The sequence below is a fragment of the Drosophila novamexicana genome, unplaced genomic scaffold, assembly GCF_003285875.2.
Source record: "Drosophila novamexicana strain 15010-1031.04,08,12 unplaced genomic scaffold, DnovRS2.1 tig00000121-arrow-pilon, whole genome shotgun sequence".
NCBI classification, from domain to species: domain Eukaryota; kingdom Metazoa; phylum Arthropoda; class Insecta; order Diptera; family Drosophilidae; genus Drosophila; species Drosophila novamexicana.
This window is the reverse complement of record NW_020824773.1, coordinates 485,382-742,806: the sequence shown is the minus strand read 5'-3', so window position 1 is coordinate 742,806 and position 257,425 is coordinate 485,382. Positions and strand designations below refer to the sequence as shown.

Below are 257,425 nucleotides of genomic sequence, written 5' to 3'. Positions count from 1 at the left end.
TTTTTGTTTCCTATGGATACTTTTTCGTCTCATTTGTTTATAGTGAGTGCACGGAGAGAATGCAGCGAAACACCTCCAAAAGTTGTTCGAAATATGTTTATTTTGTTTAGTCTACGCAAAGGCCGCATTACTAAAATTTATTTTAATGCCTTTAAATGTTTGATGTCTGCAGACATTGCCGATATATATGGTATATATAAAAGTATATCTAGAGTATACAAACGCATATATAGTAGTAAAATTATACGAGGCGTTGAGTTAAGGTAAGCAGCTTTATATATATATATGTATATATATATATATAGTGCTACTCAGCCAGCAATGCGCATATATTATGCATAGACGTAAATACTTAGGTACCTATTTATTCTAGTTTTTTTTTTGATTTTTTGTTTGATCAGGCACAGACTGTTTTCACTTTGAACATTTTCAGTTTTCTAACTAAACTATGAACTAAGCTGTAAATCTATTTTAAAGCGAACCGGTTTAAATCGGTATTTGGCTTTTGCCAAGAACCGAAACTTAAACCAGATTAATTGGCCGAATCGGAACCTAAACCAAGCTGCGAACCAAAATCTGCCTAACGAATCTCAATAAGCTAGCTTCCGAACCGAACCTTAAGTCGAGTCATTGCTTGGAACCAAGAAGCGAACCTCAAAAAAAAGGTTGTTCAGCTTGCAGCCTTGATTATTAACACTACATTTGCCTGTTCTGGGGCGATCCTCCCCGGGCCCGTGACCCGCTCGTTCAAACAATGAAAATATAAACCCAAATAGGCAGACAGACATAAATCTCCAACTTTATGACATCAATAACTGTCGCTGGGCATAGGAATGGATGGCAAAGCGCATTGACGGGCCCAACATTTTGGATGGCGTTTGATAACCGCAGTCCCAGGGCTGTGCCGTTGTTAATCAGGAAGACCACCCCTCAACATATACATATATATATATATATATATATATATATAGTGTATACATATATACAAATGGCAACGGCATTTTATGACCTTTGGGTGTCAGTCGGTCGGCAGGCGGCGCGTCGACAGGATCTGTTGCAATTGTTTTGGGTTCGCTATTTTGGGGGTTGAAAGGCATCGTAAAAAAAGCGGAAAACTATAAAATGAAAAACACACACACACATTTAATCGGTCGGACCACGCACAGTAGTCAACAGTCGCTGTGTGTCTTGGACGGAAGCTTCTTGTAGCCTTCCAGTCGTGCGTCCGCTCATAAACACAGCAAGCCACCCACCCAATCCACTTCCACACGAGTCCAGCTAGCCCAGCTACTTTATATACATTGTAATCATCGCCAGCTCGTGCCTGGTCATTAAGGCGCATTAGTGTTTGGGCTTAGAGTCGCGGGATGTGTCGGGCAACTGCTGATTATTGATAACTTCATTTGGCATTGTCTGTGGGGATCGAAAGAGATTAGCCCCAACTTCTAATTGACACTGATTTGAAAGCCGACTTTGATTTATGCATTAATCCTCAAGGCGTCCAGTCAGGCCTAGACGAATAAATTGAGTTATATCGAAATCACATGTTTATCCCGTAATAATCTAAAAAGAATAAGATAATAGTGTTAGCAATTGACAGTAAATATTTTAACTGAAGAAATGCTGCATTAAAAATAATTCAATCCAACTCTTACAGTAGAGTGTTATATGCTGTTCAATTAAGTGTTTAACTAACTCTTTCGCTCTACTGCACTTGCCCCATCAACAATTAAGTTTTCCATTTCTCATTTCAAATGCGGCTCGTTTTCGCGCCAACCAAGGCAGCCCAGTATTTGCAAGCAGTCGCACGGCAACACTGTTCAAAAACATACAAAAATACTGGGCACACACGACGAGACCGGCAGACAGGCGCAAAGCTACAAAGTAAGAGGCATTCCCAGTATGTGGCAACATTAAAAGCCGGTTCCACAAACAACTCCGACTGCCGCATGTCTTCAGTAATAAACAGACGTCGAACGCACGCGGTTCTCCTGAATTTGTGTACCGTGTATCTGCGACCGTGCCGCTACGTATCTGTATCTGCCAGCTGCTACGGCGACCCCTCGCAGTTGCGCTCACGCTCGCTCTATAAAAATATACAAAAAAGAGCAGAAAGAAGAAGAAGCAAAGCACCCACCAATAACAAAAATAAAAGCCGGTTCGGTTCGCAGGCACGTCAAGGATGCAATGCATTGAATATTTTGTATCTTTGGGATACAAATTAAGTTGATTTGTTGCGCTCGCCTTGTGTGCGCTTCGTTTACGCTTAAACGTACGTACGTCTACCACGGTATTACGGTTCGGCTTTAAGCTGCCTGCCCGCTGCCTGCCCGTCGCCTGTCCGCTGCTTGGGTAATTGAACTACAACCCATTCCACACGGGCAATCTGCGGCCCCGTCTTCGGCATTGCATTTTGTGTATCTAGATACCTTTGTCGGTGCCGGTGTCGCTGCCATTACAATTTGATGACAGCACAGCACAGCACCAGCAGCGAGCAGCAGGCAACGAGTATCTTGGCTGCTTGTCGCTTGTCAATCTAGGCGCTGATAAAAACGCAGCCACGAAACATAAACCAAGCCAGCAGCAACAACAACAAAATAAGAAAAAAATTAAAAAATAAAAAAGCAAGTGCCGTGAATCGTCTGCGTATCTTTGCTGCTTTTGGTCGCCGTGTTCAGTGATAAATGCATTTCATGCGTTCCAACTATGTAAATACCAATTTAATTTGAGTGTCTATAGTAAATACCAAGCCCCGCCGCACGACCCCACCCGCCCAGCCACCCCTCAGATACAAAGCAAAGCGTTAAAAAAGGCAGTCACCAGTTGGACTCGTCGTCGTCCGACTGTGGGCTGGCGACCAAATATTGAATATTTACACATGCGTTGAGTGGAGTGCATTTTCGAGTGGCTGCGCTTACGAGTATACCCCACTGTGCTAAAGGGATATACCCAAATACACACATACATACATCCGTACATACGTGCATAGAGAGAAGTTTCAGTTTGAGTAGTATATCGTCAGTTTGTCAGCACATAATATCCAGAATCAACGTGAGTGTCTGTGTTTGTGTGTGTGTGTCGTGTTATCATATAGTTTGCTAATTGGCTCGCTCCGAGAGACTGCCAGACACTCGACAAAGAATTGACTGAGGATACCCAACATGGATATGAATATGTTCTTAATGCTTACTCTGGCGTTTGCTGTGCTGGGTAAGTGGAAAAAATACATATAAATAAATAAAGATTTTAAACTAAATGGTACAAGACAGTCTAGGACATGTGTAGGTAGTTGTGGTTGGAGTTGTCCTTCAGACTCCGGCAGTAAACGGCTCGTATTAATACTGAGCAAATATTCATGCTCAATTTAAAAGTAATTGAACTCATGTGCAACAATAAGTTGAGAGCATCGAGTAGCATTCTCCATTTAAGTAATTAAAAATATGTCGACAATCAAATCAACTTGAGAATCAATATGGAATTCTTATAGGCTCTTTTCCAGTAACAAAGCGATAAGGGAACTTAATCAGAAATAAGATGAATAAATATAGATTGTTTTAATTAAGCGCTCAAAGTGGGATACTAATCTAATATAAACTATATAAAATATAGCTTACAGCTACATAGCTAAACGTTAGATATAAAAGTTATTGCAACATTTTTACCTTTGCCTGAAACTCGAGCCAGAAGCTTCTTCGTACATAAGGTTTTAAGGAATTTAAATGAAAACTTTGTTCATCAACTGTTAGGCTTAAATTAAAAGCCATTTCACTAGGCAACAATATTTAACTCAGATCATTTGAATTCACCTTACAAAACGAAAATAAGTATTTATATATATAGTAATATTGTGCTAGCTCCGGGTAAGTTGGCTGCTATACAAAGCCGGCTACCGTAATAAGTCGTCTCTATTTTCTATTTGCCTGCTTAGGCCAAGTAGGCGTTCATTGTGCGAATTCTGTGTACTTCAAAAGGTTTGGCTTCTCAAAGAAACCAACCACATTGAGCTCATATTACGAAACCAAGCCGAGAAGTGAACCGCCGGCCGAGAGACCACAGCAAGCGGTGCAATTGAATTTTGAAAGCAAACGGCGCGCAAAATGAGTCAATTAACAGGCAGCCGGGCGGACCGGGACCACAGATTACCACAGAGCTGCCCAAGAGCAGCGGGAGAGGTAGTCGAGAGGAGGCCCATGGAAAGTGATGAGCGCAACTGCAAGGATATGCCGACCAAGTTCAAAATAAAGTAGTTAGGCAAATAACAAAGGGCAAGAAAGGCAAACAATGCCAAGAACACACACACACACACTTAGACAAACTGCCAGGACATGCCATTCGGGATCTCCATTGGCACTTGAAGTGAGACAAGCGACGCCGAAAATTCAGCTAATCAAATGTAGTTGACGCTCTGCGATTACAAGGAGCCATCGGAGCTGGCAGCGCAGCATAATTATGCAAAACTACACACAGATACACACGCACACACAAATACATACGCATATGCCATATAAATGCTTGTGAGTGTGCGTGTGCGTGTGTTTTTGTGTTTGACAGGACACGCTGAAAACTGCTGACTGTTAAGTAGCACAAAGGCAAACAGCCGCAGACAAAAGGCAACCGGAGCCAGAACCAGAACCAGAGCCAGGCAACAGAGTCCCAGTCGCAGTCGCCGTTGCCGTCGTCGTCGTCGTTGCCTGTGGCATGGTGCACATTTGAAATCTGTGCAACGCTCAGCGTCCATTATTTGTATGGCAAATAATAAGGCAGTCTCTCTCTGTGTGAGTCTTTGTGTGGCACTCATAATTTGTTATTCAAGCATGCAAAATGCGGCATGCAACATGCCATGCCAGCCCACACACACACACACACACACACACACACACACACACACACACACAAAGAGAACGAAATGCGGCCTGGCAGCTGACATGAGGCAGCAACTATATGAATATGCAACCCATAATACAACTTGCCCCCTTTTCAGACCAATGGCAAACTTAAAGTTCATGTCGAGCACTCATAATTGCATGAATTAGACGTGTATTGCAAATCTCTAGGGTCCCTCACACTGTGCATTGTTTCGTTGTGTTCAGATTAGATGGTCTGAAGCCTCGTTGAAACTACTTCAAATTATTAAACGAGTTTCTGGAGCTGGCGACGGGGGAGGGGTCGGGGCGATGACTGTAAAAAGATGCCTTATAAATATAAGTATTTTTGGGCTTAGCTTTTGGCTTGATAAATCTGAGCAGATGTTCCAGGGGAAAAGTTCGTTTGCATTTATATTTTTCTAAATTATGGAATGACTCTTTAATGCGTGGGATTGGATTTGATTTTCATATTCATTGCCCAGCTCTAATTTAAAGATGGTTGAGGTATACAAATTGTTATTAACTTTAATATGCATTGTGTCCGGTTTAGTGTACACTTCGTTGTTCCTTGAAGTCTAAGAAACAATAATTTATTAATTACCAGCTTTGACTCGGTCCAAGTTTTCATCTTCCATCCATATTTCGGTTTTTTTTTCGAACTCTACTTGTTAAAAGACTATAATATTTTGGAGGCAAATCGGATGAATCTTAAAACTTCACCCATTTCCCACTCAAGAGATTGAATGTTTCAATAAGTGCGAAATGCTTCTGAATAATTTTAATAAAATTTTTCAAATGTTAATGACCGAAAGGACACATGTCCAAATGGTAGACGAAGCACATATATGGGCAGATAAACTCCTTGGATACAGACACTTATATAGATAAGTTAGATTCATTGGGATCGAAAATCTTTATTTCTATCTGTGTCACACATCTTTCACTTTCTATGAAAACAGGGTATAAAATGACGCATCATTGCAATGACAAATTCTATAAAAATAAACTACGCACAAATGGACATCCTTTTATTTTGTTATATTTTTTGTTGATTTTTGCCTTTTTACTTTTTTATGGTATTCCATTTCAGTTTACTTTGATTCTGTTGTTCATTTTGGCCCTGTTGTAAGCCCTACATCAAACTTTTGACGGGTAATTGTCATGCACATTCATTTCAAGCTTCCATTCAAAGTTCCCTCTTTCTCTCTCTCTCTCTCTCTTTCGCTCCCTCGCTTGCTCTATCTGTTTGTCTCTTTTTATTTGACTGTTTTGCTGTTTAAATGCCTTTCCCATGTTGACTTGCAGTTTTCCAAAGGTTTTCCCAGCGCTGACTGTAAAAATGCCAGAAATTCTTGAGTGACAGTTGAGTTTTTCCCATTTTGTTATTGTTGTTTTCTACTTTGGCCAGCCAAAGCAAATCAAACGCCACCCATCGCGTCTGTGGGGAGTGGGGGCTGTCTCTGTCTCTGGCTCTGTGGTGGCACAGCCTCCAATAACAATAACAAGCAGCAGGGACTAGTTCAAGTGCTGACTGTGCTGCGTGTTGCCGCTTGAGGCACACGGATCGCTGTTTTGGACTCCTGATTATTACAGCGATATTTTCTCATTCATTGCGCTTAATCGACAAATGTTGCCCCACAATTTGTGGCAGACTCAGCAGTTGGTCGCTGACTGGCTGATTTCAGCATTGGAACTCGGACACTCGAATGTAGCGCAAACAAACGAACTAATTATCATCACACACCCTCACTGAAAGATTGACCATCTGATAGACAGATAAGGAGGCAAAGACAGCTGCACGGTCGCCTCTTGCGCCACATCAACACAGTTCATACACCCTTCCAGAGAGTATTTTAATTTTGTCAACAAATGTGTAACCTGTAAACGGAGTCATCTCTGACTGCATAAAGTAATTTATATACTTTATGCAGTCAGAGATGATTCTTGATCAGTATTCACAAATCAGTCTCTCAGTTTTAAGGCTAACTTACCAGAACTCCATAGATCCATCTGTACATAGACTGGATCGAACATCACAACATAAAGCAGTGATAGGTCAAAAATGTTGTTCTTTTATGAAATACTTATTTGTTTTTAAACAAAAATTCACCAAACATAGTGTTTATTGCTTTTCCATGTTCCCATTTTTAAGCAATATATCAGAATACTATATCAAATAAGAAAAAGAATGAAAATAAGTTAATTTTATATAGAAAAGGGTCTGTTTTTCAAGAAATTTTCACCAAGTTCAGCAATTACGAGCCTCACAATTTGTCTCACATAACTCATATAGTATAGTATAAAAGCACTTCTAAAGGGTATTGAATCTTCGGCCTGACCAACATATATTTTTATTCAAGACCACGCTGGTCCTCTGGTCCACGCACAACTTTGCGCTTGACTTTTTGCCCACGTCAGCGCAATCAAACCGAATCGAGCTCAGCCGTACCGGGGGCGCATATTTCTTTAATCGACGCACAGTAACTGACTGCTCCTTCGATGACTGCGAGGGGACGGGGAGGGGTTGCTTTAACTGGTTGCAGCAACAAATTAAATCGATTCTGCTTGGCTGACGGGCTGGCAGGGAGTCTCCCTAGCGCCTGTCTGACAGCCTTTGTGGTTGACTTTGTGGCTCCATCTTTGTGGTGTATCATAACACGTCGCTGGCTATGTGACTGGCATCTGATTTGCCAAAAGCCCAACCAGCAGCATCAACAACAACAACAACAACAAAAACAAGAGCAGCTGGAAATACAACAAAGAGTACAAACGAAATGAGTTTAATGATGTTGCTCGCAGCTTTGGAGCGCTTATTGATTCCGTGTCCTGCTCCGTCTCAAAGTGGAGCTGGAGCTGTAGCTGGTGCTGCCTTGTCGAGGTGTTTTCTCAAATTGCTTCAATTAGTGCCCAAATATAATGGTCTCCGTTTTGTAGTTGCTGCTCTTGTTCCCTCCACAAGAAGAGCCACACGGCTCGTACCACAATCAAAAATAATCGCTGCTGAATTGCCAAGTTTTCTTTTTCTTACTTCGCTCTTTGTTTGCAGGTAAAACAGGTGTGTGTGTGTGTGGGTTTGTAAGTTGCATGCAGATTCTTGCAAGTTGGCGCCTAATAACTATAATATTAATCTTAATTTACAAAAGCGTAAGTTTAATCGGCAAAAATGTAATAAAATAAATATATGTATACTGAAGTCCTTTGGTGCAAGTGAAGTCCAGGGCTCAAATTCAAATTGTTCCTAGTATCTTGGGTGAAGACCCTTTTATTATTATTTTGAATGCAATTTTTGTTTTTATTATTATTTTAACTATTTAAAATCTTTTTTCAATTCAATTTACAAAACTTTACTAGCAGTAGGTTATCTAAGGATATGCTGAAAGATACATCAAGGAAATACTTCCGGTTCCCAGTGTAGTGTACAGTTCATTTTCAACTTTTACTGAAAATTGTAAATGTAAATTCCAACTCTTAGTATACCTTATACATATAAAAATTGGCCAGCCTTTGTAGATATGCAAATTATTATTGTAACATATGCACATGTGCACATGCATTTTCATATGCAATAATACTCTGGCTTTGATCATATTTTTGCATTATTTTTGCACTAAACTAAAAATAAATAATATTTGCCATAAATTCCATTTGCGGCCTGCTGATTGCATTAAACAATTCGCTTACATTTTTTGCTTAACTGTATTTTTTATGGCCCCGACTTTTTAATTATGCTGGCTCTGTGCATCGGCATAGAGGCCTCTGTTGTGTTGTGCTTCTCCATTATATACCCTTATGTAGGGTATACGAGTTTAATTATGAAATATGTAAGATACGCATTAGCAAAATTTTTTAAATAATAATAATTTGAGTTATGGAAATTCAATTTACAGCCTCCGTTGAAATATCCCTGATATCTATTTGTAGGAGACTTTCAGGTTTTTGAAGATCAGATTCCTAGTATATACGATACGATTTAATATACAAATACTTATATATTATAAATATTAGTTAAATGATTTAAAGATATATAATAAGTCAATATACAATATACAAGTACTTATGTACTATAAATATAAGTTAAATTAATTTTTTACTCAAATGATTAAGTTTTAAACTGGAATTCAATTTCTAATTATCAAATGTTATTTAGATATATATACCTTGTTTAATAATTTAAACTAGATTCGGGCTTTTATAAAAAAAGGGTATCAATATGATAGGATTATGATAGGATTTTCTCCGCCGGCTTGCTCTCTGTGTAGGGTATTTGGAGTTCGTTTTGCGGGCATAGCTGCCCTTACATGGTTCATACGTGTTTTTTCAAGCACATATTGTGTGTAATTTTTTGTGTTTTGCGGACACGCAACTGCGCCTGTGTTTATGCTTTGTAATTTTATGTTGTTGTTGCCATTTGGCGCTTAACAAAATTGCATTTAGCTTAAACACTGTAATTTAAGCCGCTTAAGCGCATTTAATTTGCTTAAACCACTGTAATTAAACGCAATTATGGTAAATGCAATTTTTGTTAATCATATTAAACTGCCCAACCCTTGCGGCTGTCCGAAAAAAAGTTCAAAGTAGATGGCCCTCAGGACTTTTGAAAGTTCCGAGTTTTGGGTGTGTTACGTTTTTGCATTTTATAGAAACAATGCCTAGTTTTTATGTAACTTTCAGTACAAAGAATAGTCAAGATATATTTCAAATAAACCCTAATAATATTCTATCACTATAAAAATACTTAATTGTCGACCGCTCGTGCCTATGGCAGCTATATTATATTTCCAATGTTGATCCAGCTTTATGATGAAAGAAAGAAAAACAGAGCCATGCAAGGCTTCAAGAGACTCAGAGAATATTCAGTTTGCAAAGAAACAACTCAGCATAGACTGACGGACAGACGGATAGACAGATATGGCTATATAAGCTTTATCGGGTCGAAGATGTCTCCTTCTATATATGATACATTCTATGAGGGTTTAGAATATAATCAGTTATATGCCGACCGACACTCTATCTGTTGGATGTAGTATCTAGATATTATTCCCATGCCAGCTCTGGTAACATTAATCTCTTTTCTAACTTGTACAGCAACCAGCTTGGCGAGCTCGTCGCGATTCATTCAACCGCCGCAGAGTCAGTCCATCATTGAAAACGATGCCGTTGACTTTGGCTGCGAGGCAACAGGACCCTCCGGCGATTTGCACTACGAATGGTTGCATAATGGTGAGTACTGGGGACCCGGTGGCATCAAATCAACATTATACTAATGCAGCACTCTACGCTGAATGCCATTGCAGGTCAGCAAATTGTGTATGACAGGCGCGTCGCGCAAATCGGCTCCAATTTGCATATTGAGTCGTTGCAACGCGAGGATGCCGGCGATTATGTGTGCATTGCAGCCAGCGTGACCAGCGGCGCCAGGCAGGCATCGCCTCCAGCTAAATTGAGCGTGATATGTGAGTACCCAAACTCTATATGACTATGACTATTATGGCAGAGGGTATGCCAAAGACCTGTGGCAAGAAGTATGTTACTACATTTTAAAACCCAATCGCACGTCTTAGATATATATACTTATATATATATATATAGACTGTAAAAAAAACCTTTTCAAAATGGAAAATATTTTTGTTTTTGTTTTGCTTAAAAAAATATCGTTGCTAAGCGAAAACATATGCATGCCTCTTTTTATGATGTTTTATGGGTTTGAAACTAGGTTGAAAAAACGTTCTTGAGAAAAAAAAAGGTTTGAGAACCGGGTGAATGGGTTTTTTGGTTCAAACCTTGGACCGAAACTGACATCTTGTTAGAGTCACCAAAAATTAATGAATGGTTTATTTGATGAATATCAAATTAACAAAACTTCCCCCATCTCTCACATTTTCTCGGCCATCTGACTTCCCTTTCCGGCAAGCGCTTTAGCCTGGCCAAAGCCACAAACTGGAGAAGGTAAAGAAGCATAAAAACGCAACCAAAGCAACAACAAAATAACAACAGCAAAAACAAGACTGATGAAAGATAAAAACCAAAAACTTTTGATGTGCATACGTCACGCACAACAAACTTCTGTTGCAGCACCGCACACCTCCTGTTGCCACCCGCACCCCCTGCCTGACACGGCACAGGAAGTGCAGCGCAATGCATGTACCCAGCCAACGTTGCGTGGCCAAAACGACAGACACACAGATCAAGTGAGCGAAAGATAGAGAGAGAGAGAGAGAGAGAGAGAGAGAGAGAGAGAGAGAGAGAGAGAGAGAGAGAGAGAGATAGAGGAGAGAGAGTGATAGAGAGAGAAGAGATATGGAGTGAAGAAGATCTAAGTGGCAAGTGCAGTTGCAGTTGCAGTTGCAGTTGTTCTTGTTGTGTTGCTGCTGCCCCTCGTCAGCGTCGGCGTCACGTGATTGATGTTCATTTAGTTGCATTGCCTTTAAGCAGAAAAATGCATAAATTTAACAAACAGTCGTTGCCCCAACTCCACTCCACCCCACCCCCTGCCACTCCCACTCCACTGCGTGCATGTAAACAAAGCGTGTGTAAGTTTGATGCACAATCTGTGCTGCATGTGCTGCATGTGTTGCAGTTGCTGTTGCCGTTACTGCTGCTGCTGTCAGCACCGCCGCCTGGTAGCTGATCAAAGGCGCTGCAGCATCATCAAAGACGCTGAAATCCCGAACTATTTATAGCGTCTCGCACAGCACTCAAGTGTTTTAGCTAATTAATTAACTAATTAATTTGTAGTTTTTCGAAGTTAATTTTAATGGCGGCAGCCGGCTGGGCGCACGTTCCGTTGAAAGGTCGCTAAATAATTCGAAACGGGAGCGAAATCGTTTGGCACTAGGTGAAGAAGCCATGGACATGGCATAGCCAAGGGCTCAGTAGTTCCCAATCCCTGCAATATCAAGCAGACAGAAACTATTGAAATATGCATAGACTCGTCCATCAGCACACACAGACACACAGGGAGTAGTTGCTGGGGTCAGATCTGTGAGTTCTGATTGCCCATCGAGCGCAGTCGCAATCTTTCCGCTAGAAATGAATGCTCAATTAGGCGCAACAAAGGCGACATTTTGCCTGCAACATTAAACAAATTAAACAAAGAATAGAATATTGTGTGGGCATATCAATTGATTCAAATCGAATGCGGCGAACCCTTTGTGGTTGGTATCTGAAACAAAATTAAACAAAATGAATAAGGTTTGCTATATTTTGTCAGACAAATTGTAGCGATGTTTAATTGTATTTGCTATTAACATGTTAGTCAAATGAGAAAAATAATAGTAATAAATATAAAATAATTTATAGCATTTGTAAGAAAAAGTCTTTATAATAAAAGAGCTTCCACAAAGGAAAATAATTGCAGAGTCTAAATATTTGTATATCCCAACAAATAAATAAATAAATTATGCAATGCACACAGATATTTTGAATACCTCAAATAACAACTTTCCATCTATTCTATGTGTATATCTGTATCCGTAGAAATCGCCTTGACTCATTAGTGTATATAGCTAAAACTATGCAAAGTATTATTTACGTTTACAGTTCCACAGAAATGCTGTTGTTTATGTCGCAGAAAAAAACAATGAAATTATAGAGTACCTGAATGCCTCGACAATCGAATGGCATATCGTTGAATGAATTCGAACATTTCGCGCAGTGTAAGAACTGATGGCTACACGGAATCGACCAGACAAATGCGAAAAGACCACCGCAGCTGAGTAGAAGCCAGCGGAACAAAAAGAGAGTCAGGCCAGAGTTAGACCGGAGTCAGACCAGGGCCAGACAACTGGCTGCCAGTCAGACAGATAGACAACAGACGAACGGACGGACAGAGAATTGAAGGGACAGCCCGAAAGGTTGCAAGCAGTGTAAAGGGGTTGTTGGACTCTCGCTACAAGGATAACCCAAGGACCAACAGCTGAGCTGAGTTATGTGTGTGCCATGGCGACGGAGTTGGAGTTGGATACACAAGCGACGTTGGCGGGAAGGGAAGCGGTAATCCAAGGCAGCGGGCATGCTGAAATGTACATGGAAATGAAATGCAACATTAACACGAAACATAAACATAAAATGAGAAATGGCAACAGCAACAACAACAAAAACAATGGCAGCCCAACAACCAGGCAAAGTCATAAAAACCAAACAAAATGCAAAGACACAACACAAAAGGGGGCGAATGCGAATCCGAGTAGGCAGCAGCGACGAGGACAAACCAACCCTCAGAGCCAGAATACCCCCGCCTCACTCTCCAGCCACCCACCACTGCGGTTGTTGCTGTTGTATCTGTGCGCTACACAAGTTCAAGTTGACTGCAGTTGGCAAGTTGGGTTCTTTTATTTCGGATAATTTTCATTTGCTGAATGCCGGAAAAACGCATAAAATTTTACGAGCCCAAGCTTGAAAACATTAAAGTGGCGCAGACAGAAAACGTAGTCAGCGCGGCTCTGACGTTCTAACGCTCTATCTCTTTCTCTCTATCTTTATTTAGTATTTATCTCACTTGCTCCCTGGTCTATTTATGGCACCCTGTACATAGCTAATGCGCTAAAAGGTATCATGTTCTTTTATATACTCTTTCGTTTATTTATATGTTATGTGAAACAAAATTCAGAACTTTAATGATAATATCTTACACTTGTGCATACAATTATTTTCACATATCCAACTTCATCGAAATATATCTGTTTGTGTATTAGAAATTGACCTAGGTGGCAGCGATTACGTAATCATTGAATTGCAATGCCTAGAAATTTTAAGCTAAAGGAGGAATTGAAACACTGTATACTCAGGTATAAAGGGCATCCTTAAGTCGACTAACTGCTTCGACGTCCGCCTTGACTTGCAGTTACATGAGTTGATCATTAGCAAAAAGTTTCTGCAATTGCGTTGTATCTGAAAACATTTTCGGTCTCAGGCAAAGTGCGATAATCGAATGTTTAACGTTTTAATTTGAAAACAGTTTGACGATGGGGTAGGACGAAGGGAGGCCAGCTTTAATTAAAGATTCGCCAGCAAAGATAGTACACTGAGCACAGGGCTTAGAGCTAATGGTGCTCGGGTCAGTTGGTCATAAATTTGCCGTGAAAATTGCAAGTCAGAACAATGACAAAATTAATGGGAATAAAAGCTTCAGAATGGAGCTGAAACTCATCTATTGCAAAGTACATATTTTTATATATGTCATTTTATATCCTCTTCGACCCTATAATTCATTTATTTATTTTTAATCAAATGATGTATATATAATTATATATAAACAAAAAAACAAATCGGAAAACATTATTTGTTTGTTAAAATATTTTGAAAAAACCCCTCATTCTCCTTAAATATCTGATATTATGGCATCTAATGGAACAATTGTTAGATTTTGTAACGTAATTCTTTCAAACTAATTAAATATGTTTTTAGCGATTAGATAAAAATAATTGTAAGAATTTTTCTTTAAATATGACTGCTAAAGCCGCAATTTGGTCACAAAGTCCTCCAGGTGTATAAAAGTTTGCTGCATGCTCATCATGTTTCCCTCGCACGACGAGGATTGGATAGCAAGTATGGATGCTTAAAAAAATAACTAACGATACAATTATAATTGGCTTATCGCTACCTTGAGAGCTTTCCACGCTGCCGGCATTGACCCAAATATGGAGTTAGGACGCCAATCTCCGCCTACTGCACTTTTATATCGCCACCAAGTCCGTCTTCGAGAAGACAGCAAAGTAATCTCCGAATCACCGTGACTGCAATGTGCGATAAGAGTTTCCACTGCTGTCCATATTGAGCTTGGCTCGTAATGGAACAGAGATTTCACTTTTGCTTTAAAGAATATACAAATTCCAAAACTGATAGGTTTCTCGGCACGTGGTCAATTTGGAGCTAAGCCTTATAAAAAAAAACCCAATCTATGTATAATATCACACTTTAACTTAAATATTTATGTCAGCTAAGGGATTTTTCTTTTTTATGTACACATGCAAACACTGCAAAATCATGAGTGGGATCCATGCTCTCCAAACCAGACTATTTGAATAAATATTCGAACTGTCGAACAGTTGCCAGATGCTATGAAACTTGACATTTGAGATCAATTGATGACTGATATAATAAAAATCAAAGCGTGTATTTATCGATACATCGATACACACTTTTCGGAAATGCCAATTATGGGAATCCAATTTTGAGATCAGCTTCAGTTACGCGTCGATCGCGAATCGGCAAGCCCATTAGTTTTGCAATTGCATATACATATTTGTTGAAGCTGAGTGATAGTGTGGTATTAAAAAATGAAGCACCTACCCCATTACGAGCCCAGCTCAAATATGTTGCAAGCTTTTGAGGAAAACTTTACTGACGAATTTCTGGCAAAAACCAGCAGCTTATTATCCTCGTATCTGCTTTCACGTCAGTTGGATTACGACAATATCAGCACAGTGCTCAGCACTTTGCTTAGCATTGAAGATATAAACACACTAAAGATTTTTCTCCAGCTTACACAGTTTAATGTTATAGTTAAAACTTCTAATAATGATGAAGAGCTTTACTTGGAATTGACAAATACGAAAACTAATTTTGGAGATGTAGTGACCCCTGACCTTGACCAAGTGGTGCTCGTACCCAAAGATAGTTATTTAAATTTAAAACTATTGGATCAGCGGACCCTAGCTCTGTTGATCGGCGACGAACAAAAATCTTTTATATCACAATCATTGGACCACCATCGTCGCCATGTTTTCGTAATCAAGAAAGTAACTCGCAAATGTGTGTACCTTAAAAAGCGTGAACAGCGTGAAAAAGTTAATTGGAGAAAAGAATTCGCAGAAGAATTTTTTACCAAATCATACAAAGCGATCTTTCGTCCTCTTCGAATTCCATTTCGCTTAATGTGCCTAGCCCTGAAACTGCTCGAGAATGGCCATAGCACGCGTCGATATATTTTCCCTGTTCCCAATACCGAAAACGTCGATCATAAAGAGACAGTGGCCGAGAAACTGCCGATATGTTCTTTATTTAACGATTCGATTGCAACAAATGCCGAACAATTGCAAGCCGTCCAGCAGATCGTCGCTGGTCCCAACCCACAGGCGCCCTACATTGTGTTCGGACCCCCAGGTGAGTGTCGGAACGCAGATTGATTCGCTCGGCAGAGTAACTGAGTCAACATTTGCAGGAACTGGCAAAACCACAACAATTGTTGAGGCCATTCTTCAAGTATGCCTTCAGGAGAACACTCGTATTCTTATTACAGCGGGCTCGAATTCAGCCTGTGACACAATTGCGTTGAAGATATGTGAAGTTATTGCTAGCAGTGAAAGATTGCAGGAGCTAGTTCGCTATTCAAAAAAGGAGAGAGAGGAGGAGAAGCCACCGAAGTGGAGACTTATTCGTTTCTATTCGCTTTTATACGACAAGAAGAAAATAGATCCGAACCTAATGAAATATTTTAAATGTATCGCTGCAACAAAGGATGACTTTGCGTCGTTGGATTATTATAAAATCATTGTGGCTACATTGTGCGGCGTTGCCCGCATGAGATATAACGCTATTTTCTGTCCATTTACACACATTTTCATTGACGAGGCGGCCGCATCATCCGAGGCGGAAGCGCTAATGGGCATTGCGGGCGTTAAGGAAAAAGATTGCCATGTTATACTCTCCGGGGATCACAAGCAGTTGGGCGTGGTCATAAAGAACGATCGAGCGGAATCGCTAGGATTGGGACAATCGCTTATGGAGCGTCTGCTACTTAAACGAAGTGGACACCAGTGGAAACTATGACCGAACTCTGCAGTCACGGTTGCGACAGAACTATAGATCCCATCCGGAGATCGTGGGGATCTTTAATAAGCTCTATTACAATTGTGAGCTAATTCCAATGGCTCCACTCTCACAAGTTAATCAAGCCGCCAAGTGGAGCGTGCTGCCAAATGGGAAGTTCCCTATCTTATTCCAGGTCACGCATGGGATAACTGAGCGCGAGGCCCACTCTAACAGCAGCTTAAACCAGTTGGAGGCGCAGGTGCTCTGCTGGTATGTGAAGAGCCTGATCGAAGACGGACTTGGTGGCGATATAAAAGTGCAGCAGGAGGAGATTGGCGTCGTAACTCCATATTTGGGACAGTGCCGGCTTTTAAAACGTATGCTCCGCCAAAGAGGACACCGTAAAGTGGAGGTGGGCAGCGTGGAAAGCTACCAAGGTCGCGAGAAGCTCATTATTATTGTATCGTTAGTTAGTTCTTTTAAGCATCCATACTTTCTATCCAATCCGCGTCGTGTGAACGTTTTTCTCTCCCGTGCCAAGTCTCTGATGATACTAATAGGAAATCCAATCAGCCTGGCCAAAAATAAAGATTTTAAATTTATCATTGGCCAATGCGAGTTACAAGGAAACTTTTTGAGAAAGGCGAAAACAGTAAAGAGTAAGAGCCAGAAGACAGTGAAGAGCCAATCGAATGAGGATTGCAAATCTAACCTGCCAACAGTCCAGTTACCAGAAGACGAGATCGATCATCGGCAAGATACGCAAGATGAAGCTGGCGAAGTTGTTTTTATAAATCTTCAGAATCAGTTGAATGATCTAGATATTTGTGCAGCATCAACAGGTGAAAAGCCCCTGGCACAAATTTAGTTAATCATTTTATTTTAAGCTAATTTGAAATAATTTGTCGAAAGGGACAATAAAATCGATATTGTGACGATAAGAAGTCATTTTTGGTGTTTGCTAAATAGAATTTTCACTGAACGTAGCTCCACAACTCTCTTATTTCCTAGTCAAGCTAAGTATTATTTATATATAGTATAATGTTTGTCATGATTGACTAACTAACTGATTGGCTGAAAATTTTACTGTAGTAACTAGATTTGATGGACGTTTTGTGAAATTCCATCCGATCGGCCTCAATCTCGAGTTTCATAGATTTCGCAATAATAAATGCATCTCAAAGGTTGAGTGAACGAAATTTTTCTTTTCTGCTTCAAGCTTCACACCATGGGGCTAAAATGGGCGGAAAACGTTGATGCTTTAAAACTTGAACCGTGTTGGGAAGCGAAATACCTGCTAGCATAGATATAGGTCACAATGCAGCCATACCAGAACAGAGCTTTAATTTAAATACAACAGAAGCATACAAATAGGTCAAAATAACCTGCTAAAGTGAACTAACTGCGTACAATGAGGGGCCTACAACTACTGTTGGCCACTTTGGACAACATTTCTATGGTTTCCTTCTTCAACTCTCATCGAAAGGCATAAAAGTTGACTCGATTTATGATAGCTCTAAAATATTTTCACTTCAGCTCAATGGAGTTAATTGTTTTCCCGCGAAATAATCAATTTTCGATTATCAATTAATTCAATTTTCATAGGAAAGAAAAAAAATATATATTAAGAAAAAACGGTCGTAAAATGCAGGCAGTGCAGTGGGTCTTATCTTATCAGAAGCTACTGGATCCCACATGCATTCGACAAAATAAGCCGCAGTCAGCACACATACAAAGCTTTGGGGCTTGGCAACACCTATGCAAAGACCAAGAAAGTGTGCTTTGGTCAGAAGTAGCTGACTAGGGAATACCCTGAACTCGATTCCTCCAACACCTGATGCACTTTAAACTTTTATTTTTTAATGGGTAAAGAGTAGCATATTTAGAAAGACAAAAACAACTATAAAAAAAAAGGTTCGCAACCACCTTTAACCGAGCGAACCGATACTAAACTAAGAGAAATACCAAAAAAACAGTATTTCAAATACTGCGCGATCATTAGACGGAGCTGCGTACATGACAACATGGCTAACTGCTGGCCAACCCAAGAAAATATATATTTTATATTACATACATTTGCACAAAAGCATTGTACCCATTTTCACTAAGTTCAGGGTATAAAAAGAAAAACAAACGGCTTTGGGCGTCTGCGATAACGGTGAATTGCTGCCACACCCCGCTTACCAGATGCCGGACAGACGACAGTCAATTTCTATATCTGTATCTTCGCCGCCTGCCTTTCGACGTTTAGTTTCATATTGTTTACCCGAAGGGAGTTTGCTTCACCTATTTTTCATTTTTTATGGTTGCCGGGCCGAGTCCACATTGTTTACATCGCTGTGGTTCGTGCTCGCCCATCTTCCAGTTTCCAGTTCCGCTGACATGGTTCAAGAAACTGTTTCTGTTTCGAAGCAGTTGGAACGATTGCTTCTATGTTTACCTCTCCACCCGCTCATGCAACGTTTGACTGATGGCTGGTTGCCTTCCTCTGCAGCTTCTCCTCACTCTGTGCATCCAGCGCGTTGGATGTAGGTGTTAACAGATGTGCCTATCGGTGCCTACATCAATCTAGTGAGACCTTTTTAATTACTGACTAGATAATTCTAATACAATTTTTAAGTTTTAAGGCTAAGAAAATTTCGAGCTCCCACTTTTAAATAATTGGTTACAATAATACATAAGTACATATATGTTCATCCTCCATATGTATTTACTGGTATAAGTAATCTGCCATTTTATACGATTGCAACTCATTTTAAAATACCCTAATGGAAACCCCCTTTTAAATAGAAAATGCCTGTCAAAAGTTGTAAGAAGTTTATATTTCGCTTAAAATGTGCACCATGAGACTAAAATAGGCGAAAATATTGATTTTGATCCATCGATATGTATGTATGTATATATCTACGTAATTAAAATAACTTATTTATTCTAGCTGCGGTAAACACAATACAAACGCTCGAAAAATAATGAAAATTTATCATAGCGACACAGTTTTTAATTTTAATCTGTGTATATTTAAAATTAAGTTACAATATATTTATGTATATTTATGATCACTTTTAATGTACGTCAAAAGTCTTTAACTGTGACGTCATGCTCAAAAGCTAAAAGTGCAATCTATTTAATTTTCTTTCCATTGTGCTTTAATATTATCATGAAACACGCATACGTGTACACGGGCATACGAATGTGCATGTATTGTTATTTTTTTGTTTGTATTGTAAAGTATTTTACTCTATCTTGATAGTGCACCGAAACTTAGATACTCTTACTTTAGTTAATTTAATAGTATACTGTGGATATTGTTATTGGTCTTTGTGATTTATAATAATATATTGACCTGAGGATCAGAGAAAATTATTTTTTTAATGAATTATAAGTATAAATATAGCATTATACACATTTATGTATTATATTCTCATACGCACACATATACACATACGAATAAAACAAGTCAAATCCGTTTAAATCCACACGGGTTTTGTCAATTTCCAAAAGTTAAGCACATTCGTCATTTATAGACCTATCTACCCTTTTATTAGCCTTAAATGGCTTACTCTTAAAGATAATTTGATTGATTAGGAACTGCAGTCTCACATTATTTATTATTCTTAGAAAAGGTCTGAATGGGCCTCCATGCACAAACACCATTTTAAATCGAATACATCGCTGAATCATTTGGTTGGTAAAATCTTTAGCTGACTGCGAACAAATTATTTTGAATACCACCCAGAAGTGCAGACAAACGAGAGTGGACATTGAAATCAAATAATTTATGAAAATTATAATATAAATATTCATTTGTCTACTTCTTAACTGATCTGGAGTGTATGTACATAAATATGTACTTTGGCAACGAAACATATATATTGCGTAAATATAAATACTAAAGTTTATTATATATTTCTTTTAAATTTAGTACATACATTTAGCACATAAATTTAGTACAAATTCAGTTAGATGGCGCGATGTCTTTAATACAATTCATATAACTTCAAGCCACATCTATATATATTTATATACATTATACATATGTATATTGCTTTGCAACAAAGCATACGACACTCAAACTCTCTTACTCTCTGAGCAAGTGAGCGAGTCAGCGATTAGCGGACGCGAGCAAAAGCGACCTTTCTGTTTTAGCTGTCCCATCTGCAAGTTGTATGGTTAGTGCTTAACAAATACTCTTTAGTTACGTAGATACATATAGAGCCATTATAACTTCCAGGTAATACACATAAAATTAAAAAAAAAAATGCATCAACTTGAAATATTTTACACAATTCACAGACCCAATGGATCTTTTTATGTACGTTCATCTGATTGAAATATTGTATGCATACGATCCAACGAAAACTCTTTGTAGGGTATAACGCGCTTCGCTCAAATATCGTTCGCTGCGCGGCGAGAGCGCATTTTGTCTCTCGTCAATCTCAACTGACGCATACATGTATAGATTTGTATGCATGGGCGTGTTCAAAAGTATGAGTAAAATTTTTGCTTAAGTTGAATTTTGTGATTCCCGTTCAATTACAATTGCGATCGCAAGCTGAGTGGAATAGAGTGTCTGTGCTTAGTCGCGCTGCCTGTTATTAATAATTCTAATTGAATCTGTTTTGTGAACAATTAAATTGAGTTTATCGTCAAGAAAATGAAGAGGCTAAGTTATTACGAACCCAACGAAAGGATGTTGCGCGCCTTGGAGCTTGAATTTTCTGACGAAATTCTTGGAAAAAACGATGCTACATTTGCGTCTTACTTGCTGTCGCGCCAATTAAGCACTGAAAATGCCTGTTCCGTGCTCAAAACGCTGATCACCATTGAGGATATATCCAGAATGTTGATATTCGCAGAGCTCATGCAGTTCGATGTGTCGATCAAACCGACTAAAAATGGCAACTGTAGCATTCCGTTGCCTAAAAAGAATAGTCAGTCGATACTGATACCCTATGTAGACGAAGTTTTGCTGCTAAAAAGCGGTACTCTGCAAGCCTCGCTAAAGCGAAGGGAACGAATTATGGAACTATCGAGAGGCGGGTTGGCTTATATAGTTTCCAAAGCGACAAAAGAATGCGTTGTATTTCGGAGTCGCTACGGCAACATTTCACCAGAAAACTTTAAAGACCAAAAGTTCGATGTGATCTTTCGTTCTCCGCGAATCCCGTTTCGTCTAATGTATCGAGCACTAAATCTGTTGTCGACATCTCCAGAGACGCTTTGCTATCTGTTTCCACTTTCGAATATCCCGAAATGTCCAAGTCAGCTGAAAAGCTTCCCCTTGCTCAACAATAATATTGCATCAAATCCTGAACAGTTGCAAGCAGTACAGCAGATTGTCGCAGGGCCCAATCCGCAGGCACCCTACATTCTGTTCGGGCCCCCAGGTGAGTGAATAAGTACAGGCTCACGAGGTGAAAAGATTAATCAATCAGAGATCAATTTCAGGCACCGGCAAGACCACAACGATTGTGGAAGCCATCCTTCAATTGTACCTTCAGAAGAGAAGTCGTATCCTTGTAACAATAGCCTCGAATTCGGCATGCGACACGATTGCCTTGAAGTTAATCGAGTATATTGAAAAAGATAAACGATTCCAGGAACTTGCCCACCATAAGTATGTGCTGCTGCGCTTGGTTTCATACACAAGATTTAGGAAGAGCGCTAAATCCATGAATCGGTTGGTGTTGAGGTACTCCAACTACGAGCTGTTTAAGGTAAACAAAAAAAAGACCAGCAAATTCATAAAGCAAATCGAATTAGAAGATTGTGGAATCATTGTGGCCACGCTGTGCACAGCCAGCATGCGAGCTGGCCAGAGTCCCCATACATTTACACACATTTTCATTGACGAGGCCGGTTCAGCATCAGAGCCGGAGACAGCTATGGCCATTGCGGGCATTAAAAGCCGCGAATGCCACATTATACTCTCCGGGGATCACAAGCAGTTGGGTCCGCATGTAAAGAGCGATCGCGCTCTGGCTCTAGGATTGGATCATTCGCTTTTTGAGCGTCTAATGAAACACAACATTTATAAAGTGGATGACAGTGGTGCATATGACTGCACATTGCAGTCACGATTGCGACGCAACTTCCGAGCCCATCCCGAGATTGTTGGTATCTACAACAAGCTATATTACAAAAATGAGCTATTGGCAATGGCCCCACTATCACAGGTTAACCAAGCCGCCAAGTGGAACTTGCTGCCAAATGGAAAGTTTCCCATTTTATTCCAAGCTACACAGGGCGCCATGCAGAGCGAAACTAATTCTACCAGTAGCTTCAATAAACTGGAGGCAATGGTGGTCTGCTGGTATGTGATGAGCTTGCTCAAGGAGGGACTTGGTGACGTAAGGATCGATCAAGGGGACATTGGCGTCGTGACTCCATATTTGGCCCAACGCAATCTTGTGAAGCGTATGCTTTGTTTAAGAGGGCATCCGAATGTTGAAGTTGGCACTGTGGAGAGCTATCAGGGACGTGAAAAACCGATTGTTATTGCATCGCTGGTGAGCTCCTTTAAGAGCACACGCTTCCTGTCTGATCCACGTCGGATCAACGTGCTCCTCTCCCGTGCTAAGGTGTTGCTGATACTGATCGGTAATCCGATCAGTCTGGAAAAAAATGACGACTTCAAGTTCATCATCGGTCAGTGCAAAGCAAACCACAACTTTTTGGAAAATGTGGAGAAATTTAAGGATGACAGCCTTGAGGGGCTTATAAGCAAGATGAATCTGAAGGATGATGAAAGTGAAGACAGTTGCAACTCATCTGAAGAAGATGATTAGCGTGTTGTTTGTGTCATGTAGACTTTTTGATATATGTACATACAATGAATTATTTTCCCTTTCATAAACAAATTCAAACAAATAAATGTCTAAATGAAAATTAATTTTCTTTATATATCACAACCCATCTAATGCAGTATAAGTAGAATATTTGGCAAGTTTGGCAAGCTTTTTGGCAAAACTATTATTTAACTATCGGACATTCATCCATTACAACAGAAAGGTTAAACGTGTCTTCCAGAACGTCTTGCAAATCATGCACTGTAAAAAAAAGGGGTAGAATCGCACCTCCGGAGTTAGCTACAGCTGGTTGCTTTTAAGCAAAAATCTAGGTAATTGGCGAATAACACGCCAGCTCCTTCAGCAAAGTTTCAACCAATTAGTTTACTTGGGAGTCGTTGTAACCGTTGATTTTATATTAACAACCTCGCCGCCTCGGTTGTCTGCCAGTTCCCCCATTCAACGTTGCATGCAACGTGTGACTGATGGTCGCCTTCACCAGCAGTAGCAGCCCCTCCTACTGCGCATCGGCTGTAGGTGTTAACAGATGCACCCATCGGGTTGTTGCTGGTGTTTGCTGCTGACGGAACATGCATTAGCCCAATGAGACGAATCTTACTAAGCGACTTGGTGTCCATTACTCTTGTTTGATTTACAGTTGGAAGCTCCTCATATTTCCCATAGCCTGGCTCCAGGCTTTCTTTTAAAGTTCGCCTTAGCCGGAAACATGAATTTTCTGACAATTGTTAAGCTCAAACATAATTCTAAATTGTAGGCTTAGAGCTGAAGGCCTGGACGCTAGCGTGTTTTTGGTGGTAATTAACCATACTATTATTTAAATAATAAATGTATTATAGTTAATCTTAATAATAATAATAATAATATAACCATTGGATTGTAGATATATTATTAAATGAAAATTACTTCTGTCATGTTTTGTGTATTTGCTTATTTGCGTTTTGACTTCTATCTCTTACTTATGACTCCGTCATAAATTTTATAAAGTATACAATTTTATCCATACAAATATTTTGTATGCCCAAGAACAAAATGAACCTGCCCGCTACCTCCGATGCCGCCCTGCCAAATGGTTGATATATGTTTTATGGATATTATGCTTTGCCTATCTGAATGTTTGCCAGTTCCAGCGAGCCCAGCTCCAGGTTTCGGCCGGGGTCTGGAACTGGGGTTTGGGCCTATTTCCGTGTTGCCTGCGGTTTGGAGGGCGCGTTAGAAAATTTACATATGCACATAAATCTTGTTTAGGCTTTGATTTTGTTTGTCTCAGCAGAGCGGCAGGCAGCGCGAGAAATACTTCTAAATATTTGTAGATACTTATTTGGTGGCACAGAAAAAACAAACAAGAACAACAACTTGCAGCGACAGCAACAACTCAATAAACATTGCTGTGACGTCTCGGCTTCCACAGCTCCGTCGAGGAAGTGTCAAAAGTTTGTTTGTTGCTTTGTCTGTCTGTGTGTGTGTGTGTGTAGTGGCACGTCGGCTGGCGACAATATACTGACAGATACTTTGGCTTGGCCACGTTGCCCAGCGGCAATAACTTTACGTGTATGTTACGGCCAAAATTGGCAGCAGAGTGAACTAATTGGCACTTAGACAGCGCAGCGTTTGGGGCACACATGCAAAAAGTATCTAATGGAAAACCAAACAAGAGCCCATGAAAATGAAGTGCACAGCTGTGCTTTTACATTTGAAGACTACTTATTATAGTCCGTATCCGATAGGAGAAAATGAGAATTAGATCGCCGGAAATACTGGCATGGCTCAATTGTTCAGAGCATATGCGCCAAATCATTTGCGTTATAATTTCAGTTTTTATGAAATTTGATTATTTGTATCTATAATTTGCTTAGATACGGGCAACAGATACAAAAGTATCTCATAGATACTTTGGCTTATTCTAAGAGTGCTAGGCGAGCACTACTCTTATTCACAGAGAGAGGTACATAAAAAAAGAAATACTTTATATATTAAAAAGTTTCTGTAAGATACAATATATATTTATACAACCTTTAACATTCGTTTTTTAACTAGTTCTTTATGCTCATGCAAATATATAATTCTATTTACTCAATAATATCTTGTAGAGACTTTGCTGTGCGAAGAACTCAATAGGTTGGAAATCTGATATTAGAGTTCTATATTTAATTAACTATTCGAAGCCTGCTAAATGCAACTGGATCTTTTCGCAATGTGCACATATTTACTGTAGATATTACACCTAGCATGGGGCTAGATTATTAAATACGTGCCTTAAGCCAAATGCCACGCCCAGTAGCGCGCCCTAAAATATTATTTCAACCTGGAGCCGTGCATGGCACATTCTTCTTTTTATGCGATTGCCACAAAATTTTTTCTCATGCTGCAATTGTTGCCAAGTACCGTTCGCTTTTCGTTCACATTTAGTACCCCACCAAGCCGTTTGGCCGTCTGGGCCATGCGAAAAAAAGTTTCCTCTTTGTATACCCTGTACCTATGGAATATGTGTAAAAATGGGTATAACGATATTGCGCAAAAATATGTGTAGCAGGTAGTAGCTCACTTCATTTCCACGAAATCGGTAAGCATCGATCTTAAGTTGATAATATTTGAACATGACACGAAACTAAATACTGCTCTAGATATAAAATTTAACATATACATACTCGAGATACTTTACGAAGGCCTGCATAATTTTCCCACATTCAAAACATTTTTGGAAATACAGCCTGGGGCTTTGATATATCCAAACTTTTGGAACTCCCATTCAAGCCTACAAAATTTAAAGAACACATTTCGCCTAGTCGCTCGTTACAGGCCAGCGCTTGGTCGGCCATTCCCGTCTGGAGCACCTTCTGCTTGTAGACATATGCAGAGCTGCGAAGTATTTACATAAATCCAGAGTGGAGGGTACGACGAGTCCGACCCTAGCAACTGACTGACAGTTCAATTTATGCTTCCTCTGCGCCTCAAATGGGCTACCAGGCAGCGATAAAAGCAAAGATTGCCGCATCGTGTTTTGCCCGTGCCTGTTGAGGCTGACTATAAAATGCACTTAATGCAGCGGACAAGAAACAAAAAAGCGAATTTCACGCTAAACAGCAAACTAAGAAATGCATTAAAGCCGAATGTATCTTGCGGATATATATTAACCATATTTATGGAATGCGATTAAGTTGCGAGGTTCCGTTCATAACAAAGGCCTGAAAGAGGCGTTAATAATTGATTTTCTAATGAAAACATGAGCAATATGTATTTATTTGCATGCTAAACATAATTCAAGCAATGTTATTGTGTGTTATCTAAGCCTATTTCTATCTCTGTTACTTTTTAAATTTTTTTGTGAGTTTTAAGAGAATACACAAATAAAGATTTAGATCTTAACTGTCCACTGTAAAATATTTCGATGACGAGTGCAAAACTGCATGAAGCAAAAACTACAAAAATACACTGATATTATTATTTACATATCAAAGATATTAGGTGTAATTCAATATACATACAAGAAAAAATGTTTACTTCATTCTTATCAGTATCAATAATTAATATTAAATATGCCATAAGCTTAGGATCAGCCCACGCTCTTGAATGCATTAACTGTATAAATGAAATTTATTGATGTGCCACTTATTGATTACATTCCTTTTGCAGATCTGGACTCAGCCAGCGTGCAGCTGCTGGGCAGCAATCGTAACGAGCTGCTGCTCAAGTGCCATGTGGAGGGCGCCTCTGGCGATGAGCCGCTGCATATTGAATGGTATCGGGACAGCGCGAAGCTGAGCACCTGGCAGAACGTGGAGCTGCAGCAGCATCGACTGCTCGTCCGTCAGCCGAGCGACGCCGATGATGGACTCTATCGCTGCATTGCCTCCAATGCAGCGGCACGCGTGATGAGCAAACAGGGCTATGTCTATCGGCATCAGTCGAGTGCGCTTGGTGTGGCCAAGTGCTTGCCCAGGCTAAAGAAGAACCAGAAGTTGCCCGAGTCGTGGGGCAAGCAAATCTTCTTGTGTCGCGGCAAGCGTGGCGGCTCTGGCGGCATGGATCAGGCAATGTCACTGCCCCCGTCGCCCGAAGGTCTACGCATTGTTCAGGGACCCAATGCGAAACTGATTATCAAGGAGGGCGACTCGGCAGCCCTGAGCTGCCTCTATGAACTGCCCGCCGAGCTGCAGAATCAACGCGTCCAGTTGCGCTGGCGCAAGGATGGCAAAATCTTGCGACACGTGGAGCTAGGCGAGACTCTAATACCTGGCCTGGCGCTCGACTATGGGAAAGATACATTGCTGCGCGAGGATGGACGACTGGTACTGCACAAGCAGAACGGCACGATGAGCTTCAACAGCATAATTGCCAGCGATGCGGGCCAGTACATGTGCCAAATACAGCTGGAGGGGCATGCGGCAGTCAACTCCTCGCCTGGCACACTGGAGGTCATTGAACAGCTCAAGTTTATGCCGCAGCCAACCTCTAAGAATCTTGAGCTGGGCTCACTTGGCAAGCTGCACTGCAAGGCGCAGGGCACTCCCACGCCGCAGGTGCAATGGTTGAGGGTGAGTAGTCGATGGTTCGACATGCAAATGGTCGGCAAATAAGTGGAAAGGTTAATGTATTCAACGTACGAAGTAAAACAAATACCTTTCCACCTTTTGCTGCTATAACTTTTTGAGAATTATAAGTGTCCGGAGTCCATCATGCAAATAAGTAGCTGGCAATAGCTCTCGGGTGATCAATTTTGTAAAAGTTGTTTACTATATCTAGCAATTGTTATGCGGCTTTGCCCGGCTATTACATTTCATCTGGTTGCCGTCAAGCTCACTTTCAAAGATAATAGACAAAGCTAAGAACAATAAATAAATTTGAATATAATCTCTAGTTTATCGAATTTTGCATAATAACTGATGATTTGTATAAAATGTTCCCCAATATTCATAAATATAAAAGTATTTTTTGCGTTTATTTGCGCTCGAGTGCAACAATACTTCTTCGCATGGCTTGTCACAAGTCACTTCCACTCCACTGAAATATTTCAGTTTCAATCTTTTCACTCGGCCCTCGGCTGGGATCACCTGACAAATTGAAAAACGCAACGCGACTCTGTGTAAACGTTTCTATCAACAAACATTTCATATGCAAAACTTCTATTGAGTCTAGCTGGCTAACCAGCTCGCAAGCCCTCTTCCCACTTCGCTCTTCGCGAATTGTTTGCAGCTGTTGTGCGAGGAGCAACCAATTTTGACAACTGTTTGTCCATTTGCCGGAAAAATTGTCCAGCGAAAAACAAAAAGTACCAAAGCTTTTTCATTTGCATCTCGTCTAAAACAAACGCACCCCTCGGTCAACAGACACACCTGCTCATGTCAAGGTTTTTGCATTTTAGATGAAAACGCGTCGAACTGGGTTTGGAAATTGGTTTGTAATAGTCCATGTACCTTTACTTTATCTGCACAGGATGCGACGAATGGCTCTCTGCCCGAACACGTGGATGACATCAATGGCACTTTAATATTCAGGAATGTTAGCGCCGAGCATCGCGGCAACTATACGTGCTTGGCCAGCAATAGTCAGGGCCAGATAAATGCCACTGTCTCTATAAATGTGGTGGTCGCGCCCAGGTTTAGTGTGGCGCCCGTGGGACCTATCGAAACGGCCGAGCAAGGCGTGGCTGTCATTCACTGCCAGGCCATTGGAGATCCCAAGCCGACCATACAATGGGACAAGGATTTACAGTATCTGAGCGAAAACAACACGGATCGCCAGCGTTTCAGTTTCCTGGAGAACGGCACACTTGCCATACGCAATGTGCAGGCGGAGGATGAGGGCAAATATGGCTGCACCATTGGCAACAGTGCAGGCCTCAAGCGGGAGGAGGTGCGTTTGCTGGTGCGCTCCAGTGGCGATGGCTTCATTACGGAAGAGTCTGCCGGCGATGGTTTCCTTGTGACGCGCGCTGTACTCATCACAATGACCGTTGCCCTGGCCTACATAGTGCTCGTGGTGGGTCTGATGCTGTGGTGCCGCTATCGGCGGCAGGCACGCAAGGCGCGCCTAAATGAGCTCAGCATCAAGGAAGCTGGCGGCGATCAGGCGGAGGCGGGCAAAAGCAATGAGCAGGAGCCCTGCCTGTCTAAGCAGCAACGCAACGGCCACAGCAAGTCCCGTGCAGCCAATGGGGATGCACAGAAATCCGATGATACCGCTTGCAGTCAGCAGTCCAAGGCTTCCAAGAAATCCGCCCACATTTATGAGCAACTGGCACTGCCACGCTCCGGTCTCACTGAACTAATTCAAATTGGACGCGGCGAATTTGGTGATGTGTTTGTGGGCAAACTGAAGGCGTCTCTGGTGGCAGCCGCTTCGCCAAGCGACAAGGATGCGGACACGGAGAAACAGCATAGCAACAGCGAGAATGGCAGCGGCAGCGGGAGTGGCAGCACCACCTTGAGTACTCTGAATGAGAAGCGACGCTCCAAGACCTCCATGGATGACATTGAGGAAATCAAGGAGGAGGAACAACAGGAACAGGAGCCAGCTGAGTCTGCCGCCGATCAACTGGTGCTGGTCAAGGCACTCAATAAGGTCAAGGATGAACAGGCCTGCCAGGAATTCCGTCGACAGCTGGACTTGCTGCGTGCCATCTCGCACAAGGGTGTCGTTCGACTGTTTGGCCTGTGCCGCGAAAAGGATCCACATTACATGGTGCTGGAGTACACAGACTGGGGTGACCTCAAACAGTTTTTATTGGCCACCGCCGGAAAAGTTAACACTGCCACAGCCACATCCTCACCACCGCCACTAACCACCAGCCAGATGCTAGCTGTAGCTTACCAAATAGCCCGCGGCATGGATGCAATCTATCGCGCTCGCTTCACCCACAGGTAAGATCTACCAGAAGAAAATATCGTAGTTAAATTAGTTACGTTAGGATCTCTAGGCAAGAGTTTAAACAATTTACCTTCTCTAAAAACAGGCTTACTGTATATATTTTGTAATAAAAATTTAACTGCCAGATAAACTAGCTGCTAAATATTTTTTGAAAGTATTCAGTTGCAGTGCTGCCACCCTGCTAAAGAAAACAGCTTGTGTAGGCCGTTAAATAGGTGTACTAACGTTGCCAGATTGTCGACAAATTGCAGTCCATTTTTCAACTGGAATTTAACTTCTTGTCGACTGATGGGAACTTAAGGTCCAATAAATCAATCGTTAAAATAGTCATAATCGATTAATTAATCGCTTTTATTTTAAACTCGTGAACTCTCCAACAGAGATTTGGCCACTCGCAACTGCGTCATCTCCAGTGAATTTATTGTTAAAGTCGCCTACCCGGCCCTGTGCAAGGACAAGTACAGTCGCGAATATCACAAGCATCGCAACACGCTGCTACCGGTGCGCTGGCTGGCACCGGAGTGCATACAGGAGGATGAGTATACTACCAAAAGCGACATTTTTGCCTTTGGTGTGGTTGTGTGGGAGCTTTTCAATCAGGCCACAAAGCTGCCGCACGAGGATCTAACCAACGAGCAGGTGGTACAACGTGCACTGGCCAATACACTGGAATGGTCCGTGGCCGAGGGTACGCCAGACTGCCTCAAGGAGATATTGGTACGTATAAAGCAAGCGGGCGCATTTCTCCACTATTGACAGCTAATTAATTTGTTGTCCTATCTATTAATTGCTTCTTCTGCATGCCCCACAGCTCTCCTGCTGGTTGGCCAATCCCAAAGAACGTCCATCTTTCAGTCAGTTGGGCGCTGCGCTTAGCAAGGCCATGCAAAGTGCTGAGAAGTAGGCGCGCCGGCGTTGCCAGACCGATGACTGACTTAGTGTTGGTAAACGTTGAAGCCAGAAACAGTTTGCTAACTACGCCAAATATAATTTGTAGTATTCTCTTAGTACATACATGCATACATACATAAAAACCGGCTTAAGTTAAGTTTGATACATTTTCGAGGTTAAGTGATGCATTGAACTGAGTTATTTTCAAATGCTAGGCGCATGTTCAACATGCGTAGTCATAATCACAACTTAAGGTTAATGTATTTTAATTGTATAAAACATAAACATTGATATCTTCTCTAAAGTATTTACATACGTGGTGCTGCATAGAATATGCAGCTAAAATGTAAATAAAAACTGCCACAAACATTTGCATTTAAACCAGTTGAAGCATTTATAGCCGTAGTCTTGGCAATTTGAAGTATTCCAAGAAATATTTTAAAACTAACCCAATGAATATAGGATTATGCTAGTCTTAAGTTGATTTTATTACTTAACAATTGTAAGCAATACGCAAAATATATATAAAATATTTGTGAAAATTACAGAAAATACACAACAAATTAATCACAGCGTGTATTTTCAATTTGAAATTAACAATTAAGCCAAACTTCAATTTAGCGTGAAAACTTTTAAACATATATTATATAAATCATTTTTCTATACAAACATACATATTACATCAAATACATTAAACTAGGCATAAGCATGTAAGCCGTAAAAAATTTATAACTAGCATTTTAAGCTTTGATGCATGTTTACAAAACATTTAAATGAAATAATAAACACAAATAAATAAAAAGCAAAGCCCAAACTCGAAATCATTTTAAGTGCTTAGCCCAAAAAGCGACAAGGCTCAGAAAAAAAAAAAATGGATAAGACCAAAGCCCAAATGCAAATAGCACAAGAATTTCCCAGCCAATGGTAGTCGACTTGGAGATACTCTGCAAACATTTTACAATGTCTTTTCTGAAAGAAAGAAATTGTCAATATCTCGGAAAGTGTGCGCCAACTCTTATAAACAGCAAAAAGCGCTTGAAAAATCTCTAAAAAGTTGCGGTTTAGCGCATTTTGAAAAAGGCTTGATCTATGAATCAGATGATTCTTTAATGTTCAACATGTCACACAATGTGAATTTGGTAAGCACAAAACTTTAATTTTACTCATTTTTTGTTGCCCTTTTTTTTTTGTAGCCAATTTTGACTTTTTTATTTATTCTGAATTAATGTTACATAATCCTAATGTTGCTACTTTTATTCCTTAAATATTTAATTTGTTAGATTATTATTAATCGTGCATAGTAAACTTGACAGCCTGGATCCCGCATTTGATGCTCATAAAATTCCTGATGATCTAGATGTTTTTTTTAGATATATGTATGTAAATTGAAGCATCTGCTGATGCCGATAGCTGCCGATCAACCATATAAGCATATCTTTCGTATAGGGTCGAAAAGTCTTTTTTTAACTGTAACAAATCTTTGCATAACCTTCTTATGCGCATTAAAGAGTATGCAAAAAAAAACCTGCTCCCACCCCCAGAGCTACAACTGGGGCGTCGTGTCCTGAATTGGGGCTGCCGGCCCCTTGTTATGCTGTGTAACTACTTTTTATAGACATTTCATTTGGCGTGGCAAATTTGTTGACGGTCCTTCGAGCAGTGCCGCGATTTGGCAGCCCGTTCGTTCACACTTCACTTGATTTGAAAAATAAGCGTCTATTGAATGTCGGATTGAGAATTCGGTTTCGATTTCGGTTACAGCCCGCCTGGCAAAACAACATGGCAATAAACCGTAAAGTTGCCTAAGCTTATTGGGGCTTAAAGTTGGCCGGAAGTTGCCTAGGCTCAGGCGCCTACGTTGCGCAAAAGTTTGCCGTGCGAAAATCTTAAGCAGCCAGCCAAGCGATATTTGCATTTGAATCAACAAAAACAACAAGCACAGCTACACCATATACAATGAGCTGGCCTTTTTTCTGCTGCTTTTTTTCTGCTTGCCAATTGCGGGCAGCTGTGGAATGCTAGGGTCCAAGGAATAGGCTGTTTAGCATTTCCTGGCACGTACAAATTTTCTGCCATGAATTTCAAATGCCTGAGCACAAAAGCTGATTGAACAGTTCCCAGGAAATGTGCCAAAAAAAAAGGAAGCACACCCCTTTGGATAAGCCGAATCGATAATACTCTTATCATTAAATACAAGAAAATCAATATACGAAAATTATAAAATCTGTTTTAATTTGTTTATGCATCGAAAAAAAAGAGACATTAGTTAAATTTTTAGTTCAAAATGGTAATCAAAATTTGCATTTCCTATGATCAATTTTTTTTTTAATTATTTAAATTACAGACGTTCTGGTATGAAAAGAGGCGATAATTATAGTTGCATCAAAAGGATAAGGCAAATCTTCGATATAATCCGATATCAACGAATTTGGCTTAATCAAAGTAATTAAGAAGTTAAAAGAGTACATTAAGCTAAAAATTAGCTCTATATATTGCTTAAAATTTTTTAATTTCTTAAACTCACAGAAATTAATTTTGTTTATATTTCTGGGCTTAAATACTAGACTAGAAGTTAGTATCAGCTGGTTCTAACACGCTTTGGAACTTGAATAAACTTAGGTATTTGCAAATTTTCAACTAACTCTGCAGAGACCTCTGTCTATGTTTGACCGAAAGTTCAACAAGTCCACAGCCACAGCTTTTATATCAGGGTATCTGAAAATCTTAGACTTGCACTTGGCTTAACAAGGACTTTAATTTGATTGTCAGGCATATTCAGGCGCCGACAGTTATGAGGAATTAGTAAAATAAAAATAGCAATAAATAACTATATAGCCAAAACAAAGATGGCTAACCAACTGCATAGAGGAAAACCAAACACATTTAGCTCGTGTTGTCCCAGCCTGCATCCCGCCTGATTGCGGCCATGAATAAATCAATGCAAAATGCAGCTGAAATTTAACGTCAACGTCAACGACAACGTATGTGCAATGGTTCTGGGCTGTGTTTTGCATGGCTGATGTTCAAAAATGAGATTGTTGAAAAATACATGAAGCCATGGCGCATATGGCGTATGCGCAATATTTTTGTTGTTGCCTCCCATGTATTTGGCCATGTTTGCGGCAGCTGCAACAACAAAAGCCTAAGCTTAACATTATTTTTTGTACATTTACATATCAAACACATATATACACACACTAGCATACAGAATGCCATTCAATTTATTAATATTATGTATGAGCGTGAGTGGAAATGGCTTTGCCAATTGAAGCGTAAAATGTGCATTACTCATACGCCGCGTGTGCCGCACACAATGTATGTGTCCCCCAGCTGACCTATGGCACTTTATTATGCCTTTTACCTGCTCAGACATAAATTACACATTACGCATACGCCGAGTAAATTTATGCAAGCTAAAAGTAAATGTTTGGCAAATAAATTACGCGCAAAATTAAGGCATTTTGTATGCGAGCTCTAAGTGACTCGGCAATTGACTGCAAACTCAACTCGTTGCCAAAACAAACAAAAAAAAACAAAGCCCCAGATTGATGGGCCGCAGGCAAACTTCAACTAGCAGCTTCCACCAAGGAGCAGGCAGGCTGGCATAGGGGCAGAGGGGCACAGGAGCAGAGCCTCATTATGTAGTCGCCGAAAACATATTTTCGCATTCATCAGAAGGCAAAAGTTTTGCAGCCGCCTGCCAACTTCCTGGCACATAATTGAAGCACATCGCAGACTCATTTGTTACCGACTCCTCCCGCCGCATAATCATATTCCTGTCAGTTGGCAGCGGGCTAGGGCTGCACATTTGATTGCTTGGCCCACTTTTTATAGCATTTTCATTTGGAGCGCAATTAGTGTGGCAGAGTTTTGACAAAGTTTTCGAATTGTGTTTTGAGGCCAAGCAAAATGAGCAGCTGCATTTATGAACGGGGTAAGTTCAACTGGAGCCGCGTACAGAGGTAAAAAGTTGACGGTGCATGAGCAACATGTTCAACGGCAGCAACTCATAACGAGATGGGAAACCAGCCAACCAATTTGGAGTCAAACTCAACGTTGTCTTCCCTCATCAAAACTTGACAAAATCCCACACGTAACTGGTGACTAATTTAATTATTTCATTCAGCTGTAAAAAATATTCTACTGCAGACTTTCAGTAAATCAGTGTGCAACAAGCCAGCCACGCCCATCGCCCCACCAACCCCCACAGCTTCGGCTGCGCCACGCGCCGCGGCTGCAAAGCTTTTCTCGAGCGTATAAATTTAATTAAATTAGTTTCAACTTGCGTAAGTCAAACCTGTGCCATAAAAAAAAATGTCGAGAACATTTCATATTTCTTGCCTCGCCCTTACGAGAACTGTGCGAGGCAAGGGGGCGTGGCCCAAAAATAACCACCCCAATGGCAATCAGCGTCACTTTTTGGGCCAGCTTGGCGATTCGTTGACGTTGATGCCACTTTATGATTATTATTAGAAGATTATGTTTGCTTAATTTCCAGCAGTGCCTCACACTTTTCGGCTGATTTCAGTCGAGCGAAGTGACAATGGAAGAAATTGTCGAATATACAAGAAGAAACCTGATCTTAAATTAAATTAATAAATTTCAAATGCTTGGAACAATTTTAATGTATACAAAGTAAAAATACATATACAGTATTCCGAGCCGGAAGCCCTAGCAGCAAGGTATTAAAGCTACACGCTTTAGACAAACCAATTTGAATCCTAAATTCCCATTTTCATTTTTCTATGAAACAAAGCTTGAACCTTAAATCCAGCCAAAAATATAAAAATTACAACCAGAATTGAATCCTGAACCAAAAACAAAACTTATAGGAACGTTTACGTTCTGACACGTAAGATTCAAAAAATAATTAATAATATAATTCTTATAAACCTAATTGTCGTATTTCAGACTGGAAAAAAAAGTGTATAGCCAAGGTTCTAACTAAACTAAACTAACTAACATACCCCTACTTGTGGCAGAGGTTTGAGCTTTGTACTAAATAACTGACAATTTAATTAGTTTTAATTGTGTTATTAATGATATTATTATAATTTATATAAGTAAAGCAAACTTGAGCTTAGTTATAGATAGGCTTTAGTCTTGGACTTCCTGTCCAAACAATGACAGCTCATATGCTATTTTCCAAAGATATTATTTTGATATTTAAATCCTTAACATCTCTATAGATTAGCTTCACAGTCACATTAGCCCATTGTCAGCTGTCTCAAAGCACTGATGTCCTTTTGCACAGCCTGAGATATTATGACAATTCACTCGTGGAAGTGCTGCTAAGGCGAAAAGGTCATTGAAATACACAAAATAAGAGCTGCAAACTAATTAGCGTCAAATGAGGGTTAACTGCCAGAAGCGCCTGACAGTTTCAGTCGGCGTGGCTAATGTCTGGAACAGTGGAAGTTATGAAATGTCTAAAATGAGTTTGGGGCGGGGCAAGGGCGGTAGGAAAGACAGGTGAGCGCTGAAGTGCTTGAAGCCATCGATGTCTTAAAGCTGAGCTGAGATTTAACCGCCGGTTATATAGACAAACAGCCAAGACTTGAGCCCAGACAAAGGCGACATTGAAACAAAACGCTTGGCAACAAGCCACCCCGAGTGTTGGCAAAGGGATATAAAATAAAAACAAGGTGGCAACGGGATGGGCAGGACATGCATTAACCAAACAGCTGAGCCTTTGTGTTGACTCATTAACGCACGGGCAATAGGGAGAGAGAGCGAGAGAGAGAGAGAGAGAGAAAGAAAAGGAGAGCGATAGAGAGTGAAGAGTAGCGAGCAGAAATGAAACATCAGCCAGCAGCAAGGCGACTGTGTTCTACGTACCGTTTCAAGTGAAATAAATACCCCCAAAGTCATAAAAAGCGAACACAAAACATCAGCAACAACAAAAGCAACAGCAACAAAATAAGAGTGCTCTACTCGAGTGTGCCCGACTAGAAGATACTCTGCTTAACTGTGCACTGCTGTACTGTGTGCAAAATGTATTTCTTTATTGCCACGATCTTTATAGTCCGATCTTAATGGAATTGTCAGTGCACAATTGAGGTACCTAAAAATCTTTAAGAATTGTTTTTTACAATTTCGGAGGGATTGGGGAGATAGCAAAAAACTGAAATATTAAAAACATATATATCCTATACGGGAACTTACATACCATTATGGCTTATATAAGGTAACTAAATTTTTTAACTTTAGATTTTTATCGATTGCAGCCTCAGATCACATAGCTCATTAACGGGCTTAGAGATACTTCCATCTACCTATTACATACATTTGCACGAAAGCATTATGCCCTGTTCCACATTTTCAATGGGTACAGAGTATAAGAAACAACAACAACAGCAGCAACCCTCAATGGGTGCCACGTCTGGCAGGCGACATCATCGTCATCGTCATCGTCCTCGTCGTCCTGGTCGTTGTTGTTGTCCTCGTCGCCACTCGAGTTGACTTGAATGGCTTGGTTCTGTTTCTGGCTCTGTTTCTGTTCTGGTTCTGGTTCTGGTCATGTTTTTGCCATCGTGTAGTAACAATTTTCATTTTCAACGCCAAAACGTTCGGGCGCAAAAAACGCATAAAATTTTACGAGCCACGCCAGAGACTTGAAGGAATGACTCCCATGGCAAAAGTTTAGCTTTCGTGTTGGCCATAAAAAGCCTGGCGGGCTTTATGTACCAGAGCGGGCCCCCTAAACGTATGCAGTTGATTTCGGAGTTCCAAAAACTGAACGCTTCAATGGAGTTGGCGCCGTTTGGATCATTTGGGGATTTGCTTTTAATGCTCTCTGACAAAAGGGTTTGGGCTCAAGTTCACGCTAAGTTCAGTTTTGAACGCTTAGGAACAGTACTCAGGTGATGTTTGCCATTGTTTTTTTTTTTGTTTTATCTCAGGGCGTTTATTGAGTCGCTGCTTAGCTTACTTGTATATTTGTGGAAGTGCTTTAAAGTTTTGGACAAAATGCCTGCATAAGCTCCTTGGTGGCAATATTGGTAAGTGTGGCATAAGCCGGCTTGTTATGCCAAGAGATTGGAGGAGCATCGTGAAATTAGCGGTAAATGAGGCTGCTTTGTGATGCGAGACGCTAAAGATTCCAACTTTTCCAGCATCCCATTTAGGTGCAATAGGCAGAACACTGAGACAAACAAATTGGCGTGGGTGGGCAAGGATGTTTGCAAACTGTGAAATGAGCAGCACGTGGAAACCTAAATTGAAGTATGCTAAGTGACATCGAAGAACAAGAGCTTTTGTTTTGAGATCTTGGGCGTACCTAAGGCATGAGACTAATCAGTGCATTTATTGAGAAGCACGTAGAAAGGAGCATTCGATTGTGAATTAGCATAGGGTAAATTCAGAAAATGCATAGCAGGTCCAGGTCTGATAGTGGAGAGCCCAATCAGTGAATTTATTGAGAAGCGCATAGAAAGGTGTTTTGGCCTGTGAATTAGCAAAGGGTTAATAAGGTTAAAAAAATAGGAGGAACTCCAAATAATATCACTAGATCTCATAGTTATCAAACAAAGAAATTAACATTGGATAGAATATTTAAAAAATAAACAATTTCCACTTGTTACATTTTTGATACCGGATTTGTCATCTGAAATTTATAAATTTAAGTAAACACCACAATTGATCAGATTGGGAAATTGCGCATTATTTGTTGTTTGACTTAACTTAACTTAACTTTTTGACGAACTTAAAAAGATTGACTATTTACCCAACTGCTTTTGGAATAAAAATGCAATAAAGTTTAAAATTTGCTGCATTGTAAAGTAACAATAATTTTTTTCGATAAATCGGGATCAAACATTTTATAATTGCGCCAGAAATTTATTGCACTTGTTGCATATATTCTTGAGTAAATATTCAAAAGTTAAAGACATATTCTTCACGCTAGTTTTGTGCCTGTCAAATAAAATACCGCAACTTAAAAACTATTTAATTCGACTGATTTACAATCGCGTTTTCAGTTAAATTCAGAGTAGGGGACAGAGACAAGCGTAGTTCCGTTCGTTATTTATAATGTTGATTTTGCACAAATTCTTTTCTTCCAGTCTGACACCCATTGACACAATGGTGTGTCTTTTAGCAGTTGCTGAGTCCTTACCTCAAATAAATGGGCGCCAGGAAAACTTTAAGCCCATACACGCACACACGCACACACAAAGAGTTTAAGGCAAAAGAGCAAACAGAAAAGTAACTGAAAAATTTAGCGCTATGTCAACACAATTCACATTCCAACAGGCAGGCAGGCAGGCAATAGCAATGCCAGGACACAAAGGACCAAAGGACAACGAGTTGAGCCAACATCTTTGTGCTGTCGCTTTCAATGGCAATTGCCCAAAAAAAAAAAAGAGAAAAGAAAAGAAAGAAATATACAACGTTTGATGTAACCAGAGTGGAACTATCTACATAGTTAGTGGACAATCCATCTAACAAAAGTCACCGAGTGTCCAGTCAAAGGCCAACCGGGTCACAAGTCACGTGTGCTGCCACTCCCAAGTACTGTGCCCACTCCTAAGAACTGGACAAGAAGGCGTCCAAACTTCTTGGAGTTGTGCTGCAGCCACTGTCGAAGCGTAATTTGTGCCGTAACAAGTTAACACCTGCAGGAACCAGACTAAGTAAGAAGACAGACTATTATATAAAATAAAAATAAAGAAAAACCTGAGGAAAAATAGAAATTTTACCAAACTTTTCATGTTAGTTTGCAGCAGCATACAAATTATTTTGGCCAAAAACTTTTGCACAGCTCGCGCTGCCAAAACTCAAAACTATTTAAAAAAATAAAAGAAAAACTCAGAAAAACTTCAGACAGCAATGCCGCTTACTTCGATAGCAGGACTGCACCACCGCACCACCGCCCACATTAATAGCAGAGATTGTCTTGCTCACTGAGCTCGGCAAAATGTTGATAAATTAAGACGCAGCCCGCAGGCCACAAATCATTGAATTGAACCGCAGTGCGACGAGGCAGCTGCTCCTCCACTTGCTCCGAATCTTCATTTGCCTGCGCTCTGCTCGGAGCTGCTTCACTTCAATATGAAATCGATTCTGCCCCCGGCAACAGTGCCACATGTGTGTTTGCTTCTTTATGCGGCTTCGACACAGAGCTTAAAATTCTCGGGAGCCTCTTAGCAAAATATTTTGTAATATTATTTCTTTGGCAGTTTCTTTTTACTGCGACTGTGCGTCGCAGTTGTCGCCTTGAATTTTAATAATGCTGCGTTCACGAATTGGATTTCCCTGTAGGGACAAAGGGTTTGGCCACGCCTACTCGAAAATTGTCAAAAACTTTTCGCTTACAATTTGATCAATAAAATTTATGACGCCAGTCGCGTTCGCCGGAGCCTGGAAGCAAGCCACAATTATTACAGATTATTTCAATACTCTTTTTGGTATAGACAAATTTAAGAAACGGGACTCAAAAATAATAGATCATTTTTATCAGATTCTTTTCAGTAGTTGTACAATATGGGAAGACTCTAATAACAACAATTTTATTAAAAGCATTGAATATAACCTTAAAATATAAACTTTACTTATTGAATATCAGTCAGCGGCTTCTTTATCCTGTTACTAGGCAGAAGAAGCATAGATGCTTCACTTTCCACAAATTTCAACAGTTTTTTCCTAAGTATATATAGTATTTTGTTTATTTTTTCTTAAGGTCAATATTTCACAGCGACCAACAAAAACAGGGTATATATGCCAAGGTGAGCAGGTTGTCTGTTTAGCTATATTAAGAACCTCCCGGCTTCATCATCAATAGACTTCGCTACCAACTTAAGACTTGCAAGCCCAAGACCCAATTAGTATCAAGAACCATTTGAGAATTATAAGACATAAAAATACGATAATGCTAGCAAAACCATAGTCGTCCATTGTTGAATGCTATTGTTGAATGCTTGCTTAATGAATAATCAACAATCTCTCCTTATAATCTGTTAGGGATAAAATCCCGTGATAACCATATTCCTGCTGTTAAGATCTTCCAAGCTATAGCTATTTCAGCTACTTCATTCTGGGAGATGCATCCTTCAAAGTCCCAAACCGGAGATTTCTCTTCTATTTGCACACTTTCAACCACGATATATATTCATGCACCCCTTGAAAGAGAGGGAGCTATATGACTGCTTGATTAGTTAATTAGCGTGTTAAGATTTCGGTCGAAATGGTGTTTCTCTAATTGTTTTCTGTTTGCATAGCAATTATATCAAGACAGCAAGTTTTGGTTTAATTGAAAGCCAAATGCAGCTGCCAAAATCATTTTAGTTATTTATGCAACGCCAAGAACAGCCAACAGAAACCCAACCGAATCTGAGACGAGGACGAGGACGAAGGGCAATGGGAGCTGGCAGCCTCTTGTGAGTAAGTGGCGCGTCTAACCGCGGTAAGAATGAGTTGCTGCTTGCGTAGAAGGCGTTACAAAGTTTCATGGCATTTGCATGGCCAACGAAAAACTGCAACTGAGCTGGCAACTGAGGAGCAAATGTGTCTGCTGCATCCACTCCTCCCGCCTCCCTGTGTGCCGGCCTGTCGCGACTTGCCAAGTTGCATAATACATAATTTTGTTTTTCTTTTCAGTGTGTGCTCGTTTATTTTCTTCTCCTTTTCATTTTATGCTATGCGCAATGTGGCACAACAGCTCCGCGTCTTCAGCATTCCCCGTCTACAATGGTGGATACTCTTGGCTGCATTCATATTTTCACACCCTTTAGGATTACTTCGTGCATGGCCTGGCCGTGTGTGCGGCTCAAGAGCGCTGCAGGAGCTGCTCCTGTTACCATTTGAGCTGTAGTCGCCCTTCTTTTACCTAGTACTCCAAGCAAGGAGGATATACCAAACTAAGGATTGCTGCTTGACGAAGTGAATGTTAGTAACAGCCCACTGACAGCTAACAGCTTGTTAACAGAACATGTTAACGGTCCTTATATTCGTTTATTTATAAATACTATTATTTAAATTTCAATTTAGTTTAATTATTGTATAAGAAAGCTGATATTAAATAAATAAATAAAAAATAATGCTACTATTAACAAAAATTAATCAAAGTTGTAAACACAAGTTGATTGTGAGTTGAACAAGGTCGCGATTCACATTGGGAAAATTAACAGCAATGGCGTTCTACGTGTGGTTAAGCACGCATATGTGTGTGCGTGTGTGTGTGTGTGTGTATGTTTGTTTATGCCTCATGGCTGTGACTTCGGTGTGGCAGGACAGGACGCTGCTGTCAGGACTGCGACGGCACGGCGACTGCTCCGACGTGCAATTGGAATGCAATTTGTTATGGAAGTTAAGTCTCCACTTGTCAGTTAAGTTTACGCTTGGCTGTTTGACTGTTGTCGCATGTTGCCATGTTGCCCATCTGGCCCATGCGGCCCATGAGGCACACATGTCCCGGCTCCTTGCTCCATACGCGACTGCTGTGTTGACTGCGTGGCTGCTTTGGGGATTGGGCTGGGTAGTTAAAAATAATTAAAGTCTTTAAATATTTAAATTAATTTGCAGTGCTGCACAAAATGAATATTGTCTGTTAATTGGCCCTAGACGCAATTCTCTACGGCATAACGAGGCGTATGCGTAATATTCTTGTTGAATATATTAAAAAACCTCATCAGCAAAACAAATGAACAATTAAAACTATGCAATTATGTCCGTGCATGGCTTTTTAATAAAAGTATGCCTCTGTGAATGGCATGAAGCAAAAGCAGTTGCAGCTTGCAGCGCCTGGCATATTGTGACCTATAAAATCTGTTGGAAACCCCTTTCAGATTATTTAAATCTTACTTTAGACATTTTTTTTCTGTTTAAAAGAAACGAACTCCTCGATATTGATAAAAAATGATCAATTTAAATAAACGATCAATTTTGGATTTCATTAGTCTTCTCAAGGGGATCGCAATTGCAAAAACAATTTATTTTATTTCATTTTTATTTTTTCTATTCCTCATCTTTTATGAATAATGTCTTTCTCTTTGAACTTTTAACAAAGGTGTATTTTTTGTTTGTAAATAGAAAGTAGATTCAGAATCTACGGTAAAAGAAAAATTTGATAAGCTATTTAATTTTATATTAATGCCAGTTGGTTTCTTTCTTAACCTTCAATAGTTTGTGCAAGGGTATTTTAAATTCGGATAGCCAGTCTTTCTTGATTTAAATGCACATTTAACAAATGTCTCGTTTGTTTCACAGTCGCTAAGGGAAGTAAACAGCACAAATATCAAACCAATTGTATAGAAAAAATCTATATAATCGGCACATTCAACATTTAGGGACAACTTTGAGCATGTAAATCGATGGCGCCAATGCCAGCTGGAGCTCCAGCGCTGTTGGAGCTGGTCCCCTCCAACCCCTACAACTTTACGAGTATAGCCGTTATTTTGACATATAGCGACGGCTTAGGCAACTGGGAACTAATGGAGTTGAAGGCCAAGGCATAGTTAAGTACAACAACAGCTAAATACAGGGCCTAAAATTATGCTACACACACAGTCATAAGCAGCCGATTTACATGCAGGAAAAATGTTGATTAGAAAATTAATTAAGGTTTTTACGATGCCGCCAGCTTTATGAGTCGAGCCGTTGAGCCAAACTGAGACCAAGTTGAGTCGTCGGGCTTTCATGCTTCGAAAAACTTTCGCTCTGCGAATTTACGACATTTTTATGGCGCGCTGCCATGCGAGGGCGGCTCGTAAAAACTGCGTAAAACTTTTGCCCGGGGCAATTGATAAGCCAGCGCGAGTGCTTTGCTGCTGTCAGCCCTTGACGTCGCCCGCCACCCACTCAGCCCCCCAACACCATCCCCTAGCAAGTGATTCAGCTCGTCTTCCTGCTGCTCCTGGCATTGGGCGCATATGCAGATGAGCTTGTCATAAAATTCCAAGTAAATTTCGCTCAATAAATAAATTGTACGCCCAATGTGCGAAGCCTTTCTTTTCAGAGGGCGTGTAATCGCCCACAATTTTGATAGCACTTTCCTATGGCATTGAGACGGGTGTATCAGGTCTGAGCTTTTATTCACTTAAAAGTACGAATATCAATTCAAGTAAAGAGGCGATAATAATTACATATTGTAAAAGATTTCATGATGTAGAGCTGAAATCAAAATATACAAATTTTATTGAAAATTTGGCATTACAGAAATTTTATGGTACAACTTATGTTTTACATTTTATGCACAAATATACGAATATTTTTTAATATTTCGAAGTACTGAAATCACAGTTATGAGGTTTTATTAAAAATTTCGGATAAAATCAGTCGAAATATACAAATTAACTTAACATTTCATATTTATTTAACATTTCGGATAACTGAATTCGGATTGCTGACATCGAAATCTATAAATGTTATTTAACAGAAAACGCCAAACTTCGTGAAAATCGGATGAGATTTGACCGAGTTATGGGGTCTGTAATTTTTGACCCATGTCTATATACGAATCTTGGGGTAAGATTTGGACATGAATTTCGACCAAAAAATCGGTGGCGAGATTTGAATGCCACATTAATCTAGAGGGAAAACCATGAAGAAAAAGCCAAACTTCGTGAAAATCGGATAAGATTTGACCAAGTTATGTGGGTGGTCATTTTTGACCCATGTCTAGATACGAATCTTGGGCTAAGATTTGGACATGAATTTCGCCCAAAAAATCGGTGTCGAGATTTGAATGCCACATTAATCTAGAGGGAAAACCATGAAGAAAAAGCCAAACTTCGTGAAAATCGGATGAGATTTGACCAAGTTATGTGGGTGGTCATTTTTGACCCATGTCTATATACGAATCTTGGGCTAAGATTTGGACATGAATTTCGCCCAAAAAATCGGTGTCGAGATTTGAATGCCACATTAATCTAGAGGGAAAACCATGAAGAAAAAGCCAAACATCGTGAAAATCGGATGAGATTTGACCAAGCTATGTGGGTGGTCATTTTTGACCCATGTCTATATACGAATCTTGGGCTAAGATTTGGACATGAATTTCGACTAAAAAATCGGTGTCGAGATTTGAATGCCACATTAATCTAGAGGGAAAACCATGAAGAAAAAGCCAAACTTCGTGAAAATCGGATGAGATTTGACCGAGCTATGGGGGTGGTAAATTTTGACCCATGTCTAGATACGATTCTTGGGGTAAGATTTGGACATGAATTTCGACTAAAAAATCGGTGTCGAGATTTGAATGCCACATTAATCTAGAGGGAAAACCATGAAGAAAAAGCCAAACTTCGTGAAAATCGGATAAGATTTGACCAAGTTATGTGGGTGGTCATTTTTGACCCATGTCTATATACGAATCTTGGGCTAAGATTTGGACATGAATTTCGCCCAAAAAATCGGTGTCGAGATTTGAATGCCACATTAATCTAGAGGGAAAACCATGAAGAAAAGGCCAAACATCGTGAAAATCGGATGAGATTTGACCAAGTTATGTGGGTGGTCATTTTTGACCCATGTCTATATACGAATCTTGGGCTAAGATTAGGACATGAATTTCGACTAAAAAATCGGTGTCGACATTTGAATGCCACATTAATCTAGAGGGAAAACCATGAAGAAAAAGCCAAACTTCGTGAAAATCGGATGAGATTTGACCGAGCTATGGGGGTGGTAAATTTTGACCCATGTCTAGATACGAATCTTGGGGTAAGATTTGGACATGAATTTCGACCAAAAAATCGGTGTCGAGATTTGAATGCAAGATTAATCTAGAGGGAAAACCATGAAGAAAAAGCCAAACTTCGTGAAAATCGGATGAGATTTGACCGAGCTATGGGGGTGGTAAATTTTGACCCATGTCTAGATACGATTCTTGGGGTAAGATTTGGACATGAATTTCGACTAAAAAATCGGTGTCGAGATTTGAATGCCAGATTAATCTAGAGGGAAAACCATGAAGAAAAAGCCAAACTTCATGAAAATCGGATGAGATTTGACCAAGTTATGTGGGTGGTCATTTTTGACCCATGTCTATAAACGAATCTTGGGCTAAGATTTGGACATGAATTTCGACTAAAAAATCGGTGTCGAGATTTGAATGCCACATTAATCTAGAGGGAAAACCATGAAGAAAAAGCCAAACTTCGTGAAAATCGGATGAGATTTGACCGAGCTATGGGGGTGGTAAATTTTGACCCATGTCTAGATACGAATCTTGGGGTAAGATTTGGACATGAATTTCGACCAAAAAATCGGTGTCGAGATTTGAATGCCACATTAATCTAGAGGGAAAACCATGAAGAAAAAGCCAAACTTCGTGAAAATCGGATAAGATTTGACCAAGTTATGTGGGTGGTCATTTTTGACCCATGTCTATATACGAATCTTGGGCTAAGATTTGGACATGAATTTCGCCCAAAAAATCGGTGTCGAGATTTGAATGCCACATTAATCTAGAGGGAAAACCATGAAGAAAAGGCCAAACATCGTGAAAATCGGATGAGATTTGACCAAGTTATGTGGGTGGTCATTTTTGACCCATGTCTATATACGAATCTTGGGCTAAGATTAGGACATGAATTTCGACTAAAAAATCGGTGTCGACATTTGAATGCCACATTAATCTAGAGGGAAAACCATGAAGAAAAAGCCAAACTTCGTGAAAATCGGATGAGATTTGACCGAGCTATGGGGGTGGTAAATTTTGACCCATGTCTAGATACGAATCTTGGGGTAAGATTTGGACATGAATTTCGACCAAAAAATCGGTGTCGAGATTTGAATGCAAGATTAATCTAGAGGGAAAACCATGAAGAAAAAGCCAAACTTCGTGAAAATCGGATAAGATTTGACCAAGTTATGTGGGTGGTCATTTTTGACCCATGTCTATATACGAATCTTGGGCTAAGATTTGGACATGAATTTCGCCCAAAAAATCGGTGTCGAGATTTGAATGCCACATTAATCTAGAGGGAAAACCATGAAGAAAAAGCCAAACATCGTGAAAATCGGATGAGATTTGACCAAGTTATGTGGGTGGTCATTTTTGACCCATGTCTATATACGAATCTTGGGCTAAGATTTGGACATGAATTTCGCCCAAAAAATCGGTGTCGAGATTTGAATGCCACATTAATCTAGAGGGAAAACCATGAAGAAAAAGCCAAACTTCGTGAAAATCGGATGAGATTTGACCGAGCTATGGGGGTGGTAAATTTTGACCCATGTCTAGATACGAATCTTGGGGTAAGATTTGGACATGAATTTCGACTAAAAAATCGGTGTCGAGATTTGAATGCCAGATTAATCTAGAGGGAAAACCATGAAGAAAAAGCCAAACTTCATGAAAATCGGATGAGATTTGACCAAGTTATGTGGGTGGTCATTTTTGACCCATGTCTATATACGAATCTTGGGCTAAGATTTGGACATGAATTTCGACTAAAAAATCGGTGTCGAGATTTGAATGCCACATTAATCTAGAGGGAAAACCATGAAGAAAAAGCCAAACTTCGTGAAAATCGGATGAGATTTGACCGAGCTATGGGGGTGGTAAATTTTGACCCATGTCTAGATACGAATCTTGGGGTAAGATTTGGACATGAATTTCGACCAAAAAATCGGTGTCGAGATTTGAATGCCACATTAATCTAGAGGGAAAACCATGAAGAAAAAGCCAAACTTCGTGAAAATCGGATAAGATTTGACCGAGCTATGGGGGTGGTAAATTTTGACCCATGTCTATATACGAATCTTGGGCTAAGATTTGAACATGAATTTCGCCCAAAAAATCGGTGTCGAGATTTGAATGCCACATTAATCTAGAGGGAAAACCATGAAGAAAAAGCCAAACATCGTGAAAATCGGATGAGATTTGACCAAGTTATGTGGGTGGTCATTTTTGACCCATGTCTATATACGAATCTTGGGCTAAGATTAGGACATGAATTTCGACTAAAAAATCGGTGTCGAGATTTGAATGCCACATTAATCTAGAGGGAAAACCATGAAGAAAAAGCCAAACTTCGTGAAAATCGGATGAGATTTGACCGAGCTATGGGGGTGGTAAATTTTGACCCATGTCTAGATACGAATCTTGGGGTAAGATTTGGACATGAATTTCGACCAAAAAATCGGTGTCGAGATTTGAATGCCACATTAATCTAGAGGGAAAACCATGAAGAAAAAGCCAAACTTCGTGAAAATCGGATAAGATTTGACCAAGTTATGTGGGTGGTCATTTTTGACCCATGTCTATATACGAATCTTGGGCTAAGATTTGGACATGAATTTCGCCCAAAAAATCGGTGTCGAGATTTGAATGCCACATTAATCTAGAGGGAAAACCATGAAGAAAAAGCCAAACATCGTGAAAATCGGATAAGATTTGACCAAGTTATGTGGGTGGTCATTTTTGACCCATGTCTATATACGAATCTTGGGCTAAGATTTGGACATGAATTTCGACTAAAAATCGGTGTCGAGATTTGAATGCCACATTAATCTAGAGGGAAAACCATGAAGAAAAAGCCAAACTTCGTGAAAATCGGATGAGATTTGACCGAGCTATGGGGGTGGTAAATTTTGACCCATGTCTAGATACGAATCTTGGGGTAAGATTTGGACATGAATTTCGACTAAAAAATCGGTGTCGAGATTTGAATGCCAGATTAATCTAGAGGGAAAACCATGAAGAAAAAGCCAAACTTCATGAAAATCGGATGAGATTTGACCAAGTTATGTGGGTGGTCATTTTTGACCCATGTCTATATACGAATCTTGGGCTAAGATTTGGACATGAATTTCGACTAAAAAATCGGTGTCGAGATTTGAATGCCACATTAATCTAGAGGGAAAACCATGAAGAAAAAGCCAAACTTCGTGAAAATCGGATGAGATTTGACCGAGCTATGGGGGTGGTAAATTTTGACCCATGTCTAGATACGAATCTTGGGGTAAGATTTGGACATGAATTTCGACCAAAAAATCGGTGTCGAGATTTGAATGCCACATTAATCTAGAGGGAAAACCATGAAGAAAAAGCCAAACTTCGTGAAAATCGGATAAGATTTGACCAAGTTATGTGGGTGGTCATTTTTGACCCATGTCTATATACGAATCTTGGGCTAAGATTTGGACATGAATTTCGCCCAAAAAATCGGTGTCGAGATTTGAATGCCACATTAATCTAGAGGGAAAACCATGAAGAAAAAGCCAAACATCGTGAAAATCGGATGAGATTTGACCAAGTTATGTGGGTGGTCATTTTTGACCCATGTCTATATACGAATCTTGGGCTAAGATTAGGACATGAATTTCGACTAAAAAATCGGTGTCGAGATTTGAATGCCACATTAATCTAGAGGGAAAACCATGAAGAAAAAGCCAAACTTCGTGAAAATCGGATGAGATTTGACCGAGCTATGGGGGTGGTAAATTTTGACCCATGTCTAGATACGAATCTTGGGGTAAGATTTGGACATGAATTTCGACCAAAAAATCGGTGTCGAGATTTGAATGCCACATTAATCTAGAGGGAAAACCATGAAGAAAAAGCCAAACTTCGTGAAAATCGGATAAGATTTGACCAAGTTATGTGGGTGGTCATTTTTGACCCATGTCTATATACGAATCTTGGGCTAAGATTTGGACATGAATTTCGACTAAAAAATCGGTGTCGAGATTTGAATGCCACATTAATCTAGAGGGAAAACCATGAAGAAAAAGCCAAACTTCGTGAAAATCGGATGAGATTTGACCGAGCTATGGGGGTGGTAAATTTTGACCCATGTCTAGATACGAATCTTGGGGTAAGATTTGGACATGAATTTCGACCAAAAAATCGGTGTCGAGATTTGAATGCAAGATTAATCTAGAGGGAAAACCATGAAGAAAAAGCCAAACTTCGTGAAAATCGGATAAGATTTGACCAAGTTATGTGGGTGGTCATTTTTGACCCATGTCTATATACGAATCTTGGGCTAAGATTTGGACATGAATTTCGCCCAAAAAATCGGTGTCGAGATTTGAATGCCACATTAATCTAGAGGGAAAACCATGAAGAAAAAGCCAAACATCGTGAAAATCGGATGAGATTTGACCAAGTTATGTGGGTGGTCATTTTTGACCCATGTCTATATACGAATCTTGGGCTAAGATTTGGACATGAATTTCGCCCAAAAAATCGGTGTCGAGATTTGAATGCCACATTAATCTAGAGGGAAAACCATGAAGAAAAAGCCAAACTTCGTGAAAATCGGATGAGATTTGACCGAGCTATGGGGGTGGTAAATTTTGACCCATGTCTAGATACGAATCTTGGGGTAAGATTTGGACATGAATTTCGACTAAAAAATCGGTGTCGAGATTTGAATGCCAGATTAATCTAGAGGGAAAACCATGAAGAAAAAGCCAAACTTCATGAAAATCGGATGAGATTTGACCAAGTTATGTGGGTGGTCATTTTTGACCCATGTCTATATACGAATCTTGGGCTAAGATTTGGACATGAATTTCGACTAAAAAATCGGTGTCGAGATTTGAATGCCACATTAATCTAGAGGGAAAACCATGAAGAAAAAGCCAAACTTCGTGAAAATCGGATGAGATTTGACCGAGCTATGGGGGTGGTAAATTTTGACCCATGTCTAGATACGAATCTTGGGGTAAGATTTGGACATGAATTTCGACCAAAAAATCGGTGTCGAGATTTGAATGCCACATTAATCTAGAGGGAAAACCATGAAGAAAAAGCCAAACTTCGTGAAAATCGGATAAGATTTGACCGAGCTATGGGGGTGGTAAATTTTGACCCATGTCTATATACGAATCTTGGGCTAAGATTTGAACATGAATTTCGCCCAAAAAATCGGTGTCGAGATTTGAATGCCACATTAATCTAGAGGGAAAACCATGAAGAAAAAGCCAAACATCGTGAAAATCGGATGAGATTTGACCAAGTTATGTGGGTGGTCATTTTTGACCCATGTCTATATACGAATCTTGGGCTAAGATTAGGACATGAATTTCGACTAAAAAATCGGTGTCGAGATTTGAATGCCACATTAATCTAGAGGGAAAACCATGAAGAAAAAGCCAAACTTCGTGAAAATCGGATGAGATTTGACCGAGCTATGGGGGTGGTAAATTTTGACCCATGTCTAGATACGAATCTTGGGGTAAGATTTGGACATGAATTTCGACCAAAAAATCGGTGTCGAGATTTGAATGCCACATTAATCTAGAGGGAAAACCATGAAGAAAAAGCCAAACTTCGTGAAAATCGGATAAGATTTGACCAAGTTATGTGGGTGGTCATTTTTGACCCATGTCTATATACGAATCTTGGGCTAAGATTTGGACATGAATTTCGCCCAAAAAATCGGTGTCGAGATTTGAATGCCACATTAATCTAGAGGGAAAACCATGAAGAAAAAGCCAAACTTCGTGAAAATCGGATGAGATTTGACCGAGCTATGGGGGTGGTAAATTTTGACCCATGTCTAGATACGAATCTTGGGGTAAGATTTGGACATGAATTTCGACCAAAAAATCGGTGTCGAGATTTGAATGCCACATTAATCTAGAGGGAAAACCATGAAGAAAAAGCCAAACATCGTGAAAATCGGATAAGATTTGACCAAGTTATGTGGGTGGTCATTTTTGACCCATGTCTATATACGAATCTTGGGCTAAGATTTGGACATGAATTTCGACTAAAAAATCGGTGTCGAGATTTGAATGCCACATTAATCTAGAGGGAAAACCATGAAGAAAAAGCCAAACTTCGTGAAAATCGGATGAGATTTGACCGAGCTATGGGGGTGGTAAATTTTGACCCATGTCTAGATACGAATCTTGGGGTAAGATTTGGACATGAATTTCGACTAAAAAATCGGTGTCGAGATTTGAATGCCAGATTAATCTAGAGGGAAAACCATGAAGAAAAAGCCAAACTTCATGAAAATCGGATGAGATTTGACCAAGTTATGTGGGTGGTCATTTTTGACCCATGTCTATATACGAATCTTGGGCTAAGATTTGGACATGAATTTCGACTAAAAAATCGGTGTCGAGATTTGAATGCCACATTAATCTAGAGGGAAAACCATGAAGAAAAAGCCAAACTTCGTGAAAATCGGATGAGATTTGACCGAGCTATGGGGGTGGTAAATTTTGACCCATGTCTAGATACGAATCTTGGGGTAAGATTTGGACATGAATTTCGACCAAAAAATCGGTGTCGAGATTTGAATGCCACATTAATCTAGAGGGAAAACCATGAAGAAAAAGCCAAACTTCGTGAAAATCGGATAAGATTTGACCAAGTTATGTGGGTGGTCATTTTTGACCCATGTCTATATACGAATCTTGGGCTAAGATTTGGACATGAATTTCGCCCAAAAAATCGGTGTCGAGATTTGAATGCCACATTAATCTAGAGGGAAAACCATGAAGAAAAAGCCAAACATCGTGAAAATCGGATGAGATTTGACCAAGTTATGTGGGTGGTCATTTTTGACCCATGTCTATATACGAATCTTGGGCTAAGATTAGGACATGAATTTCGACTAAAAAATCGGTGTCGAGATTTGAATGCCACATTAATCTAGAGGGAAAACCATGAAGAAAAAGCCAAACTTCGTGAAAATCGGATGAGATTTGACCGAGCTATGGGGGTGGTAAATTTTGACCCATGTCTAGATACGAATCTTGGGGTAAGATTTGGACATGAATTTCGACCAAAAAATCGGTGTCGAGATTTGAATGCCACATTAATCTAGAGGGAAAACCATGAAGAAAAAGCCAAACTTCGTGAAAATCGGATAAGATTTGACCAAGTTATGTGGGTGGTCATTTTTGACCCATGTCTATATACGAATCTTGGGCTAAGATTTGGACATGAATTTCGACTAAAAAATCGGTGTCGAGATTTGAATGCCACATTAATCTAGAGGGAAAACCATGAAGAAAAAGCCAAACTTCGTGAAAATCGGATGAGATTTGACCGAGCTATGGGGGTGGTAAATTTTGACCCATGTCTAGATACGAATCTTGGGGTAAGATTTGGACATGAATTTCGACCAAAAAATCGGTGTCGAGATTTGAATGCCACATTAATCTAGAGGGAAAACCATGAAGAAAAAGCCAAACTTCGTGAAAATCGGATAAGATTTGACCAAGTTATGTGGGTGGTCATTTTTGACCCATGTCTATATACGAATCTTGGGCTAAGATTTGGACATGAATTTCGCCCAAAAAATCGGTGTCGAGATTTGAATGCCAGATTAATCTAGAGGGAAAACCATGAAGAAAAAGCCAAACTTCATGAAAATCGGATGAGATTTGACCAAGTTATGTGGGTGGTCATTTTTGACCCATGTCTATATACGAATCTTGGGCTAAGATTTGGACATGAATTTCGACTAAAAAATCGGTGTCGAGATTTGAATGCCACATTAATCTAGAGGGAAAACCATGAAGAAAAAGCCAAACTTCGTGAAAATCGGATGAGATTTGACCGAGCTATGGGGGTGGTAAATTTTGACCCATGTCTAGATACGAATCTTGGGGTAAGATTTGGACATGAATTTCGACCAAAAAATCGGTGTCGAGATTTGAATGCTACATTAATCTAGAGGGAAAACCATGAAGAAAAAGCCAAACTTCGTGAAAATCGGATAAGATTTGACCAAGTTATGTGGGTGGTCATTTTTGACCCATGTCTATATACGAATCTTGGGCTAAGATTTGGACATGAATTTCGCCCAAAAAATCGGTGTCGAGATTTGAATGCCACATTAATCTAGAGGGAAAACCATGAAGAAAAAGCTAAACATCGTGAAAATCGGATGAGATTTGACCAAGTTATGTGGGTGGTCATTTTTGACCCATGTCTATATACGAATCTTGGGCTAAGATTTGGACATGAATTTCGACTAAAAAATCGGTGTCGAGATTTGAATGCCACATTAATCTAGAGGGAAAACCATGAAGAAAAAGCCAAACTTCGTGAAAATCGGATGAGATTTGACCGAGCTATGGGGGTGGTAAATTTTGACCCATGTCTAGATACGAATCTTGGGGTAAGATTTGGACATGAATTTCGACCACAAAATCGGTGTCGAGATTTGAATGCCACATTAATCTAGAGGGAAAACCATGAAGAAAAAGCCAAACTTCGTGAAAATCGGATAAGATTTGACCAAGTTATGTGGGTGGTCATTTTTGACCCATGTCTATATACGAATCTTGGGCTAAGATTTGGACATGAATTTCGCCCAAAAAATCGGTGTCGAGATTTGAATGCCAGATTAATCTAGAGGGAAAACCATGAAGAAAAAGCCAAACATCGTGAAAATCGGATGAGATTTGACCAAGTTATGTGGGTGGTCATTTTTGACCCATGTCTATATACGAATCTTGGGCTAAGATTTGGACATGAATTTCGACTAAAAAATCGGTGTCGAGATTTGAATGCCACATTAATCTAGAGGGAAAACCATGAAGAAAAAGCCAAACTTCGTGAAAATCGGATGAGATTTGACCGAGCTATGGGGGTGGTAAATTTTGACCCATGTCTAGATACGAATCTTGGGGTAAGATTTGGACATGAATTTCGACTAAAAAATCGGTGTCGAGATTTGAATGCCAGATTAATCTAGAGGGAAAACCATGACGAAAAAGCCAAACTTCGTGAAAATCGGATAAGATTTGACCAAGTTATGTGGGTGGTCATTTTTGACCCATGTCTATATACGAATCTTGGGCTAAGATTTGGACATGAATTTCGCCCAAAAAATCGGTGTCGAGATTTGAATGCCACATTAATCTAGAGGGAAAACCATGAAGAAAAAGCCAAACATCGTGAAAATCGGATGAGATTTGACCAAGTTATGTGGGTGGTCATTTTTGACCCATGTCTATATACGAATCTTGGGCTAAGATTTGGACATGAATTTCGACTAAAAAATCGGTGTCGAGATTTGAATGCCACATTAATCTAGAGGGAAAACCATGAAGAAAAAGCCAAACTTCATGAAAATCGGATGAGATTTGACCAAGTTATGTGGGTGGTCATTTTTGACCCATGTCTATATACGAATCTTGGGCTAAGATTTGGACATGAATTTCGACTAAAAAATCGGTGTCGAGATTTGAATGCCACATTAATCTAGAGGGAAAACCATGAAGAAAAAGCCAAACTTCGTGAAAATCGGATGAGATTTGACCGAGCTATGGGGGTGGTAAATTTTGACCCATGTCTAGATACGAATCTTGGGGTAAGATTTGGACATGAATTTCGACCAAAAAATCGGTGTCGAGATTTGAATGCCACATTAATCTAGAGGGAAAACCATGAAGAAAAAGCCAAACTTCGTGAAAATCGGATAAGATTTGACCAAGTTATGTGGGTGGTCATTTTTGACCCATGTCTATATACGAATCTTGGGCTAAGATTTGGACATGAATTTCGCCCAAAAAATCGGTGTCGAGATTTGAATGCCACATTAATCTAGAGGGAAAACCATGAAGAAAAAGCCAAACATCGTGAAAATCGGATGAGATTTGACCAAGTTATGTGGGTGGTCATTTTTGACCCATGTCTATATACGAATCTTGGGCTAAGATTAGGACATGAATTTCGACTAAAAAATCGGTGTCGAGATTTGAATGCCACATTAATCTAGAGGGAAAACCATGAAGAAAAAGCCAAACTTCGTGAAAATCGGATGAGATTTGACCGAGCTATGGGGGTGGTAATTTTTGACCCATGTCTAGATACGAATCTTGGGGTAAGATTTGGACATGAATTTCGACCAAAAAATCGGTGTCGAGATTTGAATGCCAGCATTAATCTAGAGGGAAAACCATGAAGAAAAAGCCAAACTTCGTGAAAATCGGATAAGATTTGACCAAGTTATGTGGGTGGTCATTTTTGACCCATGTCTATATACGAATCTTGGGCTAAGATTTGGACATGAATTTCGCCCAAAAAATCGGTGTCGAGATTTGAATGCCAGATTAATCTAGAGGGAAAACCATGAAGAAAAAGCCAAACTTCAGTGAAAATCGGATGAGATTTGACCAAGTTATGTGGGTGGTCATTTTTGACCCATGTCTATATACGAATCTTGGGCTAAGATTTGGACATGAATTTCGACCAAAAAATCGGTGTCGAGATTTGAATGCCACATTAATCTAGAGGGAAAACCATGAAGAAAAAGCCAAACTTCGTGAAAATCGGATGAGATTTGACCAAGTTATGTGGGTGGTAATTTTTGACCCATGTCTATATACGAATCTTGGGGTAAGATTTGGACATGAATTTCGACCAAAAAATCGGTGTCGAGATTTGAATGCCACATTAATCTAGAGGGAAAACCATGAAGAAAAAGCCAAACTTCGTGAAAATCGGATGAGATTTGACCAAGTTATGTGGGTGGTCATTTTTGACCCATGTCTATATACGAATCTTGGGCTAAGATTTGGACATGAATTTCGACCAAAAAATCGGTGGCGAGATTTGAATGCCACATTAATCTAGAGGGAAAACCATGAAGAAAAAGCCAAACATCGTGAAAATCGGATGAGATTTGACCAAGTTATGTGGGTGGTCATTTTTGACCCATGTCTATATACGAATCTTGGGCTAAGATTTGGACATGAATTTCGCCCAAAAAATCGGTGTCGAGATTTGAATGCCAGCATTAATCTATAGGGAAAACCATGAAGAAAAAGCCAAACATCGTGAAAATCGGATGAGATTTGACCAAGCTATGTGGGTGGTAATTTTGACCCATGTCTATATACGAATCTTGGGCTAAGATTTGGACATGAATTTCGACCAAAAAATCGGTGTCGAGATTTGAATGCCACATTAATCTAGAGGGAAAACCATGAAGAAAAAGCCAAACTTCGTGAAAATCGGATAAGATTTGACCAAGTTATGTGGGTGGTCATTTTTGACCCATGTCTATATACGAATCTTGGGGTAAGATTTGACATGAATTTCGCCCAAAAAATCGGTGTCGAGATTTGAATGCCACATTAATCTAGAGGGAAAACCATGAAGAAAAAGCCAAACATCGTGAAAATCGGATAAGATTTGACCAAGTTATGTGGGTGGTCATTTTTGACCCATGTCTATATACGAATCTTGGGCTAAGATTTGGACATGAATTTCGACCAAAAAATCGGTGTCGAGATTTGAATGCCACATTAATCTAGAGGGAAAACCATGAAGAAAAAGCCAAACTTCGTAAAAATCGGATGAGATTTCACCGAGCTAGGGGGGTGGTCATTTTTGACCCATATCTGTATACGAATCTTGGGGTAAGATGTGGACATGAATTTCGACCAAAAAATCGGTGTCGAGATTTGAATGCCACATTAATCTAGAGGGAAAACCATGAAGAAAAAGCCAAACTTCGTGAAAATCGGATGAGATTTGACCGAGTTATGGGGTGGTAATTTTTGACCCATATCTATATACGAATCCTGGGGTAAGATTTGGACATGAATTTCGACCAAAAAATCGGTGTCGAGATTTGAATGCAAGATTAATCTAGAGGGAAAACCATGAAGAAAAAGCCAAACTTCGTAAAAATCGGATGAGATTTCACCGAGCTAGGGGGGTGGTCATTTTTGACCCATATCTGTATACGAATCTTGGGGTAAGATGTGGACATGAATTTCGACCAAAAAATCGGTGTCGAGATTTGAATGCCACATTAATCTAGAGGGAAAACCATGAAGAAAAAGCCAAACTTCGTGAAAATCGGATGAGATTTGACCGAGTTATGGGGTGGTAATTTTTGACCCATATCTATATACGAATCCTGGGGTAAGATTTGGACATGAATTTCGACCAAAAAATCGGTGTCGAGATTTGAATGCAAGATTAATCTAGAGGGAAAACCATGAAGAAAACACCAAACTTCGTGAAAATCGGATGAGATTTGACCGAGTTATGGGGTGGTAATTTTTGACTCATGTCTATATACGAATCTTGGGGTAAGATTTGGACATGAATTTCGACCAAAAAATCGGTGGCGAGATTTGAATGCCAGATTAATCTAGAGGGAAAACCATGAAGAAAAAGCCAAACTTCGTGAAAATCGGATAAGATTTGACCAAGTTATGTGGGTGGTCATTTTTGACCCATGTCTAGATACGAATCTTGGGGTAAGATTTGGACATGAATTTCGACCAAAAAATCGGTGTCGAGATTTGAATGCCACATTAATCTAGAGGGAAAACCATGAAGAAAAAGCCAAACTTCGTGAAAATCGGATAAGATTTGACCAAGTTATGTGGGTGGTCATTTTTGACCCATGTCTATATACGAATCTTGGGCTAAGATTTGGACATGAATTTCGCCCAAAAAATCGGTGTCGAGATTTGAATGCCAGATTAATCTAGAGGGAAAACCATGAAGAAAAAGCCAAACATCGTGAAAATCGGATGAGATTTGACCAAGTTATGTGGGTGGTCATTTTTGACCCATGTCTATATACGAATCTTGGGCTAAGATTTGGACATGAATTTCGACTAAAAAATCGGTGTCGAGATTTGAATGCCACATTAATCTAGAGGGAAAACCATGAAGAAAAAGCCAAACTTCGTGAAAATCGGATGAGATTTGACCGAGCTATGGGGGTGGTAAATTTTGACCCATGTCTAGATACGAATCTTGGGGTAAGATTTGGACATGAATTTCGACCAAAAAATCGGTGTCGAGATTTGAATGCCACATTAATCTAGAGGGAAAACCATGAAGAAAAAGCCAAACTTCGTGAAAATCGGATAAGATTTGACCAAGTTATGTGGGTGGTCATTTTTGACCCATGTCTATATACGAATCTTGGGCTAAGATTTGGACATGAATTTCGCCCAAAAAATCGGTGTCGAGATTTGAATGCCACATTAATCTAGAGGGAAAACCATGAAGTAAAAGCCAAACATCGTGAAAATCGGATGAGATTTGACCAAGTTATGTGGGTGGTCATTTTTGACCCATGTCTATATACGAATCTTGGGCTAAGATTTGGACATGAATTTCGACCCAAAAATCGGTGTCGAGATTTGAATGCCACATTAATCTAGAGGAAAAACCATGAAGAAAAAGCCAAACTTCGTGAAAATCGGATGAGATTAGACCGAGTTATGGGGGTGGTAAATTTTGACCCATGTCTAGATACGAATCTTGGGGTAAGATTTGGATATGAATTTCGACTAAAAAATCGGTGTCGAGATTTGAATGCAAGATTAATCTAGAGGGAAAACCATGAAGAAAAAGCCAAACTTCGTGAAAATCGGATGAGATTTGACCGAGTTATGGGGTGGTAATTTTTGACCCATGTCTATATACGAATCTTGGGGTAAGATTTGGACATGAATTTCGGCCAAAAAATCGGTGTCGAGATTTGAATGCCACATTAATCTAGAGGGAAAACCATGAAGAAAAAGCCAAACTTCGTGAAAATCGGATGAGATTTGACCGAGTTATGGGGTGGTAATTTTTGACCCATGTCTATATACGAATCTTGGGGTAAGATTTGGACATGAATTTCGACCAAAAAATCGGTGGCGAGATTTGAATGCCAGATTAATCTAGAGGGAAAACCATGAAGAAAAAGCCAAACTTCGTGAAAATCGGATGAGATTTGACCAAGTTATGTGGGTGGTCATTTTTGACCCATGTCTATATACGAATCTTGGGGTAAGATTTGGACATGAATTTCGACCAAAAAATCGGTGGCGAGATTTGAATGCCAGATTAATCTATAGGGAAAACCATGAAGAAAAAGCCAAACATCGTGAAAATCGGATGAGATTTGACCAAGTTATGTGGGTGGTCATTTTTGACCCATGTCTATATACGAATCTTGGGCTAAGATTTGGACATGAATTTCGCCCAAAAAATCGGTGTCGAGATTTGAATGCCACATTAATCTAGAGGGAAAACCATGAAGAAAAAGCCAAACTTCGTGAAAATCGGATGAGATTTGACCAAGTTATGTGGGTGGTCATTTTTGACCCATGTCTATATACGAATCTTGGGGTAAGATTTACACATGAATTTCGACCAAAAACTCGGTGTCGAGATTTGAATGCCACATTAATCTAGAGGGAAAACCATGAAGAAAAAGCCAAACTTCGTGAAAATCGGATAAGATTTGACCAAGTTATGTGGGTGGTCATTTTTGACCCATGTCTATATACGAATCTTGGGCTAAGATTTGGACATGAATTTCGCCCAAAATATCGGTGTCGAGATTTGAATGCCACATTAATCTAGAGGGAAAACCATGAAGAAAAAGCCAAACATCGTGAAAATCGGATGAGATTTGACCAAGTTATGTGGGAGGTCATTTTTGACCCATGTCTATATACGAATCTTGGGCTAAGATTTGGACATGAATTTCGACTAAAAAATCGGTGTCGAGATTTGAATGCCACATTAATCTAGAGGGAAAACCATGAAGAAAAAGCCAAACTTCGTAAAAATCGGATGAGATTTCACCGAGCTAGGGGGGTGGTCATTTTTGACCCATATCTGTATACGAATCTTGGGGTAAGATGTGGACATGAATTTCGACCAAAAAATCGGTGTCGAGATTTGAATGCCACATTAATCTAGAGGGAAAACCATGAAGAAAAAGCCAAACATCGTGAAAATCGGATGAGATTTGACCAAGTTATGTGGGAGGTCATTTTTGACCCATGTCTATATACGAATCTTGGGCTAAGATTTGGACATGAATTTCGCCCAAAAAATCGGTGTCGAGATTTGAATGCCACATTAATCTAGAGGGAAAACCATGAAGTAAAAGCCAAACATCGTGAAAATCGGATGAGATTTCACCGAGCTAGGGGGGTGGTCATTTTTGACCCATATCTGTATACGAATCTTGGGGTAAGATGTGGACATGAATTTCGACCAAAAAATCGGTGTCGAGATTTGAATGCCACATTAATCTAGAGGGAAAACCATGAAGAAAAAGCCAAACATCGTGAAAATCGGATGAGATTTGACCAAGTTATGTGGGAGGTCATTTTTGACCCATGTCTATATACGAATCTTGGGCTAAGATTTGGACATGAATTTCGCCCAAAAAATCGGTGTCGAGATTTGAATGCCACATTAATCTAGAGGGAAAACCATGAAGTAAAAGCCAAACATCGTGAAAATCGGATGAGATTTGACCAAGTTATGTGGGTGGTCATTTTTGACCCATGTCTATATACGAATCTTGGGCTAAGATTTGGACATGAATTTCGACCAAAAAATCGGTGTCGAGATTTGAATGCCACATTAATCTAGAGGGAAAACCATGAAGAAAAAGCCAAACTTCGTGAAAATCGGATAAGATTTGACCAAGTTATGTGGGTGGTCATTTTTGACCCATGTCTATATACGAATCTTTGGCTAAGATTTGGACATGAATTTCGCCCAAAATATCGGTGTCGAGATTTGAATGCCACATTAATCTAGAGGGAAAACCATGAAGAAAAAGCCAAACATCGTGAAAATCGGATGAGATTTGACCAAGTTATGTGGGAGGTCATTTTTGACCCATGTCTATATACGAATCTTGGGCTAAGATTTGGACATGAATTTCGCCCAAAAAATCGGTGTCGAGATTTGAATGCCACATTAATCTAGAGGGAAAACCATGAAGTAAAAGCCAAACATCGTGAAAATCGGATGAGATTTGACCAAGTTATGTGGGTGGTCATTTTTGACCCATGTCTATATACGAATCTTGGGCTAAGATTTGGACATGAATTTCGACCCAAAAATCGGTGTCGAGATTTGAATGCCACATTAATCTAGAGGAAAAACCATGAAGAAAAAGCCAAACTTCGTGAAAATCGGATGAGATTAGACCGAGTTATGGGGGTGGTAAATTTTGACCCATGTCTAGATACGAATCTTGGGGTAAGATTTGGATATGAATTTCGACTAAAAAATCGGTGTCGAGATTTGAATGCAAGATTAATCTAGAGGGAAAACCATGAAGAAAAAGCCAAACTTCGTGAAAATCGGATGAGATTTGACCGAGTTATGGGGTGGTAATTTTCGACCCATGTCTATATACGAATCTTGGGGTAAGATTTGGACATGAATTTCGGCCAAAAAATCGGTGTCGAGATTTGAATGCCACATTAATCTAGAGGGAAAACCATGAAGAAAAAGCCAAACTTCGTGAAAATCGGATGAGATTTGACCGAGTTATGGGGTGGTAATTTTTGACCCATGTCTATATACGAATCTTGGGGTAAGATTTGGACATGAATTTCGACCAAAAAATCGGTGGCGAGATTTGAATGCCAGATTAATCTAGAGGGAAAACCATGAAGAAAAAGCCAAACTTCGTGAAAATCGGATGAGATTTGACCAAGTTATGTGGGTGGTCATTTTTGACCCATGTCTATATACGAATCTTGGGGTAAGATTTGGACATGAATTTCGACCAAAAAATCGGTGTCGAGATTTGAATGCCACATTAATCTAGAGGGAAAACCATGAAGTAAAAGCCAAACATCGTGAAAATCGGATGAGATTTGACCAAGTTATGTGGGTGGTCATTTTTGACCCATGTCTATATACGAATCTTGGGCTAAGATTTGGACATGAATTTCGACCCAAAAATCGGTGTCGAGATTTGAATGCCACATTAATCTAGAGGAAAAACCATGAAGAAAAAGCCAAACTTCGTGAAAATCGGATGAGATTAGACCGAGTTATGGGGGTGGTAAATTTTGACCCATGTCTAGATACGAATCTTGGGGTAAGATTTGGATATGAATTTCGACTAAAAAATCGGTGTCGAGATTTGAATGCAAGATTAATCTAGAGGGAAAACCATGAAGAAAAAGCCAAACTTCGTGAAAATCGGATGAGATTTGACCGAGTTATGGGGTGGTAATTTTTGACCCATGTCTATATACGAATCTTGGGGTAAGATTTGGACATGAATTTCGGCCAAAAAATCGGTGTCGAGATTTGAATGCCACATTAATCTAGAGGGAAAACCATGAAGAAAAAGCCAAACTTCGTGAAAATCGGATGAGATTTGACCGAGTTATGGGGTGGTAATTTTTGACCCATGTCTATATACGAATCTTGGGGTAAGATTTGGACATGAATTTCGACCAAAAAATCGGTGGCGAGATTTGAATGCCAGATTAATCTAGAGGGAAAACCATGAAGAAAAAGCCAAACTTCGTGAAAATCGGATGAGATTTGACCAAGTTATGTGGGTGGTCATTTTTGACCCATGTCTATATACGAATCTTGGGGTAAGATTTGGACATGAATTTCGACCAAAAAATCGGTGGCGAGATTTGAATGCCAGATTAATCTATAGGGAAAACCATGAAGAAAAAGCCAAACATCGTGAAAATCGGATGAGATTTGACCAAGTTATGTGGGTGGTCATTTTTGACCCATGTCTATATACGAATCTTGGGCTAAGATTTGGACATGAATTTCGCCCAAAAAATCGGTGTCGAGATTTGAATGCCACATTAATCTAGAGGGAAAACCATGAAGAAAAAGCCAAACTTCGTGAAAATCGGATGAGATTTGACCAAGTTATGTGGGTGGTCATTTTTGACCCATGTCTATATACGAATCTTGGGGTAAGATTTACACATGAATTTCGACCAAAAAATCGGTGTCGAGATTTGAATGCCACATTAATCTAGAGGGAAAACCATGAAGAAAAAGCCAAACTTCGTGAAAATCGGATAAGATTTGACCAAGTTATGTGGGTGGTCATTTTTGACCCATGTCTATATACGAATCTTGGGCTAAGATTTGGACATGAATTTCGACTAAAAAATCGGTGTCGAGATTTGAATGCCACATTAATCTAGAGGGAAAACCATGAAGAAAAAGCCAAACTTCGTAAAAATCGGATGAGATTTCACCGAGCTAGGGGGGTGGTCATTTTTGCCCCATATCTGTATACGAATCTTGGGGTAAGATGTGGACATGAATTTCGACCAAAAAATCGGTGTCGAGATTTGAATGCCACATTAATCTAGAGGGAAAACCATGAAGAAAAAGCCAAACTTCGTGAAAATCGGATGAGATTTGACCGAGTTATGGGGTGGTAATTTTTGACCCATATCTATATACGAATCCTGGGGTAAGATTTGGACATGAATTTCGACCAAAAAATCGGTGTCGAGATTTGAATGCAAGATTAATCTAGAGGGAAAACCATGAAGAAAACACCAAACTTCGTGAAAATCGGATGAGATTTGACCGAGTTATGGGGTGGTAATTTTTGACTCATGTCTATATACGAATCTTGGGGTAAGATTTGGACATGAATTTCGACCAAAAAATCGGTGGCGAGATTTGAATGCCAGATTAATCTAGAGGGAAAACCATGAAGAAAAAGCCAAACTTCGTGAAAATCGGATAAGATTTGACCAAGTTATGTGGGTGGTCATTTTTGACCCATGTCTAGATACGAATCTTGGGGTAAGATTTGGACATGAATTTCGACCAAAAAATCGGTGTCGAGATTTGAATGCCACATTAATCTAGAGGGAAAACCATGAAGAAAAAGCCAAACTTCGTGAAAATCGGATAAGATTTGACCAAGTTATGTGGGTGGTCATTTTTGACCCATGTCTAGATACGAATCTTGGGGTAAGATTTGGACATGAATTTCGACCAAAAAATCGGTGTCGAGATTTGAATGCCACATTAATCTAGAGGGAAAACCATGAAGAAAAAGCCAAACTTCGTGAAAATCGGATAAGATTTGACCAAGTTATGTGGGTGGTCATTTTTGACCCATGTCTATATACGAATCTTGGGCTAAGATTTGGACATGAATTTCGCCCAAAAAATCGGTGTCGAGATTTGAATGCCAGATTAATCTAGAGGGAAAACCATGAAGAAAAAGCCAAACATCGTGAAAATCGGATGAGATTTGACCAAGTTATGTGGGTGGTCATTTTTGACCCATGTCTATATACGAATCTTGGGCTAAGATTTGGACATGAATTTCGACTAAAAAATCGGTGTCGAGATTTGAATGCCACATTAATCTAGAGGGAAAACCATGAAGAAAAAGCCAAACTTCGTGAAAATCGGATGAGATTTGACCGAGCTATGGGGGTGGTAAATTTTGACCCATGTCTAGATACGAATCTTGGGGTAAGATTTGGACATGAATTTCGACCAAAAAATCGGTGTCGAGATTTGAATGCCACATTAATCTAGAGGGAAAACCATGAAGAAAAAGCCAAACTTCGTGAAAATCGGATAAGATTTGACCAAGTTATGTGGGTGGTCATTTTTGACCCATGTCTATATACGAATCTTGGGGTAAGATTTGGACATGAATTTCGGCCAAAAAATCGGTGTCGAGATTTGAATGCCACATTAATCTAGAGGGAAAACCATGAAGAAAAAGCCAAACTTCGTGAAAATCGGATGAGATTTGACCGAGTTATGGGGTGGTAATTTTTGACCCATGTCTATATACGAATCTTGGGGTAAGATTTGGACATGAATTTCGACTAAAAAATCGGTGTCGAGATTTAAATGCCACATTATTCTAGAGGGAAAACCATGAAGAAAAATCCAAACTTCGTGAAAATCGGATGAGATTTGACCGAGTTATGGGGTGGTAATTTTTGACCCATGTCTATATACGAATCTTGGGGTAAGATTTGGACATGAATTTCGCCCAAAAAATCGGTGTCGAGATTTGAATGCCACATTAATCTAGAGGGAAAACCATGAAGAAAAAGCCAAACATCGTGAAAATCGGATGAGATTTGACCAAGTTATGTGGGTGGTCATTTTTGACCCATGTCTATATACGAATCTTGGGCTAAGATTAGGACATGAATTTCGACTAAAAAATCGGTGTCGAGATTTGAATGCCACATTAATCTAGAGGGAAAACCATGAAGAAAACGCCAAACTTCGTGAAAAGCGGATGAGATTTGACCGAGTTATGGGGTGGTAATTTTTGACCCATGTCTGTATACGAATCTTGGGGTAAGATTTGGACATGAATTTCGACTAAAAAATCGATGTTCAGATTTGAATGCCAGATTAATCTAGAGGGAAAACCATGAAGAAAAAGCCAAACTTCGTGAAAATCGGATGAGATTTGACCGAGTTATGGGGTGGTAATTTTTGACCCATGTCTATATACGAATCTTGGGGTAAGATTTGGACATGAATTTCGACCAAAAAATCGGTGTCGAGATTTGTATGCCACATTAATCTAGAGGGAAAACCATGAAGAAAAAGCCAAACTTCGTGAAAATCGGATGAGATTAGACCGAGTTTTGGGGGTGGCAAATTTTGACCCATGTCTAGATACGAATCTTGGGGTAAGATTTGGACATGAATTTCGACCAAAAAATCGGTGGCGAGATTTGAATGCCAGATTAATCTAGAGGGAAAACCATGAAGAAAAAGCCAAACTTCGTGAAAATCGGATGAGATTTGACCAAGTTTGTGGGTGGTCATTTTTGACCCATGTCTAAATACGAATCTTGGGGTAAGATTTGGACATGAATTTCGACCAAAAAATCGGTGTCGAGATTTGAATGCCAAATTAAACTAGAGGAAAACCCATGAAGAAAAATCCAAACTTCGTGAAAATCGGATGAGATTTAACCGAGTTATGGGGGTGGTAAATTTTGACCCATGTCTAAATACGAATCTTGGGGTAAGATTTGGACATGAATTTCGACTAAAAAATCGCTGTTCATATTTGAATGCAAGATTAATCTAGAGGGAAAACCATGAAGAAAAATCCAAACTTCGTGGAAATCGGATGAGATTTGGCCGAGATATGGGGGTGGTCATTTTTGACTCATGTCTATATACGAATCTTGGGGTATGATTTGGACAAAAATTTCGACCAAAAAATCGGTGTCGAGATTTGAATGCCAGATTAATCTAGAGGGAAAACCGTGAAGAAAAATCCTATATCATATATATATTCTGTTTTAGAAGCTATATGTCAAGTTTGGTGACTCTAGTTCTTATTATTTACCAAAATTGCCCAAAAAACATTATATCGATATAGATTTTTATCGATTGCTTGGAAACGGAGTAAGTTATCGATTATCGGAAACAAACTCGATCTGCGCGGGAATTAGGAGCATCTACATCTAAACTTTCAAGTCTCTAGCTCTTATAGGTTTAGAGATCCTTGCGTTCATACATACGACTGACGGACGGACAGACGGACAGACGGACTGACGGACGGACGGACGGACAGACAGACGGACATGGCTAGATCGACTCAGCTATTTATGCTGATCAAGAATATATATACTTTATGGGGTCGGAGTTGCTTCCTTCTGCCTGTTACATACATTTGGCTTTCGCACAAATACAATATACCCTTATACCCATTTTTAATGGGTTCAGGGTATAAAAAGTGAGTAGAAGGCATTCCCACAACTGAATATAGTATAAATACCCTGTACTTCTTACACACACATTTCCTCAGTAGCAAACAAACAGAGAGCCACCCCCCGCACAACAAAGTTGTGACGGAAAAGGGGCCAAAAAGGGGAGGGTTACCCCGATAGCATTGCACAATGGCAACTTGACGAAATCATTATTTCGCTCCGACATTTATTGATGCCATAAACTTGAAGATTTATGCGTGTGTAGCTGGCGCAACCGCACCCCCCTCGGAGTGTTGCATATTGCAGGGCACCGCAGTGCCACTGGCAATCCTCAAAGCTAAGCCCTCGAAACCACACTCACACAAAACCCACCCGGGCATTTGTACATTGATACCCCCTTGGAATGGGCGATGCCAACTCCGATTCTCGTCGCTACGTGGCCATGTCAAATTTTTGGCATATTGCAGCACAGTGGGACGCGTTTGGCGTATGGCCACAATATATGTACCATAGTGTTTCATTCGTGCCCGATAAGTCGCATTACGCTGTTTCCCCCTTCCCCCTCCCAAGCACACACACACACACACGCACACACACAGAAAACAGCGTGTTAATTTATTTAAATTGACTACGTGCAGAGTTTTCTTGCCTGCGTCTTGCACTACGCCCTCACATTCTTACACCCCTCTCTCTCTCTCGCCCTTCCAGCGCATTCAAGGTGTTATTGGGGTAAAGGGATGTCTCAATGTTTGCACAAATTTCCCATTTTACTGCGCTTCGTCGACTCCGCTGTCATTTTGTCTTCAAATGCAAACCAATTTGCAAACGTCCCTGGAATGTGTAGCTGAGATTTAATCGGCCAGAGCCGACATATGCGAATGCGCTACCACGATAAGCCATATATAGAGTTCAACTATGGAACGGAAATAATTAAGATTATACTACTTACCTATAGCAAGCCAAAGGACATTTTTCGTTAAGATTTTAGCTCAATAGGGCTAATGGTGGTTCCACACCCAAGAACCCACACCTTAGCTCAAGCTATGACTTGTCATTTATCCTTAAAATGGTTGGGAAACAATTATATATTTTTTTTAAAAAAGTTGCTATATTGAAAATATAGCAAGCCTTACACATTATTTATCTCTGCAGAAATATCGCATCTCCCAAAAGTGGTTAAATAAATACATAGGTTGGGGCCAAAGTTATGCTATTTTTTTCACTCAATCACCAATCTTTAAATAAAAATAATGGTTCAGTTCGGGTTCCGCTTGTCTCTTTTTTTTAACTTAAATTCCAGGCTCAAAACTGGCTTGTTGCCAAAAATCAAAACTATTTTGAATACTTATGTGTAGACTATTAAGCTTACAAGATTTCTTAATAAAGTAAAACTTAAAACAATAAAACAGTTGCTGTGAAAAGGAAACTATTTTCATTTTTCAGTTAATTAATTGCTAAACCATCGACCCGTGCATTTCGCTGTAGCGCAGCTGGCAAACGCGCTCGCATAAAAACTCATTTGAAAGAGTGCCTCGACTCTGACTCCGACTCCGGCTCCGGCTCCGACTCTGTGGCTGGACGATGACAAGCAGCAAAGACAACAGCTTGTAAGTCCCCGGTTTGGGTAACCAGTGCTCCACTTGGGGTCGGGTTGAGTTTGGGGATTGGGTGCTGGCGCGTGCGTTGAAGTGCTCATTGCCTGTAGGGCGGTATGCATGAGCACAGCTGCTGCTCCATCCACTGTTCCCCGGAGCTGTCTTGGCAACAATTCGCGTGTCAACAATAAGCGCAATAACTTAAGTTGCATTCAATGGCTGAAGCCAGTACGTTTCATGCAGCCAATGACAGGCGTTGAATGCATCCGGGTGCAGGTGCCTGCTGGTACCTGGTGGCTGGTGCCTGGCTCCAGCCAGCTAATTAACTGGCAAATGAATTTCAACAACAGCAGCAGTTGAAAACACGCGCAGAGTTGGGTAAGCAAACACTGTCCACTTGTACTCGCAGCTACTCCAGCCTCTACGGCTGCTGTTGCCCCAATGAAGTGGCGTGCGCTCCGTCGCGCCATGCAGCTCCAATGTGCCACATGCCCGGTGGCAGTTTTTCAGTTTAAATTATTCATGGTGTTGATTAACGCAAACCCAGAACTGTATACCCTCCCAAATAAACTTCATCTAGAGCACGCCATCAATAACTTAAGAAGCTTCTCATTTACAATCTTTTAATGCTTTGGTTGTGGTTTTATATCCCGCATAACAGTGGAAGCGAACCCTACTTTTGCTTATTGTATTTGTTTATCCACAGCTTTAACAATTGTCTTTTGTTTAAAAAATAAGTCATTTCAATAAATAGAAACCTAAAATTATCAACTAAATTAAGCGAAATTATAGATTTATAATTTAAGTAGCTTTACGCAATGAGTATATAATATATGTATATATATATATATATGCATACGTATTCGCACCTGCATACATAAATATAGATAGTTATGTATATAGCTTGTATATACCAATCACAAAACATTTGATCTACAAATTATTCAAAAAAATAAAAGAAAATATACTATAAGAAAGGAAATATGAAAAATTAATTACAAATTACTGGCTAAATTCAACAATAAATTTTGGATGCGCACTTGAACCTACATACATATTTGTTGTGACTAGATTTCAGAAAATTGGGCGCAGAATCCTGGCGACAGCGCCTAAAAGCATGCTAATAACGCTACACCTAAGTTAAGCGATTGTTTTTTAAAAAACTGGCCAACAACAGCAGTGCAAAGGATGTGGTCAGAAACACACTGCCCGGTATGGAACGACGTATGGGTAAATTGGGATCACGCTCACGTTGGGCAAACAGCTCCACATCCGCTTCATAAGTCTCATAATTATTCCAATGCAGACACTTCTTTACCGCATAGTCCCAACGACGATAAAGCAGTTCACGACCTACAAATAATTATGTTATTAAACTGCTAAAACAGCTTGGATGACATTTTGCTTAATAATTGAATCGATTATAAAGCAAGCCGAAAGTCGATATAAATTTTAAGCAAATGTAATTTTTAGTAACTTACGATTTTGTGTAGTTGTGGGTGAGAACACATCAGTGGGCGGCGCGTACATTCGCGTCGCATAAGGTAATGAAACCACACGCATTGTTACGCCAGCGGCTATCATGGCACCCATGCCAGCGGGCGATGTTGTCTGTGGCCGTTCCAGCATCCAGCCAATAATGTCCGCAATAAACTGAACCAGATGGCTGTCCTCCGCATACTCGCCACCAAATGTCAGAACAGGCTGCATGCAAGACGGATCCCAGTTGGGCGTATCTCGCTTAAATGCTTGAAGGACTTCGTAGATCTGGAAACCAGTTGCCTCATAAGCAGCCTGTGTAATGTTTTCCGCTGTAGTTTGACTTGTCAGCCCCAGTATAATGCCTCTTGCATCATAGCGCCAGTAGGGCGCATATAAGCCATGGAAGGCGGGCACAAATGTTATCTCCGAGCGTTTGGCTGCAAGTCCGCACTCTGCATTAAGCATGCTTGAGGAGCACGAAGATGAGATCATTGAGCTCTCACCCAAAAATGTGTTTAGTGATTCCACAACATTATCATTGGAATTGATTTCGGTATTGATGCGCAGTCCTTGGCGCAGCCAATTGATCGTAGAACCAGCGTTGGATATGGCTCCTTCGAGCGTAAAATGCGTAACTGCTGTGGGACCCAGCTTGTGCGCTATGCCCGTTATCAGACCATTCTCCGACTCGATCATCTGTTGCCCTGTATTTAAGAGCACGAAGCAGCTGTCATCAAGTGTGCAAACATTCTGACCCGCTTTGACGCACAGCTGACCCAGTAAAGCAGCCGGCTGCTCGCCCATTACGCCTGCAATGGGCACGCCCATTAAAGGACCCTCTACAATGTACCCGAAGATCTCTGAATTTGAACGAATGCGTGGCAGTATTCCCATGGGCAGTTTAAAGAATTTGCACAGCTTTATGTCCCACTGTTGTGAGGCGACATTCATTAACGAGGTATAGTGCGCATTGGTCACGTCCGTAGAATGCACGCCTACATCGACGCCACCAGTTAGGTTCTATAAGAGCGTAACATTTTGTATATCAATTTATTTGTTTTCTTACTGTTGACTTACCCATATCAGCCAGGAATCCAGCGTACCAAATAGGCACTGCTCCTGGTCAATGGCCTTGGCTACCGCTGGCACATGCTCCAGCAGCCACTTGATCTTCAGAGCACTAAAGCAACTACTTAGCGGTAGACCACTGCGATAGCGCAAATAATTAACATTTCGCTTGACATTGTGGAGCAGGGATTTGAGCAGCGTGGTGCTCCGACAATCGGACCAACCGATAGCATTGTGTAAGGCTTGACCCGTCTGCTTGTTCCAGAGCACAGTGGTACCGCGCTGATTGGCAATGCCTACCGCAATGATGTCATGCGGACTGATTTCTAGTATCACTAGATTTTTGTATGCAGTCTACACATACACACATTCGTAAATAAGGGGTAACGAAGGGGGGTTATATTCAGATGATATAATCGAAAACTTTTGCGTTACGCACCTCAATGCACTCCTGCATATGTTTCCATATCTCTGCGGGATCGTATTCCAGCCAGCCGGCATTGTGCACTATCTGTCGCAGTTTCAGTTCATGATAGGCCAGCACTTCGGCATTCTTCGTTGAATAAATCTATGGAAATAGATATTGAGTCAGCGTGTGTGTGTGTGCGTTTATGTGTGTGTGTATTGGTAAGTTGAAAAGTATTGCTGTGCGTTTTGTTTTTGGCTTTTGGACTCTTACCAGAAAGCGGCAGTGGGTACTGCTCACGTATGCAACGCCAATGAGTGCTCCAAATCTCCCATAGCGCCCTTCGTTCATATTTCGGTGCTATTTGCTGCAAACAAGCACGTGCCGTTTCTTCTAAGCGGGACGCGCGCAATTTACGTCGCACACAAAGCCGCTCGTTTTCGTATAAATGTATTGCCGTCACCACACCTTCGCCTTGCTGATACCGACGACCAGCCGCCCAAAAATAAATTTGTTTTGTGTGCACAATTAAATATGATGCATAATTTCACGAAATCAAGCGAGATTTTTAAACAACTCATTGATTGTTATTTAAGCAGCGGTACTTCAGTGTGACCACAAACAGGCAGCAGGGAAATACTAAAAACTACTGTCAACCATAAAATTACCAAAAACATTTGAAAAATACCAAATACTGTACACATATAAAAAAAAACATGTTTTGTTTATTATTGTTATTGCAAACCGATTGGGTGATTTCTTAGGAATAAGAATATATATACTTAACAAGTAGCATTACTTTAGACACATATGAAAATCTCGTTAATAGCTATGCTACCCATTTTAATGGTCATAGGTTATAAAAATGCTTTGTAATGCTTAACATGCAGAATTCTTGTATATAAGACTTGATTATTCAAAATATAAGAGTGGAGTTGTTAAAAACAACAAACAAACTATTATCGTATCTTTTATTTTCCGCTTTCCAGTCTAGTGTTATAAACAATTTTACGTTTGTAAGCTAGTCGCTCTCTAGAAACTGACGAGATAAGTTCGCTTTTTCAATGTTCTCTGCCTGTATTGTGATTATCACGCTGTGCGTTCTGCTAAAATGGCTGAATAAGATCAACGAGGAGTATTACATTCTATCCTTCTTCGCGCGAAGAGTGCGTGCCAAGGATGATCGATCCGTAGAGAGCATTGCGCCTATACCCAAAGGCCGCACAATCTTTGGAAACTGTTTTGATTTATACGGAAAAGACGGCGGTGAGCAGCATGAGTACATTTAAGGTTGTATTTTGGGTCAACTAAATGTTGTGCGATAGTGGGTATTTTTCAGTATTCCCGCATGTTGGCTAGGGAGATGGGCAGCAGCTATCTGATATATTCCTTGGGCGCACCCATATATAGCATCATCGATCCTGTCAACGCTGAATTTGTATTGAACAATGCGAGTCTTATAACAAAGGCCACGATATACGACTTCATGCAGCCAGCCCTGCGCACCGGACTGCTGACCTCCACAGGTGACCCTATGGGATATTTTAGTCCATGCTGTGCGTTATCTTGAAGTTTGTCTTTATTGATTTGTAGGTAAAAAGTGGCAGACACGACGTAAGATGATAACGCCCACATTCCATTTCAATATATTGGGTCAATTTATGGAAATCTTTAAGTAAGTTTATATAAACATATGTTCCAGTGGCATAAATTGATCGTATAACTCTTGAAAGAGCGGAAAGTCAAAAGTTTGTGAGGCGATTCGAGAATCAAGAGGAGAGTGTTATCTCAATAAGTGAGCATATTCCCAGATTTACGCTCAATAGCATTTGTGGTAAGTTCGACTCTCTTACAGTTCTTCTAAAGAAGTTAAATTAACTGTTCTACAGAGACCGCAATGGGAATAAATCTGGATGATCTGACAGAGAAGGGCGATCGTTATCGTGAGAACATAAAAATGATCGAGAAATGTTTTATAAAACGTATTAGCAATCCGCTTTACTATAATAATACAATGTACAAACTTCTTGCTGCCAGCGAGGATGCGCCATTTCTGAAGGTGGTTCATGAATTCTCTAGCGATATTATTGCCAAACGTCGAGTTCTCTTAAAGGAGGAGCTAGACGAAAGACGTAAGAATCAATTGGCAGACGATGACATGTGCGTTAACCCAAAACCTATAAACTATCAACAAGCAACATATCCCCTTTCCTTTATCCAGATACATCAACAAGAAACGGCGCTTTGCCATGCTGGACACTCTTATATGTGCTGAGAAGGATGGTCTGATTGATCATGATGGCATCTGCGAGGAGGTCGACACTCTTATGTTTGGAGGCTTCGATACAACATCTATGAGCCTGATCTTCACACTTATGCATTTGTCCTTGTACGAGGATATGCAGGAACTATGCTATCAAGAGATATCGCAGCACATAGATGATCCCAGCGATTTAGACACTAATCAGCTGTCCAATCTGAAGTATTTAGATCGCTTCATAAAGGAAACAATACGCATGTTTCCTCCTGTGCCGACTATGAGTCGACAGACATTACACGAAACAGAACTGCCAAATGGACTCATCTTGCCTGCCCGTACGCAAATATCCATGCACATTTTTGACATACATCGCAATCCCAAATACTGGGATTCGCCGGAAGAGTTTGATCCTGATCGTTTCTTGCCAGAGAACTCCGTAAATAGGCATACTTATGCCTATATACCATTTAGTGCGGGTCAGCGAAATTGTATTGGTAAGATTATTTTTTTAAATTTTTGCATTATATTGAACTTTTATTGAATTTCTATGTGCTGTAATTTTAGGTCAAAAGTACGCAATGATGGAAATAAAAACGCTAGTGATATTTATTTTGAAGCGGTTTCAGATTTTGCCCATTACTGATCCAAAGGAACTTATTCTTCATAGTGGCATTACCCTATGTGTTAAAAATAATATTAAGGTAAAGCTAGTGCTGCGAAAATAAATTGGAAAAAATCGAAAAAATCAAAATCTTCCGATATTATGTGTTTTTGTCGTTAGCTAAATAATCAAATTATATATACATATGTATATATATTTAATACATTGCCAATGAAAATATACCAAGAAAAGTATTTAAATACTGCACATTTAAGATAACGTTGGCAGCTTGGGAAGCCATAAAAAGTTGGCAGCACCATGCTCTAGTGAGCGTGCGCAGAGCGCGTAAAACAAAACTGGAAAAACAGAGAAACAGAAGACATCGCGCACGCAACGGTGTTTTTACAATTACTACATTAATATAAATGCAGCCATTGATATCACTGCGCAATTGAGAGTATTAATCAATGCAAAGAACGTGCGCTGTTATTAACAGCTTAATTCAGCATAGGCCAAACTGCTGCTGCTGCCTCAAACGTAAACAAATACAAATTGATATCTCTCGTGGCTACTCAAACTGCCAAAATAGCAACAAAAAGGCGCACGAAAAACATGCAGCGATATTATGCAGAACGTGAGACTACAGGACCCGAGTTCGGTAAGAGAGTCCTTTTTTGGTAACCACAATACACAATTGAAAAGTGCAGAATCAACCCCCAGCAACAACAGGACACACAACAGTCTTCCCCTATTAGAGAAGACGGGCTAAGGGTTGCTTCTGCTGTTACCGCTGTTGCTGTGGTTGTTGTTGTTCTTGTTGTTGTTGTTGCTTCTGCTGCGAAGAACGTAGAAAGCAAAATGTACTGCGACAGAGATTTTAACGATTTTTCAAAACCCATAGACGATCGCCTGATAAAATTGGTGCGCGCTAATCCTGCCATCTACGATGTTAGTCATCCGCACTATCGCCGTAACCCCGTTAGAGTGGACATATGGGATCGCATCGCGAACGAACTTGGGGCGTCATGTAAGTGGAGAACTAAACAATTATCACAGCTCGAGGATGTTGATATAGCACACACAAAAAAGTTGAATATACTCTATATAATATGTAATTGTTATGATATCGTTCGAGATTTCAACTTGGCGATATGGTGACACAATATATATTCGGAATATCAACATCCCTAGCTTTAGGTCTGAAATCTTGTATATTATTCATCCCCTCTTTCACTATTGTAGCACGATTTCTGCAAACAAAATGGAAGAACATACGGTATAATTATCTACAAGAGATTAAGGCCCTGGAAACAGGACAGGTAAATCCGAATGTGCGCAAGCGACGCTTCACCGAGGATTTATCATTTTTACAAAACACCGCACAAACGTACAATGTGAGAAAGGCACAATCCTACATAGTCCAGAACAATAATACAAATAACGGTGGCAGCAGCGACAACGACAGCAACAGTTTTCTTTACCCAGATCCGGAGCACTTGCGCGTCAATCTAACGGATAACTATGATATTATTGAGCTAGATGATGAAAATAGTGAGGACGGCTCGACGCAAGTGGGTGGTCACAGTGATAATGAAATCGTGCCTGAGCTGATGGTCATGGAGCCCAAGCCCGATGTCACCTTGCAACAGTCATCCGCTGTCAATGGCAACGGCAGCAGCAACAACCACAACAATACGCAGGTTAGCTCACCGGCCTCCTCACCGCTGCTTATGCCCATGGTGGTAATGGGCAACGGCGATGAGCTGGCACATCAGGAAATAAAGGCGCAGCCGCAATATCACAATCAGGACCTTAAAACCGAACAGCAATACAGAAACAACACTGCGCTCTCCAACGGCGAGGTGACAATCGAGCCCATTTATAAAGCAGCGCTCTCGCGACGCAGTGCACCCGGCATCATGGCTAATGCTGCGAAACGAAAGGCTATGGCTGCGCCCCTACCCAGATTGGCGCCCATTAATGATCCGATTGAGCTATACTGCCTATCGCTAGTGGACACGCTGCGCAGCATGCCCAGATCGGAGCGCGAACGCGTCAAATTCGAGTTTGCCAACATTCTGAAGGATGCTAAGTACAAGGACGAGGCCTAATCTTACTTAAATCCTGTCTGTTTCTCTGGGTATTTACGCATACGAACAATTCTAAGTCACATTAAATGTATTATTTTTACATTATATGCAAAATATTTAGCATTTTCTAAGACGCTATTTAGATTAAGCTTTCTACATAATTTAGTTTTTTTTATTACAGTACTGTTGTATGTGTCCATATCTATTCAGTTGTATCAACAAAATAAAATAAATTATACACACATTCAGAAATCATTACAATCAAAACCGCATTTTTTCTATAAGATATAAATTTGCTCTACAAAGACTGTTTCAGATTAATAAACCTTCGAGTCGATGCTTCATTCTGTTTAAAGTGAGCTTGGCATCGGCAAGATCTTAAATATAGACGTGTAACCAAAATCGAAACTAGAATGTCAACGTTCAAATACTACTGCATGCTAATACATTATTTGTATCCCTCAGCATTCTAGATAAAAAACGAAATAAAAGTAGTTTTTTATTGTTTGCAGCCCAAACGCTTTCGAAATGAATATTTATTGCGTATAAGTAATAGTTGTATTTAAGGTATCTATAGTATATATCTTGTTGTCGAAACGTGTTAATTACTAACGTTTTCGTTTAAGCCTATAAACTACGTTCGTTATAACTGCTATTACATGCATATCCCCAAATATTTCGTGTATATATATAAATATACATATATTTATATATTTTTGTTCAACTTGATAAAATTGAAATCAAATTTTCATTTTTTTCAATATAAAATCTACATACACTGCATTAATAGTCTTTCGATATCGTATTACAGCTATAATTTTTTAAATTTTACGAAAAATAAAAATAAAACTGTATACAGAAAATATTATATGTTCTATATATTTTATATATAGTGCGTAAGGCATACATCAATAGGATTAATAAATAGTTGTGTTAGTTTCTTTTCAAAGATAAAAACAATTAAAAACTATTAGAAAAAGCTCAACAGTATGATGGGTGTTATATGAAACAAATATTAAACGACTGTCTCTGAACTATACATTAAATCATATATATGTATAACTGTATGTGTGTTATTAAAATATTGTTATAAACTTTGTTCGCCCCTTTTGTGTTTGAGCTGCTGCTATTACTATTATGTTATTATCTACGGTTATCTACATATCATGACGCGGCGTATTTAGCACGGAGCTTTGCGCCTGCATTTGGCGACCGTTGGCAGAATCTTGGCCTGGCTTGTTATTATCGTCTGTGTCCAAAATGTCAGAGAGATCATACATACTGGGCTGATAGGCCATTAGCTCGGAGCCGCTGCTCGCTGTAATTTGTACAAAAACGTAAATATAACGAGACTTTATACAAAGCGGACTGCTTACACACCTTTCTTATCGCCGCCCATGCTATCATTCAAAAAGGACAGGCCATAATTATCCAACACGTCAGAATCATTGAAGAGCTGCAATCAGAAATATTAAATAAAATTAGGTAAAACATGTGCCTTTACTAGCTTTTTTTATATCTTTCAATTTAAAGCACGAGCATATCAAAACTACATTTATAGACGCACCGCGCTGACCTTCTGTAGTAGTTCCTCGTCGGTCAGCTGCAAAACGGGCATCCTGGCAGCAACGCCCTTTGGCGCAGCCTGAACGTGCACATAGAATAGATGTATAAATATGTTATGAACTGATTGCTTAAACGGACACACGGACAGCATAACAACAAAGTATTAGTAACTATAGCCACTTCAATTGGCTTGATACTTACGCCCATAAGCATGTTTTGATCAATGGAAACTCCCTCGCCGCGCAGCAGATCCTTCAGTGTGTCTAGCTCATCTTGCATATTATCCAAGTGACCGGTAACCTCATCACTGCAACAACAACAACAATTGGAAGGGTATTTGTTAGTATTGGCTACCAATTCGCAACCAAGCGGTTTGGGCTCAGTTACTGACACGCCACTCAACCGTGAGTCTGGTCCATTATCTCCTGTGTACTTGGCCACGGTCATCGGTTGTTGCTGCTGTTGTTGCTGCTGCTGCTGCTGTTTCTGTTGTTGTTGTTCATCATTGATATCCTGCACCCCAGCAGCCGCCTTTGAAGTAGATGCCAAATTCGCGTCGGTTACCAAAGGATTCTCATTGTTACTATTGGCCAAATCAAAGCTGATCGGCGCATTTGCAAACTTTCCAGTGTTCACAGTGGTGCTTCCGAACTGCTGCTGCTGATCCAGCTTGGCGGCTTGCTCATCCATGCCAGCGCTAGACATCAATGAGTCATCCTGTAAGGCACAACAATTACCGTTAAACACATTCTTGTATTTTTCTTGTATATTGTGTCTTACTTCAAAAATATTCGTTGGCATATCGTTGCTTATAAAATTGACATTGTACAGATCCCCGTCGTTTGACTCAGCCTGCTCCAACAAGGTTGGCATGCTTCCTCCAGCCACACTGCTTAACTCCGGCTCCGTCTTTACCAGTACTGGCTGCGGCATGACATTGACCTGTGGCTGTTCCTTAGACTGTGAACGTGCGCGCGAAGCCTTCGGGGACATATCCAAATCGACCTGCCCAATGATTTCTGTATCGCGGCGCTGTTTGTTCTTCTCCTTAAGCTGTTGACGCTTGCGTGCCTCCTGCTCGCGCACCATGGGAGTGGTAAGCACATTCAGCTGCTCGTCGCTGTTGTAAAGACTGTTGGGACTGAGCTGCAAGTTTTGCTCCTGTACATGCGAGTCGGGTGCTTCTGTGACGGTGTATAGCACTTGCTGGCCACCAGGCGAGCAGGCAACGTTAGTTGCTGCATCTCCGCTATTCAATAGCTGAGCATTAATAAAATCCTCGGCGCTCTGATTCGAGTAGTCGTAATTTTGAGAACTTGTGATGCTTGTATTGGAACGTGGTCGCTCCATAGCCAGCGGTGAGACGCTCTCTGCATCATACTGCTTAGCATATGGGCTGTTTGGGTTCATTACCTCGTCAAGTAGCTCCTCGCTTAGCTCATGTATGACAGGGCCGCCTTCGCTTTCCGATTCACTGGCATTACGCTTACGGGCATTCTCCGGTGTATCGTTGATCATCAGTTGCATGTGGCGTTTGACGCCTGACATGTTACGCGATGGCTGCACTATCGAGATTAGAAATTGTATCAACTTGTTGACTATCTGTTGCTGTTTGGCGTGCTTCTGGCGCAGTGAGGCTATTTCGCGCCACAGAGCCTCGTTTTCCTGCTTCATCACCGAAAAGCGCGAGTCCAAATTGTCTTGACGGCCGCGCATAGCCTTGACATCACTGAGCACCTTCGATACAGTCTCCTGCTTTAGCGCGGTCTTCTCATCCACGGTCTTTGTATTAGATATTTTGCGCTTAATGTGATCAAGTAGATAGGGATAATTTCGCTTAAAGCACGGGTGTGAAAACTCAATTTCATCGCGATCAAATCGTAGCCCCCCATTCTCAATAGAGGTGATCTTATGAAAACCATCTAAAATGCAAAGCGAGCTGCTAGTTAAGCTTACTAATTTAATTAAATCTCATATCTCTACTTACACATATTCAACTGACGTATAAAGCTGGCCATGTTGTTATGCTTGTAGTTCAGTGGCAAGAGCTCACGCGCAAATTGCGCCTGATTTTGTATGATAAAACTGCGGCCATCCTGAAAGGAAAGAATAAATAAGCCACAAGTAAATAAAAAGTTTGGACGAGGACAAAATTAGAGAATACTAATGCAACCAAGCACAGAGATTTCAAGAGGATGCCCGTGCATGCATCGTTACAATATAAAGTTGTTACTTTGTGATACAAGAGACGGAGTTTTGGGGAATTCCCGTACTGTTCTTGTCAACTTCTAACTTACCTTCATGCCCATTGGGGCTCAAGGTAGAATTAGTACATTTTAATTTTCCCACTGTCGACAAATAAATGAAAACATGTCAAATTTAAAGAAAAACGCTTAGGCCCCGGCAATCCCGGGAAATACCGACTCGCAATCTACATACAAAAATCTGCCATGCCTAATAATGGGAAAATGAAAACAGCTTTTAGCATGTATCCTGCAGTTAACTGGAGTCTGTGTATATTTACATCACTTCCAGCTGCGATAAGTCCAATTAATTGTTCTACAAAATTATGCTTTTTGGCCAGCTAACCATTTCTAATACTTTGATTTAAGATAAAGGGCTAACCACTATTTGTATTTCCCCACAATTCAAGCACTAAAATTCGACATTACGGCAATGTGATAAGGCGCCGGAATTAAAGTATTTGAATATCGGGTCAGAATTATCTAATTATAAAGCCACACATGAAAAAAGCGTGTGAAATATGGAAGTGGCAATCACCAAAAAAGCTTGCTTATCTATGCACACACTTCGCGAAAGCAAGCCCAAAACAGAATAAGCAACACACAGGGCAGGAAAACAAAATTGAATTGAATAGTGACAGACAGACTGACAAGCAGACGGACGGAGAGGGCAGGCAAATGGAAAATTTTCAGAGATGCATTGGATGGAGGGCACGCACGTACGCACGCACAGCCAATGCAAATAACAACAACAATAACAAAAACAAAATAGAGAGCAGTCCTCTTGCATACGTGCGACTGAGCACTGCAGGAACAACAACAACAACAACAACGCATCAACGAGTGTGCAGACAAATGACGTAGTGAAAGTCGAGTCGTAGTGTATTTAAAACACCTGTGTTTTGTTGTTGTTGCCATGCCAAGAGAAAAAAATATGTAAATAAACAATATGGCGGCCTACCTTGCTCCAACAAATTAAATTATTTGTATCAGGATCGTCAACGAGCCGCCAAAGTTTCGCCAAAAAGGCAGGCACTCCGCTGCCGCTGCCCGTTTCACCAACTGTATGCATGTTGCGACGTGGTCGCTGCTGCTGCTGATCCTCGTCGTCCTCCTCTTCTTCAGTTGATTCGTGCTTTAGTTGCACGGATTTAAAACTTGCACGCGTTTTGGACATATAAAGCGACGATAAAAACTGCGTACAAATCGTTAGAAGAAAGAAAACTTGTATGAATGAATATAAATTTTCACTATGGGCACAGTCCACATCCAGTCGTCACCATATATTTCAACATGTATGTATGTATGTGTGTGTGTGTGTGTGTGGTACCTACCGCAACACTTTACAGCTTTTTTTTCTTGATTAAAAATTGTTTTAAAATCAAAAAGACAATGTTATTCACTTGATTTACACTTTGTTCTTCTTGAATCTTACAATCACTTTACACAACTTTATATTTTATATATTTTTTTTATGAATTTAATGCACAGCGTAATTGTTGAATTTCACGAATAAAATACTTTTTCTTCTTCGTCCGTACTGTCTATCGCTATCGGTCTCGATGCTGACTGCTGAAAAACCTATCGTAGACAACGCTGCAGCTATTTATATGGTTTTAAAAGTATCGAGTACTCGCTGGTATATTCTACCGCGATACAATAATACTTGTATTTGAATTTAAAACCAATTAAGCAAGAAACAAAAGAGTTTTGTTTTGCATTTATCTGAGATATGTTGATATGTTAATTGTATTATTTTTTTTTAAATCGCTTAAGCGAAAAATTCAAAGGGCCTGTATTAATATACGCTGTCCAACACTGTTCAGTTAACACAGGTCATTCTTTAACACTGTGCATATGCTGAAAAATGGCTGACACTTTTAATTGCCGAATCAAGTGATTGTTTTAGTGTATTTTGCTTGATTTAATGCTAAAATATGCACAAAATTACTTAAATCTAAATAACGAATATAATTTAATGCTATACTAATTTAATACATGTGTTGAAACACATTAAAAAGGTATGTAAATGCACGTTTAAAATTGCGGCTAGTCGTGCACGACTGCGTGAGAAAAAATGTAGGTAAGAAGTAGAATACAAAAGGGCCCGCAAACGGTTTTCAGTGCTCTCTTTTTCTGTATGTTATGTATATGTGAGTGCGCGTGTAAGTGTGAGCAGCAACAAATTGCTCGAAAAAGGCGCCAGTTTGTTGTTGCCGGACAGGCAAAAACGTATAAATCAAGAATTAACCACTGACTGTTTTTTTTTTTGTTTCGTTTGGATTATACAGAAAAGACTGCGCACAAAGCAACTGCACAATAAATTAATTCAAATGATGAACAACCATTTTCACTTGCAACCACACGACCACAGCAATGTGTCTCCAAATGTTGCGCCGCAATTTGCTGGCGCTGTCGCAGCACCAACAACATACAGTTATTTAACACAACCAGCAGCCGCGACGACAAATCCACAGCAATGGCTAACCTATCAAATACTGCCGCCTCCTCCACCGACCCTCGCAACAAATGCTGGCGGTGGGCTAACGCCAACAATAGGTGGCGCCAAGCGTTATTATGCAAACACAAACACAACAGCAGCAGCGGCAACGCATCCCAGCAGCATTCAAATAACCAACAACTATACACAGCAGCAGCACCAGCAAACGCAATCGCCGCAGGCGAGTCCCTTTAAGGCCAATAATATAAACAATATACGCATTATAAGCACAGCACCCAATGTGTATAGTTTAAATAAAACGGCTGACCAGTTAAATCAGCTGTATGCCACGCCCACATCAACAACAGCCGTAACTCCTGCAACAGAACTATACGCGCCAGTTGGTGCCTACTATGCAGCAACGCCAAATCTGCAGCCCAAACTGCAGCCACCGCCGCTGGTGCCGGTGAGCAGCAACAGCAATAACGTTGCGATTGGCAGTGTGCCGAGCAACGGTGCACCCTCTTCTACGGTGGTGCTGGATCGCATTAACATATGCATCAACAATCACTATACAGAACCAAATCTTTGCCAGCCCTCGCCCATCATACCCGCTATACAGCATAAGGCGCTTCTGCCACTTATCGATAGCAGCACAGCTGACAGCAGTTGCAGTAGCAGCAGCAGCTGCTCGAATGGCCGCAGCAGCAGCAGCGCAGCTACAGCCGCTGTTATAGTGATAGACGAGCCGGACTCCACAACAACAACCCCGCATACGCCGCCCACAACGCCTGAAACTTTGAGCTCGCCTCTTAAATCGCCGGGCAGCAACAGTAGCTGCGTGCTCTTGCCAACGACACAGCTGAAGCAGAGCTTCACCACAGTCACGCAGAGCATTGAGGAAGTAGCTGAAGTTTCAGTGGCTGCCGCAGCACCACCCACACCTCCCACACCGCCGCCGGCAGCACCCAGTCCTGCTCCGATTAGCTATGCGCTGCAAGAGGACGTGTTCATTAAATGCAACGATGGACGCTTCTATTTGGGCACCATAATCGCACACTCCGAGGAACAGTATCTGGTGCGTTTCGACGACAAGTCAGAGCAATGGTGCGAGCTGGAGAAGCTACGCAAATTGGGCAACGAGCCGAGTACGGGTGCCGCCGCCAGCCAAAGCGGACCCATGTGCGTGGCCTGTAAGCGGGCACAACACGAGGATATTGTTGAAATTTGCGAGCGTTGCGGCCGTGGCTATCATCGCGGCTGCACCACAGAAATCGCTAGCGGTATTTGGTGCTGCAAGCGTTGCGCAAAGCCCATGAAAATGCAGCCAGCACTTGAGGCCAACAAACCGCCAGGCATTTGCCGTCAGTTACCCTATCATGTAGGTGCAGTCATGTTATACACAAGCTATATATAATTTTATTTTATTTATTATCTATTGTTCAAAAGGCGGACAAGCTCAGCTGGGATGAAAAGCATCGCGTGAATGAAGAGCAAATTTATTGCTATTGCGGCAAACCTGGCAAATTCGATCACAACATGCTCCAATGCTGTAAGTGCAGGAACTGGTTTCACACCCAATGCATGCAGAACTTCAAGCGCAAGCTGCTGCGCGGCGACATGTAAGTGTGTCATACCATTTTTCCATATGCACCCAAAACCTTTTGTTAGCCCAAATAACAAAACAAGAATGATATATTATATTTCTCAGTATTCTTTGAAAAATTGACCAAATACCAAAGACCGCTAATAGTTTTTATATTATTTTATGAATGCCGTTTAAAGATAGTGGGCGTCCTTAGTGAACAATAGTTGCTCGACCTTTGCTATGAACGAGCGTAAGAAGTCCTGATTTGAACCGGGGAGGCAATGCCCAGATGCTTTATCTTATATTAAGGCTAGACGTTCATAGTGAATGTGCATAGTTGATTTGTCTTTCTCTAAGCAGGGCCTGCTTTTTGCGTCACTGTTAACTGTTTGGTGCCCTGTTTTCTAGATGACCGGTTGGTCTTTAGTCGTATCATCGGATAATTCCTGTTATATACGGTAACTGAGGGTCAGCAATCTCAGCTCCTCGAGGTATTTTGCTAAAGAAACAGAGGTTTCTGGACTTCGTTTGAAAATTAGATACCATGGCTTTCGCGAAGACCCACAGAATAGGCACTGCGCTCTTTGGGGAATCTAATCCGGCTCTTGCGAGCACGTCCGCAACTTTGTTGAAGAAGATAGGGGCGTGACCGGATAGAAGAGAAAGAGCGTGAATTGCAAAGTAGGGAGGAAAGTTCAAAGTTCAGAATATTTGTCCCTTACAGATTCTAAACCATGTACCTGTACAGATACAAAATTTCTCTGTCAAACATTCATTTTAAATGCATAACGAAATTAATATCATGAGTCAAACTAAACCAATTTGTACGAATTTTATCGCCGCAGCTTCTTTGTGTTCTGCTGCACTGTGTGCAACGATGGTGTTGAGTTTGTTCGTCGCCTGCAAATTGATTGGGTGGACATGCTGCATATAACGCTTTACAATTTGCGCAAGCATCAGCATCAGAAGTATCATCATTTGTTGAAGGATATTTGGCCGTTTATACTGGAGCAGCGGCATCAGTTACCCATTTGCGAGGAGTGGCGCCAGCTGCCTGAGACGGCACTCATGGAGCGTATTAAGCAAACGCTTAAAGAGTATTCGGATCGTTTCGTCTGTGGACGCGAATTTAAGCGTGCGCCTGCTTACTACGCGCTGCGTCACAGCGGACCACCATTGACACCGCGCGTGTTCCTGCAGCCAGAGGAGGTGCTCTGCGATGAGCTGTTAGTGAACAAGTTTAAATTGCTGCTGATGCCAGAAGAAGAACAGGAGCTGGAGCCGAAGGCACTTCAAGAGGGCGCAACCAAAACTGTGGCTACCAAGGATGTGTACGAGTTTCATACGGATGAGGACGAGGAGGAGGCGGCCGAGGCAGAGGCTGAAGCCGATACCAGCGAAGATGAAATACCCATCAAGCAGATTATGGAGAAGGTCAAAAAACAAAACAAGCAGCAGCCTGCGATAACAAACGAAGATCACCAGGTAGATTTTAAAACAAAGCCATTTTTGTTTTTAGATTAGTTACTATTACATTTTTCAATATGCCAGCAGATAAGCAATGCCCAGAAACGCACGCCTGATTTGGCCGATGACAATGCCAACGATGGTGAACCTAGCAAACTGTTGGCACCCGTTCCACCTCAGCTCGATGCAACCGTCAACGGCAACAGCAACAGCCGCAAACGCAAGGCATTCCGTTTGTCGAAACGCTACGACAACAGCCGCAACTGTGATCTCTCTTCAGATGAGAATTCAAGCAGCAGCCGTGGCACCAGCTCGCTGGATCTCATCATACCGCCGCCGGCCAATTTTCTCGGTCGCAACAATCCCTTCTTGATGGCCACACCCAAGAAATCAGCACAACAGCGCAATGGAAGCGTTGGCGCCGGCGCAGCTGGAGTTGCCGGCATCATCAATAGCATTTTCAAGCTTAAGAGCGTAAAGCAGTTGAGCAGCATTGAGCTGGCCAAGGCTACGGCGGCCGCGAACCAGCCTCGCATGGTGCGCACCATAAAGCGAAGACTGAGTGCCAAAGATATTACCATAGGGCCCAATCAGGAGGTGCGCAGAAGACGCACTCGACGCCTGACCACGGCCATTGAGGTAAGTTTGCAGTTGCTCAATTTTTGGTTATAGATTATTGATATTCCAATCCATGTTTATTTACATAGGTGATCAACACTACAACAATCAATCCTATACCCAGCCACTACTTTCCCATTTATGCCAAAGATTTGCAGCCGCCGGCCCCGCTGCTGCCGCCAGAGAAGCCGACCCATGGCCGTTTGCTGCGCCAGCGACCTCAAAAGTCGCGATGCGGCACGCCAACGAACAGTCGGCGCAACTCCACAAGCTCCACGGTTACCAATGGCAGCAGCAGCACCAGCAGCGGCGGTACGCCAGCCAATGGAAATTCAATGCTTGACCTAAAGCAATCGGTGAACAGATACTTTGGTGGCGCCATGAATCGTATCGATGCCGGCGAATCCTTTGCCATACGCGCCAAACGGCGCATGGGCAATGGACAGGTGCAGTATTTGGTGGAGTGGGGTAGCGATGCTGCTGTTGCTGTTACAAGCGGAACTCCAAGCGAAAACTGAGACTTTGGCACTTGATGCGTCTACTGATTACTTATTACTTTCATTTTATGGTATTTTCTCATTTATTGTTTAAGCCGAAAGTTTTCTGCCAGGTTTTTGGGCCCAATTTTTGTTTTGTTAATCTTAAATAACGCCACTGCCAAAATAGGAAAAATGTTTAGTACGAAATGTTTTTGGCATTAAAAAAAAGTACGCAACTGAATACAGGTTTTAATTGTGCAATGGCAGTTTCTTGTTGAAATAGGTAAAATGTAACTGAAACATCATTTTCTTTGTAAATCGATTTGGCACTTGAAAGTATTACAACATTAAACTGAAGCTATTGTTTAAATTTATTGCTGAATATGGGGAAACGTATTGAAGTATATCAATAAATAAATCTAATCGCCAGAATTGAAAGCAGTTTGCTGTATAGAATTAAGTTTCAGTTCCAACTACTTTATAGCTATTACTACATACATATTACTATATATATTTTTGAAAAATATATGTACTGTACTTGAACTAAATACATAAACTTAAACATACAAATTACAAATCATGTTATGCATACAAAATATATTTGAGGTATACTACGCATTAAAAAATTGAGCTAAAACAAAAGAAAAATACAAATTAGGGCTAATTAAATTTACCCATAGATTAGACATAATTCAATAATGGATAAATACAATTAAATATAAGTATTATGAAAATCCACACGAAATCAAAATCGAGTTGAACGCAAACAAAATCTCATGCATTAGCATTCGCAATTGCATTACAAAAGTAAACAAAAACATTTAAGCATTATTCTATATGTGTACAATAAACTTTTAAATAAATGTTTATACATAAGTGCATTGATATAACTAGCATGTGTGTTTATATCTTTGTATACTCTAAGCAGGAAATGGAGTAAAGCGAGAAACTGCTGTATCAATTTTCAATAAGAAAATAAACCCTATACACACGAAGATGACTCACACGAAAGCTCAACGAATACCGACTGTGCAAATGCCTTTCCAAAAGTTTGATAACATCAAGTAGGCGATGCAGGCATTGAAAAATGTTGACATTTTTGTTTAGCTCGTTGTCAGTCTTCCTGCCACCTCATTAGGAGACACACTAAGAAATTAAAAAATAGGTTTATTAGCCGAAAAAAAACTCAAAAAAATATTAAACAATTGGTTAGATGCAGTCATTTGTTTGGATTAATTGAGTGTTGTTTATTTCGTATAAAATACAAAAAACCAAAAAAATTTAACTAATCGAGTGCATTTAAACAACAAACGTTGTGTACTTGTGAATCCGCGCATTAAGCACGTCGCGTTGCGAAAGTCTTGCTACACCCCCCACCGACACCGGTAAGTTTAATCAGGGGAAAACCAGAAATGCACACACTGATATTAAGAAACTTCTGGAAAATTCCATGCAATCTTCCAGAAACATCTATGGTTAGAGTTTAAAAAGGGGGAAAAAAGGGTTTTGGAGTGGAGCTCTCTCAATTATAATAAGGTGTATATATATATTTTAATTTAGTATTCCTTTATTAAATGCTAAAAAAAATTGTATATTATTGGCAACATAAATTTACGTTTGCCTAAAATGTTCGGTGGAATTATAAAAAAAATGTTGATATTGACGATCTTTTAAAATCTTTTATTGCGGGTAACATGGATATAGAAAAGTTTGACGTAAATGTTGTAAAAGTAGTGTTGGCAAATACTAAAACAGTGTTCGATAAGGACAAGAACTAGCGAGCAACACTCATCTTACATTAGCGAGAACAAAATGTAGCGAGTTATTTTCTTCCCTCATCAAGTAGGCGAGTGATTTTATCGGCGAGTCGAGTAGAGTCCGTTTAAGTGAGCGGTCGTGGTTTCGCTTAGCACACGACTTATCACATATTTTTTGTGAAGAAAAAAAATCTTAAAAAAATAAAAAAAAAAATTAAAAATATAAAAAGCAACCAAAAAAATTGTAAAAAGTAGCAAAAAATTCGAGCAAGTGCTGAAAACGTAAGTACGATTGTAAATACAAAACCACGATACGAAACAAAGTCGAAATTTTCTTGTGAAATGTGATTCGTGTGCCACGCAAGATGGCGACGTAAGCTGCTGTCGTTCAAAAAGAGCGCAGTAAATTGAAAAGAAAACGAACAAAGACCCAGCCCATTGTCTGACTTGCAAGTTGAATTCTGTACTTATATTACTAAGGATTTATTACACAAATTAGAGTAAATTAATGATTGTAGTGCGGGCTAAAGGTTTACATGTGTATGTGTGCGCGCATGTGGAAATTTTCCAACATGCGTTCTGGATGTTCGTATTGGTGTGTGAAAGAGGGAAACACAGCAACAACAAAGCACATGCCTATGCCGCGCAGTGTTGCCATGTCGACCAATCGACCGCCGTTCAACTGTCACATGCGTCAGTATTGCCACAGAGACACGCACACATGCAGCAAACATTCTGAAAGCAAAAACCACGCCGCTTTTTTTTTTGTCACTGTGTTTTTGCATTTTTTTGTTTGCCTGTCTAAGGGACAGGGCGAAGCTTTGCATATCGAAATATACGTTTATTTTTCGCAGGAGGACCTAATCACCAAAAATGGCTTCTTTATACGTGGGTGATTTACACCAGGACATTAACGAAGCGGGACTATTTGAGAAGTTCTCCACTGCTGGCCCAGTTCTGTCCATTCGTGTCTGCCGCGACGTTGTTACCCGTCGCTCATTGGGCTATGCCTACGTCAATTTCCAGCAGCCAGCCGATGGTGAGTAATAGTTCCATAATAATGTAATTGTAAAATTTACAATGTGTACACCCATACATGCATTGCTAACACGGAGCTCCCTCAGTGACACCAGTAAAGAAAACACGTGTGCAATTTTTTGCACCGCACAAACACGATTGGAGCACTCGCTGGCTTTCGTGCGTGTGTATGTGTGTGTGTGTGTGTGTGTGTGTGTGAGCATTGAAATTCCAGTTTCTGAAAGTGAAAGAGAGAACTAAAAGGAGAAGGAAAAACAGCTGGTTATTGCTAGTCATCATTAGCAACTGGAAGTTTTATACAAAATGCAATTGTGATGCTATAATATTTAATTTCAACAATGGCTTATCGCACACGGCGCGCCCCTCTCTCCCAACGACTCGCAATGGCGTCATATTAGTTTTGCCTGCAACCATTGTTTCCAAGTGCCGCTCTCACAGTCGTGAACGCAGCTGTATATGGGAGAGTATGCGTGTATGTGTCATAAACATGTGTTTATTGTTTATGCTCGCGCCTTTTAAAATTAAACTCGCTGGAGATTTTTTTCTCTTTATTTATAGGTTATATTCGATTAGCAAATATTTGCACGTTTTGATATCTATTTTCGAGTGTCGCGTTGGCAAATTTTTGTCTTCCACTCTGTCAACACTCTGAGTGATATGACTTTGTTTTGCTTTCACTTTTTATGTAAAATGCAAGGCCAGTTGCCATAATGCCTGTGCATTCATGTGCCGCTCATTCATTAACACGTGTAAATTCTTGGCATGCCTAAGTCCATCAGATCACGACTCGACTCTAAACGATGTTTCTCTCTTTTGTTTTTACCAACGAAAACAAACTTAAACTTTCACCGCAGCAACTACAAAACTGCGCTTCACTCAGCTTTTGTCGTTGTTTACGAACGAAAGGTCGTTTACATTTTGGCTTTTATTGAATTAAGGCAAGCACCACTGTCCGTGGTGTGTGAAAGCGTAGACGCCGTATCGTCACATTCCGCTGAGTTTACTGAACTCCGACTGTTATGATTTGGATACGTTTTTGGAAGTTTTTCTTTCCTTAATTTTTGTTTTAAGGTTAGTGTAATACAAGCAACTTCTACCCATTGGTTGGTCAAAAGTCTTATATTTTGTGCTGACTAAGATTCAAAGTTGCAAGAATAATACGTGACTTACCGTGTAGATGAGGCACCGATTCTTATTTACAGAAGTAGAAGCGTAACAATTAAGTACATTTTTGAGAATAAGTTGAATGTGGCAACTTCTACCCATTGGTTGGTCAAAAATTTACAACCATTTTGAGCCGACTAAGATTCAAAGTTGCTAAATTAAATAGCGTAACTTACCATGTGAATGAGTCTACAGTAATCATTTGCAGAAGTAGAAGCGTTACAATTAATTACATTTAATTAAGAATAAATAAAGGTTCGCAACTTCTACCCATTGGTTGGTCAAAAGTCTTATATTTTGTGCTGACTAAGATTCAAAGTTGCAAGAATAATACGTGACTTACCGTGTAGATGAGGCTCCGATTCTTATTTACAGAAGTAGAAGCGTTACAATTTAGTACATTTTTGCGAATAAGTTAAATGAGGCAACTTCTACCCATTGGTTGGTCAAAAGTCTTATATTTTGTGCTGACTAAGATTCAAAGTTGCAAGAATAAACACCGCAACTTACCATGTCAATGAGTCTACAGTTATCATTTACAAAAATTGAAGCGTTACAGATTGCAAATAGAAGTAGTTCATAATTATAAATGCCAAACTAACTTTAGGTAAATTATACAAGTGGGTTGATCAAACATCTTTCTGTTTTAGATGCATAAGATTTAAAGCTGCCGGAGAAATGCTTACAAAATATACAAAAAAATGAATAATATTTATAATAGAATATTTCCCATTAATTTGGGGTTAAAATTAACGCAAAGCTGCTGCAATTTGCATATAAACAAAAGTACTTTTCTTTCTTCTGTTAATTAAATTTAAACAAGTATTTTAAAATGTTTCGTCTTTATTTCTTCTTTATCAGCTGAGCGTGCTTTGGATACAATGAATTTTGATTTGATTCGCAACAAGCCCATACGCATTATGTGGTCGCAACGCGATCCATCACTGCGCCGCTCCGGAGTTGGCAATGTGTTTATCAAGAACCTGGATAAGGCAATTGATAACAAGGCTATTTATGACACTTTCTCCGCGTTTGGAAACATTTTGAGCTGTAAAGTAGCTACCGATGAAAAGGGCAACTCCAAGGGCTACGGATTTGTCCATTTTGAAACAGAGGAGGCAGCGAATACGTCCATTGATAAGGTCAACGGCATGTTGCTTAACGGCAAGAAGGTCTACGTCGGCAAATTCATTCCTCGCAAGGAGCGCGAGAAGGAGCTCGGCGAGAAGGCCAAGCTCTTCACAAATGTCTACGTTAAAAACTTTACCGAGGAGTTTGATGATGAGAAGCTGAAGGAATTCTTTGAGCCATACGGCAAGATTACCAGCTACAAAGTAAGTTAGCGGAATGCCTACAAATAATATGTTGTTTTATTTCCCTTTTTACTTTTCAGGTCATGTCCAAGGAAGATGGCAAGAGCAAGGGCTTCGGCTTCGTTGCCTACGAAACAACAGAGGCTGCTGAGGCCGCCGTGCAAGCGCTCAATGGCAAAGATATGGGCGAGGGCAAATCTCTTTATGTTGCCCGTGCACAAAAGAAGGCCGAGCGCCAACAGGAGTTGAAACGCAAATTTGAGGAGCTAAAGAAGAAGCGTCACGAGTCCGTGTTCGGTGTGAATCTGTACGTCAAGAATTTGGACGATTCCATTGACGACGAGCGCCTGCGTAAAGAGTTCTCGCTATATGGAACAATCACCTCGGCTAAGGTTATGACTGACGAGGAGGGCCGCTCCAAGGGTTTTGGATTTGTTTGCTTCATTTCACCCAATGAGGCCACTTGCGCCGTGACTGAACTAAACGGCCGTGTCGTGGGCAGCAAGCCATTGTATGTAGCACTGGCCCAGCGTAAGGAGGAGCGCAAGGCGCACCTTGCATCACAGTATATGCGTCACATGACCGGCATGCGTATGCAGCAGTTGGGACAGTTATTCCAACCCAATACCGCTAGCGGTTTCTTCGTACCCACAATGGCGCCCAGCCAACGTTTCTTTGGCCCACAGATGACCACACAGATGCGCAGCACGCCACGCTGGGCACAACAGATGCGCCCCGCCACAGCGGTGCAGAGTGTACAGGCCGGCGCCGCTTCAGCTGCTGCCTCAGCCGCTGCCGGTGGCTTCCAGGGTGCAGCCGGTGCTGTGCCAACTCAGTTCCGTCAGTCCGGAGCCGGAGCGCGCGGTGCACAGCCCCAGCAGGTGCAGGGCACCCACGCTGCAGCTGCTGCCGCCGCTGCAGCCAACAATATGCGCAGCTCTGGCGCACGCGCTATCACAGGCCAGCAATCGGTGGCCGCTCCCAACATGCAAATCGCTGGCGCTCAAATTGCCGGCGGAGCTCAGCAGCGTGCTGCAAGCTACAAGTACACCGCCAACATGCGTAACCCGCCAGTACAACAGATGCAACAGGCCCAGCCGATGCCACAGCAGCTGCAGGGCAAAAGTAAGTATATGAATCTAACTTATCCACAACACTTTTTTAATTCACGCCTATAATTTTGCTTTGCAGACCAAGAGAAGCTTATTGCCTCATTGCTGGCTAATGCCAAGCCACAGGAGGCGAAACAGATCTTGGGCGAGCGTCTGTATCCAATGATTGAGCGCATGCATGCCGCACTGGCTGGAAAAATCACTGGCATGTTGCTGGAGATTGAGAACTCAGAGCTTTTGCACATGCTGGAAGATCAGGAGGCACTCAAGGCCAAGGTTGAGGAGGCAGTCGCTGTGCTCCAGGTGCATCGCGTCACTGAGCCCGCAAACTAAGCTCGAACAACAAAGCGGATTTAAAATTTTTTATAAATCACTCGACACCCAAAAATGTACGTATTACATTATACAGTGAACAATCTGCTAACAGTTTGTTTTATATTATATTTATATATATTTTATATTTCCAGTTTTTTCCCACATTCACTTTCAATTTTAAAAATTAAAAAAAAAAAAACCAAAAGGAACACATGAATTCGCATTGATGCTCAAGCAAAGAAAAAACGCAGCGAATGACACAAGAAATATAACAAGAATAGGATGAACAATAAACTTGATGGCTAAAAGAAGATGAGAGGAAAGCTCCAAAATAGCCGACTATTTACTCTTTTCCGTTAGGGCAACGACATAAAAACAATTTCAATCATTTAATTTCGAACGCATTTACGCATGACCACAACGCAGAGGAAATTAGCTACCTGCTTACAACAAAGGAAACAAAATGCATCAGGCGCAGATGTTTTTTTTTATATATATATATTTTTCATTCTTTTGGATTTTCAAACTAAAATGAAAAGAGAAAAAAAAACAACAAAAAACGAAAAATATGTACGTTTAGAAACATTTTATATACATATTTTTCCCTGTATATATATATAATATATATATATATATATATATTTATTTTTTTTGCTTGAACTGAGATGTTTATTTTGTATGCGTAAACAAAATGCAGAATAAATAATTATAAATGCAAATGGCAAATAATTGAAATTGTTAAGCCTGTCGGCAAGTTTCTTGTTACATCAACACAACAACAAAAAATTTAAATACTTTTCTTACGCTAGTATACTACACATCTTTCAAACAACATCAAACAAACATGAAAGTCGATGTAATATTTTTTCTGTCATTTCAAAAGAAAAACCTACTTTTAAAAAAGAAGAAAAAAGAATACAAAAAAATTGCAAAAATGTTAAAATAAATAAAAACGAAAAAATGTAAAAGTAAACACGAGAGATATAGAGCAGAAGAAATATACCAACAACCAACCGCAAGAATATGAGAGTCAAGTTTTTGCTACTTTGAAAACCAACAAAAATCAATATGTTGAGAAAAAATACAATTTTAAAAAAAGAAAAATATAAAAACAAAAAATCTTACAAAAAAATTGAAAAATCGATGTAAAAATACAAAAAAAAAAAAATATACATATATATGTATATATATAAACATATATGAGAAATACACGAAAACATGAAGGCGCTAAAGCGCGAAACAGAACGTGTGGAAAATAAGGTTGACAGGAGAAATGCGATCAAGCAGGATTTTTATGTTTATTAAAAAAGAATTAAAAAATAAAAACATTACAATTTGCATATATATATATATTAAAAGAAAAAGCAAAACATGTGTAAAGCAAGCGGGACGCCAAGTTATTTTTTATTATTTGCGTTCAGCCTTTTGTTAAATGGAGGATGTTTTTACACCATAAATACGAGTATATTAAAGCAAAAGAATAAAAATAAAAAGAATAGGCCATGCCCAAGTAGCATGCTGTGAAATTCATATTTTTTTAATAAATAAAATGAAAAAGAAAAAAAATAAAAAACATTTGAAAAAATTGCAAAACACGAAAACATTTATACGCAAACAGCTGCAAAAAATATTACAAATATAACAAAAACAAAAGCAACACATAACCAAAACCCGATTTGGAATATTCAAATGTTCATTTTTGTGCGTAACCTTTTACTTTTTATAAAATATAATACACATACACACACACACACACTTGAATACATAATATATATATAACAGATATAAACAACCAATAATTTGTAAAATTCAAGATATATTTGTTAACAAACTCGATTGCACTTTGAAGATTGAGCTACAAACTTCGATATGTAGGCGCCGCTTTGAGCCAACCAAATATATGTTCGAATGAATTGTAGAAAAGGCGCACAGCGAGCAGTGAAAAAAGAGCAGAGCATAAAATTTGTACACCCTGAAAATTTCATTAAATAAAATTCCACTTCGGCAAAAACAAAGAAAATGCATATTTTTTCTAGTAATTTAAGTTTACAGCAGGCTTCCTGGCCAAAGCCCGATTCCTGGCTTGAATTAACTTACAATGTGGGTCGGTCCTACAAGCATGCGACCCGCAGAAGCCTCTTCAAGATTTGTGCGTATAAAGACGTACATATATATTTATTTTTATATCGTCTGATAAGTTTATATAACAAATCGCACATGCTCACGCGTTTAATTTTTATGCGTTTTATTTAATGTGCTAACAATAGTCTTTATAAAGAGAGCTTGGCAGATATTTTCTTCGATTTTTGCAGTAGTTAACAGAATCAAAAAGCAAATCGAACGTAGAGTCATTATCCTTAAAGTTATATTAGATTTAATATTACAAAATGGATAAAGTGAGATGAATAAACTTTTGGCTTTTGCTGGGTTAACAAAAGGAAGCAGACTCCAAGTTGTTGTCTAATCCAATCGTGACTAGGGCATGCTCCAATTGGCGTTCCCGTCGCGTACTTTAGTCCTCATCATCGTCGTCGTCGGCGGGCACAAACAAATCGTTCTCCTCCAAAAAGTTTGCCACGTTCTTGCTGATGGTGGCGCCCACAAATAGTCCAGGAATCACGGCACAGAAGATAGCCAACAGCCCAAAGGGCATCTCCGATGGTTTTGGCTTAAAGGCACCGCTACGGAAAGTAACACCTGACATCCGACGACGCACAATGTTGTTGTTGCAGGCAGTTTGTTGGGCAAATTTATGAAGGGCTACATTAAGCGGATACGCTAGCCTGGAAACACTCATGGCGATGTCCTTTAACGCGCTATATGTGTCTAGAAATATATATTTATATTTTTTATAAATGTCAACTTTTGCTATATGTATGTAACGCAGCAGAAACTTGTTATGGTCGGCCGATGTCAAATGTGCATACCATCGAGATTCGTATAAGAAAATCGATGCCGATACTTTATGCGTCACCAACACTGCCAACATTATTGAATCAGCTGGCTAGATAATAAAAAAGAGTGTTGCACAGCGCAAGAAGAGCGCGTAACTCAAATAATAAACCGTGCTATCTTTTTAGATAAAACTGCTTTATTAATGTTGCTCTCATTTTACAATTTATAGGTTTGTGTGTGTATATATTGCAGAGCGTTTATAAATGCCCATGGGTTACATTTTTGTATGTATATGTATAAATATATATTTACTTTCAACTAGTAAAAGTTACAAATTTAGCCATTGATTGCGCCTTTTAATACATCGATTTAAGTGTATTAAATTTACTCCGTTTCATTATGTTTGTTATGGTTTACTGTGTACTTATATTATTCATATTGATTATATAGAATTGTGCACAATTGCTTGCTACACAATGCACATACTTGAATGTCAAAGCAGATTAAAAATTTATTGATTTAATAACAAAGACAATGTTTATGAATAATGCAACTTAGGTATAGTAGCTGAAATCGTTATGAAACAAATATGCATAGAGCATATATATATATTTAAAAAATTGGAACTAAGTGTGTACACAAGTTTATAAATTTGTGAAGCTGTTTTATGCTTTGCGCACTCGTCGTAAATACGTAAATACTTTTTGCTGATTATGAAAATTGCGTAGGAAACGGTTTGCGGACGTTTGTTGATCTTAATATATAAACAACTTAAATAATAGGCAAATTTATGTGTTATTTCTATGTAGCGTTTTGTGATACTTTTTTTTTTGTAAAACAGATAAAGGCATATGACAGAACGATCTTTTAAAAGAGAACTTCGAAGTTTTCGAAATGTTCTATTTTTAGGTCATTCTTTTTTATCTATATATGTAAACTTAAAAACAATTAATAATTGCACTAAACATACAAATTAAACAAAAATAAATACATACATAAATAAATTACAATACAACTTTGAACGTTGCTAAAAAAACAAAATGAACCCTTTCAACATTAACAACTGAACATTATTTTGGCTATATTTTGATTTTGATTTTGCTTTACGGAAAACTGATGAGATAAGCTTAAAAATGTTGTTTCTCTTTTACAAATGTTTTGGCCTATTAATAATGCGAAACACCTGATAAACAGACCACTTGTCCGCTAAATCTTTATTTCTAGCCTGAATCATTATCGATAAAGAAAAAGGTGCGCTACAGCACGAGTCAGAAATAATTGGGTAATAAAACAAATCTATGAAGAATGTTTAAGTAATTAACTCTCGAGCCCAGTGCACCAATAAATACTTGTACATCAACAAATTACATCTCAATATATATGTATGTATATAGGACAGACAATAGTTAAGCATAGTTAGCCCCGCTCGTATTATCGATAAGACCGATTCGCAATTTGTTATGCAGCAATGACACCTGTTGTATTAACACATTTTGCTCACTTTTTAGACACAATTATTAAATTGTTAGCAATTCGTTTAACACGTGTCCATAACAAATTCAATTCATCATTTTTCTAAACCGAAATTGCAATTTTCAGAGCGTTACAATTTAATTGACACAAACAAAAACATGACTTCTTTAAAATGGGGACACGTTGATAATTTAACTGATTGATAATTTATGGTGAAAATTGCAATTTTCTTGTGACATGGGCGGGGCTGGGCTGGTCTGGGCGTGGCAAACGTTATGGCAGAGGCCGGAGATGCCGTGGATAGCGTTTGCAGCTTTAATCAAATTCGGAAATGGGTGCACGGCTGCTGCTGCTGTTGCTGCATCTGCTTCTGCTGTTGCGATTCAAATCGATCTGCTTGACGGCGCTGGGCGTGTTGGCAGCTGACGAGGACGACGATGATTCATCGCTAGGTCATAAGTCCTGAAAGCGTCGCACATCCTCCCAATAGTGTGCGGGTATCTCGAACAGTTTGGCGGGTATATTGTCGCGAAACTCAAACTTTTGAAATGTCACCTTGGCGGTGACCGTGTGCAGCACGGGTATTTCAATCTTAACGGGAAAGCCCGTGGGCAGTTTGAGCGTGACAAACTCGCGTAGCTTATTGATATGCTTGAGCGGTGCCACCACCTCGAGCACATCCAGCAGCATGTCCACACTGAGCGGAAAATCGGCGCTCATCGCAACGGTAGCGCGTAGCGTTTTGTTGGACTGTTTGTTGACCGGAGTGCGTCCCAGTGGCGGGCATTTACCCACGGGCGCATTTATATACTCCGACCAGGTGATCGTTGTGGTGGGCGGCGGCTGCAGCGAGCTGCGGCGCGGCAGCTCTGGCAATGTTAGGGTACTGCCAGTTGTGGGCGTTGTTGCCGCATTCGAATCCGATTGGCTGCCGCCTTTGGTGATTGTCTCGACAATGGCGCGATTCTTTTGCAAATCCTCGTTAGACAAATGCTCCCGCCGCTTGCGCTGCTTCAGCACTAGCCCCTGTATGGTATAGATTTCGCATTGATATTGTCCACCTATCAGTTCCTTGCGATTGGCCCTGAACAGCCAGCCGCGTTGAGCGCGCGCAAATTGTATTGTCTTTGTGGACATCTGGGTGGCCAATATGTCGGTGGACATGAGCACATCCACCTCATCTTCCATGTCCGATTCCTCGTAGCGCAGACGCTGATAGCATTGCTGTTCATTATCCAACAGCACTAGGGATTCATTGGGCGCTGCCTCGCCGCGAAATAGAAACGAAATATCGCCACGATCCCAGCGCATATCATTGAAGTCCACTAACGTTGTGTCAAGGCGCAGTGAAGCGCCACATTTATACAGTCGGCAAATGTCCGAGGGCAGAATGCGTGAGACGAGCGGTAGCCACGACTGAAAGTCCCATTTGAACTCCATATAAAAGTCCTGCATTTGACGCAGTGCCTGCACGAGTCGTTCGCGACGGCTTTCCATGTGCTCGCGCGACTGCAGCTTCAGCATGCGCAGCAGCTGGGTAATGGTCTGTCGGTGGCCGTAGCTGATGGCCTCGGCCAGTGGTGACCAGCCCTCATTGTTTTTCACTTTGACGGGGGCATTGTTGGCCAGCAGCAAACGGACACAGCAGGTGCGACCCAGCATGACGGCCAAGTGAAGGGGCGTATTGCCGTGCATGTCCTTTTCGGCCAACTCTTTTGGACCAGTGGTCAGAAGCAGGCGACGCTGCAGCGTTCGTATATCGTTCTCGAAAACGCTGCGATGCATTGGATACTCGACACAATCGTCGGGCACTGGGGCAGGTGCGGGGGCAGTTTTCCGTGTTGTTGTTGTTGTATCGTCATCGTCGTCACCCTCTCCCGCCGATTGATACTCATCCGATTCCGACTCCTCATCGGGTGACCCACTGTTTGTTGTCTGTTTTGTGTGTTCTACTTTCCGATTTTTGTCACACTCGTCCACTTTTTCGTTGGACATGTTTTACTCACCGTATCTTTATCAAACACTTTTTGCATACAGTTTTCTTTCATACAAAAAATTGCTATTTTGCTGCCCAAAATTGCTCTGTTTATTGATTATTATTAGCGATGGACTAAGTGTAGCACTGTGTCCAACATAACGATAAGGTATCGATAAACTCAATTTTTTTCATTTGATGAGTAAATTTACTAAGCGCAGTAAAGTAGCTTATCCGATTAAACATCACCAGCGATTTAAATGGGTATTTATGCAAATGCCGACATTAATTAAACAAAAGCAAACAAATGAAAGCTAACAAGCCCCTGTCAACTTCATGTCATTTCAAAATAATTAAATCCGTAGTTTGACATTTAGCACATACATACATACATATATATGCGTGTCGATATATGCATGTCTTTCGCTTCCACTCTTCTTAACGGTAAATATGGCTGAAGATATTCGTAAATCACATTTTCAGTGCTTTATGCATACCCTTCGCCCATCCCTAGTGTGGCTCATACACGTTAAAACACTATTTCGTACTAAAAAGTTATGAGTTGTTTATAAACTTTTCGTTTCAAATATCTGAGCAGTGAGTGTGGATTCTATGCTAAAATATTTATTAAAAACGTCGGACAATTTAATTGCAAACTGGAATTGCATCTGATTGCATCGTGTATGGGCCGCACGTAACAAAACCAAAATAAAAGGAAAAGAAATAACAAACACACAGCAGGCGAGGCGAATCAAAACGGGCAACTGCAAACGGCAAAGGCAAGGCAACATGCAGTAATAAATTGAGCAAGTTTCATAATCCTCCAAACAATTCGTAGATAGATTATGTCGAGCGATGAACTGCTGTGGCGTACTAAGTATTCAAGTTCGCGTTATCAACGCCACGAGAGCGCAGAGCAGCGGACGCCCTTGAATGCCAGCGCGTTGCACTGGCAGCGACAACAATTTGGTTGCGATGTGGACGAGCAGCTGCGTCGCCGGCTGCAAGCATCGCCAGCATACATCGATCGGCTCGAACAGGAGACGTTGCTGACCGGGCACGACGGCTGTGTCAACTGTCTAGAGTGGACAGATGATGGCATGCTATTGGCGTCAGGTTCTGATGATTACAAAGTCATGATCTGGGATCCGTTTCGAAAGCGGCGCATCCAAACGATAAACACGAAACATCTGGGCAACATATTTTCCGTAAAGTTTCTCCCACGTCACAACAACAGCATTGTGGCCACCTGTGGCGCCGACAAGTATATCTATGTCTATGACATTAATCACGGCAATGAGACCTTGTTTACCTGCAATTGCCACACGATGCGCGTTAAGCGTCTGGCCACGGCGCCCGATTCGCCACACATTTTCTGGTCCGCCGGCGAGGATGGCAGCATACTACAATTGGACATGCGTGAGGCACATCGCTGTCGCGGCCCTGATGATCAGCAACCAACGACGGGAGGCGTACGACTCCTAAGCCTTTGCACTCAGGTCGAGTCGACAACGGAGGCCAAGTGCCTGGCTATCAATCCACGACGAACCGAGTATCTTGCAGTGGGTGCCAATGATCCGTATGCGCGCGTCTTTGATCGCCGAATGCTACCAGGTGAAGGTAATTGCAGAAGTGTACCGTGCTCTCGGCACATCTTCTCTTTAAGGAATTTATTAAGCTCTGTGTTTATTTTGTAGCAAACAGCTGTGTCTCCTTCTATGCCCCCGGTCAAATTGTGAAGAACATCACACGCAACATCGTGCACGAGTCGCGCACTGTCACCTATCTGACATTCAACAACTACAACACAACGGAGCTTCTGGTAAATATGGGCTGTGAGCATATCTATCGCTATGATCTACACAATGCCACGCCACCAAAGTTCTACGAACTGCCTGAATACACAGCATCGCCGCCGCCCACCGAGGCGGAGCATGTGGAAGCGGCGGTTGGCACTGATGAAAAGCCAGAAATCAGGACGACCAAAAAGCAGCAAAAGCGTCGCACATTGCCAACGAGTATTGAACAGCACAAGAAGCTGGGTAACGAGCATCTGGAAAATGGCAAATTGCTGGCCGCGATAGATACGTATTCTGCGGCACTAGCGGAATATCCGCGGGGGGAGGTGCTTTATTTGAATCGGGCTACGGCACTGATGCGTCGCGGTTGGTTTGGCGATATATATGCGGCGCTGCGAGATTGCCACGAGGCGTTACGTTTGGATCCCACTTATGTGAAAGCGCATTTTCGATTGGCCCGTGCCCTGCTTGAGCTGCACCGGCCTCAGGAAGCGGACAAGTGCTTGCAAGAGCTGATAGAGCGCTTTCCAAGCTTTGCCAACAATCATGGTGTGCTGATGCTGCACAAGGACATACGAGAGTATCGACAGCAGCAATCGCAGACCACTGGTCAAACGTCCGATCATGAACCGGTGCTCATTGAGAGCGGATTCCGCTATCTACGCCTGACCGATGATGAGTATGCGCAACGGCGTGCCGCCAAGGATTACAAACAGCGATATGTGGGTCATTGCAACATCACGACGGACATTAAGGAGGCCAACTATTTGGGCCTTAACGGCGAGTTCATTGCCGCCGGCTCCGATGACGGCAACTTTTACATTTGGGAAGGTGAAACGGCAAAAATACGTGCCGTCTATCGCGCTGACAGTGCCATCGTCAACTGCGTGCAGCCGCATCCAAGTATTTGCATGTTGGCCACCAGCGGCATCGATCATGATATCAAAATCTGGTCACCGTGCGCGCCGAGCGCCGCGGAGCGACCCAATCTCGTTGCGGACGTCACGCGCTATGTTGAGAATAATCAGGAAAAAATGCGCACTGATCCCTTCGAAGCGAATACGCGTAATGCGTATTGTTTTAATAATTAAATATAAGCACATCTAGTATAATGTAAATTAGTTTTTAAATTCAAATTGCAATACAATTCATGCAATAATAGGCCACTTCTCCGATCCTGTCTACTCGCGAAACTAGGGAGTATAAATACATAAAACTAACTAATAGGGTAATTTGCGAAAACCACTATCAATTTTGTTAAATTGTCAAAGAAATATAATTATAGAAACAAACCAAGCATATGGAAATGGTATGTCGAAATCAAAGAAATAAAAATTCTAAGAATTGCAATTTCTGGTTAATAATAATCTGAGAGAATGAAAAAACGCAATAACGCGAATAACGAATAGATCAATTACATTATACAATCTATTAAAAAGTCGCCTTTTAATTAAAAAACAAAAAATTCCTGGTCCGATAAGTTTTTTAATTGTGTAAAAGAAATTCTATAGCAAAAACAGATTGCATTGAATTAATTTGAAGTCTTTTATATATTTTTGGAATTATTCTGTTTATTTATCGTAGTTATTTAAATCTATGCTCACATGTATACATATACATACATATAAATATTTTACTTTATGTAATAATATTCAAGTATCGCTTTTCTCTTGTTTTTAATTATTTTGTTTTTTTTTTTTTCAAGTTTATTTAAAAAACTAAGTAGAATTGATAGCTTCACATACAAGTTTCTATCTTCATATCGCAATCGGTAAACGTTGTTGTTGTTACAAATATTTTATGGTATGAATGCTGAATAATGTTTTAGAACAATTTAAAGTACTTAAAATTTTGCGTTAAGTAAGGTGTTTAGTTATACATAATTAATATTTTTCTTTCTGTCCTTGAGTGTGTGTCGTGTGTGTGTGTGTGTTGTGTGTGTGTGTGTGTGAAGAGCGTGACATGTGGATTTTAGTAAGTTGCTTAAAATCTAACTGAATGTGTTGTAAATATTCGCGGCCATGCGGATGATTTTTAACGTTCTACTTGCACATTTTTTTCACATTATATTATGTATAATTATGTTTCTATATATTTTTTTTTATGAATTCTCTTTTAATTACTTTACAAAAGTGCGTAGTTTTCTCATTCTTTTGTTTTGTAGGGTTGTCCATATTTTGCTTTTTATACAGTGTTTTTTTTTCTTTGTTTATTTTTAAGAATAGTATATTACAAACTATTTTATGATGAAATTAAAAATACGATTCAAATCAAATTCAATGGGTCGACAGTGTTCATAAATATTGCAAATCTGTTGATCTATAAAGGAGGTGAGGGTAGGAGGGGACTCATAAAATCGTAAACGTTACTTTTTGTTTGAACTATCGTATATCTGTCAACTTTGTGTGCCTGTGGGTGTGCATTGGTTTTTGAAATGAACCTTGTGTGTATATCTCAAATGGTGTTTTGCTATGTTCCACTATTTTCTTTCTTTTGTTGGAATTTTGTTTTCTTGCTTGCATATATAAGTTCTTATAGTTGTGTTTATTTGTTTTTATTTGTTTAAATACCATCAACCCTCCCGCTTTATAGAACTAGGTGTCTCTGCCAGACCTTTCACTTTGAGTCGATCGGCGGTTTTAAGAAATGCCGGCAGCTGCTCTTGCGACACATTTACTTCGCCGGCATACATAAACTCCAGTATTGCCTGCAGGTGTATGTAGGACACATCTTTCAGTATGATAATGGGATGCTTCGAGGGATTCTCCTTTAAAAACAATAATCTGATTAGGACTATCGCGTCAAATGTACTTTTAATAAGACTTACTTCCAATAGCGCCTTAAAGTAGGGACTGCAAGCTGAAAGCACCATTTTGTGTGCTTTGCAGGTTTGGCCTTCGCAGGCGAGTGTTACCTGTACGGAAATATTAAAGATAATCAGTTAGAGAGCACAACATTTTCCCCAGCCCGCATAAAAGCATAACAAAGCATATGAATGGTTAACAGAAAACGAAAAATATAATAGAAAGAAGCTCAACAGATAGGCAGGTAGATAATTACAAGTATGAATGGAGTTAGAATTCATCCGAAAATATTAAAGCAAAAGTCAGTTGGTATTTGGAAACCTAATGTTGAGGTCACAGGTGTTTGGCTTACTTATACATTGAAAGCTTAATACACACTGTGGTGCGTCCGTCAAAAGAATCTGAAGAATTTGAAACATAAGCGATACTTACATCTGTGAAGCTCTTCTCATCGCGCAAGTGACGGAACGAGGTCACCATATTCGTTTGAAAATCGTTCCATTTTAGAAAAAACTGTTGGTCCGACGACATCATGTAGAAGCTTTTGTTATTATAGCTGGGGGAGCGTTAAAGGGAAACGCGCGCTCACAGTTCTGTTACAGGCAGGAGAATTGAAAATTTAGACGCGCGGCCAAAATGACTCCAATAGAATAGCTCTTTACTTCGGTTCAGTGTTTTCAAACTATTTCCCTTGAGTTCTGCAAAAGAAATACAAATGAAAAGAAAATAAAAACAAAAGCCTGACTTTGGCACTCTAAAACTAAATAAGCACAAACTTGGCGAAATTTTTGTGCGAAAAAGCACACAGCTCGCATCGAGTGTACCCGTCGTGAGAGCCGAGCCAAACTTGCAAATTGCGAAAGAGCAGGCAGCCGCGCTGACGCTGTCGCTATCGCTGGTGAAGTCTTAAGCGTTGCACAACCGACGACGACGACGACGACAACAGCGACGACTCACAGTCAAAAACATTCTATACAATAGCAAAAAGTGTTTTGCGCAGACGCAATGTGCTGCAGCGGGCATGGAATGTACTGTGTGTGTTGGAAAATGTCAAATGTGCAAAGCTGGCCCGCAGTAACAAAGTAAGAAAAAAAAAGAATAACAAGAGAGCGACAAAGGTTAAACAAAATATCAAAGACTCGCTCGCTCGAGCGCTCACATTGAATGCCTTTCACTTTTCAAGGCAATTTCTGCATTTTAGTAATTTGCGTTGCTTATTTGAATTTTCAGTTGCTCCCGCACAGTGGGCTTATCGATTCACATCTATACGTATGTGTGTAGATACATTTATGCACATGGAAAATAACAGAAACTTTTAAATGCATATGGACAGGGCTATAATAATTTAAAGGCTACCACATTGAACATTTTTAGAATTTAAATTATATAAAAAAGAAAAAGGTCGTTTATTTAAATAAATGGAGCCACCGTCAGTGCCCCAGTGTGCAGACAACATGTGTTGCGGTTGCGATAGCTGCTGGGACCAGCTTGTCGACGCTGCCATATGCGCTACACTTGCGCCGGCTCTGTGTGGGCGGCCTGAGACCCTAACAGTGTAGCGAGTACAAACTTCGTGTAAGCATTAGGTTTACAGCAGCGGCTCACACATACATGTCAATCCATATACACTCAGTACACACACATACACACACTTGGCTAAGCGCTCTCAACTTTCAACTGCCGTTATGATTTCGCAATTACATTACAACAGCAACCAAAACAACAAAAACAACGAAGACGACGAGGGCAGACATTTGCTGGAAATTTCAGCTACATTTGTGTGCGTGTATTTATAAAATGCGACTATCTCACTTGCACTAGTTTAGAAGCAGTTAGGCAGCGCGGCAATAAGAAAAGTTGTTGAGTGATGTTGAAACTGTCTAATTTGTATAACTATTGGCCGAGTATTGATTTTTCCCTCTTTTTTGATTGCACACCAGCAAGCAAAAAACACCCACAATTGCTTACATATGTTTATTTCTTCATAAAGAAAATACCAGTTTTGAAGTTGAGCAAAGACAACAGAGAAGAAAAAAGTGACGGCAGCCACAACAATTTGAAACGAGTTCGAACGAAAGTTGCAACACTCACGAAATTGATGAGCCGCTCTCGCAAAGGTTGTTGCTGTTGTTGTTGTCGTGTATTACTCAACATGGCGCTCACAACAACCAAATAGGATGAGGCGAAGGAACGAACTACTCAAAATTCACTGAAGAAGAAATGTGCGAGAGTCGCTGCTGCCTAGATAATGGCGGCGGCAACGGCGACGGCAACAGCGGCAACTCTTCGTGGCATGCCACAACAACAAATGCTCGGGTTTTCATTGCATTGGTAATTTGCCATTTGCACGTTTCTGGTGCTTCTGTATTGTTATATTTGTACTTGTTTATGCAAATATTATTGTAATATGTAGTTTAAAATTAGGTCGCGCTTCGTTTTACTTTGATTCACACACACTGACACATGCACGCGCACACGAACGCACTATACATCAGGCACACAGTTGCACACGCACACACACACATACACTTGTCTTTTTTCTACACTTTCCTAATCACTATTTGCCTTGCACTCTGTACTTTTACCAATGCGTATTGTGTGCAATTGAATAATGATCATTGCAAATGCATTTTGTATGCGCTATGTCCACGTTTTTCTTGCCTTTTTTGTTTCAATTTAATACATACACGCTTTTTTAGCACGCACTCACTCACCTTCTGTACACGCTCTGCTTTCGCTAATGCTTGCTTTGCTGCTTTCTTTTTTCTCTTTTCCGACGAGTGTTTTTTGCTTTTTCTGCTGCGCTTTACAACACTGCTAACACATTACGTTGTTACATAGCACTGACAGTCAACAGTTTTGTAGCGATGAGACTGAGTTCGTATATTTAGGCCCTAAGATGTTGAGAACATCGCGTTTTTTAAAGAAATTAAATGAAAATATTAACTGCTCTTGCAAAAGGCTACAAAACACAACAGTTAATGAAAAGCAGAGCTTTCGCCAAAAGGCTTGGCAAGCGGCTCGCCAACGCTATGGTAACTATGAGCACGTGCACTACAGCTCGTTCCTCGAGTACAACTTGGGTCAGCTGAATAAATTTCATCAAACGAATCAAACGGCTTTTCCACCATTGGAGGCGTTGCGTGGCATGGAGAGTGAACTGACAGTAAAAAACGTTTCATCATATCCACACAATTGGATGGAGGACTATGAGTTCTATAAGGGTGCAAGCGATGAGGCGGGCAACATTGATGCCCAACATGGAACGCCCGATGCAACAGTGCAGCCATCAACTGTGCCTTGCAATGGCTGTGGAGCACATTTGCACTGTGTCAGTAGCTCCTTGCCTGGCTACATACCCAGCGAAATATTCAAGGTATAAATATGCTTACTTTTTGTATACGTTTTTAAGTACTAATTAAATATTCTATGTATTATAAAGGGCCGCACGATATCCGAGCTACAGACCATTACCTGCCAGCGCTGCCATTTCCTTGAGCACTATAATATCGCATTAGACGTGGAAGTGCCGCCCTCGGTGTACGTGGAAACCATTTCGCGCATACAGGACAAGTATGCTTTGGCTATTATTATCGTCGATCTGCTGGATTTGCCCAGCTCAATTTGGCCGGGCATGCAACAAATTCTTGGCAGCAAGCGACCAGTTTTTCTGGTGGGAAATAAGGTAGATTTGCTGCCGCGCGACTCTAACAGCTATTTGACACATGTGAAAAGCTGTCTCAAGCAGCAGTTCGTACAATACGGCGGCTTTGACGCACTTAACATTAAGAATATCAGTCTTATATCGGCCAAGACTGGCTACGGCATTGAGGAGCTCATAACACAGCTGCACAAGATTTGGCAATATAAGGGCGATGTGTATTTGCTGGGCTGTACCAATGTGGGCAAGAGCTCGCTTTTCAATATATTGTTGAACTCGGATTATTGCAGGCCTGAGGCCAGTGAGCTAGTTCGCAAGGCAACGACATGTGCTTGGCCAGGCACCACATTGCAAATGCTTAAGTTTCCCATATTGCGACCCTCCGATATTCGCGTCTATCACCGCTTTAAGCGTCTTTTTTCGGAACGTGCACAGCGCGCGGCGTTGGAGAAGCTGCGTCGCGACCAGGCTAAGGAAACGGGTACTGTGGCAGCGGCTCAGCTAATTGGAAACGTAGGACGCACCTTTGAACATCGCGTAGATGTGGAGGATGCGTTTGCCATGTCAACAGGTACGCAGCCCATAACGACGCTCAACGAACGGAAGGCGGAGTATCGTGAGGCCCGTTGGGTTTATGATACGCCTGGTGTCATGCAGCCGGATCAACTGACGCCCTTGCTCACGACGCAGGAGTTGCTGCGTTTACAACCCACAAAGATGTTGAGACCCCGAGCCTTTCGCTTGGCACCCACTATGTCCCTGCTATTGGGTGGCTTGGCACGCGTTGATTTGCTGGAATGTAACCAGGAGTACCTAAAACTGTTTGTTTTTGCTGCAGAAACGCTGCCGATATTAATAACAGATATGCAGCAGGCTGAGATGGTTTATGAACGCTATTTGGGCACACCCTTATTGGGTGTGCCCATGGCTGGTGAAGATGAAACGCGTCTGCAGCGCTGGCCTGGATTGCAGTGCATGGAAAAGGATATCGTGGTACAAAGCGGCGCGTTGCTTAATAGACAAGCTGAAAAGCAGCTTAATTGTGATATAACCCTCAGCTCCGCTGGCTGGCTGGGCCTGCTGCTGCCAGAGAACTCTGAGTGCACCTGGCGTGTTTGGACTCCGCAGGCAACTGGCATTTATGTACGCAAGCCGGCCCTAATACCACAGGCAGACCGTTTGGTGGGAAAACACATTCGTTATTCTCTAGCCTATAACACAGCTAAGCCATTTGTATTTAGAAAATAGCGCTGATACATTTTAACTGCATTGTGAAGAAAAACAAACCAAAATTAATTAAAGTAAAAAATTCATAGTTTCGTTAAATACTCGACGAGTAATGTTTATCGTTAAGTGTGGAGTTACTTTGGCGATTTTGTGATGGCCTGATAGCCGATATATTTTGCGCAAGCCGCTTATTATCACACCGTGAAACGATTTTTTCGATGTCCCATCTCTAACAAAAAGTATCCACTTTTTCACGGCAACAAAGAATTTGTATGGCACAGAATTTAGTAAATTAACGCAAATTACAGCCATTAAAATGCCATTTATTTAGCGCAACGCAGCGGCGACAAGTGCAATTATAAGTATAAATTGTAATTTACAATTTACAAACTGCGACGCAGCCTCGAACAACAATTTTTGTATGCTGTAAAGAAAGCCAGGATAATGGAGCAGAACTCCAGCACTATTATAAACGAGAAGGAGCTGGAAATCAACAGTGCTGCACCAACAACTACAGCCGCATGCAGCAGCAGCGACATCGATGCCACACATGAATTCCAAACCATGAAGCCGGGCGCAGGACATAAGTTACAACTACAACAACAACAGCAGCAGCTTGGCAATGGACGCACTGAGCTGCCACATAGCGAGCTCGTGAAGATGCTGTACTATTTGGAGGGAGAGCTGCAGGCACGCGATGTGTGCATCGCTGCGCTGCGCAACGAGCGGGTTAAGCAGCTGATCACACAGCTGCGCACAAAGCGTGTGCAGCCAAACGATCCGTATGCTTCGCTGTTTCGGGATAAGATCGCATTGAACGGGAATCTGATTTCTCGCGAGTCCTCCACGCAGGCCGCTCAAGCGGAAATGGAGGTGCGCCAGATCATTGAGCAGCAAATGGAGCAGCAGTATCAGATGGTCAGCAAGCAGCGTGGCACACATGTGCGCATGGTTAACATATTGACCGAGTCGCTGGAGAACAATCAGCGCATGCTGCAGCAGCTAGAGGAGGAGAGGCGCAAGCATGAGCATGATACCGCCCAGGGGGATGATATAACCTATGGCCTGGAAATGGAGCGCACCAAGTTGCGCCAGCAGTTGGAGGCGGAGCAGGCGCAGGTGGCAAACATGGAAAAGGATCTCAAGAAACTGCAAGAGACGCTCGAGTACGAGCGCAACAGGCAAAAGCAGATCGTTTTGTTACTTATCGCGGAACGAAAGAAGATCCTAATGAAGTACATTGAGGAGGGTGAGGGATTCCCTTAAACCTCAATTATATATAAATTAATCGAAAAACGACACTTTTCAGGCAAACGTTCAGAGGATCTGGCTCAAATTCTCGCCGAAGAGAAGCAGCGCTCCGATACCATTGCCGAGGGCCTTGAGGAGGAGAGCAAAAAATCGCTGCGTATGGAGGAGGAGCTGGAAAAGCAAACACAATCAATGGAACTGGAGCGCAAAACGCTGTTGTCCAAATTGGCCAAGGAAGAGCTGCGGTATGTGTTCCATTAAAGACAGTTTCCCATTCTATTACTAAATACAAACATATATATAAATGCAGTGTTAAGGAGCTGGAGCAGGAGCTAAACACGTTGCGTAGCGAGCACGAGGCATTGAAGAAGCAACATCAACAGCAGCAGCAACAACTGGCTGCCAGTGGCTCAACGGTGGCTGCTGCCAGCAAGTCGCGTCAGTTTAGTGGTAGGTGTTGCTCAGGCCAGGGGCCTTTATTTTCCTGTTGTAATTATGATTTAACTTCTTCTGTTTTCTATATATATTTATATTTATTTCGTGTCCCTCTCAAAGATGAAATATTTTGTTAGAAAATATCTTACGCAATTTGCAAGGTGATTTGTTTTTTCATTCCTCGTTTCGTACTTGTGATGACTGCACCATACAATTTGCGCAAATGCATCACCACACACTCAAACACACACAAAGCACCCACTGTAAACACGCCAGTCAATGCTTAGTTAGTATACAAGATTTTCGCGGTAGGCGGCTCGAAGAGATCTAAGCCCCTTTTGGGAGAACCTTTTCTGCATTTCAGAACATTAATGGTAGTGGGATATATATTGTATTTATAATATAATTATATTATTGTAATTGTGACCGTTTAGGTGACCTCAGAGTTTGCACATGCTTACAACACGCTATAATTTCCAAATGGTTTTTCTTACACTTACTGCTAAGGCTAAGTCAAAAGCACCTTATATGCTTTTTATAGAGCTTATAATATAATTCAAACATGACTTGATGCATTGGCTATAAGCCCAGTCTGTAGAATTTGATTTTCATATATCTTAAAGGCCAGATACATGTCAGGTAGATAAATTTACTTGGATAGCTGGATAAAGCTTTTAATTACTGTTTTGGGTATTAAGAAACATTAAATAATATAATAGAATATTGCTAAGGCTACAGATTTTTTTTTATAAAGTTTGAGTTTGATCTGCAAAAGTATACATATATACATATGTCTATGTCCAAGCTTTGTAGTAAAGAAGATTACTTTAATTTTTGTATTTCATATGTATTTGAATTTAGATTCCCATTGCTAATCGTTAACTTAATACATTTTACAGACGACGCATGTGCCACGCCCATGGTAAACATTGCGAAAATAGTTCAACCAACCGCGACAGTGACCAGTATGCCGGTTTCGGGTCCACAAACGGGCATAGCACGCTCTATTGTGCCAGGCCAAAATATACGCAGCGCCGCTGTTGGCATTGCTACGGTGCCAACGGGGACCGCCACCGCGCCCACGGCGCCATCTACTCTGGCTGCCGTCAATCACAACAGCAGCACAGTCGCTACAACGGACGTTGGCGCCGCTGCTTCCAGTGCTGTTGTTGCAACTGCTCCACCATCACCTTCGCCGGCTAAAATGCAGCCAACGGCGACCATACAACGTGCGCCGGGCGGCAAGTACGCAGCACTGGCTGCTGCTGCAGCGCTGGATCAGACCGCAATACCACCGCATCCACATCCTGTGCCCATCGCAGTGCCACCTGTTACCGTGCCGCCGGCAGGGGCACGCGGCGCACCACCACCCATACCAACTAAGCCAATTGTACCGCCCAAGCGGGAGCCTTCGTTGTCGCGATTGGGCTCCATAACGAGCGGCAGTGCTGCTGCCACAGCCATTGCCGCAGCTGCGGCGGCAGCAACGGCTGCTGTGGCGGCTACCGCAACCACAACAACTGCCTCCTCGACGAGCGCAGCAGCAGCAGTGGTACCGGCGACTACGGCAAAACATAATTAGACACCTTTCCTAGACATCTTTTGACATACATATATACGCGCATTATACCATATAGCATATAGAAAAAGCGAAAATACTCAAAACCGAATATAGCTCCACACAATAATTGGCCGTAATACTACTTAAGAGGGTACACTCCTTCTGGAGCGTAAGTAAAAAGTATAAGATTCTTTGACCATGCCAAACTCAGACAGTCAAGTACGTTTTCCCCCAATTGACTCATATAAATATGTGTATTAAAAAGTTAAGGATTCTATCTTTGAAAGTTGAGTCCTGTGCTTTGATTAATTCTGTTATTATTTTTTGTTTTACTATTAGCTTTGCAAAGCCATGCAAAGAATGTAAGCATAAGAAAATAACAAAGTGCTTTAGTCTTTCTTTTAAATTGCTTTCAAGTGTCACTTAAAAGTGTTTTCATTGTTTCCCCTTTCCCCGCGCTAGATTTGTGTATGTAATTCCGTGTGTAGTCGTTAGTAAAGAACATTTGTACAAGGCCGTACGATTCTCATTATCATTAAAAAAGAAAATAAATGAACATATAGTAATTATATACCCTTATATAGTATACGGACTACTCCATTGTGCTCTGTGCGTTGTTTGTTAGTTCTTAGGTGCATAAACCCAAATCCTGTGCAGCTATAAACACATAACTTTATGTAATTACCTATAGAACGTTTTAGGTTTTTAATTTCGTTTTAAGTTCGGCTTAAGCATTTTAATTTGCCTTATGAAAATAAAAGAACCTAATCCTATAGATTAGAACGTTAAATTCTAATCTCGAATACAATATTATGTATCCAAAAATGCTTCAACTTCAAATTTATACATTTTGACATGCGTTGTGGCCAGTCTCTTTTGGCCAAAAGAGGCTGTCTTGGTCAGACAATTAGCGTTATTGGTACTTACAGTAAATAATAGCAGACAAAAAGAGGCACAAATTAACAAATCGTATGAAAACAAGAAATTAGTAATGCAATAAACGTTTACAACAAATTACGATTACGATGTATTTAAAAGCAAAAATATAAAATAAATTAAACTACAAAAAAAGTTTGCTTAAAAATCACATTGCGGGTGCTGTATTCTCAATAATCATAGCTCTGGACAAGTTTCGGGCACATGCCAAACGCATTAGATCCAGTATCTCCTCAACATTCTCCACACGGTAGTCCTGGAACACGGTCTTTGATGTTTGCTGTGCGGAAAAGTGGTGAGTGCAAATGGAAAATCTTTCCTATTGATTGTAATGTAAAAGCTTGCTTACATTATTAAACTTGGCAGTGTTTAATTTGTTGCGCTCTATTAACGGCACCAGCTCCATTTCGAGATGCTGTAATATAGCAATAGTTTCCTTGCAGAAAATCTTTGGATCTTCAGACTCCAGGAGCGGCAAGGCATCAATGAGCAGCGAGGGCCAAAAACTGTTATTAAATTGTGTATTATTCAAAGGGTTACAAATTTAATGAAAATTACTTACTAATCGGGCGTGATTTTCGAAGCGAGCAGGTTGATGAGCAGTTCGGCACCGGAAAGAAAGTCGCGTTGGCGATAAAACTCATAGAACTCAAAATACTTGGACAGAAATACTAAACGGGGCGAGACAAACATGCGTGCCCCAATACTCGTTATAACATCCGGACACAGCATAACACCCGTACTAGAATAGTGCTGCGGATTATAGTGCGTGTAATATATTAAGAGCACAAACAAAAAACAAAGAAAATGAAAGCTACCTTCAGTATAAAGTCGGCTACGGCTGTAACTAACAACACATCCTTAGAGCGAACTGCCCATTCCAGTGCGCTGCCATAGCGCTGATCGGAATACGCGCGCTTCGATAGCACTTTACAGATATCCTGCTCAACGTTGATCAGGCCGCGTTCCTTTGCCATTGCTATAATCTTGAAGGCTTGGCGCTCGCTCTTTAATGGAATGCGTGGCAGCAGCAGCTCAATGGCAGCAATACCCTCTTGTTTGCAACAATCTAAATAATCAATGCCCAGCTGCCAGAGATTGTGCGAGGTCATTAAAAAGCTGCCATACTCAAAGATCATCGAGTTTCGCAGCGCCGAGAGGTCGCTATGGGGTCAGACATTAAAAGGATGCATTATATTGTAGTGCCATGGTACTTACACGTTCTGTTGGTCGAAATAAGCCTTGAGCTGACCCGTGTGGTAGATCAAATCGATAAGATGTGTGGCAAACAAATGGCTGTCGTTGAGCTTTTGTGTATCGTAGATGAAGAGCTTAACATCGTGCTCCATCAGCTGCATAACCATGCGACTCATTTGTGTCATCTCCCAGTCGGGTCGTAGCCCTAGCCAGCGGTTAAGCCAATTACTAGCAGCTATGCGCAGCTCAAAGGGCTTGCACGCGGGCCTCGTGTATAGCAGATAGCCGGGTAAAAATTCATACCAGTCCTGCGACTTGAGCAGTGCCGCATCCCAATGCTCGTTACTGCCCGAAACCAGGTGCATTATCAGCTCTAGCTGCGGTTCGCTGGCAAATACATGTGCAGTCAATTTTCGCTCCAAATCAACATGCCAGTACTCCCACTGGGAGCAAAACTTTTGCAATGCATAGCCATCTGTATAAACCGGCATCGTTTTAAGCACCTGCTCAGCTGTTTGGAAGGCGGGCTGGTTAGATTTGCGATTCTGCGAGAGTATGGCACGTGTTACATCTAGTTGGCCGAGCATTATAAGCGTTTTCAACGTATCCCAATAGCTATCGCACTCGCTGGCCTCCTCGGCCATGAGCAACAAATCAGTGGCATGATCTTCTGTATTGGGATAATGAAAGCGCGTCCACTCCAATAGTTGGGGGACAATCAGTTGGCTGTGCTGCTGCTGCATGTAAAGTATCTCAAACAGATGCCACAGACACTCGATTGCATAAAAGGACATGATGGCGTCCGTATAGCGTTGTTCCCTAGACTCATTTTCTTCAACTTCCGGCAATTTCTTCGCTTGTTCCAGTTTCTCTAGGCAGCAGCGAATTACGCTCCGATACGTTCGCGAAATTTTTATGTATTCTATTGTTTTTTTTGGGCCCCCCTTTGAGCCCTGGCCAAGTGCTTGTAGCGTTGCAAATGTGGCATTTGTCTCAGCCAGCAAACTGCGAAGCAGCGGCTCCGTGTAGAGCGTCGTCTCCTGAGCCATATAAATCAGCACCGCCCCCTCGCCAGCCGTTTCGCTTGGTACGTCACGTGTACTCCATTTAACCGGCCGGTAAGCGCTCAGTGCTATTTTGGAGCCGCCTGGCACAAATCTTGCGGTAAGTGTGTTGCCGCAGCGCATGGCGAGTGCATCGCCAAGTTCCTGGAAATTAAAATTATTGATTGGCGTATTACATATATTTGTAACAAAAACTTACGAATTGTGGTACGGTATCCTCACTCATATTAAATTCTTAAAACTGTAATCTTAACAAAACAACTGCCAAAAGCGAGCAAGCGCGTTTTTGTATGCGGCATATAAACCAGTGTTGGTAGAGTGTCGGTGTAGTGTAGTGTTGAGAATGTGTTGGCAATGTATCGAGTATTTAAAAAGGCCAGTATGCAGATACAACTTGCAACGGTCTTTTCACCATCTTATGGAAATCAACGAGTTAAGACCTTCTTTGTAGTTCTTGGCTCTTTTTTAAAATACTTTTAATCAGAGGCATAGAAATTTTAAATGTGTCCAAATCCAAAATTCTATAATAGGTTTTATGTTTGAATGCATTTTATCTTAAAATATTTTAAGTTATAATCTTTCCTAGGAAAAGCCACACACCAAGCTGCATAATTTATTAAGCAAACAGTTTTTAGATCGTCCATGCAGCATTCAATGCACTGACTGGTGTTAACAATATGTTTAGTTGCTTACAGCTGTTAACGTTTACTGCTACTGCAACTAATATTAAGATTCTTTGGTGCTGTTAACGAGTGAGAGTGTTGCCAGTCCGAAATAGTTTCCATTGATGCCTTGCCGCTAGCTCTTAAAGTTCTTTAAATTGGCGGTTCCGTTTTTATCCATACAAATCGTAAAATCAAAACAAAATGGAAATAGACGATCTTTCGGCGATTTTGTCGCTGTTTGAACACAATGTGAACAAATTACGAACAAATTTAAGTGCCTATCAAGTTGAAGTAGATGCTGTACGTCAGACGCTTCAAGAAAGCTGGTCGCATGTTGGGCGCGCAGACGGTCGCATTATTTCCGTTCACGATGCCCTCCTAGGCAGCGTGAACGAGGTCAACGAATATATAATCAAATTGAATTTACGCATCAAGCTGAACGGAGCATTTGGCATTTTCAAGAATGTGGATGCCAAAGAAGTTCTTAATAATCTACGGCGAAAATCCTTGGAGCACAACAATTATAAAGTGAACCACACAAATCTGGATGGCATCGAGGTGGGCGAGCTGGACGTACATTCAGTAGGCGCCAAACAGTCAGAAACAGAGTTCAAAGGTGATGCATTACAGCTTGTAACGCCAAAGCATTTTAATAATAAAACAAATCAATATACGTATGACACGCCCACAGCTCGCAAAGGCTTAAGTAGGACTGCCCCATTTGTGCGGCTTGCTACAGCACAGGAACATGCTAAGCTGGAGAGCCCCTCAATTCCAGCTGCTCCCACTGCTCCACCTAAACTGCCCATCCCTCCACGCCAGGCAAAGCTGCTGCCACCCAATGGCGGCAGGCAAATGACAAGCAATGAAACGTACGATCAGCTGTTGAAGAATATAAGTAGCTTTGCCGAAGACAGCATTGTGCAGGTTACAATGATGCATCTCAATATTGCGGAGAATTGTATTTTCGTGGCAAAGTGGGGTCTGGAATCAACGCCGTTAAAAAAGTTGCTGGCGTGCCAAATGCCAATACAGGAACTAAACCAGCTGCCCGATTTTGGAGAAATATTTGCTGTCTATGATGCTCAGGAGCAGATAATACCACGTGTGGTGATCAATGCACACACTGAGGGCGGCGGCTACGATGCCTATTTACTGGACTATGGCGAACATATTCACTTGGATGACGAAGAGGTAATCTTTGCGCTACCCAATGAAGTGAAGATGCTGCCGGCCGAGGCTGTCAGATGCTTTGTTCGCAATCGGGAAGTTGGTAGCATGCGTCGGTTTACCTATAAGAATGTGAGGGTGCGTGTTTTGGAGAACAGTGGCAACGATCTAGTGGTTGACCTCATGGAAGATGGACATCCTGAAGAAAAGACACAGTCATCAAACCGTTTTGCCAGCCTTGAAAATACTCGGAAAATCAATTTGGGTATAGATTTAGAAGAGCAAGCTAAACCCAAAGAGACCAACATTGTAAAAGAAACGCAGTCGGCAAAAACTGAACAACAATTAGCAGAACCTACTCTAAAATTGTGTCCAGCAGATTTGGAAATGCTAGAGAACATTGAGTGCGGCACCAGTGATGCGCTCAAGGCGGTGCTGGGCTTTAAACCAACAGATGATCAACGTATTTGCCGCCATTACGATCCAAAGATCAAAGGCTGCTTTAAAGGTAAGCGCCCAAATGTTTTAAACTCTTCAAGCCTTTCACAAATGGATGCAACATATGGCTCAAAAGTTGTAAGGCTTGGTTTCAAGTCGCAAATGGGAAAACTGTTGATTGCCACTTTTAATATGATCGACCTGAAGATCATTCTCAAACATTTAAGTAATTTTAAGATAAACCGATTTGCAAATTCATTTGAAATGTGTTTCTTAAGAATTGTTTGTAGATATTTTATATGCAGGCCTGTCGATCATTTAAATTTTGTATTATTTGTTTCCAGGAACTAACTGCCGCCTGTTGCATCAGCCTTTTGCGCCACATGGCGCTACCAAGGACACCGAGCTGGTTGAAGCATTGCCTGACAGCATATATGTGTCTCCGGCGCCCAGAGATTTGGGGAGTGTGGTGCGCGTGCTCGTCACGTATATCAAGAGTCCAACCCAGGTGTATGTGCAGTTTGTAGATGACCTGCCGCCGCTGGTTTGGAGCAAGAAAGAAGTGCCCGAGTCGCAGTGCAAATTTAAACGGTCGCCGCATGTGCTGGACTTGGTGATGGCGCTTTACACCGATGACTGTTACTATCGGGCGCAGATTATTGACGAGATCGACGGGGTATTTAAGATCTTTTATGTGGATTATGGCAACACGGAATTTGTCACCATAAAGTCGCTTGCACCGTGCAGCGATGCCATCAGCCTGAAACCGTATCGGGCCAACAATTGCTTGATTGAGGGCGTTAAGCGCAGTTCCTTGGCTTCGCAACAACAAAACGCCGAGTGCGTAGAGTTCCTTAAAAGTATAATTCTCAATTCAGAGTTCGATGTAATGTTGATTAGCCATATGCCCGATAATGGGTATGTGATCAAGTTCTTGGATCGTTATGCTGATGTGCCCAAGCAGATGATCAAACGTGGCTACGTGGAGCCCACCACCGATAATCTGCAGCACAGCGACAACAGTGTAGAACAGGCCTGAACGAACACTAACTATAGTAGCATTTTCTTTACCTATTATTAGTAACAATTATAGCTTGTAAAATTCAGTATCTGATGAGTTATTCGAATGCAGCAGCGTCATGTCGGATGAGGAAAGCGGCGGAAAATGTCGCCAATGTCGAAAACTTTTGAAAAGTCGCATCAGCTGGGTAGTTTTTATTTGCTTAGCCGCATTAGTTATGACATTGGGCTATGTGCTTTACCCGAAAAAAACGTAAAATACAACTAATACGCCATGGAGGAACCTTTTATTTTTTTTTTGCAACTTCTGCTTATGTAATTATGAAAAACATATGTTTATGAATATATATATATATATACAATTGGTTTATGCATTATGCATTGATATATTTTGCATACGTCTTCAATTTCAAGAAATCTACTGTCTATGGGTACTGAGGCGAAAACATTGATTTGGATGACGAAAGGTGTATCTTTTCGCAGCCCTTTGAAGTGAAGGTGAAGTTAACAGATGCTTGGTAGCATGCATCAGTTTACCACCTATAAGGATGTGAGCGTGCGTGTTCTGTGAGTGTTGGAGGATGGACATCCTGAAGAAAAGTCGCCGTCATTAATCCTTTAGATTGTGATCAACTGCTCAGATCAATGTTGACGTGCCCAAGCAGGTGATTAAGCATCAAGGAAACTACCATGGATAGTGGGATTTGGGGTAAGCCAGTTGCTACGTCCAGATAGAAGCAAATTTAAAATTTTAAAGTATAAATATTTTATATAAACAATTTTGAAAGCAAAACAATTTGTGAAATTGACCCAGACGCTGGCGATGCAACAAACAGAATCTAAAAGATAACCATGTAGTATAGGTAGATGTGCTTCATAATCCTAAGATTAACAAGCTGTCGTTTTGCTATATGTCTGCAAGTTTACAGATCTTTTAAAGTTCATAGTATTAGTATTTACTTATATAGCACAAGACACTGCTGTGCAACGACTTTCAGAACTGGACTATATCCATGCAGTATCTATCAGTTCATTAGATAAGTCTTGATAAATGCATAGAGCTGTATGTCAAACTTTTGATTAATGGTAAAAGGCGCCCCATTAACAGTCATTAAAGCATAACGACAAAAAATCATGGTCTCGAGCTAAACTGTTGTCGCAAAGCTTGAAAACTAAAACAATAAAATAATAATACTAATTTCCCATAATGTGCAAAAGCAAAAAACCAACAGCAGTAAAGTTTTGGTCTGGTTGGTATCCAGGCTCGAGTTCGGTCAGGTCGTCGTCGCCGCGGGTGCTAATAGATTATGCCGCAACGATTAGAAAGGCAATAAATAACACCTGGCGGAGATCACATGCGTGTACGGCCAACATATCGGGTCACATGGGGAAGCACAAAATGACGACCCGCTCGCTTTGTCCTGGTGTTGACAATTTAAATGTTTTAGCAGCGAACAAACCCAAAGGGTAGAGTCTTTGTGTCATTTCAACTTAGCCCAGACTTATCAGGGATATGCCGTGTTGTGAATGACAACAACTGCATAACGGCGTATTTTATGTATGATGGATACTTGAAAGGACTTCTCAATATTTTGATTTTTCAATATTTTCTAAAGTAACTTACCAATTGAATTGAATGATTCCACCTTTGACAGCACGGATATATCTTCTTTCATGCAGTAGACAGAATATATTCACATATATTTTTAAAAGAATTTCTTGTGGAGCATTTATTTATGTTATCAAAATGTTTATTCAAGATTAAATACCTTTCTTTGTTCACATTTGCCTGAAGGTTTTTCATAAAATGTTGCAGCTCGTTAATGCAATGTTTCATGAAAATATCGTGGAAAACAGAATATTTGGCCAACTAATTTTTCGACCTATTCTTCCTATAGTGCTATTTAACGAGAACCTAATTTTCGACCGATCGTTCCTTAGGCATCTATATGATATAATGTTGCGATGTTGTTTTTCGAATGTACATGAGGGGCAAAATAATTGCCGAGTTAGGTAAATAACAAAGAATTTAGTTACGTACTGCCTCCAACTACCTCTGCATCGTTTCAAGACGATGGCTTTAAAGCTGAGACTGGATTGACGAGATAGACGATATTTCGCCTCTACAGTTGATGGTGATCTATAATAGAATATTTATACTTCATAGGGTCGGAGATTTCTATGTGTTACATATTTCATACAAAAAAATAAAAAAATAATATCAAGACCGTTGACCATTTGACCATTGAGACAACTCTTTTTAGTTTAACAAATGATTTCGAGCTAAAATAAGAATTTATATTGTAATATTGAACTTGGGATGGCAGATGAAATAAGGTTGAGCGTTTACGTTAGTATTCTGTGAAGCACAAAATCATATACACACCTGCTGAGACCACCCTACACGATAATTACATTAGTATTAAACATAGGGTTAAGTGTCAAAAGGATGAGGAGACCCTTGACATATGTTCCAAACCAGGCAGCACACATAATGATGATGAGCCTGAACCACCCTTCGTTTGCTCAAAACAAATAAAACCCACATTTACAGTTTTTGGTACATTTATTTAATTTTTTTTTTTTTTTTGGTTTGAACAATAATTTTGATGGACTGAGACACAAGAACGCAACTATTTGAATTTCTAGAGTAGTTCGGGCGTTGCGGGGAACACACAACGTATAAACGAAATTGAATAACAAACAAACAAAACTTGGCCTGCTGCATTTGGCCTTTGGCCTAACAATTGGAGCCACGCCTGTTGCACTTGTGGCGCTGACTGTTTAGGGAGTTGCCCCCGTCCAGGATGTCGGAGTTGACCTTCTGTAGTTCGGCAATGCGCTGCCAGGTGGCGCAAAAGTGCCGCACATTGCGAGCATTGGCCAACTTGGCAATGGGCCCCAATGTGCGATAGCCGTTATTAATGTAGCGTATAAAGCCCTTGGCCGACAAATCCATGACAGCTGTCTTCACTTGAGCCTCCAAATCGCCGCAGGCAAATGATCTGCAAAAGAATGGATCACAAACTCAAGCTGAATGTGCCCTTATGCAAAACTCACTCCTTCTCCAGCATCTCCACAATATGTGTCTCCTTAATGCCATTCACATATTTGGGATGATCCTGAAATATGCGCACCATATCCATGATATACAGTGGCAGATGAATGTGATAAGAGTTTGAGTGCATCATCAAAGTTGTTGGCTCGCAGTCGCTTATGGGAGTCTCTTCACACATTTCGAATAAGAATTTACTTTTACTGTTTGCACGACTTAAATATTTAGTTATTTGCTTTTCTGGATTTAGAATATATATATATTAGATTAAGTTACTATTTGAGCATAAATTTTGTGGAGACAACTAAAGCACTGCTAATGATACCATTGGCAACGTCTACTGGGTTACAGCCCTCGCTCTAAGTGCTAATGTCATCCACTTACAGGTGTCATTAACAGTTTGTCCAGCGATGTTTGCTTTCGGTTTGCTCTTCAATTACCAGCCGGAGCCGAACAAATATTGTAACAATTACATGTTCCTTTCTTGTTTTTTTTTATTACCTGGTAATTTGAATAATATATAAATAGAGCTCTCCCAAATCCCATTGCATTAGCTGGCGGGTCGCGTTCCCTGGGGTGTGTTAAGTGGCAATGAGGCATTTGGGCAAGTAAAAGGAATTTGGTTTCGATCTCAGGGCCCAAACCTTGTAAATGTATCGGGGACTTAATTGTTGTTTACATTGAAAGTAGGCATAAAGGATATATTAGTTTTGTGCGAATGTATGTCTCAGATACTGTACATTAAGAGCTAGAGAATTGAAACTTGTAAAATAAGTTCTCCTTTGGTACGCACAGATGAAGTTGGTTTCAAATGATCGATACCTTAGCCCGTTTCCATGAAATTGATAAATCTCAACATTCGTATTCCCTGTATTAAGTATATGTCGGAGCTAAAAAGAGCTGGACAAACAAATTTACTATGATATTATTTTTGGTGCTATAATATGTGCTTTGGTATTTTCACACACACACGCTCTCATGCTATCCTTAAGCCCTGTAAATCTCATTAACTTCGGTCTATAAGCAGCCAAGTTATTCAAGAACGCATTTCATAGTGTGGGGATAAGGGAAGAAGAAGCACAACAGCACCATTAAATCGCATTAAAATCGGAGAAGATTATTGTAGATTATTCTCAGAGTTTTGCTCGATCTCTGTTTGGTAGCAAGTATAGGATTATATTTTTATTTTTAGAATAGTTTAAAAATTCTAGTTTTAATCTTAAAATATATCTCTATCCGGGCTTCAGGGAATTTCCTAGTCGGGCACTTCCAACTGGAGCAATCATATTTATTTTTAATAGATGATAATTTTCTATATGTGCACAATTAATTGTCAAAACACAATGTACAGCAAAGTATAATGTCGACTTTCCTTCTATGGCTAAATCTCCTTTGCAAGAAATTTTTTTAAGTGCAGGATTTCCATATAATTGCGAAGCATCAGTACAGACTTAGCTTAGCATTGACTTATTTCTTTTTCTTACTTAAAGGTTGTTTTATCTAGAGCTTTTCTTTCCGGCTTTACTTGAAGCATTGTTGTTTTGATTTCAAACCTACCTTGAATTAGTTTGTTTTCCAATTCTTAGACCAGCCTGGTCGTTATGGCAATATCTCCATTGGGTTAGTTGCTATAACTAGAATTTTATAGTACTTATTTCCCTTGCCTTGTCACCGAATCCGCAGGATCTCTTGCGTAATGGATATTCATACATGCCAGACATGCCAGACTGTGCACGCAATCGTTTTTACCATACTCTAGCTTTAACTTTCGAACACCGTAAAAGACACAATGATACCCCCAAAACCAGGACAGTCAAAGGGTTAACTATGGTACAACTTTTGCCAACAGATAATAATATTAGCGCATACATTATGAAATATTGTTAGGATGCCACCGTCAACTGTCGCTGACTTCCGGTTGTGGGCGGGGACGACCAACTGGCAATTTCTTTCACCCAAACAGGTGACAGTTTCTCAAAGTAAACGGGTTGAAGAAGACCCACGACTGACATGTGGTAAAATGCTTTATGGGTAAGGTTATCAAAACTTAGTGGCAATTACATTGGTTTATTTGTTTCAGTCATGCTCAGAGAGCAGTTGCACAGAGCTTTTGATGGCTTCATAAGTTAGATTAGCTAAATTGAGGGCTGACTTGCCATTTTTGGGTCTATAATTACTATAAAACCAACTTCCTATGCTAACCGAATATCTTGTTCCGAGTAAGTTATATGTTCTGTGCCTCGACAGGAGCTTTACCTTTGTGTTAGGCCACTTTCATAGGTTGCAAAGGCTCTTGATTGACAGCCCACGTGACTTGTCAATTTTACTTGGGCCATAGTTGGCGAGAGACCACAATATATGTAAGGATATACTTGCCTACAGAAGAGATAATGAATTAATTTCATAACTAAAGAAACTTGATTATAGATTAAATAATTTAATGTTTTTCTTTTTCAAATTATGTACGAGTACTTCTTCTTCTTATCCTTGACAGATCTCTATTACTTTAATGAACCAAATATTTTTCAAATTTCGTTGGGAAAAACTGTGTACACATTTATTTCTAATAGGGGGAATGGGGGTATCCGAATTATAAAATATTGTATATCTATGTTTATTCTACAATAACATATATTCCAAGTAGGGTGTATCTAGATTCACAATTTAGGAATATTCCTTTCAAAAAGGATTATCTCCAAAAAGTGATTTCGTTGCAAAAAAAAAAACGAATTGAAATTGTCTGGAAAATCTTTGAAAATAATCACAGGATAGTAAGCAAAAGTGTTTGATGTAATTGTTTTCCACAAATTTTCATTATGAAAAGGTAGGGTAAGAAATTCTGCTTCCCAGCTTTTATAATAAATCAGTCAATCAGTCGATCCATAAATAATTTGTTTATCCTGAGAAATAAAATATAATATATAGAACACACACACAATACATTATCATTTCCCTGCTTGAAATTGAACATATTTAAAGACCTCTAGTAGTAAAATTCATGTACTTCAATTCGTGCTTCTCGGCTCTCGAGTGCACTTTAACCCCTATTGGGGCGGGCAATTACAGCTATTATTCTTAATCGTAATGTTTCATCTAAAAAATGCTGGTCGATGAAAAGCGCAACGGTACATTCCTTTATGGTCGATTTCCAAGCCCCCATGTCCAGCTAGATGCCTACCCGCCCATTTCCATGTCCATTCGATCATTCTCATTGGTTGTTGAAAAAAGTTTCCAGCCCTACGTTGAGCCATGCTGCATAATAGTTGGCCAACTCATATAACCCTGTCTGAACTCTTGCCCATGTTAGGTAACACCCCCAACGAAATCAGAAATGTGGTCAACAACTTTTCATATTCCTGACATTTTTTTTGGCTCCTGTCTAAGCGGCGGCTTTGAGGGGGTGGCTAATCAGACTAACCAGTTATATGAAACCCTTATAACTGTGCTGCAAAATAAATGTCATTCAACATGGAAAAGTGTCATGTATTTGACGAATAATTACCGTCAACATTGCGTGATTGGCTGAATCAACCGGAAGGCGGCCTGTGGCGCTATGGCTTAGATTTAGTCCCAACTGGGTTGGGGTTGGGCAAGGCCCGTTGGGGCTGCCCTCTGTTTATACGTATGTGTGTGTGTGAGTGTGTGTGTGACAATAACCTATAATTATCTAGCAGCTAGGCAGTCAAACCGTAGGCAGGTGGCAGTGTGGACGGTTGGGCAAACTGGAAATACGCGCCGCAGGCTCAGAGACAACGCGGCACTCGGCGCGAACGGAACTCAAAACTCTTTGTCGCCGGAGTTCTGGGAGTTGCTCAAAATGTATTCGCCCGCTAAATCGCCCATAGTAGATGTTACCGAAACCATCTCCCTGCACAGCGAACTGGACATTGACCTGGAGCCAAGTTGCAACTCAACCCTCACGATACCCGCAACGCATAGTCTGCGCATGCCGCTGCCTGGACTCGCATTGCCCAGTCTCTTGGGCTCCAAGTCAAATGGCGGCATTCCTGGTGCTACGTTACCCGCCTTCGAATATATTGCGCCGCCGAATCATGCCATGCAGAGTCTTGACTTTCCGCTGATGGAGCTCAACCGCGTTGGCATGTTTCCAGGCTTTTTGCATCGGCGGGCACGTGGCGAAAAGCGACCTATACCAGATGCCCAGAAGGATGCCAAGTACTATGAACGACGCAAGCGCAACAACGAGGCAGCCAAAAAGTCAAGGGATGCTCGCAAAATACGCGAGGATCGCATTGCGTTCCGAGCTGCGCTCCTGGAACAGGAGAACTCCATACTGCGAGCCCAGGTGCTTGCCCTGCGCGATGAATTGCAGACGGTACGTCAACTGCTGGGCGCCACAACTTCCGGCATGTTGGGCGTGGCCAGGCAAGTCTGATACCATTCCTGGACATCGGGCTGTACATAGAAGTGAAATTGTGTTTTGTGATTTATAGTTATAAATAAATTTTTAGATTATATATAAGGGAAAAAAACTGATTCCTTTCCGCGCGAGGTTCAACCAGTGAAATATATGGTTGAAGGTAAGCCGAATTTTACACCTTTACCAATTACCCAACTAATTCGCCTGGGAGTGCCTGACTAGGAAATACCCTAGGCCCGGTGTCTAGCTGCGCCCATATACTTAACAAAAACATTCACAAATAGGGCACAGAAAAGTCGATACAGACGGACAGATGGACATGACTTTATCGACTATATATATAATTGATGGGATCTAGGATCCTTTCTTCTGCCTGTTACATACATTTGCAACATGTTGCTGCAGCTCAAGAATTCTATGAACGACATTACATCGGGATATTTCGAATGGTTGATTTCCCCTTTAAAGTTGCTTCGAGACCGTATTTCAGTTCAATCCTGTTGCAAAAATACTCGCAATGCTAGTTGTCAATCGTAGCGTCTTCACTTGTGGAAATAATTTTAAAAATATAGTTTTTTCTTACAAATATTTATCTCTATCAGCTTTTATTTTGAGTTATTTTAGAACCGTCTTTGACTTAGATGTAAGTTGATAAAAATGTGACTTTTTACAAAAAGGAAATCATTTTTTCAATAAAAGTTAAGCAAATTCCTCTAATGGCGTTTTACTGGTTTTTGTTCTGGTTTTTTTTTTTCAAAATTATATTATTAATTCCATCCCTATATTGAAGTCGAACAAAACTAAACAAGAACGTTGTAGTCGAATGTGCTCGACTGTAAAAATCCCCTGTACACTGCAGTCAAAAAACCTTTATGTTTTTGGTATATCATATATACGCTATGTACCGAACCTCTTGTACATAGCGTATATATGATATAATAATTTATTTAAATAAATTAATTTATATGTATGCTCGTTAAAATTGTGTTATTACAAAGAAAACATTTCTTCAAGGCTCCTCAGTTGTAATTTTTTTCCTTTTTAATGGGAATAATATATAGCTCAATACAATTATCGTAAAAAATGTAACGACGAAAATTATGCAGAAAATTTTCTTCTTACGTGGTGAACAACCAAGATGTCGGCGAAATGATTCGGGGACTTCCACAGACGGCATGCTGCTGCTCCTGTTCAACTAATATATGGAAAATACTAGTGTATACTTCAAAAGTGTTCATACTTATACAGATATTATTAATAAGTAAAGAAAATGCTACTATTTATGTTGTTTGATCGGACCAGTTCTATGCTGTTGTAACTAACTAAGAACTTCACCTAATTGTGACAAACTCAGTGTTCCCCAAGTCCATTTAATAGACCTTATGTACCCCCACGAAATCCTCAAAGATCTGCACAGGATAGTAACATTCATCGGAGTCAATTGCATCCATCATTCTTAATCACTTTCGGAAACCCCAACTCCTACTTTAAAAGCTGGAGACTTGAAAGACGTAGGTTATCCAGTAATCTGCGCAGCACGTTTATTGATAATTCGGCCATTTCTATGATATCGATATCGCAATGCTGTCTTTCGATCTTATTTCGGAGACATATAATTTGGCTTGAAGTCTTTTGTATAGTATACACAGATCACCCCTCGTTCCGTAAAAAATTGAAAATAAAAAAAACATCTTTTCTTGGGCTTTGGTATCTTAACATATTTGGGTACCATAATTAATGCTCTGAAAATATCATGAAGATCGGGCCTAACGAGCAAGTAGCCGATTAGCAGCTGGTATCTTCGGTGTTCTTAAAATATAATACCCTTCTAAGCCTAAGGACATAGGGTCATCCCATGTGGGCGGCAGATATTTACAGAGGGGCGGTAAGGGGTTCACAAACAAGAAAAGACTATGATTATTTAAAAGTTAAATACTTTTTTTGAATATTCAGAGAACAACTTCAAGGGGACGAAAAAAATGTACGAGCCACTACTATATTAGCTACATAATACGTAAAGTAATGTCCGTGAAGATATACATACTTAAAAACATATAGTAATAAGTAGATCTAAATTTTCGACCGACAATTCATGTCGTAGCTATATCGAAAGACCGCATAAAAGGTATAATGGGCATACTAATAAATAAAGTTATGTAAAGAGTAAGGATAAGAAAACAAGTTTATTTCACTGCTGTTCAAATCATTTGAACAAATTCATGTTCTAACAAACTACAAGTTGACGGAGTGCATATGCACCTTACCGTCAGCCGCAAGCACCAACAATTGTTGATTCGTTGAGGAGCTGCTCGACGCAGCAATGTCTGCAACAGGCGAGCTAATCTCCAGACCAGCATCCGTAAGTTCGCGATCCAAATGAAAATCGTAGGTGCGCACAGAGCCATTAGCTAGGGAAAACAGCCGCCAACCGTCGCTGGACTGAACGAGCGACTGAACCAGATGTTGGCGCAAGACGCTGCCACTGAGCAGCAGCTGTTGGTCAAAGACTAGCAGCTCGTAGGCGCGACGCGGCTGCTGCAGCAGCTGCAGGGCGGTATTCGGTCGCGCATCATAGTTACCGCTGGCGCTGTTGTCCATCTCCTTTTGCTCAAAGGAGCGACGCTCATTCAGTATTATATTTTGTATGGCGCAAGATTTGCCCGTTTCGGGCTCGTGTTCAATAGTTGGCTGCGGCATAGCTGTTGTGGGCCGCTGCAGACGTTGACGCTGTCGCTGATTGCAGTTTAGTATCATGACGGAGCCATTCGACAAGCCCACAGCCACAAAGTACTCATTGGCGAGCACGCAAAGCGCCGTGGGAAATAGAAAGCGACTCTCATGGAGTCCGATGCGTGTGAAGCGCTCCGTCTTGAGGCTACGCGTGCAGCACAGCACAAAGTTACGATTAGTGCACACGTAGATGAGATCACTGCCTGTATCGATGCTGCTAAAGCGTAATCCTTGCAAGCCTTGGCCGGCGAAGGCAGTCGTTAGTGTCTGCGTTTCGTTTAACTCGCGCAGCAGCTCGTCACTGTAGATGTTGCCCTGGAACAGAGACTTGGTCTTATCGTAGGCGGTTTGGTTTCGATTCAACAAGCGGCGTTCCAGATAGCCACGCAGATCGCAGCTAGCCGCTTGAAGCAGCTTCACCCTTGCCCAGGGTGACCTGTACTCGTTAGAGCTGGCTGCTCCGTAGCCTCGCAATCCGCTTTCCACCAATGTCCAAATAGTGAGCAGTCCGGAATCGTTAAGCGCTGCGTACTATGGAAAGGAAATGCAAGTGGTCAAAGCTGACATCATATTGAATTGCCAACTCACCTGAGTATCCTTGTGTGTCAGTGCCAGACTGCTTTCCAGTCCTATGCCTGATGACTTGGGTGCTGGTCGAAAGCTGCGCACATCCACAACGGCACCTAGATCTAAGGCAGTTAACTGTTGAGCGTCCATACTGGGCACCACGGATTGAGTGGCCGCAAAGTGTGTCAAGTTGCCATCAAGCTTAGAGCAGTAGCTGTAGGTTTCCCGCAGGTCCCACATGGCCATACTGCCGTCACGTAGTCCAGCAACAATGATGTCGGGAGCCTCACTGCAGAAGGTCACGCGACACACCTCGGCCCAGGTGGAGAGCAGGCGCAGCGGTTTGCTGGGATCCGTAAGAGACCACACCATCAGTAGATTGGCGAAATCATCGCGATACACATCGGACTGCGGTGGGCATTCGTGCACCGTGACTACCAGCTGCTGCTGCCCGGAGCTACCAAAGATGCGACGAACACGCAGCGCATTAAGGAGGCCGGTCTGCAACAGCGGCACATGGCGCGGCGAACGAGTTGGACAGTTGGTGTTGAGTACTTTGCCTAACAACAGGGATGCTCTGTTCAGAAATACGCCCAAGCGCTCCAAGTCGTTAGGCTTGGCCAAACGCTGTCGTTGCTGTTGTAGAGTGCGATGTTGTTCTGCCTGACGCAGCTGCTCCAAGCGCGCCAGGCTGCTTTCAAATGGATCATTTGTCTGTGCTGAAAGCAAGTCAAGCTCGTTGCCTGCATCACCGCTGCAGCTGAGCACCAGCTGACTACCATAATACGGCGGATGTTGTGTCCAGCTGGTACGCATGTGCAGCTCCAGAGTCTGGCATTCGTTGTCCATGTGCTGGGAGTGCGTTTGTGTGGCCAGCTGGCAGGTATTTAGCTTGCCATAACTTTGCATGTAGCCCTCATAGCTCAGCGGTTTCATCTCGAAGAGCTGGTAGTCCAGCTGATCGAAGCGCAGCTTGCGCATTAGCTCTAAGCCGCGCCTGGTTATGACAGGCCGCGCCACAAAATCCACATAGCCGCCGTAATGCACATCCGCTGTCGACTGACGAACGATAGGCACTTCCAGAGCTGCCGCCACGCCATAGCTGCTAATGCCAGAGTCCAGCTGGTCAGAATTGGCCATGCTGTTGGTATCGAAGCTGTCATATGGCTGCGGCGCAGCGGCACGTGGCTGCCGGCGTGATTGCATGTCATAGTGGCCTGAATCCAGTTTTCTCTCCAGCTCCTTGTCGCGCTGAATGACAGTAATGGGATTTTGTGTGGGCTCTGAGTCTTCCTCATCATCTTCGTCAGATGAGTCAACTGTCAGGCTGACATCCGCTGCTAACAACTCTGCCTCTGCATTTTCTGCTACTTGACTCTCCTCCTCCTCCAATTCTTCCTCTTCGGGCGTGCTGGCATCCGTCTCAAAATCCGATTCATAGGATTCAAAATCGTCGGAGTAATTATCTAAGTCATTTGTAGCTTCCGCTGCCTGCTTTTTAGCTGCCTCAAAGTTTACCTCAAATGCAACGGGCTGTTTCACTTGTTTGATCTGCTTTAGAACTTCCTGTTCACTACGCTGCTTGGCCGACTCTCGTTTAAGCACAACTACTTCCTCTGGCTGCAGGGTGCGTGAAAAGGAGCGCGCACGTGGCGGTTGCCTGTCCTCCTCGACTGTATCCACTGGCCCTGCTCCAGCTGTTGCTTGTTTTGGCTGCACTCTGCGCTTTTGCGGTGGCGATGACACCGTCACACTATGGTACGTGTCCAGCACCGCATTCGGCTTGGCTTTGCTGGCATGCGGTAGTTTGGCAGCACGCAATGTGCCTGTAGCCTTCGTTGCGGGCACTGGGGTTGCTCGTTTACTCGTTTGAGGAGCAGCCTCACGCTCTTTGTTTTTGCTTTTGTGCAACGGCGGCGGTTTTTTGGTGGTTGTTGCGGTTACTGTTGCCTTTGCAGTCTTTGTGGCTTTTCGTAGGCCTTTTTCGCTATCAATACTGTCCTGTTGCTTGATTTTTTCCGAGCTGCTTCTTGATGTTGCAGTGCCCACACCTGTTGCAGGCGAATTGATAGCTTTGCGCTGTGTTTCATTTCTGGGCTATAAAAGAAACACAAATATTTCTCCATTTAAAACAATGCCACTGTAACGCTGACATTACAGCTGTTCAGTGTGCGTTTTGCAACACTGATCAAAATCCAAAGCAAGAAAAATGCTCTTTCAATAAAACGATCAGTGGTTTTCTCTCTCCAGCCTGCTCAGACTGGTTGCAGTTGAACAAACATTAAATTCAATAAAAATGTGTGCGTATGTGTACATATTGTGCATGAGAATGTTTTCAAGAACTGCTTATTTAATCCAGTGGCAAGTGCAGTAACGCAGTTTTCTTTGTGTTCCGAGTGCGTAAATCAAAGCTACAAGAATTAAGCAATATGCGCCATATAAATTAATTGGGTGCAAGTACAAATACTTGTGCTTAAAGTGTGCAATATTTTTTCTTACGTTTGCTTTGATCGCCGTACGCGTTGAACTCTTTGACATTTTACGCCCCCGACGAATGCTCTTCGTTTGTTAAGTAGACACGTATGTTTAATCAATTGTAATTGTTAATTCAGCTCATTGCAAAAACCTATTTTGTTGTGTCTAGTTTAATTGTTCACATAGCAACCATTCATGTAGCATAGCAACAAGAACAATATAAACAGCTGATGTTCAGTATTTGGAAAGTTTGAATAGAAATTATCGATAAGCAATTTGCTTATATCTGTAATTAAATAAGTAGTGTATCTGTATTCGAATCACAAAAAGTGGTCGTAATCTGCTTTCACACCAAATCCCAAAACCTCTCCGCTTGACAATGAATATAATTTTTGCTTTGATGTGAGCTGCATACCTTTTGTTGCCAAGAACCGCAGCTGAAGCCTTTTGCAACACTGAATCAGTGAAGCATTTGTTTGTTTTTAAAATTTCTTGTATTTGGGTTTCCTAAAATAATTTAGCTTTATATGTGCGCATATACAAATTAATATCACAATAACTAAGGTTCCTTTTGTGCACTTGAGTATGACTAAAATGATTAGCGTTGCAGCAGACCCAAAACGCCAGCAACCAACACCAAAAGAAAGCAACTGTCGCTGGCTAAATGCGCTCCGCTGTCGTAGCCTTCGGCATCGTAATACTGCGCCGTGTAACGCTCATAGACATGCTCCATGGAACGCTTTGCATTATCCCGCAGCAGCTCATGCGCGCTCAATAGTGCATCTGTGCTGTCTTTGAACAGAATGTCGTTTCGCTTATCGAATATGCCGTAGAGCGAAAAGGGACGCGTCTCGCTCTTATATTTTTTGCCAAATAGATGATCCATGTCTCGCAGCGAGTTGTAGATCTCATTGTGCCGAGTTTGCGACGAATTGTGCGTCATTAAATGGCCACGCGGTGCCCAGTGCAGATAGCAGTACTCAAAGCTTGAATGCCGTTCAATTCCGCCGTAGGGACACAGCAGACGGTAAGACTGATGCTTACCAGGCGCCAGCCAGTCGGATGTTAAATTGCCGCTTACGTATTTCTTGTAGACGTCGGAGCTGAGGAACGCCACATCGGCACCCTCGGCCAAGCAGCGGAATGCACCCTCATCGCCTTGATAATGTAGTGGGCACTGACGGCCACGATGCGGATGCCATATGCAGGAGTTGTGATTGAAGTATGAGTGTAGCGAGTGCACGCTCCCTGTGGCGTTCACGATAGTTTCCAGGACGGAAAGATGGGCAGCGCCCTCATAGCTTGGTAGGCAAGCGCGAGCGCCTTTCAAATCCTTAAAGCTTTTATACTTGGAATCCTTGTGCACCAGCGCAATGGTTACGTAACGATCGTGCATTTGTTCCGCAAACTCAAAGAGCAGGGGCGTCAATTTGTAATCTCTCTGTGCCTTTACACGCTGCTCATGACTGACAAGTAGTACATCGGCGCTTTTGTAGCGGGTATCATCCATACACTGTTCCAAGTTAGTTGTGCGTACACACTGAATGTTTGGCTCTACGCCATATACCTGGGCTGCCTCCTGCAACCAGGAGCACTTAATATGCTCGATTATGGACGTTGTGCAGACGACAATGGATCGTGGTGGATTGCACTCTGGGAAACTGTAGGCCGACTGAAAGCCAACAGCCTGATCGAGATAGTCATCTATGGAGATGACATTGTCCAGAGGCACCGTAAAAACATGATATGTCTCAAGCAGGCTGAGCAACGCGTTCTGCCAACTCTGCGGCTCATCGTGTGTGAGTCCTGTGACAAGGCGCTGCACCTGAGCGGCATGCGAGCGCCGTGCAGCAACCACAGGCCACGGCTTGGACACCCAGATGCAGGGACGGGTAACATTAATGGGCTGCAAATGTCCGTCCGGACAAAGATAGCTGTATTTCTCAGGATCGTCCTGTGCCTTCAGACCCGCCAGCTATAAAATGTAAAATGTAATGTTTAGCAAAATTCCCATCCAAAGTATATAATTATATGCTACTCACGCCGAAGTGACTGCGTGTGTCATCGAGGCGTGCCCAGGAGACGCTTCCGCCGCCACTGGTCAGACAGTAAAGTGTGCCACGCCGGCCCCAATGCTTGTCCGTATCATCGCAGCTATAGGGATCATAGCACATTTGACATAGGGATGGATAACGATCCTTTAAAATGCGATCTTGTTTACGATCTGGCACCCAGGGACCCGCCTTGCAGCTGGGTCCAAAAAACCTAGCGGAGGCAGCAATGCGATCCTCAGTTAAAGTTAGCTCAGGATTGCAGGACTTGGCCACCAATGCTGACTCGAAATACTGCAAAAATTATGTTGTTATATACAAAGTGGAAGTGGACTTTGTTAATCGGTTAATTGTTTCTTTTCTTACATTGGCCAACACCTCGGTCCAGTGGTTATCCAAGCCATAACCAGGATGGCACAGCTTAGCGCCATGCAGATCATTAACTGTGTGTATACCGGCATTGTTATCCACTACGGCAACAACTTCGTACTCAAATGGTGACTCGTGTGAACGCAGTTCGCTGGCAATTAAAATCTCCACACTATCCCAGCGAGCTGCCACCAAATCCTCGGAGGTGAGCACACCAAAATGTGCAGTTCCCTTGTGTATGCGTCGCACACAGTCCAAGCGATCCACGCCAATAACGCACTCAATGTTACTCGTGGCCGCCAACAGTGGACAGAACTGGGGCGCCTTACGATAGATACCTCGGGATTCGACCACACAGACGCGCACTGGACACGAGAGAGAAATTAATGTGAATATGAAGAAATAAAAAGTATAACCTTTAGCATTCCGCTAAAAGTTTAATTCGTTTTGTGTGTGATTGAGTCGTTTATTGCGTGCAGTTTTTCGGAAACAGAATCTGGAATTAAAAACTCCCCTGCTGCATTAAAGCATCTGCAACCGGTTTGCTGCTTTACTTTTTTTGCATTTTGCTCTCGGCTTGGAAATCTCTGATATCATGACAAATACGCAGAACTCGCAGCTAACAGTTGCCATGTGACTTTAAGAGAAATATTTCAATTTGGGGTTTTCGCCAGTGGAGCAAGCAGCCAAGGTCGACGCGTGTCCGAACCCCAATTTGTTACGAAACTCTTCGGAGACAGGTTTTCGGCTTGTATGCGGATGAGTTACAGCTGACAGCTTGTAAATATATATATATACATATATTGGGTATATATATAAATTGGGTATAAATATTGGCTGACGTACTTTAAATGACTTTTCTAATGTATTAAAATATTATCAATGTGGTTTGAATACATAAAACTGAGCACTTGAACAAGTTTGAAAGCTAATAGCTAAAACTTGAAATAAATATAAGTTTCAAGTCTGCATCACATTCTTTTTTAAGATAATAATTATATTTTATCTCAATTCCTCATATTGAATACTCTACTTTGTCATAAATGTTTAGTGAAGATTTATAAAACTGCTAATAAAAGTTGGAAAATCGTTTTTTAGAGCAATACATTATTCATTCATTACTGGGGGCACATTGTCATTGCAGCTTGCGCTAATACTTTTGATGAGATTCAGATATTCAATCTTTAATTTCTTAAGTGTATCCGATAGCGTGTTCGCGCTTCGGTGTGCTCAATATCGCTAGTGTTTCTTGTTTTTTATTTCACTCCATGAAGGTCGGCCGGTGTATAAACAGTTTATTTTTTTTTAAAAGAAATTTTTAAGTTGTTTGTGGATTAAACTTTTTTTTTGTGATTAGCATATGTTAATACATTTTTAGGATTTTGTTGTTGTTGAAATAAACATATCTTTCAGTCGGTTCTGACGTTTTTTTTAAATACTTTGGTTCTTGATTGATGTGCATTTGTGTTTAACACCACTTTTTAATTTTTCTTTGTTTAAGATCAGACTTGTATATATTATAGCTACCACAGCACTTTTAATAAATTGACTTTCAAGTGTATTTAGTGCTTTAAGTCTCTTAGATTGATATTCTGTGTTTTGTTGAAGACGAATAACATTTTTTCGTTTTGTGTAATTTAAAAAAAAAACGCTACTACAACAGATTTTGTAATAGATTTGCATTTAATCGGTTTGTTTATTCAATAGAGTTAAATAGTTCATAAAATTCTCACACATTAAACAAGGGCACCAATTAAATAATATTCCATGCATTTCTATGCCCTCAATCTGGACTTACATTTGCCATCATCGAGTGGTTCGACAGCCTGACAAGTAGTTATTGATATGATCAGGAGAAATGACCAAATAAACATTGATATCAGCGGCCGCATTGTTGTGTAGGATGTCTATTCAAAATATTTTAAAATCACTTTGATTTAATGAATGTTAATTAGTCGCGCTATCAGCACTCGGGCCACAAAGAACGCCTACCAATATTAACATGCATATGCATATAAATATGTATATTCCTTTATATGCGACTAGGCAGTATAAATATATATGTATATTGGATGTGCTTAAGCTGAGAACGCGCTGAGACTCAGTCGACCACACGCGACGGACGAACAGCGGCGACTGTCTGACCGCCTCCGTTGGGGCTTACGTCGTCAGCTGCGGATGCAACGAATAAAACTTGTTTCAATCCGAGATTCAAAAATCATCGCACGTAAACAAAAGCAACGCACAGCCGCTGACTCAGACGCCGCTTGGGCTATACCGGGTTTTAATGGATTGATCAGAATCCGTGGGAGGTGCGTAAAGGGGAATTACACGGCCAAAGATCTAGCCCGTCCGGCTTTCATGGGGGCCAAAAAACCCTGCTAACCAAATAGATTTTAAATAACTTAAAAAAGTATAAATAAAATCATGCATTTATTTCCGATTATCTATCTCGCAATTATACTCTCGTGCCTTATCAATGCTGGTGATTTCTCCTAAAAACCTTATAAGTATTATAATTATTGGGGTATCTGAAGTAACTAAAATAAAAAAAAATAGTCTGTAAAATACATATACAGATTGTGTATCTAGCAATTATAATCTCGCAACTTATCAATGCAGCTGATTTCTGTTTATAACTTTTCAGTGTGTAATATTATTGGCGGCCTGCTTATCAGTCCGCGCAGCTTATCGGCGAGCGTCTGCCCCATTTCCAGACTGTGGGGCAGGGCACAATTGTCGGCGACTTGCAATATCAGTCGTATCTGGCACTTTGCGGCGTATCAACGCCTTCAACTTGATCTCCAGTCTCCAGTGATATTCCAGCGTGTAATTAAATTCTCAACTTATTCTCTATTAAATTATATGTCATAGTCGAGCTGTGAAAGTGTGCCATTGTATTCGAATGCTTAGCTCATTTTTGATGGGTTTATTCAGTCGCAGCTTCTACAAGTTTTCATAGTACGCGCATTCCTATGGCTTCCCAGTTGTTATTGACTTAACTAGTTGACGTTCTCTCGCGATTTCTGTGGATTCGGATTCGTGTAAAATCCCATTATATTTCCATTTTATAATTTCGATTCGTGTCTTAACTACAGTGGAATTAATAGTTCTCTCAAATAATATCTTCTCTGCTATTTAAATTACCAGCGACTGTAACTCCAAGGCCGTTTAATCGGCGCACTTTTTGTCTATATTGTTTTTGGCTTTTTTTTTTTGGTCGTAAATAACCTTTTATTTTGGCAATTAACTTGCCGGCAGTACCGAGCGTTTATCGTTTAATTTTTGTGTGTCAAGTTTACTGTGTATACGCATTGTATTTATTATATAAATATATATATATTAAACCGGTTTCGAGGCACACACCTCTGTTTATAGGTGCGTATATTGCATTAGGCTTGCATCACAAGCGCTTTACGCTTTGATGTTGCTTTGTTTTAATTATGATTGAATTAGTGCAATAATAAATATACTATATATATCTTAACAGTGATTATGGCTTGTGGAAAGAAAGAGTGCTTGAACTGGAAGTAAATACATAATTATTTTTAGTCATTGAAAAAGATTTTTGAAATTATTTCTAGTCTATATATTCAATTATTGTCTACATTAGCTATCACAAACAAATTTTCCACCCGATTGTAATCCACTTATCAACCTGCCAGCAGACGACCCAAAGGCGCTTAGTGCTATAAACTGTATATATATCCATATGAACTGTAGTATTTGTCTGAATAATAAATAACACGCTTTTGTTTATGCTAAACATCTATACAGACATCTATAGCATGCGTGCTATAGATAAGATTTGCACGTCTTTATAGCTAATATTAATACAATTATAACTGAAATAACTTTAAATATGTTTGAGCTAATAAAACAATTAACATTAAAATCTTATCTTTATCATATTTTATGCTGGCCCTTTGTTACAGACTGCTCTCTGGAAACGATTAGATAAGACTTTTGGTTCGCACATAGCAACATAGAATGTATAATATGCCTATTCTTAACTTCACAGACTCTTGTATGCTCTACAAATTGCCGGCATACTCGATGCATTAACTATGGTCCCATCAGCTGAGGTGAAACTAAAACAAATAAAGATTACGACGCCGGTGCATGGAGTCGTCAAACTGTGATATACTTTTGTGAAATTCTTTTTATATATACTATATATAATATATATATTGCATACTTCTGAGACAATGGCGCGAATAAACAAGCGCCTGCTGCCCATTAAGGCGCATTTCTTCTTCTTTATGGCGGGTAATTATAATTAATCTAATAAATAAATCTATGTTTAAATAAACCAATTCTTAACTGACTTTCAGCAATGGGTCCCATATTGCCGCAACTCCCAGTGATAGGCAAACAGATTGGCATTCCACCAGATATTATGGGCTATATATATGCCGTATTGCCCGTTCTCTATGTGCTTGCCAAGCCCCTTGTTGGCTTTCTGGCCGACTATTTCATAGTAAGCCGCACGAAAGTGGAATCTAAATTCTTACCTTAATCTAAAACCGATTTGATCCTCTGCAGAGCCTGCGCAAGTTCATCTTTATGGCATTGATTGCGATTATGACATTGGCTTATGCTGGCTTCTATTATTTGCCCAGTGAACCACATGCCATTGATCTGAACGAGACCAGCGTACAGTGGACAGTTACATTGACACAGGAGCCGCTACACTGTCCGCCAGAGGTTTCTGCATCTGATGCCTATTGCCAGGCAACGCGCCAGGCGCAGTGCAGCCAGGGGAACTACACCTTCCAGACGTTGATTGTGGCACCTCAGTCTGGCGCAGACCTAATCCTAGGCCCCAATCTGCAACATGGGAACGACAGCTACTTTATCTGCCTGACTGAACTGACACCGGCCATCTATTGGAGTAACACCAGCTTCGACTGTCAAGTGGAGTACATCGCCAGCTGTATTTACGGCAGCGGCACGTTTTGGCTCTTTGTCTGCTTGCTGTTCATCGGCACGATTGGCTTTAATGTGACCAATTCCATATCGGATGCCTGTTGCTTCGATTTGCTGGGCGAGGAGGAGCAGAGCAAATATGGTGCACAGCGCGTTTGGGGCACCATTGGATTTGGTGCCACCGCTCTGCTAGCTGGAGTTGTGGTTAATCTGTGGACCTCGGATGCTATCAAGAGCTTAACGCCAGCTTTGATTATAATGGGCGTGTTTAGTGTGCTGGATTTGTTTAGCGTGTCCAAGCTGAAGATGCCCAAACTGGGCGGGTCCGAGTCCATATGGAAGGATGTATGGGAGCTGGTGCGTCAGCCACCGATTGTTACCTTTCTGTTTTTCGCCACCATGGCAGGCATTATTGACTCCTTCATCATTTACTTTATGTTCTGGCATTTGGAAGAGGTGGCTGCTGAGACGGGCTACATGGCGGACATCAAGCTCATCGAAGGGCTTGTGGTGGCTGCCGAGTGTCTGGCCGGTGAGGTGCCATTCTTTTTCTACAGCGGTAAGATTATCAAGAAACTTGGCTATGTACACTGCATGAGCATGTGCTTCTTCTTCTATGCGGTACGCTTATCGCTCATATCCTGGATACCAAATCCCTGGTATCTAGTGGGCGTGGAGCTGTTCTTCCAGGGCATAACCTATGCCCTTTGCTACACTTGCATTGTTGCCTATGCTTCGGCAGTGGCACCACCCGGCACCTCAGCCACTGTACAGGGTCTCATGGCGGGCATGGATGATGGGCTGGGCTTCTCCATTGGCTCACTTATTGGGGGTATTATGTTAAAGCGTCTGGGCGGACGTGAAAGCTTCAAGTATTTTGCCATAGCTGCGATTTGCACCTGCGTGGCGCACATTGTGATGCGCCCGTTGTCCAGAAAACGCCAATATTTGCCCAAAAGCGGGTATCAAGTGCCTGCGGGGCAGGTGGAAAACGAACTCAAGCCGATGTCGTCCCATGAGCTGCCAAAAGTATATTAGTTCTAGTTCCCTTTTGTACTGTTGCACACGTTTTTATATCATTTTCTAACGCATACCCAATTAAAAACTTGTTTCCAAGTTGAATGACATTTACGATTGTTTTATTTGCACAAGTGCTCTTAATTTTTGGAGCACACGCGGCGCAGACAACTTTCAAGAGGCATATTCAAATGTTGAATAGTATCCAACAAACCATAAATAAATAAATCGAATCGTACAAAAGATTCTGAGGCGGCTTTTGAAAGTGAAACTGAATGCGTTTATTATTCCACAACGCGGCCAAATGTCGAGCATTTCCCACTCCATATATCAGCGAAAAAAACAAATCAACAAGATATTTGAACTTGGTTTACAGCACACATTAGAATTGAAACGCATTGAGAGACAAATAGAATGCCAAGTCTTGTGTAGGACAGTGTACTTAATTTATGCTTAAGTGTGGGTCTACTTGAGAGCTGTTCAAGTGGACGCTTGTAAAAAATGTAGATTGGGCAGCTATTCAAAATTTTGCTGTCCCAAACACTATATAAGCCTGGCCTAACTCTGGCAGTTCACATTTAAGGAAGATGCCAAAAGCGTTGTCGATTCTGTATCTAATGATCGTTCTAAGTACGAGGACGATCCAAGCTCGCCAGGTGAACAAATGTAGCCTGGCGCGGCAGCTTTATCGCTATGGTGTGCCCTACAACGAGCTGCCAGATTGGCTCTGCCTGGTCGAGGGTGAGAGCTCGTTCAACACGAGGGCTATTAATCCATCGAATGTGGATGGCTCCGTTGACTGGGGACTGTTTCAGATTAACGATCGCTACTGGTGCAAGCCAGCGGATGGACGACCGTCCACAGATCTATGTCGCTTACCGTGTCGACTGTTGCTCAGCAATGACATAAGGTATTCCATTGCCTGCGCAAAATATATCAGACAGCAACAAGGCTTCTCCGCCTGGGTGGCATGGAATAACCGCTGTCAAGGTGCGAAGCCAAAAGTAAACCGTTGTTTTAGACGAAAGCACAGGTATTTTGGCTAAATTGAAACAGCAATAAAATGTGATATTAAATTAACTGCTAAATAAAAATCGATGAATCAACTTGTTATATTTATTCATTATTTTATTTATATTAACGAATATTAAAAATCAAGAGTTCATGCAATATAATATATATATATTAATATCGTTTCTTAGCAAGTAAATAAAATAACTGATTTTGAAAGGATTTAAAAATCAATTCAAATTCACAGTGTTGACAAACGTCGACTGTATGATCTGGCAACTCTGTGCTGTATACGGGCGCAAGCTGACTGCTACACAACACAGCTGTGAGATATTCACCTTGGCCTCGGCATTGTTTACGCAGAAAAATTTGTGAAAATTAAGAAAAATTGTTAAAACCCAAATTAAAATGGCATCAGCGTCTAGTTCCAGTGCTCGTCACTTGTTTGATGATTCCAAGAAGCGTCTGTGCGCTCGCGTTGGCGTTAATGTGAACAACTTAGGTTCCGTAGCCAGGCAAGTGGTTCGAGGCTCCAAGACAAATGAGGTGGGTAAACAAATTAGTAATTCTATTAAATGTGCTAAACTATAAAGTGTAACACAGATTATGCATCAGACGCTGAAGAACTTCACTCAAGTGGACGTGGTTTCCGATTACAGCAATCAGAACCTGCAGAAGATGACGCTTATCCTACAGCATGTGGGTTATCAGTACGATGTGATGGAAGACAGCGTCAATCATTTGGACTACCTCAAGGAGCAGGTAACGGCTATGGAAAGATGATTGGAAGAGCAAAAGCCTAGACATTAGTTGACATTACGCCCACTATGATTTCGACAGTTACACATCATATATTTTCATAAATACCTAGCCACAACCTCGTCTAAGGTTAATCGCAGCACCCTGAGGGCCATGCGAGCAGCCCTTGACGGCGTCTGTGAAATCTGGTGTCGCTGGCAAACACAAAAGTGCGATAAGCGCCAAGATATCTGTGCGTGGTTAGCCTATAAAAGTTGCCAGCAACGAGAGTCACACGGTTATCCGTAAGTCAGCTTTCGCATCACATCATGCAGCGTATTCGTCTGCTTCTATTCGCTTGGCTGACATTTGCCGCTGCGCAGGAGATCAGCATAGAGAAGCAGAGGCTTACGGTGCCCCATGGCAGTCCTGGTCCACAGGACGGTCGCATTGTGGGTGGCTGGGAGACAAAAATCACACACTTTCCGCATCAGGTCTCAGTGCAGATGGGCACCCGTCATATCTGTGGCGGCACCATATTGGCGCCCAGCATTGTGCTCACCGCTGCTCATTGCGTGCTGAAGTCGAATGAGCCGCAACTCTATGCCATACGCGCCGGCTCAACCCAGTGGTCAACTGGTGGCAGCTACGTGCGCGTTCGTCGCATCATTCCCCACGAGCAATTCAACTCGCCCACGCACATGAACAACGACATCGCTTTGGTGCAGCTGCAACAACCGCTTAATTATAGCCTCAACATACAGCCTATTCAGTTCGTCGCGCCGACGGACAATTTGGCCGCACAGGCGCAGCTCTTTGTCAGCGGCTGGGGCTCAACAGCTGTCGAGCAAATGTCGACTGCATCGCGCCTGCATTACACAGTTATTGTTCAGCTGGATCGCCAGATTTGTACTCAGAACTATTTTGGTGCCGGCACCGTAACCAACACCATGTTCTGTGCAGGCAGCAAGTCCGGACTTGGAGATCGCGACAGTTGCATGGGCGATTCTGGTGGTCCATTGATTGTTCAAATTGCTGGTCGCTTCAAACTGCTCGGCATTGTATCCTGGGGCTTGGGCTGCGCAAATGCCCAGTATCCGGGCGTTTATACGCTTGCACCTGCCTATGGCAACTGGTTGTTGCAGACAGTTAAGACACTGACCTAGTCTTATTTTTATGTGTTAAGTTTTTGCATTAATGTGCACAATTCTGTATATACAATTAGGGAAACTAGTTTTGTAAAAGCAAGTTTAGCTTACCTTCAATGAAATTTAATTATTTGCTTTTAAGTATGTACATAAATATGTAGCTTCTCTTAATAAACAAAGTAACACCGTATTCAATTATTTTCCGCTCGGTAAATAATAAAGACAGTATGTTAAAACTTTAAACATTCTTAAACACTAGTTTTAAATCTTTAAGTATTTTTTACCTCTGTTTCTAAAATGCTTAAGTAGATATAAACTATTTCCGTCTGCCAAAAACTTTAAGCATATAATTAAATACATGATATAAAAGTGACAAGCATTTTCTCTTTCCAACAGATTAAAAGTTCCTTTCGTTAAGCCTATTAATAGAAATGCTTTCATCCACAAATCGTTCAAAGAATCCGTCAGCAATATATTATTTACTTGTTTTAAGTGGTTTCTATTGGCGAATTTATTTCTATTTGTAAATTAAATTTAATAGGAAAAATAAGCTTGTTTTATTTTCGATATTTCTTGCGTCATTCCTGTTTATTTAAGTTACGAACAATTTTAGGTACTCAAATTCCCAAATATATTATTCAAACTGTTTACTTTCATGTTTTACGTTAATTTGTTTAATATTTTACTATTGAAGTTTTCATCTGCTTATTTTCGTTTTTTTACTACCATAATTTACATTAATTCAAAGAGAGATTTGAGTACACAACTTCAAGCTTGCAAATTTTAAGAACATATGACATTGAGAGATTCTAGTATTAGAGGAACTAGGTTTATTTCGTAGAACAGCAAAGCTTGCTTATCTCGGGTATTATTACAAAAGACATTAAATTCAACATTAAAGTCGAATTGTCTTGTTTATGAATGCAAAATTGAAAAAAAAAAATGAAAAAACAAAACAAGTTTTGACTTTAAAGCTTTGATCGGCGTATATATAAAAAGCGAATCTGAGAAGCTAAAGCACTGAGAGCCAGACAAGTTTTTTCGGTTTCGACGACTACGACTAACAAAAATTCGCTTCAGGTTTTTAGTTTCCCAACGCAGTTCAACAAACAGACACACGTTAAAAAAAAAAGAAACAAAAAACCGACAGCATGAAGCAATTTCTCATATTGGTAAGCCATAGACAAAGATAGTTACTGAGCGCATAAATAACAACAACATTTCCGGTTGAATGTTGCAAGGTCGTTTGCGCATTGGGCGCCAGTCGCGCGGATGTGTCGCACCTGCAGTTGGCCACCACACCAGAGCCACATGCGCCAGCCAATCCGTATGTTTTCAGCTACCAGGCTGGACGTGCGCCTGGTCATGTAGATCGCCAGCATACGGAGGTGTCCGATGGTTCGGGCGTTATACGCGGCGCCTTCTCCTATGTGGATCCCAAGAATCAGGTGCGCACCGTTCAGTACGTGGCCGATGAGAATGGCTTCCATCCGCAGCTGAGTCATCAGCTGGAGGACAGCGAAGCCGTCAAGGCGGCTAAGCGCAAGCACTTTGCTGCCTATAATCGCATTGCGCAAGAGCACGCTAGCCACACACCAGGTCAAGCGGTGAGTATGGCACGTCACGAGCCAATCTCTTGCAAATTGTACATCGTTCACAATTTGATTTTATATTTCCATTCCACTTGCAGTCGCTCGCAGCTGCTCCCCATGGCAGCGCTGCCGTCAATTTTGCAACCCAAAAACACTTGAGCGCATATGATCGTATTGCAGCGGAGCATGCAGCTATTGGGGCCCAGCAGGAGGCACAACGCTTGGCACTGGCCGCTCAGTCGGAGCACGGCGACATTGACAATGGACAATATCATCCATAAGTTGCTAAGTGTGTGCTAAGTTCTGAAAGTGTGTTCAATAAACATTTCATTTGAAAAGATTTCCGTTAGTTTTTTATTCAATTGCCACAAAACCTGCAGAGTTGCCACTTTTATAAAATGCATTGGTGAACAGTGTTGGTAAGTCCAAAATGTGCAATGCATTACAAACATGTTTCTTAACTTTAAAATAAATCTTTATTTATTTTAAAATTTTTGAATAGTTGGTAGTAATTCGGCTAATAGTATAAGTTTCGCGTGCATGTTTCATAGATTTTTAGCTGTTTATATACATCTAGTTATAAACTCTTTATAAATTAATTTTATTACTCCTATTCATTAGTCAATTCATTTCCAGCATTTGGTGCATCATGAGTATACAGCTGTGTCTCTTATCGTCTATCATTTTGTCTGTAGTAAGTCTTAAATACATATAATGTTATTATTATTATTTTCCTTTCAGTTCAGCATAGGCAGTGGTAATGAAATATGCCAAAAGCTTAATAACATAACTAATGAGGAGCTAGGCATGCCTCAAAAATCACTAATCGAAGATATTCCAAATAAATTTAAATGCTACGGCAAGTGCTACGGCACGCCGAAGATTCAATATAGCAAATACTGAGTACGGTTAAGATATCTTGTAAAACAAAAAGTTTTTCATACCATAACCTCATTTTCGGCCGATCGTTCCTATGACATATTATATAGTGATCCGATGTAAACAAGATTTTGCAAAAATGTTGGAGCATAGTGAAAGTTAAAAATGCCGAGTTTGGTCAAGATATCTTAATAGACAAAAAAGTTGTTCATACAAGAGCCTACTTTTCGACCGATCGTTCCAATGGCTGGTATATGATATAGTGGTCCGATCCAGTCGGTGTCGACATATGTACTGCGTGCAACAGAAAATGGGACTTCTGCCAAGTTTATGGGGTCGAAGATGCCTCTTTCTCTGCGTTACAAATTTCGAGAAGAAATTACAATACCCTCTGCAAGGGTATAATAATTAATAATTCATTTAACTTGATACAACAATACCGATACCGAACATTGGCGGTCTATGTTGAAAGTCCGAAGGTTCATACAAACACGCTTCATTTAGTCTAAATACTTGTTCATTTTATTAACAGTTGTAACTAGAAAATTCTTTTATTTTATTTGAATGCATTCTGATTCACTTATATCTGGAAATTTGTGTTATTACTCATACGTAATTCGTAACGGCTTCTTGTTAAGAATTTGAACATTTTTTAGTTAAGTGAAAGAAAAAATATAAGCATTGAATCGAGAGACTCTGAATCTCACGGTATCAGCTGGTGCTGCTTTGTCTGGCTTGCTATTGTCTGATAAGCGAAAGCTCTCCCATTTTCATATAAATCAGCTTAACTCGAGCTTTAATTCCGCATTTTGTAACGAGCTCTCAGGGGAATACAAGATGCGTTTAGCTTTAAACTGCGCCTTCATTCTGACAGCCGTCGTGCTGTGTGCGGCGTACAAGGTGCCAAGCGCCCAAGTGCGAGTGTTCTATCCCAAGGGATTTGAGGTTTCCATACCGCACGAGGAGGGCATTACATTGTTCGCCTTCCATGGCAAGCTAAACGAGGATTTTGATGGATTGGAAGCTGGCACATGGGCGCGCGATATACCCAGTGCGAAAAAGGGACGCTGGACGTTCCGTGATCGGGAAACCGTTTTGAATATAGGCGACACGCTGTACTACTGGACCTTTGTCGTCTATAATGGATTGGGCTATCGCGAGGATGATGGCGCGTATGTGGTCACCGAGTATACGCAAGCTGGGAAGTCCTAAGACAGCTTGAAATAAGCACGAAATCTACGTTTCTATCGTGAATGGCTGATTTCCATTGTGTGTCAATTATAAAACCTGTCTTTAATTAACATTATAAGTAGCCATAGAAAGTTGAAATGGTTTATATGGGGTATTCTCTTATATATACGATACATAATATATAGAAAAACAAGCTTTTCGCTTGACTGTCTCCTGTTTCTTTGGTATATTTTACAGGGTATTCACAGTACAAGTACTCGCAACTGCGTTCTTTTAAAACGGACTTCTTCTTGGAACAATTGATATGTATCCTAGTAATTGTATTAATTTGGCGTACTTAAATGATTCTGAATAAAATTCGAATTGTTATGATATATACGGAATCCGATAGTGCTTCTCGCAGTCTGCATATGGGAAATGTCATGTATAATGCAATTAAGTCAACTGATATTTCAATATATAAAGCAAATGCTTTAATGAAAATGCATTTATTATACATCCAGACTCGCCTTGTGTGATTCATTTAATTATTTTTGTTAATAAAATTGCCAGTGCATATTTATGCTCTTTTAAACGCTGTAATTAATCATGAATAAATCGCAATGCATTAATGGTCACACGTGTGCAAAGGGGCTGCTCCACCCACCGATCCACCAACCCGACGAGCCACCAACTCGGCGACCCACATCAGCCATCAGCTCAGACAGCGCAAAGTTGCCAAGGATTCACAGGGCGAATTGATGAAGTTTTAGTTGAGGCAACTGCACTACGTGACGTGTGCGTATCCAGACGCAACGGCCACGCCCTTTGCCACGCCCATGTTCACCTTTTTTTGGTTGTCCTTGGACTCTTTGTGCTTCTTTCTCCAAATTTTTCCTCTTTTTTTGTTGGTCCTATGCTACAACAAAGCAAATGCAATTACAACGCAATGTGAACACATTTTCTGCACTCACTGTGGCGCATTCGCCAGCCGCGCTAAATTGGTCTGGCAAATTCTTTTCGGACGGCTACAGGTCTAAAGTCTGCGTCTGCATCTAGCACTACTTTTATAATTTCTGCACTTTTGTGCATTGCGTTAAACGCTTCAATGCCCCGGCGCTTTGCCTTACACCAATTGCCAAAAGTGCAACAAATGTTGCTTGTCCTTGTAGCAAGATAGTATTTTTTGCCATGGTAGAATAATAAATATCCTTTCGATTTGAACAAGAAGTTTTCATAAAACGTATTTTGTTAAAAATTATAATTTCTTTACATTAAATATATATATATATTTTATTTTGATTACTTAAAAGTGTGAAAATTGTTAAAAATTTGTTGTTATGTTTTGGGACTCGAAATCCCTATCAAATCACATTTGATTTAGAACTTGAATATAAAATTATAAAAAAAGGTCGCAAAAATTATATATATTAAAATTTATATATAAAGAATATTTTTTTTTTTTAATTTTATCTAATTATTTTTAATTTTGATTTTTTTATTTAATGTCCTCATTATGTCTTAGACATAAGAGATAAACATAGGTTAGATTCGAAATTCGTGAATATTGTCGGACAACCCTTCGGCTAGGGTAATAAAGGGCTGCTACACACGTTCAGGCGCTTAATGCCTGACACGTTTCGCTTTTGGGGCGTGCCCGTCTGCTAGCAGCACAACACACACACACACACACACACACACATACATATACATATTTTTACACCGTTTGTTGGAGCATGGCAAGTGTCATAAATATTCTTTGGCCCTGCTTTATTTCTTGCCACGCAGACGATGGAGACGACCGAGCAGTTTATCAATAATGCAAAACATTCGAGCGAGGGGTGTTTACACCAGTTTCTCCTCTGCGGAGGACGGGTGGTGGGGGGAGGGGTCTGCCAGTTGAGCGGTTTTAAGTTGCTTGGGCAACAGCTCCTTGGCTTCGATACCAACCTTAAGCCCATGACACCTCCCTTTCGCATTCGCATTCGCATTCTCGTTTTCATTCTCATTCCTATTCCCCGAACGACAGCAGCATCAGCATCCGCATCCGCATCAGCATCAGCATCAGGAGCCGTTGCATTCGATGTGCATGTTTGTCGATTTGACTACGATTGCGGAAACGTATACAGTTCGTTGATCATTATCCGGTTCGTGAGGCTTTCTGGGCAATCCGTTTGCCAGACACGTGACGTTGCCCACCAGAGTCTTGACGCTATTGAACTTACTTATTACCGAATCCAGTCTGAGTTTGGAGTGTGGGTTGTGGCATGGGTGGAAGGGAGAAGGGGGGGGGGGGGGGGGGTGGTACTTAGTAGTGACAACTAAAACACATTTCAATTGCTGGACACCAATGCGAAAGGCCGCTGCGAATTCCCTGGTTAATGTTTAGCCCAACCAAAGTGCTGAGAATTAACCGCCTGGCTGACTGGCAGCCACTTTGCCAATTGGCAGCCCGGCCGTAATGCCTAGTAATGCCTATGGCGCGCATTTAATGGTACTCTTCGGGCTGCTAATGGAGCGTGCTGTAATTGCATTTCGTATATATTTCTACGAGTACGTTGTATATCCATTATAAACGCAATGTGTGCCCCGTTCCGAGTGCATTTCAGTTGCACAAAAATTGCATACAAATTGAGGGCCCTCTCAATTTGTTGATAAACTGATGAGATTTTGCTAAAATCTGCCTTATCCTGAATGTTGTTGCTGTTAAATTTTAAACAGCAATTTGATTGATATTGTAAATTAGATCTTTTAAGCTACCCATTTTTATGGGGTTCTTCTAAGATTGCGTATCACATTTGCGACATTGTCGTTGTTTTGTGGCGAAAGATGAAAGCCCACCACTGAGAGTAATTATCAAGATTTACCGACGATATCCCATCTTATCTTATTTGAATATATACAAGCACAACAATAGTCGCCCACTTTTGAGTCCCTTCAGAGGGTTAGGAAAGCTTTTCGCCCATTGATAGCGATATTAACCATTATTAACACTTCAAAAAAGGCATTAGTTCGAAACGATTTTGCTATATATTTTGTCCGCTTTTTCTTACTTTTCAAATACGATCGATAAAAAATTTATATTTTCATAGTTTAGAAAGCCAGAGTGATAATCTTTGAAATTCTGACTAATAATGAGATTCTCTACGGATCAATCCCAAAATATCGATCTCTTCTCTTCTTCTCTTTTAAAATTTGGATTGTAACCTGTTTGATACTTCTGTACAACGGACGAGTATTATGCAGTGCAAGATAATTTTTATACTTGTTCTCTTTTCTTGTCAAAATTTCCTCCAAAGAATTTATTTCTTCGTAGAGAGCATTAAAATTTATTCAAAAATTTTTTAGCGAAAAGAAGGTTTTTGTATGCAAAACATTTGCGTTTGAATAAACACAACTATCATTTATTAGTTTCACTATGCTCCTAACATATTTGTAAAATCTTATTTAGATTAAACTAGGCAATTTTATATTTAAATATGCAAATACCATACATGACAAATCTTTTTGTAGCACTATTATTTTAGATTATCTGCAGAGCTGCATGGCAAAGGTGTAAAAGGGTATAAAATCTTCGATGTCCTTTTTTGTAAAGTCATCTAGCTTGATAACTTAGACAAAAAGATGTTAGTGAATACATTTTAATGTATTTGTGCCTGAAAGTTGTACTTCTTTATTTGTTTTTTTGTTGATAGATGATACACGAATTAGGTTTAGCGCACGGTGCAATCTAATTATATATACACAGAAATATCAGTCATGTTTCACTCGACTTAAATCAATAAACACAACTGAAAATTGGCACATTTTGAGCCACTGACAGGCAATGGAATCGAATCGCATAAGAAGCTGCCGATCAAAATCAAATTAGAGCAAATGCGAGGCACTTATAGGAAATGCGCACTGCAAGTCACAGGAAACAGGAAAGCGCGGAGGCTGGCAAAATCAAATAACAAAATCTGATTGAATTGAGACTGAGGTAAAGGTAAAACGGTAAACGCTGATTTATTGATTTTCAAACAGCAACTTTGACATATTCCATCTGCTTTTCCTACTATTAAATAAAGCAAATCCACAGGCTTGCAGAGTCCTTTGTGCTGCGCCTGTTGCAAATTGCTGAAATTGTGCAACAGCGCAGCTGCCACATTTTAAATAAGTAGCTTATGTATGCACTCGAACAATGTCAATTCGGGCACTTACGCACACCGAAATTTTATTAGCAACACATTTTCTTTTGTTCGCTAAACGATTTTTTATTTTCTTACCCTTGGGAAAGGATATTTTAAATTTGTCATACATTATGCAACATAAGGAGTAAGAGTAAAGCATTTATGTTATTCTCCTCCTATATCATATTGTTATCTATATTCTTCTATCAATATCATACAGCTGCCATAGGAACGATAGGTCCAAAATTAAGATGTTGCTTTTACAGTTGTTTGCTTTATATGATATGTTGACCAATCTTGGCACTTGAGAGTTTTTTCTAGCCCCCTACATATGAAACTCTCGTATATACATATGCATCGGACTTCTTTATCAAAAAGCTCAATGGGAAAAATCGTAAGAAAATGAACTTTTGTCCAGACGATCACATTTTTCTAAGATATCTTCTCGAAGGAAAAATCGTTTGGACATAACGCTTTTGTGTCTACAAAGGGTATTTGAAATGCTGCGTGCCCAAGATACTCATTTTTTCTTGTTTATTTTTATACCCTGCACCCATTAAAAATGGGTATAAGGGTATATTGTATTTGTGCGAAAGCCAAATGTATGTACAGGCAGAAGGAAGCAACTCCGACCCCGTCCGTCCGTATGTATGAACACAAGGATCTCAGAACCTATCAGAGCTAGAGACTTGAAATTTAGATGTAGATGCTCCTAGCTCCCCCGCAGATCGAGTTTGTTTCCGATAATCGATAACTTACTCCGTTTTCAAGCAATCGATATCGATATACTGTTTTTTGGGAAATTTTGGTAAATAATAAGAACTAGAGTCACCAAACTTGACATATAGCTTCTAAAATAGAATATATATATGATATAGGATTTTTCTTCATGGTTTTCCCTCTAGTTTAATCTGGCATTCAAATCTCGACACCGATTTTTTGGTCGAAATTCATGTCCAAATCTTACCCCAAGATTCGTATATCGACATGGGTCAAAAATGACCACCCCCATATCTCGGTCAAATCTCATCCGATTTTCACGAAGTTTGGCTTTTTCTTCATGGTTTTCCATCTAGTTTAATCTGGCATTCAACGCTCGACATCGATTTTTTGGTCGAAATTCACATCGAAATCTTACCCCAAGATTCGTATACAGACATGGGTCAAAATTTACCACCCCCATATCTCGGCCAAATCTCATCCGATTTTCACGAAGTTTGGATTTTTCTTCATGGGTTTATCTCTTGATTAATCTGGCATTCAAATCTCGACATCGATTTTTTGGTCGAAATTCATGTCCAAATGTTTTACCTCTTGATTAATCTGGCATTCAAATCTTGACACCGATTTTTTGGTCGAAATTCATGTCCTAATCTTACCCCAAGATTCGTATATAGACATGGGTCAAAATTTACCACCCCCATATCTCGGCTAAATCTCATCCGATTTTCACGAAGTTTGGATTTTTCTTCATGGGTTTACCTCTTGATTAATCTGGCATTCAAATCTTGACACCGATTTTTTGGTCGAAATTCATGTCCTAATCTTACCCCAAGATTCGTATATAGACATGGGTCAAAATTTATCACCCCCATATCTCGGCCAAATCTCATCCGATTTTCACGAAGTTTGGATTTTTCTTCATGGTTTTCCCTCTGGATTAATCTGGCATTCAAATCTGTACACCGATTTTTTGGTCGAAATTCATGTCCAAATCTTAGCCCAAGATTCGTATTTAGACATGGGTCAAAAATTACAACCCCCATAACTCGGTCAAATCTCATCCGATTTTCACCAAGTTTGGCTTTTTCTTCATGGTTTTACCTCTTGATTAATCTGGCATTCAAATCTCGACATCGATTATTTGGTCGAAATTCATGTCCAAATCTTACCCCAAGATTCGTATATAGACATGGGTCAAAAATTACAACCCCCATATCTCGGTCAAATCTCATCCGATTTTCACAAAGTTTGGATTTTTCTTCATGGTTTTCCCTCTAGTTTAATCTGGCATTCAAATCTTGACACCGATTTTTTGGTCGAAATTCACATCCAAATCTTACCCCAAGATTCGTATATAGACATGGGTCAAAATTTATCACCCCCATATCTCGGCCAAATCTCATCCGATTTTCACGAAGTTTGGATTTTTCTTCATGGTTTTCCCTCTGGATTAATCTGGCATTCAAATCTCGACACCGATTTTTTGGTCGAAATTCATGTCCAAATCTTACCCCAAGATTCGTATATAGACATGGGTCAAAATTTATCACCCCCATATCTCGGCCAAATCGCATCCGATTTTCACGAAGTTTGGATTTTTCTTCATGGCTTTCCCTCTAGTTTAATCTGGCATTCAAATCTCGACACCGATTTTTTGGTCGAAATTCATGTCCAAATCTTACCCCAAGATTCGTATATAGACATGGGTCAAAATGTACCACCCCCATAACTCGGTCAAATCTCATCCGATTTTCATCAAGTTTGGCTTTTTCTTAATGGTTTTCCCTCTAGTTTAATCTGGCATTCAAATCTCGACACCGATTTTTTGGTCGAAATTCATGTCCAAATCTTACCCCAAGATTCGTATATGGGTCAAAATTTATCACCCCCATATCTCGGCCAAATCTCATCCGATTTTCACGAAGTTTGGATTTTTCTTCATGGTTTTCCCTCTGGATTAATCTGGCATTCAAATCTGTACACCGATTTTTTGGTCGAAATTCATGTCCAAATCTTAGCCCAAGATTCGTATTTAGACATGGGTCAAAAATTACAACCCCCATAACTCGGTCAAATCTCATCCGATTTTCACCAAGTTTGGCTTTTTCTTCATGGTTTTACCTCTTGATTAATCTGGCATTCAAATCTCGACATCGATTATTTGGTCGAAATTCATGTCCAAATCTTACCCCAAGATTCGTATATAGACATGGGTCAAAAATTACAACCCCCATATCTCGGTCAAATCTCATCCGATTTTCACAAAGTTTGGATTTTTCTTCATGGTTTTCCCTCTAGTTTAATCTGGCATTCAAATCTTGACACCGATTTTTTGGTCGAAATTCACATCCAAATCTTACCCCAAGATTCGTATATAGACATGGGTCAAAATTTATCACCCCCATATCTCGGCCAAATCTCATCCGATTTTCACGAAGTTTGGATTTTTCTTCATGGTTTTCCCTCTGGATTAATCTGGCATTCAAATCTCGACACCGATTTTTTGGTCGAAATTCATGTCCAAATCTTACCCCAAGATTCGTATATAGACATGGGTCAAAATTTATCACCCCCATATCTCGGCCAAATCGCATCCGATTTTCACGAAGTTTGGATTTTTCTTCATGGCTTTCCCTCTAGTTTAATCTGGCATTCAAATCTCGACACCGATTTTTTGGTCGAAATTCATGTCCAAATCTTACCCCAAGATTCGTATATAGACATGGGTCAAAATGTACCACCCCCATAACTCGGTCAAATCTCATCCGATTTTCATCAAGTTTGGCTTTTTCTTAATGGTTTTCCCTCTAGTTTAATCTGGCATTCAAATCTCGACACCGATTTTTTGGTCGAAATTCATGTCCAAATCTTACCCCAAGATTCGTATATGGGTCAAAATTTATCACCCCCATATCTCGGCCAAATCTCATCCGATTTTCACGAAGTTTGGATTTTTCTTCATGGTTTTCCCTCTGGATTAATCTGGCATTCAAATCTCGACACCGATTTTTTGGTCGAAATTCATGTCCAAATCTTACCCCAAGATTCGTATATAGACATGGGTCAAAATTTATCACCCCCATATCTCGGCCAAATCTCATCCGATTTTCACGAAGTTTGGATTTTTCTTCATGGTTTTCCCTCTAGTTTAATCTGGCATTCAAATCTCGACACCGATTTTTTGGTCGAAATTCATGTCCAAATCTTACCACAAGATTCGTATACAGACATGGATCAAAAATTACCACCCCCATATCTCGGCCAAATCTCATCCGATTTTCACGAAGTTTGGATTTTTCTTCATGGTTTTCCCTCTAGTTTAATCTGGCATTCAAATCTCGACACCGATTTTTTGGTCGAAATTCATATCCAAATCTTACCCCAAGATTCGTATATAGACATGGGTCAAAAATTACAGCCCCCATAACTCGGTCAAATCTCATCCGATTTTCACGAAGTTTGGATTTTTCTTCATGGTTTTCCCTCTAGTTTAATCTGGCATTCAAATCTCGACACCGATTTTTATGTCGAAATTCATGTCCAAATCTTACCCCAAGATTCGTATATAGACATGGGTCAAAAATTACCACCCCCATATCTCGGCCAAATCTCATCCGATTTTCACGAAGTTTGGATTTTTCTTAATGGTTTTCCCTCTAGTTTAATCTGGCATTCAAATCTCGACACCGATTTTTTTGTCGAAATTCATGTCCAAATCTTACCCCAAGATTCGTATATAGACATGGGTCAAAAATTACCACCCCCATATCTCGGCCAAATCTCATCCGATTTTCACGAAGTTTGGATTTTTCTTCATGGTTTTCCCTCTAGTTTAATCTGGCATTCAAATCTCGACACCGATTTTTTTGTCGAAATTCATGTCCAAATCTTACCCCAAGATTCGTATACAGACATGGATCAAAAATTACCACCCCCATATCTCGGCCAAATCTCATCCGATTTTAACGAAGTTTGGATTTTTCTTCATGGTTTTCCCTCTAGTTTAATCTGGCATTCAAATCTCGACACCGATTTTTTGGTCGAAATTCATATCCAAATCTTACCCCAAGATTCGTATATAGACATGGGTCAAAAATTACAGCCCCCATAACTCGGTCAAATCTCATCCGATTTTCACGAAGTTTGGATTTTTCTTCATGGTTTTCCCTCTAGATTAATCTGGCATTCAAATCTCGACACCGATTTTTTGGTCGAAATTCATGTCCAAATCTTACCCCAAGATTCGTATATGGGTCAAAATTTATCACCCCCATATCTCGGCCAAATCTCATCCGATTTTCACGAAGTTTGGATTTTTCTTCATGGTTTTCCCTCTGGATTAATCTGGCATTCAAATCTCGACACCGATTTTTTGGTCGAAATTCATGTCCAAATCTTACCCCAAGATTCGTATATAGACATGGGTCAAAATTTATCACCCCCATATCTCGGCCAAATCTCATCCGATTTTCACGAAGTTTGGATTTTTCTTCATGGTTTTCCCTCTAGTTTAATCTGGCATTCAAATCTCGACACCGATTTTTTGGTCGAAATTCATGTCCAAATCTTACCACAAGATTCGTATACAGACATGGATCAAAAATTACCACCCCCATATCTCGGCCAAATCTCATCCGATTTTCACGAAGTTTGGATTTTTCTTCATGGTTTTCCCTCTAGTTTAATCTGGCATTCAAATCTCGACACCGATTTTTTGGTCGAAATTCATATCCAAATCTTACCCCAAGATTCGTATATAGACATGGGTCAAAAATTACAGCCCCCATAACTCGGTCAAATCTCATCCGATTTTCACGAAGTTTGGATTTTTCTTCATGGTTTTCCCTCTAGATTAATCTGGCATTCAAATATGAACATCGATTTTTAGTCGAAATGCATGTCCAAATATTACTCCAAGATTCGTATATACACATGGGTCAAAATTTATCACCCTCATATCTCGGTCAAATCTCATCCGATTTTCACGAAGTTTGGATTTTTCTTCATGGTTTTCCCTCTAGTTTAATCTGGCATTCAAATCTCCACACCGATTTTTTGGTCGAAATTCATGTCCAAATCTTACCCCAAGATTCGTATATAGACATGGGTCAAAAATTACCACCCCCATATCTCGGTCAAATCTCATCCGATTTTCACGAAGTTTGGCTTTTTCTTAATGGTTTTCCCTCTAGTTTAATCTGGCATTCAAATCTCGACACCGATTTTTTTGTCGAAATTCATGTCCAAATCTTACCCCAAGATTCGTATATCGACATGGGTCAATGGGACATGGGGTCCACCCCCATATCTCGGTCAAATCTCATCCGATTTTCACGAAGTTTGGCTTTTTCTTTATGCTTTTCCCTCTAGTTTAATTTGGCATTCAAATCTCGACACCGATTTTTTGGTCGAAATTCATGTCCAAATCTTACCCCAAGATTCGTATACAGACATGGATCAAAAATTACCACCCCCATATCTCGGCCAAATCTCATCCGATTTTCACGAAGTTTGGCTTTTTCTTCATGGTTTTCCCTCTAGTTTAATCTGGCATTCAAATCTCGACACCGATTTTTTGGTCGAAATTCATGTCCAAATCTTACCCCAAGATACGTATATAGACGTGGGTCAAAATTTACAACCCCCATATCCCGGCCAAATCTCATCCCATTTTCATGAAGTTTGGCTTTTTCTTCATGGTTTTCCCTCTAGTTTAATCTGGCATTCAAATCTCGACACCGATTTTTTGGTCGAAATTCATGTCCAAATCTTACCCCAAGATTCGTATATAGACATGGGTCAAAAATTACCACCCCCATATCTCGGCCAAATCTCATCCGATTTTCACGAAGTTTGGATTTTTCTTCATGGTTTTCCCTCTAGTTTAATCTGGCATTCAAATCTCCACACCGATTTTTTGGTCGAAATTCATGTCCAAATCTTACCCCAAGATTCGTATATAGACATGGGTCAAAAATTACCACCCCCATATCTCGGTCAAATCTCATCCGATTTTCACGAAGTTTGGCTTTTTCTTAATGGTTTTCCCTCTAGTTTAATCTGGCATTCAAATCTCGACACCGATTTTTTTGTCGAAATTCATGTCCAAATCTTACCCCAAGATTCGTATATAGACATGGGTCAAAATTTATCACCCCCATATCTTGGCCAAATCTCATCCGATTTTCACGAAGTTTGGATTTTTCTTCATGGTTTTCCCTCTAGTTTAATCTGGCATTCAAATCTCCACACCGATTTTTGGTCGAAATTCATGTCCAAATCTTACCCCAAGATTCGTATATAGACATGGGTCAAAAATTACCACCCCCATATCTCGGTCAAATCTCATCCGATTTTCACGAAGCTTGGCTTTTTCTTAATGGTTTTCCCTCTAGTTTAATCTGGCATTCAAATCTCGACACCGATTTTTTTGTCGAAATTCATGTCCAAATCTTACCCCAAGATTCGTATATAGACATGGGTCAAAATTTATCACCCCCATATCTTGGCCAAATCTCATCCGATTTTCACGAAGTTTGGATTTTTCTTCATGGTTTTCCCTCTAGTTTAATCTGGCATTCAAATCTCCACACCGATTTTTTGGTCGAAATTCATGTCCAAATCTTACCCCAAGATTCGTATATAGACATGGGTCAAAAATTACCACCCCCATATCTCGGTCAAATCTCATCCGATTTTCACAAAGTTTGGCTTTTTCTTAATGGTTTTCCCTCTAGTTTAATCTGGCATTAAAATCTCGACACCGATTTTTTTGTCGAAATTCATGTCCAAATCTTACCCCAAGATTCGTATATAGACATGGGTCAAAATTTATCACCCCCATATCTTGGCCAAATCTCATCCGATTTTCACGAAGTTTGGATTTTTCTTCATGGTTTTCCCTCTGGATTAATCTGGCATTCAAATCTCGACACCGATTTTTTGGTCGAAATTCATGTCCAAGTCTTACCCCAAGATTCGTATATAGACATGGGTCAAAAAGTACCCCCCCCCCCCCCATGTCTCGGCCTAATCTCATCCGATTTTCACGAAGTTTGGATTTTTATACCCTGAACACATTAAAAATGGGTATAAGGGTATATTGTATTTGTGCGAAGGGCAATGTATGTAACAGGCAGAAGAAAGCAACTCCGACCCCATAAAGTAAATATATTCTTGATCTGCATAAATAGCTGAGTCGATCTAGCCATGTCCGTCTGTCTGTCCGTCCGTCCGTCCGTCCGTACATATGAACGCAAGGATCTCAGAACCTATAAGAGCTAGAGACCTAAAATTTTATATGTAGATGCTCCTAGCTCCCGCGCAGATAGAGTTTGTTTCCGATAATCGATAACTTACTCCGTTTCCAAGCAATCGATAAAAATCGATATCGATATCCTGTTTTTGGGCAATTTTGGTAAATAATAAGAACTAGAGTCACCAAACTTGACATATAGCTTCTAAAATAGAATAAATATATGCATTTGATGTTGGAAGAAGAGGGTTCAGGGTATCCTCTAGTCGGGAGCTCCCGACTAGAACATCTTACTTGTTATTTTATGTTTCATTTAATTTTTATTTTTATTTTCATTTTATTTTATATTATGCTTTTTTTGTTGTTTGCCGCTGCTGCTGTTTGTTTGTTGTTTGCGTTTGGCGTTGAGTAGCGGAAATAGTAAAAGTTTTCTAATGAGAAAAGTTTACACACAGAGACAGAAAGGAAGCCCGAAGGAGAGTGGCAGAGAGAGAGAGAGCGCGACAAAAATAGGAGTGAAGCAAAAGAGCGGGTGCTTCTAAGATGCAGACAACGAGCAACCCATATAAAGAGGCACCGCTGGAACCAACGGCGTTGTCCACACTGGCGACGAATTTAATCATCTGCCTTTACTGTTGGTCCCGTTGTTGTTCATGTTATTGTTGTTGTTGCTGTGTGCGCGAATGTGCACATCAAAAACTAAACACGTCAAAGTAAGCAACGGAAATGAGAAAAAAGTGCGCTTATTTATTTTGTACTCTTTTTCAACAATTTCGTTTTTGTCGCCTGCACCTCTATTTGACTTGGTTGACAACGAGAGACTGAGACAAAGACAAAGACGGCGACAGAAACACGCATTTTGCGCCCTACGCCTTTCGGCACGTCAGCATCAAAGCGTGTTATAATTTCAAAATTATGCAAAGCTCTGGTAAACGTGGACGTGAACTCATTCCGGCGTGTTTAGTGCCGGATATGAAGAAGAAGACCATGAAAAGAGCCCAATACTCGCACACAGTTTTCAAGTGCCAGGGCTGCAATTGACATGGTGGTGAACTTTGGCAACAGGGCGTATTATAATCAATAAACATTCAAGATATGTAACTCTAACACGTTTATTTTAGCCAAAAATTTATTAACTGATCAGATATACTTCATTAATTACACTATGTTAAGCCAACCCTATATAAAACCTTACTCTTTTGGTACACTTTTTTAATTATCTTTTATTTTATATTTTTAACTATTATTTAAAATATGTTCATAAAACCATAAATAATTTTGCAGAAAGTTCAAGCCTCTAATTGCTGAATTTGGCCAATATATATTGAAAACCGAAAGAATAAATAAATGCTTGATAGGTTCGATTACATTTAGTGACAAAATTATAATACCTTCTACAAGGGTAGAGAAACATTTAAAATAAGTTTACAAGTTAAGTTTAAGTTTTATTCAAGAAATATAAAATGGATTTAACATCTGAATTGTCTGTTATATAAATAGGTTTCTCGCTTTTAAAACAAATCATTTAATGTATCATATTCCAGTAAATTAATTTAGCGCGAGCATTATTTATGCGTGCGTATTATGCATATCTTACTTCCTCAATTTTCCAATTTGTGTATATTTTAAGAGTAGCTGGAAAATTGGCTTGGTCAGCATAATATCACAATAGCTCACCGAAACACACTCTCATTTTAAATGCCGCCCTTTTGATGTTAATGCAGATGTATCTTGAGGATACATCTTGCTTTATGTCATTTGGCAGCTGCTAATAACTCGGATTTAATAAACAATTAAATTGTTGCCCCTGTGCGATACGTATCGACAATTACTTGGCAAGCTGACATTTTACAAGATTTCGGATAACGTTTAACAAGCCAATTAAAATCGAAATACCCATGGGGGCAGAACGTATATAAGAAGCTGCACAGCTAACTGCTGGCCAGCGGCGAGAAGTCACAGTTTCTCCCATTCCCAAAATATTGAACGCGACGTGACGGCTCGAAAATGAAGCTATTTTGCGTTGTTTTGGTTGTTTACGTGGTGGCTTTGACATTGTTCGGCGTGGACGGACGTGGTGGCGGTGGCGGTGGCTCCACAAAGGGCTTGGAGGTAAGCGACATAATACTTGCTGCACTATTACAAATATTTAAAATAAGTTTTTGCTACAGGAGCCCGTGCGCCTCTTTGTCAGGGTAAGTCTGTTGTGAAATAAATGGCACAAAAGTTAAAATCTCTCTGCCCCAAGACGCGTCGCCAATTAAGCGTTAATGAAGAGGAATTGGTGCGGCGACGCCTCCTGGGTTATAAGAATTTACTTATGCGATTTTGCCAATGCCTACTAATTCTAGACACGGCGCCATGTTCACACTCATAAAAAGGGACTTGAGAGCGCATCGGCTTATGTCAACAACGAGCAACCGCCACCACCCCCACCACATTTGAGAGTAAGCTATCAGATATAACTATAAAGTATTACATCTGAAATCTGTCCATATGCTAACAGCCCCGTCGTAATACCATTAACTTGAACAACGAACCAACGCAGGTGACTAACGAAGAACCACCACCACATACCAGGGTAAGTAAAATATTCCAATACTTTACTATCAGCTACTCCTATCTTTATTAACTAGTTAGTTCCCATTTGATCTGTGTTCATTCCTCTGTATTCTGGCAACAATAAGGTTACCCATTCATTGGCCAGCTACCACCTGGTATTCCCTTACCACTAGCTAGTATACCAATACCAATACCCTTGCGCTAAAGCGATGTTAATGGAAGCATTATAAGAAAAAAATGGTTATAGGACTTTCTCAGTACCAGGAGCCTCAGCGAGCTCATTTGTCATTTAGGGAAAATATTTTTTTGAACTTGTTAGGCATAGTTTTAAAAGACTCAAATTAGAGACTATGCAACATCATCAAAGAGTTAAATCACTTTACTAATTGCACATTATTTATTATTTCTGGCTCAACAGCAACGCCGCCAGATGCCATCGCCACCTGAGGGAATGCCAGCACCGCCTGATGGAGTGCCAGCACCACCCGCGGGTATGCCAGCACCACCAGCTTAAGGATAAGGAATAGCTAAATATTATTTACATACATATATCATATAGTAAGGCGCTTGCGTAGGGGTTAGGGAACCACGGCAACAATAAGGAATTAGCCATAAAATAAAATATGTTTCAAGCATTCCAAAAAAACATTTACCAAATCGCCTAGCTGATTTATAAACTCATAAACGATTTAACATTTCCAAGTAGTATCTGTAATCTGCGCTAATCCTCTGCAGCTGCTCCGCAAACATAAATCAGGTAGTTTTGCCCAGATGCTACCTGCAATTTTTTTTTTTCCATGACGCGTATTTAAGAGTCTGTTGGTTGTGAGTTTAGTCAGTTGCAGATCGTCTTTCGTCAGGATGAAGCTCGTTGCGTTTCTTTTGCTAAGCAGCCTCACTTTTGCCTTGGTTCTGGCCTTTCCTGATAACCACAATGCAGTTGCTGATTTGCCAGATGCTGACCTGCATGCTGATGCAATTTCCACGACAGGAGAGGGAGGCGCCGCCACGCCATCAGAGACTAATCAGCTACGTCGGCCACGTCATCTTCTGAAGAAGCTGTACTATCCACAGCCACAGGTGATAGTACAACCAATTCTGGTACAACCGCAGCCCTACTATACCAATTCCTACATTGGTGCTGGTCGAGGTTATAATATTGGCTATGGCATAGGAAAAAGCTATAAGAAATGGTAGAACATTTTATCGAAAATTTAATAAATGAAAATGTTGTCTTAAAGCAAAGCGCTTTTTGTTGTTCCTTTTTTATGCAAAGTCAAATTTCTCCAGCGCAAATCCCTTAAGTCCAAAACAGTCGTAGACTTGACGGCAACGGTCGCATTTTCTTCCAAACTCCCGCCACAATTGTCTCTCTAATGCCTAATTAGGCATGCTAGGCACGTAAGTCTAATTCCCAAAAACTTAGAGAAGGTCGCGGCTCGTCGGTTGGAATGCAAGATTTTTAAATAATTTCAATATATTACAGCATTTAAAGTCAGAGAAAAATGAAGAGCTAATTCCGCTCGTGAAGTCAAAAATGTTTAAGATATATTTAAAAAAAAAACTATATTTATATATTAAATAAATATTTTACAATAAAATTAAATGAAATAAAATATTTGCTAATAGATATAAAAAATATGTAAAGTTTTGAAATATTCAGCCTGTCTTGTTAATTAAGTTTTGACAATTAAGGCTTATGAGCATTAAATACAATTACCAGGCTACATCGTAATTGAGTTGTTACGATTTGGGATTAAGAACATTTAATATTAAAAAACTTATTACAATTTTCAATAAATATCTTGAAACGCATTTAATACCAAAGAATTTGGTTTAGGCCAAGCCGAAGCAGCTTCTTGCCAGAATTTAAAATTGATGACAGCTGATTTAGTGTATTGGACGGTGTGCCAGCCCTGAACAACTACCTGGGGACTCATCAGCCATCAACTGAGCAGCGCGCCCATGGGGTCCCAAACGGGCAGTTCCACGCTGGGCTGAGTTTGAAGCGCGTGCATCACGCCTGGCGGCACATAGCGGGAGTCGACAACTATCTCGAAGGCATACTCCCGCAGCCAGTCGACGTTTAAGACGGTAGCCTTGCCGCTGGCCACTTTGCGCTTGACTGCATACTGCTTGGCCTCAGCGTCAGCATCAACAGCTTCCGGCAGTCGCAGGCTATCTGAGGACTCCGTCTTTTTGGTGGTTGTCGGTTCTGTTGCCTTTCGCATTGTGCGAAATTGCAACGGCTGCCGCATTGCATCCAATGTGACCTCTGTCAGCAATAGCACTGTATTGCGACGCGTCGCCTTGTAGAGCATACGTTCGGCTTTGTCAAGTGCCGTGTCCACGGGCATGCCAAAAACCTGATCAAAGTGGTACGCTTTCAGGCTAAGCACATCCGACTTGGTGTTATACAAAACTGGCAGATCGCAGGCCAGCCACACAGCTGAGCCTGCTGCCAGAGACTTTACGATGGCTTCCAGCAGAATCTCCATTGGTTGGTTGATGTACCTTTGCTGTAGTCCGTCAATCATGTTAGAGCTGTTTGCGATGTGATAGTTGCGGTGATAGATGGAGGTGAGGCGGGGATCGTGGCCCAGGCAAACCTGCGCATCGCGTGAAAAATAGGGCTCTATCATGGCTTGGTAAAAGCTCAGCGGTGTATAGACTAGCCTCTGGTCTTCATCTTTTAAGCTCCACGTAAAGTTAACGGGCGGCGTTCCCAAGCAAATGCTTATTATTTTGTAAAGCTCTTCAATCATGGGTTCCAGATATATTAATCGCAGCATATGGCTATCTCCATCAAATGTAAATTTCGCATGCAGTCGGCAGCTAAACTCGTGCAGCTGCAAGATTTAACGACTTAGTCTCAATCCAACCGGATGTGAGGTAGACAGCACTTACCTTGCTCCTAAGCATCTTGTTGAGATGCAGCGATCGAGTTGACGACCAACTAGCCAGATAGGATTGCTTGGGCATAGCACCGTACTTCTGGATGAGATTCACAAACATCTGCCAATTCCCGCCATCGGGCACCGTGTGTTTCATCAAGTACTTAAAGGTGCGCCCATCTATTGGCTCACAACGTGCTAGGAGCTCTATCACAGTATGGAGAAAATAATTACAGCGCTCCAGCTTGTGCCAGTAGAACAGATAAGGGGCGGAGAGTTCGCAATCCTTGCGCATGGATAAACGGAGCAGATCGAGGCCAGCACAGATCCATTTCGGGCCGCCAACCGTCGACTTGCCAGCTTAGTCACCTCATAGTGTTCCGTTGCCGGGCATAGTTAACGATTTCTGATCCTGCCTCATACAAGCGCTGAGTCGGATCACACGCGGTACAAATATTTTGGGCCAGTCGGTTAATTGGCAGGCGTAAAGAAATCAGAACGCCATTTTGGGACAACTGGACTTTTCAGGTGTAAAGCAGGGCGGTAATGTGGCGGCGAATCGCCCATGTTCGGAATTTGCGAGAGCTATGACAGGAAGAAAAAAGAATGAAAGAGATAGAAAGGAAAAGATTACAAAAAACAGTTTGGGTTGTGGGTGCAGGGGGGCTAGAAGCAAACAGGCCCAGATGAGGGCGGGAAGAAACGGGCGGGAACGAAACCAGGGCTGAAAGCAGGCAGAAGAGGGAAAGGGAAGCGAGAGGAAGGGAAACGGAAACAGGGGCGAAAGGACAGGCGGAGAAGGAGGCGAGAGCGAGAGCGAGAGCGAGAGAGCGAGAGCGCGAGCGATAGCGAGAGCGAGAGCGAGAGCGAGAGCGAGAGCGAGAGCGAGAGCGAGAGAGGAGAGCGAGAGCGAGAGCGAGAGCGAGAGCGAGAGCGAGAGCGAGAGCGAGAGCGAGCGCGAGAGAGAGCGGAGCGAGAGCGAGAGCGAGAGCGAGAGCGAGAGCGAGAGCGAGAGCGAGAGCGAGAGCGAGAGCGAGAGCGAGAGCGAGAGCGAGCGAGAGCGAGAGCGAGAGCGAGCGAGAGCGAGAGCGAGAGCGAGAGCGAGAGCGAGAGCGAGAGCGAGAGCGAGAGCGATAGCGAGAGCGAGAGCGAGAGCGAGAGCGAGAGCGAGAGCGAGAGCGAGAGAGAGCGAGAGCGAGAGCGAGAGCGAGAGCGAGAGCGAGCTAGAGCGAGAGCGAGAGCGAGAGCGAGAGCGAGAGCGAGAGCGAGAGCGAGAGCGAGAGCGAGAGCTGAGAGACGAGCGAGAGCGAGAGCGAAGAGCGAGCGAGAGCGAAGCGAGAGCGAGAGCGAGAGCGAGAGCGAGAGCGAGAGCGAGAGCGATAGAGAGAGAGGAGAGCGACGAGCGAGAGCGAGCGCGAGAGCGAGAGCGAGAGCGTAGAGCGAGGAGCGAGAGCGATAGCGAGAGCGAGAGCGAGAGCGAGGAGCGATAGCGAGAGCGATAGCGAGAGCATGAGCGCGAGCTAGAGCGAGAGCGAGAGCGAGAGCGAGAGCGAGAGCGATAGCGAGAGCGAGAGCGAGAGCGAGAGCGAAGCGAGAGCGAGAGCGGAGAGAGCGAGAGGAGAGCTGAGAGCGAGAGCGAGAGCGAGAGCGAGCGCGAGAGCGAGAAGCGAGAGCGAGAGCGAGAGCGAGAGCGAGAGCGAGAGCGAGAGCGAGAGCGAGAGCGAGAGCGAGAGCGAGAGCGAGAGCGAGAGCGAAGCGAGAGGAGAGCGAGAGCGAGAGCGAGAGCGAGAGCGAGAGCGAGAGCGAGAGCGAGAGCGAGAGCGAGAGCTAGAGCGAGAGCGAGAGCGAGAGCGAGAGCGAGAGCGAGAGCGAGAGCGAGAGCGAGAGCGAGGAGAGAGCGAAGCGGAGAGGCGAGAGCGAGAGCGAGAGCTGGAGAGCGAGAGCGAGAATCGACTAGCGATGAGGCGAGCGAGAGCGAGAGCGATAGCGAGAGCGAGAGCGAGAGCGAGAGCGAGAGCGAGAGGCGAGAGGCGATGAGCGAGGCGAGAGCGAGAGGCGAGAGCAGAGCGAGAGCGAGAGCTAGAGCGATGAGCGAGAGCGAGCGCTAGAGCGCGAGCGAGCCTGAGATCGAGAGCGAGCGCGAGAGCTGAGCTAGATCGAAGCTAGAGCGAGAGCGAGAGCGAGCGAGAGCGAGAGCGAGAGCGAGAGCGAGAGCGAGAGCGAGAGCGAGAGCGAGAGCGAGAGCGAGAGCGAGAGCGAGGAGGCGAGAGCGAGAGCGAGAGCGAGAGCGAGAGCGAAGCGAGAGCGAGAGCGAGAGCGAGAGTCGAGAGCGAGAGCGAGAGCGAGAGCGAGAGCGAGAGCGAGACGAGAGCGATAGCGAAGCAGCGCGAGGCGATAGCGAGAGCGAGAGCGAGAGCGAGATCGAGAGCTAGAGCGAGAGCGAGAGCGAGAGCGAGAGCAGAGCGATAGCGAGAGCTAGAGCGAGAGCTAGAGCGATAGCGAGAGCGAGATCGCGATCTAAGCTATAGCGATAGCGATAGCTGAGCGAGAGCGATAGCCTAGCTATATCTATACTATTCTATATCTAATCTATGCTAATCTATATCGATATCTATATCTATCGTATCTATATCTATATCTATATCTATATCTATATCTATATCTATATCTATATCTATATCTATATCTATCTATATCTATATCTATATCTATATCTATATCTATATCTATATCTATATCTATATCTATATCTATATCTATATCTATATCTATATCTATCCAAATTTTCATGTTTGGATCTTGGTCATTACACATTATATATTTTTACGATGCGAAATAAGGGGCGTATAGTCATATTTTATTCAAAGCTTTTTAAGTAAAATAGACGCCATAGCAAGGTTACTATAGATGCGTAGCTTTTACTCAAAAAGTCAAATCTCAAATTTAATGAGCACAAACAATGAGTACGTTCAGCAGATTGATTGATAAAGATTTTACGTTGCAAAGCAAACATGTTTAAATAATATGGAAAATTAATGTCTATAAATATACATGACAATAAATCGTCTAGCATTGTGCAAAGAGTAATAAACTCTCTGCAAACACGTTTAAAGCATTCTGCTGAACGCATCCAAGGCATAGTCTGGCGGATATATGATTAATGTGTTGTTTTGTTTGTAATCATTGATAGATTCGCTGTAGTCTGTTTATTTTATAATTTCTCGTTGTTATGCAAAGTTGACAACGTCATTTTTTTCGGCTCATTTCTATGTTCTTCGATCAGTTCAAATTTGCTTAGCGTCGAGATGAGACACGTGTGGACCTTAGTGGTGCTGATGACAGCATCGACTCTTGCGGAGTATCGAACATTGTATGGCGGGAATTTAATGGTTAGCAACGGCGGTTATATAAATAACAGGAATACCGGTATCATATCCGGAAGCCAAAGGGACAGACCTTTCGAAAATGTTGGAAATCAGGCCGGATATGGATTCTTTAATGGAGATATCAGCGGAGCTTCATTCGGACAGCGAACAGAAGGATCGTTAGGATCTAGCAATGGTGGAGAACCCTTTTTCACATCTGGACGTCAAAGAGGAGGACCTCTTGCGATTTCTGGCAGTATGCCTGGAGATGGTTTGGTAAATCGAGAAAGCAGCGGAGGATCCTTTGGACAAGGAAACACGGGACTAATAAGAGGTAGTAAAAGTGGGGGACCATTTAAAGTCAACGTCGATCAGGAAAGTATTATGTATGGAGGACAGAGCGAAGGACCTATTCGCAGTCAGTCTAGTGATGAAATAGTGAATAGCGGTAGCAGTGGCGGACTCTTTGGACAAAGGAGAACTGGATTAGTAAGGGGTAGTAATAGTGAAGGACCCTTTCAAGTAAATGCCGGCCAAGGTATTATAGCTGGGAACCAAATCGGAGGATCTTTTGGAAACCAGGGTACGCATGTAAACGCTGGCAGCGGTGGTGGATCTTCCGGACAAGGAAACATTGGATTAATAAGGGGAAGCAACACTGGAGGACCATTTAGAGTTAACGCCGATCAGGAAAGTATTATATCTGGAAGACAGAACGAAGGTCTTTTTGGAAATCAGGCTAGAGATGTATTTGTGAATGTTGGCAGCAGTGGAGGGCCCTTTGGACAAGAGAAAACTGGATTAATAAGGGGTAGTAATAGTGGTGGACCCTTTCAAGTAAATGTCGGCCAGGAAGGTAATATAGCTGGGGCACTTGGAGGATCTTCTGGAAACCATGTTGCACATGTAAACGCCGGCACCGGCGGAGGATTAATAGGGGGAAGCAACACTGGAGGACCATTTAGAGTTAACGCCGATCAGGAAAGTATTTTATCTGGAAGACAGAATGAAGGACTTTTTGGAAATCAAGCTATGGATAAATTAGTTAGCGGAGGCAGCAGTGGAGGACCCTTTGAACAAGGACAAAAAGGATTAATAAGAGGTATGAACAGTGGTGAACCCTTTCAACTAAATGTCGGCCAGGAAGGTATCACGTCTGGAAGCCACAGCGGGGGAACTTTCGGAAATGCTGGAAACATGCCTGTCGATGGGTTGGTAAATGGACACAATACTGGAGGACCGTATGGACGGGCAAGCGATAGATTAATACGAAGTAGCAGTGGTGAAGGACCTTTCAGATCTAACGGGCGCATCATATCTGAAAGCCAAAACGGCGGACCTTTCGGAAATCAAGCCGTAAATGGTTTGGTTAAAGGTGGTGTCAATGGAGGACCATTTGGTAAAATAGAAGGCGGTTTAATTCAAAGTAGCAGCAGTGGAGGCCCTTTTAAAGCAACTGGCGAGCAGGATGGTATCACATCTGGAGGCCAGAGTGGAAATATTTTTAGAAATAGTTCTGCTAATGGATTGATTAACGGTAGCGGCAGTGGAGGACCTTTTATGTGAGAAATATGTGCATTAAGCAGAGGCATAATAAAGATCAAATAGCTTTTAAGTTGTACATTTTCTTTCGATTAAAATACCAAATGACATTGAACTTTATGCAGGCAGCTGTTTTATTTTCCTGCTTTGTTAGATAGGAAGCAGTCCACAATTGTTAAAATTGATTTTCTGATTTATGTGTCTGTTTTTGCCGCATGTTGCCAGTCAAAGACAGCAGCGGCAGCAGCAGTATAGACGTCGCCTCCAATTCAGAATCATACTTAACATTTGCCCAGTCCAAAAATGCAGTCAAAGTTCTGCAATATGCAACAGTGCCCCACACTGTCCCCATCAAACCCAACCTGAACTGGCAACCTAACATTTTTGTGCTTGTGCAGCCAGGCGTTGATGGAGACATTCGCAAATGGCAGCGAGAGTGAGCGAGAAAGTGTGTGCCCTCTGATTCTCCCTCTCCCTCTCACTCTGTTATCTGTGCCGCACATTTCTAGCTGTGCTTTGTGGCAATTGTTGCTGTTGTTGCTATATTTAGCAGCACAGACGCAATATATATAGAGTTTAATTGATTGGAAAATCAAATTGATTCGATTCGAACAACAAAAGCAACTTCAGCCCTCACATAAGCCACACAGTGCGAACGGTCCAGCCTCGGGTGGACCACAGCACTCGCCAGACCAAGCCCAGCCCCAGCAGGTTGGTCGGAACCTGTGGCATGGCTGGTCGCAGCTCATATATTTGCCACAGAATGCAACTGCGTCCTTTTTAATGGTTCTCCATGTCTATGCATTATTGTTGGGCTTTTGATCATGGTTTGGCCCCTGCAATGGGCTTGCTCTTGTTTTGGTTTAATGGGTCCAAGTGGCATAAAAAAGTCTCGTGGCGGAAAAGCAATATGAATTAGAAGTTAAAAGAAAACAAAATATGCGTAACACTAACGGGCCAATGAATCCTAACAATCTTCACATAAACATAAACATAAACACATTGTTAAAATAATACTTCATGATATTACACTCTGATTAACTGATTATGGCATACATATTTTTAATATTCTCTATATTATTATCCTGAACAAATTTGCCTAGTTGCGGAAGGTATTTAGTTACAATAAATCAATTATGTGTTATCATTATTTAAAATCATAAAATAGAATTCCCAGCTATCTTTTTATAGTGTAGTGTAGTGGTGTATCTAGAATTCTAGTGTATAAAAATTATTTTTTACAAAATGTGTGTACCGAGTGGAATTTCAGTGGAATTTCATAATTGTCTGATATAATTATGATCGAATTGCATTTGCTTGTATATCATATAAGATATTCACAGCAAATTTCGTACTTGAATCATTTCCAGCTTTTAATGTATAGATCTCTACTGTTGTCCAAATCCAAACTGAAATAAAAAGAAGTTTACTCATATTCAGTACTTACATATATGTTTCTCTCTTTGTTGTTTTAACTCCCACATATTACTTTTAAAACATTGTATAATCGCTCTCTCTTTCTCTCCCTCTTTCATGTTGTCATTCCCACGTCCAAAGCCAGTCAACAGCTCAGCTATGCATTAACAACATCGCAATACCTGTTTAATTTTTATTGTTCAACTTGCTCCACAGTCGAGCAAAACAAAATAGCCACAAAGCGTTAACTGCAGTTGGGTGGTGGCTGTTGAGGTGGCGGTTGGAGAGGTGACGGGCGTCAACAAAAGCTCACAACCTGCTCACCAAGTGAGGCTAATGTGACTGCTCAATGAATGCCAACAGCCGATATGTTTAATGGGCAGCAATACAAAAACTTTTACGTACTACCCAAAGCCAGAGCCAAGCAATTCAATTGAAAATAATTAGCAGACACATAGCGAAACTTCTTAATTGCCCCAGCGTGAGAAGTGAGCGGGGCGGTACATGGAAGAGAGGAGCAACGAGAGCGTAGCTCGATGTTAACTTGGCAGCCAGTCAAAATAAAACATGAGTAGTCTAATCGAAAGGGCTCGACTAACAGATACCCCGTCTACTCAGCGACAAGCTTCCCTAACAAAGATACAAATATTCTTCTCTGTGAATTTCACACAGTGGGCGTGCATTCTTAAATATCTTCGGTGTATATAGTCCGATCGTTATGAAATTCACAAGGCTTAAATATAACATAAGAACTCTGTGTGTAAACTAAGCAAGGCGCTATCATTGATACATGATTTCGGCTATCGAGTGTGAAATATTCTGGCTGCTCAATAACCTAAAGATTTAATTTCGTGTCTCTAACTCCCATACCCTTTTGAATACGCTTACATACTTTATTTTAAAATAATTTTTTAACAGTAATATAGAAATGGAGCGAGATATCGAATAAAATTATAGGATTGTTCTTCTGATATAAGATATGTAGCTTATATTTTTTCTACGAACATACAGACAAATAGGCAGATGGTCTATCATCGATATATACCCTTCTCTAAGTGACTTCCAATAAGTACAGGGAATACAAAATCGAAAACAAATACTTTGATGTGTAGACAGTGATAGCAGACACAATCAATCGCATTATGCATTTACTTAGGTTGTCTGTCTGCCCCAAGACATTGTCCGAGTCTCCACTTGTCCCGCGGGTGCTCTGTATATGCTCTTGTATAAATTCGCGTTATTATTTAAAATTCATTCATTTGAGCTTCTTGCCTTGACCATGCTGCATAGCCATCAATTTATTTTCCTGCTGTGGTTGCTCGTTGCACTGCTCAGCGGTAAGTTGTCCTCTGCATTTCCTATGTGCATATATATTTATGTGAATGTTATATAACAGATGTCAATGGCCTGCCCTTTTCGTTTAATTGGGGCCCCTCTGCGAACCGGGGACCCAGCGGCGGACCAGCCTGGAACGGTGGAAGCGATCAGTCAACCGATAATATAATTCTACATTCAAACGGCAAATGGCGCTACTAGTTGACTTTTGGACCTGATTAATGATATGATCCAATTAAATATATTTTTTAATTGCTGTTTTCATGCCTTTCTTTTTGTTGTGGGTGTAGTAAATTAAAGATCGACGAACAATATTGCCACTCATCAGCAGATGATTTACGTTTATATAATTACCGGAATTAATTTGTGAATATTGCTCAACTTGGTTGACTGTCTTTAATTATTAAGGAGTATTAATATTGTCGTCTTATGTGTAATGCATCAAAGAATTTTATCTAATAAACGAAATAGTACTATACCAATTTCATAATATACCAAGTTTCATATTATTTAATAATTACCAATAAGTAAAGCTCATCAGTTGTTAAGAGAGGACTGTTTATCGACTGAGGTTCACTTTTGAATAATATTTTCAAGTCCAGAACCAAGAAATGTTCGACCTACGCCTCGAACGAAGTTAAGCTTAGGTTTCTGTTCGTAAACCTGGTATTATGAGTTCTTTGATTGGTTTCTTTCATTGGTTCTTAATGTATGAATTAAAGTTTGGTTTGTCTAATTCAAATAGATAATAAATATATATACTACAAATCTTGTTATTTGTAAGACAGTTTATTTTTGTGTCTGTGGCTTAATGCTTAATATGATTCTTTTAATTGTTTTGATATGGTTCGGGTCTAACGTTTTATGTTAGATTTATGTATTGCCTACCTAAAAATTGAGTAGATGGTTTGACTTAAGGCCAGCTTAAAACTTCGAATTAAATAACTCAATTTAATGCTTGATTATATATATAAGTAAAGATTCGATTACTCTTTCACCTGGAAAGGGCATTTTAAGTACGGCCTGTATAGAGCTCAGCTTTTTCAAGTTTACATTTAATATCATTGTGTTTGTTGTAAGTAAATACACACACTCACACATATACATACATATATATATATACATACAAACTCTCTCTCTTTGTCTTACGAACTGATAAGCCGTCAGATTATATTGTGTATTCCCCATCTGAGCGATACACTTCTGACCCAAGTATGAACGAGCAAATCCAAAGAAACGAGTATTGACTTAAGTACAAATGCAAATATTTGCCACGAAAGGGATTTCCCAAGTGCTAGCAGGTATATACATATAAATATACTTTATATGTATGTAGGCTAGATCAGTTAAGACGAAAAAAATATATGTATGTATATGCATCTAACAAACATAAATAAATATATATAGTCAACATTTACACAGTAAAATTCATTGGGGTAAAAATTAAAACTATATTATCAAAACAAAAAAAAAAAAGAATTTTTTTTTTACAATAAGCCTGAATACCAATTGTATTTAATTTTTATTATTTTTGGTACTTATCGCGTCGCTCTCAATTATTTACCTATTTCAATTTTTGTCAAATGGAATTCGTGCGACAGTTTAATTGATGTGCACTCGGTTGAGTTACTCATCAGCAATTCGTCACCTAGTTCGTAGCACTGAGTGACACCCAAAGTTTTGTCGTTTGTGAGGTGTGAGTCGAAAACGGGAGTCAGTTTAGAGACGATCTCAGTTCGAGCGGTAACCGCAAATCGTGTGGAAGCGCAACGCCGTAATCGTCTCTGGCTTTTTCCCAGAGGCTGCACCGCTGACCTCTGTCTGATATCTACCCACGTAGTATATTTAATAAACAACATATAATACTCGATCGATCGCTTGTATAAATAGGGGGCTTTTAGCACTGCATTGATATAGTCAACCCGTTGCACAAAATGGACACGTATCGCGCTCTGATGATGATCGGGCTAGTTGCACTCGCCGTCTGCTTGGCCAGCGGTAAGCACTCAAGTATTTCTGCAAAGACCTGCGACTTATTACAAAATTTAAAAATTTGCAGCTCAACCAACCTCGACGGATAAATCCATAGCCGGCACAGCGGAGCTGCCAACCCCGCCGACGCAAGCTCAGCCGGTGTCCAGCTATCTGTATAATCAAGGAGGAAATGTTGTGCTGCAAAACGAAGCTGGTAGCATCTACACGCGCCCCGATGGACGTAAGGTATTGGTTGGAGCTGGCGGCCAGACGATTGTAACTGGAGCTGATGACAGCGATGAGGATGACGATGATGATACTCAATCGGGATTTAGCGGCAACTACGGCAACAACGTTGTCATCAATGGAAGGAGTGTTGGTGGCTCGAGTTTTATTTCGAGCAATGGCGGCGCATTGGTAATGAACCAGGCTGGAGAGGGTGGCTACCAGACATACAACAATCACCAGATTCGTATTGTCAACGGCGGTCTGCAGCTGACCACCGGCGGTCAGGTGTATGATTTTCCGGCTAAAGATGCTAGCGTCAGTTCCCAGGAGAAGATCAATATCAATGGCCAAGAAGCTACAGTCCAGTACGAGAATGGCAACATTGTTGTGGAGCTGGCTGATGGCACAGTGCTGGCCAAGGCCGATGGCGGACTCTTCAGCGGCGATCGCAATTCATATGTGAACAGAAAGCAGATTCAGGAGGATGCTGCCCGACAGGCTGCCAAGGTTCAGGAAGACATTGCACACCTGCAAAAGGAACTGAATGAGCGGCTCAACTTTCAAATGAGGAAGCTACAGGAAGATCTAGAGCACACCCTGGGCAATATTCATTTCTAGTATATTAAATGAAATGTGAGCAGTTACACTGCATACAGCTTTGCATATACTCAAAATTATTTGTCAGTAGCTGCTCAAACACATTTTATATGCTACTTTTTCACGAGTATCTATAACTTATTGTCGAAATAAAGTACATATTATCGAGCTATTCTAATGTGCATTTAAACTGGCATGTTTCAATTTCTGCTGATGACGTTATTCGACTTTGAAATCATAAGACGCAATTCAAGACAATTCACTATAGAATTATACAGAAATACGGCAGAATATTCAATTGCCATGCTCATGCTCATTTGTGTTCAGGGTTTTACTACGAACACGATTATTCTGAGAAATTTGTATTCAAATTAAACTTGCTTCACAAACGTAAAACCTTTTAAGGTTTGAATAGTGTCGTTTGAACATGGTATTTTGTGCTAATTTTAATTGTGTAATAATTAATTAGGTATGTATATAGATATGTACATACATTCATGTACATTTATGTACATACATACATATATATAAAAGCACGCACCCTATAATTGCATACATTAGACAGCGGCTGTGATATTTTAAGAGCAATAATATGTCATTCAAATCTTATTCCAAAAATAATTAGCTGTAAAGAAAAATGTTTTTCCACAGAAACATAAAATTTGATACTCAACACAGGCTCAAATATCAGAGATACTAGAAGGCGGTATCTTAAACGGGCTGAGAATCCCTAAATTCAGAGGGGCACAAAATATCTTATATGTATGTATGCTTGTAATGCATTTTAAGGCAAGATTATAATTATCTTGAACGTAGATTGTACACGACCTAAATGTTTTTAGGTATAAAAAAGTCAACAAAAGTGCAACATTTCGAGTCCCATATATGTAGTTGTATATAGTATGGTATATTGTGTCTGGTAGTGCTTCGTCTTATTCTTTATCCATGACATTTGGAATACTATGACAAAGTAATACATATTATGCACAATTTTTCTGCTGAGTCTGAAAAATGCCAACCATGTGCCCTGCTGTTCGTTCTACATTTTGCACTCATACTAATTTCAAAGTGCCATATATCAGTGGGCTTGGAGTTGGGAGCGAAGGGGCAGTCAACCGCCCAGCTGCTGGGGCCACGCAAATTCCACAAGTGACAAGCGCCTGGCAGCACTACCGTTGCCACCTGTAGACGTAGTCATGGATCCATATTCAGCCCGTTTCTAACCCCTTTCCTGTTGCTGGCAGGGCAATGTGTGTGACAAATGTGCGTCAAGTTACTGGCAACTTATTTTACAATGGGGCTCCCTCGCACTGGCGCGTCCGCTCGCAACTCTCAACTTAACTCTGGCAAAATATTTAACTTGGCGGAATCTTTTATAATTAATTTGCCAAACTCCAGCTTTTTATACCCTACATCTGGTTAAAGATGGTATGATGGTTGTCAGGAGGACAAATTACGAATATTTATACCCGTTCGTCTTTCCATCTTTTGATCTTGAAAGCACTAGACTTGAAATTCGAAATATACATATATGTTTTAAATTTATTTTCTGAATGTTGACCTAATTTTTAATATCGATAAATATCGATTTTTAAGCAAGAGTTTCGGGCATCAAGGGTCTCGTACAGTATATAAAGATTAAGAATATTTTATTTTAAGGGTTTCCTGGTATAAGGTATTTCCTAGTCAAAAACTCTATATTTTCTTTGCGTTAATACATACCTCTTGCTTTTGGCTGCCTATTTTGAAGTTTCCTCAAATTTGTGCTGCAAGCTTTTGGTATTTGTAGCTACATAAAAGTGTGGCACAAGCTATTTTGTATACATTGCACCTAGAAAATGGATGAAAATGTTATAATAAAAACTTTCTAACGTACATAAAACTTAAGTGATTTTCCATATATCGGGTATTTAAAACCTGAGGCTTTTTAACTAAAACATTTTTAAATGTCTAAAATCAGGAAGTATTTGATTGATTTATAAGCGCCTCGTTATGCAAGCGACACCAGCTGAATTAACTTTTGTCACCACCCACACACCATATTATACCCTTCACTTACTGAATAAGGCTAAAAAAGGTGTACTGAAGCTTTGTATATGTTTGTAATTGGCAAAAGAAGCATTAACACAGACAAAGCCATCTGGTCATGCGTATCTGTATTTGACTTACACTCGTTTAGTATTGATCGAAAATCAAGGCTCGACTCGCCTCGTTCCTCTTATTAAGTAGTATCCAATCGGAATATTTGTCAGTAGCTGTTATATTGGTTTAAGCCAATCTAATATTCCCCCTTTTTTCTATGGAGACCGGGTATAATTATGTACAAGTCGATCATTAGTTTCGTTTCACCGTGGCGTTTTACGCAAAGTCTCTTATGTAACCGAAAAGGATTTAAATGTAATTCACTTAAGAGTGACCTAATCAGTGTATAATTGATCTGCTACAGGATGGGATGTGTGTGGATTTTACCATTTCTGATGGCTATGACGGCTGGGACTATGGAGGGTTCGACTGAATCCAATATAGAAAAGAATAGTGTAAAGGGGGGTGAAACCCCAACTGCTTGCCCATGCGGCAAATACCGTGCAAGGTGGCATCACCTTATGGACGGAGAATCATCATGGCTTTATTCTTTAAGCGAAAGTACCGAACATAAGGAAAACCCTAGACATGGGCCTCTTGATAATGCCTTTGACGTTTCTACTGCATACGCAAGCACTGAAGAGTCATCAAGTAGCGAGGAGCTCGAGGATCATAAGAAAACGCATAGATATAGGGCTAAGCATAAGAGGTTCAATTGCAAATGTCTTGAACCTTTTCAAAAGGCGAAAGAATAATAAAAGGGTACATCATATGGGTTATGAAATACGAATATATTTGTATTTTTACTTTAAGACTTTCATCGAAATAAAAACCAAGAGTCATAATAAATTTACCTTTCAAAAAAATGTTGCTGTTATCTGTTTCAAAATGAATAGAGAGTATATTTATTCAGTTGTCTAATTGCATCTGTGAATATATGGGGCCCACCTGTGTATATTCATTCTTGATCTTAGAAGGAAAATATAATAAAATATTTGGTGTAAAACTGGAACATTTTTAAAGCATTTAACTAAGCAGTTCAAATTACATGATTGAATAACAAAGGCTGTTAGTCTCAGTGCACCGTTGCGTATTGATTAAAATGGAAGCGATAATTGTATTTCGAGCTCCTATATCTGCAAGCCAATTAGTTTGTAATATTTCGGCAGCAAGATGAAACCTATTTCGCTCGGGCTCCTGATTATGGCTGTATCGATTGTGGCTGTAAGTGGTGGAACATACCGTTTTGAATTGGACAACTTTAAGTCAGAAGAAAGTTCCTATCTTCCTGGCAACGTTAAGCAAGTCAAGCTTGAGGTTAACCCTCAATACGCACAATCTATGCCGGTGGACTATATTAAACATCTTAATGATGTCTTATCTTCTGGAAATTTTCTTGATAATGAGGCGCCTGAAAATAATAGAAATGGTGGGAAAACTAAATGCGATTCTGCATTCAAATTCAAATGTTATCTCTTACAGTTTCAGGTAATGGAAAAGATCTAAGTGATGGATGTCAGAATCAGACTCAAGGTGGAGAACAAAATCTTAAGGATACTACTGATCATTCGGCAAAAATTTTTAAGACTGAAATTCGCGTTCAAATAATTTCTTCAAAAACTGAACAAGAAGAGAGCAGCTCTTCCAACAGTGACAGTGAGGAGCAGAATGAAAAGGGGGCTAAACAGAACATTGATAAACCTTGTGATAAAAAAAAGGTTAAGAAAACTCAAAGTTCCTTAGGCAGGAAAGAAGGTCTCGAGCAGAATCAAGAAGGGAAAAATGAATGCGACGGCGAAACTTGTACGCACACTTGAAATCTATAAGCTTCTCTAGTTTCTGATATGTGATGATGTGCTAAATACACACATTTAAATTTATTGAAGACTAAAAATATATATTTGATTTCTCTTCAAGCATTTATTATTTTGAATCTAATTTTGAATCTAATTATTATTAGCAGCGAGAATAATATTTCACAGTTTTGCAGTGTAAACATGAAAATATTTCCGCTGCACTTTTAATGCTTCAGCTGCTTGCAACTTGATGGCATAATTTTGTGACAGTATTTATTTTCCTTTCGTTTTTTTTTTGTATTTTTCCAGGGATTGTGGGCTGCGCATAAAGTTGTCACAAGTCATTTAAACGCCTTGCCACGTGCAAAATGGCGTCCAAAGTGTCTGGTTGTGTGCGTGTTAAATGAAGCATGAGTGTGAGCTTTGCTTTAAATGGGGTGAGCGAGTGTTTGACTGTGCGAGTGTGCGCGTGTGTGTGTGTGTGTGGCAACTGACACAAACTTGCCGCTAGCTTGCATTTTGTAATTCTCACACATTGCGCTAAAATGAGAACAGTTCGCAAATGTTGCTGACAGCGTCGCTTAGCTGCCCCCTATTTCACATACATACGCATCTAACATACACACACACGGGCACAAATAAATAGTTACGCTTATGCAAGTGCGAGTTGTTGGTTATATGAAAAATTAAATTAGTTCTACCTTTTGGCCGACACGGTTAATTTGCTGCAAATGAGCTGTGACAAATGCAGATGCGACAAATGTCTGCATTAATTAATATGCCTAATATGTGGCACCTAAAAGCTATATACAAAACTATGTATACGGCATTATTTAATTGTTGCAATTGCTCTCGCTTTGTTTTGGCCATATCTAGGTACGCTGGCTACACTCAACGGTACCTACTAAAAGCGGTCAGGAACACAGGTCAAGCGAAAACTGAACGAACTGCAGTTGCTTCCTCATATACAGGAGGTGTGGCTACTAACGCTTAGCAGCTGCGTCATCTTTTCTATAGTTAGTCAAAGATTCAGCCGTTGCCTTGTACTTAAAATATGCTAAATCTTTCCTTTGGGCTTAGCCGAACTTAGCTGTAAGCGTTAGGGGTGATCTTGAGCATACTTTTATTCGCCTGCTAATTGGATAAAACTGCAAAAAACCTATCCGATGCACTCTTTACGAAACTGATGACTGAAAAAATATTTGTTGGATCAGTTTCTGCTTGTATTTATTTTATGAGTTTGCAGAGAGCTTCTATTGCGATAGAAGCTCTTATTTGATACACACTGTCATTACTCTGCTTACCATGATCTTTAGTTAAGCTTTATTGAAGATCCCTAAAAGTAACTGAAATCCTTATACTACGATATACACCATGAAATCATAAATAAATTCATACAATATTTCTTTTAAATTGGAAACTTCACAAAAGGTAGATTTATTGGCTTAGTAAAAACAAAAGGTACTTAACAACACCAGTTTTACTTCATAAGAATTTAGCTTAAATAAATAAATAAATAAATAAATATTTTGTCTTCTATGGAACTATAGAAATCGAAAACATTTAATTGGTAGATAGTTGGCTGAAAAAGGATAAGGTTGTTATCAAACAGTTTTCCGATCATTTGGATTAGTACATAATATTCTTGTGAAGTTGATGCTAGTTAAAGACGTCTGCCATTACATGGAAACAAATTTTACCCTTGTTACAGATAGTTGTTGATAATTCCAAAGGCGAATTAAGATAAATAAATATGATACGCCTAGAATTGTTAAAAAAGGCATAAAAAATAAACTAAATTGGGGGATAGCATTTTTATTTATTTATATATTCGCTATCTGAGGGATAGCATTGCTGTTGAGCCTTCAACTGCATTTATACTAAGTGACCTTTAATGTTAAGTAGATACTCGCTTAATAACTAAATAAATAAGAATTTAAACTATAGCTTACAATTACACAATACCAATATCCATTTGTCATTTCTTTAAGTACCATAGCAGCAACAGATATCAGCACTTTGGCTCAGTGAAAAAAAAACTTCTAAGTACTTGTGTCGATAAAAACCGATTGGATTTGTGACTTTGTATAGTGCTTCTCTGTCTAAGCAAAAAGTTTTATCTGCTTTTGTTTGGCTCAAGTGAAAGTTAAATGGGCCAAAAGTAACCTTTGTGCAGTTGTTTACTCGAATATTTGCTGCCAAAAGGCCAATGCTCAATTCTGATATCAGAACTACCTGCGTGAATAGTTTGAGCAAGTTTTTTATTTTTATTTCTTTTCTTATGTCTTTTTTTTGTTTACTCGTTTTTACCCTGTGCCCATTTTGGGTATAAAAACAAGGATACAGAAGTTGTGCTTCTATGTGTAACGGCAGAAATAGATGAGACTTTAAATATTATTAATATTTATCTTGAAGGAAATCTATGTCGATTTAGACTCAAGCTTATAAGTAGGTGAGGACACGCTCACTTAACTCAAATCTAAAAAGCTTAAATTCTTAATAATTCACCTGACATCGTTATAGATATATTTTCAATCTTATATTTCAATTTGGGAGCAAAGACCCACCAGGTTTTTCAGTTTTCAGTTAGACAAAGGTTGGTTATCGTTATTCAATTTAATTTTGCTAGAGTCATTTATTGATTTTATATGCATAAATCATTTTTAATTATATCTTCGCATTTAGAAATAAATGTTGGCAGATGTCAGACCAATTCTTACCTGTGCACAGGGTATCATTTAGTCGAGTACTGTCGACTAGTGCACTCCTAGCTGCTTGAGTGTGAGTCTTTGCATTTTCAATGCATTGCGGTAATTTTGAAGCAGCCATTACTCGCACAGTATTTCACACGCATGCGGAGAACTTTTCAAAATGATTTATACGGCCCGGATACTTACTTGGGTATCTGTGACAAAGTGCTCCTTTGATTTATGGCACTTTGGAAAACAATGCAAATCGAAATGAGTTTGACATGTGCAGAGTCCAAAATTTGTTGTTACCTATATTTAACATAGGAAAATAAATTCAGTCAACTTTGAATGATGAAAGGTGAACGAAAGCTGGGCTGAGTTTATTTTTGTAAATTTGAAGAAAAGGTGTTTACGTTGCGTATACTTGATTTAATTTAATGTTATGATTCCACTCCTTGCTGTTTTTTTTTTTTTTACCAAGAAATTAAGTTTTGATAGCGTAAGATTTGTCACTACGCGTTACTCAAATTCTAAAACTGGGTGACACATAGACGGTCACGATTTGATATTCGCCTGAACATGGTCCACAGCTTAAAAATGTTATAAAAAATAACGAGAAACAAATACTTTCTTCGTCACGGCGAAGATTAAACACCCTTGTCGATATATGACTTACGGTAAAGCTGATATGTGATTAATTTGGCCAAGATGTTTTGAAAATCAAATAAAAACTGTGCATATAAGAACTTACTTTTGGATTAATCATATCTATGAAAGCTATATGAGACAGTGGTCCAATCAGGCAAAAGCGTCTGCTTTTATGCGTTACGTCTTCCCTAACAATATTATATTTCTCAATTCAAGACTATAAACAATTATCAAAATACTAATCAATTAACATAATCTAAATGATCAAACAAATTATAAAAAGTAACCTGTTGGGATTCCCACCAAGAACGTCAAGTTGAAGAACAACAGTTTTTGCGAAAGACGATCAGATGACGTATGTGCTACTGATTATGACTGTACAACTATAGACTTATGCAAAAAAAAACTGAAACATGCTTTGTTGAATCAAAAATTTATATTTTTAAATATTATATATATATACAACTTACTTATATAATTTAATATATAACAATGCACACTGGAGGGCACTTTTTATTTTCGCTTAACAATTTCCGAATTGTTTGTTCATTTTGTACTTTGTTTTGTGTTGTTTTGCTTATGAAATTAGCGCATGATTAACTAATACTTTGGAATAAGGCACTTGGAATTTAAAAAAGTTTTAAGAATTCGCGTTGCTAGAATTAAGTTATTTGCTGATTGTTTTGTCACTTCCGGCTGGGAACTTCCACAAGGTGTCTGCGTGATTATGAAACAAATATATTTATGGTGGGGTTTCCATTGATATTGATTGGTAAATGGGATCCTCCTTTGCTGGTCAGATCGATGGTGACATTTTGGCCTTTAGCATCGTCTTGGCCCACCTGATGTCGCTGGTTATAGCTATGATAGTCCAGGCCATTGTATCTGACGGTTGTCCAGTAGTAGAGCACATCTCCCGGCTGCAGCTTTTGCAGGCGATTGTGATATGTCCAGCGCCCGTTGCGTGCACTGACGACGTCGGTGGCCCAGGTTTGATCGCCGAGATCTTCCATTTCTGCATTGAGTTTGCCATGGAAGGCGAACAGCGTAATGCCCGGCTCGTCTGGTACGGAGACCTCAAAACCGTGCGGCGTATTCACTTTGACTGTGGCCCTGGGCACTTCGTATGCCTGGCTGCTGCCTAATGCCGCCAGACAAACGATGAGCACTAAAACTAGCTGCTCGACTTGAGACGTTGCTGCTCTCATGGTAACTGGCTCCAGCTGAGCGTACGATTCTTGCTTTTGTAGCTTATCTTCGTCCGGGTTTGGGGCTTTTTTTTTTTGGTTTGCTCCAAGGGAAGCTGTGTTTTTCCCGCTGCAATTCCGACTCGCGTCAGACAGTTGATTGCTTGGGGCTCTGGTGGCGGCGAATTGCGCGAAAGCCAAAAAATATGCAACCCAAACACATTTAAATAACTTGAGAAAATACTTGCAGAGCTATATCCTCGTTTCCCCCTTTCTTTAAGCACATGAGTTTTAAGCTTTAACTCATATAGATAAAGACATGTATATATATACATATGACACTCAGTTAAGGCGGCCAGCCCCTGGCCAGCGTTAAGTGTGTGCAGTTTTCGTTTGGTCCTTGGGCCGATCTGCTTTGTACCAGTTACTCGCATGGCCACAGCCATCTATGGCATTGCTACAGTTTCCTTGTCTACTTGGGCCCTGGCCGAGCTCTTGCAGAGGCTCTGGTATCCCAAGTGTGGCACTCAAGCAGCTACAAGACAACTACGGTAGATACTTAAATAGTTACTGTTGTTAATGGACCCAAGGAATGTTGGGCATGTATTTATGAGTATGAACGTTTTCATGGGGGGTCTGCACACACCTCTGAGAGATGCCACAATTGCCAGTTAAGCAGTCGACTTGTAGAACGTATTTAACGACCTGAAAACTTATACTCCGGCTGACATACATAGTAGTTATAAGCACATTTTCACTAGAGATGAAGTGTGACTTGTTGTCATCATAGAGAGAGAAAGGGTGCTCACGAATATCAAGTTAACAAGATTAATTGTGAAAAAATTTAGCTAAATGTCCAGTCCACCTACATTCATATGCATATGTATTATACCTCTACCTTGCTTAAGCAAATATTCATATTTGCATACAAAAAGGCATAAATGTAAGACTTTAATTACTATAAGTATGCATATATCATAGAAATAAATTATTGATAGAGAGAGCGAGGGAGAGAGAGATAGGAAAAAAAGAGAGAGTGCACTAGAAGCATTTTTTGACTATATTTTTTGTGTGTGTTTAGACTACTTTCCAGTCTTTAAAAATAATCCCACAGACGTCAGAAGACGTATAAAACAGTTAAACTTATGCTATTAACTGATTATAAATTGAAGCTAGATAACTTATCTAATATCTTGTGAAATGCAAAAATTAAATTAATTTATCAACATTAACAATGTTAATTGAAATAGTCCCAAGTAAATAGGTATTTGTCTGTCAATTGCCACAAAATAGTTAAAGAGCTTTGTCAGCGACCCAACTAGTTGCAAGTTAATTTTTAATTGCCATGCAGTTTGTCAAAATGAGAATGTGGCTCGAATGTGTATCGCTCGCTATTATTGACCCCGTACAACATTAAAAGCATGGGGGCCATCATAAGCCGACCAATCAGTGGCCCCAACTCGCACCACTGGCAAACAAAAACAAAGTCAAACCGCAGCAAACCGAAACTAAATAGCTAACCATTTATACAGGCGATCCATCCATCTATTCATTCATTCGCTCATCCATCGCAAACTCAAACTCTGTCAATTTCTCTGACCCGGGGCCGGTCCGGACCCGCATTGCTGGCCATCTATCTCGATGGCTCTGTGCCCCAAAAGGCAGCTACGTTTTGCGCTTTGCGCTGATTTATAAGCTGCATGCCACTGACCACTTGATTGTCGCTACGAGTGTGTGTCCGTGTGTGTGTGTATCTATGTAATTTATTTACGTTAACACGCGCTGGCCAGCGCCTAAAACTATGCCACACCCAGAGCCCGAACGAGCGCAATTTTCATTTATTTTAAATGGCATAGAAAATTGTAAACTGACATTTTTCTGGCCAAGTGCCTCGGTTGAACCCGATGCGATGTCTCCTTTTGGACTCCTCTGCCCATTGGCTTTGTGCGCACAACCGGAAATTTGTGTAGTTAGTCGGTTGTTTTTTCTTTTTTTTTTGGGAAAGTAGATTCTCTAGTTTGAGAGCCCAGTATTAAATTCTAAACCAGCCCAGACTGATTACCCTGAAATTACATTGTTTCGCACTTAAAATGTGGCAACGGCGCAATGGCAACACGTTGTACCATGTTGTTCAGTGTAAATGTGGCTTCTGGGTTGAATTTGAGTACGGTTCCTTTTGCAGTCCGGGCTTAATTAAGTGGCCTGTTTTCATATGTGACGCTGAAAAATGTCTCTGTTCTACACATTGAATTTAATTGTACACATTTATTGTTAATTGATTCTATTTTTAGCAATTTAGCATTTGATTTTGTTTTTTGTGTGTTCGCTTGGAAAGCGGCAGGTGATTGCAATTTTATTTTGGGCTTATTTTAAATCGCTTAGGCATTTGTCTAAATTGAACGAGAATTGATTTAAATTTAATCGAATTTTCGACTTTGTGTCGGTTTAATTAATAAATCGTTGACTTTGTTCTTTTGGAATAGTGAAAATGAAACTTTGAATTCAAAACTTTGCCATTGGACTAATTAATTATTATTTCTGTACATAATAAAAAAATGTAAGTTACATTTCTAAAGAATGTATTCGTGATTTTCAGAGTTCCATAATATTTTATTTTATTTTAAGACACACAAAGAACTTGGCAATATTATTTCATAAAAATCAAAACACATAAGTTTAAAAAGGTTAAAAATATAAGAAAATGTGTAAATAATATTTAGTATATTTTTTGCAAACTATATACAAGTCTATACAAGTGTGCCCCATCAACTGCATGTGGCTTTATCTATAATTAACACACATTTCCATGTGCTTAATCAATTTTCCAGTGCATGCTAGAGCAAACACCTTGGCTATCTTTAACTTGCCATTCGCGCAGCTAAGCAAAGATCTATCCAATCAAGCCTGGTCCATAACCGCAGCCATAGCCAAGGCAAAAACCACTTCACATGCTGCTGGGTGCTCTAGCTAGCTTGACACATAAGTGCGAGTACCTTTGCTCAAACATGGCCCAATAAGGTGCCTTATGATACGTATGCACTTGTATGCGTGTGTGCGTCTGTGGGTGGGTACATACTGACATACTTGTACTCGCTTCTGCCCAGTGGCAGCTTTAGCGACAGCGCACATATTTAAAGAGCAAACATTTATCTAAGTTGTACCGTTGCGGTTTCCGTTGACATTCAAATGCGGAAGCACCTGTCGCCCAGTGCCGACATCGACACACCGACCGAGACACCCAAAGACCAACAGACCAAGAGACCAGAAGACCGAGAGACCAACGACTTGAGACCGACTACAACTAAGTCAGCAGCAGCCACTTCCGATTTCACACGCAACCAGAAGAGCAGATACTTTGAGTTCTGGGGCTTAGGTAAAGTCCTATTGGCGTAGGTTTCCACAAAAGTTACGAAATCATTGACTATTTGTTTGATGGAAACTTTCAACTCCGTAAATATTAAGTATATTAAAATAAATTTTGTTTTTATGTGAGTTGGTATATCTTAATTGACTTCCGAATACTTATTGCCTATTTACTAAAAGTATGGGGCTCAGTTCTTTGATTTCTTTTATTGAAATTAATTGATATTGATTCCTTATATTTATTTTTTCCTATAATAAGGCTTTTACCATATATTTAAGCACATTCAATATGTTTTAAAAACTTTCATATATGACCAATTTATTTTTGATATCCTACTAATCATGACAACATATATAGGGCTTTTTGAATTTTCTTTCTCTATCAAAATAAATAGATAAATAAATCAATTTTCTTAAAAGAATAAACGCAAAACATATGTTGCATTGTTAAACTATATAGTTGCCCACAATGAAGAGAATATATCTAAACCTAAACGCTCCCAAAAGTTGCTACCTTAAATATAATTTAATTTGTAATATATTGTATTATATAAATTATTTAATATTATAACTATTATTATTATTAATTATAATTTTTATTATTATTTTTACAATACACCATCTATCTTCGTATTACACAATTTATACTTTTATGTTACTTATCGGACAGCCCTCGCACGTGGGTTTGGTGCGTGCGATTTGTCTTGGCTGTCTTTGCGCAATACGCCGGATACACACTTCGCCGAGCACGCATGACAAGTTTCTTGAGCCACCCAAGCCCCCTGTACCCACGTACACGCTTGCCACCTGCCGCCTGCCGCCTGCAGCCTGCCATGTCCCTTCACTTTGTAGTAACTTTTGAGTTTTCAAGTATCTGCGTCGTGGATGTCATCAACTTTAAATGGTTTCGCTTACACCTTGAGGATGTCATTGAACAAATTAATTACTTGACAAGATTACAAAATGGTAGGGGAGGAGGGAGGGCTACTATGGAGTTAAATTCACCGCTTAAGCTGCTGCTCATTAGAATGCCGCATATTGCTGCCATTATGGCCATACTCCTGATTACGGACAAGCATCATGGTTTTGGCCAAAAAAGGCGGCGGCACACGCATCGCATTTTCGATTGCATGAGCACATTATTAATGCGCTTCTGATGCGATTTTTGGCCAATGTGAGTTGTGTGTTTGTATGTGTGTGTGTGTGCGAATGTACGAGTGTGACTGTGTGTATTGTGTGTTGTGTGAGTTATGCTCCACGCCACACGCTAGCGAGGCGTACTCACAAATACAATGCAGCTAAATGGTCTCAACTCACTTGGCTACTACTGCTGCTTCTGTTTTCCTGAGCTACTGCCGGAAATTGGAAAAGAGATGGTTTAGACCACACCACAGGATGAGCAATGGGCGGAGGGGATAGGAGGGTACACAGTGGTTGCCTTTGCACTTTATGCATGCAGCGCTCATAAAGTGCGCTCGCCGTTTTGCGCTGGCCAAAAAGACATTGCCATTGTTGTAACCAAAGTCATGGCATAGCTGTGTTGTGTCATGTGTGTGTGTGTGGTGTGTGGATGTGCGTGCGTGTGTGAAAGTGTGTGTGCACAGCTACTCGCCAAAGCTGCTAATGGCTGCTGTTAAGCATCCATTGTGTGAGAGTGTGCAAATGTAGATACGCCTAGCGACTAGTTAATGCAGTGTATGACTACCTTTCGTACTACTCGTACTTAAGTGAACTCTCGTAGCTTATGATATTAATTTTGCGCACCTTTTAGCACAAAGCTAATATCATATATATTAAGTTCATGCATATCCCTCGCAGCTTGTCAGTGGAGCCCACTGCGCTTAGATATTATATATTAATTTAGTATATTTATACAGAAGAAATTGCTTTTGAAATTTCTATTTACTTGCGTATCACCTGTTTAAGATGTTCTAATTACTTATAGTTTTTCATTCTAATCCTTTTTTAATTTTCGTGCTAATGCCCATTTTGTGTAACGGATTGACTATATCAATGCAGTGCTAAAAGCCCGTTATTTATACAAGCGATCGATCGTGTATTATATGTTGTATATTAAATATACTACGTGGGTAGATATCAGACAGAGGTCAGCGGTGCAGCCTCTGGGAAAAAGCCATAGACGATTACGGCGTTGCGCTTCCACACGATTTGCGGCTGCCGCTCGAACTGAGATCGTCTCTAAGCTGACTTTCCAAAACTTTGGGTTTTCCTCTGTGAACTGGGTGACGACCTATCCTAAAAGTAGCTCAACAATATATACCGCCCCAGTGCATATTTGGCATAGTTGAAATTGATAAATAATTGAGGGCAAGGCGTTAAATGACAAAAAATGTATGAAATATAAATAAAATATATATTTTAAGATTTATTATTGTAGATGCCAAAACGGCATAGAATGAGTTAAGCATGTGAGCATAGAGCTAGCATAGAGTCTATATAAACATTATAGCTTTCTTGTCTATATACCAAGAAACACACATAGAAGCACGCATGCCGTTTGCTGCTCAGCGTATGCAGCAGGTATGCTTCTTCATTCCTTAGCCCCACACTATGCAAAATGCTTTCTTAAATAGTTTTAGTGTTCATTATTCGATCTATATAAAATTTAAATTTATGACACGCAATTGTATGTAAACACCAGGATTTTAAGATGTTTTGCTTCTATTCTTTTTGGGAAACGGGGGAGGTAAAAATAATAAAAAAATGAAAACTATACATTTTTAGCCCTAAAAAAAAGGCATTCTGTTTTCAAAAAGTATGCTACAAAGCGTAATTTACTTGGGGCGAGCCTTTTCCATTTTAAATTTTTATTCACCATTTAAACGAAATCAGTCAAATAAATACAATAAATACGCAGCATGCAACATGCACGTATGTATATATTTACATTCAGATTACACAATCAAAATTTAGCTGGCTTTTCATTTGGTTATTTTACAAATACGTAATTTTGTTTAGCGTAATTGCGGCTGCAATTGAAACCAGCACTTGATTGGACTGCACAATAGAGACGGGTAGAATGGCAATCACACACACACACACGCACACCCAAATAAATGTTGCAAATTTGATATTTACGTTTTAATGAAGGCTTTTATGTTTGGGGCCATTGATAAGCTGCCGTCTCATATCAAATTGTACAACGCTCGATTGCATACAAAATGAGATTTTGGTCTGGCAATTGTCGAGGCCCGAAGCCTGACCAGGGCCAGCATACAATGGCCAACTGCAGCTGATGCCAGACCCAAAGGCAAAGTTCGTTGGCATTTTTTTCAATAAAGCTGCAATGTAAACAATCAGCGTGTAACATACAAACACCAACACATACACACACATACACCGCGCACCACACACTAACACACGCCAACGCGCAAGTTAATAAAAGTTCGCGACACGAGAGGCGTGTCCAAATTGACTTATTCAGTGTGGGAGGTTTGTATGGGCCAGAACTGATAAGTTTGGTTAAGGAGCAGCAGCAGCTGATGTTAAAAGCTATTAAGTACACTTACAATATATATCATATTGCAGTCGACAACAGAGAAACAAGCCGTGTGTGAAAATCGCGAGTATATGTTATTTAATCCAAAGACTTGTTTGAAAGAAACTGCTGTAATATCTGCCTTATATAATATCTTTTAAATTTAGTTTAAATATTTATATTTAAACGTTTAATGTATTACACAAAAGAGTTCGCCGTGCTTGACTAGAATATATTCTGTACCTAAGTATTAACATAATCTTAATTTCTTGAAAAGAAACACAATCTTTCTTCTCCTCAATCGCTATGCAACTCGACCGGATAAAGGCCTTCAAAAATCAAATTTATTTGTAATACATTTTTCAAAGATTTCAATTTTAAAATAATTTCGAATACAAACACACATATCTTCGAGTTAGATAGACAAATTGTTTAGCTACTTCATTAATACGTATAATTTTTAAATTTAATTCACTTTCTAGTATTCTCAGCGACCAATTTAACCTTAAGGCTGTTCCATTCCTTTCTTTTATGCTTAACTGACAGACAATCCGTTTTCCGTACCAACCAATTTTTTTTTGCTGTAGCTCATGTGGCGCCACCTATTGGTCATTTGTTTGACAGCTCACTTAATTAAATTCCGTAGCACACCTTATTGGTCTTTGGCATTGGCTGTGGTCATTTCATTTGCAATTGCCTTTTGCTAACTTTTAACTTTTTTGAGGTTTTTTCCGGATCGTATCTTTCGTATCGTTCCGGTTTTAGCAAGCAACTCGTTCCATTGGGTAACTTACGCTGCACATAGCCAACGGGTGTTAAAAATACCTCTGTCCGATTTTTTGCTGTTGTTTTGCCGGAAGTTCTTGATATTTTATTTTTACTTTCGGTGCAGAATATTGAATCATAGGTGGCGCTGTGTGTTGGGCTAAGCTGCTTAGCTGCTCGGTCTGTGCGGTTTCTTCTATCACCCTCCATGAGTATGTATGCGCCAGACTTGACAGTGATTGGTGTTTGTGTAAGGGATTTATTTATCTTTTTAATGTTTTATAGCCCTGCGTTAAAGTCGCGCATATCACAAAAAAGGTGCAGTAGGACGGCTTTTAAAGCTCTAAGAAAAAACTGTATACAAAACATTCATTTGGCAGGCACTTTGACCCAAGCCTAATGCCAAATGTATCACTATTTGCGGCCTACGATTTTTATCATATATCTTCACTTTTCATTTGCTTAGCTTGCACAGCATTCCGGTCATATGACACTTTCACTTTACGAGCCATACAATTTATTTTACTTTTATCTAACATCAAGACATATTGATTTTTGTCTTTGTCCACAAGAAAGGAGAGAAATCGCCCAGCCACCAAAAGAAAAGTTTGGGGCCAAAGTTTCAGATTAGCCTGCAATATAATATCATGGGGGATTTGCCTATATGTCTATATTAAATGTGCCCCGCACAAATACTAATCAAACTTGATTGATTACGTGCACTCATCAGTGAGTTGAGTAGTTGAGAAGTTTGCTTCAATGCCTAGATTTTGCGAAGGATTTTTAATCATTTTTGTTCAGAAATTAAGCTTGACATTTTAGTTGATGTGGGTTTCAAATATTTAATTAATATTTGACTAATTTTTAAGCAGTCAGGTGAAGCGGCTTAGAATTAATTACAGTATGTCTATTGTTTTAATTCGATCAACCTAAGCTGATTTGACAAGGGCAATTACTGCCAACTCTGGTATACGTTGCATATGCTTAGTCCCTTCAATAGGGACGGAATCGGGTTTCAGTAAGTTTTCAGTCATATAAGCTATAGATACTAAGCTGAGTATATGGGCGTTATATGATCTTTTATGTGCCGTGAAATGTACCTAAAAGTGGATTAGTTGAACCGATGTTTCTTCCAATGATCGATATACACACCCTCGAGATTTATGCCATAGAGTGTATCATCAACAGTTTTGCAGAATTAGGTAAACATTTTATGAACTAGAATTTTATTAGAGTGATTTTCCAATTCATTCACAATCTTTATCAATGACTGCTCACCAGTCATATGGATAGAAGATCGATTATTTGAGATAATAGTTTTCTGATTTACTCCACATGCATAGATCCTTAGAACTGATTGAGGCTTAAAGCTTCATAGCTGGGGTAAATAGGTTATTCAATACTCTATTTCAGCCCATTTGTGCCTGCTGAAGGGCGATTAGAGTTTTAAGTACATGATAAAAATGCATATCCCTGGTTTTTAGAAGGACATTTGGGCCAAAGTGAAAGTCAATTTGCATGCAAATCTCGGGCAACTTGGGCTTAACTAAATCAACTGAATCATGTTGAAGTGCATGTCTAAACAATAAAAACCACATTAAAATGAAATTCAATAAAACAAGCAGCGGGCTGAGAGGAGTCGGAAGCGCACTTGACCTGAAAACTCATTGCAATCAAAATAAGAAGCTGCTACTGATGAACATCACGATGACGATGACGATGATTATGATAATGATTATGTTGCAGATAGGCGAAACGGCTGTGCAACATAAACAGGCAGCATTAGATTGGGCATCTTACTAGGGGGATCAGAGTTTATGGTGCGGGCTTGGGTTTGGGTTTGGGTTCGGGATAGGAAAACGCACCTCTCTTGGTATCCCTGTCTCTCCTGGCCGTGAGTGACAAACTAATTTCATTACCAACAGCTGGCGCAAACGTTGCTGCCGCCAGTGAAATCCGGTCATAATGCTTGTAATAATAATCAACAGCATGAGCCTGGAGAGCGCATGGAGCGAATGTTCCGAACGTAGCCACAGATGATAAGTAGCATGGACACATGCAGTGTGCGAGCGAGCGAGGGAGGGAAGGAGGGGCAGCTGTTGGGTGAAGCAATTGCGATGGCAAAATAGAACAATTACACTAAAAATAAAAACAAAAGCCAGATAAGTGGGCCACACACACACACACACACGCAGACAATACAGACGGACCTGGACTGGGCGGGCTGCGCTCGAGTGCTGGGCGTGGCAAGCTGTGTAATATGTGCACAAATTGAAAATAAAGTTTTGTAACAAAATGTCGCACCGGAAATGAAACTCACAGCATGATGCCGGGAGCAATGTGTAGCGAAGCGTATAAACTGGGTATAGAGGCAGCCACAGCCACAGTCATAGCTGAGAATGGGCGTGGCAGTGCACAGCATTGTTTGCCACTATCACAGTGCACAGACACACACAAACAGACACACATAGAAGAGGACGAAGAGTTGAGTCTAACTGGAGACTGGGCGCCTTAGTCTAGGCGCAGTCTGCGCCAGTTGAGCCTTGCCATAATAAAAGATGACATTTTATAGCAGTCACAGCCAAGTCAGAACATGCCAGCCAGCAATGGCAACGGGTCGCTGTTTGGGATGGTGGATGGGGTCGAGAGGAGGGAAGCGAAGGGGAATCGGGTTTTGGCCTAAGCAGCCAGCCGTCGCATTCAAGCTCGAGCTCCATATCTCCGGCCCTGCTCCTGTGGCAAGTCAAAGACACAGCTGCTGCACAAAAGTACATAAACCTAGAAATGTCATGTTTATTTTCATTTCATAAGGAAATTGTCTGTCTATAGTTTCGACTGCGCCAAGCAGGCAGTTTGGGCGGGCCCGCTAGCTGCTGGCTCTCGTTCGCTTCGGGCCACCTTTAACAGTTGGCTAATAAGCACGCCTGCCAGGCACTTTGTGGGTAGGCTATATCTCTATAGGTAATGTGACACAGGCACGTGGTACGGCACATTTCTTTTTATGGCCACGTAAAGCCAGGCCAACTTGAACGATTTATCTTCTAACCGAAATTTATAGCTCATAATTAGCATATGAAAAATGTTAAGTGATTTCTCTGCCATGTGCATTGCATTCGCCTGTGCCACGCATATACTAAAGGCTATACGAGCATATGGAATAAGTGTAATTGGATTTGGCAAACGGGATTGCAGTTATTTTATTTCGGCTACATCCATACACCTAGATTTGAACCCGTAGCCGCCACCCTGCATTTGCCATATATATTTGCGAATTTCATATCCGCTTCGCCTTCGGCCTATAATTCGATGAATATCTAATCTATATAGCAAAGGTTTTTAAAAATTCTCACAAATTTTAGGAACTTAAGAAAACAAATTCGCCACACTAAGCCAGAATTTTTAAAATACTACCGACTACTTTTTACAAAACAATGTTATTTAATTCAATTCCAGCTTCATATAGTGGGTGGGTTTAGTCTAATTGAAAAGAAGAACCACAATCCCAGCTCGACCCTGGGCAGGCCTTCTTTTAGTTGGGCACTTTTGAATAGAGTATTTTGAAATTGTTTAAGAAACTTTCTTTATTTAAAGAAACTTTACTATATATTTAAGTTTTTAAGCAATTAAGATATTTTGTTGTCAAGCCTTTATTTGGGCATATAAGCCAATGATAAGATGAGCCCTGTATTTACCCTATTGATCAGAAGCACATTGGGCTTGTCAACATTCTTGTTTAGCATTTCATTCACTTCAAAAATTTCAATGTGCTACTTAGTAGCAGTACTTCAGGCAGCCAGCCAAACAGGCAAACTGTGACTACCCAAGCTACCAGTTGCCATTTGCTACTTGCGACCAAATAACCACTCATCTAATCACATCGTTATCATCATCAACAATTTTGCACTGTCATTGCCGAACAATGGGGAAGCTGCGCCGGTGGCAACGGTAGCGACAGATGCCCCCATTGGTGGCTCAACGTCGTGCAACATGCTGGCTCTGTGACTCCGGCTCTGGCTAGCCGTTTAATCATTTTGTCACGCGTTGGCCAAAAACACCAAACACAAGAACGCGACCCGGCGGCCCGTCATGTGTTCACAAAGGTGGAGCCGACGATGACGATGAAAATGGGCTGTCATGGGCTAGAAATGGGCTACTGCTGCTTCCTGCTGCTACGTTGGCCACGGTGTTAAATTTTAGCATATGTCATAAAGGCTTAGCCATGATTTATATGTATGCCTATGTCCATGCCCATATAAATACGGGCATGGACATAGACAGAATTTGGTATTAAAACGAATTAAGCCCGCAACAGGAGCGAGTCAAAGGCAAAACAAATGCGAAGCTAAACGATTTACGAAACGGTTATAAGCAGCCACTGACTGACATGAACTGTCACGGATTCGGGATTGGGAACACGGAAAGCTAGCAACACTCGCTCAGCCTGCGACTAGCTTCATATATCTTCATTTAGCGTTTGTCAGCTGTGCGCAAATTTACTTGTGTATAAATATTTATATATTGAAATGCAATGCGAATCGATTGAGCAGCGCCAAAAGCCAGCAAAGGCATTCAGACACACACACACACACATACACACACACACACACACACACACACACACACAGTCTTCGGGCCAATGTGCCGCAATGCAATCGAGCTGCACGAAATTGAATTTGCTGCAAGTTGCTGCCGCTTAGCCCAGCTAGTGCTGCGAGGGTGGTTTAAGCGGGTGGTTTGATCATAATTCCAATAACATATAATGGAAAAAGTATGCTTGGGTTAGGCTAACTTTTTCTTTAGGTATCTGATTAGAGAGTAATACTCTTTTAGCAGAGACGTCTTTTACAGAGACGTCTCTACAAAAGTGACCTTTATAAGTGACCTTTATTTAGGCTTGCAAGCCTTGTGTCTATTCTGCGAATTTTAAGACCAAAGCGTGTCTCTGTCAGTTTACATCCGTGGCAGCCACCGTGTTTGCGAAAGATCCATCTTTATCATTTAAACGGTTGCCAAAAGTTTTCTTGTACACAATACGCCTGTTTTATTTATTTATTTAATGTTTTTTATGTCTTTAGTATTTGAGAACTATTTAAGAAATATTTTCATTTACATAAGAAAGCCTACCATAACTTTATCTAGCTGGGCTTATCTCTACTTCCAAACTTAAACGCTTAATGAAAGTACTTTCTTCTATATCCTATTAGTTGCTATTCAAAAATTAAAGCGAGCAACTTAACAAAAACAAGTTCTTTTCACGTTTTAAATTAAAATGTTTAATTTAACTTCAATGTTAATCTTAAAACTAGCCTTTACACTAATTTAGTTTGTCGTTTTTAATGCGATTTCGAACTTATTAAATATATATTTGTGGCTGTAGTAAATTGTTAATGATAGAGATGGAAAATCTGGCTTACATATTTGATTAATTGCTAGAAAAAATTATTCAGTTTTTCTTAGAACTAGTTTGATTATCTCATAATTTTTCACAGTTTCACGAGCCACCCTCGTGCAACTGTGGCAGCTTCGGCAACGGCATCGGCATTGGCGCTAGCTTCAGTTTCAGTTTCAGCATGTTGTTGTTTGTCGAAATTCAACATGCGCAAATGCGATTTGAGCTCATCGCTCGGTGTCGCCGTCTCCGTCGCCACTTATAGCTCCGTCTCTTTTTGGGTGTCTGTGTCTGTGCATCTATTTCTATCTGCTGAGTTCGAACTGGCACTCACTGCGTGTTGTCGATGTCGGTTGTCTTGCATTGCATTTTGGGAGCTTTAGCTGTGACAAATCTTTATGCAATGTTGCATGTCGTCTGATTTTGCCATGATGACATGCTGATGGCATAAGCAGGGACAGAATACGGAAACACATGCCTCCCCATTTCCCCAGCCCCGCACCCGTTGCGTCACCGTATCTCAGTCTCAGAGTCTTTCAGTGATTTACTCAGTGAAGCGTTAAGCGCAAAAATTGGTAATGGCAGTGGCTGGCAATAGTTGTTCTTTCTTTTTAGCAATCATTGCGCAGGTTTCTCGAGGTTTGATTTGGCAGTGCATCCAAGCTTGGACAACATGTGGATACATATATATATATATATATATATATGTGTGTGTAAGTTGTGGAATTTGCTTTTTTTTTGGGAAACTTGACTGAATACTTTAAGACGAAAATTCTATAGTTATTCAGAGAGATTAAGAATAAAGCTGATTGTTTGTTTTTTTTTTTTTTTTTCATTATTTGATGTAATTATCGTCTCATTTGTAAATTTGTATTTAGAAAATTGAAAACACTTATAAGTACCCTTGGAAAATTGGACATGAAAGGCTTCAAATAATGTTAAACTAGCTAATATTATTGCTTCTAGTACATAAGAAATTATATATTAGGGTTAAGCTCTAAACGAACCAAATTAATTGTTTAAAACTTATTGTGGGGGACTAATTGACTGTCTGAAAGGCTTATTAGGCTGATCAACCCTCAGTTTAAGCCGTTAGAGTCCGGGTCTTGGAACATTCCATAATGTAATGTACTATTAAGTTACAAATATGTTTAAAATTTTCTTTGAAATTTCCTTGCGCCCTTTGGTTTTTTTTGCATTTTTGCATTCATTATTTTGGTTCTTTAAATAGATTTGCATTTTATTAATTATACTGGGAATGTTCTCTATATACATTATTTTGAAAAGTTACGGAAGGAAAGCATATTTAAAAATACCCTGATCATTGAAAAATGTTATTTTAATGTGCCACGCCCACTATATGGTATTTTGTGTCTTTTTTAAATATGACGCTTGCATACTTTTAGGCAAAGTTAATTGTGGGCGCAGGTACGCGCCAACTACAACTTTTTGGAGCACTAGAACCATCTTCCATGTTCTCGAAACTTTTGCAATAAAATTTGTTTCAAATTGCCTTTGAATAGCGTTGCCGCCGAATGCCAAGCGGGACAAGTGCTGGAGACTGCGACAGAAATTGGGTAATTTGAATCGCATCCTAGATACTCTTTAGCTTGAAAGTTGTCAACGGGAGTTGTCCCCGAGTGCGTGGCATTAGGACGCGAAGTGCACCCCGGGGGGCATTCGGGCCTGGTAAATAATATAAAATATATTGAGAGAGGTCGCGCAAAAGTTAATTACATTGTGTTAACGGGCCGACTAATTTTGTAATTCTGTTTCTGAATCATTTAACCATGAAATTGGCTGGCCAGTCACGCCCAAAACGTCCATCCGTCCAAATGTTAACGCCCCAGACCCCAGCCAAATGATAGTCCGCAGCGCATTAGCCGCGCATTTACAGCTCGACAGCGACGGCTGCCTGTTCCAGGACGAGTTTACAGCTCAAATGTGAAAATTAGTCTTTCAACTGGTTAGCAGCTTACAGCCTGAGGCCCCTTCAAGCACCCACCAGACCATCCACCCCCTCGTCCGTACCCAGGACAACTCAGTCGCCGTTTGGCAGCTGGCACAAAATTTATATTGAAACTTTCTGGTGCTGAGGCACATTTTGAATATTTTGATTATACATATTACATATTATTATTTTTAATTTCTGTGGCTTTTACACATAAATTAATGCAATTATATGTGCCGCAGGCGCTGGCCATGTGGGCGGGGCTCAGCTGCGTGTGCGCCTGATTAATTTCCAGTGTCTTTTGATGTTAGCAGCTGGCCCCAGAGGCATTGCGGCAAATGGCATTAGCGCGCAAATAAATTTAATTAAATCATTTTCGTTCAACTGTGTTGTTAATAATTTGTGTGTACTTGTATTTGTGTCTGTGTGTATCAGTGTGTGGGTGTTTGTGTGTGGGAATGATAAGCTGTCCGAAAATGTTGGTAAATTATCAAGAAGCAAAGAGTTTGAGACGCACTTATTAAGATCTTAGGTAAACTGGGAATGTATTATTAATAGGAGTTTACGAAAACGATTATTTACAAGCTTCATTAAATTTGTAATATAATTATTTAATAAACCAAAAAAAGGTTTACTTAAGTATTTAAGACTTAACAATTTTTTAGGTTTTATGAATTGCGTCTATTGTAAATGTCGTCTTTGCTTTTCTTTTTTAAAAATGTAAGTATAAGAAAAGTATAGGAGCCAAATGTTTCAAGTTTTTAATTTGTAGTCAAATATTTACATATATTGGCCTTCTATCTCAAATCAGGTTTGATCTGAGAGGTAAAAAACACACGCACATATAGTATAGTAAGGCCCAAGACTTTAAACGCTGCAGAAAAAGGCTTTTGACCTGCTTAGGCCGGGAAAATGGCGCCCAAATACGTATCTGTTTGCGACTTACAGTGCGTATACGTAATAAACAAAACAACTGCAGCTACAATTGTTGCCATTGCTTTCTACGTTGATTGTATGTGTATGGGTGGATGTGTGCTTTATTTGAATTTACTGCCAAGCAGCCAAACACAGTTGAGCTTTCCCATGGCCGTGCCATATACATACATACTTATATAGTACGAGTCAGTGTCACGCCTCAGCTTCAGCCACAGGCACGCTTACGCACAAGCCCAAACCTACGCCCTCGCCCACGTCCACGCCTAAAGGCACGCCCACTTGGACCCACTCCCAGGGCAGACATTGTTCGAGTGTTTGGCGTTTGCCTCTGTTGAATAATAAATTGTATTTTGCGGCATTTAAAAGCAATTTTTAACATTTTTCAATCTCAATGGTGACGATGAAATCCCGACACACGCACACATTCATAAATAAGCATACATACAATATGTACAAGGCGAGTGCATATGTGTGTGTGTGGTGCGTACAGCTCATACAGATGAAGCCGATTGAGCCGATGGAGCTGCTGCGCCAGGCTGTGTGTTGCACACATAACGAGCATCGTTGTTGCCATTCCGGCCGCCTTGTGCGCCACAGTTTTGTCTAGCAATTTCGCAGTGAATTGTCCTGGGAGCTCAACCGAGCCAGCCAAGGATGTCAAACAGCAGCACCAGCAGCAGCAGCCGCAGCAGTAGCAGTGGAAGCCGCAGCAGCACTTGCAACATTTTTGGAAATAAAGCTGGCGGCGGTACATGATTCTCTGCATTTGGTTAAGCTTCAAGTGAAGACAGCTACGATTCGGTAGCAAAACAAATTGCAGCATTTAAGACCTCTGTCCGTTTGTCTACTCTGCCTCTGCCCTCATCCTCCCCCTTTGCCCCTCAGTGTTTATCATTCTATCTGTGCATGTGCAGCAGCAGCAAATTGCTGCAAATTTTGTGGGTGGCAGAGGCAGCTTTGCATAAAGTTTGATTAAGTGTGTAATCTAGGATCCAACCCAGGCACCACCTCCCAGTTCAAATGATGCTGCATTCATTGTTCGATTTATACTTTGCCCAGCAATTGCTTGGGCTAAGAAGCAGCAGCCAGAATCAGACCAAATTGTAATTTATATAATGCTTAAGATTAATAATTATCAGTTCGATGTTAAGAAGCTTGACTGCGATATTTAGAGGAAAACATATAAAATGGTTTATCATTATAGAAAGCTCGATTTGGAGATTGTGTGTTTTCGTGTATGTTCGTTTGAGTTTTGCCACGCATGAGTTTACTTTATATTAAATTACCTCCTGGGGTGTTTTCCAAAAAGTAAAATAAGTTAATCTCCCAAAACTCGAGTCAGCCAAAATTCAAGCGAATTTTTTTATATAAAATTATTTAAGGTTGATTTCAAATGCAATTTTATTAACTTACTTATATAATCAGTGCAACTGGTTCTTTCTGTTATTTCATTGGCTTGGAAAAACCATTTAGAACGTTAAATCGCACTTTAAAATGCAGTTGCCAGTTGAAAATAGTGAAAATGTCGCCTGAGTAACCCTTCTTGTGTATTTGCCGAGTGCGAAGGGAAATACTAAAACTTTTGTAATGAGAAAAGTTAAAGAGAAAGAAACCGTCGACAGATTTCAGTTCCATCATAAAGGGCGGGGCATCTTAATTCCGACTAAGAAAATTCAGAGCAGGCATTGCTTTGTAGCTAGCATACAAGTCAACAGAAAAGTAACGACAGAAGTTTAAATGGATCAGCGCTTACAGCGACGACGTCGGATGAAGAAGAAGCCAAAGTCGGGGTAGGTAATTCGCCTAGCAAGTAGCAAGTAACCAGCACAATGACAATCTGACAACGTCCTCCAGATTAAGCAGGCTGCTGCTAGAGTTAGCGCCTAAGTTCAAATCATCGACCAGCTATACGCAGTTGGTCTGGGATCAGGTGCTGTGCGTCCTGTTGCCACTGTTGGCCTTCTTCAGGGATTCGGTGCGCGTGATCAAGCGCTGCACGAAACCGGATCGGCAAGAGTTTCTACGCTCCGCTCTGGCCATCACAGTGGGTTTTCTTATAATGGGCTTTCTTGGCTTTATTATAAAACTGCTGCACATACCTATCACTAATATTATTATGGGCTAACCTGTGGGGTCAAATACTCAACAAGAACAACAACTACAGCAAAAAAGCAGACAAAAATAAAGTTTCAATTCAATTGGCAGCAGACAAAGACTTCACATTCTGGCGCCTGGCCAACCAGCCAAGCTACAAATAGCAGGCAGCTCCATGCCAAAGCCTCGCATGCCAACTGCAAGGCTGCCATAACAAAGCCAAGCTACTAGCTGCCATTGTTGTCTGACCCCGACCCGACCCGACCCAACCCGACCCCTATCCAGAGGGTGTTACTAAACTCGGCCCATTGCAAGTGTTGACAAGAAAATTTCACCGCGCACTTTTCTGGAAAACAGTTGCCGTTGCCAAACCAGCAACTGTCGGATGTGTGTAAATGTAATCAAATCAGCAACTCGCCAAACTTCACACTGGACTTGAGAAGCTTCAGCAACATTGCCAATTGTCATTTAGAGTGGGGGAGTGGCATTGCCAACAGACATACTAAGCGAAGGGTCTGGCGATAAGTCAAGCAAGTGTTGGGCTTACATTTTTTTATACTTTGCACAGTTATGCGTAATTTTGTTAATATAATTTCTAGTAAGCTTCTGATTGAGATTAGATTAAATACAACCCTTTTTGGCTTTTAGCGAATTTTGCTTCTGACAAAGGTTTCTTATTTAACTATAAAACCGTTTTTAATTACATATTGTATTTAATAAGCTTATTTACGTTTTAATTTAAGCTTAAGTTAAGTCGAATAGTAAAATATGGCATTTCTTGCATCATCTCTGAACACAATTTCAGATACAAATTTAATTCAAAAAACAAGTAGAAAAATCGAAAGAAATACTTCTCGGTTGTTAGCATGGCTTATTTTGTGGGTTTGCCCGAAAATTAGCTAGCAATGCTTTTGTATGGCTCGCTTATCTTTCCACACGCAGACTCCAGCTACTCAGCTGGCCACGTTTGCTAGCCGAGTGCAGTGCATAGTCCTTGATGTTTTCATATCCTTTAGCCAGTTGCATGCGCATTGTCACATGTGTCTCCATTTGCTGCTGTTATGTTTTATTGATGACACTCTCAAACCAAAATTGATGATGCCTCGGATGCGACATATTCGTGCTCCCTTCGCCTTTCACGCCGACGAAATCGATGCGCTGCCAGTCAACAAAGTTAGTTTGGTCGACTTACTGCGATTGCCGTTGTTGTTCTTGTTGTTGTTCTTGTTGATGCTGATGCTGTTGTAGCCGCTGGCAAATGGCGCAAATTTATTCAAAACTTTTTCTGTGGCAGCCACAGTTGCAGCCACGGTCGCCGTCGCTGTCGCCGTCGACGTTTTCGTATGCTTTAAAGCGCTTTTATGCAACAGGCGACAAAGCAGCTCAAAATAGCAACTTAGCAAACGCCGAGCAGTAAGCGTGCTGTGCTACGGGAGAGCACCTGCCGCACTCACACGTGCACACACACAGGTACACCCATATGCGCTGCACTAAAAAGTGGCTTCCACTTTCGAGGTTATGAAGTCACTTAAGCAAAGGGAAAACGTGCCTGCCCCACGGGCATAGGGTAAAGGATAAGCGAAAAAAGGAAAACTCAAGAAAACTAAGCAACAGAACAACGCTATAAAAGTAGTCAACGGGAAAAGTAACGGACAGACATATACGGCGCCATGCCCCGACCCCGCTTGCCGGCATGGCCTGCAATTGAGTTAGTTATCTTACACTTTGCTAAACCTCACAATGCAGAAGAAAATACGCCCCGCTTTCGGGCATGCTAGACATTTATTGTACCCTACGATCAAAGTGATCATAAGGTTTTCTTCCTATTTATATATATTTCGGTTTTTTTTTTTAAGAATTTCATGTTTTTGTTTAACGTTACATTCCGAAAAAATATTTTTTAAAATTAGAATTCCAACGGGTTCTTAAAAATTAGATAAATTGGTTCAATTTTCTTAAATGCGCTTTTCAAAGTGTATTATTTCTTAAATATTTTAGGTCTAACTTAAAAGAATTTGTAGTATTATTTTTGATTTCTTATAGAGCATGCCTAGTTCGTTGGTTCAAGAAAACCTCTTGATTTCAGTATTTGAGTTCTTTTCTTTTGCTGTGTTTTAATTAAAAGTGAAGTGCGGCCATTAATTTGCAACTACAAATTACACTCAATAAAACATGGCTAGCACACTGATTTTTCGGAACACACACACACACACACAAATATACTCAAAATTTGCCAGCACATGGCAGTATTCGAGTGAGTGTGTGTGTGCGATTGTGTGAGTGTGTGTCTGGCTGGCAATCAATTTGCACTTTGACTACAATTACTGATTTTCGACACTTCAAAGGATTTTATAAATTGCCATTTGGGCACCCCAGCAAAAAACCCGAACTCAGCCCCATTCAAAACTGCGCCCATTGCTGCTGTTGCTGCTGCTGCTCCGACTTTGGCAATTTGTTTTGGCCATTTACTTTGCCAGTTTTCACACATGTGTTTTAGCTCTTGTTGCCTTTTGCCATGGTGCAGCCCTTTTCTTTTGTAAGGCAATTTTTTTGTTGATTGCGCCTGCCGAGTACAACTTTAATTAAGGCAATGTGCGGATCCTCTGGAAAGTTAAAAGTGCGCTTTAGTGGACAGTAGAGAGGAGTGCCACATAAATGGACTGCATATGCAGCAATTTTTATTAGTTCAGTAAAGACCAGTGACATGACAAAGATCATAGTTTATAGCCCATCGATTATCTATTTCATTCTTTGCATTGATGCTAGATTGTGAAGCGTGCCCCCTAGCAGATTTGTATGACTGTCTTCCCGTCCATATAAAAGTAACAAAAAATATGTACCTGTGGGCGATCAGTGTCTTCATCATTTATAAGTGGAATCGGAATCAATAATTTGTGCACTTTAAACCAATAAAATGGAGTTCGCAAGTAGCTCTCCTTGTCGCATCTAACTAAATATGCCTTTTGACAGTTGGGACCTGGCCAATGCGGACCAGTTAAGGGCCCAGCCGAGCCGGTCATATTATATGGCACGCTCGCATATTTAATAAAAACCAATAAACGTTAAAAGCCTTTGAGTGGACCATTGCCATAAGCTACCTGCCGGCCGGCCGGGTGGGTGGCTGGTGACCAACTGAACGCCCGATTAAATGCATTTAAATGTGTTTTCATCATAATTATGCATATGCAAACATGACTCGACCAATTCGCCCAAGCTGGCCCAGTCGCCCCTTCCCCCCATTGCCGACAGCCAGCACTGTTGGCGGTGCCGTTGGTTTTCCGGGAGCTTAAGTGCTTTAATGGCTTATAATTATGTTGCATGCAATTATTGTCGATGGCATACAACGTTGGCTCCCACGGTGGACAAATGCAACGAAAAATTATTTAATTATTAAGTAAAAAGCAAATGGATATATCCACAGCGCGTTTGATGTGTGCGCGAAGTGTGGAAAAACTTCGGCAGCAGTAGCAGCAGCTGGGCTGTTTTGCTTTTGAACATAAAATTCAATCGCTAAATTATGCAAATATGCCGCAACTGCGACAATCTGTGATGGTGACCCAATATGCGCAACATTACGTATACGCAACGTGGCCGCTACTGAGGCCGAGGCTGCGGCCGCATCCCTAGCACACACACGAGCAAAGAGTGTGCAAAGAGGTCGACACGTCGCGACGTTGAGTTCATCGATGATGATTTTGCTGCAATTCCGTTGCCTAGTTTTGGGGCACAGCAAAAAAAAAACACCAATAATTGACAACTGTCAGAGACCAACGTGGGGCCTTCGTTTCCGTGTGGAGTACGGTTTTGGGCTCGGCTTTTGAATGCCGCTGGCTGCGTCTTTGCTGCCATTGCTTTTGCGGAATTTCTGTATGTGCGTTTGCCACCTTTCCGGCTCGCTTAGTTAGCTGCATGGCAATGGATCGGCATCCAGATCAGGTTTGCGGAATGGGTTGCAATTTTATTTCGGCAACGTGACAAACGCAATCAGCGTCAGTCACATGTGTAAAAATGTTTTCCGCTTTATGCGTGTGCGTATTTGTGTGCTGTTTCTGTTTGATGGCACCCAACAGCAGCAAGACAGTTGGAAGCTGACAACTGGAGATGTATGAAGAGAGCTTTGCATGGATACTGATATATGTTGGCTGCTGAAATGGGGAAGGGGATTGAACGCTGGTACGGCATTTCGTCAGCATATTGACGCATTCCTTGCAATTTTTGTTTTATTTAACTTGGAGGACACGCAAATATGTCTATGTATGGAATGGTAATGTTAAGCTACTGAAAGGAACTTTCAGAGAGTTATCTTTATATTCTTTTATTATAATTGACATATTTTAATTACTAACTTATATTTTTACAAATAAGCTTATATGCAAAATATTCACTACATTTTTATTCCAATAAGAACTATATATATATATATATTTAATAGGAAGCCCATTAATTGGGCAGCTCTTTGATTATGTAGGCTCTTTGGGTTGATGAGACTACTTGTAAATTGGTGTTAAATGAAATACTTTGAAAATTTCATTGGGTGTATAGTTAAATTTCAGCTTATTGTAGCATGTACTGTGGTGAAGCTACTCTAGCAATACATATCGGGTAGCAACGGTGACGGCGGTTGGCAGCCAATCTTCACAAAATAATTCGGGAAGTAGTCACCGAGGCCCCTCGTGGTTGAGTTAGCATGGCAGGGCGGGATCCTCTTGTTCCCTAGCTCTTTCGGGTGGGGGGGTTCTTTTTGCCATGTCTCGACCTGCATACACAATTTTATTTTAGGATCCCTACAGAATCTAAATTGGAGACCGATACTCCGCAGAAACAAAATCTCAAACAGGCATAACTTAACGAGCACTTAAAGTGCCAATACAATGGTGATAGCTTTCATTAGGGCATATATATTCCGAAGAGGCGAAGTCTTGGATGTAAGCTGACTCTCGCGTTCGATACCCTCCCAACCATGATCTTCAGCGTTTAAGGTTTTGAAGATCCCAAAAAAAACATTCTTCTACTACATTATATCACCATGTCACCAGGAAAGAAAACTTAGCAATTCATAATCAAAATCCGTAATTAATATTTATTATAAACAAAAGCATTATTCAATGAAACTGAATCCTTCCGTTAGATAATCTGCATCTTATTACAAGTGGCATTAATGATTCAACAATAATTCAGTAACTAAAACTAGTCCGTTAATATTTTTACAATGTCTCAAAGATTCTTCAAAAATAATTCATTTTATAAACTATTCAGTTAATATTTTTTTTTCTTATTGATCAAAAAGAAACTCTCCAAATTTCGCTAAAGTGCATTTTAATAATTATAGAATATAGCTAGGTAAGAAAAAAATGACATTCGTAAATTGAACTAAAGTGTATTCGGCAAAAGCAAAAAAAAAGTTATTATAATAGAGTCAATACAATTGTAGTTGATGGTTAATTGTATGGTCGAAAAAAATATGGGCAACAGAAGGTTAAGCTCAAAGCGCATGGGCAAATCGGAGCGCAGCGCAACCAGCTGATCGGTGAATACGATGATACATCTTTGTGTACATATATTTGATTCTGTTAAAAATCTTTTCTTTTAGGTTGCTTCTGTTTCAGCTAGTAATTGAGCGGGGTGTAGGTAGAATCAAAGATGATAAGCATTCACCAGACTGACACGGTCATAAACATATTGATCGGAGCTAAAGCGTAATGTGAAACAGAAAGTAAAAAAACTCAGCAGGTGCGCATGTCAGTTTGGCTGTGCTTATCTGTGCCAAAATAAGAAAATATACTCAAAACAAAAGGTTAAAAACTTACATGTATTCCTCGATGAAAGGCCTTCCAGCGGAGAGTTTGCAGCAAATTTTATTTAATTTTTTTTTCATTTGTTTTCTTTTGTCTTCTGTGGGGCTTTAAATTGTTTTGATTATATTATTATGGCACAGGAGGGTTTTTAAATTGTGAGTACTAAGAAGATACTCTCCGAAAATAAGTGGGAAAAAAAATATAAAAAAAATTCTGAAATGACTTTGGACTCTACAAGAAGGGGGATAGATTTATACTAGTATTCCTTTCTATATATATAAAGCTATGTATATAGATGTCAATTTTTCTTTTTCACTGCACTTGCACGCGGTTTTTTGAGGGCCTAATAAATGCACTTTTCACAAACTTTTGGAAGTCTCTCACAAGATTTAGTTAACAATTTTTTTACTAAAAACATTTAACAGCAATTTTCATGCATCTGCACGCTCCGGCCAACTTAATTGGCGATGTCATCTGGGCTTCTGATCAGCGGCGCGTCAATGGGGCCCAGAAGGCTACTGCCTCTTCCGGATTCCAAACTGTGGAAACGGCGCCTGCCCTTGCTGGCATGAGCAAGGGTATGGCAGCTGATCCGCCGTTGAGGCTGACGTCTATTTAATGGGGGCAGAAATGTCATTGCCGTCCCAAGAAATTACAGTGCCGTCCAATTGGCACACGTGGCGGCTGCCTCAAAATAAGTGGGTTTTTCTGTCAGAGACGGCGGCGGCAAGATTTATTCCTCCAAAAATTACTTTCGGCAGGCAAGCAAGAACTGGTTAAAACTGTGACCAGATCTTGGCACAAAGAAATATATGCCGGTGAGGTGCTGGTGGCCGGGTGGCGGAGCGAAAGGTTATCATCAAATGAACAAAAAAAATTTATTTCGCCAATCGGTTACTTTTAGGGTTTTTCTTTTTATTTTTTTGTTGTTTTTGGTTCAATTTAGTTGGAATTTAAATTAAACGAATTAAACGACTGATGCCCGAACTTGTTGCTTTTAGATTAATATTTTGGTGGGGCTATGTCCGCACCGCCGTAGCCAGACCTTCGATGGTAAAGTAACTTTTGAAAAAAAAAAGGGTTATATCCGGGACCTGCAGGCTTATATAGGGTCTCAGAGCTTTTTTCTTTCCCGGATTAGAGGGAAGATAGCTGCGCTGCCAACGTGCACGCAGGCGGTTTATAGCAGCGGCTGACTCATTCGCAGCTGACCATGACAGACAAAAGCTGATCGCTATAGCGTCGTTACACAAACGCAAGCTGTTAGGATCGCTTACGCGGTTTAATTTAAATAGGAAAACTGCGACCATTACACCACCCGATAATATCCTACCGTTAGACGGGTATATTAGCGGGAATTAGACTCTAATGTCCTTGGCATGAAAAGTACCAATTTCTTTTCCTTGCTGATTTTCAAGGGAATAAAAACAATTTCCGAGTTTCTTTTTGACACGGCATTTAATAAACTGGGGAGCCAGTTTAGCATTAAAATTGTGTGAGAATTTACTAAGCGCAAAATTTCGACAGAACACCTCCTGTCCTTCACGAAAAGAAACAGGCTTGCTGCGTAAATTATATTGAGCCGCATTGCGCTCATAGGCTTTCCTGATGTTTTTCTGAATATCTGTCCTTAGCAATGCCAAATGGTCAGACCGCAACAGGGGGGCCTGCGGTTCTTCCAATAAGGACAACTCCTTCAATAATTTGTAATCGGTACCATGAGTGATCATATCCACCCCGAATAGGGCACGGTATGGAGAACACCCAATCGATTGGTGCAGAGCAGACCTTAAGGAGCATGAAATCCCTGTAATATGTTCATCCCAATGGGTCTGATCCTGTTTTAAATACGAGCGAATGGCGGCGAGTATTGAGCGGTTAACTCGTTCTGCAGCATTGCTCTGCGGTGAATATAGAGCTGTATACAGATGTTTAATGCCAAGTTCGGCTAAGAAGGCATTGAACTCACGAGCTTTGAACTGGGTGCCGTTGTCACTTATTATAGTTTGTGGCACACCAAAACAATGGAAAATTTGTTCAAGAAGAAATTTTTGTATCACAGCTGAGGTGAATTTCTTCAGGGGCTGCAACCAATGATACTTGCTAAAGTGATCTAAGACTATTAACAATCCCACATGACCGCTTTTGCTTCTAGGGTATGGCCCAAGCAGGTCAATATAAAGCCTTTGAAATGGTCTGCAAGTTGGGATGTGAGCACCCATAGGTGGCCGAAGGGTATAATTTGGAGCCTTAGTTTCTTTACATATCTCGCAATTTCGTATGTATTCACGTACATCTTTAACTAATCCTGGCCAGAACAAATGTCTGCGGATTCTCTCAATGGTTTTTTGCATGCCGGCGTGAGACGACGTTATGCTGTCATGGGCTTGTTTGAGCACATCGACTTTAAGTCGATCAGGCACCCATAGTTTCCACGAAGGACTTTCTTGTGACGAGTCTCCCCTCGAATGTTCGGTGCGTACATACAAAAACTTATCAACTATTTTTATGTCCGGAAACTGAGTAAAATTTTGGGAAAATTTGTCTTTAATTTGTACATAGCTGGCGTCCATAAATGTATCGGACTCAAGATCTATTACAGGACCCATGTCTAATTGAGCGATTTCCTTCTCAGGCAACCGAGACAAAGCGTCGGGAACAATGTGGTCTTTGCCTTTCCGATGGGAGACGGAAAATTTAAATTGTTGCAGTCTAAAAACCCATCGTGCCAGTCTACCCGATATATTTTGCTGGCGCATAAGCCATAGCAAACTAGAATGGTCGGTAACCACTTCAAATTCCTGGAGTTCCAAATAACATCGGAACTTTTCGATGGCTAATATGACTGCTAGGCATTCACGCTCGGTAACACTATAGTTTCGCTGCGCACGGTTTAATTTTTTTGACATGAAAGCTATCGGTTGTTCTTCATTATCTTCAGACATCTGTACTAAAACGGCGCCAATGCCAAAATCACTAGCGTCACAATGTAAGAAAAATTTCTTCTTAAAGTCAGCATTTTTTAAAACCGGCGAGGATGTTAGCACTGTTTTTAAGTTGTCCATTGCGGTCTGTGCTTCAGGGGTCCACTCAAACTTTTTCTTTGTCGATAATACGTCCGTTATGGGGCAAGTGAGATCGGAAAAGTTGCATATAAACCGACGATACCAACCGCAAACTCCTAGAAATCCTCGAACTTGCTTCAAGTTTTTTTGGCGGCGGCCAATTTACAATACAAGCTACTTTTTCCGGATCTGTGCAAATACCTCCGCTACCAATCACGTAACCAAGATAATTGATACTTGTTACACAGAATTGACTTTTCGAAATATTTAAAGTCAAGTTGGCTTTTCTAAACTGCTCAGCGATGCGAACCAATACCGCCAGATGTGAACTGAAATCTTCGGACACAATACACAGATCATCTAAATATCCAAACACGCAATAGCGCAGGTCAGAAGGAATTATCTCGTCCATTAACCGACACATGGTAGAAGGCGCGTTACAAAGGCCAAAGGGCATGACCTTAAACTGATATAGCGGTCTTCCGGGGACCGTAAAAGCAGTGAGAGGCTTTGAATCCTCGGAAAGTTCTATTTGCCAATAGGCGTCTTTCAAATCTAGTTTGGAAATTATATTCGCCTTAGGTAGCCGCGAAAAAATGCCATCGATGCTCGGCAAAGGATAAGCATCTTTTTTTGTGGCGTCATTCAGTCTTCGAGCATCCAGACAAAGGCGAACCTTGTTGGGCTTAAGGACGAGTCGCATAGGCGAGCTCCAGGCGCTTACCGACGGCTCAATAACTCCAAGCTGCAACATGCGATCAATTTCTGCATATAACAACTTTTCTACGGCCGGACTTACAGGATAGAATCTTTGTTTCACTGGACGTGCGTCTCCTATATCTATACGGTGTTGGATCAATGTTGTGCGGCCTAATCTATCAACAGCGTTGGGGAACAACTGCTTTACTACGTGCAGCTGTTGCGTTTGCTGGCTATCTAAAGGGTATGCAATCGACTCTGTTTCCTGCTCTTTTTCCATTGATTTTAGTTCTACAGAATTTATAATGCTTGGTGCGAGCTCAAAGGCTCTCCAAAAATCATGACCCAAAATTAGATTTTGGTTTATAGAAGGAATCACATACAGTTTCAAGGACTTGGTAGCCGATTTATACTGCATTTTAACTTCAAGCATTCCGATGACTTTCTGACTATGGCCATCTGCTGTTCTGACATGCGATTTAATAGGCTTAAATTCCGGCATTACGGTAAAATCTTGTTGCGCAAGCGTAGAACCTATGCAGCTAATATTCGCGCCTGTATCCAATAGACCAAGCTCGGTAAAGGTTAAAAACGACACTTCGGCATAGCTGCGCATATCGGTGGGATTGCAAAAAACGGTCGAAACTAAAAGCTTGCTATGTTGCTTGATTTTTGAATAATAATTTTTCAAGCGCTGCGTACGCTGAGAAATACGGGGTTTTTCTTCATAAAAAATCTTATTTCGGACATGCAAATAATTAGCTAACCGTTCATGATACGGTAAAAATCGTAATTTAATAGTTTTAGCTATTTCTAAATTGTTGGAATGTGACTTTAAAGTCGGTGTAGGGACCAAGCTTTTGCTTCGGTCCACAGTTACAAAGTTCGTATGGGAATTAATTAGATTTTTGGGGGCATCCGACTGCTGCTGGATGCACCCTTCTGTTGGTTTTCCGAAGCTTTACGGATACAGTTTTGGCACTGGGGCTTATAAATGTTGGGTGCCCCGCATCCGTAACAAAATATACGGCGGTCAGCAAGGCAATTTTCCCACAGATGCCCTTGCTCTTCGCAGTTCCAACATTTAAAGTTGGTATGACATCTACGAATTGCTGCGATGTCAAAGTTTGTATCTTCTGAATTTTCTACCTCCGGTTCATTAAAAGACTCTTCTAGTCCATATACTTGGCGACGGCCAATAGTTCTGGATTTATTCATACCATCAGTGCGACAACTGAGCTCATGAACTAAATTCTCGTTCATTTGGACCAATCTACGTAGATGGCCAACTGAACTTATTGGCTGGTATAGCAGTTTATGTCGGGTTTCGGGTAATAAATTATTTTTTAAAATTTCGATTAACTCCTCCTCGTCAATTTTAATTGCAAATTTATCGATCAGTGACGCTACAGCGTCATGGAACGACACAAATGATTCCCCAGGGTTTTGCTTTCTAGCTCTTACCAGTTCTTTGCTCATAAAATCGGACCGATAATCTTTGTACTGATGGCGAAGTGCAGTACAAAATTCAGTCCAGACTATGTGGTCTACCTGCTTGTGGTACCGCCAGTACCAGTCACGGGCTTTGCCTAAAAATAGCACATGTAAGTGCTTACAGAGACCCATAAAGTCGCTGTCCAAAGTTTCATCAGTCAATGTTTTGACTCTATACAGAAATTCTTCTACCCCTAATCCTTCGGTAGACCCATCAAAATGAAGATTCCATTTTTGCATGGTGTCAGCAATTTTCCCATTTCGGAATGACGAACTACTAGGCGACACCTGGATCGGGGTTGGCAACACTCTTGGAAAGGGTGGTGCTTGTATTTGCAGTGATGACATAACGCGAGTAATTGATTGTTCGATCATCTCCTGAATTATCCTATAGTCCACTCCCAGATTTTGGCGGGTATAATTGGACTGAGTGGGTCTTCCTCTTCTTCTTACACCAGGAGCTGGTCGTGCAGGAGCGATTTCAGGTGGATTCGTGCTATTGCTAGCGTCGAGTCCTGATTGTGGTACATCACTAACATCTAATAACCTTGCTGTTGGATTCTCGCCACTCTGGGTCGGACCAGGATTAAGAGATTTTGCTAGACTGCGCGTTACCGTTCTCCCTATGTTAGTAGGTGGAGGTGGGGCAGATTGTTTTCCTCTCGGCGAGCAATCTCCAACAACTAATTTAATTGAGGCTGGATCAATCACAGCACTACAACTGGGACATTTAGCATGGTTTACCAACCAACCTTCCAAGCAAAGTTTGTGGAAAACATGCCTACAAGGGGTGCAATAGCAAGACTGTGTATTGTCCATTACTAACTGGCATAGAACACAGTGGTTATCAGCGGTCTCTGACGACGGCTGTACATTTTGTGGGCTGCGTAAAGGCAACATGCTTCATTCATATTTTCCTGATTCGTGACATTGGTTTGGTAATATAATAAAGTAGAAGTTATTTGTTTTTTTTTTTTTTTTTTTTTTTTTTTTTTTTTTTTTTTTTTTTTTTTTTTTTTTTTTTTTTTTTTTTTTTTTTTTTTTTTTTTTTTTTTTTTTTTTTTTTTTTTTTTTTTTTTTTTTTTTTTTTTTTTTAATTACGAAATATAATCGCCTCAATGAAAGTAGGTAATTTATCTGGTTTATTGAAACTACTATAGAAAGCGGTTTGTAATATTCAACATTTTAATCTAATCAGAAATGTTCGGCAAGGATATGCAAAGCAGCATATGGCCAAGTTCCGGGCAACATTCTAACTATCTTTGATAGTATCGTTAATACAAAACCATTCAATCTAACTTTATAACTTTTGGCTCCACGAAGACTGAGATTTACTTAACCATCAACAAGCTATCAAGTAGCAATCAGTACTGATATCTTAGCAAAATATGCAGTATTCTAAAATTGCATTTGAAAGTATTTCTACCTAAGCAAACCTAATCTGTTGTTTCTCCAAAATTATAAGAAAGAAAACGAGCAAATGTATGGGACCGATTGTATAGCTGGTGTTAATAACTATAGTCGTGTTTATATATAGGCACTCAACAATATAGTAAGGTCAGATTCTCGGCATAATTCAAGCTCTGAATTGTAAGCATCGTAGTCCTAATTACTATCTTGTATACTACCAGTATCTGCGCATGCGGAAGATAGACTAAACCAGTCACATCGACGTCAGCGTGCGTGGACAATAATATAAAGACTCATTTTTTTTTTTTTTTTTTTTTTTTTTTTTTTTTTTTTTTTTTTATAGACAACCTCGGGCCCCATGATTGGGCGCCAAAAATTTATGTGGCAAGTACTGTGGTGAAGCTACTCTAGCAATACATATCGGGTAGCAACGGTGACGGCGGTTGGCAGCCAATCTTCACAAAATAATTCGGGAAGTAGTCACCGAGGCCCCTCGTGGTTGAGTTAGCATGGCAGGGCGGGATCCTCTTGTTCCCTAGCTCTTTCGGGTGGGGGGGTTCTTTTTGCCATGTCTCGACCTGCATACACAATTTTATTTTAGGATCCCTACAGAATCTAAATTGGAGACCGATACTCCGCAGAAACAAAATCTCAAACAGGCATAACTTAACGAGCACTTAAAGTGCCAATACAATGGTGATAGCTTTCATTAGGGCATATATATTCCGAAGAGGCGAAGTCTTGGATGTAAGCTGACTCTCGCGTTCGATACCCTCCCAACCATGATCTTCAGCGTTTAAGGTTTTGAAGATCCCAAAAAAAACATTCTTCTACTACATTATATCACCATGTCACCAGGAAAGAAAACTTAGCAATTCATAATCAAAATCCGTAATTAATATTTATTATAAACAAAAGCATTATTCAATGAAACTGAATCCTTCCGTTAGATAATCTGCATCTTATTACAAGTGGCATTAATGATTCAACAATAATTCAGTAACTAAAACTAGTCCGTTAATATTTTTACAATGTCTCAAAGATTCTTCAAAAATAATTCATTTTATAAACTATTCAGTTAATATTTTTTTTTCTTATTGATCAAAAAGAAACTCTCCAAATTTCGCTAAAGTGCATTTTAATAATTATAGAATATAGCTAGGTAAGAAAAAAATGACATTCGTAAATTGAACTAAAGTGTATTCGGCAAAAGCAAAAAAAAAAGTTATTATAATAGAGTCAATACAATTGTAGTTGATGGTTAATTGTATGGTCGAAAAAAATATGGGCAACAGAAGGTTAAGCTCAAAGCGCATGGGCAAATCGGAGCGCAGCGCAACCAGCTGATCGGTGAATACGATGATACATCTTTGTGTACATATATTTGATTCTGTTAAAAATCTTTTCTTTTAGGTTGCTTCTGTTTCAGCTAGTAATTGAGCGGGGTGTAGGTAGAATCAAAGATGATAAGCATTCACCAGACTGACACGGTCATAAACATATTGATCGGAGCTAAAGCGTAATGTGAAACAGAAAGTAAAAAAACTCAGCAGGTGCGCATGTCAGTTTGGCTGTGCTTATCTGTGCCAAAATAAGAAAATATACTCAAAACAAAAGGTTAAAAACTTACATGTATTCCTCGATGAAAGGCCTTCCAGCGGAGAGTTTGCAGCAAATTTTATTTAATTTTTTTTTCATTTGTTTTCTTTTGTCTTCTGTGGGGCTTTAAATTGTTTTGATTATATTATTATGGCACAGGAGGGTTTTTAAATTGTGAGTACTAAGAAGATACTCTCCGAAAATAAGTGGGAAAAAAAATATAAAAAAAATTCTGAAATGACTTTGGACTCTACAAGAAGGGGGATAGATTTATACTAGTATTCCTTTCTATATATATAAAGCTATGTATATAGATGTCAATTTTTCTTTTTCACTGCACTTGCACGCGGTTTTTTGAGGGCCTAATAAATGCACTTTTCACAAACTTTTGGAAGTCTCTCACAAGATTTAGTTAACAATTTTTTTACTAAAAACATTTAACAGCAATTTTCATGCATCTGCACGCTCCGGCCAACTTAATTGGCGATGTCATCTGGGCTTCTGATCAGCGGCGCGTCAATGGGGCCCAGAAGGCTACTGCCTCTTCCGGATTCCAAACTGTGGAAACGGCGCCTGCCCTTGCTGGCATGAGCAAGGGTATGGCAGCTGATCCGCCGTTGAGGCTGACGTCTATTTAATGGGGGCAGAAATGTCATTGCCGTCCCAAGAAATTACAGTGCCGTCCAATTGGCACACGTGGCGGCTGCCTCAAAATAAGTGGGTTTTTCTGTCAGAGACGGCGGCGGCAAGATTTATTCCTCCAAAAATTACTTTCGGCAGGCAAGCAAGAACTGGTTAAAACTGTGACCAGATCTTGGCACAAAGAAATATATGCCGGTGAGGTGCTGGTGGCCGGGTGGCGGAGCGAAAGGTTATCATCAAATGAACAAAAAAAATTTATTTCGCCAATCGGTTACTTTTAGGGTTTTTCTTTTTATTTTTTTGTTGTTTTTGGTTCAATTTAGTTGGAATTTAAATTAAACGAATTAAACGACTGATGCCCGAACTTGTTGCTTTTAGATTAATATTTTGGTGGGGCTATGTCCGCACCGCCGTAGCCAGACCTTCGATGGTAAAGTAACTTTTGAAAAAAAAAGGGTTATATCCGGGACCTGCAGGCTTATATAGGGTCTCAGAGCTTTTTTCTTTCCCGGATTAGAGGGAAGATAGCTGCGCTGCCAACGTGCACGCAGGCGGTTTATAGCAGCGGCTGACTCATTCGCAGCTGACCATGACAGACAAAAGCTGATCGCTATAGCGTCGTTACACAAACGCAAGCTGTTAGGATCGCTTACGCGGTTTAATTTAAATAGGAAAACTGCGACCATTACATTATTTTTTATTTGAGTGCGCCTAAGTAACAGGAATAAACAAGCAGTAGTACAAAGTGCTATTCCCAATATATACTTCAAAATATTGCAGTTTTTTCTTAACGAACATTGAAATGCAACCTGCTGCACTGCAAGTTGTTGTGCATGTGTCTATCTGTGTGCGTGTGTGTGAATGCAACATTGAATTATCTGGTGCTTGGTATAAAATGTTTGCCAATTGCTATTGCGAGTGTAAGTGCAAAATGAAAATTCGATTGCAAGCCCGAAATATTTATTAAATTGTCGACTGCAAATTATGTATGCAATTTAAACGAAATTATTCATGTGAGAAGATTTTTCAAATATTTATGTGCTATATGCAGTTGTATATAGCCCAATGCCAGCATGCTTGTGGCCAATTTTCGGCATTTTTGTTTGTGCCAGCACAAAGCAAAAATTGCAAATTTAATTAAATCTATGCAATTGCACGACTATATTTAATATTTACATTTTGTGACAATTTTACGCGTCAATTTTCTTGTTGGGTCCAACGCCTTTTGTCTCGTATTTTTATTTCTCTGTGCACGAGCTATGAGTTTTGTTTTTCTTTTTCAGATTTTTTATAAATGCTGCATGAAGCGCACTTCCTGCTTCCTGTGGGCGAACCGAATCTCGTGGCTATGCTGGTGAAAACAAACGGAAATAAAGATATTTGGGTGGCCAAACTCAAAGTTGAGCTTTGATGTTACCAGTGCCAGAAACAGAAGATGAAGAAGCTTTGAGCTGTTTTGCCAAAAATTGTCAATTCCCTGAGCTCTGCAAATAGCCAAAATATGTGTTATATATTATATAAGCTCGTTCATTGTTCAGTTTGGTGCCTTGATTTAAGCAGGTTTTTAAAATATTTGTTTAAAAACATTTTTTTTTTATATTTATTCTTAAAATACATATTGGCATTATTCTAATTTATCTTTTCTATAATATTCTATAGTATAGGAAAACGTAGCTTTTAAACAAAAAACATTTTGAATGCTTACCTAATATAATTTAAAATAATTTTGTTATAAATTTACCTATGTTAAATGTAAACTAAATTTATTCGGGAAGGAATACATTTTGTTAGCGTGCTTCGGTAGCTGCAAAATAATTTCAGGCACTTAGTCAAGTGGCAGTCAGTTGACATTCGATTAGCCTCCACTTTATGCAGCCGTTGTGTACTTAAGATCTGCTATCACTTTTGCATGGAATAGGCAAACAAGATCTGGTATAGGGCGCTAGGTTTATATCGACGTTATGCAAATGTGAGCCCAAACTTACATGGATGGTGTAGCCGTGGCTTAGCACCTGCTTGCCCCGTATATACTGTACCTGTCAGTGCCTTGCCGTTGGCTTTCAGTGTCTTTTATATGTGGCACATTCAATTACCTGCATTTCCGTTAACTGTCACCTTCGCACTGCAATTTTTCACGCAACTTAAATATTTATAAGGTTTATTAATGCGCATGTGGAGTTGGAGGCCGAAAGAAAACATTTATAATTATTTATTATAGCAAAAAGAGAAACAGTTTTTGTGTCTGCAAGCCTTTGTCTTGCTGCTCGTGTGTATGGGTGTGTGACTGTGGGCGAGTGTGGGCAAGTGTGCATATGTTGCCAGTTGTTGCAGAGTGGCAAACGAAAGCGAAACGAAACTGTCGCGGGAATAGCAATAAATCATTTATGCAGCAGCCTTGCACTTACAGTGTGAGTACACTCGCACAGCCACACGCACATGTGTACAAAGTGGCATAAATCAACTTACACACTCATGCCCAAATGCACTCATACTCTCACCCACTCATGCATTGGCAGAGCCAGACACACACAAACAGGGACGTGCCCGCAGTCATATGCAGAACTTGCGCGAGTTTTCCCAAAGGAAAATGCTGCAGAAAAACTGCAAACTTACGCGCTTCGCTTCGTCGCCTCGTCATCTCTAGCCAGTGATCCACACCCCACTTCCTTGCCCCACTCACCTTTCGTTGTGAGTGCACGTCAGTGCCTCATGTGTCTCTTGATAAGCACACTTGAAGCTGCAGCATCACCAACAGCAGCAACTGCTGCTGTGGCAAAAGAAAAGGCGCTGTTCAAATCGACTGCGAGCGCAGTGTGCAAAAGTTTCTTTTTTTTCTGTGTCTTTTTTGAGACATGCCAAACACTTTATTGACAATTGCCAAAGTGTGTTGAGCAGTGTAAGTTTTCTCATTGAATTTAATTTATTTTCTGTATAAGAAACAGAATCGTATTTAACTGAAATTTTCATGCTCATGTTTTTGCATATTCTGTAGTAAATATAATATTGTGTATTTCTAGTCTAAATGACAATATTCAAACAATATTAATTGTTAAAATTTGGGAAATTTATCTACGATATATAACAGCTTTAAAATTATTCTCAAAGAATACGTCATATAACTAGATTATAAATATTTATACGTTTATTTCATATACCGCACGTCGCACCAATTATCATCATGTTGCATTTTGAGGGCTTCGCGCTGCAGGGGTTTTTTTTGGCGTGCTTTTATACAACTTCCGTCGATTTAAGAAATTATAATTGCTCCGTTCCCGTAACCAGCTTCAACGAGCGCCAACCAAAAAGCAGGCAACGGCCACACCTCTTCATGTTTGGGGGCGCTGCATAGAGGAGTCGTGTAACGTTCACAATGCGCTTCCGCCTCGTTGTTGTTTTGCATGTTGACATGGCACAAGAAACGTGGCAGACGCGGCCGCGTTACTCATACGTCGCGTGGGCGGGCGTGTTGACAATACATGGCCATATTTTTCTTTTTGCCGCTAATGTGGCACGCCCCAAACCTACATTTGCACACACGTATGTAAAGCGCGTAAAGTTGAAATGACAATCGAAAGCCGGGCCAACAATGGCAGCCAGAGGCAAAACCGGAGCCAGTCAAGTGTGTGGGTGTTGCAGCTGCTGCATTTGTGCGCCTTTTCTTTTCACATAACAACAACAACAACAACAGCAACAACAACAACGACGGCAACAGCAGCAATGCAACGTGACAACTTCCGTTGCATGCGCTGCCGGCACAAAGAAAAACAGCGTAAAACTGTAACGGAATTGTATTGTGAAAAGCAAAATGTTTTTTCCTGGCACACGGCAAACAACAACTGTATGCAGCAACAACAACCCAAGGAACACAGTAACACATTTGAAAACAAAAAGCCTTCTGGCTGATATCAGCACACATCTATTAATATTATTGTATAACGAGTGTATCGCATGCTATTTCTAACTATTATATAGGAAATGCACAGTTATCGCAAATCAATTAAAGCCGCACGCCAACGCAATTAATTTGATTTATACGCCCCGTGGTATACAGTGCAATTTCATTTAATTATGCAAATCATCGCGGCCAGCTTATTAGTTTAATTCATTTGACGGTTGTTTTTATAGCCACATTTCAATTTATTAGTTTTCGTATGTGGAAAAAAGCTAAGTGAAAGTAACAAACAATTTGATAGTTGATACTTTCTGATTACACATCTGATTAAATGTTGGAAATGATATGCAAGTTACGCATATTAGATACAAATCTGACAGACGGACAGATATTTACTGTCTACCCGGCGCTACATTAAGATATTCGGTTGTGACAAAGTTTTGTATCAAACATAGCAACATTTTAAAGGAGTAAATGCACAAATCTTTCTCCAAATTATTCACTTGGCTACACTCGTAGAGAACTGCAATATTTTGACCCCTTAGATGTTCTAACTTCTGAAACAGTTCAATATCTAGGAGGCCATTGTCATTCAAAATGTTCATTTCGGCAGCTGCGCAACGCACATAGCACATATATTTCCTTTCAACATTTTCCAAATGTCCTTCGTCCTTTGCCTGATCTATTTTGGATAATAACTCGGGCCTGGTGGCATTATTTTCAGCCAGGCATTTCTCTTCCACGTTAAGGGGTACGCTTAAGCTCTATAATGTAAGCGAAATATATATAATGTAATATGCCTAAACAGATTGTAACTTACTTGTACATAAGCCAGCATAAATGCAATAACTATTAGTACATTTAAAGTTAAGTTTAGGGCTAACATTTTATTGCTGATTTTCATTGGTTATTTTAGAGCTTAGTACCTTTTATTGTTGAAGTTAAAAACTGTGTTTTGAATTGAAAACTGATCTCGAACACTTCGCTCGGATGAAAACATTTGACAGTTCATCTACATTGGTCATTGGCTTTTATAGAGTCATGATTTAACAAGCCAGAACTATGAATGACGCTGTTGAATTAACAGTTGCGTAAGATATACATTTAATTATGTTTAATAACTCTTTAATGAGTAAACGATTATCCAACTAAGTATTATCTGTGTATCAATAAATCTACCTATTTCAGTTTTTAGAATTCCAGTTATTAAAAAGAGAGTTGCACAATTCCCTTTGTATTAAATGAAGTGCGCAAAATATTGACATGAAGTTTATTTTTTCTAGTATATATGATTGCAAATATATTATTATTATTATTGTGTCCAGGTCGGGTTTTAAGCCATGTGTACAATTTTGAAAATTTTCCATAAATATAATACTATAAAATTAGTACAAAATGTTATATATGATCTCAATATGCTGATCAAAATAATAAAAGAAAAACAAAACAAAAAAGAAAAATTAACAAATGAAAGGTACTGATATTTACATCAGTAAATCAATAACAAAGTTTGATTTTTATTTCCAAACAATATATAATTGTTGGTTTTTTATATATAACTTAAGTTTTAAGGGCTTTATATAAGGGTTCAGAATGTAATGTTCTAAATTTGAATTTGAACTTCCTTAGAAGAAAAGTGTGACTAAAAAAAAAAAATAAATATAAATTACAGCGATTGACATCTATCGATTGAATTAGACACATATGGGTAAATGTAACGGTTACACAGAGTAACAAAAGAAAGAAAAAGGGAAAGGTAGAGAAAAGAGAAATGTGTTTAGGATCGAAAAAAAAAAACAAAATTCAAACCATTTAAATACATTTTTTAATTATTATGTAAGTCATTTCCAATAAACCATCAGAAGTAAAATTTTTGTTTTTGGACGCCGGACTGTACAATATATTTTATTTTAATGATTTAATATTTGCTTTCACTTTGTATTTAGCACAGATAGGAATAAATATTTTCATTCAATATTTTAACTACAAATCAATTTACTTTTGTTCTATACAATTTAAAAACGTGTGTACAAATCATTTTCAATACAAATTCGTAGACAATTATGTTCATTTATCTACTTGTTTTCGAATGAAAATATTAAAAAAGTATGATACATGTTTATTTATATTGTTGTTTATAATTTAAGATTTAGCTATGATTTAGCTATTTTTTAATTTGTGTGAGCTTCTAATTTTATTGCGCGAGTTCGCCGTGCTGCATGTTGCTTGTGAAGTTCGTCTACTTTTCTAAAGTTGAAGTTTTGTTATTTGTTATCAATCACAGGATGAATAATGGCTTCAGCTGCCTTATTTGGGGCAATCACAAGATGCAAGTCCATGCTGCCCTGCTGATTGAGTTATTTGTGCAGTTGCCAGTCTTGTATTCAGGCAGGTTTCGTTCCCAGAAGCCTCGAACAGTTCGTGAACATTCTCCGTAATATTATGAACCTTAAGACAGTATTCAAAGAAGTCAAACGGATCGCGATACGGCATTGTATCAGTATATTTAGGAATGTATGCCTTTGATTATTTGTACTGTATGCTAGCCAAAACCAAAACAAATAACATCAGCAGCAGCACGGATTTCATTATAGGCTGCGGTTTGATAATAGCAAGAACCTTTTCTAAATAGTTTATTCCCATTCGAATTTTAAAGCTCAACATTTGATTTATTACGAGTATCTATAAAAGGGGCAGTCCACCCTGTTTATTGCATATTCTAACTCTCTGATTCTTAGCACAAATTTTACTGTTTTACTGCTCAGCTATAAAGCACGTTATAATATTGGAGACATATTCGCAGGAATCTGATTCTCCATGGTACAGCTTCTTGCACTTGCGGAAAGTAATGCGATCGGTGTCCCGTAGCTCCCCCAATCTTTCCACTTGCTTCATATTGAGGTATCCGTCGGAGCCCAGTACACCCATTTCGTTAACTACACAATGCATAAAGCACTTGAATTTCCTTTCAATGTTTCCAATTTCTCTGTCCACGGTACCATGTTTTATTAGCTTTTCATACTGATTTTTGGTAATGTTGTTCTTATCCAAACATTTATTAATAATTTCATCCTGAGAGTTACTCTGTTGAATTCATATTATTTTAAGTAACCAGAACTTTAAAACATCTTGTAAACTCTTGAGTTACCTGTACGACAATGAATAGAAAACCAAGAAAAATGATTGAATATGCGTTTTTCGTGCAGTCAAACATTGTCTTAATTCTGCTTTCAATAAGTAACTGAACTTAACGAAAATATCTCGACTGTCTTATTATTCATTTTTAAATCGAGTTATATATTTGTTCTATTTATTTCTAATGTGCATTAAATATATTGCATGCTTGTAATTAATACGCTCTTTTTATTTACCATATACAAATAGTATATGCATTGTTTTTTTAGAGCATCTAGACTTGTTTGTTGCGTCACGGATTTGTGGCACTCGCGTGTCTAATTGGGCTTTAATTCAGCAAGAATCAGTACAAACTGATCACAATATACATTAAGTTCGTTAAGTAACTTATATGGAACGCCTTCAATCGATGTCAGACATGTCTGTCTATAAAAGTATTTGTTTCTATGCAAACTAGTCTCTTAGAATTAACATTGGTCCGCCTATCTGTTGCAGACAGTAAATTTGTCGGAGTTTGGCGGATTGCTATATGAAATAGCTATCACAGGACTGATTGGTAGTAAATTTAGCTTTTGTAAGAAAACTGGTATAACCTTGTCCGTCTGCTTGTACCTATGCAAACTAGTGTGTCAGTTTCAAAGCTTTTGTCATAAAATTTAACAGAGATACGTCTTGCTCTTACAGGTAGTACATATGTCAAAGTTGGCAGATCGGTGAACTATATATCATAGGATTAATTAGTCGTTAATTGGATTACTTATTCCACTATGCCTTTATACTGATGTATATATATATATATATATATGCTTGTACTCAAAATATAAGTAATTGTATTGAGAAATATATTGTTTTCCTCAAAGTTTTCAACACTTGTCTTCAAAATCAAAGCCCTGTGTCCTCGAACGTATTTCATCTTCTTTTTCCATCCATAGTAATGAGAGGTAATTGACTGTATGAATACAATTATGTTCAGTTAAATGCCTTTATAGTTTCTGCCTGACTTGTTTTTAAGTTGTTGACAATTTTTATGCTTAAGTATTTTTATTAAAGTTCTAGTTTGCCGTCAACTTAGTACCAAATGCAAACCTGGCACAATAACAACAGCGAAGAGAGCACGCGCCAAAAACTCACGTAAATTTCATTTTATACGCAGTGAAATTCGCATAACATTTCCTGTCAACATATTTTGCCACACTTTGCAGCAAAAATGAAGCGACAATGCAGCAGCAGTAGCAGCAGCAGCAGCAAGGCCATTATATCGCACACACACACAAACACACAGCGACAAATTGGTCTGACAGCATCGGATGGGGCATTTCTAACTATGCGACCTCAACACCAGTAACCAACACCAACAACAGGCACCGCACCCTCTGTTTCTTCCAACCGAAAACTCGCAACAACAAATGAAAATTCCAAGAATATTCGCATTCGCAGTGAGTTTTGGCTTTTGCGGCTGCCAGTCGCTGTTTACTTGGCTTCCCCGGTTATTTACGGCCTGCAAATTTTTTGCCATCCTATTTGGTTTCTATATACCAATTTTTTGTTTCTTTTCTTTTTTATTATTCTTTTTTTTTTTTGGTTCATTGTTTGTTGCTGGCTCGTTGCCAAAAGGGAAATATGTGTTGTGAAAATTGCACATTTTTATAGCCATCGCTAGGTGCTAAACTATGGGTATCTGCTCCTTTCCTCCCACTCCGATTCCGACCTTTTTAATTGCGCTGCAATTTTTTAGTATTGATTTTTGATTTGTTATTAAAATAAGGGAATTTTCAACGAATTTCGTGTAATTTGATTATGGTTCCTCGTTTTCGCCACGCTATTCGCTAATTAGGCCCATGAAGCTGCGACGTGTATGGCTCGTTTCGCTTGTTACATAATTTATTTTTCATATGTAGCAAAGCCGCACAATTTGCAAATATTTTGTAGTCGTGTTAATAAGTAAGCAAATTAGTTATCACGAATGTGTGATGCTCTTTCCAGTTATACAGACATTTTTGCGGCGATGCCGTTGAGGCCTTAAACGAGGCCTTAAACTCTTTGTAAGAGGATGATAACGTTTTTTTTTTTTTTATATCTGGTTTTATTACGCGACCCTCCTATCCTACCACATTGTTAAACACATTTTTATACCCTGAACCCATTAAAAATGGGTACAAGGGTATATTGTATTTGTGCAAAATCCAAATGTATGTAACAGGCAGAAGGAAGCTTCTCCGACCCCATAAAGTATATATATTCTTGATCAGCATCAATAGTCGAGTCGATCTAGCCATGTCCGTCTGTCTGTCCGTCCGTCCGTCCGTATGTATGAACGCAAGGATCTCAGAAACTATAAGAGCTAGAGAAATTTTAGATCTAGATGCTCCTAGTTTCCGCGCAGATCGAGTTTGTTTCCGATAATCGATAACTTACTCCGTTTCCAAGCAATCGATAAAAATCGATTTCGATATCCTGTTTTTTGGGCAATTTTGGCAAATAACAAGAGCTAGACTCACCTAACTTGAAATATTGCTTCTAAAATAGAATATATATATACATTTGATGTTGGAAGAAGAGGGTTCAGGGTATCCCCTAGTCGGGAGCTCCCGACTAGAACCTCTTACTTGTTTGTTTATATAAGCTTAAAGTAATTGATATATGGCGTTTTACACAATGTTACATATTTATTCATTAAAACCAACAACCTCAAGTTTCATAAATTGAATTCAAAAATAACATGGTTAACACAGCTATCAATAATTCTATGCTCGTCAAATACAAATAACATATATTGATTCTTTGTGAAATAATTCCAATGCATATAGACCTAAATTATAAAGTTATGGCTTTATATATATCCGAAGCAAATATATTACTCAGCATAATTAATAAAAGCTGATTGTATTTCGAAAATTTCTACGGAATAATAATAATACATGTCAACTTCTTAGCAAAGGCATTACATTAAATAGAGAAAACACTAAATTGTGACAGTCTTAACTGAAAGCCAAATATTTCGATTTATTATAACAGTGCTTGTCATAAGTATATTGATGCAGTTAAGTAAAACTGAAACATATGTTGCCGGTGTGTTAGAACAATTTATATAAAACCCCATTGAAAGTTCATCCACATACCTGTTACACACACACATTCATACTAATACACACAATATACAAGCTTGAACCCATATTTCATAGATTATAATATCATGGGGAGTGGGAAAGTTTTCCAGTCAGTTTCTTGAAGGTTAAGCAACACAAACAATGTGGCCTCCTGACAGCTCTTGCCATTTATTAAACATGTCAGAGGTGGAGCTGGAGCTTTTCAAGCAGCTTGTCGCTTGGGTGCCACCTTTGCGATTTTCTACTCTATCCAGGACTTGAAAACTTGCTATGCGGAGAATAAAAGTAATGTGTGTAAAACTTTGGATGCTTTGCGTAATAAAAATAAATAGCACGCGGCTTGGGCATGCATGGCACGTATTTTGCATGCACTTTGATGCCACACCCATCAACGCACCAAGCTCCACCGCCCACCATTCACCCCGCACCAACAGCGTCGCAGAACAAAACGCCCACAAAATATGCATACATTGTTGGCACGTGCATGCACACAAAGGAATTTCAAAAGACATTTTGGGATATGTGTGTAAGGGCTGAGCAACAGCTATTGCATGTGGAGCATCATCCGCTGAGATGCTGCAGCAGTGGATGCAATACATCCTGCCCCAAAATGGCTATTCAGTCAGCCAGACAGGGGTAAATGAAGCTAATAAATTTTCACAATGCCATATCCGAAGCCAATGCCAATGTTAAGCCCATATTAAAACAAAAGCCAGATTCTCGGATTTGTGTCTAAACAATTGCGGCACAAGTCGCTAAGCATTTTACATGGGCCAATTAGTGTAGTGTCTACTGCTGGACTTCACCACACCACACCACACCAAACGACTGGAAGCTCAGTTCACTGAAATACTTAGCTATCACATTGTTAGCTCGTCAAAACAAACGCTTGGCTTCTCAGTAACTGGCAACACACTCGTTCGAAAGCGATTGCCATAATCAGGCGCTGCAGCTTGCTGGAATGTTATAGGACGTGGAATCAGAAGGTTATGTCGTCTAGTTTCTTTGTAAAAAGTTAATGTTAGAGTATCTGCTAGTCGAGCTCTCTTACATGCATTAATTAAATGTAAAGTGTTAGCTGCTTCTGCCTTGCTTTAAGTTTTTGGCAGGGCAAATGGTCATCACTGGCATGGGCTGGGAGCTGTCAGCTAGTTTACTGGGGTCGGCAAGGGTGCCGGTAGCGGGTGCGAGACCCAAGCTAAGAGCTATGTCCGGTACGGACTTTGGTCATTTTTAACTTTCTGTGCGATTTGCACGGCTCGCTGCATTTTGTGACAATTTTTACTTCGCCTAATAGACATACCGAGGGTATTTTGGTGTTTAAAGAATATAATCAAACAAATATTTTAATAATTTCATTAGAAATCAAAAATAGAAAAAGGTTGAAATAGTAAAATTTATTTAATTATCTTGCTAAATTTTGTATAAAATATCTTGATTACAATTATAAAAAAAAATAGGAAGAGCTTGAATTTACATTATTATTTATAAAAGATTTTTATTGCTCTACTAATAAGACTTTTATTATTATGGCATTTTATGAAGTTTCCAAACCTTTCATGTTGAATATCTGAACGAGAGTATACCCGTTGAGTTCCTTGCAAGTTGCCAAATTCTTCGTTTCGCTCTATTATATTTTGGCTTGTAACTATGATGCTTAAAGTTCGAGCTAAGCTCTTGTGTGTGAATAGTTATAGTTTTGTTTGGATTTTATACCCTGTCTTTATTTAAAATGAACAAAAGAGGAATGTCAAAGGATTTAACCACTTTATTTATTTAAATATTTTTGTGTAGTTATATATAACTTTAAAAATTTAGGTTTTTTTTGCCTATAAATCATTTAACAGAATTTATAAGCTATTATTAATAAATGGTATACCCTTTAAAAGTGGGCATGGGGTATAATGAAAATAGGCAATTGTTTGAATTGACGAATTGACATGTTTCACTAATCTTTTTTCAGTCTGTATGAATGCGCAGAAGTCAAAGATTCTAGCTTGAAAAATGCAGAAGTCGTAGTTCCAATATTAATTTTTTACTGTAATTTAAATGCTTTTGCAAATCATATGTGTATGAAGGCAACTCTTATTTTTATATAGCGTATCTTAGAGTCGTATGCTTTTGTTTGGCGTGCTTCTACTTCATTTTATTTTGGGGGGTGACTGGGCCGTTAACTAAAAATAAACCGAGTGTTAAACGTGGCTTACACGTTGGTCATTTTTATTGCCAGCGTGTGCCGTCAGCCGTGAATAATCGAATTAGTTACGAAATTAAAAATTACAAAATAGAATAGATAAATCCGCCCACGGTTGGGCGAAGGTAAGCCTTTTGTTACCAAACGGCACAACTATTAACTAGCCTAGGAATTTTCGGCACACAGCTTCACATAATTTATATTAAAAAGTCTGTCCATGTATGTGTCCAGTAAATTCCTATTTGTAAAGATTTACTGCTAATTGAATTACTAAGGAAGCTTCCAAATTAGTTAAGCAGATTTTCAAGCCTAATGTGTTGGAAGCTAGCTAACTGGAAAACTTGCTCCTAGCCACGTACCCGCATTCTCTGAGCCAAAAAGGTTTGAAAGGTGCGCCAAGTGATGGGTGTGTTCGAAATTGGTTTAATTTGATATGCCCATCTAAGATTTTTACGGATACTTGAACAGGACAGTTGGCCTCACAACTTTAAGCTCATTTTATAAATAATGTTAACCTTAAAGGATGCTTAGGTACACGTTACGTGTACACATAAATTATTTATTGATGCTGTCGTAGCTCTGATTTTTGCTAGCTTTTGATAAGCACGATTGCCAATTGGCACCAGCGATAGTTTCTTGAACATGCTTGAACTACTCATTTTGAATTAAAATTATTCAAAAATCGCTTATCTTTTTCTTTGTTTTCTTACAGATTAATAGAATAAAGATAAAACTGTTACATATATCCATATCTATTCAACGAAGTTACTTTATAGAGCCGAAGGCCTTAGCAGTGCTAGATTGAAACTAAGGTGCACGAAAGGGGGAATCCGGGATTCCTGTAAATGTGCATTCAAACAGATTATACATTGCTTAAAAAACAAGCAAGCTTTTCGTGTTGGACATCGATCGGTTTCTTTGAAGTGTCTATCTGTGATCTAAGTGCGACGTAAAATTAACAAGAGGAATATTTTGATTGTGTTGGTTTCTTTTTTGTTTTATAACGTTTTTTATTTAAGGAAATGCATGCTCAACTGTATTAGAATCGAATGGCTTGGACGTTATTTCTTGCCTTCCTTCTTCACACGAATAATTGCGTTCTTCAGCAATTTGTTCGCTATATTTGTATTGCCTACTTTCAGGCTGAGGATTAAATGCGCTCCAATTCGCTTCATTTTTCGCCTGCTGCCTACTTTATTGAATTTCTTCCAGTCATATCTTTTATGCATCTCTCACTTTGAGCGGCAAGTGCTACAGACAGCTGCAATGGACGCCAGCTCATGCCCCTCCCCATTTCTCGATGTGCTCCAGCTCATACACATTCTCGTTCTCTTCGAGTGATGACCGGCAGCTGCTTGGGTTAAGGAGAACGTCGTGTAAACTTAAATCAAATCTTCAGGCATGGGGCGAGTGTTGAAATGAAATCAATTTCTTTTGTGCGGCATTTGAAAGGTTTCAAATGATTTTCAATTGTTGCTGTTGCTTGTTGCTTGCTGCCTGTTGCCCGTTGCCTGGTGGCCAAGCATTGACAATCTGCTCAAGCGTCTTATGTATTGACTTGGGCCCCCATATGAGACTCATAATCCGATTTCGGTGTTAAATGATTTTCCACGTATTGTGAGACCAAGTGAATGTTTTGTTCAGCTTTTGCTATGTGTGTGTGTTCTCTTGCTTATAAGATTCAACTTTAACCTTTTTAAACCTTTTGACTGCACCTGCAGGCGAGGCGACTCATTACTTGAGTGCTTAAATGGGCGTCTGTTGTTGCCCCCTGTTGTTGCTGCTGCTGCTGCAGCTGCAGCCTTTTGTGGCAGTTTTGAGTGCGCACTAGAGTTTTTAACTAAAACAACAACAGGCCAAAGTCATCGCCTCGTCATCATCATCTTCATAATCATCTGCCTTCTCAGTTGTATCGCAGCAGGTGCAGCTTTCTGCCTCGTTTTGTTTGTTGCAAAGAGCGCGTCAAGCGTCATTGATGCTGACGTTGATGCCGTCGCTGTCGCCGGAGTCCTCGTCGGCATCTCCTTCATTCCTATAGTAGTCGTCAAGCTGCCACTTGTCACATGGCAACAGTTTAGTTTTCTAACCACTTGCAGCCAGTCGACACACACAAGCTTCCATACACTCACCCACACACACGCACACACGCACACAACTCAACACACACTTGAGTGCGAGTGCGCCTCAAGTTGCACTTTTACATACAGCAACGGAAATCAACGCTGTGCAAAAAGTGCCCCCAGTCGCCGGCAAATGAATAGAAAGCGCCAACTATACATAAAGGGGGGCGGCAGCTGAAGATCGGGGAGTCGCCGTTTATGTAGTTAAGTTGTTGTGGCTATAAACACAGAGTAACACAGGCTATGCCAGACTTTGCATTTCATATGATTAATTTGGGTATAAAAAGAATGCTTAATTTGATTTTACTATGAGCCATGAACCATCAAGCGAAACCCTAACCCTGGAAACCAAGTTTTCGATTTTTGTTTTGTTTTTTTAGTTTTGATACAAGGACAAATTAATAAAAAAAACCCCACATTAAGCCTATAAGCCGGATGAACTGCGAGAATATAATATTAAATTTATTTCTAGACCTATCATTTTTTGGCGGCAGCGGGAAGTTCCTATGTTTGTTCTGTTAACTAGTGTACATCCCTTTTCTTTTTACTCAAAAATTCTTGGTTTGAATCATTCTTGCAATAAGATTATAATTTTGTCTTACAGAGTATATAAAAGTTGCGCATTTTGTTGAAAAAAGTTTTTTTGCTGTTGCAATTGTTTGCATTGTTGTTCTGGTTGCTGTTCTGGCATTTTAAGTACGTTGCTTAGTTGTTATTTTTTTTGTTCAGCATGTTGATGTCAAAAGGTCATTGGTTCGATGGTAATCGGCCTGACAGTTGTTTTCGTAAGCAGAGTTTCTTCATTCGGCAACTTGGTCAATTTTAAAGTAGGCAGACCACAAGCTCTTCAGAATTTGGCACACTTTTCAAGTGCGCCCGAAGCAGCTTCAATTAGTTTGCTCCGCCTGCCCCATGACTTTGTGTAGCTTGCACTTAGTTTTTCTCCATCTTTCCCCGCCCTCTAGACCGGAAGCCACTTAGTTTTCCCGTACGGTTTTTCCGCTCCCCGCCTCCGCACTCTTCTCGCATTTGTATGCATTCTAAATATTTGTGCTGGTCTTGTTGTTGTTTTCATTCTGGCAACAGCTGCGCTCCAAAAATTGTGTAAGTAATTTAGTAAAATATTAGAAAAATATAAGAAAATAAGCAACAAATTGCAAAACATTTTTGGTCACTTTGTTTTCCGCTTGCTGCAGTTTCTATTTTATTTGCAGATATTGTTGTTCCTTGGTTATGCTGGCTGCCGAATAATGCTTTAAGGTACATCTTTGGTTTTGGCTTTTGGGCATTAGCACTTAAACTTTTTACACAAAATAAAACAAGGAAAATTAAAGTAAAAGCATTTTTAGAGTTGTGCAAAAGACGATTATTTGCTACACTTGCTTAAGAATTGATATTTGCAAAATATTACACAGAAAAACATTAAATTGTTTTTATTTAGAAATCGTTAAGTTCAAGTGTGGAATCCAAATATTTAGTCCGGACTATGTTCACATATTTTTATTTATCTATCTTACAACATATCCTTTGTCGTAGCTTATGATAGTTGATCTAATGTAAGGCCATACAGCAAATATTTAACAATATATGTGCTTATCATTTTAGTTATATGTAATGATAAAATCTCCGATCATTCGCAGAGCTGATACTGAGAAGTTGAGTTGTGATTTACTATCTGATAACATTCAATTTGTAAATTATTTTGATCAGCACACAGGCTCCTGATCTTTATTATCGTGAAACAGAACCGAATTCCAATTTGGAACAAGCAGTATAATACTACGTAAAAAAAAAAGTTTTCTTTTTACTTCAATAGATTCTTCACAGATTTTATTGTCGTTTAACGTATAGCCATTATTTTTGTTAAGCTAAGCTATGACCTGCTAATCAGCTGCCAACTAACAGAAAGGGGAACTAGAGATGTTTCTTTGGAAGTGTAAAAAGAAAATTTAAATTTTATTTTTAATATAAAATTAAATTTGTTAAGAACTGCCTTACACTATCCCTTATGTTGCTCATCTCTAAAAACAAAATGCAAACGTATCATTGGTGCAAACATTTTGCCCCACCTCAGAGTGTGCCGCTGTGTGTGCTGTGTGTGCTGTGTGTACTGTGACACAATATTTGTGTACATGTGTGCATTGTTGCATAAGTTGTAAAAATAACCTGCTGGCTACCACTGCCACTGCCGTTTGCCTTGGCGCACATGGCAAATATTTAGTTTCGATACGCTGCCTTTGGGCTAAACTCATTTAAATGCAAATTTTTAGCCAAGAAGCTCGAAGCTGGCACGCAGTATAAGGAATCCAACAGCCAATAAGTGGGGGTGCGGGTGGTGTGGCTGAGAAAATTACTTGCAGCAAGTGCATAAAATTTAATAACTGCTGCCAAGTATTTAGCCAGAATATGGACACAGCTAAGCGATTACAGCTACCATCCTAAGACGCCGCAGGCTGTGTGGCTGCCGCTCGTATGCACTTTGTAAAATTATGCATAAATGCTTGATGAGAAATTGGCGAATGTTGACCCCAAACTTCAATTTCAAAGAGCTGGCCAGCGGACAAGCGTTCAAGTGGGCAAGTGGGCTTTGCCTTTGGCATCAAGTGTGAAAAGAATTTTAAATGTGTGCAATTACTCAAAAGTTACACATTCGCACACACGTACACACTCCAGCATGGACATACACCTTTTTGCCGGGCACAGATTTATGTGCCTTGGTTTTTCTCTGCATGTGTGTGTGGGCTAAAGTTTTGGCCATCCAACAGTTGACAGAGCAGCCACCAGGCCCTGAATCCCTGCCCACTAGCAGCTTTCCAAGCTAATGTCCTCAATCCGTTGGCACTTGCAACAGCAGCAGCAGCAACAGCAGCAGTTGGTGGTATTGTTGTTGTTGTTGTCTGCTGCCTCATGACAAATGCTTTTGTTTACCCCAACATAATTCTTTTGTGATTGATGCGCTTCCTTCTTGCTGCCCCTTTGCCACACTTTTTTCTGCATAGCCAGGATACGGCCAGGACCAAAAGACTATATATTTTTGTCGCCTCGCTCTATGACATTAGTAATAATTCTGTCCAGACTAGTCGGTCAGTTGGCTCTGCTCTCCTCACGTGCTGTCAACACGGCCTGTGCAGCCTTATCTTAAGTTCCAGACTCTTGTGCCGTCTGCCTTCGCCTGGCGCTGAAGTATTTATGTTAAGGTAGGCCGCTTTTTAATGTCATAAAGTATCTTGTGTCACAAGTGTTTGGCATAATATTTTATGTATGATATCTGTTGTGGACTTGAGTATTTTAAAGGAAAGAATAAATAGCATAATAAAATCTTTAGCATAACTGAAAAGTTAAAATAAAAACACGATTCTTAAAGCTTGTACAGTAAAATATTGGTATGACTGACTATGAATTCCCACATGGATGTGGGTCATGGTGGAAAGGTACAATTTCCAGTGCTATTTAAAATGTTGGATAGATAGATTGAAACATATATTATAATAGGAATGCAAACACAATTAGTTGTACATTAGTTTTAATTTTTTTATTAAATTATCCCCAGGTCATTTTTAGTCCTAAATTTCCGGTTGGAACAAATTTTTGATAAATTCTCAGAACACTAGATTTTTTTAAATAAAACCAGTTTCCATCTTTCTGATTCAATAAATATTTATTGCAACCTTTTGAAATCGTAACGGTATCATCAGCCATGGGAAAAATGAAGTACGTTGGCCTTGCCAAACTTTACGCTGCTGTAAATCTATTTCGGCGCGTTCAAACCTTTGCTTACGATATCGTTTGCCTTGACAAATTGAAAAAGGGGAAAAATTAATAATTGCAGTCAAAACTGTCAAAAGATTCAACACGATGCGCGCATAACGCAAAATAATTTGCAGAAAACTTTTATCAATGCAAAGTGTGTGTGAACTTAATTTCAAAAAGTCTTGGAGAGAGTGTGGTGCAGTGCAGTGTAGGGTATTAAAAGGCAGCATTAGTTTCTGACAGTTGCTGTCAATATTAAAAGTTTGCCTTTTGTAGGCACAGAATTCACGCCAGGCTTAAGCGAGCTGCCAGTTAATAACATGACAAGGGGGCGTGGGTACAAAAGGACTTTATATTTGAGTCTTTATTATATGGTCTGTTAAGAGTTGTATAATTTTACCGTTACACTGCAATTACAAAGCACACCACAAACTTAAGAGTAAGTGCAAATCAAACTAAAGGGGCAGAACTTAAAAGTTGATGTCGCGTAAATTGACAGCACATTTCCGGCGCAATCTACAACCTGACCGAGCAGCTGTGGTGCGGGGCAAGGGTGGCTAAGCTGTTAAAACAACTGACAACCACAGAAGTAGTGCGACTTTTACTGCGCTGCTGCTTCCGCCGGCTGCCTGCAACTTTGCGCTTCCGGCGACAGCCGCCAGTCGACGACAGTTGTTGAAAAGTCTGCAGCGGCGTATTTCTTTAGCTGCTCCAACTCCTGCTCCTGCTCCAGCTCCTGTTCCAACTCCAGCTCCGGCTGCAGCGCCCGCGCTTCGTTGCTTTTGTTATTGCCTTGGTGCTTTACTGTTGTTGATGTGCATTTGGCACTTGTTGTAATTGCTGTGCTTCCCCTCGTGCATCTAAGCTCTGGATGTTGGTGTGGTGTTCTTAAAAAAAGTGTAGCACACTTTTCAGCGCCAACTGCAATGAGCTGTTAAAGTCTGTTTAACCAACTCGTTGCGAAATTTATTACGAAATTCCATTAACTTGGCTTGGACATTGCTCACAACCGCAAAACTATGCAAATAAGCTGAGAATTTATTATGTAATGCGCGCAATGCGCTGCACTTAGACGCCGCGAACGGCGCAGGGCATAGACTCCATGCCGGCCTGGTCAGTGTGGGAGTCCTGGGACTCTGTTGGGTTAAGCGGTTGGGGTTGGCCATGTTGCTGCTGGCCTAGTTCTTGTCGGCCAGCTGAAAGCTTTTTGGTGTTGGCTAAGGTGCACAATGGACAAAAAGTGTGTGTTGATGGATGTTTGCAAAGCGTCTGCCTAAAGCGGTTTCCAGGTAATTGAGGCTAGCAACACTAATTGTAATTTCATTTGCAATTAAAATATTGGTTTTTAATTTTTATCGTTTGGATGCAGTACTCATGCAATGAAAAATTAAAACTAGAATGCTTTGAAACGGTTTTGTGTTGTATATAGAGGAAATTTTAAATTTAATGGGTCCCGTTATCAAAATCTACCTTATTTGGAACTTTTGTATCGCAAGTATCTTTATTACTTTCTGATCTATGTTAATTTTTTATTTATTATTATATTATATTTTCCTTAAATTCTTGTGCAGGTTTATAGAATTTACGCTATAGTTGCTTATTCTTCTCATGAATTTAAAGCTTTGAGAAGACTTAAAATATTTTATTTTGCGCTCATTTGAATTCCACGGTTTTTGTACACAAATCCCCAACGATATCCGTCTGTTTGGAAATGTATGGGCGGCGTTTTTTCTTCTTATGCGTTTACTTGCCAATTTATGCGCACCAACAAAAAACAAATAACTTCAGAAGCAGGCAGCTGTATGTAAAACAAAAAATAAAATCAAGGGGAAAATCCGGCGATTATATATTTTAAAAAATTTAAATAAAAATTAAAACCGTCAGAGCCAAAATCAGGGGGCGAGTTAAATGTCTGTAAGCAGTAAGTGTCAGGCGAGCAATTGCAGCTCCGATTGCCCAGCAAGAGCCGTAGTCGGAGCCGGAGCCGGACCGGGTCGGAGCTGGGGCAGGCGCTGCTCAATTTATGCATCAGCAGCAACAACAACCAAAAGAAAAAAGCTGCATGCAAACATATATTTATATGTCTGCGCCCACCAACTGCGTCTATGTGTGTATGAGTGTGTTATGTGTGTGCCACTACGTGTGTGAGTGTGAGCCGTCTGTATGTGTTTGTGCATGGTGCCATGCATAAATTCGTAACTTGACCGCTTTTAAGTTGCATAAATTCTCGAATCCAAAGTGTCAACAGCACGAAATGCTGTTGTTGATTGTTGCTGTTGTTGTTGCTGCTGCCGTTGCTGCTTCTGCTGTTGCTGCTGCTGCTGCTGCTGCTCAGCTGGTCATGCGTTGATGATAAGCTTTACGCGTTCGCTGCTTGATGTCGCATTGTTGTAAAATACGGCAACAACAGCAACAAGCAACAACAGACGACAACAACAGGAAGCGGCCATTGTGTTGGTGCAAGAAAGATGGCCGCTTTGATCCGTGTTGATATCAGGCCACTGCAACAGCAGCAGCAGCAGCAGCCGCAGCAGCAGCCGCAGCAGCAGCCGCAGCAGCTGAGAGTGTGTTGGAAAAAATGGTGTGGATTATGCGACAAGTGCAGCGGGCAGCGTCGACAGTCTCTGGCGCCATTTTGCAAAGCGGCAGAGGCAATGTCGCCAATATGAGACGAGTGAGGGGTGCAGGGCTTGTACGAGAATAGCCCCCCTTTTTTTTTAGTAATTCTGCGTTTAGTTGTTGACTCGATGCGTCGGCTGCATTTGTCGGGTCACCTATGTCCATTGTCATGGGCTCTCTGGCTGCCAGTTAGTCAGTGCAGTTGGACATATGCTCCATCAGTTGGCCCTGCCTGTTTGCCAGTCTGTCACACAATTCACATTCATTTCGAGTAACTTCCCTCGTTTTGTTGGTTCTCGCCAGTCGTGAAAGTGGCCACATATGCAGGGCTAGTATCAATGGCATTTGTAAAGGCTCAGCCACTGTGAGTTTTATGCTGTTGATTTTTAGTCGACATCTAAAAATAATTGTGTAATGCTAAAAGGTACAAATAAAAAATATTTTTAAAATATAGTTTTTAAGAAATATATTTAAAATTTTTTGAAGCAAGGACAACAGGCACGCAGGACTAATTCATTTATATATATATATATATATATATATTTATATATATTTACATATATTTTTTTTGTTTGAGTTAATATAATTTTTTTCATTTCAATATTTGGAATTATTACATTTAGTTAATTTTTAAGAATCGTATTATGTAAGCAAATTGCTCTAGAACTGCGAAATCAATATGGTTTGTGGATGTGTCTACCAATACGGAGATGTTCTTAACGTGTATGAGAGTTTATATCGTCTATATTTGAGATCCTTTGTTTTAATGGCGTCAAAAATATGAATAGAGACGTACGGACACTGTATACAAGAATATACTTTCTTTTTAATCAAACAAACTGACTTTGGCGTAGCAAACTAATATAATTTTTCAGTTGCATTCAATATTGTATTTGCGCAAATGTAAGTAACAGACATATATATATTCGTAATCAGCATCAAAAGCCAAGTCGATCTAGCCATGTCCGTCTGCCCGTATGATCTCAGAACCTATTAGAGCAAGCTGAACGCGCTCGTAGCGCGAGCTGCACTTCGTGTTGGTAGAAGAGGGTTCAGGGAACTTCCCCTAGTCGGGAACTGCCGACCTGAGCCTCTTACGTGTTGTTTATATGCATGCAAAAATAATTATTCTATTTTTTCCAATATGTATTTTTGCCATTGCACAGATAATGCAAATGCTAAAAGCTTCGTCAAGGCAAAAGCCCACTGTCGCTGGCATTGGCAAACAAATAAAATTAATGCCAAACGAGTGAACAGTATCGTTGGAATTTTTGGCAGCACAAACACATGAATTTTAACTGGCATTTGTTTGCCTGAGACAAAGGCCAAGAAGAACGGAAAAGCTGCAGCTGCTTTCTCAAGCACAGCAAACACACTCACACACACACACACACACACACACACATACAGCTACGGGCAGATGCTGCATTTGGTGTGTGGTGTTTTGTCTGTGCACCTGGCGGAGCGTATTTTAATTTGATACCTTCATTTATTCCAGTGCGCGCACAACTTAAACAAAAGCAACTGAAACGCAGCCAGAGCAAGCTTCGAGTTGCGAGCTGTGCATCTGCATCTTCGTCTTCATCTTCATTTGCAGGTAACTCTTAGTGCGACTCTTGGCCAACTTTGAGAAACTTCATTTTTAAGTTGCTTAAAAAGTTGTCACAGCGCTTAATAGCTAAGCAGCTCAGTGCCCAATTGTGAGGCAGCTGCTTCAACTGTGCTGCCATCAAAGCGAGGTTTGCTGGAGGAGCAGCAGTAGAACGGGGACAGCTGCAGTTGAGTGCAAATGAGACGCTGTCCGGAGGACAGCCATCAAGTTGCCACGGCTCCGAAAATCTCTTCTGGCGCTGACTTGCAGCTGCTTTTTATTGCCGTTGTCCTCGACTTTGCTTTTGTCTTATGTCTTTCGCCCGCTTTGCCTGGCATTTATTTATTTTTATGCTGTGCGTTTTTTTCAAAGCAACTTTTGCTTCCTTTTTGTTTATGCGTAATTGTTGATAACTTGGAAAAGTTTTTATGCCCAGCACCGTTAAAGGGTAACTTGGGTGCATTTAATACGCAAAGTTTTATGTTACATGCACTAGAACTGGACACTTGACGAGACGTCGGTTGAAATCCCTTGCAAAGTTCCATAAACACTTTATGACAGTCTATGTTGTATGTACAATATGAGCAATCCGATTATGCAGCAAAATATTAATAATGTCAAAAGTTGAAATTTGTTTAAAATTGTCTTTCAAAATATAAATAAAATATTAAAATTGTTTTATTTTAACAGGGTTGCAACCCAATTTTTTACTCTGAAAAGAACCTTGAAACAAACCAGTTATCAAAAAACTACAGAACCGGATTCCAAACCGATCCACTTTTTTCTGCGAAAATGGTTTCGCTTAAACAAAAAGCATTAATAATAGGGGCTCCACCCACTGCATTTGGTAGACTCAAAATTGGGGAACGGTCCAATATAAATACAAAATTTTATTGCATCATTGTTATTTTTTAAGATACATTTCAATCCAGGGCTCGAGTCAGATCGATAACAAGAGCCATAAGAATGACGTAAGCCTAACTGAAAAAATGTAATTGTTCATATGCTTTAATGCTTTTATATTTATTTTATTCAAATAAAAAAGTTGCTGTCTTTAAGTAAATATTAAACGTAAAATATTAATTATTTTAATATTTTATATTAATATTATATTAGAGAAAAAATGTATTATAAATATTAGCCTGCGCGTTTAAATTTATATCTCACATATATCTTCCTTATACTTATTTCTAATATTTAATCTGTTAAGTATACTTTACTTTTTCATTTTAAGCAACATTGCCTCGCGATTAAGTTAGCATTTCTACTTACTTTGTGCCGCCTTTTGCTGAATGCAACTTTAACTGCTTTGGCAGTTATTGTTTGTGCTGCTGGCTGCTCTTTGCTGGCCCGAGTTCTAAAAACTTTTGTAATTTTATTAAGGCACATGGCCGAAATTTGACAACAAGTTGACAAAGCCTTGTCAAAGATTAGCAAATGTTGCCATTAGCCCTCACAAAATTACTTACTAGAAACAGCTGGCAGCCGCCGCCTATCTGATGATTGATTCCTGATGCCTGCAGCTCTGCCTCCATTTATGACCTTTGCTCGCAAATGGCCCGAATGCAATCAATGGCGCAAAATTTTTGTGGTCCTGTCAGGGGCAAAAAAAGCCAGCTGAGTATGCTCCGTAGGCCAGCTAGGTGGGCTGGCTCTCAAGATTTGGCAGCTAGTGCCATCAAGGTGTACCTATAGATATAAAGCTGGGGCCATGGTTTTGTGGTGGGTTGGTATTCCTGGTTGGGCAGTTTGCTGTTCTTGATTGTGCGCCACGTTTCGGTTAGCTTTTGAGTTTGATTTCACTTTTACTTGGCCGCCTACAACGACTGGTGCTGCTGCTGTTCTGGCTCTGTGAGAGTCGGTGAACTGGCAAAGTGCTCCTTTGGTGCAATTTCATCACAATTTGGGTCAATTACACGCACTTGTCCTATTGAATATGCACGTGCGTGTGAGTGTGTATGTGCATGGCCATGAGTGTATGGGATTCTGTTCTTCTCCATTTCTGTGCCAGTGGCGCAGCTTAACGTGCCCGTGAAACCACACAGGGCTCTTGGATGTCCTGGTTGTCTACTCTATAGGCCTCTCTACTCTAAGCCACTGTATCTTTGTTGTGGGCTCTACGCATGATCATGTGTGTGAGTGAGTGAACAACCGTGTACCTTAATGTTTCGTGTGCCTCTGATTCAATCTATTTTTTAGCTTGTCTTCCTTGTGTCAGCTTGAAATTAGCATACATTTATGCGCTCAATCAACCTAATGAGCCGTTTGATTGAGTAAATGCCTTTTGCTTATGACAAAGCGTAGCTATCAAAGAGGCGGCTTTCTGGAAATTAATGTGTATATTATGTATATAAAACTATACATTTTCATCGCTCGGTAATTAGAAATGTTATTATCGCATTTTAAGAGAAATTTCCGAGGCTGTAAAGTAAATATGTAATATATACTATCGGTTAGCAGCAAGGGCCGATCCAATTAACTTATAAATTTAATATATAATCTATATTATCGATTGGCAGCAGTAGCCGAATCTACTTATCAGTCTGGGTGTTTCTATGTAAACTAACTAGTCAGTTATAAGCCTTTAGAAATTTGTTTGCTGGAAGAAAAGACGCTTAGATTTAAGTTCTATATCACATAGCTGACATTAAAAATATTGAATAAACGTGAAGTTCAACCATGATAAACTTTTTTACGACTTTTAAGCAAAATGTCGTAAATATCGGATTACTCTCCTATATAGCTGCTATTAGTTTTGGGCGAACTTCCGCAGTTTGCAACATTGGCAGGTAACGTTTTATACTCTAATGAACAAAATACCGATTGATAGTTCTTCGCTTAGTAGACAAACATATTTTCAATTTTCTTACTTTATTCAGTTTACTCCCTTTACGCTCCTTTAGTAGTTCTACTATCTACTCGTGAACAATAAAAATATTCAGCATTTTTTCCTTGGCTGCTGCATTAAATGCAGTGCACAAAATAAAGTGAAACAAAGGGAAAAACGACAAGCGCGAGTTCCGCAAGGCGAGTGCGAATAATTACTGGCCATATAAAACTGAAATGGTAGCTGACCGAAAAAACAATAACAAATGTCCTGTATGCCGCGGCTGCGGTGAATGTTGACAGCGCGGCTGTCCCTGGCCCTGGTCCTGTTACTCTTCTCTGCTGGCGTTGCAGCGTGCTGTGAAGCCCCAATGATCGATGTCGTATTGTCAGTTTCATAAAAATTCAAACAGCCAGCCAGCGAGGCTGCCCCACAGCGCGTAAAATGCTTTTGTCAAAAGGCTTAAACTGCCAGACCCCAAACTGACCAATTTCCCCCCATCAGCCTGGCAGTCATCTAGCCAACCAGGCGAGCCACTCCTTTGCTTTATTGTTGGCCATTGACGGCAACAACAAAAATAACATCAGTTGCAAAAAAAAAAAAAAATAAAAATGAAAACAAAAACCAAAAACCATGGCAAGCAAAAGGCAAAAGACGGGCACGCTGTAAAATGCAATAAATTAAACAATATCTGCGCCAAATTGCTGCTGCATTTGGGCTGTTGGGCAGGGGCGATTTTTACTGATGCTCCTGGCGTTTAACAATTTTTATGCGGCTTCAGACTTTTTGTGTGCCAATTTTAAAATGATTTTTTTCTTTTTGTTTTATATTTATTTATTTATTTTTTTTTTTTTTTGGTTGCGATTCTCTTGCAGGTTTGGATTTTTATTTATGAGCGCGTGTGGTTTTAATTTTTGTCCCGCCCTGCCCCTTGCTGTTGCATGCAATCCATACACTTTGGGTTAGATTCTGTGCGTTGTGCAAGACTTGAAATCCAAACACGTTCGAGTGGAGATGACAATGGCAACTGTCAGGACATGAGAATGAATGAATGCGTACGTTGGCCAACATGCAGCAACTGCGCCACCGATCAGACATGCAGCATTGCAACATTGCAACATTGCGACATGAACAGGAAATACGAGCACCGGCTTCTAGCAGCCATACAAGCGGGCAAGGCAATTTAATTCAATCAAAGACAAAGCTGGACAACGACAGGCGAAGCCTGAGCATCCAGCTAAATTCGAACCAAAGACAGTTTGGGTCAAGAACTGCGAAGTCGGTGGCTTATACGGCCAACAATGTGGCAATATATAAATTTAAAAGAACTTAGGAAATTTAATTTAATTTCTTGGCTATGCAATCTTCGATAAAATACAAATTTCCCGTTTTCAGAAAATATTGAGATATATTAAGATTTAATAACAAGGCGTCGAATAATCCATTTATTGGCTTGGCTTTAGGGTAACAGTTTGAAAGAAGCTGTCAAAGAGCTACAGTTTCAGAGTCACTATCTTCTTGGCCTTGTTTTAACATACTCATTCCTCTCTTATTCATTAAATAACTATAAGAATTGCAATCTGCAAGCTCCATATGGGTTAGTATATAAATTTAACATTTATATATAATATATATAAATTAATAAAATATGTATGGAATTTTTTCTTTTAATAATATTTATTTCAATTCTAGTTACAAGAATAACTGAATATTTTACTGAACATTATTTCATACCTATATGCATAAGTACAATCAGTAAAATTAAAAATGTTTATAAGGCCTTTTCAAGTTTGTGAAAGCATTTGAATAAGCCGTGATTCTATGTCGAGTTCACGGTGAGAATTTCGTCATTTAAATCCAAATTTTGGCCATGCTGATTATAAATGCCAGCAGTTGGCGGGGGGGTGCAGAAAAACACAGCAATAAATTCAGGCAAATATGCAAATCAGTTGCCGCATGGCTCATAAAATATTTGCGCTTTAACTGATTGCGCATACGCCGCATGGTACGAGTGCCGCGTGCTGAAACCTGACCAGGGGACATTTTGGGCAATTGATGGGCAGCAAAGGGGCAGGGTTTGGTTGGGCGTCCGACTGGGCGCCGAGTTAATTGCTCGAGTGCAACACTTTGCCCAGGCTTTTTGCTACTAAATTGCAATTGCTGTTGGCGACAACAACAATGACTATAACAACAATAACATTCAGCTGTGGACATTAACATGCGGTATGGGTGTACAGACAAAGCCACGCCTTAATGCTGCCCGACCTCCGTCCGCCAGCCTGCCTGCCCGCTCGTCTGACTGCCAGCTTGTGTCCTGGTCCACTTTCTGGGCATTTATTGGAGCTGTCAGTTTGCATTGTTCGCAAAGGTTTCATAATGCTGTCAATGCAATTAATTGCATAATATTGGACACTTACACGCATACACATAAAGAGACACATACGCGCGCTCACTCACACGCACATACTCATGACTTGTACACAAATATGTGTTCAGCTCTTAAATTTGCCACACAAACAAAATCACAGAATTGTTGCCTTTAAACTCTGTCCGAAGTCATTCGGCTCAGATACACCGCAATGGCAGTCATTGTTGTTGTTGTTGTTGTCGGTGACGTCGGTTTATCGCATTATATAAATTTTATTAATATGAATTTAATGTAAATAACATGACAAGGCGCTCTCCAAAATGAAGTGCAGCGTGTACTCCGAGCGGTATAAAAATGCCTTAAGTGCTGCTTGATTTTATTTTGCCGCTCATTCACAACAGAGTGCTCTTTAATCTTAAATAACTGTCATTAAAATGTATGCTATTTGAATATATATTTATTTATTTAATTGTGGGCCAACTCTTTAACGATTATTTATAAATATTTAATTTCTATTTTAAAGCACCTCAGATTATATTTTATTTTTTCACGCTTTGTATTATAGAAAACTATTTAAAATATATATTTTTTGTATACTTAATATATGTTTGATTCTTATTATGCTGTATTAATTAATTTCTCTTCTCTTTCTATCAAAGCACAATATATATGTATATACATTTTTTAAAATACATTGTTGCAGAGATTTAATTTATATTTATAGTTTTATTTAGAATCAGGGCCTTGTTGACACCATTAAAGTCCTGTGATATCATGCAATATATTGCTTAAATCTTGTGTTGTCGAAAACTATTTATCTTCATATTATCCTACACTATGATATTTTTTAACAGTTTTTTTATGAAAGCAATAGCGTATAGCTGAGGGTCACCGGGTTAATAAAGAAAAATCATGACTTAATTAATAAAAATAAAAAAATCATAAGTAAACCAAAATCAACTGACCTTAACCCCTTTTTAGGGTTAGCTTGTTATGTTAAATCTAGCTTGAAACTTTTTTTTATTTATTACAAAAATTACGGCCACATTGTGCCAAGCCCACATTCTAATGACGATTAATTTACTTTTGCATTTCTTTGGAAATTTGTCTGGCATCTATTAGAAAAGAAATTAATTATAAAAGATGATTGTACTTAAATAAAGCTAGCAGCTAAACCAAAAGCTGCGAATAGTATATTATAATATAGTATAATTTAAATGTTTAGTATAATTTAAAAAATAAATAATAAATAAAACACGTTTGTAACGAGTGTTGCACATTTTGTTTTTCAATTAGTAAATTAATTATAAAATATCTAAAATTAATAATATTCTTAAAAATTCATTCATTATTTTGTTGCTCGTCAGTTGAGCACTTGATGTACTTTTAATATGCTGACAACTTCATCGACTCTCGCTTGGGATTTGTATATGCATGTGTGTGTGGGTGTGCCTGTGCGCCAGTTATAATCCTTAGTTTAATCCTTTCACCATGCTTTGACACGCTTACAATTCACTTGAATGTCAGCAGCTAATCCGCCATCACAATGAGGTCGTCGGTCGGGCTTGCCCCGTTCTCTCTCCCGCTCCTCGTGTGTCGCTATCCGCTCCCAGCTTGACGCTCGGCGACTTCATTGCGACACTTGACAACGACAACCCGCCTTGGCTCAAGTTTTCATTTCGCTTTGGGTTTGCTGTTTTTTGTTGGCTTTTTATTTTTATTTTGTCATTTTAATGCCCGCAAACAATTTAATTAAGCGGTTCGCTTTTTTCTCGTTTTTGTTTTTGGTTCATTTTTTTATGTTCTTTGGTCGCTTTCCTTCGGTCCTGCCTCATTTTTTATGCGCCCACATCGCACACACATTGAGACTTTTGGTCATTGGCTTCGCGTTTATGTACTGTTTTCTCTTTCTGTGGATGTTGCTGTCTTCGTGTTGCTTGTGTAATTTTCACTTTGTGAATCATGTTGACATTTCGATAATATACTGTTATATGCACCCCGCACATCACACTCACTCTCACGCACACATACAACATTCGCTCATATTTATTTGCTACACGTTTGTTTATTTGATTTTATTTCATTTTAAGTTTATGCGCTTGCCTCATTGTTGTTGGCTTCATAAAGACATTTTAAGTTTATGGTCGTTTTTCGGCATTTTTAACTTTTTCGGTTGCCATAAAAAAGTCGAGCATACAAGCACACACTTGCACCAAACAACAAGGCACACAGACAAGTCGCGTCGCCTTGCGTGCCTGGCATGTATTTGGCTTACTTTGTGATTTGTATAAATACAGGAAACGGAAATGACAGTCACGACACGGAAATGGCACGCCATTTAATTTCCATGCAGCGTGGCCGTGACTCCATAGCCCTCTCTCTCTCTCTCATTCTCTCTCTCTGTTACGGTCTTTCGCTCACGCTCTTACTCTCCCTTTCTCTTTGTTTCTTTATACCTTTTTGTATCAAACAAACAACAAATTTTTTAGGTTCAACACGCAGCACAATTAACACACATATATACACGTCTCCGTGTATTAGTGCATTTTTAATCGATTTGTATTACAAATAACTCCTATTTAATATTTGACACACAATTTTAAGACACCTATGGTATATGTTGATTAGAAGTAATGCTAGATATTGTCTTTTAATCGAAATATGTGTCCTATTTGAACTATTCTTTTATATAAACAAATAAATATAATGATTAAACAATTTTCATAGTGTTTTGTTTTCTATCAGATATTTTGGAACTTTGAGAAAATTACTAAATATTCCCAAATGAATATGCTTATAACTAGTTTTTGTACCTTTACCTATGCATACTACATTAATTCGAACGCTGAGGAAATTTTCTCCACATTTTTCATATTCCATAAAAACACTTTCGGTGCATTGTAAGTTAAATGTTCAACTCTTGAAATTGCTATTTACATTAAATATTTGATTACCTCTTTATTTATGATAGTATGTTGTTGCTGCTATTAAACATTTCTGTGCTTATCCATAGTTGATTTGTATTGTGTAATTTCTATTTAATTGAAGTTTTTTTGTTACACTTATTACCACTTTAGCCAATATTAATACCACTCATTAGTATTTAATTGCTTATATTCATAATTTTCAATTTCAAAAATTTATGGGCTTTAATTTTTTATAATTTTATTTTTTTTTTGTTTTGTCGCCCATTGATTCAATTAATAAATTAAATTATTTGCTGAGCTTAATTGCTTGTTTCTCAGCCTGGCTGCCCAAACAAAGGTTCAATTTATGCGATTTTTAAACGCTATTTAATGCTTTTGTTTTTATTAATTACATTGCATTTAATATTTATTAAAACAAATTTTATTATCACACATTTACACATGAGCGTTCAGTTTATTTTTGTATGTGCTGCTTTGGCCCGCGCCATAAACATCAACATACTTGGCTGGAACTTAGCGCAAAGTGTTATTTAAAGTTTCTGCTTTTTGCCCTTTTTGTGCTTCGGGACACTGAATGGCATCGCTTATCATGCAGACAATGGCCAATATTCGAGAACCGTGGTGGCAGCTCCTGAAGCATTTAAATTTCTTGCAAAATTTGTAAGCGACACACAAAGTGAAAGTTGCTACTGATCTCCGAGTTTCAAAGTGCTGGTGTCATTCGCAGTCTTTGTGTGTGTGTGTGTGTGTGTGTGTGTGTGTGTGTGTGCGTCTTAGCTGCGTATCATGATATGCAAATTTTTTTGGAAAACATCAAAGGCGAGAGCTCAAAAGACAATGGCCGCCCCCATTCTTCCTTCTCCCTGTCGTTCCACGGTCTGTGTCTCTATTCAACTAAGAGTCTCTCTGGGCTGGCTTTCAGCGTCTCCGCTTTGGCGGCCCATTTAATTTCGACAGCTTTTGTTACAGCCAACATTTTATTTGCACGTTTCGTTTTACGGTTTTTGTCACTTGGCGTCATTTGATATTTCTCAGAGCCAGCACCCCCAGGCCCACACCGTCCTTGCCTTGCCTTAGCTTTTGTTTGCTTTAATTAAAAGTTAAGTAGGTGCGAGCGCCTGAACAATGAGAAAAGGGGCCCGGGGTGGGGAGCGGCATGGGGTGCCCAACGTTGCAAATGAAGTTGTCAACTTTTGCATCTCCAACCATTCTACCTCAGTCTCGTATTCGCATTCCTGGCCCTTGGGCACTTCAGTCTCAATTTCAACTATTTCCGCTGCCTGGCGAGGGCATTTTTGCAATTAATAAAGTTTTTTAGCCTCAATTTTGTGTATAATTGTTGCTGCTTTACTGTGTTTGTGTAGTTGCAATTAGTTTTTGCGCTGCTTTGATGCCTTTTGGGCACTCAAAATTCGTCTGAAATGGATGGACACAGAGCGTGGCACCCCCGTAAATTGTCTGACAGGTGTTGATTTTTGCTGTTGCCAGCTGGGCTCGCATCCAATTTCCATTTGCAGTGACAGCTGTGTAATTAACGTAAAAATTGCATGAAAAATCAAGCAAATGGGTTCTGCAGCTGTTTGGTCACAGCGAAAATCTGGTTGTAAATCTGCATTTACATATACTAACTACTAGAGTTGTGAGAAATCGTTTAGAATGAGTTCTATTTAACTAATTATTAGGTGAACGAACTAGTTCGTTTGTTCATTTAAAATCCAGCATCTTTTGTATTTGCAAGCACTTCATTTTTCATCTATCTGATCGAATTTCGAATATTTTAATTATTACATTTAATAACTTATTTAATGACGTTTTTTGCTAATTTTGGTCAAGCATTGTAAAAATTTTCAAGATTTAAAATTTGACTCATTTTATTGGCTTTTAATTTAATCGCGCAGACGTAACCTGAGAGCCTTAAAAAATACAATTAATAAAATGTTCTATAATCAAAAGAAATTCTAGCGTAACCTAAATTAAAACCTCATTAAAATATTGTGCTGTCATTGCTTCCATATGAGCACAAATACTCTCCTGTTATTATTATTTGTTTTAAAATTTCTTTAATTTCTTTTCATTCCAAAAAAACATACATTTAAAATGTTGAATTCAATATGTTTCATCAGATTACCTAGATATTATTACAACATTGTAAAAAGTATTTAACATGACTTAAAAATATTAGAAAACAATTTTTGTTTTAAATTGTTGCTAAAAATATGTCATTTACCTAGAACATATATAACATATTTTCAATGATTATCCCGAAATGCAATTTATTTAAATAAGCTATTCAGCTAAAAGAAAAACATAAGCTGATTTTTCATTTTTCAGTGGCCTGTTGTGTAAACTATTTGGTGTCACTCTGTGGTTATGGGTTATATAGTACATAGTTGGATCTGCCAAATGGCGTAAAACTGAGGGCTTACCTGCAGAACAGCAACAAAAACAGCAGTAGCGACAACGGCAACAACAATAGCCAGCATACAGTTGATGCAGCAGCTGGACGTGGACATGGGCCTGTGGTAGGGGATTGGCAAAGCAGCTGCAACCGCAACGTCGGCAGCCCGCAGTGCTATGTGTAGTCCGTGCAGTTTGAGTGTCACCAGTGTGCTGTGGTGTTCGGGTTGTTTAAACAAATGTTCGGCGTGTCTATAATTTTTAACATTTTGCACCATTTTTTGGTAGTTGTGTATTTAAAATTGTTGCTCGTTTTTGCTGCCGTTGCGATGCCGCATACCTCGGCCTCGCTCCTCCTTCGATCCTTTACTCGGGCTGTGTATTGCTGTTTTTATGCTTCGCAATGTTTTGTGTGCAAATAAAATGCAAGTGCGCCCCGAAACGACCAACGACCGCAAATTGAGTGTTAATAAAGTCATGTTAATAACTTACACAACCAAATAAAAACGGGCAAAAAACATGAAAAGAAAAGGAGGACGAGACAGCGCAAAACAACTCCAAAATGCATGGCAAAGTATGTAAAGCTTTTCCTTTGTCAGCTCGAGCGGGTGGCTCAATCTCAATCTCTGGGAAATTAGCAGCGGCTGCTGCCCGAAAATTCATTGCTGCCTGCAACTTGCAAGCATATGCGAAGCGTCGACTTTAATGAATTCCAACCACTGCGCAGCGTATGCTGCAGAGCATCGAGACCATTGCTATGTTCCATACTCCATATTCCAGACTCAACCAGCAGCAGCAGAAGCACAGGCAGTAAGAGCGTCTGTCGTCGGCTTGTCTGTTCCGACGCTCGATTTCTAACACCAAACTTCCGGGCGTATAAAAAGAAGAGCGTATCACCAAACAGTTTCTGAACTATGTTATACTCTATGATCCTTTCCATGGCCAGCTTTCTGCTCCCAAATGTTACCCTGGTGCAGATCAGTTCATATACCAGGAGACACTTGTTAGAGCAACAACTTTTGGAATTGGTGTAGAAATTGAAAGGCATTGAAATGTACCCCTTAAATCTCTAGCTTGAAGGTGACTGCTAGCTTATCAAACCTTGTCAAACTTTTAGGCCACAGGGCATTGCAACTATTCGCTTTGGCTTTACGCCAAACCACGACAAAAGTTGTGACTGACGATTGCCTGGCAGGCATTGCCGTTGCCAGCCAGCCAGAGCCAAACAACAAATCCCCTTACCAAAGGCAATCCCAGAAATGGCACCAGCAATAGAGCCCCACTCGTTGGCATCGTTATAGTCTCGGCCAGAAATGCAGCGTAAAAAAAAGTGGAAAGTAACGTTGCCTCAAAATTTCATTGCAATTCATTCGGCAGCAGCGCCAGAGGAGAAAGTTGAGGCGGCTTCACTTCCTGTGACTGTGACAAAAAAAAGCAACAACAACAATAAGAGGAAGGTTTCTTCTGCGTCTCATCGTCGCTGGGCTTCAAACAATGGCCAGCAACAAAACAGCAAACAATTTGAGGCATTCAAATGTGCAACCAGGCGGTTGGAGCCACCAACGAGACTCGCCCCCCAAGTCCAGCTGAGCCTCAACTCCCGCTGAACGTGTGAAAGTTACAGTGTTCGCTTCTTTTTATACCCTTAACACATTGAATAGAGAAGAGAAGGTTATAATGGCTGCCTGCAAGTGTATGTAACTGGCAGAAGATGGCCGACCACATAAAGTATTTATATTTTTGAATATATTAAGGCATACACAGATCCAGAATATTTACCTTTTTTGAAATTGAAGAAACCGTATTTGAACAACTCTAGCTTTTTGAACTTTGTCATTTTCACACATTTGTAAGATCGGATAATAGGTACTGGACTTAAGCCAAACAGCATATCCTATTGTGTGGTTCTATTTATGAATTTATGTGCAGGAGGAGGCTAGAATATTTGTGCAGCTCGGCGCAGGTTTCAGGGTATCTCGTAGTCGATCACGCCCGACTAGAGCACTCTTACTGGCTTGCAGTTTTTTTTGCTGTTGTTTCTGGCTGCTGCTGCAATTTGAGTGCGAAAAAGTTTGCATACCAAAACAGTAAAAGGCATTTATTCCAGCGTGAATCCGTTTGCCTGCCAGCCAGTCGAGGGGCGAGGACGCAGGGCTGGTCGGTTGGTTGGCTGATTCGGTAGCTGGGCTCGACTCGGCTGCTGCTGGCTACTTTGTCGGGCCGTGTAAGTGCAGTCAATTGCCTATGTGGGTCAGCATTGCATTTGCGCTTAATGAGCATAAATTATGCAGCAGTCGGCGCATTAAGGGCGGTGCAGCGGCAGCTGCAGCGGCAGCGGCAGCAGCAGCAGTAATGCACAGCAAGTTTCTGCAACTTTCGCTTGTCGCATCAGCTCATGAAATTTATGGCGTCTGCATGTATTTTAAATTCTAATAAAATGTAGCAAAACTTTTTCGGTACTACCCCACAAAAAAGAACAACAACAAGCAGCAGCAAATTTTTGCTTGCCTTTTAAAAGTTACTTTTGCTACACACGCATACACACACACACACACACCCGCTCACCTGCGCATGGGAAATGTGTTTGCAATATAAAGAAGTTGTGCGGCTGCTGCCGTTTCCTCTGCCAAGGTAAAAGTTTACAAATTTCACTACAACAACATTTACTCGTAAATTATAATCAAAAAGGTGCCAGAATTATATTAGTGTATAAGTGTGAAGGCTGTCGGTATGCTTGTATATATGCAATGTGTGTGAAAGAGCGTGAAAAATAAATAAAAATACCGCCAGGTGCATTCTAAAGACCAACCAACGTACGAATCTCATCAGGCCAACAGCTGATGAAAAAATTTAATTTCATAGAGTGAGAAGCGTAAAATAAGCAAGTTTCTTGTAGGTGTAACCGACCACGGAATGCTCTGATTTTTGGAGAGGGCCATGTGGAATCCACCTGTCAAATTTGGTTTATGGCTCAAAAATTGTAGAAGATTTCGATGAGTGTAGGTCATAGCATGAATAGAGGCATAGCATGGTACGCACGGATGGGCGATGCACTGAGCCAATGAACTCATTTTCATTTTGCAAGCAGAGTATAACAAATTTTCAAATGTCGTCTTAATCATTATCTAACAGCAGTTTAACAATTCAGCGGTTTCTCTAAAGGGGGCATTGCAGTCAGATCTGGAATGTGGGTTAAGTGTTATTACAATTACGTATTAAATAGAAAAATGCATAAGGCATTAGAAATGTCTCAATAAATACAATAAAATATACTAGCATCTTTAAGTAATTTATGGTTGAGAAATTAGCAAAAGCAATTATTATTATCATTTTGTTAATATAATGCAAGTTTTAGTTTACCTTTTATTTTAAATTTTACTTAATTGTCAGACCCATTGGGTAAAGTCGATGTTCACAATTGAGAAGAAAACAGTTTGCCAATCTGTTCAAGCACATAACAATGCTTTTATTAAAATTGGGGTTATTTGCAACAGCTTTATTTGTAAGTAATGCAATGACAACAGTTATTACGTACTTCTTAGGACAAAAACGTTGATTACAAAATATTTCGAAATGGAATTTTCATCTCGATTTAGGTAAAAGGGAGCTGTTTTAAGTGGTTTGTGGTGCATCAGCATTTGCGTGAATAATCACTAGCTTAATGCGAAAATAATTACTTTATTTTTACATTTAATATTCATTGATAAGATTTCAAGCGAATCAACGAAGAATTCACAATTTACACGCCCTTCACAAGGAGATTAAATTCTTCATTACTCAACCTACCTGGGCTTGTGGCAATTTCAATAGTTGATTTCTATTGGAAATTTACGCTTGAAATATGAATGTTTAATGGTAAATTGTCATAGCTGCATGGTTCAAATGTGAATATGTATGCTGCACACAATAATTAAAGTAACCGCAAATTCCATTTGACACCTTAAACTCGACAGTAATTATGTTTACCATGTGTCTTTAGAATGTACATATCGACATGGTCGTATCTATGTGCGAGTGCTTATGTGTGTGTTTGTGCTTAGTTACAACTCGTATTTTCTTAGCTCTCCCAGTTGCTGTGCTACCTTCATATTCAATGCCTGCGCGCTGCCACTAACTTCAAATCAGCGACATTTTCTTGAAATTTCATTTCATTTCGTGTCGTTTCGCTTGCCAACAATTCAATTTATATGTTGTCTTTGTGCGATGGCTTTTAAGATAGGCAACACAGAGATACAAACGCACACACACACACATACACACTCATAGTTTTTACCTCTATATAGCGTTCTTTGTACGAGTAAGCGACAATTTGTGTTAGTGCAAATTTAATGCCGAAACGTGCACCAGCACCAGGACCAGCACCAGCTCTAGCACCAGGTAAGAGCCCAACCGCTTTGAACATCGGGCCAACAACCGCAACCTGGTGAGTGTCTCTGACTATCTCACACTATCTTTCTCTTCTCTGTCGCTGCCCCTCTGCCCATCTCTCTATGCTCCTCTCACTCGCTGCCTGCTGCTCTGGCTATGTGACGTTGTTGGCTTGGTTTTTGGTTTCACACATGCTTATACATGCATGCAGCAGGCGCAAACCAAATAACTTAAGGTACGCCTGCTTACTTGCCCGACTGAGAGACACCCAGCAAACACAAACTCAGATGGTGTTAAATTCTTTAAGAATTAAGCATCAAAAAGAGGGGAAACGATAATAGTATAAACCACTACCACTACCACATGGCTAGTAGCTTAAGCTAAGGATAACAATGTATTACTAATGCTTATGCTTATGAGCAGGTCACACCTTGATTCCTTAACTTGTTCTTGGCATCATTCATGGTTAAGCTGTGAATCCTATTCCTTCTTATCAGGTGCTGTTACATAGACCACATTCTGATTAAAAGAGCGAGGATGTGACTTCAATCTACTAACTAATGCAATACCACATTCCCTTTATGGCGATATAGATGTATACAATTTGCTGGGAGTATACCCGTTTTATCCACATTGTGGGTCAAGGGTATAAAAAACTCAGTTGAGTGCAAGACCAAAGTGCAGGCAATGCCAGTGGGCGTGCTTGTTGGCTGGCTCGGCAAAGTTAACTTTTGCCACGACAAAGTGACATATTAGCGTAGTCAACTTTACAAAGCATACACAGACACACAGGCCCACATACTCACACACAGACACACTGCTGTGGGGAGTCACAAACTTAACTCTCGCATTCCGTAAGAGCTTGAAACACAGTTAAGGGTTAATTTTGTTAAGTTTAAACTTTTTGCAAATTGTAGGCATGTGTGCCTTCAAAGTATGGCAACAATAGTGCTAAGCCACAGTCATTTGGTCCAAATTTGAGGCCATGTCCAGAGGCAAAATCAAAAACCAATTAGTGCTGCCGGCCGTCAAAAACTTTGCCCATATAATCGGCCCGCCTAACATCGTTCAAGCTTTGTAATTTGCCTCGTTACGTATACGCAGCGTGGAACAGTTCTAAACTTCGCTTTCAACGAGTTGGTAGTGAAAGTCGTTGAACGCCAGGATCAAGTGTTTTATGCAAATTTCATAATTGCAAAAACATTTTCGTTTTGGCTAATTATAGACTTAAGACAACGCCAACAAGCTGTAATTTCGGCGGCTGACTCAACATTTGATTCAAGCGTCTGCTTTAATTTTAATCTTTCATCAATTTAGCATTTATTTAAATTTAGCAAAATGCCAAAAAATGTTTTAGCTTAATAATACTTAGATAACTGTTTAAGGAAAAACTTTTATCTTATACGTTTATCTGTGAGGTATTTAATCGAATGCATAATTTTTTCTATTTTTCTGAAAAACGAAATATGGAAGATTTGGGGATTGCCGAAGCTTATATACCCTTATAGACAGATATATATTGATATCAAAGTGTGATGTCTATAAGATTTTATTTAAATGTATAGAGTATCTGAAACGCTTCGAAAACTGGGCTTGGGTGGAATATCTCTGTGAACCCCCAAAAATGTGCTACGGTCACTCACACCCTGCGCAAGGACTCCTCCCCTGGACTTTTTCTTCATGGCGAGCTCTTAGAGCAGGTGCGTGGCCATAAATACCTAGGGATAACACTCGACAGACGACTTACGTTCAAAAAACATGTCACCGAGGTAACCAACAACTTGAAAAGCAAAATCAGGCGTCTGAGCTGGCTGCTAAACCCAAACAACAAACTCTCGCTCCAAATTAAAGTCCAAATATATAAAGTAATACTTGCCCCTGCATGGCGATATGGACTCCAGATATACGGAATTGCCGCGAAGACGCACCTTAACAAACTTCGCATCATGCAGGCCAAGATCTTGCGAAAAATCTCTGGAGCCGAATGGTATATTCGAACACGAGACATTGCAAAAGACCTTAAGGTTACTATGGTAGGAGACCTTATTAACCAACAAACAGCAAGTCACTTATTTAAGCTCCGCAACCACCCTAACGTCTTGGTAAGAAACCTGCTAAGGAGGCGAAGAAGGAGGCTTAAAAAGTACTATCCTATAGACCTGGCCAAACGCCGACTATAATGAAGCAAAATTAACATGTACATATATATACACATTGTAAATATTTAACTTAAGCTTTCATTAACCAAAACTCACGCTGATAAAAGTTGCTAAAAGTAAAAAGTAACAGAAAATTAGCAAAAATAAAAGTAACTTAAAACCAAAAAAAAAAAAAAAAAAAAAAAAAAAATCTAAATGTATGGCGTGTGATAGCAATAGCCAATGTCGAGCAAGGTCAAGATTCTTAAAAAAATCTCCAGGAACTTAATATTTATGGCAGCTGAGTCATGGTCATATTAAATTCTAACATATGTACTATTTGCAATCGAAACTCGAACCTATCGAATGATTCATAACAATAGTGTAACAAAAAGTGTACTTTCTAGGGTCGCACATGTCTCTTTCATTATTGTTAGGAATAATGGAAAAGAAATAAAGCCCTCCAAAATGACAAATGTCATAAAAGTTATGAAGTCCGATCCACCCAAATTAGAAATATGCAGAGAAAACATAAATATCTACGAATTAATAACAATACAGATTAAAAACTTAACGCTTATTTAGATTATAAGAGGCGGACATATGAGCTCAGTTGTCATTTAGATCACAACTATAGCCACTTCTCTAATACGTTTCTTATTTGATGGCAAATCAATGGTAGCCTATGCAAATTAATTAAAATCAATTGTAAATTAATATATTTTGACACAGCATTAATACAAATTACAAAATTTGATATTGACATACAAATAATGTACATATAATATATATACTTTGGAAAAAAATCTAATTAAATATGAATAAAAATAATTAGGATACAAATGTGGATTTAGTTATTTGATTTGTGCATTCAGCCACAATGTCCGGTTAGCTGCAGCTTATCTCTTTATGATCTGTCAGTTATTGTTATGTATTGTGTGTGTGTGTTAGCGTGTGTGAGTGCAATGTGAAAATGATGCGCTATTTATTAATT

General features: G+C 40.1%; 34 protein-coding genes and 3 long non-coding RNA genes across 51 annotated transcripts; 23 read left to right on the top strand and 14 right to left on the bottom strand.

Moving 5' to 3' along the window:
* Positions 1 to 2,882: 2,882 nt before the first annotated feature.
* On the top strand, positions 2,883 to 31,925 carry LOC115757815 (tyrosine-protein kinase-like otk). Its single transcript, XM_030698237.1, has 7 exons — positions 2,883 to 3,210; positions 9,951 to 10,085; positions 10,160 to 10,318; positions 27,056 to 27,957; positions 28,856 to 30,282; positions 30,670 to 31,006; positions 31,101 to 31,925. The coding sequence occupies exons 1-7, from the start codon at positions 3,162 to 3,164 to the stop codon at positions 31,191 to 31,193; spliced, it is 3,102 nt and encodes a 1,033-aa protein (XP_030554097.1). The 5' UTR covers positions 2,883 to 3,161; the 3' UTR covers positions 31,194 to 31,925.
* A 37,845-nt stretch (positions 31,926 to 69,770) lies between these two features.
* LOC115757970 (glycerol kinase) lies at positions 69,771 to 72,703 on the bottom strand. Of its 2 annotated transcripts, XM_030698453.1 has the most exons (6): positions 72,374 to 72,703; positions 72,134 to 72,262; positions 71,704 to 72,048; positions 71,130 to 71,646; positions 70,626 to 71,063; positions 69,771 to 70,497 (listed from the first exon to the last, which is right to left on the bottom strand). In XM_030698453.1, exons 1-6 carry the CDS (start codon positions 72,449 to 72,451, stop codon positions 70,280 to 70,282), a joined length of 1,725 nt encoding a protein of 574 aa, XP_030554313.1. In that variant the 5' UTR covers positions 72,452 to 72,703; the 3' UTR covers positions 69,771 to 70,279. The 2 variants fall into 2 exon arrangements, with proteins under 2 accessions (XP_030554313.1, XP_030554311.1); XM_030698451.1 differs by having other exon boundaries at positions 69,772 to 70,497; positions 70,626 to 71,646.
* A 438-nt stretch (positions 72,704 to 73,141) lies between these two features.
* Positions 73,142 to 75,102, top strand: LOC115757847 (cytochrome P450 4p1-like). 2 transcript variants are annotated; one of them, XM_030698281.1, is made up of 7 exons: positions 73,142 to 73,366; positions 73,426 to 73,626; positions 73,694 to 73,775; positions 73,834 to 73,934; positions 73,990 to 74,260; positions 74,322 to 74,854; positions 74,925 to 75,102. In XM_030698281.1, exons 1-7 carry the CDS (start codon positions 73,165 to 73,167, stop codon positions 75,083 to 75,085), a joined length of 1,551 nt encoding a protein of 516 aa, XP_030554141.1. In that variant the 5' UTR covers positions 73,142 to 73,164; the 3' UTR covers positions 75,086 to 75,102. The 2 variants fall into 2 exon arrangements, with proteins under 2 accessions (XP_030554141.1, XP_030554142.1); XM_030698282.1 differs by lacking the exon at positions 74,925 to 75,102 and having other exon boundaries at positions 73,990 to 74,232; positions 74,322 to 74,477.
* Positions 75,103 to 75,298: 196 nt separating this feature from the next.
* On the top strand, positions 75,299 to 77,259 carry LOC115757896. Its single transcript, XM_030698341.1, has 3 exons — positions 75,299 to 75,619; positions 75,863 to 75,988; positions 76,204 to 77,259. The coding sequence occupies exons 1-3, from the start codon at positions 75,574 to 75,576 to the stop codon at positions 77,070 to 77,072; spliced, it is 1,041 nt and encodes a 346-aa protein (XP_030554201.1). The 5' UTR covers positions 75,299 to 75,573; the 3' UTR covers positions 77,073 to 77,259.
* Positions 77,260 to 77,560: 301 nt separating this feature from the next.
* LOC115757980 (heat shock factor protein) lies at positions 77,561 to 82,395 on the bottom strand. 6 transcript variants are annotated; one of them, XM_030698462.1, is made up of 9 exons: positions 82,195 to 82,395; positions 81,822 to 82,055; positions 80,605 to 80,713; positions 79,398 to 80,539; positions 79,009 to 79,334; positions 78,819 to 78,924; positions 78,619 to 78,696; positions 78,432 to 78,507; positions 77,561 to 78,369 (listed from the first exon to the last, which is right to left on the bottom strand). In XM_030698462.1, exons 2-9 carry the CDS (start codon positions 82,035 to 82,037, stop codon positions 78,209 to 78,211), a joined length of 2,214 nt encoding a protein of 737 aa, XP_030554322.1. In that variant the 5' UTR covers positions 82,038 to 82,055; positions 82,195 to 82,395; the 3' UTR covers positions 77,561 to 78,208. The 6 variants fall into 6 exon arrangements, with proteins under 6 accessions (XP_030554322.1, XP_030554323.1, XP_030554325.1 ...); XM_030698463.1 differs by having other exon boundaries at positions 78,628 to 78,696; XM_030698465.1 differs by having other exon boundaries at positions 79,021 to 79,334; positions 82,195 to 82,394.
* A 389-nt stretch (positions 82,396 to 82,784) lies between these two features.
* On the top strand, positions 82,785 to 88,527 carry LOC115757978 (polycomb protein Pcl). 3 transcript variants are annotated; one of them, XM_030698460.1, is made up of 6 exons: positions 82,785 to 82,881; positions 83,152 to 84,681; positions 84,750 to 84,922; positions 85,734 to 86,373; positions 86,443 to 86,994; positions 87,063 to 88,527. In XM_030698460.1, exons 2-6 carry the CDS (start codon positions 83,194 to 83,196, stop codon positions 87,489 to 87,491), a joined length of 3,282 nt encoding a protein of 1,093 aa, XP_030554320.1. In that variant the 5' UTR covers positions 82,785 to 82,881; positions 83,152 to 83,193; the 3' UTR covers positions 87,492 to 88,527. The 3 variants fall into 3 exon arrangements, with proteins under 3 accessions (XP_030554320.1, XP_030554319.1, XP_030554321.1); XM_030698459.1 differs by having other exon boundaries at positions 86,440 to 86,994; XM_030698461.1 differs by lacking the exons at positions 82,785 to 82,881; positions 83,152 to 84,681; positions 84,750 to 84,922 and adding an exon at positions 85,282 to 85,346 and having other exon boundaries at positions 86,440 to 86,994.
* An 89-nt stretch (positions 88,528 to 88,616) lies between these two features.
* Positions 88,617 to 94,651, top strand: LOC115757981 (polyadenylate-binding protein). Of its 2 annotated transcripts, none has more exons than XM_030698470.1 (6): positions 88,617 to 88,837; positions 90,064 to 90,248; positions 92,273 to 92,745; positions 92,805 to 93,849; positions 93,916 to 94,225; positions 94,304 to 94,651. In XM_030698470.1, exons 2-5 carry the CDS (start codon positions 90,083 to 90,085, stop codon positions 94,167 to 94,169), a joined length of 1,938 nt encoding a protein of 645 aa, XP_030554330.1. In that variant the 5' UTR covers positions 88,617 to 88,837; positions 90,064 to 90,082; the 3' UTR covers positions 94,170 to 94,225; positions 94,304 to 94,651. The 2 variants fall into 2 exon arrangements, with proteins under 2 accessions (XP_030554330.1, XP_030554329.1); XM_030698469.1 differs by lacking the exon at positions 88,617 to 88,837 and adding an exon at positions 89,323 to 89,491.
* A 1,728-nt stretch (positions 94,652 to 96,379) lies between these two features.
* On the bottom strand, positions 96,380 to 97,062 carry LOC115757953 (essential MCU regulator, mitochondrial). The gene has a single exon (XM_030698427.1). The coding sequence runs from the start codon at positions 96,946 to 96,948 to the stop codon at positions 96,664 to 96,666; it is 285 nt and encodes a 94-aa protein (XP_030554287.1). The 5' UTR covers positions 96,949 to 97,062; the 3' UTR covers positions 96,380 to 96,663.
* A 1,015-nt stretch (positions 97,063 to 98,077) lies between these two features.
* On the bottom strand, positions 98,078 to 100,815 carry LOC115757879 (ankyrin repeat domain-containing protein 13C). Its single transcript, XM_030698319.1, has one exon. The coding sequence runs from the start codon at positions 100,512 to 100,514 to the stop codon at positions 98,973 to 98,975; it is 1,542 nt and encodes a 513-aa protein (XP_030554179.1). The 5' UTR covers positions 100,515 to 100,815; the 3' UTR covers positions 98,078 to 98,972.
* A 185-nt stretch (positions 100,816 to 101,000) lies between these two features.
* On the top strand, positions 101,001 to 103,758 carry LOC115757876 (WD and tetratricopeptide repeats protein 1). Its single transcript, XM_030698315.1, has 3 exons — positions 101,001 to 101,273; positions 101,333 to 102,114; positions 102,192 to 103,758. Exons 2-3 carry the CDS (start codon positions 101,340 to 101,342, stop codon positions 103,382 to 103,384), a joined length of 1,968 nt encoding a protein of 655 aa, XP_030554175.1. The 5' UTR covers positions 101,001 to 101,273; positions 101,333 to 101,339; the 3' UTR covers positions 103,385 to 103,758.
* Positions 103,759 to 103,884: 126 nt separating this feature from the next.
* LOC115757880 (longitudinals lacking protein-like) lies at positions 103,885 to 107,876 on the bottom strand. Its single transcript, XM_030698320.1, has 4 exons — positions 107,812 to 107,876; positions 105,530 to 105,795; positions 105,121 to 105,207; positions 103,885 to 105,060 (listed from the first exon to the last, which is right to left on the bottom strand). Exons 2-4 carry the CDS (start codon positions 105,629 to 105,631, stop codon positions 104,866 to 104,868), a joined length of 384 nt encoding a protein of 127 aa, XP_030554180.1. The 5' UTR covers positions 105,632 to 105,795; positions 107,812 to 107,876; the 3' UTR covers positions 103,885 to 104,865.
* A 58-nt stretch (positions 107,877 to 107,934) lies between these two features.
* On the top strand, positions 107,935 to 110,070 carry LOC115757877 (nitric oxide-associated protein 1). The gene is made up of 2 exons (XM_030698317.1): positions 107,935 to 108,473; positions 108,540 to 110,070. Exons 1-2 carry the CDS (start codon positions 107,997 to 107,999, stop codon positions 110,004 to 110,006), a joined length of 1,944 nt encoding a protein of 647 aa, XP_030554177.1. The 5' UTR covers positions 107,935 to 107,996; the 3' UTR covers positions 110,007 to 110,070.
* Positions 110,071 to 110,131: 61 nt separating this feature from the next.
* On the top strand, positions 110,132 to 113,276 carry LOC115757878 (uncharacterized protein CG10915). The gene is made up of 4 exons (XM_030698318.1): positions 110,132 to 111,234; positions 111,295 to 111,481; positions 111,547 to 111,686; positions 112,571 to 113,276. Exons 1-4 carry the CDS (start codon positions 110,430 to 110,432, stop codon positions 113,251 to 113,253), a joined length of 1,815 nt encoding a protein of 604 aa, XP_030554178.1. The 5' UTR covers positions 110,132 to 110,429; the 3' UTR covers positions 113,254 to 113,276.
* A 1,022-nt stretch (positions 113,277 to 114,298) lies between these two features.
* On the bottom strand, positions 114,299 to 116,867 carry LOC115757875 (nuclear pore complex protein Nup75). Its single transcript, XM_030698314.1, has 6 exons — positions 116,629 to 116,867; positions 115,387 to 116,573; positions 114,987 to 115,332; positions 114,731 to 114,921; positions 114,518 to 114,674; positions 114,299 to 114,448 (listed from the first exon to the last, which is right to left on the bottom strand). Exons 1-6 carry the CDS (start codon positions 116,653 to 116,655, stop codon positions 114,317 to 114,319), a joined length of 2,040 nt encoding a protein of 679 aa, XP_030554174.1. The 5' UTR covers positions 116,656 to 116,867; the 3' UTR covers positions 114,299 to 114,316.
* Positions 116,868 to 116,995: 128 nt separating this feature from the next.
* On the top strand, positions 116,996 to 120,476 carry LOC115757851. Its single transcript, XM_030698285.1, has 4 exons — positions 116,996 to 117,710; positions 117,786 to 118,772; positions 119,047 to 120,037; positions 120,137 to 120,476. The coding sequence occupies exons 1-3, from the start codon at positions 117,296 to 117,298 to the stop codon at positions 119,739 to 119,741; spliced, it is 2,097 nt and encodes a 698-aa protein (XP_030554145.1). The 5' UTR covers positions 116,996 to 117,295; the 3' UTR covers positions 119,742 to 120,037; positions 120,137 to 120,476.
* Positions 120,477 to 122,296: 1,820 nt separating this feature from the next.
* LOC115757898 lies at positions 122,297 to 123,057 on the bottom strand. Its single transcript, XM_030698343.1, has 2 exons — positions 122,783 to 123,057; positions 122,297 to 122,727 (listed from the first exon to the last, which is right to left on the bottom strand). The coding sequence occupies exons 1-2, from the start codon at positions 122,956 to 122,958 to the stop codon at positions 122,463 to 122,465; spliced, it is 441 nt and encodes a 146-aa protein (XP_030554203.1). The 5' UTR covers positions 122,959 to 123,057; the 3' UTR covers positions 122,297 to 122,462.
* Positions 123,058 to 126,285: 3,228 nt separating this feature from the next.
* On the top strand, positions 126,286 to 127,187 carry LOC115757908 (hepatic leukemia factor). The gene has a single exon (XM_030698358.1). It carries the CDS (start codon positions 126,595 to 126,597, stop codon positions 127,171 to 127,173), a length of 579 nt encoding a protein of 192 aa, XP_030554218.1. The 5' UTR covers positions 126,286 to 126,594; the 3' UTR covers positions 127,174 to 127,187.
* A 1,936-nt stretch (positions 127,188 to 129,123) lies between these two features.
* LOC115757792 (WD repeat-containing protein 60) lies at positions 129,124 to 133,010 on the bottom strand. Its single transcript, XM_030698205.1, has 3 exons — positions 132,955 to 133,010; positions 130,477 to 132,552; positions 129,124 to 130,419 (listed from the first exon to the last, which is right to left on the bottom strand). The coding sequence occupies exons 1-3, from the start codon at positions 132,991 to 132,993 to the stop codon at positions 129,391 to 129,393; spliced, it is 3,144 nt and encodes a 1,047-aa protein (XP_030554065.1). The 5' UTR covers positions 132,994 to 133,010; the 3' UTR covers positions 129,124 to 129,390.
* Positions 132,592 to 141,392, top strand: LOC115757794 (major facilitator superfamily domain-containing protein 6). 3 transcript variants are annotated; one of them, XM_030698209.1, is made up of 4 exons: positions 132,592 to 132,851; positions 139,372 to 139,619; positions 139,685 to 139,830; positions 139,896 to 141,392. In XM_030698209.1, the coding sequence occupies exons 2-4, from the start codon at positions 139,559 to 139,561 to the stop codon at positions 141,315 to 141,317; spliced, it is 1,629 nt and encodes a 542-aa protein (XP_030554069.1). In that variant the 5' UTR covers positions 132,592 to 132,851; positions 139,372 to 139,558; the 3' UTR covers positions 141,318 to 141,392. The 3 variants fall into 3 exon arrangements, with proteins under 3 accessions (XP_030554069.1, XP_030554067.1, XP_030554068.1); XM_030698207.1 differs by lacking the exon at positions 132,592 to 132,851 and adding an exon at positions 132,957 to 133,035; XM_030698208.1 differs by lacking the exon at positions 132,592 to 132,851 and adding an exon at positions 138,124 to 138,179.
* LOC115757793 (transferrin) lies at positions 133,310 to 137,478 on the bottom strand. The gene is made up of 5 exons (XM_030698206.1): positions 137,343 to 137,478; positions 137,149 to 137,257; positions 135,348 to 135,715; positions 134,973 to 135,275; positions 133,310 to 134,905 (listed from the first exon to the last, which is right to left on the bottom strand). Exons 1-5 carry the CDS (start codon positions 137,352 to 137,354, stop codon positions 133,529 to 133,531), a joined length of 2,169 nt encoding a protein of 722 aa, XP_030554066.1. The 5' UTR covers positions 137,355 to 137,478; the 3' UTR covers positions 133,310 to 133,528.
* Positions 141,393 to 141,883: 491 nt separating the features above from the next.
* Positions 141,884 to 142,342, top strand: LOC115757997 (lysozyme P). Its single transcript, XM_030698490.1, has one exon. It carries the CDS (start codon positions 141,884 to 141,886, stop codon positions 142,340 to 142,342), a length of 459 nt encoding a protein of 152 aa, XP_030554350.1.
* A 236-nt stretch (positions 142,343 to 142,578) lies between these two features.
* LOC115757843 lies at positions 142,579 to 144,667 on the top strand. 2 transcript variants are annotated; one of them, XM_030698277.1, is made up of 3 exons: positions 142,579 to 142,853; positions 142,911 to 143,069; positions 144,590 to 144,667. In XM_030698277.1, the coding sequence occupies exons 1-3, from the start codon at positions 142,716 to 142,718 to the stop codon at positions 144,608 to 144,610; spliced, it is 318 nt and encodes a 105-aa protein (XP_030554137.1). In that variant the 5' UTR covers positions 142,579 to 142,715; the 3' UTR covers positions 144,611 to 144,667. The 2 variants fall into 2 exon arrangements, with proteins under 2 accessions (XP_030554137.1, XP_030554136.1); XM_030698276.1 differs by lacking the exon at positions 144,590 to 144,667 and having other exon boundaries at positions 142,605 to 142,853; positions 142,911 to 143,104.
* Positions 143,356 to 144,367, top strand: LOC115757842 (trypsin alpha-like). Its single transcript, XM_030698274.1, has one exon. The coding sequence runs from the start codon at positions 143,375 to 143,377 to the stop codon at positions 144,209 to 144,211; it is 837 nt and encodes a 278-aa protein (XP_030554134.1). The 5' UTR covers positions 143,356 to 143,374; the 3' UTR covers positions 144,212 to 144,367.
* Positions 144,668 to 145,131: 464 nt separating the features above from the next.
* Positions 145,132 to 146,107, top strand: LOC115757904 (cuticle protein 16.8). The gene is made up of 3 exons (XM_030698354.1): positions 145,132 to 145,365; positions 145,435 to 145,800; positions 145,884 to 146,107. The coding sequence occupies exons 1-3, from the start codon at positions 145,345 to 145,347 to the stop codon at positions 146,064 to 146,066; spliced, it is 570 nt and encodes a 189-aa protein (XP_030554214.1). The 5' UTR covers positions 145,132 to 145,344; the 3' UTR covers positions 146,067 to 146,107.
* A 1,363-nt stretch (positions 146,108 to 147,470) lies between these two features.
* On the top strand, positions 147,471 to 148,343 carry LOC115757894 (gram-negative bacteria-binding protein 3-like). The gene has a single exon (XM_030698339.1). The coding sequence runs from the start codon at positions 147,502 to 147,504 to the stop codon at positions 147,874 to 147,876; it is 375 nt and encodes a 124-aa protein (XP_030554199.1). The 5' UTR covers positions 147,471 to 147,501; the 3' UTR covers positions 147,877 to 148,343.
* Positions 148,344 to 151,616: 3,273 nt separating this feature from the next.
* Positions 151,617 to 161,156, top strand: LOC115757973. Its single transcript, XR_004017383.1, has 3 exons — positions 151,617 to 151,813; positions 160,437 to 160,694; positions 160,802 to 161,156. It is a non-coding gene; the product is annotated as an uncharacterized LOC115757973 (long non-coding RNA).
* A 783-nt stretch (positions 161,157 to 161,939) lies between these two features.
* On the top strand, positions 161,940 to 163,189 carry LOC115757899 (wiskott-Aldrich syndrome protein homolog 1). Its single transcript, XM_030698345.1, has 5 exons — positions 161,940 to 162,093; positions 162,153 to 162,176; positions 162,333 to 162,428; positions 162,488 to 162,562; positions 162,962 to 163,189. The coding sequence occupies exons 1-5, from the start codon at positions 161,989 to 161,991 to the stop codon at positions 163,055 to 163,057; spliced, it is 396 nt and encodes a 131-aa protein (XP_030554205.1). The 5' UTR covers positions 161,940 to 161,988; the 3' UTR covers positions 163,058 to 163,189.
* Positions 163,190 to 164,269: 1,080 nt separating this feature from the next.
* On the bottom strand, positions 164,270 to 165,779 carry LOC115757922 (bleomycin hydrolase-like). Its single transcript, XM_030698386.1, has 2 exons — positions 165,451 to 165,779; positions 164,270 to 165,392 (listed from the first exon to the last, which is right to left on the bottom strand). The coding sequence occupies exons 1-2, from the start codon at positions 165,730 to 165,732 to the stop codon at positions 164,490 to 164,492; spliced, it is 1,185 nt and encodes a 394-aa protein (XP_030554246.1). The 5' UTR covers positions 165,733 to 165,779; the 3' UTR covers positions 164,270 to 164,489.
* A 2,963-nt stretch (positions 165,780 to 168,742) lies between these two features.
* Positions 168,743 to 170,368, top strand: LOC115758048 (uncharacterized transmembrane protein DDB_G0289901-like). The gene has a single exon (XM_030698562.1). It carries the CDS (start codon positions 168,743 to 168,745, stop codon positions 170,366 to 170,368), a length of 1,626 nt encoding a protein of 541 aa, XP_030554422.1.
* Positions 170,369 to 174,659: 4,291 nt separating this feature from the next.
* Positions 174,660 to 176,084, top strand: LOC115757872. Its single transcript, XM_030698311.1, has 2 exons — positions 174,660 to 175,093; positions 175,155 to 176,084. Exons 1-2 carry the CDS (start codon positions 175,030 to 175,032, stop codon positions 175,913 to 175,915), a joined length of 825 nt encoding a protein of 274 aa, XP_030554171.1. The 5' UTR covers positions 174,660 to 175,029; the 3' UTR covers positions 175,916 to 176,084.
* Positions 176,085 to 177,442: 1,358 nt separating this feature from the next.
* LOC115757873 lies at positions 177,443 to 178,841 on the bottom strand. The gene is made up of 3 exons (XR_004017376.1): positions 178,064 to 178,841; positions 177,617 to 177,725; positions 177,443 to 177,559 (listed from the first exon to the last, which is right to left on the bottom strand). It is a non-coding gene; the product is annotated as an uncharacterized LOC115757873 (long non-coding RNA).
* Positions 178,842 to 179,137: 296 nt separating this feature from the next.
* Positions 179,138 to 179,870, top strand: LOC115758081. 2 transcript variants are annotated; one of them, XM_030698595.1, is made up of 2 exons: positions 179,138 to 179,405; positions 179,465 to 179,870. In XM_030698595.1, exons 1-2 carry the CDS (start codon positions 179,150 to 179,152, stop codon positions 179,791 to 179,793), a joined length of 585 nt encoding a protein of 194 aa, XP_030554455.1. In that variant the 5' UTR covers positions 179,138 to 179,149; the 3' UTR covers positions 179,794 to 179,870. The 2 variants fall into 2 exon arrangements, with proteins under 2 accessions (XP_030554455.1, XP_030554454.1); XM_030698594.1 differs by having other exon boundaries at positions 179,139 to 179,405; positions 179,459 to 179,870.
* A 3,772-nt stretch (positions 179,871 to 183,642) lies between these two features.
* On the bottom strand, positions 183,643 to 184,318 carry LOC115758047 (gram-negative bacteria-binding protein 3-like). Its single transcript, XM_030698561.1, has one exon. It carries the CDS (start codon positions 184,316 to 184,318, stop codon positions 183,836 to 183,838), a length of 483 nt encoding a protein of 160 aa, XP_030554421.1. The 3' UTR covers positions 183,643 to 183,835.
* A 17,566-nt stretch (positions 184,319 to 201,884) lies between these two features.
* LOC115757910 (protein transport protein Sec61 subunit gamma) lies at positions 201,885 to 202,911 on the top strand. Its single transcript, XM_030698365.1, has 2 exons — positions 201,885 to 201,990; positions 202,055 to 202,911. Exons 1-2 carry the CDS (start codon positions 201,938 to 201,940, stop codon positions 202,323 to 202,325), a joined length of 324 nt encoding a protein of 107 aa, XP_030554225.1. The 5' UTR covers positions 201,885 to 201,937; the 3' UTR covers positions 202,326 to 202,911.
* An 18,090-nt stretch (positions 202,912 to 221,001) lies between these two features.
* Positions 221,002 to 222,303, bottom strand: LOC115757867 (general odorant-binding protein 57c-like). Its single transcript, XM_030698305.1, has 2 exons — positions 221,711 to 222,303; positions 221,002 to 221,654 (listed from the first exon to the last, which is right to left on the bottom strand). The coding sequence occupies exons 1-2, from the start codon at positions 221,792 to 221,794 to the stop codon at positions 221,283 to 221,285; spliced, it is 456 nt and encodes a 151-aa protein (XP_030554165.1). The 5' UTR covers positions 221,795 to 222,303; the 3' UTR covers positions 221,002 to 221,282.
* A 1,223-nt stretch (positions 222,304 to 223,526) lies between these two features.
* On the bottom strand, positions 223,527 to 224,130 carry LOC115757869 (general odorant-binding protein 57c-like). Its single transcript, XM_030698306.1, has 2 exons — positions 224,039 to 224,130; positions 223,527 to 223,974 (listed from the first exon to the last, which is right to left on the bottom strand). The coding sequence occupies exons 1-2, from the start codon at positions 224,102 to 224,104 to the stop codon at positions 223,645 to 223,647; spliced, it is 396 nt and encodes a 131-aa protein (XP_030554166.1). The 5' UTR covers positions 224,105 to 224,130; the 3' UTR covers positions 223,527 to 223,644.
* Positions 224,131 to 224,198: 68 nt separating this feature from the next.
* On the top strand, positions 224,199 to 226,092 carry LOC115757870. Its single transcript, XR_004017375.1, has 3 exons — positions 224,199 to 224,581; positions 225,076 to 225,156; positions 225,228 to 226,092. It is a non-coding gene; the product is annotated as an uncharacterized LOC115757870 (long non-coding RNA).
* Positions 226,093 to 257,425: the final 31,333 nt, after the last annotated feature.

What these genes read in the sequence shown, in the direction of transcription:
- LOC115757815 (XM_030698237.1), top strand. Translation starts at nt 3,162, where the DNA reads ATGGATATGAATATGTTCTTAATGCTTACTCTGGCGTTTGCTGTGCTG. An exon ending in AGCTAAATTGAGCGTGATAT is followed by an intron (nt 10,319 to 27,055) that starts GTGAGTACCCAA and finishes TTCCTTTTGCAG; the next exon opens with ATCTGGACTCAGCCAGCGTG. An exon ending in CGCAGGTGCAATGGTTGAGG is followed by an intron (nt 27,958 to 28,855) that starts GTGAGTAGTCGA and finishes TTATCTGCACAG; the next exon opens with GATGCGACGAATGGCTCTCT.
- LOC115757970 (XM_030698451.1), bottom strand. Translation starts at nt 72,451, where the DNA reads ATGAACGAAGGGCGCTATGGGAGATTTGGAGCACTCATTGGCGTTGCA. An exon ending in GTACCCACTGCCGCTTTCTG is followed by an intron (nt 72,263 to 72,373) that starts GTAAGAGTCCAA and finishes CTATTTCCATAG; the next exon opens with ATTTATTCAACGAAGAATGC. An exon ending in ACCCACAACTACACAAAATC is followed by an intron (nt 70,498 to 70,625) that starts GTAAGTTACTAA and finishes AATTATTTGTAG; the next exon opens with GTCGTGAACTGCTTTATCGT.
- LOC115757847 (XM_030698281.1), top strand. Translation starts at nt 73,165, where the DNA reads ATGTTCTCTGCCTGTATTGTGATTATCACGCTGTGCGTTCTGCTAAAA. An exon ending in TTTATACGGAAAAGACGGCG is followed by an intron (nt 73,367 to 73,425) that starts GTGAGCAGCATG and finishes GTTGTGCGATAG; the next exon opens with TGGGTATTTTTCAGTATTCC. An exon ending in CAATTTATGGAAATCTTTAA is followed by an intron (nt 73,776 to 73,833) that starts GTAAGTTTATAT and finishes AACTCTTGAAAG; the next exon opens with AGCGGAAAGTCAAAAGTTTG.
- LOC115757896 (XM_030698341.1), top strand. Translation starts at nt 75,574, where the DNA reads ATGCAGCGATATTATGCAGAACGTGAGACTACAGGACCCGAGTTCG. An exon ending in GACTACAGGACCCGAGTTCG is followed by an intron (nt 75,620 to 75,862) that starts GTAAGAGAGTCC and finishes CAAAACCCATAG; the next exon opens with ACGATCGCCTGATAAAATTG. An exon ending in GAACGAACTTGGGGCGTCAT is followed by an intron (nt 75,989 to 76,203) that starts GTAAGTGGAGAA and finishes TCACTATTGTAG; the next exon opens with CACGATTTCTGCAAACAAAA.
- LOC115757980 (XM_030698462.1), bottom strand. Translation starts at nt 82,037, where the DNA reads ATGTCCAAAACGCGTGCAAGTTTTAAATCCGTGCAACTAAAGCACGAA. An exon ending in TGCCAACGAATATTTTTGAA is followed by an intron (nt 79,335 to 79,397) that starts GTAAGACACAAT and finishes TGTGCCTTACAG; the next exon opens with GATGACTCATTGATGTCTAG. An exon ending in CATGGGCGGCGATAAGAAAG is followed by an intron (nt 78,370 to 78,431) that starts GTGTGTAAGCAG and finishes TACAAATTACAG; the next exon opens with CGAGCAGCGGCTCCGAGCTA.
- LOC115757978 (XM_030698459.1), top strand. Translation starts at nt 83,194, where the DNA reads ATGATGAACAACCATTTTCACTTGCAACCACACGACCACAGCAATGTG. An exon ending in AAGCTGCTGCGCGGCGACAT is followed by an intron (nt 84,923 to 85,733) that starts GTAAGTGTGTCA and finishes TTATCGCCGCAG; the next exon opens with CTTCTTTGTGTTCTGCTGCA. An exon ending in TAACAAACGAAGATCACCAG is followed by an intron (nt 86,374 to 86,439) that starts GTAGATTTTAAA and finishes TCAATATGCCAG; the next exon opens with CAGATAAGCAATGCCCAGAA.
- LOC115757981 (XM_030698470.1), top strand. Translation starts at nt 90,083, where the DNA reads ATGGCTTCTTTATACGTGGGTGATTTACACCAGGACATTAACGAAGCG. An exon ending in TTTCCAGCAGCCAGCCGATG is followed by an intron (nt 90,249 to 92,272) that starts GTGAGTAATAGT and finishes CTTCTTTATCAG; the next exon opens with CTGAGCGTGCTTTGGATACA. An exon ending in GCAAGATTACCAGCTACAAA is followed by an intron (nt 92,746 to 92,804) that starts GTAAGTTAGCGG and finishes TTTACTTTTCAG; the next exon opens with GTCATGTCCAAGGAAGATGG.
- LOC115757953 (XM_030698427.1), bottom strand. Translation starts at nt 96,948, where the DNA reads ATGAGTGTTTCCAGGCTAGCGTATCCGCTTAATGTAGCCCTTCATAAA.
- LOC115757879 (XM_030698319.1), bottom strand. Translation starts at nt 100,514, where the DNA reads ATGTCCAACGAAAAAGTGGACGAGTGTGACAAAAATCGGAAAGTAGAA.
- LOC115757876 (XM_030698315.1), top strand. Translation starts at nt 101,340, where the DNA reads ATGTCGAGCGATGAACTGCTGTGGCGTACTAAGTATTCAAGTTCGCGT. An exon ending in CCGAATGCTACCAGGTGAAG is followed by an intron (nt 102,115 to 102,191) that starts GTAATTGCAGAA and finishes TTTATTTTGTAG; the next exon opens with CAAACAGCTGTGTCTCCTTC.
- LOC115757880 (XM_030698320.1), bottom strand. Translation starts at nt 105,631, where the DNA reads ATGATGTCGTCGGACCAACAGTTTTTTCTAAAATGGAACGATTTTCAA. An exon ending in ATGAGAAGAGCTTCACAGAT is followed by an intron (nt 105,208 to 105,529) that starts GTAAGTATCGCT and finishes ATTTCCGTACAG; the next exon opens with GTAACACTCGCCTGCGAAGG. An exon ending in ACTTTAAGGCGCTATTGGAA is followed by an intron (nt 105,061 to 105,120) that starts GTAAGTCTTATT and finishes TTGTTTTTAAAG; the next exon opens with GAGAATCCCTCGAAGCATCC.
- LOC115757877 (XM_030698317.1), top strand. Translation starts at nt 107,997, where the DNA reads ATGTTGAGAACATCGCGTTTTTTAAAGAAATTAAATGAAAATATTAAC. An exon ending in TACCCAGCGAAATATTCAAG is followed by an intron (nt 108,474 to 108,539) that starts GTATAAATATGC and finishes TGTATTATAAAG; the next exon opens with GGCCGCACGATATCCGAGCT.
- LOC115757878 (XM_030698318.1), top strand. Translation starts at nt 110,430, where the DNA reads ATGGAGCAGAACTCCAGCACTATTATAAACGAGAAGGAGCTGGAAATC. An exon ending in AATGAAGTACATTGAGGAGG is followed by an intron (nt 111,235 to 111,294) that starts GTGAGGGATTCC and finishes GACACTTTTCAG; the next exon opens with GCAAACGTTCAGAGGATCTG. An exon ending in CAAGTCGCGTCAGTTTAGTG is followed by an intron (nt 111,687 to 112,570) that starts GTAGGTGTTGCT and finishes TACATTTTACAG; the next exon opens with ACGACGCATGTGCCACGCCC.
- LOC115757875 (XM_030698314.1), bottom strand. Translation starts at nt 116,655, where the DNA reads ATGAGTGAGGATACCGTACCACAATTC. An exon ending in TAGCCGACTTTATACTGAAG is followed by an intron (nt 114,922 to 114,986) that starts GTAGCTTTCATT and finishes TATAATCCGCAG; the next exon opens with CACTATTCTAGTACGGGTGT. An exon ending in ACACTGCCAAGTTTAATAAT is followed by an intron (nt 114,449 to 114,517) that starts GTAAGCAAGCTT and finishes TTTTCCGCACAG; the next exon opens with CAAACATCAAAGACCGTGTT.
- LOC115757851 (XM_030698285.1), top strand. Translation starts at nt 117,296, where the DNA reads ATGGAAATAGACGATCTTTCGGCGATTTTGTCGCTGTTTGAACACAAT. An exon ending in GTCAGAAACAGAGTTCAAAG is followed by an intron (nt 117,711 to 117,785) that starts GTGATGCATTAC and finishes ACACGCCCACAG; the next exon opens with CTCGCAAAGGCTTAAGTAGG. An exon ending in GATCAAAGGCTGCTTTAAAG is followed by an intron (nt 118,773 to 119,046) that starts GTAAGCGCCCAA and finishes ATTTGTTTCCAG; the next exon opens with GAACTAACTGCCGCCTGTTG.
- LOC115757898 (XM_030698343.1), bottom strand. Translation starts at nt 122,958, where the DNA reads ATGTGTGAAGAGACTCCCATAAGCGACTGCGAGCCAACAACTTTGATG. An exon ending in GTGGAGATGCTGGAGAAGGA is followed by an intron (nt 122,728 to 122,782) that starts GTGAGTTTTGCA and finishes ATTCTTTTGCAG; the next exon opens with ATCATTTGCCTGCGGCGATT.
- LOC115757908 (XM_030698358.1), top strand. Translation starts at nt 126,595, where the DNA reads ATGTATTCGCCCGCTAAATCGCCCATAGTAGATGTTACCGAAACCATC.
- LOC115757792 (XM_030698205.1), bottom strand. Translation starts at nt 132,993, where the DNA reads ATGTCAAAGAGTTCAACGCGTACGGCGATCAAAGCAAAC. An exon ending in GTACGGCGATCAAAGCAAAC is followed by an intron (nt 132,553 to 132,954) that starts GTAAGAAAAAAT and finishes TTTCTTTTATAG; the next exon opens with CCCAGAAATGAAACACAGCG. An exon ending in TGACACACAAGGATACTCAG is followed by an intron (nt 130,420 to 130,476) that starts GTGAGTTGGCAA and finishes TCCTTTCCATAG; the next exon opens with TACGCAGCGCTTAACGATTC.
- LOC115757793 (XM_030698206.1), bottom strand. An exon ending in ACCACTCGATGATGGCAAAT is followed by an intron (nt 135,716 to 137,148) that starts GTAAGTCCAGAT and finishes TCTCGTGTCCAG; the next exon opens with TGCGCGTCTGTGTGGTCGAA. An exon ending in ACACACGCAGTCACTTCGGC is followed by an intron (nt 134,906 to 134,972) that starts GTGAGTAGCATA and finishes TACATTTTATAG; the next exon opens with CTGGCGGGTCTGAAGGCACA.
- LOC115757794 (XM_030698209.1), top strand. Translation starts at nt 139,559, where the DNA reads ATGGCGCGAATAAACAAGCGCCTGCTGCCCATTAAGGCGCATTTCTTC. An exon ending in TTTCTTCTTCTTTATGGCGG is followed by an intron (nt 139,620 to 139,684) that starts GTAATTATAATT and finishes ACTGACTTTCAG; the next exon opens with CAATGGGTCCCATATTGCCG. An exon ending in TTCTGGCCGACTATTTCATA is followed by an intron (nt 139,831 to 139,895) that starts GTAAGCCGCACG and finishes GATCCTCTGCAG; the next exon opens with AGCCTGCGCAAGTTCATCTT.
- LOC115757997 (XM_030698490.1), top strand. Translation starts at nt 141,884, where the DNA reads ATGCCAAAAGCGTTGTCGATTCTGTATCTAATGATCGTTCTAAGTACG.
- LOC115757843 (XM_030698277.1), top strand. Translation starts at nt 142,716, where the DNA reads ATGGCATCAGCGTCTAGTTCCAGTGCTCGTCACTTGTTTGATGATTCC. An exon ending in GAGGCTCCAAGACAAATGAG is followed by an intron (nt 142,854 to 142,910) that starts GTGGGTAAACAA and finishes AGTGTAACACAG; the next exon opens with ATTATGCATCAGACGCTGAA. An exon ending in TGGACTACCTCAAGGAGCAG is followed by an intron (nt 143,070 to 144,589) that starts GTAACGGCTATG and finishes TCTTTCCAACAG; the next exon opens with ATTAAAAGTTCCTTTCGTTA.
- LOC115757842 (XM_030698274.1), top strand. Translation starts at nt 143,375, where the DNA reads ATGCAGCGTATTCGTCTGCTTCTATTCGCTTGGCTGACATTTGCCGCT.
- LOC115757904 (XM_030698354.1), top strand. Translation starts at nt 145,345, where the DNA reads ATGAAGCAATTTCTCATATTG. An exon ending in TGAAGCAATTTCTCATATTG is followed by an intron (nt 145,366 to 145,434) that starts GTAAGCCATAGA and finishes GAATGTTGCAAG; the next exon opens with GTCGTTTGCGCATTGGGCGC. An exon ending in GCCACACACCAGGTCAAGCG is followed by an intron (nt 145,801 to 145,883) that starts GTGAGTATGGCA and finishes TTCCACTTGCAG; the next exon opens with TCGCTCGCAGCTGCTCCCCA.
- LOC115757894 (XM_030698339.1), top strand. Translation starts at nt 147,502, where the DNA reads ATGCGTTTAGCTTTAAACTGCGCCTTCATTCTGACAGCCGTCGTGCTG.
- LOC115757899 (XM_030698345.1), top strand. Translation starts at nt 161,989, where the DNA reads ATGAAGCTATTTTGCGTTGTTTTGGTTGTTTACGTGGTGGCTTTGACA. An exon ending in CACCCCCACCACATTTGAGA is followed by an intron (nt 162,429 to 162,487) that starts GTAAGCTATCAG and finishes ATATGCTAACAG; the next exon opens with CCCCGTCGTAATACCATTAA. An exon ending in AACCACCACCACATACCAGG is followed by an intron (nt 162,563 to 162,961) that starts GTAAGTAAAATA and finishes CTGGCTCAACAG; the next exon opens with CAACGCCGCCAGATGCCATC.
- LOC115757922 (XM_030698386.1), bottom strand. Translation starts at nt 165,732, where the DNA reads ATGCGCAAGGATTGCGAACTCTCCGCCCCTTATCTGTTCTACTGGCAC. An exon ending in ACAAGATGCTTAGGAGCAAG is followed by an intron (nt 165,393 to 165,450) that starts GTAAGTGCTGTC and finishes TAAATCTTGCAG; the next exon opens with CTGCACGAGTTTAGCTGCCG.
- LOC115758048 (XM_030698562.1), top strand. Translation starts at nt 168,743, where the DNA reads ATGAGACACGTGTGGACCTTAGTGGTGCTGATGACAGCATCGACTCTT.
- LOC115757872 (XM_030698311.1), top strand. Translation starts at nt 175,030, where the DNA reads ATGGACACGTATCGCGCTCTGATGATGATCGGGCTAGTTGCACTCGCC. An exon ending in CGCCGTCTGCTTGGCCAGCG is followed by an intron (nt 175,094 to 175,154) that starts GTAAGCACTCAA and finishes AAAAATTTGCAG; the next exon opens with CTCAACCAACCTCGACGGAT.
- LOC115758081 (XM_030698594.1), top strand. Translation starts at nt 179,150, where the DNA reads ATGAAACCTATTTCGCTCGGGCTCCTGATTATGGCTGTATCGATTGTG. An exon ending in GCCTGAAAATAATAGAAATG is followed by an intron (nt 179,406 to 179,458) that starts GTGGGAAAACTA and finishes TATCTCTTACAG; the next exon opens with TTTCAGGTAATGGAAAAGAT.
- LOC115758047 (XM_030698561.1), bottom strand. Translation starts at nt 184,318, where the DNA reads ATGAGAGCAGCAACGTCTCAAGTCGAGCAGCTAGTTTTAGTGCTCATC.
- LOC115757910 (XM_030698365.1), top strand. Translation starts at nt 201,938, where the DNA reads ATGGATCAGCGCTTACAGCGACGACGTCGGATGAAGAAGAAGCCAAAG. An exon ending in AAGAAGAAGCCAAAGTCGGG is followed by an intron (nt 201,991 to 202,054) that starts GTAGGTAATTCG and finishes AACGTCCTCCAG; the next exon opens with ATTAAGCAGGCTGCTGCTAG.
- LOC115757867 (XM_030698305.1), bottom strand. Translation starts at nt 221,794, where the DNA reads ATGAAAATCAGCAATAAAATGTTAGCCCTAAACTTAACTTTAAATGTA. An exon ending in TTATGCTGGCTTATGTACAA is followed by an intron (nt 221,655 to 221,710) that starts GTAAGTTACAAT and finishes CTTACATTATAG; the next exon opens with AGCTTAAGCGTACCCCTTAA.
- LOC115757869 (XM_030698306.1), bottom strand. Translation starts at nt 224,104, where the DNA reads ATGTTTGACTGCACGAAAAACGCATATTCAATCATTTTTCTTGGTTTT. An exon ending in TTCTATTCATTGTCGTACAG is followed by an intron (nt 223,975 to 224,038) that starts GTAACTCAAGAG and finishes TGAATTCAACAG; the next exon opens with AGTAACTCTCAGGATGAAAT.